Source organism: Dendrobates tinctorius, unplaced genomic scaffold, assembly GCF_039654945.1.
Source record: "Dendrobates tinctorius isolate UK_male_01 unplaced genomic scaffold, ASM3965494v1 ptg000030l, whole genome shotgun sequence".
NCBI classification, from domain to species: Eukaryota; Metazoa; Chordata; class Amphibia; order Anura; family Dendrobatidae; genus Dendrobates; species Dendrobates tinctorius.
Window position 1 is genome coordinate 10882991 of NW_027361698.1, and position 283767 is coordinate 11166757.

The following is a 283767-nucleotide window of genomic DNA, read 5'->3' on the forward strand; positions in this document are numbered from 1 at the left end:
TCATGCTGGAAAAGAAAAGGACCGTCCTGAAACTGTTTCTACAAAATTGTTGCAATGGAAGTGGTGGAACCACTGTGCCGTGGTCTGAGGAGAGCCTGGAGGAGTGTAACTAGATGGATACCTGACTCTTCAATAGATATATGGATATATTTTTAAGGTGCTGGAACGTTTTTTCCTTTTTTCACTATATCTTCCACGTCCTGTCAAGGCGGAGTTCCGTGCACCTGTGCAACTGGTCGGTGAGCTGGCTGTGGTTTCTTACCAATTTTGTTTCTTTGTTCAGCTGGATTTTATACCTGAATTCCCTGATTAATACCTGTGCCTCAATACTTTGGTCCATAGAGTGTTTCTCGTGTTATTGTTTACCATGTAGTCTTGTTGCTGCTTGATGACTGTCTTGAATTTTATTGGGCTGGGAAAATATTTGACCACATAAATATTCTATGACCCCTTGTACATATTCATGTGAACACACGCCGTGCCCACATACTTTCACATCTGGTACAGACTAGAATCTCTCTAGGAATGTGATCCTTTGAAGCTTTCAATAAGGATACTCACACCGTACCATCAAGGGTGTTGATTTGCAGACATTAAAATATTTCTGTGCTGTGAGGGTGGGGCTCGAACTACTCAAGTACACTGTGTTCTTTTTCCTGATTTTCCTGATACTAGAACAGACTTCTGAAGAGGCATGCTAAGCCAGCCCATTATCATTATCTGCAAAAATAATGTAAGTCCAGGCAAACAATTGTGGTAGTCATTAGTTTGTGACATACCATTGTTATACCGCACATCCATCTACTCTGCATTCCATTCTAGACATCATATTTAACAGATATTACATTGTTATATTACCACTAAACATTACCAAATCTGTATATTACCACTTGTTGACACTATTGTTAATCACACAGTTACATAATTGTACTGATCTACCATGACACCATGATATCATCATTATTGCATTAGGAAGTCTTTAATAAAAAAATAAATACATGGAGAGTCCCATGTTACTCAGATGTAAAGTGAAGCTCTTCTCTTGAAGTACACTCATTTGTATACAAGGAACAGCATATGAATTTTCCAGTGTACACATACAAGCAAAATACATAAATACCACTAATCTCCAACACTCATTGCCTAAAATTATTGTGTAACAGCCTTTCGTTTGTGCTCCAGCCTGTACTTATTTGAGAAAAAGACTTGAATAGCAATTCACAGGGCTATCCTTGCAACGTGCTTATGGGTTGTCAACACAGGCATAGCTAGGGGTTCAGCCCAATGAGGGGCATAACACATATGTTAGGGGCTGGTGAAACGCACCAAATAATAAAGATGGTATTTAGGTGCGTTTGCAGCTCGGGGTCCACCGTGCAGAGGTGTTAACTGCTGCTCGGTAATGGCGGACGTGATATGGCGGTATAATAAAGGGACACACGGGGTTAACCTCACCCAGTGTGTACAGAGGCGGACTCTGTTACCTCACAGAGCCACACAACCGCCAAATAATAAATGCGGCAGCCTGTTTGTACTCACAGAGCTCGGCAGTGTGAGCGCTAGCATATAGTCACAGGACTCTGCCCCTGAGACACTGAGTTAGAGTCCCTCTAGACATGTTAGTGCTTGGCACCGCAGCTGCGGTGCCAGCTAAGTATAGCATGTGCAAGTGTGCACATTGCCCCTCAGGCGGACGCCACTAATTGCCCAGGATTGGGCCAGATAAGCGCAGGTTGCGCAAGGCGTTGCACAGGCGTGGCTGTCACTTGCCGCGGTATGATAGTGCCCTGCAGTGGGCGACACCATCGGACGCTAGTGTGCAGAAGGCTGGACTGCACTGTGGCGTATACAGTAGCCACTGACAGGCGCTGACTCTAACCACTGAACCCTAACAACAAACACAACCAAGGGTAGGGGTTTCATAATGAGTCAGTTACCAGATACATGCATCAATCATCATACACTCCATAAAGATTTGAGTCTATACTAGCGCATGGCCGTGCGGCCATGTGGCTCTTTTATAGCAGCGTCCTTCCGGGACCTTCCTGACCCTCCTGATGGTCCAATCTGAGCTGGAGAAGGACCTGAGCATGTGACCTCGATCTCCAATGAGAGATCGTCCAACGGGCATGCTCAGAGGACCGAAAGGAGGACTTAATCCCTGGAGTAGCTCGCTGCTGACCAGCATGTGTTGCTATAGCTGGATCAGAGGTGGCAGCAGCAAGCAAACCTACAGAGCTGGTCTGAGCAGAGTGCCAGGATCGACGAGTCTGCTGAGCAGCCTCCTCTGCTGCTGGAGAGGAAAGGAAGACTGCCGAATGCAAGGCTCGGGATTCCTGCTGTGCAGCGACAGGAACCCGACGCATAACATTACCTCCTTCCTATGGCTTCCCCTCTGAGCCTCGCTATGCTCAAATGCCACAATGAGGAGTGGAGCGTGGATGTTCTCCACTGGCTCCCAGGTCCGAGCCTCTGGACCATGACCCTTCCAGTCCACCAAATAAAACTTTTTACCACGCACCACCCTGCATCCCACGATGGCATTGACCTCAAACTCGTCTGAAGACAGGTCTGATGTCCCGGCAGATGACTCTGAGAACCGGGATATGTGAACAGGCTTAAGGAGGGACATGTGGAAGGTGTCAGAGATAGCCAAGTGTGGCGGCAGGGCCAGATGGTAGACAACAGGGTTGATCTGCTCAAGGACCTTGAAGGGGCCAATTTAGCGAGGTGGGAATTTTGCGGACTCGACCCGTAGCCTGATGTTACGGGTGGAGAGCCACACTGAGTCGCAAGGAGCAAAGGTCGGAGCGGGGCGCCGATGCGTGTCGGCGGAGGCCCTCATTCTTTCCTTGGAGGCCTGGATAGCATCCTAAGTGCGATCCAAATGTCTCCTGCCTCCACCACCCAGTCTGCCACCCTGGAATCAATGGACGAGACGGGCATGGGCACAGGGACGTGCAGATGCTGGCCGTAATTTAGGAGGAATGGTGTCTGGCCGGTGGGGTCGGCCACAGCGTTGTTCAAAGTTAACTCCGCCCATGGCAGCAAAGATGCCCAGTCATCCTGCCTGGCCGAGACAAAATGTCGTAGATATGTGACCATGGTCCGGTTGGCTCTCTCTACCAACCCGGTCGTCTCGGGATGATAGGCCGAGGAGAGATTTAACTCAATGCTGAGCAGGCTACAGAGCTCTCTCCAGAACTGAAATGCAAACTGAGGGCCCCAGTCACTGACAATCTTGTCCGGCATGCCATGCAGGCTGAAAACGTGCTTAATAAACAACGCTGCCAGACCCCGTGCAGAAGGTAACCGAGAGAGAGGTACCAGGTGCACCATCTTGGAGAAGTGGTTGGTGACAACCCCAATGACCGTGTTGCCACTGGACTTAGGCTAGTTTCACACTTGCTTTTTTTTGCAGCGCGTTTTTCCCGCAAAAAAACGCATTGAAAAAACGCATACATAAGCATACAACTGCTGCGATTTTTTCAAGCATTTTTATGAGCATGCATGAAAAAAACGCATCGTTTTTATGCGTTTGTATGCGTTTTTAGCGCGTTTTTACCGCGTTTGCGTTTTTTTCCAACATTTTTAGGTGGCCCCTCACACTACCCAAACCATGACTTTACTAACCCTAACCCTGACCCTAACCCTAACCCTAACCCTGACCCTAACCCTAACCCTAACCCTGACCCTAACCCTTAACCAAATCATACTTTACCCTAACCCAAACCCTAAACCCTAACTAACCCTAACCCTAACCCTAACCCTGACCCTAACCCTAACCCTGACCCTAACCCTAACCCTAACCCTAACCCTGACCCTAACCCTAACCCTGACCCTAACCCTTAACAAAACCAAACTTAACCCTAACCCTGACCCTAACCCTAACCCTAACCCTAACCCTGACCCTAACCCTTAACCAAAACATACTTAACCCTAATCCTGACCCTAACCCTGACCCTAACCCTAACCCTAACCCTGACCCTAACCCTTAACAAAACCATACTTAACCCTAATCCTGACCCTAACCCTGACCCTAATCCTTAACAAAACCATACTTAACCCTAACCCTGACCCTAACCCTAACCCTGACCCTAACCCTAACCCTAACCCTGACCCTAACCCTGACCCTAACCCTTAACAAAACCATACTTAACCCTAATCCTGACCCTAACCCTGACCCTAATCCTTAACAAAACCATACTTAACCCTAATCCTGACCCTAACCCTGACCCTAACCCTAACCCTAACCCTGACCCTAACCCTAACCCTAACCCTGACCCTAACCCTTAACAAAACCATACTTAACCCTAATCCTGACCCTAACCATGACCCTAATCCTTAACAAAACCATACTTAACCCTAACCCTGACCCAAACCCCAACCCTAACCCTGACCCTGACCATAACCCTAACCCTAAACCCCCTTAACTAACCCTAACTCTAACCCAAACCCCTAAATTCCATGGTTTAAAAAAAAAACGCATATGCAAAAAAACGCATACATGAGCATGCCAGTGCGCACATATTCGCATCCATAGGCTATAATGGCCATTTTTAGCGCAAAACGTGCGCATATGTGCGCATGCGCTTTTTTGCAGGGCCAAAAAATGCAACATGCTGCGTCTGGAAAATCCTAACGCACACCCCAAAAAAACGCAGCGCATGAAAATCGCATACATGCGCTGACCAGTGCGCAGGTATGCGCACCCATGTTAAATATAGGGGAAAAAATGCATGCGCAGGTGTGCGTTTTTTTCCAGCGCTAAAAAACGCAAATGTGAAACCAGCCTAAGGCAGTCCCATCACAAAGTCCATACCGACCATCTCCCAGGGCCTGTCCGCTACCGGCAGAGGGTAAAGTAGCCCAGCGGGCAACTGCCGAGAGGACCTATTCTGGGCGCAAGAGATGCACGCCTGAATATACATTAGTCCCTGACGTCAAGGGCAATATGTGGCCACCAGTACGTCCTCGCCAGAAGCTCAAAGGTCCGTTTTGTCCCAAATGTCCATCCACCCTGGACGAATGAGCTCAAGAGAGGACTTCCGGTCGCAGACGGGCAGGGACAAATGTCTTGCCTGGAGGTACTGACTCAAACGCGACCGGAGCCACGGTCCTCAGGCTCTTGGATGGGACAATCAGCCGAAGCTCCTCTTCCTCCTCCTCCAATGACACCACGGAGTGGGAGAGAGCATCGGCCCTGATGTTCTTCTCACCGGATAGGAAATGCAGGGGGAAATGGAATTGGGAGAAGAACAAGGACCATCTGGCCTGGCGAGAATTTGGCCGCTGGACTGTTTGCCAATTAACCAAGTTTTTGTGGTCGGTGAACACCTGGAGAGGGTGGTGAGCCCCCTCCAGGAGGTGTCTCCACTCTGCAAAGGCTAATTTCATCGCTAGCAACTCCCTGTCCCCGATGGAGTAATTCCTCTCTGCCGGTGTGAAGGTCTTGGAGAAGAAGCATGGGTGCTTCCGACCTTACGAGTCCTTCTGGATCAGGACAGCTCCAGCTCCGACGGAAGAGGCATCCACCTCCAGAATAAAAGGTTTATCCACATTGGGGTGATGTAGAATGGGAGCACTAGCGAAATGGGACTTAATAGAGGAGAAGGCCTTGGAGACAGGTTCCGACCACAACTTGAGGTTTGCACCCTTTTTGGTGAGGGCTACCAAGGGGGCTACCAAAGTCGAGAAGTGGGGGATGATTTTGCGATAGTAATTTATAAACCCAATAAAGCGCTGCACCGCTTTGAGAGAATGAGGTTCCAGCCAATCCATCACCGCCTGTAGCTTGGCAGGATCCATGGTCAATCCCTGGGCGGAGATGATATAGCCCAGGAAAGACAAGGACTCCTGCTCAAACACACAATTCTCCAACTTGGCATAGAGGGAGTTTGCCCGCAGAAGGTCAAAAACTTTGCAAACATCTCTCCGGTGGGATTCAATATCTGGAGAGTAGATGAGGATATCATCCAGATAGACTACTACCGAGGTGGTAACCATATCCCGGAAGATATAGTTTACAAAGCCTTGGAAGACGGCCGGGGCATTACAGAGTCCGAAGGGCATCACCATGTATTCATAGTGCCCATCCCTGGTGTTAAATGCAGTCTTCCATTCGTCCCCCTCACGGATGAGAATCAGGTTGTAAGCCCCCCGCAGATCAAGTGTGGTAAACACTCTCGCTCCCCATAGCCTATCAAACAGCTCCGATATCAGGGGCAGAGGATACTTTTTCTTAATGGTGATGGCTTTAAGACCCCTGTAATCGATGCAGGGACGTAGTTCCCCCCTCTTATTTTGGACAAAGAAGAATCCCGCCCCTGCTGGTGACACTGACTTCCTAATGAATCCTCTTGCCAGATTCTCCCTGATGTATTGAGACATGGCCTCTGTCTCCGGGAGAGATAAGGGGTAGACTCGACCCTAGGGAGGTTCAGCACCTGGCAAGAGGTCAATAGGACAGTCATAGGGGCGATGCGGTGGAAGGGTCTCCGCTGCCTTTTTGGAGAACACGTCTGCATACTGTCGATAGTGTTTGGGGAGTGAGGAAAGATCTGCGGGGACCTCGGTGGAGGCAACCTGGTCGCACTCCCTCAGACATCTACCCTCACATGGCTTACTCCAACCAAGAATTCTCCCCGAGGACCACTCTATATGGGGAGAGTGATACTGCAATCAGGGAACCCCTAGAAGGACCTGGTCGATACCCTCGGGCATGACGAGGAGGGATATCGTCTCCTGATGAGATGGAGACACCGAGAGTATCAGTGGAGCGGTTTGGTGGGTAATCTGTGAGGGCAGAGTCGCGCCATTCACTACTCTGACGGTGACTGGCTTAGACATCATAACCAGTGGTATTGTGTGCCGTTGAGCGAAGGCAGATGACATAAAATTGCCCTCCCCTCCGGAATCCACGCAAACCTCCACCGCCAGAGTGGAAGAAACAAACGCAAGTGTCCCCTTAAAGGAAAACTTGGAGGAAAACTCCACGGATTCTAGTGCGCTGTTTCCTACGGCCACTAGGCGCGAGCGTTTTCCCAGCCGCTGTGGGCACCGGTTGGCAAGGTGACCGAACTGTTGGCAACCATGACAGATCACAGGAGCTTGAGCGGATCGGGGCCTGGATCCCTCACTGGAAGCCCCCTCACGCTCGGACGCCCGATCGGGAGGTTCCAGAGGTTTAGCAAAACTAGGTGCCAACCTAAACCTGCTGTATAGAGCACTGGCTCACAAAACCCCTAAAAGAAGCACTATCGCCTGAGAACTTCTCGGGCAGCGGAAGCCGGGACAAAGTCAGGGCAGGGATGGCAGTGGTCACACAGGAGACAGCCTCCATGGCTGCCTGAACAGCGACCGCAGTAACATCCGCAGCTGAGGCTGAATGCTCGAGAGCCGCCAACCTGCCCAGCAGCTGCCGGATGTACTGCAGCAGTCGCTGTTCGTCTGCCATTACTAGCCAGACCCTGGCGCTAGTATAATGTTAGGGGCTGGCGGAACACACCAAATAATAAAGATGGTATTTAGGTGCGTTCGCAGCACGGGGTCCACCATGCAGAGGTGTTAACTGCTGCTCGGTAATGGCGGATGTGATATGGCGGTATAACAAAGGAACACACGGGGTTATCCTCACTCAGTGTGTACAGAGGCGGACTCTGTTACCTCACAGAGCCGCACAACCACCAAATAATAAATGCCGTAGCCTGTTTGTACTCACAGAGCTCGGCAGTGTGAGCGATAGCGTATAGTCACAGGACTCTGCCCCTGAGACACTGGGTTAGAGTCCCTCTAGACACGCTAGTGCTCGGCACCGCAGCTGCGGTGCCAGCTAAGTATAGCACATGCAAGTGTGTACACTGCCGCTCAGGCGGACGCCACTATTCGCCCAGGATTGGGCCAGATAAGCGCAGGTTGCGCAAGGCGTGGCACAGGCATGGCTGTCACTTGCCGTGGTACGATAGTGCCCTGCAGTGGGCGACACCATTGGATGCTAGTGTGCAGAAGGCTGGACTGCACTGTGGCGTATACAGTAGCCACTGACAGGCGCTGACTCTAACCGCTGAACCCTAACAACAAAAACAACCAAGGGTAGGGGTTTCATAATGAGTCAGTCACCAGAAACATGCATCCATCATCATACACTCCATAACAATTTGAGTCTATACTAGTGCATGGCCGTGCGGCCATGTGGCTCTTTTATAGCAGTGTCCTTCCGGGACCTTCCTGACCCTCCTGATGTTCCAATCCGAGCTGGGGAAGGACCTGAGCATGTGACCTCCGATCTCCAATGAGAGATCGTCCCACGGGCATGCTCAGAGGACCAAAAGGAGGACTTAGTCCCTGGAGTAGCTCGCTGCTGACCAGCATGCATTGCTATTGTTGGACCAGAGGTGGCAGCAGCAACCAAACCTACAGAGCTGGCCTGGATCGATGAGTCTGCTGAGCAGCCTCCTCTGCGGCCGGAGAGGAATGGGAGACTGCCGAATGCAAGGCTCGGGATTTCTGCTGTGCAGCGACAGGAACCCGACGCCTAACAACATATGAGTGGATGTCCAACTAAACCATGTTAACTATGTTGGCACACCATACTCATGGGCGTACTTGAACAGATGACAATGCTGCTGCTGAAAATAAATCTCTGTATTATGACCAACACCAATATTACCATACAGTAACCATATAGTCATAGATCCCAGTCCAGCAGAAGTCATAAGAGAGTGTAGTACAGTTATACATAGTGACTTACAAGTGAAGCTCTTTCTGATGGAATAATTCAATTTTATCATCTTTTCCATCTGACCCAGACCACCACAACAACTTCTTCCAGCCATGCTTGATCTGCAGAGTTTACAACAAGGGCACATTTAACTTCTCACATTTCCAGCAACGCCCTATCTATTTCCATCCTACACAAATGTTGTGACCCCAGTGCTTAGCCTAATGCTATTGTTTTTGTCCCTGTTACTAGATCTGCTGTGTTGGAGAAAACAGTGCCCTACATAATAATTCTTACTACTGTGCCCTTATCAAATTAAAATGCCCCCTTTGTGCCTTCCAGATGGTATATCTGCACCCTAGAAAAAATTAATAATTGAGCAAGTGTTCTCGAAAAGTGCTCCCCTATACACAGTACCATGGACACACAGCCCCTTTGCATCATATGATGGCCCCCAAAGCTCCTCTCTACAAAGTATGATATCACTACAACTCCCCTATGTACAGTATGATAGGCCCACAGCTCAACTATACATAGTATAATTTCCCCAGAGTAGTTTTCACATAGTATAATGCTCCCAAAGCCCCTTTATACACAGTATAATTCCCCACACTATATAGAGTAATGCCGCACATAGATTCCTATATACAATATAATAGCCCCACACTGTGTAATAGTCACCCACATGAGTTTTCACACTGTATACTGCCCCAGCAGTAAGGCGCGTGGGTGGTCCAATGCAGTGGGTTCATCGGGCCAGGGCACGCACAGGATGTAATCATGACATTATTCCCCCCATGGCACTTGTTGCTACATACATCGATACAGTTAAGTGTGTCTGTCGGTCAGGGTAGACCCCCTCATAGTAAGGGTCCTGGGGAAACTACCCCCTCTGTTCCCCAGTAGCTACGCCAGTGGTTGTCAACTATCTTGCCAACACTAGTGGGGTTTTAAGGCATATAACTGCATAATATCCACCATCTGGTAGCTAAATTAAAGCCCCAAATCATATGAGCATCAAACCAAAAATATTAAAAATTCCAATTTTATTAATTATCCATTGTAAAATATTTGCATAGACAAAATATGAGAAACAGCAAAGAGTACAGGAACAAGAAATTAGTGACAGACTGGCTCCTCAAAATCTGCATATATTGCTGCATAGCAAGTGACATGACACTCAACAAATACTAAATGCTTGAAAGAAGTTATGAACGTGCATGCTTTGAATAGCCCAGAGTGCATATTGCTTTGTATACACCATAGCCCAATAAATCCACCCATAGGGGATCATAGCCGAAAAACAAGCACATTTAACCCTTTTGACAATGCCTCCAACCACTACAACGATTCTCCACCAGAGATATAACTCGTGGGGGCCTCAAAAAGGAATAATGCGCCCTGCCTATAATTCATCATTTGACCAAGTATGCATATTGGGTAGCTATATACACATTACCTGGATCCCGGCAGCATGTAAAGATAGACTGGGAGTCCTGTCACCCGACCCTTGGTATTCTGACATTAAAGGGAACCTGACAGCAGGATTTATCCAATAAAGTATTAGGATCAATCTCCTAATGACTTCTTTAATTACGTCCTTATTACAACCCCAATTCCAAAAACTTTGGAATGCTGAGTAAGATATGATGCAATGAATTGGAAAAGTCGGGACAGTGCCATGTCTACCATTTTTTAGCATCCCCTCTTCTTTTTGGGAGAAGAATGCTGTTCTATTCTTGTCTGATGTAGGATCCTAGCTGCTAAATAGTCCTGGGTTTTTGACAAATTTCTAGTTTCATAATGTGCCAAATGTTTTCTACTGGTAAAATATCTGGACTGCAGGTGGACAGCTTGTCACCTAAACGCTTCTTCTGCAAAGAGAGGCTGTTGAGTTAGATGCAGCATGTGGTTTACCATTGTCTTGCTGAAATATACAACACCTTTCCTGAAACAGACGTCTTGATTGCAGCAAATGTTGTCCTAAAACCCCTATATAATTCTCAGCATTGATGGTGCCTTTCAAAATGTTTCAAATGCACATGCCATATGCAGTAATACAAAACCATACCATCAGAGATGCAGACTTTGAACTGTGTGCAGATAACAAGCTGGATGGTCACTCTCCTCGTGAGGCCACAGGACAATGTTGTTGTTCATTTCCATAATGAATTTCGTTCATTGGATCACAGATCTTTTCAATTTTAACTTAGTCCATTTTATATGAGCTTTGGCCCACAGAAGATGGCAGTGTCTTTGGATTGTGTTGATATATTGTTTATTCTTTGCATGATAAAGTTAGATTGCAAGGAGAATTGTGTTCATAAACAATGATTATGATTTCTGGAGTTATTCCTGAGCCCATTCAGTCATTTGCACAATGGATTCATGCCTGTCTTTATAGCATTGCCACATGAAGGCCCATAGGACACTAGTATCCAAAACTGAACATCAGCCTTGTCCCTTGTGCACATGGATTTCTCCAGATTTTGGGAATCTTTTGATAATATTATGTACTGTAGATGGGATATTCAAAGTCTTTCCAATTTTTCATCAATAAATCTTTTTCTGTAATTGTTCCTCAAGTTTTAGACGTAGTTCTTCCCAGATTAGTGAACCTCTGACCATCTTTGCGTCAGAGGGACTTTGTCTCTTTAACATGCTCTTTTCATGCACAGTCATGTGACGTAGATGAAAATTCACCTTCCAGGTGCTTTTCATTAGTACTACTTACTTTTCCAGCCTTTTGGTAACCCTGTCTCAATTTTTTGAAATGTGCTGTTATCATGAATTTCTAAATTAGTTCTTTTTTTTCAAATTAAATTTAAAAATGGCCAATTTTTAACTTCTGACATGTGTTATATGTTCCGTTGTAAATAAAATATGCTCCTACTCCGATGCTGAGAAGAAGCACGTCTCCTTTATTTTAAATGTGTTTATTTCTTATGGCAGAACAGGGGTTAATCGGCCATGTTGGAGATTCCTGTGCTCACAGCTGAGCTCGGTTAGCCACTCCTTTTCCCTTTATAATCTGGGCTCTGTTACTAATCCTTGTCAGTGCTAGCATTTGCTGCATGTCTAATAATGGGAGAGGAGCACATATAAGAAGGGGAGTTGGAGGAGTTATCTGTGACTATTGCTTGGTTTGTTTGTGTGGTAATTCCTTATCCTTTGTTTTAGTTTATTCCCCTACCTTCACACCCTGATGCATTCCTCTGTTACATATGAGTGAATATTTTGTATGCCTGGAGTTTTCTGTTAACCCTTGTCTGTGTTGCCTTGTTTGTCGGATTGATGTACTACGGTGCACAGTAACACCTCCTCTTCCCTGCGTGCGGGAAGAGAACAGATAGAGGGCTAACTTAGGAGATAAGGCAAGGCCGGAGTTCCTGGCATCTTCACCTACAGAAGTATCTCAGGGAGTAGGGCGAGCTAGGGTGCCCCCTAGTGTTAGGGACAGGGAAGGAGCCCCTGGTTATGGGTCACTGACAGCTGTGTCCTGACAATATGGCTGCAAAAGATTTCCAAAACATATCATTGTTATTTTCATTTCATTTTGCACAGCATCCCAACTTTTTTGGAATCGGAGTTGTATAAATAAGTGTTTATGTATTTGATGCACAATTGAAGTTTAAATCTTGGTGCTTCTCTCCCTGAACTATTTTGGGAGCGCCATCGCTCATGTCAGAAAGTCTCTTGCATTACACCCTTGCAGCGCGACTGACAAACTAGTGTGCGTAGAGAAAATGGAGAGACCAAGTTATCCCTTTGCTTCTCCTTGATCTCTCTGCACATGTTGGTTTGTCCGTCATGCTGTGAGTGTGTGCTGACTGTGAAATGAAGATATAAGTGATGGTTCTCCTAGATAGGACAGAAGCACTGAGATTAAACTTCAATTTTGCAGTAATGGCACAAACATATTTATAATTGGTACATCATTACAATGATCATTAGGAAGCTAATTTATGGGGTGCATTCTGCTGTCAAGATGCCTTTAAAGATAGCTGGCTGACAATAACCTCTTTGAGACCTGTAATGGCAATAATGTTTACATTTATTCAGCAATTTTCTCAGATCCTTATTTTATTCCTATAATTTCTTTTGATCCTATGAAAATGTTGATTTCTAGAAACTTTTTGGAAGACAGGTCTCTATGATTGCTTCTCTGTGTGCAAGCAAAACTTTGTTGCACTTTTGATTTTCTAACAGCGTCAGTACCTGCTATTCCTGAAACTTTCCATAGGAAGAGATGGAATTCAGGTCAACAAACTGAATCACCTAGCGTTAATATTAATTTTCTGCTATTTATATACCGCCGATATTGTCTATCCGTCATACAATGTTAGCAAAAGAAGGACACAATTGTATGTCTACACACATACTGACAAACTATTAAATCGCAAGAAAAACAAGCGGTAAGAAACTTAGGAGATGAAGGCGATGTAGACCTCTGGAGGTATATGTAAAGTGGTAAGGTATGATCCTATAGATGATCGCATTTTTTGAAACTCTCTTTTGAATTATTCTGTATAATTCAATAGTTGGCTAATAAATTCAGGTACTTCAACTGCCCTGAAACGACATGTGTAACTCTCTGAGGCCTTCTATGACTGTATCCAGGGGTGGATTAAGGGTAGCCAGGGCCCAGGGCAGTTCAGACTCTGTGGGCCCCCCTCGTCACGTGACGGGGGTCACGAATCGTAGAGCCACACTCTACATAGAGAATAATGGGGCCTCCAGCACCGACCTCCACCCGCAGAGCCGCACTCCACATAGAGAATAATGGAGCCTCCAGCACCGACCTCCACCCGCAGAGCCGCACTCCACATAGAGAATAATGGAGCCTCCAGCACCGACCTCCACCCGCAGAGCCGCACTCCACATAGAGAATAATGGAGCCTCCAGCACCGACCTCCACCCGCAGAGCCGCACTCCACATAGAGAATAATGGAGCCTCCAGCACCGACCTCCACCCGCAGAGCCACACTCCACATAGAGAATAATGGAGCCTCCAGCACCGACCTCCACCCGCAGAGCCGCACTCCACATAGAGAATAATGGGGCCTCCAGCACCGACCTCCACCCGCAGAGCTGCACTCCACATAGAGAATAATGGAGCCTCCAGCACCGACCTCCACCCGCAGAGCCGCACTCCACATAGAGAATAATGGAGCCTCCAGCACCAACCTCCACCCGCAGAGCCGCACTCCACATAGAGAATAATGGAGCCTCCAGCACCGACCTCCACCCGCAGAGCCACACTCCACATAGAGAATAATGGAGCCTCCAGCACCGACCTCCACCTGCAGAGCCGCACTCCACATAGAGAATAATGGGGCCTCCAGCACCGACCTCCACCCGCAGAGCCGCACTCCACATAGAGAATAATGGAGCCTCCAGCACCGACCTCCACCCGCAGAGCCGCACTCCGCATAGAGAATAATGGGGCCTCCAGCACCGACCTCCACCCGCAGAGCCGCACTCCGCATAGAGAATAATGGGGCCTCCAGCACCGACCTCCACCCACAGAGCCGCACTCCGCATAGAGAATAATGGGGCCTCCAGCACCGACCTCCACCCGCAGAGCCGCACTCCACATAGAGAATAATGGGGCCTCCAGCACCGACCTCCACCCGCAGAGCCGCACTCCACATAGAGAATAATGGAGCCTCCAGCACCGACCTCCACACGCACTCCACATAGAGAATAATGGGGCCTCCAGCACCGACCTCCACCCGCAGAGCCGCACTCCACATAGAGAATAATGGAGCCTCCAGCACCAACCTCCACCCGCAGAGCCGCACTCCACATAGAGAATAATGGAGCCTCCAGCACCGACCTCCACCCGCAGAGCCGCACTCCACATAGAGAATAATGGGGCTCCAGCACCAAACTCCACCCGCAGAGCCGCACTCCACATAGAGAATAATGGAGCCTCCAGCACCGACCTCCACCCGCAGAGCCGCACTCCACATAGAGAATAATGGGGCCTCCAGCACCGACCTCCACCCGCAGAGCCGCACTCCACATTGAGAATAATGGAGCCTCCAGCACCGACCTCCACCCGCAGAGCCGCACTCCACATAGAGAATAATGGGGCCTCCAGCACCGACCTCCACCCGCAGAGCCGCACTCCACATAGAGAATAATGGAGCCTCCAGCACTGACCTCCACCCGCAGAGCCGCACTCCACATAGAGAATAATGGAGCCTCCGGCACCGACCTCCACCCGCAGAGCCGCACTCCACATAGAGAATAATGGAGCCTCCAGCACCGACCTCCACCCGCAGAGCCACACTCCACATAGAGAATAATGGAGCCTCCAGCACCGACCTCCACCCGCAGAGCCGCACTCCACATAGAGAATAATGGAGCCTCCAGCACCGACCTCCACCCGCAGAGCCGCACTCCACATAGAGAATAATGGAGCCTCCAGCACCGACCTCCACCCGCAGAGCCGCCCTCCTCATACATGGCTGCTCTCAGTGCTCTGTGCTGTGCGCACAGGACCTGTGATGAGGTCACAGGAGGGGAGGAGTCAGGGGTCACATGATTGGGGGCCCTGACACCTTACCTCCTGTGATCTCATCACAAGCCTTTGCACGCTACCAGCAGCATCAGCGTTCACGCTACTTGTAGATGCTGCTGGTAGCAGAGCACATAATGCCGCCCCCACGGTCACTCACTTTTAGGTGGGGAGAAGATGGAGTGCCATTGCAGCAGCCAGCAGGAATGTGGTGGGGGCCCCCTTAGAAGCTCTTGTGGTGGGGTCCCCGGGGCTGAAGCCCCGCCTGCCCTGCCTATAATCCGGCCCTGCGCGGTGGCGGATTATAATGGGGCAAATTACTGGCCTGGGCTGTGGGCCCCTTAACCCCACTGGGCCCGGGGCAACTGCCCAAATTGACCTCATTATAATCCGCCACTGACTGTATCCAACCCCTTTCAAACTCTTTAGTGCAAACATAGCCTTGATAATGTCAAAGTGACCTCCATATGTATGTTGTATTGGTGTATATGGTTGCTGCATTTCCTGCCTCGGCTTGATAGTGCTAGACCATGTTTTGCGCTATACTATGCTATATTATGTGATTGCTGTGCTATACTATGTAATGTGATAGCTGCAAGAAATTATTAGAAAGCCTGCCTGGTCAGGTTCACGGCAATGCATACAAGTCTTCTTTGGCTCATGCAATTTTCTGCATTGTGTAAACTAGTGATGGGCATTTTTGAGAAGTTGCACAATTCAAATCACTAATTGCTCGAATTCACTGGTGCCAGCAAATTTTAAACATTCACATTGAATCAATTCACTAATCAAGTTATACCCATTTTCACTCCCAAGGGTTCCTGAGCCCCCTCCTGAGGTTTCTGGACTCCCTGGGCTGCTTTCGTTACTGCCATACTTCTTCTGCATTTGCCAAAAGAAAAAAATGCACATTATATATTGTATATTTGTTCAATCTCACATTCTTCAAAGTACCCTACTTATACTCTGATGACAGCTTTACACACCATTGGCAATTCCTCAATCAGCCACATCAGGTTTTCCCTTAGAATGGCTTCCAATGAGCATAATATGCCAGGCCAATGTGCAATTTTTGGCCTTCAGTAAGTTTTTGCGTTCATTAGGTGTGTTTTGCAGACACAGTGTTGGTATACAGCCCTTTACGCTGTTGATCTCGATTCCACAACTATTATAAGTAAGAATATGGAAAGAAACAGCTGAAAAAAGAGAATTGGCAATCAATAAAGTTCATTATAATCATTTGATATTGGAATAATAATAAGTTCCATAATTGGATGTGTTTTAAAAATGTTCCTGTGCTGAGATAATCTTATAAATGTGCCCCTGCTGTGTACTGTGTAATGGCTGTGTCTGATCATACAGGAACATGGCCTGATCATAGCACAGCAACTGGGCAGGTGAGGAAGAGTATACAGATATTACAGCATGAGGCTTTAAATGATTCTTTCTTTGAGATAAAATATTACCTAAAAATAGATGGGGAATTGTTTTACCTTACAAAAAGAATCAGCTTAAATCCCATGCTGTAATGTCTGTACACTCTCTTTTGCTTCCTCCCTTGCCCAGGAGCTGTGATATGATAGGAACATTTTGTTAATGTAATCCAATTTTGGAACTTATTGTTATTCCATGATCTAGTATTTAAAATGCACTTTGGATTTGGCACAACCTCTTTAAGACTGGAAGATCAGTTAATTCAGAAAATTGCTAGAACCTTAAAGTAGTCCTCAAGTGCAGTCATAAAAACTGGCCCATGGTCAGATTGCCCTAATTATAAAGTGACATATCCCATGATGAAGATTTCCTGGAGCTCCCCTGCCGACAATATAGAATAGAAGCCAGAAAAGCTCCCATCGCCTCTGCTGTGATGTGCCGGCGCGATGACGTCATCAGCTACCACACGCCAGCATGTAAGCACCACAAGTACAAGTGGAGCCTCGGTGACCAGAGAGGAGCACCCAGGGAACGGGAGTGAGGTGAGTATGTGTTTTTTTATTAATATGTGTATGGGATGTGTGCCGATTTATATGACCTATGTGAGGGCTTGTACTGTATATGTTGCTATGTGGGGGGTTCACACGATATATAGGGAGTTATGTGGGGGCTCATACTGTCTATAGGGGCTATGTGCAGGCTCGTATTGTAAGTAGGAGGCTATGTGGGGGTTCATATTTTATATAGGAAGCTATCTGGGGTCTCATACTGTATATAGAAGGCTATATGGGGGCTCATACTTTACATAAGCAGCTATGTGCGGGCTCATACTATATGAGGGTGAATGGGGGCTCATTCCGTATATAGGAGGCTAAGTGGGGCTCATACTGTATATAGGTTGTATATCGGGGCTCATACTGTATATCAGGAGCTATGTGTGGGCTCTTACTGTAGTTAGGAGGCTATATGGGGGTTCATACTGTATCTAGGTAGCTATGTGGGGTCTCATGCTGTATATTGGGGCTGTGTGTGGACTCTACTGTATGTTAGGGGCTGTATGTGTTAGGGCTGGCGGAACGCACCAGATTATAAAATAGTAGAGAGTGCGGACGCAACCTGGGGTCCACCGTGCAGAGGTGGTACACTGCTGCTAGGTAATGGTGGAAGGGAAGAGCGGCGTGAAAACAGTCACACGTGGGTTACGTCACCCAGTGTGAACAGGAGCGGATTCTGTTACTTCACAGAACTGCACAGCCGCTTGAAAGTGAATGCCGGAGCCTGTTTAGCTCACAGAGCCCGGCCACAGAGCGCACAGCAAACAGCCACAGAACTCCACCCCAAGGCACGGGTTAGAGTCCTTCTAGGCCACTGAGCGCACGGTGTCGCTGCCACGAATGCCGCTAAAGACGCTGGCTAAGGAGTACGGAGCACGTGCTCTGAGGCGTGCCGAGTCACTGATAGTGACTAATATCGGACTCAACTCTGCCCTACCTACGCCTAAGCCTGGGCGCTAGCAGGCTAGGCTGCACAACACATGCGTACCAAGGGTAGGGGTTTCATAATGAGTCAGTCACCAGAGACATTCATACGTGCATCTATCACTCACACCTTATAGTCAGAAAATACTGGCTATCCTAGCGCATGGCCGAGCGGCCATGCGAACCTTTTATAGCCGTGAGCGTCCGGGACCTTCCTGGCTTCTCGGATGGGCCAATCCGAGCATGAGCAGGACCTGAGCACGTGACCTTCGATCTCCAATGGGAGATCACACCACGGGCATGCTCAGTGGCCGACATGAGGACTTAGTCCCTGGAGAATCTCGCTGCTGAGCAGCATGCTTTGCCATAGCTGTGCCAGAGGTGGCAGCAGCTAGCACACCCACGGAGCTGGTCTGGGCAGAGCGCCGGGACCGACGAGTTTGCTGAGCAAGCTCCTCTGCGGCTGGAGAGGAATGGGAGACCGCCGGAAGTAAGGCTCGGGATTCTCGCTGTTCAGTGACAGAAATCCGACGCCTAACAGTATGTGGGCTCATACTGTATATAAGGGGCTGTGTGGGGGGCTCATATTGTATGTATGGGCTATGTGAGGGCATATTGCCTGTGAGCTGCTATCCACATTGCAGTACAGCTTATGGTCTCCTTTTATTGTCCTGATTGAAGGAATTCCCTGATGAACCCCTGAATGACCAAAAGAGGAGGGAAACGCATCATAAAGCTAAGTACACAGCTGTTAAAGCCATATAGGATCTACAGGGTGGGCCATTTATATGGATACACCTAAATGGGAATGGTTGGTGACCCAGATCCGCACACTGAATTTGCAGAATGGGCAAAACAAAAATTGGAACAGGACCCTCAGTTTACACAGAACATTTTGCTCAGTGATGAGGCAAACTTTTTTGGGTGGGCCATTTATATGGATACACCTAAATAAAATGGGAATGGTGACAGTTTTCTTGCGTAGGGTGTCTTGCATTGAAATCTGCTGCAATGACCCGGGTACTGCGTTCACCAGACATCAACACAATTTCTAACTGCTCCTCATGTGTTAACCTCTGCGACATGTCAATGGCAGTAAACAAAGAGAAACTTGTAAATAACTCTTGAAAGAATAAAGATAAGTTAAAACCAAGCACACCATTGTTTTTCTTGTGACATTCTCAATAAGTTTGATGTGTCACATGACCCTCTTCCCATTGAAAAAAATAAAGTTGGATCCAAAATGGCCAAATTCAAAATGGCCGCCATGGTCACCACCCATCTTGAAAAGTTTTCCCCCTCCCATATACTAATGTGCCACAAACAGGAAGTTGATATCACCAACCATTCCCATTTTATTTAGGTGAATACATATAAATGTCTCACCCTGTATATATACAGTATATATACTGTAGGTAGTCCATGTTCATGGAAACATGACTATGAGGTATATGGGTTTTTAAACTAACTAAATAAAGAGAGAATTTGTAAGGGTTTTTTTGCTATAGTTTACATGTACAGTATAAGGACCCCATATGTTGATCACTTTGGTTGTTGATTGAGGGGGCTATGTGGCGGCTCAAATTGTATGTAGGGGGCTATGTGGGGGCTCATACTGAATATAGAGGCATGTCAGCATAGTTAATTCTGCTCAATATTAAGTCATACAATTAATCTAAAAAATAATTATAATAATTATGTTAATCTTAATATTGAACTAAATTAATTTCTCTCTATTGGTTCGGCCCTCCACAACAGTCACGGTCTCTCATGTGGCCCCTTGGGAAAATTAATCTCCTACCCCTCCTCTATTATGTATAGAGCTATGTTATGTATCGGGCTGTACATAAGGGAGAAAATTGTAATTTTCCATGGGCAGATGTGCACCCGAGCACCTGTGTGTTGCTCACATGACCTATCAAAGGGGATCATGTGACATGTCACGTAATACATCAACTACCTGGCGGAGGGCCATGCCTTGTAAACTGCCTGGTACCCTGGCTGCTTTTAATGTGCCCCTGCTATTGATTTTGTGATTTTAATAATTCCTCAACTTTTCTTTCTTGGTGTTACAATTTTAAAGTTGAGGCGTAAATAAATATCCAGTATACTGATATATGTATTTACGTATATATGCTTTTATCCTAATTATTTCTTGCAGAACAAGATCTGATGAATAAAGCTTCACATTTCATATGGATACAGAATGTCCATAAAATCTGCAATGAGAAGGAAAAGGATTGTGTTGCAGCAAGTAAACCAATCTGTCCTGCTTTCACTCCCGTTACATAATTGGCCTTGGCAGGTCTCCTGAAGGTGCCATGTCTCCATCTGATCACTCAATTGTCATAACAACACATTCTCCAGAAATGTCTTTGACAAATGATTGATGGCTGCAGCAGGCCACATAATATCATGTCAGATGAGCATAATCCCCACCTTAATTTCCTTAAGCCTTATCCCAAAATTAACAATAAGGTGGCTTATTAATCATTATTATAAAGGGATATATCCATTTAATCACATTACTCTTCTTGCATTTTCTTCTTAGGCCGGCAATCACACCCCTTTCTGACTGCCAACATTGTCAGGTTATATCTAGTAAGAGGCAATATTGAATAGCCTTTCAGAACAATACAATAGGTTCAAATGGATTAACTTTGGAGGAAAATATGACATGAATATACTGTAATTTTTCCAGCATTTATTACACTGATGGTAAATAGGAGGCACTTTTGCACCCATTAATGGCCCATGGAGTGCTGATGGAGGAGAATGGAAGGAAAGATACATGATGGTTCTCCTTCACTTGCCAGTATCTCAGTATTGCCATGGAGCTCATGTATTGGGGCATCACCAGTTGTTGACGTAAATGGAATAACATCTAAATATAAATGTGTCTCCTCTAACAAGTACTGTATTTTTTCGATTATAAGACACACTTTTTTCCCAAAAAATTTGGGAGGAAAATGGGGGTGCGTCTTATAATTCGGATATACCTTACAGGCCGTGGTAGAGCAGGGTCCCAGGGTTGCTGCTGGAGGAGGCAAGAGTGGCACATTGTTGCAGGCCACAGGCAGGGATGAGGAGGTGTTTGGAGGTGCGACACTGCGGGTGTTTGGTGGTGTGGGGGCTGCGCCGACATTTTGTGAAAAGTGTCAAGATCTCCATCTGTGCATGCACCGCCCCGACGAACATTTTCCCAGAGTCCACCGCAAAGTAATCCATGGAAGTACGGGGGCTCCAGGCTTTCACAAATTGTCAGCTTAGCACCCGCACCATCGAATACCTGCAGCACTGCACATCCGAACACCCATTTCTCCCAGATTGGGGTCCGCCAGCAGCAACCCTGGGACCCCGCTTCACCACAGCCACCACCCCCGGTAAGCAATAAGACGCATGGATTGTAAGAAGCACCATTTTATTGAAAAAAGTTTTTTTCCTATTTTTCTTCTCAAAATTTGGGGTGCGTCCTATAAACCTCAAAATGCGGTACATTAAAAAAGCACAAAAAGGTCAATTAGGTGCATCCAGAGAAAAACCCTTGAAAAATGGAGGGGCATCTCATTAGTGAGAACCATCACTAACAGGTGCTGTTAATTACACAAATTAGAGAAGCATCACAAGATTTTTCGAACAGTGCCAATACTTTTGTCCACCCTCTTTTTTTATGTTTGGTGTGGAATTATATCCCATTTGGCTTTAGGACAATTCTTTTTGTGTTTTTTTCATTTAAGACAAATTAAATGAAGATAATAATACCAAAGAATTTGTGTTTGCAATCATTTTCAGGAAGAAACTGAGTATTGTCTGACAGAATTGCAGGGGTGTCAATAATTTTGGCCACAACTGTATCTCCCCTCTATATTACATTATCAGTGACTCTCTCACATATTCGAAAACATCACTGCATGGTAGAGCAGCTGCACGGGATTATGCTGATGCAGGAGCAGGGAGCCGGCCATCAAACACAGCAGAGTTCCTCATAGAGAAGGCAGGAGCCATATGTTACCACCTCTGCCTTCCCTAGTGCTCTGTGTACATAGTAATAAGAAGTACTAACAGTGCTTCCTCCTCCTGTTGTGATTGTAGGGTCTATGGGCTGACCAGTAGCAGCTGGACTCTAGGAGACCCAGTCAGCTTTGCTATGCAGTCAGTTGACTGCAGTTCCACTGCAAGGGTAAGTTCACACTGGGCGTTTTTTTCTGCGTTTTTTTTCTGCGTTTTTTTTCTGCAGAAAAACCTGATCTCTTGGCAGTAAAGAAGCTGTAGAAAAATAGCATGTTTTGCTTGGTTTTTCTTGCGTTTTTGATGCGCTTTTTTAGCAGTTTTGTCATGCTAGATTTGACTCTTGTGTTTGAAAAAAAAAAAGTCCTATTCCATAAAATCAGGTTTTGGTATAAAAAAATGCAGCAAAACATGATATCTACATTTCAGTGTTTTTTCAGTGCTTTTTTCACCACCCATTCAAGTCAGTGGGCGGAAAACGCTGAAAAAACATTGTCAGAAGTGACATGCTCTATGTCCAAAAACCATGCAAAGCTCAAAATACTGATGAAAAAACCCAATGTGTGTGCATGAGATTTCTGAAATCTTTGCTAGTACTGTAAAACGCAGCTGAAAATTAGCATAAAAAATGCATCAAAAAGGCCTAGTGTGAATTTAGCCTAACTGGGGTTAACATGACAGCTCGCATTACAGGAAGAAATTAGATAATAAAGTATTTAAATACTGAAATAACCCCCAAAGGACTTTATGACAATATGGAGGGGTGTATAGTATGTGAAATAATTGAAAAATAAAGAAATAAAATGTAGGAAAAAAAATAATAAATAAAAAGCCACTGCCTATCCAAATCGCTATTACAAGTACTAGCCTCGCCCCCAGCAAAAATATGTGACTTATTTATTAAAATAATTGTTACAGAAAGGGGAACAAAGTTTATAATGTAATTCAGTGGTTCTTTGTGGTCATGAAAAATGCTCAAACTAATATTGCCTCGCAAAACAAAATTAAAAGAGAGAATATGAAAATGCCATAAATATTTAGCCCCATGTAACACAGTCTAGAGGTAGTTATTTAAAAATTTTTTGAAGTATTTGGTTTGTTTAAGACTGATTTTTTTTTTGCTGGCATGATTCACAAAATATGTAAAAAACTGAAATCCCAGATGATTTTTTGCACAGACCTGACATTCTTTAACAACATTCTTGGGCGTATCATCTGCAATATCAGCTCACGTGTGGTTAAAATGAACCCAGCATGAACGAGGTGCAGTAGCTCACTTCATTTCTAAATGGACAATTAATATTTATTGGAATTGTAATGTGGGTGTTAGTTTTCATTTGACTCATGACTGATGATGTAAGTAGGAGAATAGAATGTGGGACAGTCAGTATGATCTTATTGCATAATCAGAAATACCTGTCCCACGTCACACATCTTTGTGTTTCCCAATAACAAGGTAATGGGAAGTTATACCATGTTGTATTATGTGTCTTTTGTTTATGGGCTGAACTGTTTTCTACTCTTTTCCATGTTTACTGTACACAGTCTGTCAGTACATACTGTAACATATTCATTCCACTGTAATATTAGGGACTTTATTACTGATTGAATCACAATGAACTTATGATAATGGAAATTCCAGAGTTATGTCGTGTAAATGGAAATGATATGATAAATAATTATAATCATTGTCAGTGATGAATTCTGTCTATCTCACCATTGATTCACAGCTTTCTGCCTATGCACAGTGTAGGACAAATTCTTTTAAAAAATGGCGCAAGTGCGGTTAAACAGAACTCATTATTAAAGGACTAGTATATAAAACAGTCATTTTATCATAACTACAAGTAAGAAATACTGTTGAAACCAGAAGTTTCCATACACTATATAAAAAGACACACATGCGTGTTTTTCTCAATATCTGACATGAAATCAGAATAAACCTTTCCCATTTTAGGTCAATTAGGATTATCATAATTATTAATATTTGCCAAATGCCAGAATATTAAGAGAGAGAGAGAGAATGTTTTAAGGCATTTTTACTACTTACTGCAAAGTCAAACGTTTACATCCATTTCATTAGTATTTGGTACCATCCATTTCATTAGCATTTGGTACCATTGCCCTTAAACTGAATGACTTGGGTCAATCGTTTGGGAAATCCTTCTGTGGCGCCCCTGAGGATTCAGTTGCCACAGAGGTACTGCACCTCCTTCTGAGGTGTGGTACCCCACCATCCAGGTGAGTTGGAGGCTCCTAACCACGCTCCAACACTCGCATCCTACACAACATGGTAGTTCAGCAAAGCCACATTGCGGCTCCCTGCTTGGAGTGTAGCAGAGCACCTTTGGTGGTTCCCTGCTTGGAATACGAAACGTGCTGGGAGGCGGGTGGAGTTTAGAATACATAAAGAGCGGGATGATTTAGGCAGTCAGTCAGTCAGTGAGGGAGTCAGAGAGAGTCACTCAGAGAGGAGTGAGGATCCCTGGAAGAGGGATGGAGGAAGGAGTGCTGCAGCTGCCTCAGTGATCTGAGCCAGCTGGCACAGGAAAGGAAAGAAGGAGAAAGACATTGGACTGAAACCTGATCTTCTATGAGAGAGAGAGATTAGTATGGAACGAAGGAGTAAAAGGGAACAGAGAGGACGTGGGTTAGAGGAGAACCCTGCCTAGAAGTTCTAAGCACAAGGCCGGGGCCGATCCCCGAGGTTGTATGGATACTGAAAGTCCTGCAGCAGACACCGGTGGAGTAGGGGGCTGTAAATGCACTACTCCCATCTAAGACTTGGGGGCACAACAGCAACGTGAATAGTGAGCCGAGACTCAGGAGAGAGGAGTCCCCGAAGTAGGCTACAGCTGTCTGCAGTACAAGTAGAGTTCTTGGGAACATCTGTCAGGAGGCACTCCAGTGTAACTTAGTACTAGGAGTACTTCACACTTAAAGGCGCTATAAGAGGAGACGTTCGGAAAGGTACATGTTGGCGGAGTGTTGGAAGGGAGCATTCCATCTGATCTGGAGGTTGACTGAGTCCCTGATCCAGAGGACACGGCACGGAGGCAGGTATCTGTGTGTGCTACAGACTGTGAGTAAAGCTTTGGAACTGCAAGCCCTGGTGTCCTCCAATTATTCCTGCGCCAACACACTCTGTACCACTACATCTGGGTACCAGCTTCTACACCACCTGTACCTCTCCTCTGCCCCTACATCTACACTGCCCTAGGGCTACAGCTCCTCCTGTGGGGAGCTTCACCATCTTGGCTGCAACACAGAGGATCTGCATGCAGCGTCGGCCCAACATCCCACTTGCCGAACACCACAGGTGGTGTCACGAACTATTCCATTAACTACAAACCACCTTTCAACACCCCTGTTACTTGGGCGCCCAGGGCCACCGCTGCTGAGACACATCCCCCTGACACCGGCCCGGTACCGAGTACCCCACGGCCCTGGGAGGGCGACCCACATCTACAAGCTTCTCTCAATAGTTGGTCAGAATTCGGGCCCGTTCTTCTTGACAAAACTGGAGTAACTGATCAAGGTTTGCGGGTCAGCTTGCTCGCACCTGCTTTTTCAGCTTTCCACATAAATTTTCATTAGGATTGAGATCAGGGCTTTATCATGGCCACTCCAAAACATTGACTTTGTTATCCTTAAGCCACTTTGTTACCATTTTGGCAGTATGCTTGTCCATTTGGAAGACCCATTTCCGCCAAAGCTGTAACTTCCTGGCTGATGTCTTGAGATGTTGCTTCAGTATTGCCACATAATCTTCTCATGATGCCATCTATTTTGCGAAGTTCACCAGTCCCTCCTGCAGCAAAACAACTCCACAACATGATGCTGCCATCCCCGTGTTTCACAGTTGGGATGGTGTTCTTAGGCTTCAAAGCTTCTCCCTTTTTCCTCCAGATGTAATGATGGTCATTATGCCCAAAAAGTTCAATTTTAGTTTCATCAGACCACAGGATATGTCTCCAAAAATTAAGGTCTGTGTTCCTGTGTGCTGTGAGGCAGTGACCCCTGTTACAGCTAGGTGGCGCTGTATGTGCTCCTCAGAATACGCATGGAGGCGTATTGAGGCCATAGGACTGCATGACAGTCGCAGACGTATCCGTGGTCATGATGGTGAAACAGTGGCCGGCAGGATTGTAAATGGCCGGTATGTGTCGCAGAGGGCCTCTGCGCTGTAAGTCCAAAATAATATTGTTTTGCTGGGACTTGTAGTTCCAGGAATTTTTGCTTATTTATAATAGGGTGGCTTATAGGGTTAGTCAGAGAGCTGGGCAGGAATCACTAAACTTACATACACCTCCCACCTATGGGGTGGCTACAGTATATAATGTGACTAAGGTCTGGTCACATGGCCAGAGTGTATGGACCTGAATGATCTGTGTGTAAGGTCGTGAAGGTCTTTGTGTTGAAAGGTCCTGTGTGTATGTGGATTGAATTCCTGGAAGCACGGGGTGAGGCCATGGACCTGCAGAGCCTGTGATGGCTACTGCTTTGAGGAAGCTACTGACCTGCTAAGGAACGGGAATGTCGGGTGGCCTGGTGAACAAGGCACTGTCCAGGATGATGATCCCAGTCAGGCAGCTTCCTTGGGGGACCTAGGACTGACGAGGAGTCAGCATGTGTAGCAGGTGTTCCTGGAAGGTAACCCAGAGTATGGGGGAACTGTGTGCACTGACAAAGGTCTGTTAATGAACTATTCAGTGTGCAGTCTTCCATGGTAACTGGGAAAAGAAGTACGGCGTGTTTAAAGACTGCATATTAAAGCTGGGTACTAAGAAGAGTAACATGGCCTACAGCTGGTTATGATGCTATAATAAACCAAAATAGACTGTTTATGTGCAAAACCATGCCTGTCTACATTTATCCCGTTGCCAAGAGAGTGTCCCTCAAAACACTCAGTAAGAGCTGTGTTACAGTGCATTTGCAAACATTAATCTGGCTTTTTTATGTTTCTTTTGGAGTAATGGCTTCTTCCTGGCAAAGTGACCTTTCAGCCCATGTTGATACAGTACTCGTATCACTGTGGATATTGGCACAATCTTACCAGCTTCCGCCATCATCTTCACAAGGTCTTTTGCTTTTGTCCTTGGGTTGATATGCACGTCAGACCAAAGCATGTTCATCTCTGGGACACAGAACCCATCTACTTCCTGAGCGGTATGATGGCTGGACATTCCCATCTTGTTTGTACTTGCATATACTGTAATTGTTTGTACAGGTGAATGAGGCACCTTCAGGTATCTTGAAATTGTACCCAAGGATGAGCCAGACTTGTGCAAATCCACAATTCTCTTCCTGATCCTGATATCTTGGTTCGTTTCTTGAGACTTTTCCATGATACTACACAAAGAAGTAGTGTATTTCAGGTGTTCATTAAAATACATCCACAGGTGTGTCTCTAATTAACTCAGATGTTGCCAAAAAAACTTATCAGAAGCTTCCAAACACATGATATCATCATATGGGCAGTCCAGGCATGGTAATCTTAGTGTAAACTTTTGACTTTGCAGTAAGTAATAAAGGCCTTAAAGCATTCTCTCTCCCTCATTATTCTGGAATTTGGCAAATATTAATAATTATGGTAATCCTAATTGAGCTAAAACAGGAAAGGTTTATTCTGATTTCATGTCAGATATTGAGAAAAACATGCATATGTGTCTTTTTATATAGTGTATGTAAGCTTCTGGTGTCAACTGTACTTCGCTGAAATCAATTTATATTGCCTTCAGATTGGACAAGCATAAACCTGGAGACAAATTCCCTTTATCACTTCATGATATGTGACTGACAAGTACGTCATAATGTGGGAAGGTCTTCATGCATTATGAGGCAGTTACTTCATGTGTCTTATGCCCGCTCATTCAATACCAGAAGCTCGACTTATCTGAAAACCAAGCTCCTGCAGCAACAGCCAGGGCCATTTTCAACATCGTCACTGGCTGTTTAACCGTCTATGGCAATCACGGCATCCAGAAGGTTTTGAGGAAGTCCCTCTCTCACCCCCACTGGCACTGTGGGGGTTAAATAATGTGACAGTTTTTTAGATTCCCCAATTCTGGTTGTAGCAATACCATTTAGGTGTACTTTTTTAGGTTTCTTTTCAAAGGTTTTTGACTGATGATGAAATATTCACATGTGAATTTTTTTATTTTGTGGGGGAATTTTAATATTTTTACAATACTTGCATTTTGCAGGGTATGAGAACTCTCAGAACGCCATAGCATTGTGGGAGTGCCACAGTAAACATTTTCAAAATAAAATAAAAGAATAGCAAAAACGTTGTTTTTTCAATACACCGTCCCACAAAATGTGGAATAAAACGCTGTGTTTAAACTAAAATGATATCACTAAAAACATCTCCTAGGACAACAATGTGGATCCACAAAATTTAATTTTGTGCCTATAGCATTGCCGAGCAAAGGCAAAACATTATACTAGTGAAGATTGGCCCCTCTAGAGAGATATTTTTGATCAGTGAAAAGAATATCAAGAATGAATCACTTTTTAATCCTCAGAAAGAGTTGCACCCAAACTGCATATAAAATCGGGACCCATGAATCAGTTCGTTATGACTTTGGATCGCGATGCTGAGTGCTTCAAGTAAATCTGTACCAAATTTCCTGGCCTTTCCTACAACAAGTTGAAAGCTGGCATATTTGATGGCCCGCAAATTAGGCTTCTAATCAAAGATAGAGAGTTCCTTTGTAGGATTGGTGGAGCTGATGGTCTGCTCCCTGACACTCTAAGGGGTTAAATGTATTTTCATGTTAAGGATAACACTCACTTGGGCTGCAGTCTAGCCCAGCGAGGGTTAACTGTAAGGCCCAGTTTGGTTAGAGGGTTGAAAGTTAATGCCAAATTCAGGAAGTTACAGTTCATTGGAGGATAGCAGTGTGAAGTGACAGCAGCATTCTTATGCAGTAGGCTGCTAGGAACAACATGTGCCTAACAATTGGAGCAGTGGATTGCCAAAAATATCCTTTTGTGTGATTCTGACTATCGGCCTGGGGTAACCTCGAGATGGACATCGGAGGCCTTGGGTGCAATCAGCCTATGAAAGGAAATATGGACTCAAACTCTAAGAGGCATGAGGTGATGTAATCTGGGTGCACTGGTAGTGGTGGTGAACAATTCCTCATGCTACGGAAGATAGGAAGAGGGACATTCTACCCATACTGAGAACCAGGGCTGATGTTATCTGGTACCTGTGAGAAAGACAACAAACCGTTGGGCCTTAACCTACATGCCTGTTTGTAAAGACTGTCATTTGTCCTGTAAACTTTTGACTGTTTTTATGAACCTTGTGTCCCCTGGATTGATTGCTGCCAAGATTCCAGAAGAGGGAAACCCTGGAGCCAAAGGAAGCCTGTGGGCCAGAAGTAAGTGTGATGCGCCCCACAACAGCACACCAGGACGAGGACACATGTTGTCTGTAGAGTGCCAGAGCGAGTGGGAGCAGCAGCTCGCCCACGACTATCTCTCTTGGCCACTTTACTCCTTAACACTATGTAAACCATAGAAAAGGATGCTTGGTCTGTTTATTCTAATGAAATTACAGACTTTATTTGCAACTTTGGGGTAAAAAATCATAACCTTTTAGTTCAAAATTAGCTTTTTTTTCAAAGACTAGGAGCAAACATGACTGTCAAATTGCATTTCCTTCATAGGCACCTGAACTCTTTTCCCTCCAATCTTGGAGCTATAAGAGAAGAACACGGATAATGCTTTCAGATAGACATCAGGACCATGGAACATAGATATCACTGTAACTGATGGCAGACTAGTGTCGATGTTTACAGCATTACAATCTTGATCATAACTATTCCAGAGCATCCAAAAATAGGAAATTTCTCCATAACAATTAAAATTTTCACAACTATTGCTCTTACCAAATACATATTGACTTGAATATTAAAATTGTCTTATCACTTTTGCAAGTTACATAATAAATTGTTATTATTATTTATATAGCACCATTGATTCCATGGTGTTGTACATGGGAAGGGGTTACATATAAATTACAGATATCACTTACAGTAAACAAACTAACAATGACAGACTGATACACAGGGGAGAGGACCCTGCCCTTTCGGGCTTGCATTCTACAGGATGGTGGGGAAGGAAACAGTAGGTTGGGGGGTGGCGGCAGCTCTGGTGTTGGTTGAGGCAGTAGTTCCGGTAGTGGTGAGGAGGCAGTGGGTCATTGCAGGCTGTAAGCTTTCCTGAAGAGGTGGGTTTTCAGGTTCCAGTGTAAGGATCCGAATGTGGTTGATAGTCGGATGTGTTGGGTTAAAGAATTCCAGAGGATGGGGGATATTCGGGAGAAATCTTGGAGGCGGTTGGGTGAGGAGCGAGTTTGTGTGGAGGTGAGAAAGAGGTCTTGGGAGGACCGGAGATTACGTGAGGGAAGATATCGGGAGATTAGTTCAGAAACATATGGAGGAGACAGGTTATGGATGGCCTTGTAGGTCAGTATTAGTAATTTGAAATGGATACACTGAGGGAATGGGAGCCAGTGAAGAGATTTGCAGAGGGGAGAAGCAGAGGAGTAGCGAGGAGAGAGATGAATTAGTCGGGCAACAGAGTTAAAGATGGACTGGAGAGGTGCGAGGGTGTTAGCAGGGAGGCCACAGAAAAGGATGTTGCAGTAGTCAAGGCGGGAGATGATGAGGGCATGCACAAGCATTTTAGTAGATTGAGGGTTTATAAATAAAAACAAATCTTGAACTGCTGTTGCTTGCTCATTTTTGCTTCCCCAAAAATGGAGATAGAAAGCGATAAAAAAAAATTTTAGTGTGTAAAAGTAAGAAAACATAGAAAATTGATATAAATCTGGTATTTCTATAATCTTACTGACCTGGAGAATGAAGCCGCCTTATCACTTACACTGCACGGTGAACAGTGACCAAAATAAATCAAAACAATTGTTGAACTGCTGTTTATTTGTTCATTCCAACTCCTAAAAATCAAATAAGGCTCGGTTCACATTGTTCACATGCTCTATACAAAGCACTTACACCACAGTTTTCAGATTTCTGGATTCAGACAGAACCCCTAATGAGATACTTTAGACTCTAACTGGCCTTTTACCAGCAGTGTCTTTATTTTAGGCAAGAAGTAAAACGCAGCCGACAACTTCTTTGTGCACCTCTAAAATGACAGACACCACCAGGACAAAGTGACTCCAGCTTATAGTAGTTTGTCAAATGTGGTCCCTTTTGTTGAGTTCTTCTGTTCTGGCACCTCAGGGGCTCTGACAATGTAACATGATGCCCACATATTATTCCTGCTAAATGTGCACACCAATATGGCGGTCCTTCCCTTCTGAGCTTTGCAGTGTGCCCAAACAGTAGTTTTTAATCACACATGCAGTATTAGCATACTCAGGAGAAATTGTTTCACAATGTGTTTTCCATTTTTATTGTTTCATAGTTTTTAAGGTTGGAGTTAGACATACGTCCATTGGGCTCAACCCACAACCTAACATGTTGATCCAGAGGAAGGCAAAAACTCCAAGATGCAGATGATAATTGCCTCATATGAGGGGAAAAATTCCTTCCTCCACATACGGCATTCAGACTAGTTACCTGGCTCAATGCCCCATCACTAGAACCCACAACATGTAATATTATATTATTCAAGAAAGGCATTGTGGGTCATTGCTGTAGTTTTAGTACGTCAAGGGGTCTTCAAGTACCACATGGTGTGTATTGCGGCCAAAATTGCCAGCCAAAAATTAAATAACTCTCCTTATCTTCTGAGCCCTGCCTTCTTCTTCCCTTCCAAACTCAAACAGTAATTTTCAACCACATATTGGGTATCAGCATACTCAGTATGATATGTGCTCAATTGCACAACTAATTGTTGGTCTGTTTTCTCCTGTTCCCCTTTGAAAATTAAAAATTTGGGGCTAAAGCAACATTTTAGTGGGAAAAACATATTTTTTCCTTTTAATGGCCCAATGTTATAAAATGCTGTAAAGCACCCATGGGTTCAAGATGCTCATCACAGTTATAAATGAATTCCTTACATGGTGTAGTTTCCAAAATTAGGTCATTTGTGGAGGGTTTTTGCTGTTTTGTCACCTCAGGAGCTCTTCAAATGCAACATGGCATTCGCAATGTATTCTAGCCAAAATTGTGCAACAAAATACAAATAGCACTCCTTTTCTTCCAAAACCTGCCAGATGTGCACAAATAACAGTTTCAACTACATATGGTATTGGTGTACTCAGGAAAATTGCTCAAATTGTAGGTTACATTTTATCTTGCTCCGCTTTTGAAAATGAAAATTTTGGGGCTAAAGCTATATTTTTCATAGAAAAAATGAAAATTTCCATTTTTCTTGTCCCAATATGCCATATGCACAAGTGGCAACAAAAATTGCAGCAGTTGGAAAAATTATCCATTTTTCTTGTAATTGTATACATTAAGAAGAAGTTAGCAATCTGGTTATTGACTTGTTTGAGCCACTATATTACACCATGTGGGACATCTAATGTACCACTACGAATTTAGTGGGTCTTGCTGCTGTGTCCATGGAGATAAACTTACGACTATAATCCAATCGCATAATGGATCCAATAAATAGCACATGCCAAAAAGCCTACTAAACTTTACTATGTACTGTACCTACATGCGTGTCCTATCAGAGGAGGTAGCTGGCAGAAATGCCTGTCTTTACGTGAGGCTTTATGAATATTGGCTCTTGATACAAAATATCTATGGGGCATGAATTTGAAAAATAAGTTTTATTTTTATAGAAATTCTGTGGAAGCATGGTTGAAAAGCAATGTCTGACTTTCATTTGTTCATTTTCATAGATTTTAGCTTTATTTTTACTTTTGTCAGATTCAAGTTATTTCTGTGACCATTGTGGGTTTTTCTGAGGGGTACCAACAATTTTGACCACGTGTGTAAGCCACTGTATAAAGTGTTGTGTTGTTATCAATTTCTGGCAACTACTGTATATAACTTGTATCCTTCATTTTTTTTATCAGCTTTCTCTTCTCCTGACTCTTTCTCTAAGGCCTCACACTTCAGTTTTTTACAATCAGTCACAATCCGCCAGGTTTTGAAAAAAATGGATCCTCAATTTTCTTTTGAGGATCCGTTTTTTTTCTCCATTGACTTTCGTTAATGGCGGATTGTGGCGGATCTCTCTCTCTCTCTCTCTCTCTCCTTTTCCAGGCTGCGATTCCTTTAAAATTCTTCATTTTGCGGATCCGTAAAAAAAAAACGGATGGGTGGCATCCGTTGTCATCAGTTCTAAAACGGATCCAGCATCCGTCCTTTTGGCGGATTTTGACTGATGCAAAAAACTGAAGTGTGAAAGAGGCCTAATTGTTGGTTGTCTTAAAGCCGCTGGTTGAAAACTTGTAGGTTGACATCTCCCAGAATGTAGAACATTATAGGGAAATATTAAGCAATGTAGTTACAAATCCAAAACCCTTACTATAAAGCAGCAGAACCATCTTCGTCTCCCAAGTCATCGCTCATTCTGCCACTCCCCCGATCCTCTTCATAGTATGTTGATGTAACCTGCTCATTCTGCAAGCTAGCTGTTTAATTTGTGCTTAGAATTATTGACTTTAGCAGTTTTTTAGAGTGAGGGATAAGTTCAGGATTCAGGAGGTAAGATAAGAAGTTGCTCAAATATGGAGTAAGAAGCATATTTCTCTTATAAGATAAATCACAGTTTTTTTTTATAATCGCTTGTACTGTTGAGTTATGCAAAGTTTTTTAAAATGACAGTACCATACTGCAGGTTTTTAAACTTCTAAAATACAGGTTACGTCACCAAATAATTGTATTGATTCCTCGTAATGCGTTGAGAGATTTTTTAATGCTTTACAGTGATGTTTATGTGCTTTTTGGCATGAAGCTACTATCCATATCAATTTTTCTATCTTCCTTAGTTGGTATCTAACAGCGGTTAATGATATGCTTCTCCTGGATTGTTGGAGGGGAGAATTTGCCTATACACATTTGCCCCACCCCTATACCCTGTGATTTAGGCCACATAAACACATCCAGTATTTGGTGAGTTTTTTACCCCAGTATTTGTAAGCCAAAACCAGGAGTGGGTGAAAAATGCAGAAGTGGTGCAAATGTTTCTATTATGCTTTTCCTCTGACCGTTCCACTCCTGGTTTTGACTTACCAATACTGGGGTAAAAAACTCACCAAATACTCAATGTGTGCACATGACCTTAGGCTGGAGTCACGCTTACTGTATAAAAAATCGGTCCAATTTTGACTGCCGAGAATCGCACAAATGTTCACTGAACAGTGATCCGTATGTAATCCGTTTTCAATGCGCGGATACGATTTCATAGAATCATAGAGTTGGAAGGGACCTCCTGGGCCATCTGGTCCAACCCACTGCTCAAAGCAGGATTCGCTAAATCATCCCAGTCAGATGTCTGTCCAGCCTCTGTTTGAAGACTTCCATTGAAGGAGAATTCACCACTTCTCGTGGCAGCTTGTTCCACTTATTGATCACTCTAACTGTCAAAAAGTTTTTTCTAATAACTAATCTGTGTCTCCTCCCATTCAGATTCATCCCATTGCTTCTAGTCTTTCCTTGTGCAAACGAGAATAAAGTTGATCCTTCCACAATGTGACAGCCCTTTAGATATTTGTAGACAGCTACTAAGTCTCCTCTCAGTCTTCTCTTTTGCAAACTAAACAATCCCAAATCCTGCAACCTTTCCTCATAAGACAGGGTTTGCAGGCCGGTCACCATTCTGGTTGCTCTTTTCTGAACTTGCTCCAGTTTGTTTATGTCTTTTTTAAAATGTGGTGCCCAAAACTGGACACAATATTCCAGATGAGGTCTGACCAAAGAGGAGTAGAGGGAAATAATGACTTCACGTGATCTAGACTGTATGCTTCTGTTAATACATCCTAGAATTGCATTTGCCTTTTTTGCTGCTGCATCACACTGTTGACTCATATTCAGTCTATGATCTATTAGTATACCCAAGTCTTTTTCACATGTGCTGTTGCTTAGGCCTATTCCTCCCATTCTGTATATGCTTTTTTCATTTTTATTACCCAGATGTAGTACTTTGCATTTTTCCCTGTTAAAAACCATTCTGTTAGTTGCTGCCCACTTCCACTGCCCACTGCCCATTTCCTCGCATCTAGTAACAGTGTGACATCCGTATGGCATCCGTATGCAATGTGATTTTAACATGAGCTTTTACATACAGCAGTTCTCTCTATGTAAAAGCTCATTAAAATCGCATTGTAAAACACAACTCTAAATATCGTTTTAATACCAAATAATCTTCAAAACATATATATATCTATATATATAGATATATATAGATATAGATAGGTTAAAAGCCAGCAAATGATCTGCCGTGTACAGTATAGAATAGAATAGGTTAGAATAGATATATACATGTAGAGTAGGTGTATATATGTATATATATATATATGTCATTGATACTTATATATATCTTTATATTTCATAGAAAGCTAGATAGCAGAAGAGCCGATAATTCATTTGTCGGCTTCTGTAAAATCATTGCAGAACTCGATAGGATAGGAGACATGGTTTACATATAGTAAACCCATGCAGAACTGTTAAATTTATATATGTCAGTGTCTAATACTGTTAGTAGTATGTGTGTGTAAAATTTGGGACCTGTATGTATTTAATAAAAGAATGTATTCATGGAAAAAAAATTGGCGTGTGCTCCCATGCAATTTTCTGCGCCAAGGAGGGAAAGCCAGTGATTGAGGGCAGATATTAATAGCCTAGAGAGGGTCCATGGTTATTGCCCCCCAGCTAAAAAAAAAAAATCTGCCCCCAACCACCCCAGAAAAGGTGCATCTGTAAGATGCGCCAATTCCGGCACTTAGCTTCTCTCTTCCCACTGCCCTGTAGTGGTGACATATGGGGTAATAAGGGGTTAATGTCACCTTTTTATTGTAAGGTGACATTAAGCCTGGCTTAGTAATGGAGAGGTGTCAATAACACACCTATCCATTACTAATCCTAAAGTTTGTAAAGGGTTAAATAAACACACACATGCCGAATAAAGTATTTTAATGAAATGAAAGAACACACAGTTTTGCAATCTTTATTCTTCTGCTAATCCAAACGATGCCCTCGATCTCCTGTAATAAATAAAAAATAAAAAAACAACAATATACTATACCTGTCCAGCAAACAGTCCCACTGCATAATCCATATCTGAGGGTTAGTTTACAACCGGGAAAGGTGCTAATGCAACCCCCCCGGCTGTAAACCACTAAAGCATCAATGAGAAGCTGCCGGCTTCAGCATCAGTGACGTCAGCGCAGCCTCCAAACCTGACCCGAGGTGAAATCTTGAGCATGGGTAAGTGACAGTTCCTTTTCCCATGCTGCCGAGTTCATAGCAGGTCAGGCTGGGAGGCTGTGCAGCATCAGTGACGTCAGTGCTAGTGATTGAGGTCACAAAAGTGATGTGTGTATCAACATTTTTTCCTACTCTTCAGCAACCATGTCTGTCATAGTTCGGCTCGAACCAAGATCATGCTACAATCTTTTCATTGGTGGCATTTGGAACATATGCTACTGCAGCTGACATATTGGAGCTGTGAGGGTACTATGCCCCCTGGTCTGTGGGTGAAATTTGTAAGCTGTTAATGTAGGGGTACTGTGCCCCATGCTCTCTGGGAAAAATTTATAACTGGACTGGAAGTAATTGGCCTCAGTCTATGTGAGGGTACTATTCATTTACTACCAATTTTTCCAATGATTGCAATGGTGACAGAACCACTTTAAGTAATTTCCCTATTCACATTATTTTTTCAGGGCAATTGTCCTGTTCTTACCCCATTTAGTTTCCCTTTTGCAGCCCCCTAGCCCTCACTATGACCATTGTACAGCTATTTTAAAGCAACTAACTTCTATTGGGTTCAGGTCAGGGGTCAAGTGTGTGTTCAAGTTCAGACCCGAATCAAACATTTTACTGCATGTTCATCGAACCCGTCAAACCTGCACATCCACTAGTTCGCTCATCTCTAACTTGCTGCTTTTGTTTTTGATCACGCTAGGGCTACATATTTTAAGCTTGTTTATAATAGTATTTGTGGAATAGAATTAGTTGCTGTCCTAAACATATTATGTTCCCAAGCATATTTAAAACAATTCTGTACTTAAAGCATAGATGTGAATCACAGAAGAAGTATGAGGACATGACAGTGTAGTTACAAAATATTCTATTATAAATGCATAACAGATACAGTGTTCCAGGTTATACACAAACTCAGTACATAACCAGGAAAATCAATAAAGTTACTCACTGTATTATAAAGAATGTATACCTTGTATGGCAAATTACATTTTTATTCCTTTGCCGCCATGTTTTCTGTGAGATGCAAGCTTTATGCAGATTTTTAATATTTACTGTATATATAAGGAAAGAAAAAACACATAACACCAGTGCAATGTGGCTGCAAGATATGAGAATGAAACTAAACACAGCAACCACCTAGAGCAAGAACCAGTCACCATTACAGAAGAAGACATCCAACAGCGGATCAAGAACATGAAGAGCTGAACAGCACCTGGCCCATACATGATCCACACCTACTGGCTAAAGAAATTAACAGCACAACATGAACACATGGCAAAGCAGATGAACCAACTGCTAGAGGAAGGCCACCACCCAGCTAGGCTAACACAAGGTAGAACAGTGATGATCTTGAAGGAGCATCGTAAAGGAACAGTTCCATCCAACTACCGCCCAATAACCTGCCTTACAACATGGAAACTCATAGCCATCAAGCTTCAGAAACATATGAATCAGTACATAAATCCAGCTCAGAAAGGCATTGGGACTGACACCAGAGGCTCTAAGCACCAGCTCCTAGTAGATAGAGCAGTCGCTCAAGACTCAAGATCCAGACAGACCAATCTCAGCACAGCCTGGATTCACTACAGGAAAGCCTATGATTCAATGCCACACACATGGATTTGTGAATGCTTGGCTCTCTACAATGTCAACAGGAAATTAAGAACCTTCCTCAGAAACTCTATGTGGCTATGGAGAACAACATTGGAAGTCAACTCAAGACATCTAGCACAAGTGACCATCAAATGCGGCATATACCAAAGTGATGCACTGTCCCCATTGCTGTTCTGCATAGGCTTGAGCACCCTCAGTCAGATAATTTCAGAGTCTAGCTATTTATACAAGTTCAAGAGTGGAAACACCATTAGCCACCTCCTCTACATGGATGACATCAAGTTGTATGCGAAAAGCGAGCGAGACATCAATTCACTGATCCACCTGACAAGGATCTACAGCAAAGACATTGGGATGTTGTTCGGACTGGAGACGTGTGACCAGTTGGTAATAAAGAGATGCAAGGCAGTCATTACCGATGGAGTGGAATTACCTGCATGGCACAAAGCAGATATCCAAACATGCTACAAGTACCTTGGCATCCCACAGAGATATGGTAACCATGATGAGGATGCAAAGATAGCAGCAATATCCAAATACCATCAAAGGGTAAGACAGGTCCTGAAGAGCCAGCTCAATGGGAAGAATAAAATCCATGCCATCAGTACATATGCTCTGCCAGTTATCAGATATCCTGCTGGCATTGTGTGCTGGCCAAAAGAAGAGATGAAAGCTGCAGATGTGAAGATATGAAAGCTCCTCACAATGCATGGAGGTCTCCACCCCAAGTCTAACACACAAAGATTGTATACCAACAGAAAGGAGGGTGGTCGAGGTTTGATAAGTATAGTTGAGTGACTTTGGTCAGATCGGGTTTCGTGAAACCCGAATGAAACAAAATTTGAGTCGGATGAAACTGGTCCGATTAGGGCAAAAAAAGTCGGAGTTTCGTCCAAAACCCGACCCCAATGCAAGTCTATGGGAAATAAAAGTCGGCATTGAGCAGATGACATTCATCCACTCAATGCTGACTTTTATTCCCCATTGACTTGCATTGGGGTCGGGTTTCGGACTTTTTTTGCCCTAGTCGGACCAATTTCATCCAACTCAAATTTTGTTTCATTCGGGTTTCACGAAACCCGATCTGACCAAAGTCGCTCAACTCTTTTGATAAGCAATCAAGCCACCATCACGGATGAAACAAGGAGTATCCAGGAATACATCAGAAAAATGGCTCCAAAAGCTGAGATGCTGTGCTGAGAGAATGCCTAAAGCAGCAACAACAACAGATCTGGAAGGAAGAACAGGAACATGAAGCGCCATGGCAATACAAGCCGCTGTATGGGATGTACCATCAACTGATAATGGAGGTGGCTGACATGGAATAATCCTACCAATGGCTGGAGAAATCTGGACTCCGAGACAGCACAGAGGCGCTAATCATAGCGGCACAAGAGCAAGCACTAAGTACCAGATCCACAGAAGCGGGAATCTACAACACAAGACAAGACCCAAGCTACAGACTATGCAAAGAAATCTCTAAAACAGTTCAACACATAGTTGCAGGATGCAAAATGCAAGCAGAAACAGTGTATACCAAACGCCACAACCAAGTAGCGGGAATTGTATACAGGAACATCTGCACAGCATATGGGCTAAGTCCCCCTAAGTCCAGGAGGAAGACTCCAGAGAAAGTGGTGGAGAATGAAAGGGCTAAAATCCTGTGGGATTTCAAGATCCAGACTGATAAACAGGTGTTGGCCAACCAACCTGACATTGCGATAGTAAACAAGGACCAGAAGACAGCAATGATAATAGATGTGGCAGTGTCAAGTGACAGCAACCTCATAAAGAAGGAATATGAGAAGCTGCAGAAATACCAGGGCCTCAAAGGAGAACTGGAGAAGATGTGGAAGGTGAAGGCAACAGTGATTCCAGTGGTGATAGGAGCACTTGGAGCAGTGACCCCTAAGTTGGAGGAATGGTTACAACAGATCCCAGGAGCAACATCTGAACTCTGTCCAGAAAAGCGCAATACTGGGAACAACTAAGATCCTGCTCAGAACCCTCAAACTCTCTTGCCTCTGGTAGAGGACCCGAGAATGAGGAAGGACGAAGAAAAAGACTACCCCCATTTGGGGGTGAGAAGGAAGTTTTTATATATACAGTATACATACAGTACATACATATATGCGTGTGTATGTATATATGGTATAAAAATTATGCAATATTATTTATTATTGTGACACAGAGCTAAAACAAAGTATCATCTTCAGCTCTTATCTCTTAGGGTATGTGCACACGTTGCGGATTCTGCTGCGGATCCGCAGCGGATTTGGCCCTGCGGGTCCGCAGCAGAATCTCCTGCGTTTACAGTTCCATTCAAGTCAACCTATTTTCAAAAACGCAGTGCACATGCTGCGGATTTTTCCGCGCGGATTAGCTGCAGGTTCAAATCAGCAGGATGTCAATTCTTTTTGCGGCTCCGCAATGTTTTTACACCTGCTCCACTATAGGAAAACCAGATGTAAAAACGCAGGGGAAATCCGCACAAAAACTGCACTAATTCTGCAGGTAAAACGCAGTTCATTTGACCTGCGGATTTACCTGTGGATTTAGCCAAATCCGCGTGGAAAAATCCATAGAGTAATCCGCAGCGTGTGCACATACCCTTAGCCTCCCCCTTTGGGAAGAACAAATTGAGGGAAGAATCAGGCGTTGCTATGGTAGGGTTAGAGGGCGAAGTTACCGTGACAAGTCGCAAATTTTAGGAAATCAGTTTAATTTTTTTGTGACTCTTGTTGCGGCTGTGGTACCTTGCATCACATGCATTATGCTGTAAGGAGGAGCAATATAAAGTGATTTTGGGAGGCGCGACCTGTGTCACAGCCAAAATAGCCTTATGAACTTAGTCTAGGGGCGCAGTCAGATGGTCTTAAAACACGATTGACGTTTGCATCGCCTTTTTGGTGTGGGGAATTTGGGATATATGTTTCAGACTATAAAACGCACTGGACCATAAGATGCACCTCAAATTTTGGAGAGGAAAAGGATCATTGATTCACTGGGAATGGAGTTCCATCAGATTATATTTCAACGTACTAACAGCATACCTCCCAACTTTTGAAGAAGCGAAAGAGGGACAAAGGTTGTGGCGCGCATAGCGCGCCACGGCAAATTTTAGGCCATGCCCCCGACCACACCCATTTCACAAAAAGCCACACTCATGTCCACGCCCAACCGCACCCATTTAGCACTGTTGATCACACTGACTGGTACTAAGGGCATAGTGGCTGGCATTATGGGCACAGTGGCTGATACTCTGGGCATACTGACTGGTACTGAGGAAAAGAAAGAACAGAGATAGAAAGAAAGAAGAGAGAGAGAAAGAGCAAGGGAGAATAGAGAGAAAGAAAGAACAGAGAGAGAAAGAAGAAAGAACAGAGAGAAAGAAAGAGGGGAAAGAAAGAAAAACAGAGAGAGAGAACAGATAGAGAAAGAGAAAGGAAGAACAGAGAGAAAGAAAGAGTGGAAAGAAAGAACAGAGAGAGAAAGAAAGGGGAAAGAAAGAAAAAACAGAGAGAAAAAAGAGGGGAAAGAAAGAACAGAGAGAGACAGAGAAAGAACAGAGAGAGAGAAAGAAGTAAAGAAAGAAAGAGAAAGAACAGAGAGAAAGAAAGAAGGAAAGAAAGAGAACAGAGAGAAAGAAAGAGGGGAAAGAAAGAACAGAGAAAGAAACAGAGAGAGAAAGAAAGAACAGAGAAAGAAAGAAACAGAGAAAGAAAGAACAGAGAAAGAAAGAAAAAGAGAGAGAAAGATTCTATAAGGATACTTTAGCAGCCCAGCTCCCATTGTAATGCCCACCTGAGCTTCCTGGTGCAGGACATATCATGATCCGCTCACATGGCCGGCATCCCCGATTCCAAGGCGATCCTGCTGTCCACGCTGTCGGAGGAGGATATGGTGATGGATCTGAAGAATTCCCTGAAGTGCCTCCATGGTTTCGTCACAATCTCCTCATGAAATTACCTCATTTCCGGTCATCTTCCAGCACATCACTTCCGGTGGACCATCATGTGCAAGTTTTAAAGTGCTCATCAGGGCTTCGCCGCGTACTCCTGTGTCCGCGGGAAAAGTAAGCTCCCAGCTGGGACAGCGGGGCAGACTCTCAAAATCGGGACTGTCCCGCTGGATCCGGAATGGTTGGAAGGTATGAATGCTCCCCACCATACACCTTATACACGCATGACTCCGCACACCTCATACACACACGTTTCCACTTTGTAAGTCTCATACACACGGCTCCGCTCTGTACACCTTGCACACACACGCTCCAATCAGTGCACACATGGCTTCACTCCGTAAACCTCGTACACACATGGCTCCGCTCAGTACACACATGGCTCCACTCCGTAAACCTCATACACACATGGCTCTGCTCCACTCCGTACACACACGGCTCAGCTACATACACTTCGTACACACAGGGCTCTGTTTCGTACACCCCGTACACACGCGGCTTTGCTTCGTACACCAAATACACACATGGTTCTGCTCCGTACACCTTGTACACACACACTCCACTCTGTACACATCGTACACACATGGGTCCGTTCTGTACACGTCTACACACATGGCTCTGCTCTGTACACCTCGTACACACACGGCCCCGCTCAGTACACCAAATACACACACGGCTTTACTCCGTACACCTTGTACACACACGGCTCCGCTCCATACACTTCGTACACACAGGGTTCCGTTTCGTACACTCCGTACACACACGGCTCTGCTCCTTACACCTCGCACACACACGGCTCCACTCAGTACACACATGGCTCCACTCCATAAACCTCGTACACACATGGCTCTGCTCCACTCCGTACACACACGGCTCAGCTCCATACACTTCGTACACACATGGTTCCGCTCCATACACCTTGTACACATACGGCTCCGCTCCACATGCCCCATACACACACGGCACCGCTCCGTACACCTTGCACACACATGGCTCTGATCTGCACACTCCTTACACACACGGCTCCGCTCCACACACCACATAAACACACGGCTCCGTACCGCATACACCATATACACGCTGCTCCGCTCAGTACACCTCATACACACATGGCTCCACACCGTACACCAAGTACACACATGGATCCACTCCATACACCTCGCACACACATGGCTCTGCTCCGTACACTAAGTACACACACGGCTCCGCTTGGTACACATTGTATACACAAGGCTCCACTCCATACATCTTGTGCATGCATTCTCTGCTTCGTACACCTTGTACACACACAGCTCTGCTCCGCACACCTCATACACTCGCGGATCCGCTCTGTACACCTCGTACACACACGGCTCTGCTCCATCCACCTCGAACACACACGGCTCCGCTCCCCACCTTGCACACACACAGCTCTGCTCCGTACACCTTGTACACAGACGGCTCCACTCCGTACACCTTGTACACACACAGCTCTGCTACATCCACCCTGTAAACCCCTCCTGACCCCACACATAAACTTCACCTCATCCAGCACCATAACAACCAGCACAGCAGAGTCCTGCATACACCAAGGCCCCTGATCAGGTGACCCCTGACTCCTCCCCTCCTGTGACCTCATCACAGGTCCTATGTGCACAGAAGAGAACAGCCTAGCGATGTCATTGCAGGCTGTGGGGGGCTGCGGTGGGTCTCTGCAGGAGGGCGAGGATGGGGTGCATGGGTGGGTGTGGTGGCTCAGTGCAGTGTGGGGAAAAATAGACTCCTGGTGGGACGCAGGTGGGGGGGGTCAAAAACAGGACTGTGCTGCGAGAATCGGGACGGTTGGGAGATATGCCAACAGTTACCTTATTTGAGGCTCGATATTGTTATAATATACAGAATTAACAACCCATGTCAACTTCGTATTACCTGGGTCTGTGCCCGCTGTAAACATGCAGTGTCTAGTGACACGCTGAACATTTTCAGAGGGGTTCAGACATTCAGAGTGTCACTAGACACTGCATGTTTACAGCGGACACAGGCCCAGGTAATACGCATATGACATGGGTTGTTAATTCTGTATATTATAACAATATCGAGCCTCAAATAAGTTAACTGTTGGTACGGTGAAATATAATCTGATGGAACTCCGTTCCCAGTGAATCAATTATCCTTTGTGATCTCTTGCACAAATGCTGCACTTGTCTCATGCATATTCAAGTGTGCCTTTATGATAATAATATGGATTAATTGATTTAATTGTGCATGTATTTTGTGCAGACATCACATGGTGGCCACACTGGCTAGTGCTTTGTAATATTTAGTGGACAATTGTGACAAGTCTTTTGTGACCTGATATACGTTATTCCCTGGATATTGATGCATTCCGCTCTAGCTGACCTCTTTATATTGATATGTTTGGTTTGAGGCATCTATTTTTCCGAATACTTTTTGCATTTTCATGTTTTTTAAGCTGTTTAAATAAAATTGATTTGTCTTACTAACATCTTGAAAACACTTTGTGATCTAAATATAGTTCAGTGACTATAGGATCAGTATGCTTACATATCTTCCAAGGTGTATCGCAGTGCCTCCTTCTAATTTTTGTCAGCTCTTGCGCATAGTGCGCACGCTTCACCAGTCTAGGAGTCCCACTCCTTTCTAATGGTAAATAAATGTTTTGTGAATGTGGCCTTCTCCATCCCATCGTTGTTTTGTGTTGCTTCTTCAATTCTTAATACAGCAATGGTTATAAGATCTTTACTATCCACATAGTCTTCACAAGGCACGTCTACCGTTTTAGTTTCATTAAAGTCAAGTCCTTGTTTTGTTTCTCACTGTCGAATATGAGTATTATCTGATGAAAATGAGTGTTCCTTCTGGTCACATAAATCTCTTCCACAGTCCACAATATGATAGCTTCTTTTCATGCCTTCATTTACAGATTTAGGCTGTTTATGTTCATCTGTAGACAGAAATTTACAAAAGAAAGCAAAATGTACCGATTTAATGAGTCAATTTCACTTTGCCATCCGTGTGTATGCGGTAGTCGTAGGAGAGGGCCTCATCTCCCAGTCCTTTTCCAATCCAATCCAATTCACAATCTTTTTAAAAATTTCTTTTGAGGCCAAGTTATGGCTTCATTCCATGCATTCATTGACACATTCTGTCTCTTTGTACAATCTCTTAAAATTTAAAAGTCCCAATCTTTTTACAATTTAAGAGTCACAATCTTTTAACAATTGTCAAATAATTTATTCTGAGGCCCTCCTCTATGTGTCTTCCATGGTGTATTACAGTCCCTCCTAATTTTTGGCAGCCCTTGTACTTAGTGCATAGGCTTTTTGAGTATAGGAGTCCCACTACCTAACAATTTTAACAGAATGTATTTGAGGCCTTCCTTTATGTCTAAAACAGGGTGTATCCGAGTCCCTCTTCCTTCTAATTTTTGGCAGCCCTTTTATTTAGTGCATAGGCTTTATGAGTCTTGGTGTCTCACTACCTAACAATTTGAGCAGAATGTGTTTGAGGCCCTCCTTTATGTCTAAAACAGGGTGTATCCGAGTCCCTCTTCCTCCTAATTTTTGGCAGCCCTTGTACTTAGTGCATAGGCTTTATGAGTCTAGGAGTCCCACTACCTAACAATTTGAACAGAATGTGTTTGAGGCCCTCCTTTATGTCTAATACAGGGTGTATCGGAGTCCCTCTTCCTTCTAATTTTTTGGCAGTTCTTCCATTGTCCGCGTAGACTTTGTGAGTTTCGGAGTCCCTCTTTCATAAATTAAACAGGATGTGACTAACAATGTCACACACAGCACAAGCTCAGATAAGGTAGTTAAATGTTAAAATTACATTTACCAGTGGATTTTTTTTCATCATTGAAAGCAATGAGAAAGTGCAAAAGCACAGCAAATACTCTATGTGAATATAGCCTAAGGGGTGGAAAGGTGTTTTTTTTTTCTCTTTTTTTTAATTTTCCTTAAATACAAGTTATTGTACTGGAAAGAATATTTCCTAACATTTTTTCTTGTAAAATCTATTTTTATCTTTGGTTACGTATGTTTAATTGTCAGTCCGTAAAAGTGACATAATATTCTGACAACATTTTTCCCAGCAGTAATCTGCAAGTAATCCATTCCAGTTGAGCACTTTTTTCATCCATTGGAAGGGTCTGCTGGAAAAATGCATGAGTTTCCCTTTGACTTGCAGTATACTCGTTACTCGAGTCGAGCACCCGAGCAGTCTAACGTGCTCTATTTGAGTAACGAGTACCCAAACACTTTAGTGCTCACTCTTCACTATTGATCATACTGCTGACGTCACCCTGACCAGTTTTGAAAATTGATTCAAAGAATGGTCGAATCTCAGTTCGGGAGGTGGCAAAATTCCACCTGGGAGATATCTCGGAATGCCGCCTTAGGCGGCCAATAGCATCCCTCTTGCCATCTGCATCCATAGCAAATGCCCCGCCTGCCCTTCCTTAGATACTCCCATGATGGACAGAATACTAGGTGGCTCTCCACGTATGACCTTTCTCTTTTGCCCACGATCAAGAAAATGTCCAGAAGATATCTCATTACTCTAATTGTCTCAACCCACGCGGAAATGTGAGGCCAGTAGTCCCATCTAATAGTGATAACAACTTGTTACTGATAGTTAGGCAGGTTTCCATTCAGAAATGAGTTTTCGTCATGAGATTCCCATAAAATCTGTATGGTTTTTTTTCTTGTTGTCTATACAGGTGAAATGTACTGACGATGAGTCAAGTATTTTACGGTGCTTGTAGAAACCTTTCCAACTCCATGTGACTAGGACTGTCATACATTTCTTGGTTTGTATGTTAGTGTCCACTAATGATTAACCAACTCAATGTGATTTACTTGTAAATTATAGACTCATATTCAATAGTGAATTTACTGTTGTGGTTTATTGATTACATTTTAACAAGTAAGGATTCAGCTGAGACCGCAGCTCACCAATAAAGTAGTGAAATAATCCGAACATACCAATTAAAAAAATAAAACAGGATACATTCTGAAAAGCCGCCATTTACTTGCTCAGCATAAGGTAATAAAATATTAATCAGAACCATTCATATCTAGACTATTCTACATGACAATAAAACATTTCAACTATGGACTTTACATATTTATAAATCATCAGATTCTGGGACATCAGGATTGAAGATGATATCTGAGGAGATTATAATGTGGGGGTTTTCAGATGACCACCCTTGAGGTGTCCTGTTAAAGGACTTTCTTGCCCTGACGGGGTCTATATTCATATCAAATGGAAGCGTGCTGATAGAAAGCAGGTCAACATCTGGGATCTTGAAAGTGATCATCTTGGATGCTTTATCAAATCCTCCAAATGGAGTTGCCGCTCTGGGAATAAAACACAGAAAAACCTCTATATAAATGCTTATTTATAGTAAGAGACACTTGTAGGAAAAAAGAGACACATTTAAGGGGTTCTATAGCTTTGATGAAACATTTAAGGGGTTCTATAGCTTTGGCAACCTCTGGTCAAATATTGAGACGCTCTGAACCAAAGTGGTGTTTTTTGTGACAAATCCTCCCAAAAATCAGAGCAGCACATAAGAGGGGGAGCCATTACATAAATGTCTATAATTTTTTTGCAACAGTAGAACTCTCATGCAATTAATCTTTTATAGTGTAAAGAGTTTCCTCTTAATCATGGGGGTCTGAGCTTTTGGACCTCCACCAATCACTAGAATGAAGGGGCTGCAACTAGTTACTCCCATTCAAGTGGAGCGCATTGACTTGCAACAATGTTCTGAGAAATTAAAAGGACCAATTCTGTTGATTATTCATGACGGTTCCAACAGTTTGTAACCATCAGTATGAAATTTACTGCCCATCCTAGTCAGGGCTGGTGTTAGGGGCAAGCAACTAGACATTTGCCTAGGGCCCCCACTACCCCAGAGCCCCCTGCCAGTGTTGGGCCTAATTGCAGCACACCACGCGGCCACTATGGAGCCTGTGAGTTAGGGTGGCACTGTGCCAGTGCTGTCTCTGTCCCCACCTCCGCATCGCACATTCAGCTGTATCAACATCGTAGATCATAGATACTAATACAGTTGAAATCAATGATGGAGGAGAGCATGTCAGCTGACACTCCCTCTCCCATCCCTCTCCCATCATTCCCCCCTCTGCTTCAGACGCAGCAGGCGAGATGACGTCACTTCATTGTGTGCCATGCTGTGCTGAGCAGTGGAGCTGCTTAGTAGATCTGTTGCAGAGACTGGAACAGCGAGTGAGAGGTGAGTATGTATTTATTTTTAAATCAATGAGTACGTGGAGGACACAATATTGGAGTAATATGACGTGTGCATTATACTATTTGAGGCTGCATTATACCATATGGGACCTGCATTATACCATATGAAGCTGCATTATACTGTATAGGGGTTGCATTATATTCTATTGTGGCTGTGTTATACTCTATGGGGGCTGCATTATACTCTATGGGCTGCATTACACTGTATGATGCTGCACTGTACACTATGAGGCTGCATTATACTCTATGAGGCTGCGCTATACTCTACGAGGCTGCATTAAAATCTATGGGGCTATATTATACTCTGTGGGGGTTGTGTTATACTCTATGAGGGCTGCATTATACTCTATTAAGGACTATGGGGAGTGAATTATACTATTTGAGCTTTATCGGGGCTGTATTATACTCTGTGTACTATATAGGGGTTGCATTATACTCTACTGAGGACTATTGGGAGTGCATTATACTATATGGGGGCTGCATTATACTGTATGGCAGACTATGGAGAATGTATTATACTGTATGAAGGACTATGGGGTGCATTATACTATGGGGAGTGCATTATGCAATATGGACGACTATTGGATGAATTATACTATATTTAGGACTATGTGGAGCATATTATACTATATCGAGGACTAAGGGGAATGACTTGTACTGTATGGAGGACTACGGGGTGCATTATACTATATGGAAGACTTTTGGGTGCATTATACTATATGGAGGGCTATGAGACGGAGGACTATAGGGAGTGGATTATACAATATGGAGAATTATGGGGTGTGCATTATACTATATGGAGGACTATGGGGTGCATTATACTATGTGGAGAACTATGGGATGCATTATAATAAAAGAGCAAAATGCTGCCTATTCATTGAGTAATTTAATTGTTTATGCCCCAACAGAAATCATTGTTTTTGGCAGCATATCGCCCAGTAAAAACTGCAGATATGCTGCTGAAAACATGATACTGTATTGGGACAGATTGATCTACTAGTGATGGGGACAGATTGATCTACTAGTAATCATTCTGACCCCATCATTCTTCCTCAGCTGGTGTAAAGAGGAAGCATTGAACGACTTCAATATTGTTGATCACACTCGTTTAATGGCCTGAACCGCATGTAAATACAACGAAAATGTTTTTGTGTGATGGTGCAATATGTTAGCATTTGGGACCCCACTTTAAACTTTTGCCCAGGGCCCCAATTTGTCTAAAACCGGCCCAGATCTTAGTAAGGCTAGGTTCACACACACATACAGTGTTTCATTTGAGCTCTGTTTGGGTATCCATTGGAATCCTGTATTTCAGAGATTTTAACAAGCTCCCTAATGTAGTGCTCAGCAGAGAGAACAGTGTGTGTGTGAACTTAGCCTAACCTGTATTAATTTGCTATAGCGGGTAAACCCCTTATAACGCTAGCAGTCAGGTAACATAATTTGCCCTTTCATCGCTGATCTTATCTTCATCCGGTATTACCATTGCAATAGCAGTTAAGATAATACAGGAAAGGGTTAAGGTCATGTCATCCAAACCAATGAAGATTTTATTTGTGTCATCCAAGATACTCATATAAATTAAATTCACAGGTTTTGCTGCATCCAGACCAAGAAAGCGATGTGTAATAAAAATAAAAAAAACTGTATAAAAGCAATGTGGGCCTGCTTATACATGATACAGCTTGAGCTCTTAGTCTAATATTTCCAGCTTTTGTGTATTTGATTGAATTAATGAAAACATTCATGTCTGTAATCAGCATTAGAGAAAATCAACACAATTTAGTAATGATCCTTATTTAGGTATGTTATGGTACGGCCAGACCAAGGGCAGTGATATAGCATTTTTTTTAAATTGATTATAAGGGTATGTGTACACGTTGCAGATTTGTGTGCAGATTTTTCCGCGCAGAATCTGCAGAATCCGCAGGTCAAAATGCCTGCGTTTTACCAGTGGATTTCGCCTGCATTTTAACACCTGTGGATTCCTATAATGAAATAGGTGTAAAAATGCTGCGGAATCCGCCCAAAGAATTCTGCGTTTCCGCGCTGAATTTTCCGCAGCATGTGCACAGTGGTTTTCGTTTTCCATAGGATAACATAATGCTGTACATCCCATGGAAAACTGCTGCAGGTCCGCAGGGCCAAATCGAATCCGCAACGTGTGCACATACCCTTAAAGGGAATCTGTCAGAAGCTTTTTGCTATGCAATCAGAGAGCAGTATGGCAGTATGATGTAGGGGCAGATAGTCCAGTGATTTGTCATTTACTGGGCTGCTTGTTGCAATTTCAATAAAATCAGTGTTTTATCAGCAGGAGATGATCACTTGAGGACTAGTTGTTTGGTGCCATGTAGCCCTCCTGCTCTGTATAACACCTGTATCACCACTGATTGGCAGCTTTCTCTCTATGCATAGAATAAAAAGAAAGCCGTCGATCAGTGGTGTGGGTGGAGTTATACAGAGCTCAGCATTTAGGGAACTGCTAGATCTGCATAAGTCAAAACAGGGATTTTAAGAAAACTGAACCAAGCAGGCCAGTAAGTGGAATCAGGGTCTCTGCCCCTATATAACGCTGCACTTTGGTGCCTGGAGACAAATTCCCTTTAAATGGAGCATGATTTTGCAGGGAAAGAGCTAGTACAATTGACCACACGGTTTTGCTGGTGAAAGAGCTATTCTTCTGCCAAACCATGTGCTCGTTTATCAGTTAGCTGCATGGCACTGCCGTCTTCAGCCATGTTTGTGCAGCTCTATCTGGTCTTATGCTATATCATTATGAAATGACATTTTGTCACTTTCATAAAATAATAAAAAAAAATAATGTTGCATAGTATCCAGTGTGAGTAGAGAAAAAAAAACAATTTGCCATGTCTTTTTTATTACTTTCATTTCAGGAGATTATTTAGATTACATCATATTACAGTGTTTGGAGGTGTTTATCTGCAATATATTACTGCCCACAGGAAACCACAGCACTATGGGCGCAGTCAGATGGCCATAGAGCATGGACGACGATGGCATTACAATGCTCGGACTGGCTGGTGGCTCTGCTGACCCGAACGGAACAACATGTATTTCTATCTATAACCTTTGGCCCCAGTCATTCAGTTTAAGGGCGATGGTACCAAATACTAATGAAATGGATGTAAACTTTTGACTTTGTAGTAAGTAATGCCTTAACACATTCTCTCTCTCTCTCTATCTCTCTCTCTCTCTCATTATTCTGGCATTTGGCAAATATTAATAATTATGGTAATCTTGATTGACCTAAAACCGGAAAGGTTTATTCTGATTTCATGTCAGATATTGAGAAAAACATGGATACAGTATGTGTCTTCAGGTTTAAACTGTAGATAATAGATAGATGATAGATAGATAGATAGATAGATAGATAATAGATATGGGATGGATAGATAGATAGATACTGTAAGCGTCAATATTATTATTATTATTTTCCAAAATGATGTTAATGAATGTGCAAAAATATTATATTTTATACATTATGGGAAAGAAATGTGGGAAAAATAAGTATAATTTGAACATAATCTTGCTACTAAGTTCAGCACTAATATTTCACATCTGATATTCCTCCTGCCAAATCTTCACTTCTCTCCATGAGTCAGTCTGGAAGTGAAGTCACAGCATCTAATACTTCTTTCCAACAGCTGTTCATGAGACCTTGTTATTCTCCGATAATCTCACAAGTTACAGACCTGGGAAATAGTTGAAAATTGTTGCTGCTATACAATACATCAGATTGTTAACAGTGGACATAAGTGGAATTAATGATAGCTATGTTTGGTTATTGAAGCATTAGTATGCTGTATAACATTACTATGGTCATCATTATACCCAGTCAGTGCATGTGTAGGGAAGGTGACCTGACGGACGGACTGACTAGTCAGAGTGAAGAAGGAAAGGTTTGCACAGTGTAGGTAGGTGTCAGTTATTACAGTGGGGAAACAGCTAGGAAAAGTGTAGTGGACGTGCAGTACCTTGGGTTGACCATTAGATGGCAGGGAGGAGTGTGAGCAAAGGACTTGACAGCAGCTTAGGGCTTTAGAAACCGTTGGTCATGGGGGGCGGAGTGACAGTTTCAAGGAACCGGGTTGGTTATAAATACTGAGGGAGGGTTCCAGAAGGTTCCAGTCCCCAGAGGGAGCTCCAGTGACAGGAGGACTGCGACAGTCTGTGCACTGTGAGGAGAATCTAAACCAGGGGGACTGAGGAGAGAGAACGTCAGGGGGGTGGTCCTGACAGGAAGAACCGCAGAAGGGATGAGGCTCTGGGTGTGAGACACCGTATATGACACGACGACTGATCAGTGGAAGCGCTGTTGGTTTACGGGCCCAAGGCGGCCACAGTGATGGACCTGTCAGGAGCGTCGACGAGTGAAGAGGGGACAGTGTGTGCAGACACGTCCCTAGTATAAAGTACGGTGTGAGAAGCGGCTCTAGAAACGGAGGGCCGACAAGGGAAGCTGAGTAAAGTGTATTGCTTTGAAGTGCGGTATACTGTGAAGGCTGTCAAGTGGACGGCCAGAGAATAAAGCTTGGACCTGTTGCACCCAGAATCTGCCTCCATCGTGTCTCTGTTTCGTCTCTGCGCGGTAAGAAGAGGGACCACCCCCCACCCCCCAGCTCGGCCCTCCTAACTCTACATTTGGCGTAGTCGGCAGGATCGCCGCCGCTAATACATCATCTTCTGTGGCAGGCCTGCCTTAAAGGATGAAGAAGGACTTGGACTGTGCTGCTTTGATAATAAATACCTGTGGAATACAATTGGCTTACCTGTGGATTACAAATTGGGAGTGCTGTGGTGACTCCGTGGTGCTGACAGAAGATCCGGGGCGGTATCAGAAGCTGCGCAAGATGGCGGCATTACTACAGCGCAGGGGAGAGGTCCGGGTGTTTGCAGTTGTTCAGAATGGACTGGGACCCCCTCCAACGTACCCCCATTGACAGCAGTATGTGCCCGGAGGCCGACGCTCCCATGTACTGGACCCTAGCAGATGGGTGGAAAGGCCTGCCAATGCCCCACCCAGCAGGAGGAGTGGCACAGAAGAAAAGCTTGGCTGTAGCTGTCTGGTGCCATTCGATTGCTGCCCAACGGACGGTATGAGAAGCTGCGGGTGCCGGGGCATCGGCCGCCTGGAGTGGCAATGGAGGCGAGAGATGGAGCAGAAGTTGCCCTCAGAGCCATGGGTGAACCGCGGAATACTGAGCTGGGGAGCGGAGTCTGAGCGGGGTCATCGAGAGCGGCCGCCACCCATACCAGCAGAGGACTTCACAGCGGAGCCTCCGAGTCCGGAGGAACGGCCCGCCGGACAGTGGAGCAAGGAACGGAGGCTGCGGGGGCCACCGCGTGATGATGGGATGGAGGCTGCAGCGCCGGGGAAGGTGAGAGAACCCCCGGCCCTATCAGTGCCTCCGCAGGCGGCCCCCACCATTCTGCTGCAGCACGTGGCCCCCTGCACACCAGAAGGCCTAGTCACCACGGGCCCCGTGGTGTATGCGGAACTGAGCGAGGCCCCCGCTCAGGTCCCTGAGATACCCTGCCCGGAGTCACCAGTGCAGAGCTCACCCAAAGAAGACGCTGCTGCGCTTTCCCTGCTAATAGCAGCTGCATCATTGAAATCGGCCGTTACTCTGGCTCCGTTGGAAGTAGTGGATGCGGCCTGTCCTGAGGCCGCAGTTATGCCGCTGCTGGAGTCGGCTGCGACCGACTTAGCGGGCCCTGTGATTCCAGCCCCCGAGGATCCGGTTGTCCCCATTTCCCACCTGACCCTAGAGGCTGCTGGGCCACAGAAATCTTCGGCCGTTTCTGTCTTGCGCTCTTTTTCAGCGGAGTCCCGCCCACCGGACTCCAGGGCCCGTGCTGTTCCCTCCGTGTGAGTAGCGGAGGTGATCAGGAAGAAGAAGGCCCGGGAGCAGGAAGTGTGGAACCTGCTCCACACTCAAGGAGAGGCCGGCATGGAAAAGAAGAGGACTTGAATGGACACCCTCAGTATCCCCGGGGGCTCCACGGCTGTGGGGTCCCTCACTACTAGCCACTGCGTAGTGAAGTAGACTGTCGAGAGTTCGGTGCACTGTAGTGAAGGTTCTGAAGAACAGTTCTAGTTTAAAAAAAAAAAATGTTTGATGTGCTGAGTTTATTTTTAATATGTTCCTCTTACAGGATGTTATTTGCTGATTTGAAACTTGACAGAACGGGGATACGGAGAAGTGGAGGAGTGTTCAGGTCCAAGGAAGGGGGGAGAAAGAAGACATGCAATGTTTTTGTTATATGTTGGTTTTAGAAGCAAAAGAAAATGAAAAAAAGAAATATAAAAATGGGTACTTGTGCTATTATAACGTTGTTTAATGAATAATATGCCAAAGTAAAATGCAACAGGTCCGGGTAAGGGAAGGTCTGCGGGACCAAAGGAAAGTGTGAGATCCGGTAGGGATCTAAGAGTTGAGGAGGTCTGGGAGACCGGGACGCCGACCATGACATGTTATTGAAAGAAAGGAAAATGAGTTGGAAGATGTGAGAGAGACAGCCGTCCTAGGTCAGGTCCCCAACACCACGGACACCCCTGAAGGAGGAAGGCGGGCGCTGGTAATGATCTGGAAGGTAAGAGACCTCGATCATGGTGTACCGAATAATGAAAGGTAACAGAAGGGGAGAGTAGGGGAAAGATACACGCCGTAGAGAGAATACGGGTTTACCTTGCCCAGTTTGAAAGACGTTGTCATGTGGCGTGCGCGCTGGTGAGTAGCAGTAGGCTGCTCAGAGCATAGTGCTCCCAGTATGGTTCGGCCCCCGCAGATAGTGGGTTTGGCTCAACAGCTGGTCCGACAACAGAATGTAGGTGTAGCTTCAGAACGACGAAGGCAGGGATGACGATTGTCGAGGACGACAATAGACAAAGGAAGGAGGAGTGTAGGGAAGGTGACCTGACGGACGGACGGACTAGTCAGAGTGAAGAAGGAAAGGTTTGCACAGTGTAGGTAGGTGTCAGTTATTACAGTGGGGAAACAGCTAGGAAAAGTGTAGTGGACGTGCAGTACCTTGGGATGACCATTAGATGGCAGGGTGGAGTGTGAGCAAAGGACTTGACAGCAGCTTAGGGCTTTAGAAACCGTTGGTCATGGGGGGCGGAGTGACAGTTTCAAGGAACCGGGTTGGTTATAAATACTGAGGGAGGGTTCCAGAAGGTTCCAGTCCCCAGGGGGAGCTCCAGTGACAGGAGGACTGCGACAGTCTGTGCACTGTGAGGAGAATCTAAACCAGGGGGACTGAGGAGAGAGAACGTCAGGGGGGTGGTCCGGACAGGAAGAACCGCAGAAGGGACGAGGCACTGGGTGTGAGACACCGTATTTGACACGACGACTGATCAGTGGAAGCGCTGTTGGTTTACGGGCCTAAGGCGGCCACAGTGTCGGACCTGTCAGGAGCGTCGACGAGTGAAGAGGGGACGGTGTGTGCAGACACGTCCCTAGTATAAAGTACGGTGTGAGAAGCGGCTCTGGAAACGGAGGGCCGACAAGGGAAGCTGAGTAAAGTGTATTGCTTTGAAGTGCGGTATACTGTGAAGGCTGTCAAGTGGACGGCCAGAGAATAAAGCTTGGACCTGTTGCACCCAGATTCTGCCTCCATCGTGTCTCTGTTTCGTCTCTGCGCGGTAAGAAGAGGGACCACCCCAGTGGCGTAGCAACTGTTTGTGGCGCCCGGGGCGGTCGAAAAATTTGCCGCCCCTTTGGTCGATGATAATCCGGAAGCATCAGGAGAGCCCACACTACACTCAAAGATCTAATTTTTAGTCTGCTACTAACTCTGCTGTTATTATTTCTACATTTCTAGACTTTCATCTTCTTGCAGTTCTCTCTCTATATATATATGTATGTATTAGCTTGATGATGCTGGATGAAGACCTAATGGCTTTTTTTAATAATAATTTTTAATAATGTGACAGAAAAAAACAGAAAATATATGGGGAGGAGATGTACGAGGACACGTATATGGGGGGATGTACGAGGACACGTATAGGGGGAGATGTACGAGGACACGTATATATGGATATGGGGGATGTACGAGGACACGTATATATGGGGGGGATGTACGAGGACACGTATAGGGGGATGTACGAGGACACGTATATATGGGGGGATGTACGAGAACACTTATATGGGGGATGATTATTGTATTAGGACACCTGTGGTGTGATGTCTATGTGGCATGTGACAGCTGTCTGTGGCTTCTCCCGTACAGATGTTGGTGGTGCATTCTCCGGTAATGGCCGCGGTGCACCCAGCAGCCTCTCCCACAAATCGCCCCCATACCATGCTCCCCAGTATCCCACCTCACCCCGTGCAGTACTGTCCTACCCTTTTCCTCTCGCTCCCAGCCGGGGCAGCAGCACCGCCATATTCTTTCCTCCTCCCGGGAGCATCAATAGGGCGGAGCCTCTGCAGCTGCTACGGTGCCAGGACGGGACAGAAAACCTAGGAAAGCAGAGCTGCTGCTGTGCTGACATATGCGCAGAGTGTACACACACAGGTGTATACACACACACACAGGCATACACACACACATAGGTGTATATACACACACACACACAGGTGTATACACACACACACGTGTATACACACACACACACAGACACACACACACAGGCATACACAAACACAGGCATACACACACACATAGGTGTATATACACAGACACACACACAGGCGTACACACACACACACACAGACACACACACACACAGGCATACACAAATACAGGTGTACACACACATAGGTGGATACACACACACAGGTGTACACACACACACACACAGGTGTACACACACATAGGTGGATACACACACAGGTGTACACACACACACACAGGTGTACACACACACACAGGTGTATACATACACACACAGACATACACACACACAGGTGTACACACACATAGGTGGATACACACACAGGTGTATACATACACACACAGACATACACACACACAGGTGTACACACACATAGGTGGATACACACACAGGTGTACACACACACACAGGTGTACACACACACACACAGGTGTATACATACACACACAGACATACACACACACAGGTGTACATACACACACACACACAGGTGTACATACACACACACACACAGGTGTACATACACACACACACACACATAAGTGTACATACACACACACACACACACATAAGTGTACATACACACACACACACACACACATAAGTGTACATACACACACACAGTGTGGCTGCATGCACAGATCCTTTCGCTGCTGCACATGGTGAGACACAGGCAGCGGTGTTGGTGGCACATAACTGCACACAATGGAGGCAGACACACACCCAGCGCAGCCTGTGATGAGGATGACAGCTGCCTGCACACAGGGCCGCCGGGGGCAGCCGCAGACCACCTTACCCCAGCCCCGCACTCACCAGCTCACTGCTTGGCTCTTCCTAACATGGCTCCTTGTGTGCATCACATTCCTGGCAGTCGCGACCATCCCACCATGACAGTCCTCCAGTGCTGCGGGGCTGACGTCAGCACTGCCTCTGCCCAGCGCAGCGCTGCTCACTGAGGGTCCAGGCGGAGAGGAGGGAGAAGCTGCTAGGTAGCAGGGGTACAGAGACTCCCAAGCGGAGGAGAAGGATGGAGGAAGGGTGGGAAGAGGCTGCATTACATTACCCCCTCACTGCACAGCCCCGCAGGCCGAAATGTACAGTCAGTGAGTCCAGGCTCCGCGCTTCTCCCACAGAGGAGAGGAATTGCTTCTGCTGCCGCGCCGCCCCCACACACGTGCCGCCTGGGGCGTGCCGCCTGGGGCGGACCACCCCCCCGCCCCCCCCCCACGCTACGCCACTGGACCACCCCCCACCCCCCAGCTCGGCCCTCCTAACTCTGCACATGAAAACTCACACAACAAGATATGGCCTTACCAGAACCTTGTCTGATGACAAATGCACATATAGCAGGATGCAGCGGGCCTCCACTAATAAAGGCAAGGGGCAGCTCAGGTGCAAACTACTGATAAAAACAGCCACCCCACACCTAACAAACCATGGTGGGGTTGGCTGCCTAGTAGGAAAAATGCACATAGATAAGGCTTGCATAGGACGCCAGTCACACATATACAGTAAGTGTGATGCAAAGTGTCTGGCTTGCAACCTATTAATGACGCCCATAGTATTATCAGGCGGGTTGCTACAGCACTAAAATATGCAACAACACAGTGACAGACACCCCAATAGACCAAGCCAACAGAAAGAGGCCCAACTGCATCCTGCAAAAGATAATATAAGTGCAAAAAATTAATGCATACAATGAGTACATTAAATAAGGTATTGGTTAATATTTTGGCCAAATACATAAATTCATGGGAACCTGTCCTTTTTTTTGTTGTATAGGGCATCGCGTTTACTCACTGTGCATGGAACTGGTTCCTTCAAGAGAATGGAGCCGTGGTACAGTGCACTATTGTGCAAGGAAAGACTGAGACAGTAAACCTCTTAACGACCTGTGACATAAATTATGGTCACAGCTTGAGTTCAATGTGTATAGAGCGGACTGAGAAATGGAACCTAGTCCATATCAGGCAGACGCTGTGTTACACATCTGGTATCTGCCTGTAATAACAGTGACCAAAGTTAGCTCTGATTGCTGCTATTTAAATCATTTACATGCTGCTGTCAATCACTGATAACAGCATTTAAATGGCTTGCTTGACAGTGTGCTGTCTCCCATTGGCTCATGTTGGTATATTGTATGACCAATTGAACGATTGTAGTATAGTAAACTATGAATGTTTTCTAAAGTTCGATCAACTTTAGAAAACATTTCTTTATTGCTGTAGTTTTTGGAGGTCGCTCATGATCTCTGAAATGTTCTTTGCAGCCATTCTGATTTGACAGCATCTATGGTAGTTTGGAGAGGTTTCCCTCAAAAATTGACATGCGCCATCTTTTTTCCACTGCTTTTCAAAATCTTTTCAGGAAAAAAAACTCCTCAAAAAACTCCTTATATGAATAGCATAGGAGATTTCCCATAGAAATTCATTGGAAAAGTTTTCCAAGAGTTTTTGAAGAAGTTGAGGAAAATGATTATGTCCATAAAAGAACGATCTATCAAAGTATAACATTATTTAAACAATATGGTAAACACAAGCAAAAATGTAAATTCCAATATTGCTATTTTTTTGTCTTCCTATTCTCCTTACAAATGCAACAAAAACTCATCTCGTATTGATGATCTATCCAGTGGATACATGGGCATCCCCTTTAAGCAGTAACGACATTTTATTCTGAGCAATGGAAGTTCTATTAGCCTGCTGCGCGCTGATAAGGAAGTAATAGCATTACACAACCATCACTTCCAGTGTTACGAAAACCACTTTGATCTAAGCAGAAGCATAGAAAATCAATAATCTCATGTATTTGATTTAAAGGGGTTGTCCAGTCTAAAGGCCCTTTTACATTTAGCAATGCACCAGCGATCCCACCAGCGATCCGACCTGGTCAGGATCGCTGGTGCATCGCTAAATGATCGCTAGTGAGCTGTCACACAGGCAGACCTCACAGCGATGCAGCAGCAACGCAACGCACGAGAAATGGAGCCGGACATTCTCGCGCGATCAGCGATGGACAGCGGGGGAGCCAGTCGGACGTAAGTATCACACATAGCGATATCGCTATAACGTCACAAAATCGGTGACGTTATAGCGTGTAAAACCCCCTTTATTGTCCAGTCTAAATTGATAAGTCTGCAGTGACTGCAGACTTATGAATCCACACAAACTGTGCTCTATGAGGATTCGCAGGTTTCTCAGCTGGGAACGGCGGTGATATATGTGTTATACATACTCCCGGCCAGAATCCGACCAGTGTGCATGGCCTCTCAAGGTCACACCCACTAGTCAGGTTCTATCTGGGTCACATACATTGCCGCCATTCGTGGCTTCACACAATTCTATAATACAAACCCATTGGCGCTCGAAGCAATACCAGATACTGCTTTGTAAGGTAATGTATTCTCCCCATAGAGGGGCAGTAACTAACAATGCAGAATATAATGGAGGGAATTAATCTGCAATATTTACCTGTTGAAACTTCTATAGTCTGGAGCCTCCACCTTGTTTCCCGGAGTGGGCATTTTGGGATATAGAGCCTCTAGGAGATCTGGGTCATTAACTATTGCTTCTTGCCAAGGAGACATGTAATACTTAGGAACCGCAGTCTCATTGAATTTTTCTGGAGGAATTTCTTTAAGTGGACCTGTGTATCCTGGATAAGTAAAGAAACACAACTGACATTAATATGGCATTATGTTCAATTACGTAAAGGGACTGCACTGGATTTTAAAAACATGGCTACTTTCCTCCAAAAACAGAACCACAGCTGTCCATGGGTTGTGCATGGCACTGCTGCTTAACCTCATTCACTTCAGTAGAGCATGGTTCAAGGTCAGAACGCTAGTGGGTGCAGAGGTCCAGTCACTCGCAGGTCCTGGAGCCTTAAAGCTCCACTCCAGCATTTTTTTTAGTTTTACTGCTGGAGTTTTGTTTCTAACCTAAGATCCCAGACCCTGCTCTCATACTTATCTGCCGCATTCTTCCCCTTCCATTGCTGTTGCTCCTGTTGGTCTCTGGCAGTTTGTGATCTGCCAAATCGCTTCATGGAGTGCGCCAGAGTTCACTCTTCAATATGTGAGCCTCGTTCTGACTCTCATAGACTTGCATTGAGAGTTTGTGTAATTTCTGACTTCCAGCCTGTCAGAAACTGCGGTCAGAAGATGGCACCATGGGACTAGAGTGGCACCAAAAAAGGAGAAAACAACGGAGGGTGATTATAAGACTGGGGCAGGGACCACTCCACCGCTGAATAAAAAAAATGCTGCAGTCGTGCTTTAAAGGCACAAATATCCCTTTGGTCTATGTGAGAAGTCCAATACGATTAAAGACCTGTAATAGTTGGGGGCCCTATTGGAAATTTTGAGTTGGGGCCCAATAGCTGGCCACTGGCTCAGCTCCAATAAAAGGCACAACTTGTGGACAGGTGCGAGACTGTTTCTGGGAGAAAGCAGCAATGCTGCTGAAACCCTGTTAAACCCCTTTAAATATTGTAATTTCTATATAATCTTTGCATCCTATTTTATTTTTACTCACAATGGCAAATGGGCATATATATGTGTACTTATGTTTTATAATCTCAACATGAAACTTCTCACCTAAATGGCCTGTTAAGACTTCAATATATATACTGTGTGTATATATATATATATATATATATATATATAGACAATATATATATGTTTAGACCACATATATTTCAAACCCATAGCAGACTATGTACAGGATCACATGATGGGTCTAGAATATTTCCAGCTCTTCTTGTATGCAATGATCACACAAGAAGTGTTCAGAAGCATGCCGGATTGGGTTTCCAAACTAGGTTCGCATATACCATGCCAAACACTGGCTCAAGTGATGCAAATCACACCATCACTGGGCTTGACAGTGTAAATATTTTCTCAGGATGATGAGTAAAGTTTCACTATCTGGAAACCAGACAGAGACGTCTGAGATTGGCAAATTCCGTAGGAGCACTTTATATTGTGCTGTATAACGCCAACCAGAAAGTTTGTTGGAGGAAGGATAAAGTCATCTACAGACCAGGCAAGGCTGGGCAGAGAGCTGGCATGTATAACTGAGTCATAAGTAGTAGAGGAAAAATAGTCAGAAAAACATGAATATTGATGGTTAGGAATTCAATGAAATGGAAAGGGCTAATACAGAAGTAGAGTCTAGGTTTAGGATAAAAAAGGGAATGGAAGGGTTGTAGGAAAAGTTGGGAAGAGTGTTGTGGAATTTTTTAGAGGTCATGGCAGCGAGCAAGGTGATGGGAACCTGAAGGCAAGTGGGTGCCGAAACAAAGCAAAGAACCCATATAGAGGCAAGGGATATTGTTCTGATGTAGTCAGAGGTCTCAGTATCGTTCACAAGCCATAATAAAATCTGAATAATGGTTCTCTTAATAATGAAATATAGACCTCGCTTTCAGTTTGTAATAAGCGGGAGGTTGTGGCACTGAATGATTCACACATATGTTCTATGATCGGAATTAGGGTAGATACGAAAAAAACAGGCGAGGATAGAGATAAGTGAGCAGAAACTGGGGGACACAGTTCAGCCTTTTGGCGGGCTCGCAGTATATTTGGAAGGGATACATAATAATTTGTACACCGTACAGCAGTGAATGGAAATAAAGAGTAGTGTATTGAAGCCATAACCTCATACTTTTACCACTTCATAATACTTTATGGTGTAAAACTACAGTAGCTGCACACTATTTTCCGGGTGTGGCCGTGAATGTTCGGAATTCCTCATTCAGGATGGATCTGTATAAAAGAAGCTAAGATGCTTTTTTTTAGGAAAGCTGCTTTGTCTACTTATTGAAAAGACTTAATTAAGAGATTATTAGAAGAGTTTTCACATGCCAAACTCTGCTAAGAAAAAAACAAAATCATCAGAGCTTGAAGGCCTGTACATTTCTAGGTGTCAGTCATGTATTTCGCTGAATATAGAAGTTGCAAGAGTTTCTATACAATATGTATATGTAAATCTATCTGGAAGGTCATCTTGCCTTTTCATTTTGCAGATGTGGCTTATTTTGTTGTATGTTTTGACCACATTAAAAAAAATATTATGGGCCATCAAAAATTCATGCAACATTTTTATTTGTTGTCCAGAATGGTTTTACTAAATATCTAATGCCACTGATACATGTGTGCAGAATTCATAAACTTACTGTGAAAACATTGGGAGAAAATGAGTAAGGGAACCATATTACATTTTTTTAAAAATAATCAGTAATATCATTGAAGAGCCCCACTACAGACATAACATAAGATAGCCCATATGCATTCCTGCCAAGCATCCCGGATTTAGCAGAACAATCCCTAATTTAGGGAACTATCCTGCAGTTCTGAGAAGTAGAGGGTATGTGATGACTTCAAATACATCTGTGCTCTATGGACACAGATATAGTTGGCTGTGACGGTGGCGCATGGAGCCAACAGGTCTTTGCTGCACCATTGTGACTTTTGAGAATGTCACGTGAATTGATGGCAAGACATGCAAAGACCAGTTGCAACCTAGGAGGAGCACGCAAAGATGTGACAGGCAAGTGTGAAGTATTTGATCATACTGTGTTTGAGGGAATATACTGTGGGGTCATCAAACTGTGTGCAGGGGCGCTGTGGTGAAATTACACTGTGAATATCTTGGGGGGTATAATATTGTGTGTGTCACATTTTGAGACTCATCATACTGTGTTACTCTGATGTTGAATTTTGGGAAATCATACTGTGTGTGGGGAGGCCTTGTGGGCATCATATTGTGTGTGAGGGCAGTGGAGGAATCATACTGTTTGTGTAGGGGTTTTGAGGAATTAAATCTTAGTGGGGGAATTATGTTCTGTGGGAGACTGTGGGGGCATAATATTGTAAAAGGAGGAATTTGCGGGCATGATACTGCATGGTAGGTAATATATTGTGGGGAACATCTTACTGTGTGAGGGAGAATGTACTGTGTGGGATATTATACTGTATTGGGGCAAAATACTGTGTATAAGGGACTGTGGGAGCATCATACTGTGTGTGGTTGAGTATGGGGAAATCATAAAGTGTGAGAGATGGTTTGTACGTGCATAAATCTGTATTATACTATGGGAACATCATACTGTATGGGGGATTCTACTGTTGGGGCATCATACTGTGTATGGGGGAATTTATTCTGTGGGCCATCATTATATTATTACTAGATGGTGGCCCGATTCTATTGCATCGGGTATTCTAGAGTCTCTGTTAAAATAAAAAATAGTTATATACTCACCTTCAGACGGCCCCCAGACTCTTTCTCTCCTCTCCACGCTCCCGGCATCTTCCGGTTCCAGTAATGCTTTGCGCGAAACACCGCTGATGACGTCGCGCTCTCGCGAGAGTGATGTCATCTTCAGCCTTTCTCGCTAAACATTACTGGAACTGGAAGATGCCAGGCGCGTGGCGAGAGGAGGGACAGAGTCCGGGGGATGTCGGAAGGTGAGTATATAACTATTTTTTATTTTAACAGAGACTCTAAAATACCCGATGCGATAGAATTGGGCCACCATATAGTGTATTATACTCCTGTTACACCCGGAGCTGCTGTCACTGTTCTGCTGTTACCTAATGTATTGTACGCCTGTTACACCCAGCGCTGCTGTCACTGTTCTGCTGTTATCTAATGTATTGTACTCCAGTTACTCCCAGAGCTGCAGTCACTGTTCTGCTTTTACCTAATGTATTGTAGTCCAGTTACACCCAGAGCTGCAGTCACCATTCTGCGCTTACCTAATGTATTATACTCCTGTTACAGCCAGAGCTGCAGTCACTGTTCAGATCTTACCAAATGTATTGTACTCAAGTTACACCCAGAGCTGCAGTCACTGTTCGGCTATTACCTAATGTACTCCTGTTACACAGAGAGCTGCAGTCACTGTTCTGCTGTTACCTAATGTAGTGTACTCCAGTTACACCCAGATCTGCAGTCATTGTTCTGCTGTTACCTAATGTATTGTACTCCAGTTACTCTCAGAGCTGCAGTCACTGTTCTGCTTTTACCTAATGTATTGTAGTCCAGTTACACCCAGAGCTGCAGTCACCGTTCTGCTCTTACCTAATGTATTATACTCCTGTTACAGCCAGAGCTGCAGTCACTGTTCAGATCTTACCTAATGTATTGTACTCCAGTTACACCCAGATCTGCAGTCACTGTTCTGCTGTTACCTAATGTACTCCTGCTACACCCAGAGCTGCAGTCTCTGTTCTGCAGTTACCTAATATAGTGTACTCCAGTTACACCCAGAGCTGCAGTCACTTTTCTGCTCTTACCTAATGTATTGTATATGTACAGGACTGTGCCTGTGTAATGAGCAACGCAGCAGTGATGCCTTTAACGGCTGTAATGTGCCTGTACAATAAGCGATGCAGCCGTGTTGCCGTGATGACTAAGTGACTGTTGCTGATTGGTCACGGCCTAACTGCCGCGACCAATCAGCCACGCAGGATTTCGGTTACAGACAGACATGATAAGGAAATTATATATATATATAGATATTATATATTATATTCTGTGTAAGGTAATGTACTTTGGAGGGTATTATTCTGTTTGTGTGGAGGATTGTACTATGGGGTTCTCATACTGTGTGTCAAAGGGTTGTGGGGACAATGTATTGTGGGTAGAGGATAGTGGAGGTATTATACTTATTACACTGTGTGTGGGAGAAAGTACTGTAAGGGATATTATACTGCATGTGTGTGGGGGCACTGTGGGGGGCCATGAAAGTGGTACCATAAAGTGTGGGAACTTTGAGAATGACAAGAAGCAATATTTCTATTTGGGCACATATAAAGGACTAGGTTAAATTAGGGAAGTGGCATAGTGTAAAATATAAATTGCCACAGTGGACTTTGCAGTATGTGTACCTTTTTCCTTTGTTTTCGAATAGGAAGAAATGCATATAAAGTATACAGTGGGTATGGAAAGTATTCAGACCCCTTTAAATTTTTCATTGCAGCCATTTGATAAATTAAAAAAAGTTCATTTTTTCACAATAATGTACACTCTGCACCCCATCTTGACTGAAAAAAAACAGAAATGTAGAAATTTTTGCAAATTTATTAAAAAAGAAAAACGGAACTATCACATGGTGATAAGTATTCAGACCATTTGCTCAGACACTCATATTTAAGTCACATGCCGTCCATTTCCATGTGATCCTCCTTGAGATGGTTCTACTCCTTCATTGGAGTCCAGCTGTGTTTAATTAAACTGATAGGACTAGATTTGTAAAGTCACACACCTGTCTATATAAGACCTCACAGCTCACAGTGCATGTCAGACCAAATGAGAATCATGAGGTCAAAGGAACTGGCCAAGGAGCTCAGAGACAGAATTATGGCAAGGCACAGATCTGGCCAAGGTTACAAAAGAATTTCTGCAGTACTCAAGGTTCCTAAGAGCACATTGTCCTCCATAATTCTTAAATTAAATAAGTTTGGGACCACCAGAAGTCTTCCTAGACCTGGCCATCCAGCCACAACGAGCAATTGTGGGAGAAGAGCCTTTGGTGAGAGAGGTAAAGAAGAACCCCAAGATCACTGTGGCTGTGCTCCACAGATACAGTAGGGAAATTGGAGAATGTTCCACAAAGTCAACTATCACTGCAGTCCTCCACCAGTCGGGCCTTTATGGCAGAGGTGCCTGACGAAAGCCTCTCCTCAGTGCAAGACATGTAAAAGTCTGCATAGAGTTTGCTAAAAAATACATGGACTCCTAAACTATGAGAAATAAGATTCTCTAGTCTGATGAGACAAAGATAGAAATTTTTGGTGATAATTCTAAGCAGTATGTGTGGAGAAAACTAGGCACTGCTCATCACTTGCCCAATACAATCCCAACAGTGATACATGGTGGTGAAAGCATCATGCTATGGGGGTGTTTTTCAGCGGCAGGAACAAGACAACTGGTTGCAATTGAAGGAAACATGAATGCGGACAAGTACAGAGATATCCTGGATGAAAACCGCTTCCAGAATGCTCTGGACGTCAAACTTGGCCGAAAGTTCACCTTCCAACAAGAAAATGACCCTAAGCACACAGCTAAAATAACAAAGGAGTGGCTTCAGAACAGCTATGTGACCTTTCTTGACAGGCCCAACCAGAGCCCTGAACTAAACCCAACTGAGAATCTCTGGAGAGACCAGAAAATAGCTGTCCACCAACATTCACCATCCAACCTGATAGAACTGGAGAGGATCTGCAAGGAAGAATAGTAGAGAATCCCCAAATCCAGGTGTGAAAAACTTGTTGCATCATTACCAAGACTCATGGCTGTACTAGCTCAAAAGGGTTCTTCTAGTCAATGCTGAGCAAAGGGTCTGAATACTTATGACAAAGTGATATTTCAGTTTTTCTTTTTTAATAAATTAGCAAAAATTTCTACATTTCTGTTTTTTCAGTCAAGATGGGGTGCAGAGTGTACATTAATGAGAAAAAAATGAACTTTTTTGAATTTACCAAATAGCTGCAATGAAACAAAGAATGAAAAATTTAAAGGGGTTTGAATATTTTCTGTACCCACTGTACACTTTTAAAATAGGGAAAAGTGGCCATACAAATCCTGCATGCCTTAACCAACATCAGGGGAAGGTTGGCTAGTAGTGTTGAGCATTCCGATACCGCAAGTATCGGGTATCGGCCGATATTAGCGGTATCGGAATTCCGATACTTAGTTCCGATACTTTTGTCATATCGGATTCCGGAATCGGAATCGGAATAGGAAGTTCCCATCATGCTATGAGCCTGCTTGCTTTGATTAAGCCAATGGGAATCCTCCGAAGTGTGGGCACATCCTGTTAGGCATGTAGGCATGTTAACTATTGGCATGGCTGTGATTGGCTGCCGAAATGATGTCATGATGCACTATAAAAGCCACCGCAGCCGCCATTTCTGGTCACTCTGCTGTGAATTCAGTTAGGGACAGGCTGCTGTAGAAGACTGTGAGGGACAGTTAGAAATAGCGATTCCACCAAACATCTAGTGCTTTACCCAGGCTACATAAACCACCACTGTAGCCTTCTTTGCCCTAGCAGCAGTGTTCACAGCTGTCTGCAAGGGCTGTGTGAGTGCAGCTCACGCTGTGGAGTGGGTCCTGCAGCCACGTCAGGCTGTAGGCCACCCAGTGTGATCACTGCTGCCTCATACATCTTTTATTTTTTGAGCTGCATTTTTTACATAATTTCAATCTAGTGTGCTTCCATCCGTATCCATATACGTTGGTTGCAAACACTAGTAGTAGACAGCGGAGCCTTTCTGCAGCCTTTCAGTGCTAGTGTCCACTTTGCTGCACTGTTCACGGCTGTCTGAGAGGTCTCTTACTGTGTGTGAGTGCAGCTCACGCTGAGTAGTGTGTCCTGCAGCTACGTCTGGCTGTAGGACGCTCAGCGTGCGTCAGTGCCTCACACATATTTTTATTTGAGTGCAGCTCATTTTTTCTTCTATTAGTGTGCATCCATCCGTCTCCATCTACGGTGGTTGCAAACACTATATAGGAGTACACAGCGGAGCCTTTCTGCAGCCTGTCAGTGCCAGTGCCCACTTAGCTGCACTGTTGACGGCTGTCTGAGAGGCCTCTGACTGTGTGTGAGTGCAGCTCACGCTGAGTAGAGTGTCCTGCAGCTACGTCTGGTTGTAGGACGCTCAACGTGCGTCACTGCCTCACACATATTTGTCTTTGAGTGCAGCTCATTTTTTCTTCTCCTATTAGTGTGCATCCATCCGTATCCATCAACATTGGTTGGTTGCAAACACTATATAGGAGTAGATAGAGGAGCCTTTTTTTCTGGCTTGTGCCCTGCCGGCGCAGCCAGATTAGTATTACCCAATTTTTTTGGAGCCTCATCTTTTGCATTGTAGGTTACCTGCCTGCATTGTAATAGCTCCAAAAAGTTGGTGATACTATCAGTTTCAATTCTTTGTTCACATACTTTGAGTTTGTTTCCAACAAAGAAACCACAAAAAAAGTTCACCAAACACTACATTTTGAACTTGTGTAGGCCACATCAGCTCCTATTAAAGTCTAGTCCACACACACACACTTCATAAAATTAGTGTTTCTTGTACCTGTAACCAGCTGTTCAGGAATAAGCACACTAAGGCCCCCCTTTGTACTTTTTTGCCTATCTTAAGCAGTCTTGCAAGATGAAGAAGGCAGGGAGTAAGGCGCGTGGGCGTGGGCGTGGGCGTGGAGTTTCAGCAGGGAGAGGACGTGGGGATTCTGCAGGGAGAGGACGTGGGGATTCTACAGGTAGAGGACGTGGGTATTCTGGGCCTGCTGCGGGCACCAGTGGATCAGCATCCCCCAGTTTTAGCAGGCAACAGTCCTTTATGCGCAGCTTTGTAGGACCTCAACGTACCCCACTGCTGCGGGAGGAACAAATTGAAGCCGTCGTCGGATGGATGGCAGCTAACGCATCGACTTCAATTACTTCCGCATCCTCTCAGGGTCAGAGCACCGAAGAGCAACCATCTGTCTCTTCACCACCTGCCAAAGTGCCCAGGCAGTCAGAGAGACATGGACAGGAGCCATCACAGTCTCTACTTCTGTTCTCGGAATCTGTTGGCTTGGAAAGAGGGGGCCAGCCAAGCAGCATTCCTGAATGTGAAGAAGAGGGAGTATGCAGTGATGCGCAACTTCTTTGTCCCTCTGAATCTGAAGAGGCGAGTGGGCCAGTGCCTATGGTCAGCACACCTCAGTACGCATCAGATGATGACGAGACTCAGTTGCCACTTTCTGGTGCGTACGGTGCTGGCGAGACAACCCCGGAGAAGCAGCTGTTTGAAGAGGGGAGGGAAGATGATGAGGTCCTTGACCCATCATGGCGTGAGCAACAGGAAGGTGGTGGGAGCAGCTCGGAGGAAGAGATTCCCCTACCGGCCAAAACAGGAGGCAGAGGGAGGGGGAAGACTTGGTTGCCTGTACCCTCCACTTCGGCACCCGTTAGGAGCATTCCTCCTTCCAAAGGCAAACCGGGCGCTCACAAGAGTTGCAGTGCGTGGTCCTTTTTTGACACAGTTGCAGATGACATTTGCTTTGTCAAATGCAAGCTGTGTCATCAGAGAGTCAAAAGAGGGAGAAATGTCAGCAACCTCAATACCACAAATATGTGGAAACATGTGCGCACCAAGCACGAGTTGGAGTTGCAGAGACACCCTGAAGACGTAGGCCAACGTACAGCACCACCTACCACCTCTTCAGTTCGTGTTGGGCCCTCTTCCTCCAGCTCACACACTGCTGGTTCGGCTTCCTCACAGGATCGCCAAGGAAGAACCTCTGCCACTGTTGTCCGGAGACCCTGTCAGATTACACCCATAGCAGCACGTTCCCATCCATCACAGCCATCGGTAGCACAGGCATGGGATAAAAGGCGCCCTTACTCGGCAAACCATCCCCGAGCACAGTCTCTGAATGCTGGCATTGCCAAACTTCTGGCAGTTGAAATGCTGTCATTCAGGCTGGTGGACACTGACACCTTCCGGGACTTAATGGCATTGGCAGTCCCCCAATACAACGTGCCCAGCCGCTTTTATTTCAGCAGGCGAGCCGTCCCTGCCCTGAAGAAACATGTTGAGGGCAAAATAAAACATGCGCTACTAAACGCTGTTAGTAGCAAGGTCCACCTGACCACCGATGCGTGGACCAGTAACCATGGACAGGGACGATACCTTTCCCTCACTGCCCACTGGGTCAATGTTGTGGAGCCGGGTACGGATCTGGAGAGTGGCGCTGTACGTGTTCTTCCAACGCCACGGATTGCAGGACTCCAGTCTGTACACATAGACTCCTCCTCCTACTCAAGTTCCTCAGAAACAGCAGAGCAGGAGCCTGTTACGACCGATATGAGCACAGCCGTGGCCAAACGTCAACAGGCTGTACTCAAATTAATTTCTTTGGGGAATCGAAGCCACACAGCGCAGGAGCTCTGGAATGCTATCAAGCTGGAGAGCGATGTGTGGTTTGGGCCAGCGAATCTCCAGTCGGGCTTGGTAGTGTGTGACAATGGCCGAAATCTGGTGGCAGCTCTTGGCCTAGGCAACCTCACACACATCCCATGTCTGGCACATGTTCTTAACTTGGTCGTGCAGAGCTTTCTGAGGGACTATCCGGATCTTGCTGCACTGTTGCACAAGGTCCGCATAGAGTGCGCTCACTTGCGACGTTCCAGCACGGCAAGATCGCGCCTCGCTGCTCTGCAGCGACGATTTGGCCTTCCGGAACATCGCATCATATGTGACCTACCCACCCGGTGGAATTCAACGTTACATATGTTGGAGCGGTTGTGTGAGCAGCAGGCAGCAGTCATGGAGTACCAGCTGCATCAGGCGCAAACAAGTCGCACTGTGCGCCGTTCACACTTCAGCACCATTGAGTGGGCCTCTATGAAGGACATCTGCCTCGTTTTGCGTGCCTTCGATGAATCCACGCGGATGGCGAGTGCAGATGATGCACTAGTCAGCATGACTGTCCCCCTTATCTGCCTGCTTCAACAAACACTGCAAGCACTAAGGGATGAGGTTTCAGAAGAGGTGGAGGATGAGGAGTCCCAAATGCCATCTGCTTCTGGACAGTCTGCGCTACGTGTTTCCTCACAAAGGCCTAGGCAGGGGACACTTTGTGAGGAGGATGAGGAGGAGTCGATGGAGGAGGAAGACATCTCTCCAGAGGAGGGAGGTACACAAACCTCTACTCAGTATGTACAGCGAGGGTGGGGTGATGCAGAGCAGGCCGAGGTCACGCCTCAAACAGGGGACAGCGGTTCTTTGGCAGTTGGGAGTCTGCAGCACATGGTTGATTTCATGCTGCAGTGCCTGAGAAACGACCGCCGCATTGCCCACATTCTCGTCTCGGCTGATTATTGGGTGTACACCCTCCTAGATCCTCGCTACCGGGACAGCGTACAAAGGCTCATACCAACGTTGAACCGGGAGCGTAAAATGCGGGAGTACGAAGAGTCACTGGTGCAGTCCATAATGTTTTCCATTCCACCCGACAGCATTGTTGCTAGTGCTTTACAAAGCAGCTCTGTGCGTCGAGGCAGTGGAGGAAACTCTGCACAAAGAGGGAGCAGAGGCAGCGCCGCAGCACAAGGCAAGACCACTATGGCCCAAATGTGGCAAAGTTTTGTGTGTCCACCACAATTGTCTACACCATCAGCGACGCCTCGAGTCAGCAGGAGGCAACGCTTCCGTCAGATGGTGTCAGACTACATGTCTTGCCCTGTCGCTGTACTCCCAGATGGCTCTTCCCCCTTCAAGTTTTGGGTCTCTAAGCTGGATACATGGCCAGAGCTTAGCCAGTATGCATTGGAGGTGCTGGCTTGCCCTGCTGCCAGTGTATTATCGGAACGTGTCTTTAGTGCCGCAGGTGGTGTACTAACAGACCGTCGCACGCGACTATCTTCCGATAATGTTGACCGGCTGACTTTTCTGAAAATGAACAAGGCCTGGATCTCCAAAGACTTTGCCATTCCTCTTACAGACTAAATTAGTGGTTGGCAACTGTATCCAGGTCTGCTGGTGTGTTCATTTTTCTACCACCTGAACTATAATCCCTTTGCTTCAACACAGCCAGTTGTCGCTCAGATGTGTCGTCTGCACAGAGAAACACACTAGCTCCTGTGTTAGTGGGGTTCAGTAATGCCAGCTGATCCCCTGTTGTGTGGACGGCAAAGTCACCAGCTCCATCAACATTCAAACCACTACTGATTTTTAACCGTGCCCAACTTAGGTCTCTGGCTCCACTGTCTCTACTATTTCCCCTGACCTCCAACCCCGCCATCTACATCTCTGAAGTGGCGTCAGCACAATCTACACTTGATCCTGTGTTCCTGTGGCTCAGTCCCATCAGTTTATCCCCTGATGTGTGTCCGGCAAGGTCTCCTGCTCTGTCCACATTCCCATAACCAGTAGTGGGAATGAGGACAGAGCTGGCGAACTTGCCGGACAAACATCAGGGGATCAACTGACGGGACTGAGCACCAGTAACACAGGAACAAGTGTAGATTGTGCTGATGCCACTTCAGAGATGTAGCTGGCGGGGTTGGAGGCCAGGGTAAATAGTAGAGACAGTGGAGCCAGAGGCCTAAGTGGAGCATGGTTAGAATCAGTAGTAGTCCACAACCTCCATAAAAACCGCTACCCATTGGCCTCTGCATGCGGCATGCGTAATCCTGGGCTCCAACAGCGTCAGTTGGTGTTTAGAAGTGTCGTCTCCACAGAGCCAAACACATTCGTTAGAGTGTTAGTGGGGATCAGCACTGCCAGCTGTTCCCCTGCTGTGGAGATGGCAAGTCTCCTGCTGCCTTCACCTGCCAAAATCCAGTAGGCCCCAGCCTGCTCCTCGCCTAATCCTGGGCTCCAACAGCGTCAGTTGGTGTTCAGAAGTGTCGTCTCCACAGAGCCAAACACATTCGTTCAAGTGTTAGTGGGTTCAGCACTGCCAGCTGTTCCCCTGCTGTGGAGATGGCAAGTCTCCTGCTGCCTTCACCTGCCAAAATCCAGTAGGCCACAGCCTGCTCCTCGCCTAATCCTGGGCTCCAACAGCGTCAGTTGGTGTTCAGAAGTGTCGTCTCCACAGAGCCAAACACATTCGTTAGAGTGTTAGTGGGGTTCAGCACTGCCAGCTGTTCCCCTGCTGTGGAGATGGCAAGTCTCCTGCTGCCTTCACCTGCCAAAATCCAGTAGGCCACAGCCTGCTCCTCGCCTAATCCTGGGCTCCAACAGCGTCAGTTGATGTTCAGAAGTGTCGTCTCCACAGAGCCAAACACATTCGTTAGAGTGTTAGTGGGGTTCAGCACTGCCAGCTGTTCCCCTGCTGTGGAGATGGCAAGTCTCCTGCTGCCTTCACCTGCCAAAATCCAGTAGGCCCCAGCCTGCTCCTCGCCTAATCCTGGGCTCCAACAGCGTCAGTTGGTGTTCAGAAGTGTCGTCTCCACAGAGCCAAACACATTCGTTCGAGTGTTAGTGGGGTTCAGCACTGCCAGCTGTTCCCCTGCTGTGGAGATGGCAAGTCTCCTGTTGCCTTCACCTGCCAAAATCCAGTAGGCCACAGCCTGCTCCTCGCCTAATCCTGGGCTCCAACAGCGTCAGTTGGTGTTCAGAAGTGTCGTCTCCACAGAGCCAAACACATTCGTTAGAGTGTTAGTGGGGTTCAGCACTGCCAGCTGTTCCCCTGCTGTGGAGATGGCAAGTCTCCTGCTGCCTTCACCTGCCAAAATCCAGTAGGCCACAGCCTGCTCCTCGACTAATCCTGGGCTCCAACAGCGTCAGTTGGTGTTCAGAAGTGTCGTCTCCACAGAGCCAAACACATTCGTTAGAGTGTTAGTGGGGTTCAGCACTGCCAGCTGTTCCCCTGCTGTGGAGATGGCAAGTCTCCTGCTGCCTTCACCTGCCAAAATCCAGTAGGCCCCAGCCTGCTCCTCGCCTAATCCTGGGCTCCAACAGCGTCAGTTGGTGTTCAGAAGTGTCGTCTCCACAGAGCCAAACACATTCGTTCGAGTGTTAGTGGGGTTCAGCACTTCCAGCTGTTCCCCTGCTGTGGAGATGGCAAGTCTCCTGCTGCCTTCACCTGCCAAAATCCAGTAGGCCACAGCCTGCTCCTTGCCTAATCCTGGGCTCCAACAGCGTCAGTTGGTGTTCAGAAGTGTCGTCTCCACAGAGCCAAACACATTCGTTAGAGTGTTAGTGGGGTTCAGCACTGCCAGCTGTTCCCCTGCTGTGGAGATGGCAAGTCTCCTGCTGCCTTCACCTGCCAAAATCCAGTAGGCCACAGCCTGCTCCTCGACTAATCCTGGGCTCCAACAGCGTCAGTTGGTGTTCAGAAGTGTCATCTCCACAGAGCCAAACACATTCGTTAGAGTGTTAGTGGGGTTCAGCACTGCCAGCTGTTTCCCTGCTGTGGAGATGGCAAGTCTCCTGCTGCCTTCACCTGCCAAAATCCAGTAGGCCCCAGCCTGCTCCTCGCCTAATCCTGGGCTCCAACAGCGTCAGTTGGTGTTCAGAAGTGTCGTCTCCACAGAGCCAAACACATTCGTTCGAGTGTTAGTGGGGTTCAGCACTGCCAGCTGTTCCCCTGCTGTGGAGATGGCAAGTCTCCTGCTGCCTTCACCTGCCAAAATCCAGTAGGCCACAGCCTGCTCCTCGCCTAATCCTGGGCTCCAACAGCGTCAGTTGGTGTTCAGAAGTGTCGTCTCCACAGAGCCAAACACATTCGTTCGAGTGTTAGTGGGGTTCAGCACTGCCAGCTGTTCCCCTGCTGTGGAGATGGCAAGTCTCCTGCTGCCTTCACCTGCCAAAATCCAGTAGGCCACAGCCTGCTCCTCGACTAATCCTGGGCTCCAACAGCGTCAGTTGGTGTTCAGAAGTGTCGTCTCCACAGAGCCAAACACATTCGTTAGAGTGTTAGTGAGGTTCAGCACTGCCAGCTGTTCCCCTGCTGTGGAGATGGCAAGTCTCCTGCTGCCTTCACCTGCCAAAATCCAGTAGGCCACAGCCTGCTCCTCGCCTAATCCTGGGCTCCAACAGCGTCAGTTGGTGTTCAGAAGTGTCGTCTCCACAGAGCCAAACACATTCGTTCAAGTGTTAGTGGGGTTCATCATTGCCAGCTGATCCCCTGCTGTGGAGATGGCAGTCTCTCCTGCTGTCTCCGCATTACAAAGACAGTAGGCCTCTGCCTACACCCTCCTATTTCCTGGGCTTCAACACAGCCAGTTGTAGTTCGGAAGTGCCGTCCACACGGAAAGAGATACTTGCTCCCGTGTCTCAGTGGGGTTCAGTAATGTCAGCTGATCCCCTGCTGTGTGGATGGCAGTCTCTCCTGCTGTCACCTCATTCAAAATACAGTAGGCCTCTGCCTACACCCTCCTATTTCCTGGGCTTCAACACAGCCAGTTGTAGTTCGGAAGTGCCGTCCACACGGAAAGAGATACTTGCTCCCGTGTCTCAGTGGGGTTCAGTAACGTCAGCTGATCCCCTGCTGTGTGGATGGCAGTCTCTCCTGCTGTAACCTCATTCAAAATACAGTAGGCCTCTGCCTACACCCTCCTATTTCCTGGGCTTCAACACAGCCAGTTGTAGTTCGGAAGTGCCGTCCACACGGAAAGAGATACTTGCTCCCGTGTCTCAGTGGGGTTCAGTAATGTCAGCTGATCCCCTGCTGTGTGGATGGCAGTCTCTCCTGCTGTCACCTCATTCAAAATACAGTAGGCCTCTGCCTACACCCTCCTATTTCCTGGGCTTCAACACAGCCAGTTGTAGTTCGGAAGTGCCGTCCACACGGAAAGAGATACTTGCTCCCGTGTCTCAGTGGGGTTCAGTAACGTCAGCTGATCCCCTGCTGTGTGGATGGCAGTCTCTCCTGCTGTAACCTCATTCAAAATACAGTAGGCCTCTGCCTACACCCTCCTATTTCCTGGGCTTCAACACAGCCAGTTGTAGTTCGGAAGTGCCGTCCACACGGAAAGAGATACTTGCTCCCGTGTCTCAGTGGGGTTCAGTAATGTCAGCTGATCCCCTGCTGTGTGGATGGCAGTCTCTCCTGATGTCACCTCATTCAAAATACAGTAGGCCTCTGCCTACACCCTCCTATTTCCTGGGCTTCAACACAGCCAGTTGTAGTTCGGAAGTGCCGTCCACACGGAAAGAGATACTTGCTCCCGTGTCTCAGTGGGGTTCAGTAACGTCAGCTGATCCCCTGCTGTGTGGATGGCAGTCTCTCCTGCTGTAACCTCATTCAAAATACAGTAGGCCTCTGCCTACACCCTCCTATTTCCTGGGCTTCAACACAGCCAGTTGTAGTTCGGAAGTGCCGTCCACACGGAAAGAGATACTTGCTCCCGTGTCTCAGTGGGGTTCAGTAATGTCAGCTGATCCCCTGCTGTGTGGATGGCAGTCTCTCCTGCTGTCACCTCATTCAAAATACAGTAGGCCTCTGCCTACACCCTCCTATTTCCTGGGCTTCAACACAGCCAGTTGTAGTTCGGAAGTGCCGTCCACACGGAAAGAGATACTTGCTCCCGTGTCTCAGTGGGGTTCAGTAATGTCAGCTGATCCCCTGCTGTGTGTATGGCAGTCTCTCCTGCTGTCACCTCATTCAAAATACAGTAGGCCTCTGCCTACACCCTCCTATTTCCTGGGCTTCAACACAGCCAGTTGTAGTTCGGAAGTGCCGTCCACACGGAAAGAGATACTTGCTCCCGTGTCTCAGTGGGGTTCAGTAACGTCAGCTGATCCCCTGCTGTGTGGATGGCAGTCTCTCCTGCTGTAACCTCATTCAAAATACAGTAGGCCTCTGCCTACACCCTCCTATTTCCTGGGCTTCAACACAGCCAGTTGTAGTTCGGAAGTGCCGTCCACACGGAAAGAGATACTTGCTCCCGTGTCTCAGTGGGGTTCAGTAATGTCAGCTGATCCCCTGCTGTGTGGATGGCAGTCTCTCCTGCTGTCACCTCATTCAAAATACAGTAGGCCTCTGCCTACACCCTCCTATTTCCTGGGCTTCAACACAGCCAGTTGTAGTTCGGAAGTGCCGTCCACACGGAAAGAGATACTTGCTCCCGTGTCTCAGTGGGGTTCAGTAACGTCAGCTGATCCCCTGCTGTGTGGATGGCAGTCTCTCCTGCTGTAACCTCATTCAAAATACAGTAGGCCTCTGCCTACACCCTCCTATTTCCTGGGCTTCAACACAGCCAGTTGTAGTTCGGAAGTGCCGTCCACACGGAAAGAGATACTTGCTCCCGTGTCTCAGTGGGGTTCAGTAATGTCAGCTGATCCCCTGCTGTGTGGATGGCAAAGTCTCCTGCTGCCTACACAGTCGTACCACTACTGATTTTTAACTGTGCTCCAATTAGGCCTGTGGCTCCACTGTCTCTCGTATTTCCCCTGTCCTCCAACCCTGCCAGTTACAGCTCCGAAGTGGCGTCTGCACAATCCACACTTGTTCCTGTGTTACAGGTGTTCAGTCCGGTCAGTTAATCCCCTGATGTGTGTCCGGCAATGTTGCCTGCTCTGTCCACATTCCCATTATGGGAATGTGGACAGAGCAGGCGACATTGCCGGACACACATCAGGGGATTAACTGACCGGACTGAACACCTGTAACACAGGAACAAGTGTGGATTGTGCAGACGCCACTTCGGAGCTGTAACTGGCGGGGTTGGAGGACAGGGGAAATACGAAAATCAGTGAAGCCACAGGCCTAAGTGGAGCTTGGTTCAAATTAGTAGTCTACAACCGATCTTAAAATTTCTTCAATGCAGCCTCAGCCTGCTCCGTGCTTGTCCCTGGGCTTCAACACAGCCAGTTGTTGCTCGGAAGTGCCGTCTTCACAGAGTAAAACTCTAGCTCCTGTGTTTGTGGGGTTCAGTAACGTCAGCTGTTCCCCTGCTGTTTTGATGGCAATCTGTCCTGCTGCCTCCCAATTGACAGCACATCAGGCCTCAGCCTGCTAAGTGCTTGTCCTGGGCTCCAACATCGCCAGTTGCTGCTCTTAACTGACTTTGGCACGGGTACTCCCTCCTGCCCAGCTTGGTTCCAGCCCTGCCTGCTGTTTCCGGGAAGTGTCAATGTCAGTTTGCCACCCCAAGTTGCCATGTCGTGTTGCGGTTGGGTTAGCCGAGGCTAGGGTGCCAGCAGTTTAGGTGCTTCCTATGTGGACTGCGGGTTCTGGTAAGAAAGGCTTGTTCCATAGTGCCAGTAGGACAAGCACCCCCTGTAGGACTGTGTGATTCGGTAACTGCGGCCAGCTTGTGGCATGCCAACTTTGCTTTTCAGGGGTAACTTCTGATACCCCTCCGGGTTCCAGCACCGTCAGCTGGTTCTCGTCAGAGCCTTTGGCCTAGGTGCCTCCATCTCGGTATCCGAGTTCCGGCAACGTCTGCTGGTCCTTGGTAGTGCTTTGTAGCACAGGTACCTCCTGCTTAGTAACCGGGTTCCAGCACCGTCAGCTGGTCCTCGGTTGTGCCATTGGCTCTTATTCCTTCTGCTGCCCCTCCGGGTGCCAGCACTGTCAGCTGGTCCTCGCTATTTCCATTTGCTCTTGCAGCTTATGCTACCCCTCCGGGTTCCAGCACCGTCAGCTGGTTCTCGTCAGAGCCTTTGGCCTAGGTGCCTCCATCTCGGTATCCGAGTTCCGGCAACGTCTGCTGGTCCTTGGTAGTGCTTTGTAGCACAGGTACCTCCTGCTTAGTAACCGGGTTCCAGCACCGTCAGCTGGTCCTCGGTTGTGCCATTGGCTCTTATTCCTTCTGCTGCCCCTCCGGGTGCCAGCACTGTCAGCTGGTCCTCGCTATTTCCATTTGCTCTTGCAGCTTATGCTACCCCTCCGGGTTCCAGCACCGTCAGCTGGTTCTCGTCAGAGCCTTTGGCCTAGGTGCCTCCATCTCGGTATCCGAGTTCCGGCAACGTCTGCTGGTCCTTGGTAGTGCTTTGTAGCACAGGTACCTCCTGCTTAGTAACCGGGTTCCAGCACCGTCAGCTGGTCCTCGGTTGTGCCATTGGCTCTTATTCCTTCTGCTGCCCCTCCGGGTGCCAGCACTGTCAGCTGGTCCTCGCTATTTCCATTTGCTCTTGCAGCTTATGCTACCCCTCCGGGTTCCAGCACCGTCAGCTGGTTCTCGTCAGAGCCTTTGGCCTAGGTGCCTCCATCTCGGTATCCGAGTTCCGGCAACGTCTGCTGGTCCTTGGTAGTGCTTTGTAGCACAGGTACCTCCTGCTTAGTAACCGGGTTCCAGCACCGTCAGCTGGTCCTCGGTTGTGCCATTGGCTCTTATTCCTTCTGCTGCCCCTCCGGGTGCCAGCACTGTCAGCTGGTCCTCGCTATTTCCATTTGCTCTTGCAGCTTATGCTACCCCTCCGGGTTCCAGCACCGTCAGCTGGTTCTCGTCAGAGCCTTTGGCCTAGGTGCCTCCATCTCGGTATCCGAGTTCCGGCAACGTCTGCTGGTCCTTGGTAGTGCTTTGTAGCACAGGTACCTCCTGCTTAGTAACCGGGTTCCAGCACCGTCAGCTGGTCCTCGGTAGTGCCATTGGCTCTTGTTCCTTCTGCTGCCTCTCCGGGTGCCAGTACCGTCAGCTGGTTCAAGAGGACAAAGAACAGGAAGACAACCACCAAGATGCAGAACAACAAGAGAGAGAAGGCAAAGAAGCATAAAAAAAACAAAGCAGAAGAACATTAAGCATAAGACTAATACTCTGAGCAAATGATATTATCTTATTTATAAGCAGAAGAAGACTAAGCAGTGTATGGGGTGAGTCCGTTCCTCCTCGTGGTGCCCCTGGAAAAGGCCTGCTGCTGCAGGCCAAACTGAAAGCGGACAAATCCTGTTGTAAATCTTTTGTGACAGGCAGAACGGAAGGTGTAAACTTCTAACTTTTCTAGATAACAACTACAGGAATGCCTGACACAAACAAGAATATGATGAAGAAGAATAGGAAGAAGATGAAGAAGTTGAATATGTAGAATAATAATTGTTGAATAAGAAGAATATGAAGAATGTAAGAAAAGGAAGAAGAAGAAGAAGAATGTAAAAAAAGAAAGTAGAAGAATTTAAAAAAGGAAGAAGAAGAATGTAAAAAAAGGAATAAGAAGAAGAATGTAAAAAAAGGAAGAAGAAGAAGAATGTAAAAAAAGGAAGTAGAAGAATGTAAAAAAAGGAAGAAGAAGAAGAAGAATGTAAAAAAAGGAATAAGAAGAAGAAGAAGAAGGTAAAAAAAGGAAGAAGAATAAGAAAGAAGAAGAAAGAAGAAAGAAGAAGAAGACATACATGTCTGGCAAAATATAAATGAGGCTAACATAGTCAATATCTTTGTAACTCCTAACATCTTTAAAAAAAAAGTTTAATTCCTGCTATTCCATTTGATTGGGCTAAACCTCTATGGCTTTAATGTCTCCTCCACCTCCCACAATACATTCTACATTATTCTTAGTTGTTTTTCTTCATGTAGAATTAACCTACAAGGAAAGAAAGGGTTTTTTTTAATTCCGATATTTTGGCCCCATTGACTTGCATTGGTTCCCGGTATCGGAATCGGCGATACCGATACTTTTTTTAAAGATCGGCCGATCCATTCCGATCCGATATTTTCAAGTATCGGCTGGTATCGCTCAACTCTATTGGCTAGTTATCATAGACTGCATGTTGTATACAGAATGTGATCTGTCATAGGTGGAAATAAAATGTTTCTGTTGTCTTAGTCCACATTAAGTGATCATGAGATAGCATGTTGGATTTCCAATGGCCAAGCCTTTTGTTCTCTTTGAGATTAGCCGCTGTCATAAGAGTCTGGCAGACGCTCCCTCATAGACAAGACAGAGTTTGGCTGAGCCGTCCATTCTTGTATATGGAAGAGTTGGAGGAGATAGCTGTCTTATTGCATAATTGTACAGCAGACAGTTATTTCATGTGTGGGGGAGGCATTAGTATGAATTCTTATTGATGTATCCTATCAGCTTTCTATTAATGCTCATCCAGATGTCTGTACCATTCAAAGTGAGCACGGACCGCTAAGGCATGGACGGACCCCGGCTCTAATGACCCAAGTGTGACAGCTTTTTCTGCACTGCGGTCCTATCTTGGGACGATTTCCACAGACGTCTCAATGAGCCCTTAGGGGAAAATAAGACATAACTGGCATATCTACAGCTACAGAGAAGGAAAGTGTAGCCCACACCGGTGAGGAGTGGCAATGATCCCAAAGCAAATGGGACAATTATTCTATGTTGATGGCTAATGAGAAGTAAGGTACGGTAAGTAAGGTTCAGGAAGGGAATGACCTCAACAGCTTCTGTTACAACATCTTTAAAAAAATCAGTGAGACTCACAACCTGGAACAATCACTCACCAATAATCTGCTTTATTTCATAGACAGATGTTTCCCTATTTTACATTCATTACTGATCAGACAAAATTATATGAGGTAAATCGGCTGTGAAGCTAGTATTTTCTACAATTCAGGATAGATGACAGTAACTGAGAAAAAATATCAAAATGTAGATGTGATATCTGTGAGTCTAATTCCTGGAGACCGAGCATAATGATGTCAGTACAGGCGTTACATGTCATTATGTAATCAAATTGGTAAGTGAGATCTCATCAGATCCCAGGAGAAACTCTTACTATCTGTTCTCATTATCACTTGGAAACTGAAGACAGAGTGTTCAACATAACTGTGCGCTACAGTCACAAAGCGCCTGTGCTTTACAACAAACTCTTTCAATTGCATTTTACACAGATTAATAAAATAATACTAATCTTATTCAGTTTAAATTATGCAATATTGTTTAGTATCCAATGGTGCAACAGAATATTACCTGGTGCAATGTTTTCCGGGTTCGGAGGGCTCCTTGGATCCGGTGTATTGGGAGGTGTTAGTGGAGCTGCTTGGTGGACGGATTCAGTAGAAATGTCATTTGTCTTGCCATTGTGATTAAACTGATTTTGCTAGAAGAAAATGTAAATCCATAGTTACTTCATAGGTTTCCAAGGCTAGATGTTCATGAAGTGAATTAGAAGACAATATGCAGCTGATATTCAACCTCCATTTCATATCATTCCACCCCTACAAATGCCTTTAAACTATTTTCAGCTTCCAACAAAGATCGGCTACTGTGTAATATTTGTCGCATGATGTCCATTAAGTAAAGAGTAGTAAAGAAAATAGAAGTACAGAATTTATATATAACCTTTGTTAATCATAAAGGGGAAATACAGTTTAATTGATCTTTCTATGTCATTTGGGAATCATACAATAGTAAACTCTGTGATCTCAGGCAACATTTGCAGAATGAAAGAGCTAAAAGCGATGAAACATAACCAAAGTTGAATGTCCCTCCATTGGCTCCCAATTCCCCACCGAATCCAGTTCAAAACTACTAACACTGACCTACAAAGCCATCCACAACCTTTCCCCTCCCTATATCTCTGAACTAATCTCCCAATATCTTCCCTCACGTAATCTTTGATCCTCCCAAGACCTCCTACTCTCCTCCACATTTATTCGTTCCTCACACAACCGCCTCCAAGATTTACCCCGAATATCCCCTATCCTCTGGACTGCCATAACTCAACACATCCGATTATACACCACACTCGGATCCTTCAAACGGAACCTGAAAACCCATCTTTTCAGGAAAGCTTACAGCCTGCAATGACCATCCTGCCGCCTCACCACCGCCTGAGCTGCCGCCTCATCACCACCAGAGCTGCTGCACCCCCGACCTTCTGTCTCTTCCCCACTATCCCGTAGAATGTAAGTTCCCTCCCCTCTGTACCAGTCTGTCATTGTAAATTTGTTTACTGTTAACGATATCTATAACTTTGCATGTAACCCCTTCTCATGTACAACACCATGGAATTAATTGCGCTATATAAATAAATAATAATAATAATAATATCATACTAAATCTCTATTTAATCTAATAATCTAATCATTATTGTCATTTCAATCAGTGATGTCTGCTTCACAGGTTGAGTTAGTCCCTGCTCTACAGGGTATGTGCCAGTTGTCCATTCCAACACACATATTCCTTTAAATGTGCACTGACATTGCGCTCCTTTACTAGCGCTAAGGAAAAGTGACAAGCCCACCGGAGAGCACCCTGCGAACATCACCATCATGAAGCGAGACGTCATCAGTGACGTCTGTTTTAGAAGCTGAGCTGCTCTTTGCTCTTCCTGCTTGCCGTGTTCTCTTCTTTTCCAGATGCACTGACAGTGTACTCTCTTGCTCATCCTTTTTTATTTGAGCTGGCAAAGGAGCGCACTGTCAGGGCGCATTCAAAGGAATATGCAACAGGGAAAGCATGCTGACCATGTGTCAGAATTGATAACAGAGCATGCTGGGTTGAGCAGGGAGAAACCCAGCTCCTGTTGAACGCAGCTAAGGCATGTTGATGACGTCCTGTTTGACTATCCTAGCATACACTCGGATTTCCAAATGAACTGTCATTGGAAGTAAAAGAAAGAGAAAACAGGAAGTTAGAGTAAAGAGGAGGGGGGAATTTTTAATTGAAGTACATTAGAAAGGTGATTAGATTTTTTAATTAATTAATTAGACATTTAGTATGAAATTCAACTTTGGGTTTGGACCACCCTTTTAAATCTTGTGGCATTTTTCAGAGATTTCCATTAAAGAAAATAGAGCACAATAGCCAAATGCTCTGAACGTTGTGTTCAAGTGTCAACAGCAGATATTTTTGAGCATTGCGTAAGCTAGGTAATGTCTGGTCACAAGTGGTCGGTTGTCTGGTAGCAGCTTGGTGGCGTGTGTCATGCTGTTTCTAAGACTTCTAGAGAAGTCAGTGGGAATTCTGGAAAAAGTGATGCAGTGAGATGAAGTGTTTCCATAACTTGTCCTACATTGTATTCATGAACCCCATTGATACTACAATAGTTATAGAATCCGTGTTGTGCAGCCAAACCTCCTTTGGCCATCCCATACACATTCATATATATTCATGAATGACTAAATAACCCTTTAATGGGAGATCACTAATACAAAAGTATTGCAGAGTTCTCCACCAGTGATCAAGGGGTCACATGTGGAAGTTCCCCAGGGGGGACTTAAAATGTAAAAAAAAATTAACAATTTAAATTTGGTTCTGGTAAGTTCATAAAAGTCCAAGATATTACAACATTTCTCTTGACTGGTGAATAACATAAAATGACATCCTACAATTACTCAGTAGTCACAAGATTTTTACATAACAACAACTGCACCATCATAATGTTTTTTAACCTTTATAACCACACGAAAAGTTACAGAAATAGCAAAACTTCAATTAATAATGCATAATTGTAATGACACATATCCAGCAATATAAATAACAATTATATCTACAGCTTCTCTGTAAACAATGTGATAAGGATATTACATGTAATACCCACCACACGCCATGCCAATGACCAGCATGACACACTGCCCAATACCAGGGGTATTTATGTTCGGTTAGAATTATCTCTATGGAGACTTTTGCATTTTTGTACCCACTCAGTGATTGTTGTATTTAATGTGATTTAATTTTATGATGCTATTGTTATACCTTGTAACATGGTATTTTATAATGCCCTAATGGTTGTTATTTATTTCGGTATTTTAGATTATCTTGGGCAGTTGTTTGTGTTACCTTTTATGTAATAAATTCTTTACAATTGTGATGTTGGTACAGTTGTTGATAAGCTAATGAGCAATGTAGAATATATATTAATAGAGTTGAGCGAAACAGGTCGGCCAGATTCATAAGTCGCCGACTTATGGCAAAGTCGGGTTTCACCGACCGAAACCCGACCACAGTGTGAAGTCGGCCATGCGGTCGGCAAAACGAGCGCCAAAGTTGGATTTCCCAGAATGCTTGCACGTGACTTTTTTCAGCCACTGAGCAAGGACGTACACTGTGGGCAAGGAGATGACATGTGCAGCGTTCGGGGAGAGAGAGAGAGAGAGTTTTCGCGCACTTTAAAAAAGTGGTCCGGCATGTAGGTGTGTTTACTGTTCTCCACTCCCTGCCGACTTTGCTTCCCCATTGACTTGCATTGGGTTTCGTGTTTCAGTCGGACCTTCGACTTTTCCCTATAGTCGGCCGATTTTGTTTCACTCGACTTTTGAGAAAGTCGGGTTTCATGAAACCCGACTAGACTCTAAAAAAGGCAAAGTCGCTCATCTCTATACGAGAAGTAATATAAGTAATCTTTATTGATGTAATATTGAATCAGATTTTTTAATGGATCTTATGGTCCAGTTTTGGTCATTAACATTAAAAATACCAGTATTATGGAGTCATATCACCCCCAAAAAAACTGAACAAAAAGTAGTCAAAAAGTCAGATGTGCACTAAAATGTTACAAACGGAAAAGAAAATTAGATTTTTTTATTTTCAAAAGTGGTAAATCACAACAAAAACAAGTATACAAGATTGGCAAAGACATAACAATGACACAATTATGTTGTTGGGTTTTTCTTCTCATTCCATCCCACAAGCTTATGGGAGACTCGGACTTTAACTTTTAATAATTTCCTATGTCCTAAGTTAACTATACATATCAGATAAAAGTTTTCCAATTTCACTGCTTTCTCCTAGATAGTCAGGCTAGCATGGGGGCTAGTCGACTTGCCTAGGATGTCCAAAATGATTTCAACATGGCCAATTATTTGTTGACAGAGAACTTAACCAGTTGGCGTAGGTCTGGCAGTGGCATCTTCCAGTCTGCCCTTTGAAATAAACATGCATGCATGAGCGGAGCACACATGGAATAGAAATATTTTGATTTCTTAATTATGTAATTATATATATATATATATAGAAAAAAAGGAAACAGCACAGCACTTAACTTCGGGTGCTTGGCCTCTGCCAGAAAGCCCCGTTTTCGGCCACAATTTCAATATTCACTCCAAATAAAGGCAGCACTCCATGGTAATTGTTTTCAAGTGGTAGTGAGTTTTATTCAGCCCACATATCAAGGCAACGTTTCGGCTCAACTGAGCCTTTCTCAAGCAGTGGGTGGTACAAAGAAGTGTCTTCTTATAGACCATATAACAATCTCTCAATTATCAATCATTTTACATTACAAAATTACATTTAAGTGCATACAGTTTCCTTCATTATAGTCAACAGACTCCATATGTGCAAAATAGTGCAAAAAGTGCTTTGTGCTTATTGCAATTCTTAAGCTTAATAATAAACTTCATCTTAATAGTGTTCTTGTGATTGCACATTAGTCATACAGTACTACAGTGTCTCATAATCCCTTTGGTTTACATACCACCACATGGAGGACGCCATGAACGCTGAAAACGCTATATCTAGCGTTCCTGTAGCTCTACTGCGCATGTGCTATGAGTCATCAGCTCTGTTATGTTCAGCCAGCCAATAGAAAAGCATGTGTGGCATTTACTCTCTCTGCACAGGCGCCTGGGTGTATTCATCACCTCATAGACGCCATATTGTGTGTGGCAGAAGGTCAAATAACGCTACTAAGCTATCATCCAATCAATTCTATATTTAAAATCCAGCGTTTTTGCATAAATCATGTAGAATTATTGTTATATTAATCTTATATCGCCATCTGTCTCCATATCGCTACAACTACTTAAAAAAACTGTTATTTCCCAAGATTTTTTTATTTATATGTAAGGTAAACCATACAGCTGCTAATATCTTTTACTTGATATATAGGGATTTAAATTATATTTTTAATTGCCCTGGAGCCCCTGGACAACACCCTCATCAGGTTGCCTCCGGCTTATCCAGATAGCCACTCACGTGCACCATATGACCTTCATCAGGCCACCTGATGCACCCCAGTAGCTAAAGGGCAATATATATCAGTTACCCCGCGGCCATAGAAATCCACTCATCATCAAATTGGCATATGATTGATTGGCCACATGACAGAACCCTTATAAAAAACTATTCATAGAAAACCTTTTTTAAAAAAAGGCACTACACAGAAATTATTTTCTATACAAAAAAATATTTTTACTAAAGTCCATTCGTCCTCCATGTTCTTAATATCTTCACCAGGGTAATTTCAACACTGTTACAAATAGTGATAAATCTAAAAAAAGAATAAAAAAGGGAAAATTAAAACCAGGAATAATTACAAACAATATTATTCCCTAAATATCCATAGGCCTTCAATACAGCACATACAGAGGAACAATTTCACATAACAGTATGTATTTTAAATTCAGCATTTAACCCTTTCGGTTTTAATGTATTCAGCTCATAGATCCACTTCAGTTCCTTTTTACTTCAGTTCCTATCCCCACCTCTTCTCTGCATAGGGACCACATCAATTATTCTAAATTTCAAGTCCCTCTCAGTATGGTTACACTCAACAAAGTGTTTCGGGACCGGCAAATCAAGTTTCTTCTTTCTAATAGTATACCGATGTTGGTTTATTCTGGTCTTAAAATCCCTTGTGGTTTCCCCAACATACCACAGTTTACAGGGGCATTCCAAGAGGTATATTACATGGTCAGAGTTACATGTTAGGAAGTGATTTATTTTAGAGATTTTAGAGGTTTCATGATGTTGAAAAGTTGAACCCTTTAACATAAGTGAACAATTCACACATGACAAACATGGATAGCAACCTGTTCTCTTGTTACCCGTCAGTGTAACTTGTAAATTCCTTTTCAAAGATCCAATATCAGATCTAACCAAAAAATCTCCAATCTGATATTAGATCTTTGAAAAGGAATTTGCAAGTTACACTGGCGGGTTAGGGTACCGTTACACATAGCGATGCACCAGCGATCCCGACAACGATATGGATCGCTGGTGCACCGCTAAGTGGTCACTAGTGAGCTGCCACACAGGCAGATCTCACCAGCGACATCGCAGGGGTCGGGGATCGCTACTTACCTGTCAGACGCGGCGATCCTGATGTCCTCCTGCCCGCGTCCACGCGTCGCTCGTCGGCGCCACAGGAAGCCCAGCAGGAAGCGCCCGACGAGAAATGATCCAGGACGTTCTCGCGCGATCAGCGATAATCAGCGGGGGAGCCGGTCGGAGGTAAGTATCACATGTAGCGATATCGCTAGCAATTCTTATATTATTAATATAAGAATAATTCTACATGAATTAAGCAAAAACGCTGGATTTTAAATATAGAATTGATTGGATGATAGCTTAGTAGCGTTATTTGACCTTCTGCCACACACAATATGGCGTCTATGAGGTGATGAATACACCCAGGCGCCTGTGCAGAGAGAGTAAATGCCACACATGCTTTTCTATTGGCTGGCTGAACATGACAGCTGATGACTCATAGCACATGCGCAGTAGAGCTACAGGAACGCCAGATATAGCGTTTTCAGCGTTCATCGCGTCCTCCATGTGGTGGTATGTAAACCAAAGGGATTATGAGACACTGTAGTACTGTATGACTAATGTGCAATCACAAGAACACTATTAAGATGAAGTTTATTATTAATCTTAAGAATTGCAATAAGCACAAAGCACTTTTTGCACTATTTTGCACATATAGAGTCTGTTGACTATAATGAAGGAAACTGTATGCATTTAAATGTAATTTTGTAATGTAAAATGATTGATAATTGAGAGATTGTTATATGGGGGTCTATAAGAAGTCACTTCTTTGTACCACCCACTGCTTGAGAAAGGCTCAGTTGAGCTGAAACGTTGCCTTGATATGTGGGCTGAATGTTGTGAGTTCATTTTCCCCTCCGTCACTGAGGCCTGGTGAACTCCCTATTCTAGTGAAGGAAGGTAGTGAGCCTGATTATCAGGCACCTGGGACTGGTGAAGACGATTGGCTGAGTGGAGTCACTGACTGGATTTAAGGCAGCCTACGCCCTTTCTGCCCTGCGGGTGATTTCTCTGTGGACTCTTGGACACCAGTCTGATTCCTGCTCTCCTAAAGCTAAGTTTCTGTTTTGCCTTTTTGCATTTGAGATTTGTTTTTGTTTTTCTTGCTTTTTGGATTCTGCCACTCCCTGCTGGAGTGTGCAGTGTTCCGTGAGCTCTGTCTTCTGAAAGTACCTGAGTGCTGATTTAGTTTTTGAAGCTTAGTTGCTTCAGGGCCATTTTTATTTCAGCTTGTTGGCTTTTGTCTCTGATAGGGTTTTGGCAGATTGCAGACAGCAGCCTTCCTATCCGTTCCTATCTAGGTAGTTTTGGGCCCCGTCTTTGCTCAGCCTGTCTTTCTGTCTGTGTAAGTGTTTTCATCTTGCTTCACCGTCATTATATGTGGGGGGCTGCCTATTGCTTTGGGGTCTTCTCTGGGGCAGTTAGATTTCCCCTTTCCTTCTTTAGGCCTATGTATCTCTCCGGCTGTGATCGAGGGGTCTAGGTCATCGTAGGAACCCCCCACGGCTACTGCTAGTTGTGTTGATAGGTTCAGGGGTCTGCAATCTGATAGTTGCCAACTTCTCTGGTTTTCTGGACTTAGCTAGCATTTCTGTTTTTTGCCTCCTACGGTGACTCAATCATAACAGCTGAATAAAACTCACTACCACTTGAAAACAATTACCATGGAGTGCTGCCTTTATTTGGATTGAATATATATAAATATATATATACACAGACAGAGAGGTCAGAAGAATGGGTTCATAGTGATACTGATTCAGAGTACTGGATCATACCATTTGGAGTATACTACAGACGCTTATATGATCAGGTCCTGTAGGGCAGGTGTAGCACCTATTGTACATTATGTTTAGTACACATTACAAATATGTATGATCATGTCATGTTCAGCTGTATCTGCCCAACATCAGTGTGTCAGTCAGTGGAAAATGTGGTGAAGGGTTGGTATGAGGAAGTAACAGGTGCTTCTGCTTACAATATGATGTAATGTTGAGATACTGTGGTTGTGAGTTTCCCAAATAAGTAATACCTGGAACCATCGCATACTGATGTCACTGTGCGGAGCTGCATCACTGGTGATGAGAATTACATAACATTATATAATACATTAATGCCATCTAAGCTGCTGCCAACACACACATTACCCTGGGCACACATCCTTTTCCTCTCTGTATTACAGTATATTATAAAAGGAATACATTAAATGATGTGCTTACGTCCTTAGAGTTTCCATACACTTAAACACAGTGTGCACAGTTATTAGGCAATTTGTATTTTTTATGATTAAATTTATTATTGAATAACTATAGAGCAGTCAATCCAATACAGTTGTGCTCAAAAGTTTACATACCCGGGCAAAATTTTAGATTTTTTGGCCTTTTTTTCAGAGAATAAAGAATGATAATCCCTAAACTTGGGATAACCACTCATGGTTATTGGTTGATGAAGCAATATATTGTCAAACTACTGTGATTTCTCTTTTTAAATCATAATAACAACCCAAAACATCCAAAAGGCCCTGATCAAAAGTTTACATACCCCATTTCTTAATACAGTGTATTGCCCCCTCTAACATCAATGACAGTGTTTTATGGTAGTTGTGGATGAGGGTCTTTATTTTCTCAGATGGTAAAACCCCCCACTGTTCTTGGTAAAAAAAGACTCCAGTTCCTGTAAGTTTCTGGGCTGTCTAGCATGAACTGCGCCCTTGAGATCTCCCCAGATTGGCTCAAGGATATTGAGGTCAGGAGACTGAGAATGCCACTCCTGAGAATTCACTTTGTTCTGCTGTAGCCAGTGGCAGGTCGACTTGGCCTTGTGGTTTTTGATTGTTGTCATGCTGGATCGTTCAAGTACGCCCCATGCACAACTTTGGTGCTGATGATTACAAATTTGCCTCCAGTATTTGCTGATAATGAGCTGCATTCATCTTTCCTTCAACTTTGACCAAGATTCCTGTGCCTTTGTAGCTCAGACATCCCCAAAACATCAGCGACCCACCTCCATGCTTTACAGTAGGAATGGTGTTCCTTTCATCATAGGCCTTGTTGACCTCTCTCCAAATGGTATGTTTCTGGTTGAGGCCAAAAAATTAAATTTTGGTCTCATCACTCCAAATTACCTTGTTCCAGAAGTTTTGAGGCTTGTCTCTGTGCTGTTTTGCATATTGTAGGCAAGATACTTTGTGGCATTTGTGCAGTAGTGGCTTTCTTCCGGCGACTCGATCATGTAGCCCATATTTCTTCAAGTGCCTCATTATGATGCATCTTGAAACAGCCACACTGCTAGTTTTCAGAGAGTCCAGTATTTCAGCTGATGTTATTTATGGGTCTTCCTTTGTATCCCGAACAATTTTCCTGGCAGTTGTGGATGAAATTTTTGTTGGTCTACCTGACCGTGGTTTTGTTTTTACAGAGCCCCTGATTTTTCATTTGTTAATCACAGTTTGAATGCTGCTGAGTGGCATTCTCAATTCCTTGGATATCTTTTTTCATCCTTTTCCTGTTTTATACAGTTCAACTACCTTTTCCTTTAGATTCGCTGACAATTCTTTTGCTTTCCCAGTGACTCACAATCCAGAAACGTCAGTGGCTGGATAAAAGATGCAAGAGTCTGTCCGGATCCCAGAAACTAAGGCTAGGTTCACATTGCGATAGAGCAGTCCGTTCAACGCATGCGTTAAACGCACTGCGTTAATGTAACTTATTTTTTTGATGCTTCATCTGCACTAGCATGAAAGACCCTCGAACGCTGCAGACCGCGTCCGAGGGTCCGTCACAGAATGATGGCACATCGCTAATGCATGCCGATTATGACATTCGTTAGTGATGCGCTATGGTATGGCAGTCTATGGCTGCGTTAATGCATCCGTTACAGAGCGTTAATGCCGCTTTGTAACGGGTGCGTTAAACGCAGCGCCATAATGCAATGTGAACCCAGCCTAATTCAGCTTTTATGCAACACACTGTACTGTTAGGGTTGATGAAATGCACCAAATAAAATATAATAATAAGGTGCATTTGCAACCCGGAGTCCAATGTGCGGTGAAGGAGAAAACCACAGCTAGAACAATGGCGGAGCAAGGCTGCAAGAGAACACTTAAAGAACACTGAGTTAAATGTCACTCAGTGTGCACAGAGCGCAAAATAACAAACTTTGTTGCACCACAGAGCGGTACTATGCAGCAAAGCAAAAATAACTATACCCTGTTACACTGCACAGGCATATAGAAAAATACTATTGGGATCCCTATAACTCACCGACACGTACGCTGGTGATTGAACCTGCTCTGACACATGGGGGCTTTTGAGCATGCGCCTGAGGACACCCGATGCAGATGCTAGGTTCAAGCGTGAGTTCCCACCCTACACTGCCTGTCTAGACAATCACTCGCAGTGCTATAAGTGGCACACGTGCACACAGGGTGGTAAGGTAGCCACCAACACACCAAACACACAAGAAATGATACTAGAGCACAGGCGTGCGCCATTGAGAGCTTTTTATGCTTTGCTCAAGTCCAGACAGACAGGACCTTGCCTGTGGACCAATCTGAATCTGCCACATCACCAGAGCACCTGACATCCGAGCCCCAATGAAAAGGCACCATATCATGGACATGCTCAGTAGGGCGAAATCTGTACTTAGACTCCAGAGCACAGCACTGCACGTGTAAACTAGTAGTCACCATAGGCTTAGCTGGACAGCCAGAAGCAAGTACACATGCAGCATGAGCTTGTAAAATCCGCTGGGGCCGGAGTCTGTGCTGAGCCTAAATGGGAGGCCACAGCACCAGACAAGGTTTGGGATGTATCCTGTGCAGATGAAAAATCCTGGTGCCTAACACACACACTGATTACAAGCAAATAGGTCACAGGTGAGGATGTTACCTTTAGTAGCCATTCAAACCCATTTGTGTCAACTTCTGTGTATGTTATCAGGCCAAAATCACCAGGGTATGTAAACTTTTGATCAGGGTCATTTGGATGCTTTGGGTTGTCATTATGATTTAAAAAGAGAAAACACAGTAGTTTGACAAGAAATGGCTTCACCCAACCACTAACCATGAGTGGAGAAAACGTTTTGGCTTTAGCATTCATAGTCTCTGAAAAATATTCTGCCGGGGTATGTAAACTTTTGAGCACAACTGTAGGTTAATAAACCTGAAATCTGAATATTTAAAGGGAACATGTCACCTTTGTTTTTCAGCTATAAGCTGCAGCCACTGCCTTTCGGGGCTTATCTGCAGCATTCTGAAATGCTGTAGATAAGCCCCAATCTAACCTGAGAGATTAGAAAAACAAGTTTTATTATACTCACCCAGGGGGCGGTCTGATGCGGTCCGGTCTGATGGGCATTGCAGGTTCGGGTCTGGCGCCTCCCATCTTCATGCAATGTCGTCATTTTCCTTGCTTCGCGTCGTGGCTCCTGCACAGGCATACTGATCTGCCCTGTTGAGGGCAGATCCAAGCACTGCAGTGCACAGGCGCTGGGAAAGGTCAGAGAGGCCCAGCGCCTGCGCATTGCAGTACTTGGCTCTGCCCTCAACAGGGCAGATCACTACGCCTGCGCAGGAGCCACGACACAAAGCAAGGAAGATGACAACATCGCATGAAGATGGGAGGCGCCTGACCAGGACCTGTAATGCCCTTCGGACCGGACCGCCCCCTGGGTGATCTTACTATACACGGCAGATAAAATTCAACGGCATTCTAGAATGCTGTAGATAAGCCCCGAAAGGCAGTGACCGCAGCTTATAGCTGGAAAATGAGGTGACAGATTCCCTTTAAGAAAGTAAAATTGAGGTTTTGTTTTTCTTAGGTGAATATCTATGTGTGCATAATTATTTGGCAACTATTAGTGTGCAAATTATTATATAACAAATAGAAAATTTTTCAGACGATTCTTGATTAAAATATTTAAAAACCTTTTTTCCATATTGTAAAAATTGGCATTTTCTCACGCTTGTGGAGACGTCAGTGAGGTATGAACACCGCTCAACTTTATCATGTCAAAGCGAGTCACTTACCTGCGCAAGCACATGTAACTCAGTGTTTCTGCTGGGTGGCAGGCTGTATAGTCACATCATGAAACAAGGCAGCCTGCCATCTAGATGTAGCAGAGCTAGACGTGTTGTGGGACAAATAGAATATCATTTTCATGTTGGGGACAGGTGAAGATGATGTTGCTCTATTATTTTATTTTTCTAATGGAGACATAGGCTTCAATGGATTGGGCGTAAGCTGAGAATAAGTGATTTTGGTTAATTTAGAGTCAGTAAAGGAGTCTGTGTCATTTGTTCTAAGAAAGGACTTTCTTCTGGGTGCTTTTTTTGGCTATTTGACTATGGGGTTAGTAAATTGGGTGTCTTATAGACGCCTCTCCATTACTAACCTCTGGGATTGATGTGACCTGAAAATACAAAAGGTAACATCAACCCCAATATTATCACCACACTTGCCACCACACCAGGGCAAGTGGGAGGAGCGGATGTACAATTTCTGAGGCGGTGGAGAGCTGATGTTTTTAGTCTGGGAAGGGGTCAATATCCATGGGCCTTCCTAAGCTATTAATATCAGCTGTCTGCCTAGCCTTTGCTGGTCATTAGTTATAGGGACACCCTGCGTAAAAAATTTTTGGGGAGTCCCCCATTTACATTACCAGTAAAGGTTAAGTATACAGCTGTGAGCTCATATTAATAGCCTGGGAAGCACCATGGGTATTACCCCCTTTCCAGGCTATGAACATAAACCCCAAGCTGTCCGCTTTCCCTCTGCTGGTTAATAGAATATCGGAGGATCCCATGCCATTTTTTAAAGAAAATAATTTATTCAGTGATAAAATACAAGTACAGCTACACAAGCACTGTAGTAATTATGTATGTGATAGATATCTTTATATCTATCTATTCTATTCAGTCTGGTCATGCTGTGATCTTACTATACACGGCAGATAAAATTCAACGGCATTTGCATGGTTCGAGCGCCATATGATTTTTTTTAACACACTCATTATCTTGCATTGGTGAGTCCTGTCTGAGCTATGAAGACAATCGCAGCAAGCTGCAATTTTTTTTCTCAGTCCAATTTCAGCTGGGGAAAAAAAATTGCATGGAATCATACATTAACACAATCTGATTTTTATGAGTATGAACCCTTATTGTTAACAGTTAAGCAAGTTGAAGATGAAATTATCTGTAAGAAGCGTAAACTTAAAGCTGACACGTTTCCTTTTTATTTTAGACAAATATATATATATATATAAACATATATATTTATATATATATACTGTATTTGCATCTTTAACATTTTAAAAATTACCAAAAGGAAAATGGGCCGATGAAAAAATTTAGGCCCCCCTGCATGGTTAGTACCTAGTAGAATCCCCTTTTGAAAGCTTCACGGCTTGTAAATGCTTTTAGTAGCAAGCCAATAAATAGTCTTTCAATTCTTGTTTGAGGGTTTTTCATCCATTCCTCCTTGGAAAATTGTTCCAGTGAGATTCCTGGGTCGTCTTGCATGCACTGCTATTTTGAGGTCTAGCCACAGATTTTTAATGATTTTGAGGTCAGGGGACTGTGAGGGCCATTGTAAAAAATTGTTCCTGTGAGATTCCTGGGTCGTCTTGCATGCACTGCTATTTTGAGGTCTAGCCACAGATTGTTAATGATTTTGAGGTCAGGGGACTGTGAGGGCCATTGTAAAACCTTCAGTTTGCACCTTTTGAGGTAGTCTATTGAGAATTTTGATGTGCATTTAGGATCATCATCCATTTATAGAAGCCATCCTCTTTTCAACTTCCGCTTTTTTACAGATGGTGCTATGTTTGCATCAAGAATTTGTTGAAATTTCATTGAATCCATTCATCCCTCTACCTGTGAAATGTTCCCTGTGCCATTGGCTGCAACACAACACCAATAAATGATTGATCCACCCCCACGCTTATTGGTTGGCGAGATGTTCTTTTCCTGAAATTCTGTGCCCTTTTTTCTTCACACATACCTTTGATCATTGTGGTCAAAGAGTTCTATTGTAACCTCATTGGTCCACAGGACTTGTTTCCAAAATGCATCAGGCTTGTTTTGATGTTCTTTTGCATACTTTTGAACCTGAATTTTATGGTGATAATTCAGGAGAGGTTTTCTTCTGATGACTCGTGAAAGCCAGGTGTCTCTGAACAGTAGAACAATGAACCACAAATCCAGAGTCTGCTAAATCTTTCTGAAAGGCTTTTGCAGTCAATTGGGGGTTCTGATTTGCCTCTCTAGCAATCCTAAAAGCAGCTCTTACTGAAATTTTGACTGGTCTTACATTTCGAACTGAGGAAAGGGCAACTTGAAAAAGCTTTGCTATCTTCTTATAGCCTTCTCCTGCTTTGTGGGCCTCCACCATTTTCATTTTCAGAGTGCTAGGCAGCTGTTTAGAAGAACCCATGGCAGCTGTTTTTTGGCACAAGGTTAGAAAACGCTGAGTTTTTATAAAGCTGGGAAATTTGCACTACATGGCCTTTCCTAACAATGATAGTGAATAAGCCATAACCCTAAGGCTAAGTGCACACGTTGCAGAAAATTTCTGCTCAAAAACCTGAATCCCTTCCCAGAAACCGCACCTATTTTTCTGTGGCGGTTTTTGCGCGTTTTTTGCGTGGTTTTGATGCGTATTTGATGCGTTTTTTTCCGCAGCGGTTTCAAACCGCATGGAAGAAGCCAAAACCGGGGAAAAATCTGCAAAATTAATTAGCATGCTGCGGTTTTTACCGCAATGCGGTTTTTTTCGCGGTAAAAAACGCATCAATGTGCACAAAAAGTGCATAGAAATGACTGGGAAGCTTATTTTTAGCGGTTTTATAGCGGTTTTATAGTGAAAACTGCGGTAAAAACTGCTAAAAAAAAACTCTGTGTGTGAACACAGCCTAACAGATTAACTAAGGTCTGAAACCTTGGTCAAAGTTGTCTGAGCACACAAATGTCCAAAGGTGCCCAAGCTTTTTGTAATTTTTTAAATTTTAATTTTAGAGATCATTTCATCTTCAACTTCTATCTATCTATCTATCTATCTATCTATCTATCTATCTATCTATCTATCCCACATCTATCCCATATCTATCTATCTATCTATCTATCTATCTATCTATCTATCTATCTATCTATCTATCTATCTATCTATCTATCTATCCCATAGCTATCCCATATCTATCTATCTATCTATCTATCTATCTATCTATCTATCTATCTATCTATCTATCTATCTAGTTATCTATCTACAGTATCTATCTAGTTATCTGTGCACAGTATCTACCTATTAAGAATCTACAGTTACGTAAGTATTCATGACACATTTTTAAAACCTTGTGTTTTAGAAGTCAAAATGAAGTTGTCTCCAGAGCAATATACTATGTAGCATGTGAAGAAGATCAGGTTTAGTCAGCTGATGAAATACAACAGGAATGACCTCTCTTCCACTGAGTCAGCGCAATGTTCCCAAACGCTTTATTATTGTACATAGAGTGCTGTTAAGTTTCAAGCAAAACATTCAACTTTCTCAGTCTGCAGACACCTGTGGAGGCAGGAACTAAAGTAAAATATTAACAAGAAGATGAATCATTTGCTCACCACGTGTAATGTGGCTTTGTGCGTTATTGTGTTTGTGATCCGGCTTTTGTCTCCAGCCCACACTGTTCTCTGACCATGGAGTGTGCAAAGAGACTGTATACAACTGCTCGGCGGCGCACTCATTCTCTAGCGGACATGGCCCCTTTGATTAAATGGTTGGTGCAGAGCTACAAGTCACTGAGATGATGTATATTTAACTCCTGAGGACAGTGATCAGGTACAGTTGTAATAACATAGGAATAAACAATGACGTCTGCTGTGATGTGACAGCACCTGTAGTGTAGCTTCCAGGGGGGCAGAGGGTGCAGTCGCCCTGGGCCCCTTGCTCTGAAGGGGCCCACCCAGAGCTACTGCCACTGGGTTCGCCAAATGAGTTGTAATCAGGGTTACTGGTTAGGGGTCCACTCAGATTTTTCGCCCCCGAGCTGAACCCCTAGCTACGCCTCTGAACAGCACCCGATGTGACTGCTCAGATATTATCATCATATGACAAACATTACCTACTAATTATCAAATCAGACCATTCACAGATGCCTCCACTGATAGATACATGTACCCTGGCTGCTAAAAGTGAGAGTAAGGGCAGATGCACACAAAAAACGTTGCAAAACCTCTGAAAAACCTGACATGCTGCAGAAAACATTCAGAAAAACGAGCGGGAAAAAAGTGTGAGCAAACCGTAAAAGTTTGCTAATGTCACCCGAAAGTAGCACTGAAGAATTCCGGGCCTTAATGTCCAAAGCAAATTTAGCTAAGCCTTTATTAAATTTCATACATATTTTATGTATCCCCAGGAATTTTATATTGGTTGATTGTTTTCAGGGAAAACGGTGCTTTCTTTTGACGATGTATTGCAGGTATTGTCTTCTGGGTTAATATTCCTGTAAAATGTACAAAAATTCAAAAAAATGTGGAAAGGTCATGTGTAATAATTATTTTTTATAAATAAAGTTTTCTTTTATATGACTCTATATTTATTCCCGTGATTGTTCTGAACGTCCCCTATTTGTTCTGATGCCATATGCCGCATGTCTCTATTTTGTAGACTAGTATTCCTACCACAGCCTTCATCCATGCTCAGATGTTAGCAGCCGCGGAACAGAGATTCCATCTTATTTTGAAGTACTGCCTTAAAAAGGCAGTGGGACAGAGCAAGGCCCATTAATGACCACCAAAAAAAGGCGTAATGGTGGTCATTGAGTGGCTAAGGAAAGGTTTTACTTTTGGGTTATTAGTCAATCAGAGAAATGCATAGATGTGAGTTCCATATTGCACTATACAAATCTAGATTACAGGGAGAAATTCAGCGCTATAAAAGATGGGGCAAATTGGGTCAAACATGGGGCAAATTGCTTGTCAGCATACGTCAGAGTGAACTGATCTCTGTCAGAACGTAAGAGATGCCCATAGCACTTGTGGAAGTTTATAGGACCTTACTGCATGCACTGAGGTTGTTTTTCTCCATTAGATGCAGTGTATACATAATATGGCGACACCGAAAACTGGTACACCGCATGTAAAGAAATACATGGATGGCTCTGCCATGTCACAGGTCCTAAATCTTTGTCAGAAGGTTTTTGCTATGTAATCTGGGACAGCATGAGGTAGGGGCTAAAACACAAAATTCAATGATGTGTTACATGTCCGGCTGTGTGCTGTTGTTTACTTACACTGAAGGATTAATCACCTGGTGGTTATCATTGCTGTGATGAGTTGGCATACACTTCCTGGTCTGACTCCACCCCCTTCTTTGATTAGAAGCTTACTGTCTATAGATAATGTACATACAGACCCTAGTGTGGGCGGGGTTAGCTTTCTCAGCCAAATCTAAAAACTCTGTGTCAGAATGGTTGCACCAAATAAACTAAGCAATACATCATTTGATTCAGGGTCTTTTTGCCTACATAATGCTGCTCTCAGATGAGTATAAACACATGGGCCATGCACACAGTGAACAAGTCTGTAGGACAGTGTTCACACCACCAAAAGACTGAAACACAGAAAAACACAGTATAACAAACGTATAAAAATACTCTGTTGTAAAAAAGTAACAGTAAACAGCAAGTGCTAGTAAAAAGATATCAAAACAGGGCATTTGGTTGTTACATTTTTTGCAAAAAATGTATACTAAGCCACTCTACCAAACGTCAAGGCATACCCATATCAAAGCAGTCCCTAACCGATGTATTTAAAAACCTCAGATGCTGACAGATTCCCTTTAAGTGCTCATCACATATATACTTGTATATGTACTTTACATATAACACATGCTTTATATATATATCTTTGTATATGTATTTCCTAGAGCGATGTTCATACTCAATGGATTATTGTAATAGAACTTATTGACTTCTCCTTCACAGTTATCTTTGTCTCTTTTAAAGCATGAGAAAAAGAGAGAATGTAGAGCATTTTCCAGGGTTTGAAAAACGAAGAAAACATCAATGTGCTATAGAGCCTCAGGATGTGTTAGATACCAGGTGACAGTTATGAAGTCAAAACTTAAAATCATAGGGGCCGATACAGCGAAAATTTTACACCAAAACTGGCATAAAACTCTTAAAACAGTCACAATTTTTTTTTCTTTTGCAATTTTGAGCTGTGAATGACTATTGACGTTTTAATTTAGGCACAGCAGGTACGCGGGATGCAGTGATGAGACACGAGGCGAAGGTGACTTTTGGTGGTGCTTTTATATCCAAGGATGCCGACGGGGCTATCCTGAGCAACCGAAAATGTAACAATTGTCTTCGCAGGGACCAAACACAACGGAACACAGTAATGAGAACATGACTAACCCAGCAAATGCCGGTCACTATAGGGCCACGGTATGGCCGACTACGGGTCCTTAGTCACTATGTGTCACTTAGCCGTCCTGACGTCCCTCGACGTGCTGTCCTGATGATGCTTCGGCATTGCAGCCGCTGGGCCCAGCTGCTGAGGATCTGGTGGAGGCTTCGGGCGTTCCTACGCCCAGGCAAGGCAGAGGCACAACAGGACCTAAGCGAGTCCTTTGGCGGGGCAACCCCCTGCAAGGGCAGCAGAGTTCCACCTGTTAGTGGGGTGCTGGAGACGGCGGCCCCCGGGCAGGGACGGGCCGCAGTTATGCGGAGTGGCGGCTGGTAGGCCGCTGGCACAGCCTGGGGCAGCGCTGGGAGTCCCACTGATGGAGAGGGGCAGGCCCCAGCTTCAGGCTGCAGCGGGGTGGTGGCGGCTGTGGGCGGCAACGGATAGGCCGCAGCCGCGGGCTGGAGTGAAGCGGCAATGGCCGCAGGCAGTAAGGGGCAGGCTGCAGCGGCTGGCTGGAGTGAGGCGACTACAGCCGCGGGTGGCAGTGGGTAGGCCGCAGCTGCGGGCTGGAGCGGGGCGGTGACTCTCGGTCGGCTGGCGAGTCTCCCTCCTGTCTCTCCTACCGCTGTCTTCCTCTTCGGTGTCTGCTGGAGTCCTTTGCTCTCTGGCGCGCTGAAGGTCCCCTGCTCCTTCTCTGCCGTTCTGCTGACTCACTCCCTCTGCCGTCCTCCTCCCCTTTTATATTAGCTCCGCCCCCAACTATCCTGGAAGTCTCAGTCGTGCGTTCCCCAATTCTGTCCCCCGGAAAAAGTCCCCCAGTCCCCCTAGGAACTTAGGTGACGGTCCCCTTGGTTCCAGCTCGGGCACGCGGTGGGGGCCCTTCCTCCTACATTTACACCAGCTTCAAGCAGCTCCACCAAAATAGGCAGAGCTGTGGAAGAGTCAGAGAGCAACGACAGCCAGAAATTTTACTTCAGTCCCAGACCGGAGTAACATTTCTAGCGAGATACACCGAGACACGAGCCACTGATAAGATGTATCAAGCTCATTAAGTGCTGTACGCCCCCTAATGAATTTGGCGCATCGTATTAATGCACACCTCTCATTAAGACTGGCATATGAAACGCCCGTCTAAACAAATCGAGGCCAAAGAGTTTCCCATTGTTAAAAAAAAAACATAGTATTTTTTATTGTATGCCCCTTTCCAAAGAAACTTTTTGCTGTAGGAAAAGTTAGAATGCTTTTCGTATAGTAAGAAAATCTTTACAGTATGTCTATGGCCAGCTTGATCTATGTATCGTCTCTTGATCAGATCTATTATCTGTATATCTTTGTGTCTCTTGAATAAATCTATATATCTCTCAGTCAATCAATAATATTTACTGTATTCTGATTCAGATGCTTTTGACGTAATCCAAAATCTAATCCTATTACCACTTCTTGGTCACAACATAATTGATTTTTACCAATCATACAAGTACAGTAAATCTAAATATTTATTATGCTTTCATTTAGAAGTGATTAATGGGTTAAGGGATGAGACTTGTAAAACAGCAGAGTAGGTGACGTGAAGTCATGTGCTCCTCTTTTCAGACTATGACTAATATACCCAAAGCAGGAAGTCAATGATGTAATGTCAGGACATGAATCCAGGTACAAAGTCAGTCGCTCTCGTAGCTGAATGTATCATGAAAGGGAATGTTCCAGGCACGGCGTACAGACATAGTGTACGATACACAGCACAGCGACGGTGAATCTGGAGTACAGCAATCTGTGACGTCACCCGCTTCCTTCTAATCTGCATTCAGAGAGAAGCAGCTATTCCAATCACTATATGATTCCCAATGATTACTGTAATTATTGTCTCTTTAAAGGGGGCTTTTCAGCCAGGCTTTACAGAAGATGTCCTCCAAAATTGTAGTCACTCAGCCTGACAGCGCCTATTCTTTATTATTGGAGATAATTATCATTTCTGGTAGATTTCGACAGATAATTCGATGACTCTTTGACCCAATACGACAAATGCTTTATCTGAATCCAGAAAGTGAGTCTCTCATACAAAGAATTGTTTCATTGTTCAGCGCGGATATCTGTAAATCACATTTAACATGTCTGTTGTCTATGTGATGAGGCAAAGTGAGAATATGCAATAACTGCTCCATCAAGTGTCTATGGGGCTGGTGGCCCACATGGTCATAACTGGTTCAGTTCAATACAAAGGAATTGGATCAGTTGGGGTCTAAGCAGTCAGATCTCCAGAGATTACACATTTATTCTTTGGATAGATAATAACTGTTATTTATGGGACAGTGTTCCTTAGGCCCTCCATGATGAGCAACACTGGCACAAAACCACTGCAGTCAATCACTGGGGTTATTGTCATCTGCCGGTATGGCGCACCATCTATGCATTTACACTATAGAAACTGTGAGGCAGTGACTGATGTCACATGTAGGGGTCACTGTGTGTGTATGGGACACAAAGGATTGTCCGTAAGTGTACAGATATATAAGTATATATATATATATATTGTCATGATCCCAGTGCAGGTTTTTACCTGCGCGTCAGGGGTTAATGTCTTGAGCCCAGTGCAGGCTTTGACCTGCATGCCTGGCGTTAATTATTGTGGCCTCTCTTTGGTTCAGGGAGAGCTTCTTATAGCCCTGGGAAACTCCAATCCCCGTCAGTTATACTTTTGCCTTTGGCCGAGTGTGTTGACCCCTTTGTGCCTGTGCCTGTTCGTTGTCTTCTAGCTTTCTTATATGGTTCTGACCCGGTTCTGTCCCCATTGTGAGTTTGCCTGTTGATTCTGTACTGTATATCTGTTTCTCTGGTTTCTGACTTCTTGGCGAAGTCATGACTATCCGTTCTGTCAAGCCCTTTGGTATTGTCGAGCTATCTCGTGCTTTGACCCCAGTCTGATCTGTTTATGCCCCTTGGTAACTTCGTCCCGTAGTTACCCTTCTAGGAGTTTTCCTGCAGCTCCCAGCTCTCTGGAGTTTAGGCCACGCCCATAGCAGTCACGTGCTTCAGGTCCTGCTGGTCTGAAGAAGGCATCTTCTCTGCTGCTGCCCGCTCCACAGGTATCTTAGAGCACAGTTTGTCTTACTCAGGACACGCGCACTGGCTCAGTGAGCAAGTGCAGTGCGGTGTTCTTGACATTATTACAGACCCTGAACTTTTTTTTTTCACTTCTGCAGCATGGACCCAATGCATGCTTTATCTGAGCAGGTGAAATGCTTGACTCAGTCGCTGCAGAAGCTAAGTTTGGAACACCAAACTCTGGCCCAGTCCCAACGGCAGGTTGCGGACTCGGGTTCAGGGGGCGCTTTCCACAGGCTTTCAGCAGGTGGGGAATAGAGATGTCATTTTAGTCGCACCTGAATCCCCGGTTAAGTTACCAGATACGTTTGTTGGTAACAAAAATGAATTTAAAGCATTTAAGGAGGGCAATAAGCTCTTTTTCTCCTTGAGACCCTGTTCCTCTGGGGATGAGAAACAGAGGGTGGGGGTAGTTATGTTCCTGCTTAGGGGGTCCCCACAAGCCTGGGCATTTTCTTTTCCCTCTTCTGCCCCTGAGAGAATGACTGTGGATGCGTTTTTTGAGGCCTTAGGGCTTATTTTCGAAGAGCCGGATAGAGTGCATTTGGCTGAGGACAAGGTGATGAGTGTCTGTCAGGGGGAGCACTCGGCCGAGTGGTTATGTTCTGAATTTAGACGTTGGGCAGCCAAGATTTCTAGGAGTGATGCCGCCCTTCGGGGGCTGTCCGTAGAGGCCTGTGTGAATGTCTGAAGAATGCCCTGGCACTCCATCCTCCACCTGACTCCCTGGAGGATGCCATGACCCAAGCGGTTCGCATGGATCGCAGACTGCGGGCAAGAGGTGTTATGCAACTTGAAACACCATTATTCTCCAGTGGAGGTGAGACCCGGACTCCACCTGTGGCTATGGAGGTAAGCGCTGTCACCTGTGAGAAGGAAAGAAGACGCCGCCGGGAGAAGCAGTTGTGCTTCTATTGTGGGGAATCTGGACATTGGAAGAAGGACTGCCCCTCCTGTCAGTCATCCTCCAAGATGGCGGGAAATGACTAGTTCTGGGTAGTAGTCGAGGGGGCTACCCAGACCTTCAGGTACAATTTTCCTCACGTGCAAAAATTGTGCTTTAGGTGCAACTGGAACTTGGTGATGGTCCTGTTTAGACTACTGCTTTTGTTGACTGTGGTTCTGCTGTGAACCTGATTGATACCCGAATATTGACTCTTAATAAGATAGGGACAGTCAGGCTTCAGGATCCTGTTAAACTTGTGGCAATTGACTCGTCCCCTCTTAACCCAGGACGGTATCTGTTTCAGGTCTGAACTTTTTTCTCTAAAAGTTGGTCCCACTCATGTGGAAAAACTAAGCTGTCTTGTGTTAGATAACTTGCCTGCGGGACTGGTACTGGGGATGCTTTGGCTTCAATGCCATAATCCTACAATTGATTGGGTAACAGGGGAGATCACTCAATGGGGATGCAAGGATAAATATTGTAACCTGGGACCTCTTGGTAACTCTGTTAAATCCGTATCTGTGTTGTCTGTCTGGAAGGTATTCCGGAGTACCTGAAGGATTTTGAATATGTTTTTCTGAAAGTGAGGCTGAGGCGCTGCCACCACACAGACTCTACGATTGTGCCATTGAGTTAGTACCCGGAGCCAAGTTACCTAAGGCTTGGTTGTTCAATTTGTCCGGGCCTGAGCGCCAAACCATGAAGAAGTGCATAGCTGAGAGTCTCTGCAAAGGGCATATAAGGGTTCGGGAAGGGGACGAGTGGAAAATTGCGCTCCTCACATCAGAAGGACTCTTTGAAAACCTGGTAATGCCGTTTGGGTTAACTAATGCACCCGCTATTTTCCAGAACTTTATCAATGTTGTGTTTTCTGACCTGATAGGTCGTTTTGTTATCATTTATTTGAATGACATTTTGGTGTATTCCCCGGACAGTCAGTCTCACTTGCAACAACTACGGACAGTTTTCCAGAGACTCAGGGAGAACCAATTGTTTGTTAAATTGGAAAAGTGTTTGTTTTTCGTACAAGAACTGTCTTTTTTGGGGCTGATTGTGTCCTGTGAGGGGTTTCGTATGGATCCTAAGAAGGTGCTGGCGATCGCTGACTGGGTTCAGCCTCGAGATCTCAAGGGGCTCCAGCGCTTCTTAGGATTTGCGAACTATTACCGGAGATTCATTAAAGGTTTCTCTCAAGTGGTTAAACCACTCACGGATCTTACCCAGAAGGGGGCTGATGTAAAAAATTGGTCTGTACTCGCTACGGAGTCCTTCTCAGCTCTTAAGAAATGTTTCATGTCCGCCACGGTGTTGGTCCAACCAGACCCGTCCAAACCATTCATTGTTGAGGTGGATGCTTCTGAAGTGGGGGTGGGGGCTGTGCTGTCCCAGGGTACGGCCACCCTTACTAATCTCAAACCCTGTGCCTTCTTCTCCAAGAAGTTCTCTTCAGCAGAGAGAAACTATGATGTAGGTAATAGAGAACTTCTTGCGGTCAAGCTGGCATTCGAAGAAAGGAGGCACTTTTTGGAAGGGGCGGCTCACCCTATTACTGTAATCACGGATCACAAAAATTTGGCATACCTTGAATATGCTAAGAGGCTTACTCCTAGACAAGCCCGTTGGTCACTTTTTTTTTCACGATTTCAATTCTCCATTACTTTTCGACCGGGGTCCAAAAATGTTAAAGCTGATGCCCTGTCCAGAAGTTTTGACCCAGTGTCTCCCCCCGAGCCGCCGTCCTCCATTCTTCCCCCAGGGGTGGTAGTGGCGGGGGTCTCATCAGAGTTGGAACAAGAAATTTTAAGGGCTCAGTTCCTAGCTCCAGCAACCAGGCCAGGGGATAAATTGTTTGTTCCAGATTTATTGCGGCCTAGACTTCTGCAGGAGTTTCATGAGTCTAAGCTTAGTGCTCATCCCGGTATCACGGCTACTAGAGAGGCAGTAGCCAGAGTTTTTTGGTGGCCTTCTCTGGGGTCCGATGTCAAGAAATTAATTTCTGCTTGTGGTGTGTGCCCGTTCCAAACATTCGCATAACCAACCGGCCTGCTGGGGAACTCATACCTTTACCGGTTCCTGATAGGCCATGGACTCATCTCTCCATGGACTTTATTACCGGTCTTCCACCTTCCAGGGGCAATACCGTGATCTGGGTGGTGGTGGATAGGTTTTCAGAACAGGCCCATTTCATTCCCTTGGCAGCATTACCGTCAGCAGAAACATTGTCAAGGTTGTTTGTGCAGCATGTGGTCCGATTGCATGGGGTACCCCTGAATGTGGTGTCTGACAGAGGTGTTCAGTTTGTGGCCAAATTTTGGAGGGCATTCTGTATGAAATTGATCATCTCACTCTCCTTCTCGTCGGCATATCACCCGGAGAGTAATGGTCAGACGGAACGCACCAATCAATCCTTGGAACAAATTCTCAGGTGTCTGACCTCCGCCTGACAGGAGGATTGGTGTGATGCGTTACCGTTGACGGAATTCGCTTTTAACAACCGGATGAGTCAGTCCACCAACCTGTCTCCATTCCTAATTAATTATGGGTTTAATCCTCATTTTGGGGAGTTTTCACGGGTGGATTCCAGTTGTCCAGGGGCAGAGGGGTCCCTTCAACGGTTAAAAAACCTCTTGGCTGAAGTCCAGTTTAATATCTCTCGGGCCCAGGGGAGGTACAAATATTTTGCTGATAAAAAGAGAGCCCTGGGACACATGTTTCAGGTGGGGGAGAAGGTTTGGCTTGCCACACGTAACATCAACTTGAATGTACCATCAGCTAAATTGGGAACAAAGTTCATTGGTCCGTACGAGATTATGGAAATAGTCAACCCAGTGGCATATAGGTTGCGTCTCCCCGCCTCCTTGAAAATATCCAATGTGTTCCATAAATCTCTGTTGAAACCCGTGGGGTCTGTCAAGGAAGACTCCAAGTCTGTTGTTCCTCCAGTGTTGGTGGAGGGTCACTTGGAGTATCAGGTCAGACATATTGTGGACTCTCGGCGGGTGCACCGCTCCTTGCAGTACCTGGTCCACTGGAAGGGATATGGACCAGAGGATCTCTCATGGGTCCCTGTTCACTCTGTACATGCAGATTGCCTGGTTCGGGCTTTCCATGCCAAATACCCGGGGAAGCCTGGGGGTCCAGATGCCCCCCATTGAGAGGGGGGTACTGTCATGATCCCAGTGCAGGTTTTGACCTGTACGTCAGGGGTTAATGTCTTGAGCCCAGTGCAGGCTTTGACCTGCATGCCTCGGGTTAATTATTGTGGACTCTCTTTGGTTCAGGGAGAGCTTCTTATAGGCCTGGGAAACTCCAATCCCCGTCAGTTATACTTTTGCCTTTGGCCAAGTGTGTTGACCCCTGTGTGCCTGTGCCTGTTCGTTGTCTTCTAGCTTGCTTATATGGTTCTGACCCGGTTCTGTCCCCCATTGTGAGTTTGCCTGTTGATTCTGTACTGTATATCTGTTTCTCTGGTTTCTGACTTCTTGGCTAAGTCCTGACTATCCGTTCTGTCTAATCCTTTGGTGTTGTCCTGCTATCTCGTGCTTTTACCCCGGTCTGATCTGTTTACATCCCTGTCTATGCCCCTTGGTAACTTTGTCCCGTAGTTACCATTCTAGGAGTTTTCCTGCAGCTCCTAGCTCTCTAAAGTTTAGACCACGCCCCCAGCAGTCACGTGCTTCAGGTCCTGCTGGTCTGAAGCACGCATCTTCTCTGCTGCTGCCTGCTCCACAGGTATCTTAGAGCACAGCTTGTCTTACTCAGGACACGTGCACTGGCTCAGTGAGCAAGTGCAGTGCGGTGTTCTTGACATATATATTTGCTGTCGGATGTTATGTACCCTTTCCCTTTAACGTTATTCGTATTTATTGTATCTGTTATATGTATTTAACCTTGGACACTGTTATATACTGTAGATAGGGAAAGTGTAGTACCCTAGTTTGCCCACTAGATGGGGTTAGAGATGCTCAGCTTGTAAATAGTTAAAGTAGGAAAGGCTAACAGCTGTTAAGCCAGGGAGCATCTGGAATTTGAATCAGTTGGGCAGGAGCGCTCTCACAGGGCTGTTGGCTCTGTAACGTTAAAGTCAAGAGCCCAGTCCATACAGAATTCGGGCCAGTATCTCATTGGGGAGTAACACCAGGAGAAGTGCTGACAGTGCAGAATTAGTGGGTCTGCAGTTGCCAGAAGAAGACTAAGTACGGGCAGGTCACTCAGAACGTGGCGCCTTATTTCATCTGTGGATATTCTTGAGACCGGGGCTAAATGGTTGAGAGGGTCCCCTACTGGAGTAAGACTGAGCAGAGTTGATGCTGAAAGACGGGAGAGCACGGTCCATCCCGGAAGTGAGCTTAGTGGGAGAGAGTGAAAGACAGGGACAGAGGAGAAAATGTCCATTGCCAACCCTGATGCTGGATTAAATATGTATGCACTGTGTAAAGGAAACTGTAAAGTTCATTGTTCAAGTATTGAACAGGACTGTAACTCTGTTTGTTCCACATTGTCTGAGGAGAATGTGCAGCACAATACAGAAAGCCCTGAGGGGAAGCTGGAGAAAGTGACAGGTATGCTGACAGAAAACTGTTATGTCTATGTGAGGGGAGGCCAGGACTCCGTTGCCCCGGAGACTACTTGAGGCCATTAGAGTGCATTGCAGTCACAGGCGTAGCTTTGGTTGCAATGCAGACTAAAAGTGAGTCTAGGTCTTGGACATGCTGGTTCTCCAAGGCAGGTTTAGGGAAAACCTGCTCTGGGCTCTTGTGTTTTGAAACTGACTGCAAGATGTTATTGGTGCAGACCGCTTCATTTCTGGCCGGGTTTTCCATCTTCCTGAAGGCCACAGGTTGCTAGTTAAAAACCATGCAGTATAGGGTTTGGGTGTGTCAGATTTAGTGTCAGTCTGGTGTTGGCTAGAGGGCAGAGCAGTTGGCTCTGCAGGGCTCCACCTGTGTTAGGCAACACAGGCCAGCGGAGCCAAACAGCCAAGGCAGCTGAATAGCCTGGCATTCACAGAGTACACAATGGTGCAGTCACCCACGGTAATTGGTCTCGGAGGTGGACTACCTTGTGCCCGGCCGTGAACCAGAGGTACACTGTCCTGTGCCAGAAGGAGTGACTGTAAAATGGAGGATATAGTTCCCGACTGCGATCCGGAGGATATCATGTACTGTGTAATGCTGTGAGTAGAACATTAACAGTCGCCCATGGCGTGCTAGCTTCCTATAAATAGTACAATAGTGACAGGACCTCTCTAACACTTCCCCTTTGAGAAAGTCATCATGCGAAACGCGCATCAGGGGTTGCGGGAAGGTCATCCTTTAGTCCTGACTAACTATGGGTGAGCATACACTTTGTTACAATATGATGTGCTAGGACCCACTAATTCTGCACTGTCAGCACTTCTCCTGGTGTTACTCCCCAATGCAGCTAGGTCGACATCTAGACGCTTTACTTATTGTGACACCTGTGGTAACACTATGCGATTGATAGACTTTGCACTTTTCATTGATTGTTTATATATTAGTGGAATCCATGCAAAGAGAAGAGGTCGCACTCATCGAGATTGAAGTTTCACTGATTTATTGACATATCAAAAACATGTCAATTCGGGGGAGTGACATAAGGAGTGCAAAGTAGGCTGACAACGGCCGTTTCGCGCTGCTCGAGCGCTTCAACGCTCGAGCAGCGCGAAACGGCCATTGTCAGCCTACTTTGCACTCTTTATGTCACTCCCCCGAATTGACATGTTTTTGATATGTCAATAAATCAGTGAAACTTCAATCTCGATGAGTGCGACCTCTTCTCTTTGCATGGATTCCCAGGATTGACTGTTTCCAGGTCTGGCACCCGACATTCCCAGCTGCTGGGTTTCTGCATGCCGCACATCATTTGAAGTCACACGGTAACAGCGGTGCCGTCCGCCTTTTATCTTGAGTTTTGTGGTTTATATATTAGTACTTTGCTTGCTCTCCCAGGACATACAGTGGACTTGTGTCATTCCCTTTGGGTACCAGTTTTTGTCTCCTCCTATTTTTCTTATTTTTGGAATTTTGAATCATGTTTTATGTGACTTTGTCTAATTAATCAATAAAATTTACCTTTTTATTTATTTTTTAGTGTTTGTGGTACTCCTTGCGTTGGTGTACAATATGTAAATTATGGAGTATTTCACCTGCTTATATGTCTTATTGATATACTGTGAGGGTTGTACCGAAACATGCTCTCGGCCTGTGACTATAGAAAGTGCTTTTTGATTATTGTATTAACTTCCCTAGAGTGACCGGAAGTAAAGGGTGTTCAGTGCTCAGAGAAATCGCCAAGGTAAGGAGGGCTGAAACCTTACCACCACTGAACAAGATACATAAATTGTAATGTCAAGACTGGGCCGAGAGTTATCTGAACACAGATTTTTCAAAGGACTTATGGATCTATAAGAGTCAGGGCCGCCATCAGGGCATTACTACCCTGACTGGCGTATGGGGCCCGATAGGTAGAGGGGGCCCGCATCGGGCCCGGTCTCCTCTGCTCACCGGGCCCCTAGCAGAAGGTAAACCAGGCCCTTAGCGCGGCGCTGCGGCCCGCACATGAATAGTTAACAGCCGCCAGCCAATCGGAGGCTGGCAGCTGACGTCAGCTGCAGCACGCAGATCGACGGCGTCTGACGTCACTGTCAGTCACCGGCGAGTGCACACTTCAGCTGCGTGGAGGGACGGAGCCTCGCCGCTGGAGCGCGGCCAAGTAAGAAGAGCCTGGTTTTTTTTTTGAGAGCGGCGATCCGGGGGGCCTGGGGCAGATGTCAGAATGCTGGACGCTGGGGCAGAATGCTACATACGATGGGGGCAGAATGCTGGATGCTGGGGCAGAATGCTGGATGCTGCGGCAGAATGCTGCACACGATGGGGCAGAATGCTGGATGCTGGGGCAGAATGCTGCACACGATGGGGGCAGAATGCTGGACGCTGGGGCAGAATGCTGGACATGGAGCAGAATGCTGGATGCTGGGGCAGAATGCTGGATGCTGGGGTAGAATGCAGACACGGGGGTATAATGCTGGACGCTGGGGCAGAATGCTGGATGCTGGGTCAGAATGCAGAGATGGGGCAGAATGCTGGACACTGGGGCAGAATGCTGGACACTGGGCCCGAATGCAGACATGGGGGCAGAATTCTGGATGCTGGGGCAGAATGCTGGACATGGGGCAGAATGCAGACACGGGGGTAGAATGCTGGACACTGGGGCAGATTGCTGGACACTGGGCCCGAATGCAGACATGGGGGCAGAATGCTAGAAACGGGGGCAGAATGCTGGACACTGGGGCAGAATGCTGGATACTGGGCAGAATGCAGACACAGGGGTAGAATGGGGGCAGAATGCTGGACGTTGGGACAGAATGCTGGATGCTGGGGCAGAATGCTGCACACGATCGGGGCAGAATGCTGGATGCTGGGGCAGAATGCTGGATGCTGGGGCAGAATGCAGACACGGGTAGAATGCTGGACACTGGGGCAGAATGCTGGATGCTGGGGCAGAATGCTGGACGCTGGGGCAGAATGCAGACACGGAGGTAGAATGCTGGACACTGGGGCAGAATGCTGGACACTGAGGCAGAATGCTGGAAACTGGGGCCAAATGCAGACATGGGGGCAGAATGCTGGATGCTGGAGCAGAATGCAGACATGGGGGTATAATGCTGGACACTGGGGCGGAATGCTGAACACTGGGGCCGAATGCTGGATGCTGGGGCCGAATGCTGCACACGATGGGGGCCGAATACTGCACACGAAGGGGCAGAATGCTGGACGCTGGGGCAGAATGCTGGACAATGGAGCAGAATGCTGCACATGATGGGGGCAGAATGCTGGACGCTGGGGCAGAATGCTGCACAAAATGGGGACAGAATGCTGGATGCTGGGGCAGAATGCTGGACGCTGAGGCAGAATGCTGCAAACAATGGGGGCAGAATTCTGGACCCTGGGGCAGGATGCTGGACATGGGGCAGAATGCTGGACGCTGGGGCAGAATGCTGAATGCGGGGGGCAGAATGCAGACACGGGGGTAGAACGCTAGACACTGGGGCAGAATGCTGGACACTGGGTCAGAATGCAGACATGGGGGCAGAATGCTGGACACTGGGGCAGAATGCAGACATGGGTAGAATGCTGGACACTGGGGCAGACTGCTGGACACTGGGGCCGAATGCAGACAAGGGGAAAGAATGCAAACACGGTGGTAGAATGCTGGATGCTGTGGCAGAATGCTGGACATGGGGCTGAATGCAGACACGGGAAAAGAATGCAAATACGGTGGTAGAATGCTGGATGCTGGAGCAGAATGCTGGACATGGGGCAGAATGCAGACATGGGAGCAGACTGCGGGACACTGGGGCTGAATGCAGACAAGGGGAAAGAATGCAAACATGGTGGTAGAATGATGGATGCTGGGGCAGAATGCAGACACGGGGGAAGAATGCTGGATGCTGGGGCAGAATGCTGGATGCTGGGGCAGAATGCTGAATGCTGGGGCAGAATGCAGACACGGGGGTAGAATGCTGGACACGGGGGTAGAATGCTGGACACTGGGGCAGAATGCTGGACACTGGGGCAGAATGCTGCACATGATGGGGGCAGAATGCTGGACGCTGGGGCTGAATGCAGACACCGGGAATGAATGAAAATACTGTGGTAGAAAGCTGGACGATGGGGCAGAATGCTGGACATGGGGCAGAATGCAGACATGGGGGCAGACTGCTGGACACTGGGGCCGAATGCAGACAAGGGGAAAGAATGCAAACACGATGGTAGAATGCTGGGGCAGAATGCAGACATGGGGGCAGAATGCAGATACGGGGCAGAATGCTGGACGCTGGGGCAGAATGCTGGACATGGGCAGAATGCTGGATGCTGGGGCAGAATGCTGAATGCTGGGGCAGAATGCAGACACGGGGGTAGAATGCTGGGCATGGGGACTGAATGCTGGACACTGGGGCAGAATGCAGACACAGGAGTAGAATGCTGGAACCTGGGGCAGAATGCTTGACACAGGGGCCGAATGCTGCACATGATGGGGGCAGAATGCTGGACGCTGGGGCAGAATGCTGGATGATGGGGCAGAATGCTGCACACAAAGGGGGCAGAATGCTGGACACTGGGGCAGAATGCTGGATATGGGACAGAATGCTGAATGCTGGGGCAGAATGCAGACATGGGGGTAGAATGCTGGACACTGGGTCAGAATGCAGACATGGGGGCAGAATGCTGGACACTGGGGCAGAATGCAGACACGGGTAGAATGCTGGACACTGGGGCAGAATACTGGACACTGGGGCCAAATGCAGACTTGGGGGCAGAATGCTGGATTCTGGGGCAGAATGCTGGACATGGGGCAGAATGCAGACATGGGGGCAGAATGCTTCACATTGTGGCCGAATGGAGACATGGGGGCAGAATGCTGGACGCTGGGGCAGAATGCTGGATGCTGAGGCAGAATGTACAGAAAGTTGTGGGAAGCAGGGTGTGTTGCAGTCCGCGCTGCCGAGATTAACAAATCACCTGGGATGCAAGATGTTGTAGCAGTGTACTCCTTTATTTCCTCCTACGCGTTTCGGCGCCCTTCCTGGCACCTTCCTCAGGATCCCTGAGGAAAGTGCCAGGAAGGGCGCCGAAACACGTAGGAGGAAATAAAGGAGTACACTGCTACATCTTGCATCCCAGGTGATTTGTTAATCTCGGCAGCGCGGACTGCAACACACCCTGCTTCCCACAACTTTCTGAAGGTTTTTCCACGTGCGAGTGGTTGGTGGAGGTCCTGCAGCAGCTGATTCTGTGATATGCTCTCAAGCCAGTTGTGGGTTACACAACTGGAATAGGTGAGTGGAACTGTATTATACCGCTCATACTTCAAGTGTCACTAGTGATAGGGCACTATTGCGCCTCTTGTTCCCCCCACCATTTTTTGTATTGAGGCAGAATGTAGACACTGGGGCAGAATGCTGGACACTGGGTCAGAATGCAGATATGGGGGCAGAATGCTGGACACTGGGGCCGAATGCAGACATGGGGGCAGAATGCTGGATGCTGGGGCAGAATACTGGACATGGGGCAGAATGCAGACACGATGGCAGAATGCTGGACACTGGGGCTGAATGCAGACACGGGGAAAGAATGCAAACACGGTGGTAGAATGCTGGACGCTGGGGCAGAATGCTGGACATGGGGCAGAATGCAGACATGGGGGCAGACTGCTGGACACTGGGGCCGAATGCAGACACGGGGAAAGAATGCAAACAAGGTGGTAGAATGCTGGATGCTGGGGCAAAATGCAGACATGGAGGCAGAATGCAGACACGGGGGCAGAATGCTGGACGCTGGGGCCGAAAGCTGGAGATGGGGCAGAATACTGGATGCTGGAGCAGTATGCTGGACACGGGGGTAGAATGCTGTACATGGGGTTAGAATGCTGGACACTGAGGCAGAATGCTGGACACTGGGTCAGAATGCAGATATGGGGGCAGAATGCTGGACAATGGGGCAGAATGCAGACACAGGGGTAGAATGCTGGACGCTGGGGCAGAATGCTGGACATGGGGCAGAATGCAGACACGGTGGCAGAATGCTGGACACTGGGGCTGAATGCAGACACGGGGAAAGAATGCAAACACAGTGGTAGAATGATGGACACTGGGGCAGAATCCTGGACATGGGGCAGAATGCAGACATGAGGGCAGACTGCTGGACACTGGGGCTGAATGCAGACAAGGGGAAAGAATGCAAACACTGTGGTAGAATGCTGGATGCTGGGGCAGAATGCTGGACATGGGGCAGAATGCAGACATGGCGGCAGAATGCTGGACACTGGGGCTGAATGCAGACACGGGGAAAGAATGCAAACACGGTGGTAGAATGCTGGATGCTGGGGCAGAATGCAGATATGGGGCAGAATGCAGACCGGGGGGCAGAATGCTGGACGCTGGGGCAGAATGCTGGACCTGGGCAGAATGCTGGATGCTGGGGCAGAATGCTGAATGCTGGGGCAGAATGCAGACATGGGGGCAGAATGCTGGACACTGGGGCAGAATGCAGACACGGAGGTAGAATGCTGGACACTGGGGCAGAATGCTGGACATTGGGGCACAATGCTGGACACTGGGGCGAATGCAGACATGGGGGCAGAATGCTGGACACTGGGGCACAATGCAGACAAGGGGGTAGAATGCTAGACACTGGGGCAGAATTCTGGACACTGGGGCTTAATGCAGACATGGGGGCAGAATGCTGGATGCTGGGGCAGAATGCTGGACACTGTGGCAGAATGCTGGACACTGTGGCAGAATGCTGGACACTGGGGCAGAATGCTGGATGCTGGGGCAGAATGCTGGACGCTGGGGCATAATGCTGGATGCTGGGGCAGAATGCTGGACGCTGGGGCCGAATGCAGACACAGGGGTAGAATGTAAACACGGGGCAGAATGCTGGACTCTGGGGCACAATGCTGGATGCTGGGGCGAATGCAGACACGGGGGTAGAATGCTGGACACTGGAGCAGAATTCTGGACACTGGGGCTTAATGCAGACATGGGGGCAGAATGCTGGATGCTGGGGCAGAATGCTGGACACTGTGGCAGAATACTGGATGCTGGGGCAGAATGCTGGATGCTGGGGCAGAATGCTGGACGCTGGGGCAGAATGCTGGATGCTGGGGCAGAATGCTGGACGCTGGGGCCGAATGCAGACACAGGGGTAGAATGTAAACACGGGGCAGAATGCAGACCGGGGGGCAGAATGCTGGACGCTGGGGCAGAATGCTGGACCTGGGCAGAATGCTGGATGCTGGGGCAGAATGCTGAATGCTGGGGCAGAATGCAGACATGAGGGCAGAATGCTGGACACTGGGGCAGAATGCAGACACGGAGGTAGAATGCTGGACACTGGGGCAGAATGCTGGACATTGGGGCACAATGCTGGACACTGGGGCGAATGCAGACATGGGGGCAGAATGCTGGACACTGGGGCACAATGCAGACATGGGGGTAGAATGCTAGACACTGGGGCAGAATTCTGGACACTGGGGCTTAATGCAGACATGGGGGCAGAATGCTGGATGCTGGGGCAGAATGCTGGACACTGTGGCAGAATGCTGGACACTGTGGCAGAATGCTGGACACTGGGGCAGAATGCTGGATGCTGGGGCAGAATGCTGGACGCTGGGGCATAATGCTGGATGCTGGGGCAGAATGTTGGACGCTGGGGCCGAATGCAGACACAGGGGTAGAATGTAAACACGGGGCAGAATGCTGGACTCTGGGGCACAATGCTGGACGCTGGGGCGAATGCAGACACGGGGGTAGAATGCTGGACACTGGGGCAGAATTCTGGACACTGGGGCTTAATGCAGACATGGGGGCAGAATGCTGGATGCTGGGGCAGAATGCTGGACACTGTGGCAGAATACTGGATGCTGGGGCAGAATGCTGGATGCTGGGGCAGAATGCTGGACGCTGGGGCAGAATGCTGGATGCTGGGGCAGAATGCTGGATGCTGGGGCCGAATGCAGACACAGGGGTAGAATGTAAACACGGGGCAGAATGCTGGATGCTGGGGCAGAATGCTGGATGCTAGGGCAGAATGCAGACAATGGGGGCAGGATGCTGGATGCTGGGCAGAATGCTGGATGCTGGGGCAGAATGCAGGACTTGGGGCAGAATGTGACAGTGAGACACAGGAGGGGGCAGAATGTGACAGTGAGACACAGGAGAGGGCAGAATGTGAGACATGGGGCATGATTGGGGACACGGAGCAGAATGGAGATATCGGGCACGATTGGAGACAGATGGGGCAGGGTTGGAAACAGATCGCACAGGATCATGGGGCAGGATGGATACGATGGAGACAGATGGGGCAGGATGGGGAGATCATATAGGGCAGAATGGATACTCATGAGGGTGGGATGGGAGAACATATGGCTGGAGCCAGGAATGAGATACACGGGGGCCAGGATGGGGGATATTATTACTATAAGGGCTAGTTAAGGGATACTATTACTGCAGTGATGTATTTCAATTTTTGAGTGTACTGTTTTAAATGGGGGGCGGTCCTGTTACTGTGCAGAGCGACACTATGTCGCCTCTTTTTCTTCATGTGGTGTAAAGTAAAAGTTGGGAAAAAATAAGCAATGTGTTCTGCAAGTGGAGCTCTAGATAACTGTTATTTCCTGCAGAGACGAGCCCTGACTGGAAGACATGATGACGATCTGTGCTGGATGAAAGATGAAAAGCAAAGATGAAGGACTTCACCTAGAGATGCCACTGGTGAGTTAGTGTGTTACCTATACACTGACACTATACACTGTATACTATATACAGAGGTCCTGTGAATAATGTCACCAGTGATCACTGTGTTACCTGTACATTATATACAGAGCTCCTGTGTGTAATGTCATTGATCACTATATTACCTGTACACAGACACTGCATACTAAGTACAGATCTCATGTGTATAATGCCATTTATGGTAATAGTATTAGGTTTTTTTTATCAATGATCAGTATTGCAGTATTCAGTCACCATGTGGTGGTAATATGTGGTCTGGGCATGGTGCGGTGGTATTTGTCCCTTGTATGTGCTATTATTTGGTCACTTTGTGGTGGTAATATCTGGTCTGGTCATGGTGTGGTGGTATTTGTTCCTTGTATGTGGTATTATAGGTCACTATGTGGTGGTAATATGTGGTCTGGACATGGTGTAGCAGTATTTGTTCCTTGTATGTGATATTATTGGTCATTTTAAAAATTAAAAAATAAATAAAAATACACTGTGTGCAGAATTATTAGGCAAATGAGTATTTTGATGACATCATCCTTTTTATACATGTTGTCCTACTCCAAGCTGTATAGGCTTGAAAGCCAACTGCCAATTATGTAAATCAGATGATTTGCATCTCTGTAATGAGAAGGGGTGTGGTCTAATGACATCAACACCCTATATAAAGTGTGCTTAATTATTAGGCAACTTCCTTTCATTTGGCAAAATGGGTCAGAAGAGAGATTTGACGGACTCTGAAAAGTCAAATATTGTGAGATGTCTTGCAGAGGGATGCAGCAGTCTTGAACTTGCCAAACTTTTGAAGCGTGATCACTGAAAAATCAAGCATTTCATGGCAAATATCCAACAGGGTCGCAAGAAGCGTGTTGATAAAAAAAAGGCGCAAAATAACTGCCCATGATTTGAGGAAAATCAATCGTGAAGCTGCCAAGATGCCATTTGCCATCAGTTTTGCCATATTTCAGAGCTGCAACGTTACTGGAGTATCAAAAAGCACAAGGTGTGCCATACTCAGGGACATGGCCAAGGTAAGGAAGGCTGAAAAACGACCACTTTTGAACAAGAAACATAAGATAAAACCTCAAAACTGGGCCAAGAAATATCTTAAGACAGATTTTTGTAAGATTTTATGGACTGATGAAATGAGAGTGACTCTTGATGGGCCAGATGGATGGGCCCGAGGCTGGATCAGTAAAGGGCAGAGAGCTCCACTCCAACTCAGAAACCAGCAAGGTGGAGGTGGGGTACTGGTATGGGCTGGTATCATCAAAGATGAACTTGTGGGACCTTTTCGGGTTGAGGATGGAGTGAAGCTCAACTCCCAGACCTACTGCCAGTTTCTGGAAGACACCTTCTTCAAGCAGTGGTACAGGAAGAAGTCGGTATCGTTCAAGAAAAACATGATTTTCATGCAGGACAATGCTCCATCATATGCATCCAAATACTCCACAGCGTGGCTGGCCAGTAAAGGTCTAAAAGAAGAAAAAATAATGACATGGCCCCCTTGTTCACCTGATCTGAGCCCCATAGAGAACCTGTGGTCCCTCATAAAATGTGAGATCTACAGGGAGTGAAAACATTACACCTCTTCGAACAGTGTCTGGGAGGCTGTGGTGGCTGCGGCACGCAATGTTGATCGTAACAGATCAAGCAACTGACAGAATCTATGGATGGAAGGCTTTTGAGTGTCATCGTTAAGAAAGGTGGCTATATTGGTCACTGATTTTTTTTTTTTGAATGTCAGAAATGTTTATTTCTAAATTTTGTGTTGTTATATTGGTTTACCTGGTGAAAATAAACAAGTGAGATGGGTATATATTTGTTTTTTATTAAGTTGCCTAATTAATCTGCACAGTAATAATTACCTGCACAAACAGATATCCTCCTAAGATTGCCAAATCTAAAAAATCCCACTCCAAATTTCAAAAATATTAAGCTTTGATATTTATGTCTTTTGGGTTGATTGAGAACATAGTTGTTGTTCAATAATAAAAAGAATCCTCTCAAATACAACTTGCCTAATAATTCTGCACACAGTGTATACCTAAATTGTATTGCATATTTTAACAAATATTTAATAGGTTAGAGTAGATTAGGGCAAAGCCAAAAGTGTCTACTGTGTTGTGATGGCGGCTTAAAAAAATCTTTTGGCCAAAGCAAAAGCTGCCGGCTATGTGTGATCTGGTGATAGAAACTGTTAATGTGTGATAGGTGAGAAGTGGAGTTTTTCGGGACTGTGAACAGTTCAAAGGGTGGAGGCAGGGCTGGGGTGGAGCCTGGGTGAAGTCTCAAGGGGGCCCCGAAAATTTTGCCAGTATAGGGCCCTGAAATTCCTAGTGACAGCCCTGATAAGAGTCACTATAGAGATGCCAGATGGATAGCCTGTGGCTGGATCAGTAATAGGGACAGAACTCCACTTCAACTCAGACACCAGCAAAGTGGAGGTAGAGTACTACTATCAGCTGGTATTATTAAAGATGTGATAATTAGACCTTTTCGGGTGGATATTGGACTCAAAATCAACTTCCAAACCTACTGCCAGTTTATAGAAGATACTTTCTTCAAACAATGGTACAAGAAAGTCTGCATCTTTTATGAAAACATTGGTCCATTGCATGCATTGAAGTCTCCACTGCTTGGCTAGCCAGAAAAGGCATTGCACAAACCCTATTGAGAACATGTGCGCCCTTCTTAAACAGGAGATTTACAGTGAAGACAAATAGTACATCTCTCTGAACAGTGTCTGGGAGGCTGTGATTGATGCTGCGAAAAAAGTTGATAGTCAACAGATTTAGAAACTGACTGACTCCATAGATGAAAGGCTTGGTGGCTATATTGCTCACTGATATTTATTTTAACCGCTTTCTGCCATGAGACGTACTATCCCGTCCATGTGCCCTGGGACTTAATTCCCAGGGACGGGATAGTACGTCATAGCGATCAGCAGCGCCCACGTGGTGAGCGCCGCTGATCGCGGCCGGGTGTCAGCTGATTATCACAGCTGACACCCGGCACAATGTGTCAGGGGCAGTCACGGACCGCCCCCGACACGTTAACCCCTTGTACACCGCGATCAAACACGATCGCGGTGTACCGGGGGTTAAAGGGAAGCATCGGCAGGGAGGGGGCTCCCTCCGTGCTTTGCTGAGCCCCCCATGGCAGCGCAATGTGCAGCGCTGCTGCGGGGGGCTCTTTCCCTACAGGCCCCCGGATCCAAGATGGCGATGGGGACCTTCGGGGGCCTGTAGGGAGCTGACTTCCTCACTGCCTGCAAAGCGCAGGCATGAGGAAGTGTGCAGCAGTGCCTGTGACAGATCGCTGATCTGTGATGTGACAGATCAGCGATCTGTCACAGGACAGTGATGTCCCACCTGGGACAATGTAATAAAGTTAAAAAAAAAAAAAGTGTAAAAATAATTTTAAAAAAATCGCTAAATAAATTAGTAAAAAAAAAAAAATATTCCCCAATAAATTCATTTTATGAAAATAAAAAAAATAAAAATAAAAGTACACATATTTGGTACCGCCGCGTCCGTAACGACCCGCCCTATAAAAGTGTCCCATTAGTTAACCCCTTTAGCGAACCCCTTAAAAAATAAAAATAAAAAACGAAGCAAAAAATAATGATTTGTTATCATACCACCGAACATAAAGTGCAATAACGCGCGACCAAAAAGACACATATAAATATCCAGGGTACCGCTGAAAACGTCAGCTTGTCCCGCAAAAAACGAGCCACCATACAGCGTCATCCACAAAAAATAAAAAAGTTATAGCTCGCAGAATAAAGCGATGCAAAAATAATTCTTTTTTATGTAAAATAGTTTTCATTGCATAAAACCGCCAAAACATAAAAAAAGACCTAAATGAGGTATCGCTGTAACCGTACTGACCCGAAGAATAAAACCGCTTTATCAATTTTACCGCACGCGGAACGGTGTAAACGCACCCCCCCAAAAGAAATTCATGAAATGCTGGTTTTTGTTCATTCTGCGTCCCAAAAATCGGAATAAAAAGCTATCAAAAAATGTCACGTGCCCGAAAATGGTACCAATAAAAATGTTAACTCGTCCCGCAAAGAATAAGACCTCACATGACTCCGTGAGTCAAAATAGGGAAAAATTATAGCTCTCAATATGTGGTGATGCAAAAACTATTTTTACAATAAAAAGCGTCTTTTAGCATGTGACAGCTGCCAAACATAAAAACCGCCATAAATAGTAAATCAAACCCCCCGTTATCACCCCCTTAGTTAGGGAAAAATAATAAAATAAAAAAAATGTATTTAATTCCATTTTTCCATTAGGGTTAGGGCTAGGGTTAGGGCTAGGGTTAGTGTTAGGGCTAGGGTTAGGACTAGGGTTAGGGCTGAGATTAGGGTTAGGGGTGTGTTGGGGTTAGGGTTGGAGTTATAATTGGGTGGTTTCCACTGTTTGGGCACATCAGGTGCTCTCCAAATGCAACATGGCGTCTGATCTCAATTCCAGCCAATTCTGCGTTGAAAAAGTCAAATGGTGCTCCTTCCCTTCCAAGCTCTGCCATGCGCCCAAACAGTGTTTGTCAGCGTACTCAGGACAAATTGGACAACAACTTTTGGGGTCCAATTTCTCCTGTTACCCTCGGGAAAATAAAAAAAATGGGGACTAAAAGATGATGTTTGTTGAAAAAATACGATATTTTTATTTTCACGCAAGGTCGTTATAAACTTCTGTGAAGCACTGGGGGGTTCAAAGTGCTCACCACACATCTAGATAAGTTCCTTATGGGGTCTAGTTTCCAAAATGGGGTCACTTGTGGGGGGTTTCCACTGTTTAGGTACATCAGGGGCTCTCCAAAAGCAACATGACACCCGCAGACCATTCCATCAAAGTCTGCATTCTAAAACGTCACTACTTCCCTTCCGAGCCCCGACGTGTGCCCATACAGTACTTTTCTCCCACATATGAGGTATCAGCGTACTCAGGACAAATTGGACAACAACTTTTGGGGTCCAATTTCTCCTTGTACCCTTGGGAAAATAAAAAAATTGGTGACTAAAAGATCATGTTTGTGGAAAAAATACGATTTTTTTATTTTCACGCCCGTGCGTTATAAACTTCTGTGAAGCACTGGGGGGTTCAAAGTGCTCACCACTAGAGTTGAGCGACTTTTGGTTTTTTAGGGTCGAGTTTCGTTTCGTGAAACCCGACTTTTCCAAAAGTCGGGTCGAGCAAGATCGTCCGATTATAGGGAAAAGTCGGGGTCGTCCCGAAACACGAAACCCAATGTAAGTCAATGGGGAATAAAAGTCGGCAGTGAGAGGAGGACAGGAAACACACCTACAGTGCCCATTTGAATGCCAAAAGCATCAATTCTTCTTACTTAAGCTTGTCAACCTTAATTAACTTCATAATACAAGTTACGCACTGAAAAATGGGGGTTATTTGGCTACAGACTGTGGGGGGGGAGGGCTGGCTCCAGGTTTTCATGTGCCCTGGGCGAAAGAGCGCCCCTTTAACACATACCACAACTCATCATGCTCCGATACGGCAGAGAAATAGCGGTATAGTACAATGAAAAATACTTCACTTTTTACATCTCATGACGAGGTCCATCTATTTCTCCATACAGAATCATTGGTCCCATATAATGTTTGAAACAGTATATGATGAGCTCCACATAATGCTACAGTATATGTTGGTCCCCATGGATGAAGCTCCACTGTCTTATGGGCCCAAATAATGCTCCAAACATAATGGGCCCCATTTCTAATGCTCTAGTGTATAATGGGCCCTGTAAATGCTGCTCCAGTGTCTGATGTCCACCTTTGGAATGTTCCAGTGTATGGTGGGCCCCATCTATCATTCTCCAGAGTATAGTGCTCCCCAAAAATTGCTGTCCCAACATTGAAAACAATCAAATAAGTCTCCTCGCTAGGGAATCCCTGTACTTGTCTGGACTCCTCGTCGTCCCCATCTTCCATCTCACTGCACAGTATTTCAACTTTGCAAGTGCTGTGATCCTGAGCAAGCAGGGGGGGCCCACTCGTTGGCGACGGCACTGGCACAGGGCCCCTAATAGTACGGTGGTGTGTCTGATGGCGGGTGGGCCGAACCTGCACTTTCATCTGCAGCTTCCTCTTTGTCACCGTGTAAGATGGAACTGTATATGGGAAGGGTAACCTGAGTTTCATCAGGGTCAGATTCAGGCCGTGTAGCGTGCGAGTGGAATGTAGTGGTCTGGGTCAACGTACCAGCAGATTCATCGAGCAGTGGCTGGGCATCAGTGCACTTGTGTCGCCCCCAGGAGTACGGTCGCCACAGTGGCATTACCTTCTTCCTAGGGAGTGTGATGTCACGCTTGGGAGCAACGAACGATCTCTCTAGCAGGTTAACTGATTGGGCGGCGTTATTCCCATGAGTCATGACCCTCCAAACAGCGTTCATGAAGGCAAAGTGTTTGTTTTACGTGGGCAGTATGGTTGCAAAGCTGAACCTTAAAGGAATGTCCAGAAGGGCACCACCAGGAGTGGAGCCTACGGTTAAATTCGACTCCACCTGGGAAACCTCAACCATGCCAGCTACAGAACAGATGCACACATTGCAAGCTTAATTCCGTTAACGAACGAGACTACGTCATGCCCCGCGGTCCGAGTCCGGCTTACTAGAGGGACACGTGAGGCTCTGGCACATGAGATTGGCCAATAACTGGTGTGTCATGCCCTTACATGTCCGTGGCTGCATGTGCGCTACATTGAAAAGGCCAGCGTTTGTCGCTTACAGGTGCAGATAACCCGCTGAACAACGTTAGTGATGGGGATCACTGATTACAATTATTACCCGCGAACAATGATTTCCCAGTAAGTGCAGGTCAACCGCAGTTCCGGAATAAGGCCTAACCGTCATTCCTGAAAAAATGAAAAACTTACGTGTGCAAACCACAGGTGCTGTAGCTTGCTTAACAGCTCGCCAGCCGTTCTCACGCCCAGTATGGATTACACGTGATTGCACAAAGGTGAGAAAGGGTACCGTATCCCCAGATAACATGTATGGATAGCGTACACATTCAAAATATATGTCTATACATCAGGAGGCAGGCTCAGACGGTGTTAGGCTCAGTATGGATTGCACGTGATTGCACAAAGGTGAGAAAGGGTACCGTATCCCCAGATAACATGTATGGATAGCGTACACATTCAAAATATATGTCTATACATCAGGAGGCAGGCTCAGACGGTGTTAGGCCCAGTATGGATTGCACGTGATTGCACAAAGGTTAGAAAGGGTACCGTATCCCCAGATAACATGTATGGATAGCGTAGACATTCAAAATATATGTCTATACATCAGGAGGCAGGCTCAGACGGTGTTAGGCCCAGTATGGATTGCACGTGTTTGCACAAAGGTTAGAAAGGGAACTGTATCCCCAGATAACATGTATGGATAGCGTACACATTCAAAATATATGTCTATATACATCAGGAGGCAGGCTCAGACGGTGTTAGGCCCAGTATGGATTGCACGTGATTGCACAAAGGTTAGAAAGGGTACCATATCCCCAGATAACATGTATGGATAGCGTACACATTCAAAATATATGTCTTTACATCAGGAGGCAGGCTCAAACGGTGTCAGGCACAGTATGGATTTGACGGCCCAGACTACACAGCGGAGGAGCAGGGAGAGGTAAAGATTGCAAATGCTGGGGCCCTGCCCAAGAAAGGGGGGCCCACTCGTGGGCGTCGGTACTGGCACTGGGCCCCTCATAGTACGGCGGTGTGTCTGACGGCGGGTGTGCACCACCACCGTTAGAGACACTTGATTGCACTATGAGGGACCCTGTGCCAGTGCCCGCGCCCAAGAGTCGGCCTACCCACCTGTCCAGGGCAACGGCACTCGCACGGTGTCGTGCGCTAGGTGGTGACCCCGGCCATGGGGGGGAGGCAGCACAGTTAGGGAGTTTTAGAAAGTGGCATATGTTGATGTTGGACATTCAGCTGATGCAAAAGGTGAAATAGGTCAAGTCCCAGGAAGAGGTGGACCAAAGCAAGCCATTTTTCTGTCACCCTATGTGTCATCAGGGGAAGGTGGGACAAAATCCTTGGAAACCCATGCGTGGTTCATTTTAATGAAGGTTAGATCATCCACATTTTGGGTTGACAGACGGGTCCTTTTTTCTGTCAGGATTGATCCAGCTGCACTGAAGACTCTTTCCGATAGCACACTTGCAGCTGGGCAAGCGAGCTCCTGTAAGGCATATTGTGCCAATTCAGGCCAGGTGTCCAGTTTAGCGGCCCAATAGTCAAAGGGGAATGACCTGTGTGGGAGAACATCGATATGGGAGGAAAAGCAGTTTGTAACCATAGTTGACAACTGCTGTCTCCTGTCACTTTCCATCGATGCAGTATTACCAGTTGTGTGAGCGGTACTTGAAAAATAAGTCCACAACATTGTCATGAAACCCCTGTCTCCAACGCCACTTCTGCTGTGTGCACCACGAACACCTCTGCCAAGCTGACCCCGGCCCGTACGGCTCGTGTGAGAACCATCACCGCTGCTGTGTGCTGGGAATGCCTCAAGCAACCGATTTACCAGAGTTGCTTGTTTATTAGCCAATATTAGGTCAAGGTTCTCCTGTGGCATGATGTTTTGTAATTTGCCTTTATAGCGTGGATCCAGGATGCTGGCCAACCAGTAGTCGTCATCGTTCATCATTTTGGCAATGCGGGGGTCCCTTTTTAGGATCTGCAAGGCATAATCTGACATGTGGGCCAATGTTCCCGGTGTCAATGATGCACTGCGAGTGCTGGTTGGAGGAGCACTTTCTGGCAAATCCACATCCCTCCAGTCACGCACAAACCCTGTACCAGACCTTGCCACGCCAACATTTTCACTTGCCCCACGAGATGCATCCTCCTCCCCTAAGTAATCATCCCCATCATCCTCCTCCTCCTCCTCCTCTTCCTCCACCTCGTCCAGGTGAGGTCCCTGAGCAGACAATGGCTGAATGTCATCAAGGATTCCCTCCTCCTCTTCCTCCTCATCAACATTGGCTGCAGAAGCCTGCTCCTTAAGGTGCGTCAAAGTTTGCATGAGCAGACGCATAAGTGGGATGCTCATGCTTAGGATGGCGTCGTCTGCGCTTACCAGCTGTGTGCATTCCTCAAAACACTGAAGGACTTTACAGAGGTCTTTCAGCTTCGACCACTGCACACCTGTCAACTCCATGTCTGCTCTCAAAGTGCCTGGCCGTGTATCCTCCCACAAATGCATTATGGCCTGCTTCTGCTCGTACAGCCGCTCCACCATGTGCAGGGTGGAGTTCCACCTTGTTGCAATGTCGATAATGAGGCGGTGGTTGGGAAGGTGGAGCAATCGCTGCAGTTTCTGCATACGAACGGAGTGTACAGGCGACCGGTGGATGTGCCCGCACAGTCTTCGCACCATCTGGAGCAGGGCTGTTAACTCTGGATAATTTTTGAGGAAGCACTGCACCACCAGGTTCAAGGTGTGAGCCAAGCAAGGTATGTGGCTGAGTTCTGAAAGGGCTATGGCTGCCACAAAATTACGGCCGTTATCACTAACTACCTTGCCTGCCTCAAGATGTACACTGCCCAGCCATGACTCAGTTTGTCGCTTCAAGTACTCGGCCAGCACCTCGGCGGTGTGTCTGTCGCCCAAACACATCATCTGCAACACAGCCTGCTGACGCTTTCCACTAGCTGCTCGATAGGGGGACACCTCGTGTGCAACAGTGGCAGCTGCAGATGGAGTGCTCGTACGACTGCGCTCTGTGGACGAGCTTTCGCTTCTGGAGGAGGAGGAGGAGGAGGAGGAGGGTCGAACGCCTACAGCCAACTGTTTCCTATACCGTGGGCTAGGCAGCACTGTCCCACCACCATTGTCCCCTGTGGACCCTGCATCCACCACATTAACCCAGTGCGCAGTGATGGACACGTAACGGCCCTGGCCATGCCGACTGGACCATGCATCAGTTGTGAGGTGCACCTTTCCGGTCACTGACTGCTTGAGTGCATGGACAATGCGGTCTTTCACATGATGGTGGAGGGCTGGGATGGCTTTGCGAGAGAAGTGGCGACTGGGTAGGTCATAGCGTGGTACTGCATAGGCCATGAGTTCGCGGAAAGCTGTGCTTTCCACCAACCGAAAGGGCATCATCTCAAACGAGATTAGTTTGGCAATGTGGGCGTTCAAACCCAGTGTACGCGGATGAGAGACTGAGTACTTTTTTGACCTACTCATAGTGTCTGGGAGGGTGAGCTGGACTTGAGAGCTGCATATGGTGGAAGTAGCGGTGGACAGGGCGGACTGAGAGAGGGTTGATGATGGTGATGGAGTTGTTGTTCTTTCTGATGGCCTAGAATCAGTCTTTCGTTGATATAACAGTGGGATTCCCTGACTGCTGTGGCCTTGGAACGACACCTCAACATTTGCTGCTGTGCTAACCGGTGGGCTTACAGTGGGGGAAACAATGTAGCGTTGCTGACTACCTTCGTTGTGATCAGTTGCACATGTGGCACTTGAGGTTTGGTGTTGTGTCCACGCTTGCAAGTGCATGCTGGTTAAATGTCTAAGCATGCAACTGGTATTCAAATTTTTCAGATTTTTCCCTCGGCTAAAGGTCTTTGCGCACTTCTTACAGATAACCTTGGCCTGATCATGAAGATTTTGTTCAAAAAAGTGCCACACTGCACTCTTCCTACTTTGGCAGACATTTTGCTGCCTAGCACACTGTGATCTTTTGACCCTCTGGACAAGCTGTCCAGCAACTCTTTTGATGTTTGGAACCTGTCTTTGGAGTGCTCCGGGCCTGCCAGATAACAGCTGTTGCGATGTCGATGTCTGCTGTGGATGCTCCTCATCTGAGCTAATGGAAGCAGCACCCTCTTCCCCCAATGGATGCCAATCTGGGTCAACAACTGGGTCATCCATCACCTCCTCTTCTATGTCATGTGCACCTTCCTCTGTGTCACCGTGTATGGTGGTATAGTGTGCGGGAAGGGGCACCTGAGTCTCATCAGGGTCAGAATCTGGCTCTGTACACTGCGAGGACAATGTAGTGCTCTGAGTGAATGTACAAGCAGAATCATCCATCAGCGGCTGTGCATCAGTGCACTCCATGTCAGATTCATCTTGGCCTGGGTAATTCACCATTTCACTTGATAATCCAGGCATGGTATGTGAAAACAGCTCCATGGAGTAATCAGTAGTATGGCCTGCGTCATCCTTCAATCTTGGTTGGGGTGAAGGACACAAGGAAAGGTGTGGTTCATGAACATGAGCCTCCAATGACGACTCAGTGCTTTTACTTTTTACAACTGAAGAAGAGGAGGCGATAGAGCTGGAGGCTGAGTCAGCAATGTAAGACAAAACTTTTTCCTGATGCTCTGGCTTTAAAAGCGGTTTGCCAACTCCTAGAAAACTAAGCGTTCGATGCCTTATGTAGCCAGACGATGACGCAGGCTCAACACCTCCTGCATTCGGTCCTATTTTGCTCTTGCCACTACCATCAGATCCACCACCAACACCATCATTACCAGCTGCCAACCCCCGCCCAATTCCACGGCCTCTTCCACCAGCCTTCCTCATTTTTGGTAGAAATGTAGACAAAATCCAACAAACTATATAGTAATGTAAAACAAGGTACAAGGTGTCTATAGGACAGGGGAGATTTTGAATTTCTGCAGACACTTGTGGACACTGGACACTTTTGGATTGTGTGAGGCCCACTGAATATCTGAGCGCTCTGTCACAGGCTCGATGGCACAGCTGTGACCAAAATGACTAGAGGATAAGGGAGATTTTGAATTTCTGCACACACTTGTGGACACTGGACACTTTTGGATTGTGTGAGGCCCACTGAATATCTGAGCGCTCTGTCACAGGCTCGATGGCACAGCTGTGACCAAAGTGACTAGAGGATAAGGGAGATTTTGAATTTCTGCACACACTTGTGGACACTGGACACTTATGGATTGTGTGAGGCCCACTGAATATCTGAGCGCTCTGTCACAGGCTCGATGGCACAGCTGTGACCAAAGTGACTAGAGGATAAGGGAGATTTTGAATTTCTGCACACACTTGTGGACACTGGACACTTTTGGATTGTGTGAGGCCCTCTGAATATCTGAGCGCTCTGTCACAGGCTCGATGGCACAGCTGTGACCAAAGTGACTAGAGGATAAGGGAGATTTTGAATTTCTGCACACACTTGTGGACACTGGACACTTATGGATTGTGTGAGGCCCACTGAATATCTGAGCGCTCTGTCACAGGCTCGATGGCATAGCTGTGACCAAAGTGACTAGAGGATAAGGGAGGTTTTGAATTTCTGCACACACTTGTGGACACTGGACACTTTTGGATTGTGTGAGGCCCACTGAATATCTGAGCGCTCTGTCACAGGCTCGATGGCACAGCTGTGACCAAAGTGACTAGAGGATAAGGGAGATTTTGAATTTCTGCACACACTTGTGGACACTGGACACTTTTGGATTGTGTGAGGCCCACTGAATATCTGAGCGCTCTGTCACAGGCTCGATGGCACAGCTGTGACCAAAGTGACTAGAGGATAAGGGAGATTTTGAATTTCTGCTCACACTTGTGGACACTGGACACTTTTGGATTGTGTGAGGCCCACTGAATATCTGAGCGCTCTGTCACAGGCTCGATGGCACAGCTGTGACCAAAGTGACTAGAGGATAAGGGAGATTTTGAATTTCTGCACACACTTGTGGACACTGGACACTTTTGGATTGTGTGAGGCCCACTGAATATCTGAGCGCTCTGTCACAGGCTCGATGGCACAGCTGTGACCAAAGTGACTAGAGGATAAGGGAGATTTTGAATTTCTGCACACACTTGTGGACACTGGACACTTTTGGATTGTGTGAGGCCCACTGAATATCTGAGCGCTCTGTCACAGGCTCGATGGCACAGCTGTGACCAAAGTGACTAGAGGATAAGGGAGATTTTGAATTTCTGCACACACTTGTGGACACTGGACACTTTTGGATTGTGTGAGGCCCACTGAATATCTGAGCGCTCTGTCACAGGCTCGATGGCACAGCTGTGACCAAAATGACTAGAGGATAAGGGAGATTTTGAATTTCTGCACACACTTGTGGACACTGGACACTTTTGGATTGTGTGAGGCCCACTGAATATCTGAGCGCTCTGTCACAGGCTCGATGGCACAGCTGTGACCAAAGTGACTAGAGGATAAGGGAGATTTTGAATTTCTGCACACACTTGTGGACACTGGACACTTTTGGATTGTGTGAGGCCCACTGAATATCTGAGCGCTCTGTCACAGGCTCGATGGCACAGCTGTGACCAAAGTGACTAGAGGATAAGGGAGATTTTGAATTTCTGCACACACTTGTGGACACTGGACACTTATGGATTGTGTGAGGCCCACTGAATATCTGAGCGCTCTGTCACAGGCTCGATGGCACAGCTGTGACCAAAGTGACTAGAGGATAAGGGAGATTTTGAATTTCTGCTCAAACTTGTGGACACTGGACACTTTTGGATTGTGTGAGGCCCACTGAATATCTGAGCGCTCTGTCACAGGCTCGATGGCACAGCTGTGACCAAAATGACTAGAGGATAAGGGAGATTTTGAATTTCTGCACACACTTGTGGACACTGGACACTTTTGGATTGTGTGAGGCCCACTGAATATCTGAGCGCTCTGTCACAGGCTCGATGGCACAGCTGTGACCAAAGTGACTAGAGGATAAGGGAGATTTTGAATTTCTGCACACACTTGTGGACACTGGACACTTTTGGATTGTGTGAGGCCCACTGAATATCTGAGCGCTCTGTCACAGGCTCGATGGCACAGCTGTGACCAAAGTGACTAGAGGATAAGGGAGATTTTGAATTTCTGCACACTTGTGGACACTGGACACTTTTGGATTGTGTGAGGCCCACTGAATATCTGAGCGCTCTGTCACAGGCTCGATGGCACAGCTGTGACCAAAGTGACTAGAGGATAAGGGAGATTTTGAATTTCTGCGCACACTTGTGGACACTGGACACTTATGGATTGTGTGAGGCCCACTGAATATCACAGCGCTATGTCACAGGCAGAAATTGGCTAGTGTATCACAAACTACAAGGTGTATGTAGAATTGGGCAGAATAGGAATCTCCCTAGAGTGCAGGTCTGTAAGAACGGAACATGTCCTCGTTTTATTCTCACAGAGTGACAAACTGATAGCTTCACTGTGGCTGTGATAACAGCCGTTACACGGTACTGTGTGAGGAGCGAACACCGCTGTATGGTGTGAAAAAATGCACGCTCAGTACCTCAGCAGGAGAAAAAAAAAAAATTGGGATTGCTTTTAAAAAAGCAGTTTGCGGAGCAGTGGGTAAACAGCAATGCAGGAATGTCAGGAAGCCTTAGAAGGCAGCCCAACAACCAACACCACTGATACACCACTATATAGCCTCCCCTTGCACTGCACACACAGTGACTGGTGTGTTGTACAGGCAAAATCGCTAGCAGCAGAAGCAGTTTTTGGTGTCTTCTTCCCTGCCTAACGCTCTCCCTACAAAATCAGCAGCAGCAGCAGCTCTCTCTATTCTGAGATCAGCATGAGTAACATGGCGGTCGGCGTGCACGCCCTTTTATACCCCCTGTGACGCCCCCCAAAGCAAGCCAATCACTTGCATGCCCTTCTGAAAGATGGTGGTGACCCGTGCCTATGTCATCACGTTGCCCACAGTGTCCGTGGATCCTGATTGGCTGAAAAAGAGCGCAAAACAAACTTTTGAAACGCGACTATGGCGCGTAAGTCGCCGACCTCGTGGCCGACCTTATCCTAGGGTCGGGTTTCGTTTCATGAAACCCGACTTTGCCAAAAGTCGGCGACTTTTGAAATTTTTCGACCCGTTTCGCTCAACTCTACTCACCACACATCTAGATAAGTTCCTTGGGGGGGTCTAGTTTCCAAAATGGTGTCATTTGTGGGGGGTTTCCACTGTTTTGGTACATCAGGGGTTTTCCAATCGCGACATGGTGTCCGATCTCAATTCCAGCCAAAAGCGTCAAATGGCGCTGCTTCCCTTCCGAGCTCAGCCATGCGCCCAAATAGTCATTTACACCCACATATGGCATATCAGTGTACTCAGGACAAATTGCACAATAACTTTTAGGGTCCTGTTACCCTTGGAAAAATAAAAATTGGGGGTGAAAAGATCATTTTTTTGGAAAAAATATGATTTTTTAATTGTACCGCTGTACGTTATAAACTTCTGTGAAGCCCTTGTGGGTTCAAAGTTCTCACCACATATCTAGATAAGTTCCTTGGGGGGTCTAGTTTCCAAAATGGGGTCACTTGTGGGGGGTTTCCACTGTTTAGGTACATCAGGGGCTCTCCAAATGCGACATGGCATCCGATCTGAATTCCAGCCAATTTTGCATTGAAAAAGTCAAACGGTGCTCCTTAACTTCTGAGGTCTGCCATGCACCGAAACAGTGGTTCCCCCTACATATCAGGTATCAGCGTACTCAGGACAAATTGCACAATAACTTTTGCAGTCCAATTTCTCCTGTTACTCTTGGTAAAATAAAAAAAATTGAACCTGAAGTATTTTTTTTGTGAAAAAAAGTTAAATGTTCATTTTTTTTTTAAATATTCAAAAAATTCCTGTGACGCACCTAAAGGGTTAAAAAACTTCTTGAATGTGGTTTTGAGCACCTTAAGGGGTGCAGTTTTTAGAATGGTGTCACTTTTGGGTATTTTCTATCATATAGACCCCTCAAAGTGGCTTCAAATGTGATGTGGTCCGTAAAAATAAAATGGCGCTGCAAGAATGAGAAATCACTGGTCAATTTTTAACCCTTATAACTTCCTAACAAAAAAAAATTTTGGTTCCAAAATTGTGCTGATGTAAAGTAAACATGTGGGAAATGTTATTTATTAAATTTTTTTGTGTGCCGTATCGCTGTGATTTAAGGGCATAAAAATTCAAATTTGAAAAATTGCAACATTTTTGCCAAATTTCCATTTTTTTCACAAATAAACTCAAGTTATATGAATGAAATTTTACCACTAACATGAAGTACAATATGTTACGAGAAAACAATGTCAGAATCACCGGGATCCATGGAAGCATTTCAGAGTTATAACCTCATAAAGGGACAGTGGTCAGAATTGTAAAAATTGGCCCGGTCATGAAAGTGCAAACCACCCTTGGGGCTTAAGGGGTTAATGTCAGAAATGTATTTTTGTACATTTTGATTTGTTTGGTAATTACGCTCACTTTAGTAGATGAAAAAAACAATTTAGATGAAAAATTCACGTTTCTCATTTGGTTGCATAATAATTTTGCGCAAAGATATTCTTCTAAGGCTACTTTCACACTTGCGTTTTTTGCGCTGCATTTTTGCGCATAAATGCGCATGCGTTTTTCCCCCCTATATTTAACATGGGTGAGCATTGTCATGCGTTTGCACGCGTTTGTATGCGCATGCGTTTTTTGTAGTGTGCGTCCGACCTTTCTCAAAAAAACGCATGCGCACGCAATGCGCACGAAATTCACCCAAAACCCATTAAAGTGTATGGGAGCGCACGTCAGCGCACAAAAAGCATGCTTTTTTTTGCAAAAACCATGGGCAAAAAACAAGAAAATGCATTAAAAACGCACGATGCGTTTTTATGCGCGTTTGCACTGCGCATGCAGCGCAAAAAAACACAAGTGTGAAAGTAGCGTAAGAAAGACAAAACCTCACTTTTGCTTCCTTCAAAGTTCAGATTTCAGGTTCATCAACCTTTTGTGCTGACTGACAGCATTGTATTTGTTCAAAAATAAAATTAATCATCAGAAATATTAATTCCTAATAATTGTGCACACAGTGTATATAATTGTGATTGGACCCTAATCTCTGGAATTGGCGAATTTCCTTGTCTTTGAATTTTGGCTCCAAAAGGACATCAAGTATTTTCCACAACTATGCCAAGATGGTAATTTCAAAGCTCTCATAGTCCTACAACAAGAATTTGGATTTTCAGTGAACTGCTTATTTAAGTATTTCATATTATTATAGACCAGTGTGAAGCAGTTTTAGAGCGACCGTACTACTCAAAAATGTGGATATCTGGAATTGTCTGCTAGATCTCAACAACAACTGAAACTAGTGTCCTTTTTTATGAAAACTATTCAAGCGAGACAGCAAACACAATTAGAAAAGGTGTTTGAATGCAGGTAATAGGATATTTCTGAGCTGGAGAGTCCCTATGTGAAGGTGCTTAACCCCCTAATCAGTGCTAGAGATCAGGTTATACAAGAGTAATGGCTCTACAGTCTACTTCTTGACCATTGAGTTTGGTGGAACTGGGAAAACTTTCCAGTGACACATGCACTAGATGTAACAGGGCTGAGAACCCTATTACACATTATGTTGGAATTTCCTCTTATTCAAGCCTATCAGTCAAATTATTTTTTACGTTCAAAATTGGGATTCCTGGGTATGTGTTCCCTAATACTCTACTGGGTCTCATGAAGGACCTGATTCTTAGCAAATATGGTAAAATTCTGTACAGACGTTTTCTGTTCTATGCCAGGAGATCAATGCTATTTACTATTTCCCTGGAAGTCCCAAAGAGTCCTTCTATTGAATAATGGGTTTATCTTGTGGAGGTGACCCTACTTACTGTATCTGTACGATATAATATTATGCTACATATTGCAAAGGAAGCCTGCACCAAATCCCTAAAAAGTGACTCTACATTTTGCATATTGCAACTACATCACCAGTGCGTGTCCATCTCTCAGCACAGCAGAGAAGACGTAGTTTAGACGTACCCATGGACTCCCCATGCCACTGCATCAGCAATGTTGGAATCAGGAGGACCAGAATGCCAAAAGTAGGGGAGGTGGCAGAAAAACAAAAGGTTAGCCGGTAATATTACTGCTCATGCAAAATATATAGTCACTTTTTAGGAATAGGGAGGAGGATCACTTTAAGGTATACTATTTGCACAGTGGAAGCATTTACTTTTGTTTGTTCATTTTATTGCATTCTGGTCATTCAGGTATTTCCTTTAATTGTCTTGAGACCAAAACATTGCTTGAATGTTTTACCACTGAATAGGTTGAAATTGCAAAATAAACACTATAAAAAAAGGCTTATGGGTCAAGAGGGTGCACAAAAGCTATATAAGTGAGATACCTTGGCATTTCTTGGCTGATGGATTTTGAGGAAATGCATCTGGAGGAACATATTGCCTTATTTACTATATTTCATTTCTTTCAGCACATAATGTAAGATTTTAGGATGTCATTCGGTGAGTGCTATTAAATCTATAACCAATATCCATCAAAGAGCCTCTTTCCATAACAATAGTTAAACAAATTGTCATGGGGATGCCGTAACAGAGTGGGGTAAGACGATCACAGCATCTAGTGACGCACACACATCAGTGGTAGTTAGAACGGCTTCACAGTCCTATTAGCAGTTCTGGCTTTCTTTGATCTGGCTCTGTAAGGGTTAAACAGCTTAGTTGGACTCCTGGAGTTCCCTGTCTTGGGTTGTATCAGCTGTTCTGAGTTCATTACTTCCAGCAGGTGTAAGAACCCTCCTCCTTGTTTCTGACCTTGTCAGTGATAGTTCATTCTGCCTGGTTTGGTGCTGGAGGAGTAGTTCACATTTGGAGTAGGTATTTTGGAGAGCTGTTCTGGAGATTGCTGCTTGGAGTTGTTTGAGTACTTATCCTTATCCTCACCTATTTGGTTTCTCCTATATATCCCTCCCCTGTGTTCCACTCTGTTGTTTTGTGAGTCTATTTGTATGGTTGTAGTTTTTTTTATCCATTTTTGTCTGCTTAGTGTAATCCTATACACTTCAGCCTCACATCTCTCAGATAAGGGTTAAGATAGGAGCATAGAAAGGTATGTGACCACGGCATCTCCACCATCTGGGGCAATCCGGGAGACGGGGATAAACTAGGCCACCCACTAGTTTGAGGGATCAGGTAAATGCCCACAGTCCCTAGTCACTATGTGGCGCATACTTTTATCATACAGAGTAAACTCCTCTTAGGTCCTACTCAAAACAGTCATAGGGAAAAGCCAGTGGAAAGAGTTGGCCAAACCTTTTTATTGTAAGTGATCATGTTAGGAGTAGAAAATGTAGTGTGTATATTTGTGAAGTTGTCAGAAATCAAATGGCTCAAAGCTCTAGCTGAGAATGAAGGCGACTCTACTGAATACTTCTTTTATATACTGCTCAAAAAATAAAGGGAACACTATTCCATTTGCAACAGGCTGTTTGTGTTACCTTTATTTCTTTGAGCAGTATATATACAGGGTGGGCCATTTATATGGATACACATAAAATGGGAATGGTTGGTGATATCAACTTCCTGTTTGTGGCACATTAGTGTATGGGAGGGGGGAAACTTTTCAAGATGGGTGGTGACCATGGTGGCCATTTTGAAGTCAGTCATTTTGGTCATGTGACACATCAAACTTAATGAGACTTGCACAAGAAAAACTATGGAGTGCTTGGTTTTAATGTAAATTTATTCTTTCATGAGTTATTTACAAGTTTATGACCACTTATAAAATGTGTTCAAAGTGCTGCCCATTGTGTTGGATTATCAATGGCACCCTCTTTTCCTACTCTTGACACACTTATAGCAACACCACAGAAGAAATGGTAGTCTAAGGGGGTCAGATTCCTTGTAGGAATGCTCAGACCTTCCACCCATAATGTGGTGGTGCTGGAAAAACTCAGGTAATGTGCCATCTTCAGTGCATAAAGAGAGCAACACATCATCATGTAGCAATTTCAGATATCCAGTGGCATTGAGGTTTCCACTGATGAAGAATGGCCCCACTATCTTTGTACCCCATCTACCACACCATACCATCAATTATGGGTGTCAGGTCCCAGCATTCCTACTTGAACAGTTTCCTGGAAAGTGGATTGGTCTTCGTGGGCCAGTTGAATGGCCACCAAGGTCTCCTGATCTGACCCCCTTAGGGTATGTGCACACGCTGCGGATTCTGCTGCGTTTCCGCAGCGTTTTTGGCTCTGCAGAAACGCAGCAGATTTTGCTGTGTTGTACAGTACCTTTATTTCCTATGGAAATAAAAAAAAGCTGTGCACATGCTGCGTTTTTTTCCGCGCGGTTTTGCTGCGGTTTACAATCCGCAGCATGTCAATTGTTTGGTGCAGAAACGCTGCGGTTTTACACCTCATCCATTATGAGGTGTAAAACCGCAGGGCAAAACCGCAGAAAAAAACGCAGATAATCCGCAGATAAACCGCAGAAAAACCGCAGCACTTTGTCCTGCGGATTTCCTGCGGTTTTCTCTACAAAATCCGCAGAGACTATCTTTGTTGTCATCTGAAGGCAATTGTCTATGCTGTGAAGATACGAGCTGTGCAACATCTGAAACAACGGATACTGGAGTCCTGTGCTAGCATTTCTTCTGCGGTGTTGCTATCAGTGTGTCAAGAGTGGGAGAAGAGGGTTGCATTGACAATCCAACACAATGGGCAGCACTTTGAACACATTTTATAAGTGGTCATAAACTTGTAAATAACTCATGAAAGTTACGTTAAAACCAAGCCATCATTGTTTTTCTTGTGAAATTCTCAATAAGTTTGATGTGTCACATGACCCCCTTCCAATTGGAAAAAATAAAGTTAGATCCAAAATGGCTGACTTCAAAATGGCCACCATCTTGAAAAGTTTCCCCCCTCCCATATACTAATGTGCCACAAACAGGAAGCATCAAAAATGCTAATTAAAGCAGCTTTCTAAATATTCTTCATGAAAAATATTCTACCATTTTGCTGTCTTAGAGTAAGTCGCTTCATTTAGCTGAATGATCTGAATGCTTTTATGGCGTTTTCTGCTCCCCTGCTGCTTCTTTCAGCGCTGCTGATAGCAGCATGGAGGAGGAGGGGGTGTGCTGTACACAAATCAGCGGTGGATAAGGCAGAAAATATCACCAGTGAAGGCAGGGAGCACAGGCTACAGAAAAAGAGGAAATCACAAGAAGTGGAAATACATGAAGGATAACAGCTGTATTGATATACGAGTTAATGAAGACAGCAGTACCCTGGATACATACGAAACTGGAAACTTAGTGCAACTTTATTAATTATTAATTTTAGAAAACAACTAAAATGTAAAAAAAAAAAACATGTCAAAGAAGTTCATACCTTTAAACATTAGGAATATAACAAAGATGACCAGAAAATGAAGTGTGGAAGGAAATACAGTATAAGTCACACTGCTGATTCCTACTACCATCTGTTTGTACGTATGTATACACATTGGTCCGTATATGCGGTCATCTCTTTAATGCATGTTATATGTATATTATTTAATGTACACTTGGACATCTATTTGCTCCTAAATGCTTAATATTATAGTGTTTGTGGGGATAAGGAGCCCTAATAACAGACAGTCACTACGTAAAACTGTAGATGAAACACGGTCTATACCTATTTCTGGCACAGAACAGCTCCATTTCAAATCACTCTTTAAGAACTTGGGAAGAAGACCAAATCGATAAAACTAAAGAACTACATTCTCACAGTCAGCAAGCCTATGACTTAGATACCAGACTTCTTCATGTCTCTTCACATTTGCTGGTGATCACTGCAAGTTCCTTCGTGATTCACAGTGTTAAAGTGGCATTTCTGATATCCTAGTAAAACGTCAATGGTTGTTCCGCTTCTAAAAAATCCCATGGGAACTATTTATTAGTAAGGAGAACAGTCCCAGATACTTCCAGCTGGCAATTATTACCCTAGCGTCTAGGAAACTACATTATATGATCTCCTTTGTGTTAAAGAAATTTTTGTGTCAGGTCACTTAGTTGCTTCCCTTGTTTTCTAGAAATCTTTTGATAGTTGCTTGATTTTGAAAACAACCTAGTACAATGCATGTCCTATGGAAGGAGTACATTGTTCTGGGGGATGTACAGAAAATATCATTACAAACAGCTAATATGCTATGCTGCTTATATCAAACAATCAAAAGGAAATCAGTCAGTAAGAGTAACCCCTGGCCCCTCAACAATAGCTTTATATGTTGACACATAGACCTTTCAAAGCTTTTATATCTGCTATCTGTTGCTGTGTTTTATATCTTCTATCTGTTGCTGTGTTTATGAAAAAATGTGTTTTCATTCATATGCAAATACGGTGTTATGTGCACTGGGGGTGACAAAGCACTTCCTGAACCTCTGCCTCCAGAGTTGGTTTCCTTACCTACCACCAGCCTCTATAGCTTGATTAATAACTCACTGTATGTGTAACGATTGGCACCAGACAAGAAAATAAGTCACCGAGCTATGAATCAAGCTAAAGAGGCAGGTACTAGGTGGTGTAACAACCTTGAGAGGTAAAAGCCCAGGAAGTCCTCTGTCACACCTGTAAGGCTGGTGAACTGTACTGTCCCCTTCCTGCCCCTGAAGACAACAATCACGTTAATTAAATTATGTCATGTTGTTTATAGATATGTTGTGTCATTTTTGAAGTGTGAAATGTGTATTACAGTTTTAAGTGTATACGCTGGTACGATAATGTGCAATTTATAATGTTTAGTGTAAGTTATAGAGTGAGGCGTAGGTTAGGTTTAGGATATAAGGTATTTATTATAGTGTAACATAGACTATGGTAAGTATCATAGGTGTAATCTGGTTAAGGTGTGTAAATGTAATAAATAATGTTTGTACGGGAGATCTGCCCAGCTACAGGCATAACTAAAGTTTGGAACTAGCCCATAGTGGGATGGGCTAGCTCCAGTAAAAAGGAACTGCTTCCTGGTAGAAGTCAGATAGAGAAGTTTGTTAACCAAGGTCAAGTTTAAGTTGCAGTGGGCAAGAATCTATCGTCCGAGGCAGTGGAAGGTCTTACTGGATTCCCTTGCAGACATTCCTGTAACGTCCGGAGCTCAATGCTGAGTACAGGTACTATGAAGAGGAATGTGGAACCGCGTGACGGGTTCTGCGGAATGGGATTGAAAATCCCTAACGCTGACAGAAACAGTAAATGCAGGTATAGTCCAGAAGGATGGGTAATAATGCTGAAAACGTACTGTAATAAGGAAGCAACGAACAAAGAAGTGCTGCGTGTCACAGTCTGATGAACTTGAGCCGTCCAGTAAACTTTTGTTTGTGGAAATGAACTGGGTTTCCACTGAGTTATGTGCTACGGCTCCTGAAGATGGAGGCCTGGAGCCAGCAGAGGCCAGCAGCTTACAAGTGAGTGCGATACACCACACACCTGACAGCACAAAGGGACTAGGATATGATTTTTCTGTACTGTCAGGGCATCATGGAACAGCTGCTCATCCACGGCTACTGCCCTCGGTCACTTTACACACCCAGAGCACTTAACACCTAATTTGCTTATGAATTAAAACACTGATTTTTCAGGAATACAGCAACAGATAAAAAATATAAAGGTGCTGATAGATTTAGCTTTCTGAAATAAGCATGGTCATAGATGCAGTTTGTGTGTCGATTTTCCTGACAGCTCCCTTTATGTTCATTAGGTGTCATAAGTATGTGTTTATAAGATTTCTTTCAAAATTGATACGAAACCCTAAAGAAAACAAAGCGATACAGTAGTTAATAGACAAAGGGAAGGAATGTGCGTTTGAACTAAAATAGCAGTCAATTCTAGCTTTTGGAGGAGGTGCCAAGGATACTACCTACTTTATGACAAGTCAGGAGATAAAAAATACACAAACTCTTTAGTTGACTTTGCATTGTATTTAGAAAATGCAACCGCCAAGACAAAATACAGGGACCTTTAGCAAGAACACAACTCTAGCTGATCCCAATGATTAGCTACATACATAAACATCAATGCACAGAGCACATCTATATTGTCAGCAACAGCTGTATGGGCGAGTGTAAAACAAACACATGCTGCTCATACTGCACTGGCTCAAAAACAAAAAGCAGGAATGAGATTAATCTAGTTTGGCCAGTTTTTCATGATCTAGCTGTTAATATCACAGCCAAACACCAAGAGTGCGCCCTAGCCTTGTCTGATTCCGGTCAATTAGCAGTACAGGAATCCTAAGAGCCTTACATTAATCAGTCTAATTTGCACACTTAAAGCCATTATTATGTGTTCTGCTACTATGTAGCGAAAGCCTGGTGCTATTACATAAAATTTTGGCACACTGACTGAATCAGAGGCGCATTGTTAGGCGTCTGGTTTTTGCATCTGCTCTGCAGGAATCCAGAGCCTCACATTCCGCGGTCTCCTGTTAACTACTGCAGAGATTACTTTGCAGCAGACCACTCCAGAGACTAAGTTCCTCTGTGCTCCTTATGGGCATGCTCATGAGACGATCTCCCATTGGAGATCGGGAGTCATGTGCCCAGGTCCTGTTCCAGATCTCATTGGTCCATCTCGGAGATCTGGAAGGTTCCGCACGGCTATTAAAAGCGCGCATGGCCGTTCGGCCATGCGCTAGTATAGGCTATACTTGCTAGATGTGTGAATGGTGACGGATGTATGTTTCTGGTGACTGACTCACTTGAAACCCCTTCCCTCTGATATCACGCATGTGGTTAGGGTATTAGTTTAGGAGTCAGCACCAGTCAGTGGCAAACCTTAAGCCACTGTGCTCACCGCACCGCTATGCTAGCATCTGATATCGCGCTTGCTTTTCTGGCTTTCTTCCCCTGACGAAGCCACACGGGTTGTGGCGATACGCGTGGGGTATGGTCCTGGGTCAGCACCCGCTTCTTATATTTCTTATTGCAGCCTCATTTTTCCCTTAGCGGTTCTGAGACTGTTTGATGGGGCGTAATTGAGTATTGGTTTGTTATTTGGGCCATCTTGCTTTGTGGCCGCTTGTGGCATACATGTATTATCAGGTAGTATGCAGGACTTGTTGCATTGATTGATTTCATGTGATTACTGTGCAACATTTGGGCCTCTGGTCTCCATGAGCCTAGCTATAGGGTGGTGGTTGTGGTAATTATAGTAGGGTTGAATTGCATATGGATTGTATATGGGTTATTATACCAGGTCTGATATGTTGTATATGCCATATTTGACTTTATATACATTGTGCGATGCTCACCATGTTTTATTATGTTTTTAATGTATCACCCTTTTGCATCAATAAAATTAATTTCTATTTGGTTTAGTGTGCGCTTGTTGCAGTGGTGTCTTTCTCCTTCCTTTTCTTGCTTTTCTGGCTTTGTCGTCGAGCGGCAGTGTCCTATGCCGCGCTGCAGTTGCAGCCCTCCTTGGCATCCCCAGAAGCGATGCCGCACACACGGTAGGTCTAGAGGGACGCAGCTCCTCTGTCTTGGGTCCTGGTCCTGTGACCAGATACCGTGTGTGCATCTACCTGAAGCCTGTGTCACTAACAGATTCAGCGTTTTGTATGTTTTTTTGTTGCGGCACCTCTGTGTGTGAACAGAGGCCACTCTGCGCACTCCGGGTGAAGTGTAACCTGTGTGCATCATACCGCCATATTGCTTGTCTGCCACCACTTAGCAGAAGTTATACCACCTACTGCACGGTGGACCCCGAGCAGCGAACGCACTTTATTATTATTTTATTTAGTGTGTTCTGCCGTTCCTAACATTATACTAGTGCCAGGGTCTGGCTAGTGATGGCAGATCAGCAGCAACTCCTTCAGTGCATTCACCAGCTAGAGGGCCGGTTGGCTACTTTTGAGAGTGTCATCGCAGTGGCGAAGTCTTCGGAGGCTACAGTACAGGCGATCGCCGAGGTGGTTTCCCGTATGTCCACGTCCTCCCACGCGCCGACAGTTACCCGCCTCCCGTTGCCGGATAAATTTTCTGGCGATGGCGCCTCCTGTAGGGGTTTCGTCAGCCAGTGCTCTATCCAGCTGGAGTTACTGGCTGTGCGATTCCCTACGGAATGGGCGAAGGTGGGGTTTATTGTTTCCCTTCTGTCGGGTAAGGTGTTGGAGTGGGCTACGCTATTATGGGAGCGTGGTGACCCTGAGGTTCAGACCGCTGCTCACTTTCTAACAGCTATTAAGCAGGTCTTCCTAGGACCACGGGTCACACACAACACCTCTCTGCAGCTACTTGCTTTGACTCAGGGATCCCTCTCGGTTAGTCAGTATGCCGTTCGTTTCCGGACACTGGCTTCCGAGCTGGAGTGGTCTGACAAAGCCCTCATCCCTATGTTCTGGAGAGGTTTGGTGGAGCATGTTAAGGATGCTCTCTCTACCAGAGAGGTTCCTGCAAGTTTGGAAGAGCTGATTGCGATTTCCACCCGCATTGATGGAGATACCAGACAGTTCAATATGTGGCCTGTATTTATTTATTTTTTACCCCAAAATAGTGTATATACCTAGGGTAACAGACAGCAAATAGAGTAGAATGGAGGCCTGAAATGCCACCATTTGAAGCCCACAGATAGATCAGGTGTCTGGCAAAGATACCAGATACCAGACTCTTCAATATGTGGTCTGTATTTTTTTAATTTTTTTGCCCAGCTCAATTGTGTTAACAAGTTGGCTAAGATAAGACACAACAAAAAAAATTCTATGGAGGCATGTTTTGAGCGCAATGATATGCGGTCCGTGTGGCGGACAAAACATGATGTAAAATATCTGCCCTGTAGCTAAGAATAATTTTGGCAGTTAAGTATTTTTTGGGCAGCATAATGATGTCAAGAAATTCTATAAGACACTCCAAAAAAATTTAACAGTACCACAAAAATGTCAGAAATTTCTGCGCACTCAGATGTGATGGCTGGAATGGGCAACCCCGTTTAGAATAGCAGGATTTTAACGCTGTACTATGAAAAGGCTCTGGCTGTATTCTGCTGTGTCAACAAGCAAATGGAGAAAAAAAGGGAGCTCTGGATTGCTTTGAAATAAAATAATCAGGATTAAGATGCCAAAACAATTATTCCTGCCCACTGATACCTGGGGCTTTTATACGGTCAATATATGTAATAGGCAAGAGCAGCAGACAGTAATGGAATGGACCATCTTGATGTATGCAATGATATCTGTATACCCAAAACTGTCTGCATGCCTTGCACTGATGTGCAAGCCACATACACTCCCCTGCCTACCAAGCACTGCAATCTATATACCCCATAATTAGTCCTTAGAAGGACTGTTGGTTTTGCTGGATATATGGATTCAACGATGGTATACCCACACTAACTAATAAAAGCACAAATCTGAACCTATCACAGCAGCAGCTCTCACTACACTGTCTGATTCTGGAAACGACTGGGCCGAGCAGGGTGGCACCAAGTCTGATATAAACCTGATGACGCTGTGCGGCCAGCCAATCACTGTAATACCACAACCAAGTTGGCTGTGGCATTACAGTGCGTGGCAGATTGGCTTTCTAAAGAGCGCCAAACTTGCAGGGCCGAGACCCGAGCTCCGGCCGAATATTCCCGGAAATGCTCGATGTTCGCCGAGTACCACGAGTACAGCGATACTCGGCTGAGTACCGAGTAGTGGCGAACATGCTCGCTCATCACTAGTTAAAAGTTGACCAGTGATTTCTCAATTTTTCAACAAAATTTACCATTCTAAAAACTGCACCCCTCAAGGTGCTCAAAACCACATGCAAGAAGTTTTTTAACCCCTTTCTGACATCAAACGTAATGATCTGTCCATGTGACCTGGGCCTATTTGACCATGGACAGAATATTACGTCATCGCGATTGCCTGCGCACACAGCTGACACCCGGCGCTAGGTGCCAGGAGCGGACACAAACCTCTCCCAGCACTTTAACCTCCGATATGCTGCGATCGAACACGATCGCAGCATTTTGGTAGCCGACAGAGGGCTGACAGCTCCTTTGCCTTTGGATCAGAGACCCCGCGGCATGACGCAAGGTCCTGATCATTGCCATGGTGACTTGATGTCATCATGATGACATCCGGGTCACCAGAGCTAGGAAACTTGCTTATTATGTGCAATGTATGATCAGCAAGTCTCTGTCAGAGCATGCCTGACAGCTTCTATAGCATGGAGATGCTGCTTCATCTGCATGCTATAGAAGCGATCAGCCTGCAAAAATGATTGTCCTATAGTGGGACAAAGTGAAAAAGTTAGAAAAAAGTAAAAATAAGTTTTTTATATAATTGTAAAAATATATTTAAAAAAAATTAAAAATAATAACAAAAAACAAAATATATTCTATCTCTAAATAAATATTTGAATAAAAAAACTAAACAAAAAAAGTATGCATATTTGGTATCGCCACGTCCGCAATGACCCAACCTATAAACTGTCCCACTAGTTAACCCCTTTAGTGAAAACCATAAAAAAATAAAAATGCAAAGCAGAAAAAAACAATGCTTCATCATCATACTGCCAAACAAAAAGTGGAAAAGCACTCGAATAAAAATACTGATATAAATAAATATGGAACCGTTGAAAACATCAGCTTGTCCTGCAAAAAAACAAGCTGCCATACAGCATCATCAGCGAAAAATTAAAAAAATTATAGCTCTCAGAATAAAGTGATGCAAAAACAATAATTTTTTCTATAAAATGGTTTTTATTGCATAAAACACCAAAACATAAAAAAGATATAAATGAGGTATCTCTGTAATCATACTGACCCGAAGAATAAACCTGCCTTATCAATTTTCCCACACACGGAACGGTATAAACCACCCCCCAAGTAATTTCTGAATTGCTGGTTTTTGTTCATTCTGCCTCCCAAAAAAGTGATCAAAAGAAAGTGATCAAAAAATGTCATGTGCCCGAAAATGGTAATAATGAAAACTTCAACTCATCTCGCAAAAAACAAGACCTCACATGATTCTGTGGGCCAAAATCTGGAAAAATTATAGTTTTCAAAATGTGATGAAGGAAAAACTATTTTTTTGCAATAAAAAGCATCTTTTAGCTTGTGACAGCTGCCAAGCATAAAAACCCGCTATAAGGGCTCTTTCACACGTTGTGATATTTCTGGTGTCCGTGTGTGTAATACTTGCGGATAGAGTTGAGCGACTTTTGGTTTTTTAGGGTCGCGTTTCGTTTCGTGAAACCCGACTTTTCCAAAAGTCGGGTCGAGCAAGATCGTCCGATTATAGTGAAAAGTCGGGGTCGTCCCGAAACACGAAACCCAATGTAAGTCAATGGGGAATAAAAGTCGGCAGTGAGAGGAGGACAGGAAACACACCTACAGTGCCCATTTGAATGCCAAAAGCATCAATTCTTCTTTCTTAAGCTTGTCAACCTTAATTAACTTCATAATACAAGTTACGCACTGAAAAATGGGGGTTATTTGGCTACAAACTGTGGGGGGGGAGGGCTGGCTCCAGGTTTTCATGTGCCCTGGGCGAAAGAGCGCCCCTTTAACACATACCACAACTCATCATGCTCCGATACGGCAGAGAAATAGCGGTATAGTACAATGAAAAATACCTCACTTTTTACATCTCATGACGAGGCCCATCTATTTCTCCATACAGAATCATTGGTCCCATATAATGTTTGAAACAGTATATGATGAGCTCCACATAATGCTACAGTATATGTTGGTCCCCATGGATGAAGCTCCACTGTCTTATGGGCCCAAATAATGCTCCAAACATAATGGGCCCCATTTCTAATGCTCTAGTGTATAATGGGCCCTGTAAATGCTGCTCCAGTGTCTGATGTCCACCTTTGGAATGTTCCAGTGTATGGTGGGCCCCATCTATCATTCTCCAGAGTATAGTGCTCCCCAAAAATTGCTGTCCCAACATTGAAAACAATCAAATAAGTCTCCTCGCTAGGGAATCCCTGTACTTGGACCTGGACAGGTGCTGTAGCTTGCTTAACAGCTCGCCAGCCGTTCTCACGCCCAGTATGGATTGCACGTGATTGCACAAAGGTGAGAAAGGGTACCGTATCCCCAGATAACATGTATGGATAGCGTACACATTCAAAATATATGTCTCAGGAGGCAGGCTCAGACAGTGTTAGGCCCAGTATGGATTGCACGTGATTGCACAAAGTTTAGAAAGGGTACCGTATCCCCGGATAACATGTATGGATAGCGTACACATTCAAAATATATGTCTATACAGCATGAGGCAGGCTCAGACGGTGTTAGGCCCAGTATGGATTGCACGTGATTGCACAAAGGTTAGAAAGGGTACCGTATCCCTGGATAACATGTATGGATAGCGTACACATTCAAAATATATGTCTATACAGCATGAGGCAGGCTCAGACGGTGTTAGGCCCAGTATGGATTGCACGTGATTGCACAATGGTTAGAAAGGGTACCGTATCCCTGGATAACATGTATGGATAGCGTACACATTCAAAATATATGTCTATACAGCATGAGGCAGGCTCAGACGGTGTTAGGCCCAGTATGGATTGCACGTGATTGCACAAAGGTTAGAAAGGGTACCGTATCCCTGGATAACATGTATGGATAGCGTACACATTCAAAATATATGTCTCAGGAGGCAGGCTCAGACGGTGTTAGGCCCAGTATGGATTGCACGTGATTGCACAAAGGTTAGAAAGGGTACCGTATCCCTGGATAACATGTATGGATAGCGTACACATTCAAAATATATGTCTATACAGCATGAGGCAGGCTCAGACGGTGTTAGGCCCAGTATGGATTGCACGTGATTGCACAAAGGTTAGAAAGGGTACCGTATCCCTGGATAACATGTATGGATAGCGTACACATTCAAAATATATGTCTATACAGCATGAGGCAGGCTCAGACGGTGTTAGGCCCAGTATGGATTGCACGTGATTGCACAAAGGTTAGAAAGGGTACCGTATCCCTGGATAACATGTATGGATAGCGTACACATTCAAAATATATGTCTCAGGAGGCAGGCTCAGACGGTGTCAGGCACAGTATGGATTTGACGGCCCAGATTACACAGCGGAGGAGCAGGGAGAGGTAAAGATTGCAAATGCTGGGGCCCTGCCCAAGCAAGGGGGGCCCACTCGTGGGCGTCGGTACTGGCACTGGGCCCCTCATAGTACAGCGGTGTGTCTGACGGCGGGTGTGCACCACCACCGTCAGAGACACTTGATTGCACTATGAGGGACCCTGTGCCAGTGCCCGCGCCCAAGAGTCGGCCTACCCACCTGTCCAGGACAACGGCACTCGCACGGTTTCGTGCGGTAGGTGGTGACCCCGGCCATGGGGGGGGAGGCAGCACAGTTAGGGAGTTTTAGAAAGTGGCATATGTTGATGTTGGACATTCAGCTGATGCAAAAGGCGAAATAGGTGAAGTACCAGGAAGAGGTGGACCAAAGCAAGCCATTTTTCTGTCACCCTATGTGTCATCAGGGGAAGGTGGGACAAAATCCTTGGAAACCCATGCGTGGCTCATTTTAATGAAGGTTAGATCATCCACATTTTGGGTTGACAGACGGGTCCTTTTTTCTGTCAGGATTGATCCAGCTGCACTGAAGACTCTTTCCGATAGCACACTTGCAGCTGGGCAAGCGAGCTCCTGTAAGGCATATTGGGCCAATTCAGGCCAGGTGTCCAGTTTAGCGGCCCAATAGTCAAAGGGGAATGACCTGTGTGGGAGAACATCGATATGGGAGGAAAAGTAGTTTTTTACCATAGTTGACAACTGCTGTCTCCTGTCACTTTCCATCGATGCAGTATTACCAGTTGTGTGAGCGGTATTTGAAAAATCAGTCCACAACATTGTCATGAAACCCCTGTCTCCAACGCCACTTCTGCTGTGTGCACCACGAACACCTCTGCCAAGCTGCCCCCGGCCCGTACGGCTCGTGTGAGAACCATCACCGCTGCTGTGTGCTGGGAATGCCTCAAGCAACCGATTTACCAGAGTTGCTTGTTTATTAGCCAATATTAGGTCAAGGTTCTCCTGTGGCATGATGATTTGTAATTTGCCTTTATAGCGTGGATCCAGGATGCTGGCCAACCAGTAGTCGTCATCGTTCATCATTTTGGCAATGCGTGGGTCCCTTTTTAGGATCCGCAAGGCATAATCTGACATGTGGGCCAATGTTCCCGGTGTCAATGATGCACTGCGAGTGCTGGGTGGAGGAGCACTTTCTGGCAAATCCACATCCCTCCAGTCACGCACAAACCCTGTACCAGACCTTGCCACGCCAACATTTTCACTTGCCCCACGAGATGCATCCTCCTCCCCTAAGTAATCATCCCCATCATCCTCCTCCTCCTCTTCTTCCTCCACCTCGTCCAGGAGAGGTCCCTGAGCAGACAATGGCTGAATGTCATCAAGGATTCCCTCCTCCTCTTCCTCCTCATCAACATTGGCTGCAGACGCCTGCTCCTTAAGGTGCGTCAAAGTTTGCATGAGCAGACGCATAAGTGGGATGCTCATGCTTAGGATGGCGTCGTCTGCGCTTACCAGCCGTGTGCATTCCTCAAAACACTGAAGGACTTTACAAAGGTCTTTCAGCTTCGACCACTGCACACCTGTCAACTCCATGTCTGCTCTCAAAGTGCCTGGCCGTGTATCCTCCCACAAATGCATTATGGCCTGCCTCTGCTCGCACAGCCGCTCCACCATGTGCAGGGTGGAGTTCCACCTTGTTGCAATGTCGATAATGAGGCGGTGGTTGGGAAGGTGGAGCAATCACTGCAGCTTCTGCATACGAACGGAGTGTACAGGCGACCGGCGGATGTGCCCGCACAGTCTTCGCACCTTCTGGAGCAGGGCTGTTAACTCCGGATAATTTTTGAGGAAGCACTGCACCACCAGGTTCAAGGTGTGAGCCAAGCAAGGTATGTGGCTGAGTTTTGAAAGGGCTATGGCTGCCACAAAATTACGGCCGTTATCACTAACTACCTTGCCTGCCTCAAGATGTACACTGCCCAGCCATGACTCAGTTTGTCGCTTCAAGTACTCGGCCAGCACCTCGGCGGTGTGTCTGTCGCCCAAACACATCATCTGCAACACAGCCTGCTGACGCTTTCCACTAGCTGCTCGATAGGGGGACACATCGTGTGCAACAGTGGCAGCTGCAGATGGAGTCCTCGTACGACTGCGCTCTGTGGACGAGCTTTCGCTTCTGGAGGAGGTGGAGGAGGAGGAGGGTCGAACGCCTACAGCCAACTGTTTCCTATAACGTGGGCTAGGCAGCACTGTCCCACCACCGCTGTCCCCTGTGGACCCTGCATCCACCACATTAACCCAGTGCGCAGTGATGGACACGTAACGGCCCTGGCCATGCCGACTGGACCATGCATCAGTTGTGAGGTGCACCTTTCCGCTCACTGACTGCTTGAGTGCATGGACAATGCGGTCTTTCACATGATGGTGGAGGGCTGGGATGGCTTTGCGAGAGAAGAAGTGGCGACTGGGTAGGTCATAGCGTGGTACTGCATAGGCCATGAGTTCGCGGAAAGCTGTGCTTTCCACCAACCGAAAGGGCATCATCTCAAACGAGATTAGTTTGGCAATGTGGGCGTTCAAACCCAGTGTACGCGGATGAGAGACTGAGTACTTTCTTGACCTACTCATAGTGTCTGGGAGGGTGAGCTGGACTTGAGAGCTGCATATGGTGGAAGTAGCGGTGGACAGGGCGGACTGAGAGAGGGTTGATGATGGTGATGGAGTTGGTGTTCTTTCTGATGGCCTAGAATCAGTCTTTCATTGATATAACAGTGGGATTCCCTGACTGCTGTGGTCTTGCAACGACACCTCAACATTTGCTGCTGTGCTAACCAGTGGGCTTACAGTGGGGGAAACAATGTAGCGTTGCTGACTACCTTCGTTGTGATCAGTTGCACATGTGGCACTTGAGGTTTGGTGTTGTGTCCACGCTTGCAAGTGCATGCTGGTTAAATGTCTAAGCATGCAACTGGTATTCAAATTTTTCAGATTTTTCCCTCGGCTAAAGGTCTTTGCGCACTTCTTACAGATAACCTTGGCCTGATCATGAGGATTTTGTTCAAAAAAGTGCCACACTGCACTCTTCCTACTTTGGCAGACATTTTGCGGCCTAGCACGCTGTGATCTTTTGACCCTCTGGACAAGCTGTCCAGCAACTCTTTTGATGTTTGGAACCTGTCTTTGGAGTGCTCCGGGCCTGCCAGATAACAGCTGTTGCGATGTCGATGTCTGCTGTGGATGCTCCTCATCTTAGCTATTGGAAGCAGCACCCTCTTCCCCCAATGGATGCCAATCTGGGTCAACAACTGGGTCATCCATCACCTCCTCTTCTATGTCATGTGCACCTTCCTCTGTGTCACCGTGCATGGTGGTATAGTGCGCGGGAAGGGGCACCTGAGTCTCTTCAGGGTCAGAATCTGGCTCTGTACACTGCGAGGACAATGTAGTGCTCTGAGTGAATGTACCAGCAGAATCATCCATCAGCGGCTGTGCATCAGTGCACTCCATGTCAGATTCATCTTGGCCTGGGTAATTCACCATTTGACTTGATAATCCAGGCATGGTATGTGAAAACAGCTCCATGGAGTAATCAGTAGTATGGCCTGCGTCATCCTTCAATCTTGGTTGGGGTGAAGGACACAAGGAAAGGTGTGGTTCATGAACATGAGCCTCCAATGACGACTCAGTGCTTTTACTTTTTACAACTGAAGAAGAGGAGGCGATAGAGCTGGAGGCTGAGTCAGCAATGTAAGACAAAACTTTTTCCTGATGCTCTGGCTTTAAAAGCGGTTTGCCAACTCCTAGAAAACTAAGCGTTCGAGGCCTTATGTAGCCAGACGATGATGCAGGGTCAGCACCTCCTGCATTCGGTCCTATTTTGCTCTTGCCACTACCATCAGATCCACCACCAACACCATCATTACCAGCTGCCAACCCCCGCCCAATTCCACGGCCTCTTCCACCAGCCTTCCTCATTTTTGGTAGAAATGTAGACAAAATCCAACAAACTATATAGTAATGTAAAACAAGGTACAAGGTGTCTATAGGACAGGGGAGATTTTGAATTTCTGCACACACTTTTGGACACTGGACACTTTTGGATTGTGTGAGGCCCACTGATATCTGAGCGCTATATGACAGGCTCGATGGCACAGCTGTGACAAAAGTGACTAGAGGATAAGGGAGATTTTGAATCTCTGCACACACTTTTGGACACTGGACACTTTTGGATTGTGTGAGGCCCACTAATATCTGAGCGCTATGTGACAGGCTCGATGGCACAGCTGTGACAAAAGTGACTAGAGGATAAGGGAGATTTTGAATATCTGCACACACTTTTGGACACTGGACACTTTTGGATTGTGTGAGGCCCACTGATATCTGAGCACTATGTGACAGGCTCGATGGCACAGCTGTGACAAAAGTGACTAGAGGATAAGGGAGATTTTGAATATCTGCACACACTTGTGGACAGTGGACACTTTTGGATTGTGTGAGGCCCACTGATATCTGAGCGCTATGTGACAGGCTCGATGGCACTGCTGTGACAAAAGTGACTAGAGGATAAGGGAGATTTTGAATATCTGCACACACTTTTGGACACTGGACACTTTTGGATTGTGTGAGGCCCACTGATATCTGAGCGCTATGTGACAGGCTCGATGGCACTGCTGTGACAAAAGTGACTAGAGGGTAAGGGAGATTTTGAATATCTGCACACACTTTTGGACACTGGACACTTTTGGATTGTGTGAGGCCCACTGATATCTGAGCGCTATGTGACAGGCTCGATGGCACTGCTGTGACAAAAGTGACTAGAGGATAAGGGAGATTTTGAATTTCTGCACACACTTGTGGACAGTGGACACTTTTGGATTGTGTGAGGCCCACTGATATCTGAGCGCTATGTGACAGGCTCGATGGCACAGCTGTGACAAAATGACTAGAGGATAAAGGAGATTTTGAATTTCTGCACACACTTGTGGACAGTGGACACTTTTGGATTGTGTGAGACCCACTGATATCTGAGCGCTATGTGACAGGCTCGATGGCACTGCTGTGACAAAAGTGACTAGAGGATAAGGGAGATTTTGAATATCTGCACACACTTTTGGACACTGGACACTTTTGGATTGTGTGAGGCCCACTGATATCTGAGCGCTATGTGACAGGCTCGATGGCACTGCTGTGACAAAAGTGACTAGAGGGTAAGGGAGATTTTGAATATCTGCACACACTTTTGGACACTGGACACTTTTGGATTGTGTGAGGCCCACTGATATCTGAGCGCTATGTGACAGGCTCGATGGCACTGCTGTGACAAAAGTGACTAGAGGATAAGGGAGATTTTGAATTTCTGCACACACTTGTGGACAGTGGACACTTTTGGATTGTGTGAGGCCCACTGATATCTGAGCGCTATGTGACAGGCTCGATGGCACAGCTGTGACAAAATGACTAGAGGATAAAGGAGATTTTGAATTTCTGCACACACTTGTGGACAGTGGACACTTTTGGATTGTGTGAGGCCCACTGATATCTGAGCGCTATGTGACAGGCTCGATGGCACTGCTGTGACAAAAGTGACTAGAGGATAAGGGAGATTTTGAATATCTGCACACACTTTTGGACACTGGACACTTTTGGATTGTGTGAGGCCCACTGATATCTGAGCGCAATGTGACAGGCTCGATGGCACTGCTGTGATAAAAGTGACTAGAGGATAAGGGAGATTTTGAATATCTGCAAACACTTTTGGACACTGGACACTTTTGGATTGTGTGAGGCCCACTGATATCTGAGCGCTATGTGACAGGCTCGATGGCACTGCTGTGACAAAAGTGACTAGAGGATAAGGGAGATTTTGAATTTCTGCACACACTTGTGGACAGTGGACACTTTTGGATTGTGTGAGGCCCACTGATATCTGAGCGCTATGTGACAGGCTCGATGGCACAGCTGTGACAAAAGTGACTAGAGGATAAGGGAGATTTGGAATTTCTGCACACTTGTGGACAGTGGACACTTTTGGATTGTGTGAGGCCCACTGATATCTGAGCGCTATGTGACAGGCTCGATGGCACAGCTGTGACAAAAGTGACTAGAGGATAAGGGAGATTTTGAATTTCTGCACACACTTGTGGACAGTGGACACTTTTGGATTGTGTGAGGCCCACTGATATCTGAGCGCTATGTGACAGGCTCGATGGCACAGCTGTGACAAAAGTGACTAGAGGATAAGGGAGATTTTGAATTTCTGCACACACTTGTGGACAGTGGACACTTTTGGATTGTGTGAGGCCCACTGATATCTGAGCGCTATGTGACAGGCTCGATGGCACAGCTGTGACAAAAGTGACTAGAGGATAAGGGAGATTTTGAATCTCTGCACACACTTTTGGACACTGGACACTTTTGGATTGTGTGAGGCCCAATGAATATCTGAGCGCTATGTGACAGGCTCGATGGCACAGCTGTGACAAAAGTGACTAGAGGATAAGGGAGTTTGGATTGCTTTTAAAAAAGCAGTTTGCGGAGCAGTGGGTAAACAGCAATGCCAGCCTGTCAGGAAGCCTTAGAAGGCAGCCCAACAACCAACACCACTGATACACCACTATATAGCCTCCCCTTGCACTGCACACACAGTGACTGGTGTGTTGTGCAGGCCAAATTGCTAGCAGCAGAAGCAGTTTTTTTTTCTTCTCAGCAGGACAAAAAAAAAAAATTGGGATTGCTTTTAAAAAAGCAGTTTGCGGAGCAGTGGGTAAACAGCAATGCCAGCCTGTCAGGAAGCCTTAAAAGGCAGCCCAACAACCAACACCACTGATACACCACTATATAGCCTCCCCTTGCACTGCACACACAGTGACTGGTGTGTTGTGCAGGCCAAATCGCTAGCAGCAGAAGCAGTTTTTTTGTCTTCTTCCCTGCCTAACGCTCTCCCTACAGAATCAGCAGCAACCTCTCCCTATACTAAGATCGGCAGAAGTAAGATGGCGGTCAGCGTGCACGCCCTTTTATACCCCCTGTGACGCCCACCAAAGCAAGCCAATCACTTGCATGCCCTTCTGAAAGATGGTGGTGACCCGTGCCTATGTCATCACGTTGCCCACAGTGTCCGTGGATCCTGATTGGCTGAAAAAGAGCGCAAAACAAACTTTTGAAACGCGACTTTGGCGCGTAAGTCGCCGACCTCGTGGCCGACCTCATCCTAGGGTCGGGTTTCGTTTCATGAAACCCGACTTTGCCAAAAGTCGGTGACTTTTGAATTTTTTAGACCCGTTTCGCTCAACTCTACTTGCGGAACACATGTGGCATGCGTGTGCCGCATCAGTACCACACGAATGGGTGCCAGGGATGAAGCGTTACAGTAATCTCTGTTCCCCGGCGCCGGGTGCTGAACTCAGCTCTCATCTACTCTGCTGTCGATCGGCGCGAGCAGGGGAGAATGATAAGAGTTATATTTAAGTGATAAAAGAGACAGACGGTGACAGCTATTACTCCCTCAGCCTACACCTGCTGCTGCTAATAACGGTGACAACAGGAGCTGCTGATGGGGGTATTCATCAGTCACTGTCTGCACAATAAAAAAATAAGTAAAAGAAAAAACGGCAGTGCAGCAGATCAACAGAGAATGACCACCAAGGTCACAGGCACTCATATGACAACATCGTATATAACATCTCTTCGGAATGTCTCTCCCCTTCTGAGATAACATGGTTGTAAAAAGGTTTGACCTTTTGTCCTACATCAACCTTTAATACATTTAGGTTGGACCAAGACATTCATAGATTTTACAGGACGTTGCGTCTGAAGGTGCACTTTTCTGGTCAGACTCCAGTGGACAATATGGACTCAGTTGGTGTATCTGCAAAATTTTCTTTACAATCTTTAAAATTACGATCTGCAAGTAATTTTTTACCTCCACGTATCTATCATCCTGTCGAAACATTTATTGACTTAGTTCAACGTGATGTCACTGAAACTATACAATCTGTCAATAGAGGTTCATTACAAGTTAAAAACAATATTACATTAGAGGAGAAGAGATCGTTAAATAATTTAAGGGAGAACAAAAAATTCATTATTAAGCCAGCAGATAAGGGAGGGGCTATAGTTATCATGGACCGTTCTTATGTCACGGAAATTTATTCTCAACTATGTAATACTGATACTTACACCCCGATTTCACATAATCCCACATTTAAGGTAGTAAGAAATATCAAAAGTCTTGTTGATTTTTATTGTCAATTAGGTACAATTGACCTGAAACTAGGGGAATATTTAATTAATACTAGCCCTACAGTACCAGTATTCTATACTTTGCCAAAAATACACAAAGACTTAGCAAGACCTCCTGGACAACCTATAGTTGCCTCCACCAACTCGGTTCTTTCTCCCCTCTCCATTACTTTGGAAAAAATATTAACCCCGTTTGTACCTCTAATCAAGTCTTATGTTAAAGATACCTCTGATTTTTTATGGAGTATTGGTTCCATTGGCCCTATTCCAACTGGTAGTAGACTGGTTACATTAGATGTGAATAGTTTGTATATGAGCATTGGACATCAGGAGGGAGTAGAGTCAGTGGTTACTTTCTTATCCAAATATACCAATTTTTCGGGAGATCAGATCGAATTTTGCAAGGATTTACTTAAATTGATTTTGACTAAGAATTTCTTTCTCTTTGAAGATCAGTTTTATATATAAAAGAGGGGGACAGCTATGGGTTTAAATGTGGCACCCCCCCTATGCCATTATATTCATGGCACAATTTGAGGACTCATTTGTATACTCACCATATGTTCATATCATATGCAATATATTGGAAATGTTATATCGATGATATTTTTCTAATTTGGACTGGTGGGGAAGATTCTCTTATTGTTTTTTTTAATGATCTTAATTCGTACACTGCAGGACTTACCTTTTCTCTTCACCATGACTGTCATTCAATTAATTTTTTGGATACTCTTGTAATTATTAGACTGGATTGTTCATTGGAAACTGATTTGTATATTAAGTCCACCGACAAAAACAGTTTACTTCATTTCGAGAGTACTCATCCACAGCACATAAAATGGGCATTACCTAGATCCCAGTATGTGAGGATTGATAGGATAGTTTCAGATCCTACCATTAAAAATATTAGACACAAAGATATGGAGGCACGTTTTCTTAGTAGGGTTTATCCCACACGGATATTAAAACAAACCAGGAATCCTTCACTCATTAAGGAGAAGGGACGTAGATTAGCTATTGTAAGTACGTTTCATCCATTTAATAATAATAATAATAATAATAATAATAATAATAATAATAAATCTTTATTTATATAGCGCCAACATATTCCGCAGCTCTTTACAGTTTAACAGTTTCAAAACACAAGTCAAAAGTAACAACATCAACAATACAATAATTAAAGCAAAATAAGACAAAATAAGATGACCCTGCTCGTGAGAGCTTACAATCTACAATGAGGTGGGGGGGATACAGAAGTACAGGTGTGTATTTACAATGATGTATTTACATTGATGGTCCATCCATCTTGAGGGAGTGAGGGATAGATTGAGATAGTGAATGGGCTACACACGCACACTTACACATAAAATGCGTTTTGAGGGAGCACCTAAAGCTGTGTAAATTGTGGATAGTCCTAATTTCTTGGGGTAGAGCATTCCAGAGGATTGGTGCAGTATGGGAGAAATCTTGGAGTCGGGAGTGGGAGGTGCAGATTAGTTCAGAGGTTAGTCAAAAATTGTTTGCAGAGCGCAGACGTAGGTTAAACCGATAGACAGAAATGAGGGAGGAGATGTAGAGGGGGTGCAGCACTGTGGAGAGCTTTGTGGGTGAGAACAAGTACTTTGAATTGGATCCTATAATGAATGGGCAGCCAGTGTAACAATTGGCGAAGAGCGGACGTCCGAGTACCAATTAGCCAGATGGATAACCCTGGCCGCTGCATTAAGTATGGACTGGAGAGGGGAAAGTCGAGTAACGGGGAGGCCAATTGATAGAGCATTGCAGTAGTCCAGGCGGGAGTGGATAAATGCGACAGTGAGGTTTTTGTTGTTTCCATGGTGAGAAAAGGGCGGATTCTAGAGATGTTCATTAGGTGTAAGCAGCAAGAACGGGCAAGAGATTGTATATGGGATGTGAAGGAGAGATTGGTGTCAAACATAACACCCAGACAGCGCTCCTGCTGCCAGGGTGTTATTATGGTGCCACCCATGGAGAGGGAAATATCAGATTTAAGGAGGTTAGTAGACGGCGGGAGCAGAAGTAGTTCAGTTTTTGAGAGGTTAAGTTTCAGATAGAGAACGGACATGGTGTTTGAGAGTGCGGACAGACAGTCACTGGCATTCTGTAGTACCGCAGGGGTAAGGTCGGGGGATGACGTGTATAGTTGTGTGTCATTAGCATAAAGATTTAATCGCCTTATTAATCTATGCATTTTAAAACATTGGGACATATTTAAAAAATTCATATCCCACCATCCCTGAATTTCTTTCTAGACCTATCATCTATTATATAAAGCTCAAGTGTGTGTATGTGTGTACGTCCGGGATAGGCATCCGCACCGTCGCAGCTACAGCCACAAAATTTGGCACAGTCACACGTCTGGACCCCGAGAGTGTCCTAAGCTATGTTGTGAGGTGAAATTTTAACACCGCACGTTCCAATTCACCAAACAATTTTGCCCCTATCTACATACTGGGGAAAAAATGTGTGCGTATCAAGCTCCGCCCCTCATTATGATGTCACAATGGTTGCCATGGCGACGCTGATGTCATCATAGGTTGCAAGCCCCGCCGCTCATTATGATGTCATAATGGTTGACTATGGGATGGAGGATGTGTGATGGGTATATGGGCACTGGACTATGGGATGGAGGATATGTATGAGGGGTATATGGGCACGGGACTATGGGATGGAGGATGTATGATGGGTATATGGGCACTGGACTATGGGATGGAGGATATGTATGACGGGTATATGTGCACTTGACTATGGGATGGAGGATGTGTGATGGGTATATGGGCACTGGACTATGGGATGGAGGATATGTATGACAGGTATATGGGCATGGGACTATGGGATGGTGGATATGTATGATGGGTATATGGGCACGGGACTATGGGATAGAGGATATGTATGATGGGTATATGGGCATGGGACTATGAGATGAAGGATGTGTGATGGGTATATGGGCACTCGACTATGGGATGGCGAATATGTATGATGGGTATATGGGCATGGAACTATGGGATGGAGGATGTGTGATGGGTATATGGGCATGGGACTATGGGATGGAGGATGTGTGATGGGTATATGGGCATGGGACTATGGGATGGAGGATGTGTGATGGGTATATGGGCACTCGACTATGGGATGGAGGATATGTATGATGGGTATATGGGCACGGGCCTATGGGATCGTGGATATGTATGATGGGTATATGAGCACGGGACTATGGGATGGAGGATAATTATAATTTGCTATAACTAATCACAGTTAGTTACTATGCCCGGGCAGCGCCAGGCTCTTCAGCTAGTGTGTTATAAAAGATCCAATAATATTAAGAAATTTCTTGTGAGGGTGGACGTTGTACCAATAAAAAAGAACCTGTGCAAAGAACATTGACCACGTGTCGTAATGGCACGTTTCCTTGTTTAGGGTGCTTACAGTGCTCTAATATTACAAAAGGTGATTTTTTCACACATCCCTGAACGGGACATTGCTATCCAATTAACAGATACTTTACATGTGATTCTTTTTATGTAGTCTATTTTATTAAATGCCCATGCGGTCTCGGGTATGTTGGGGAAACCACCCAACATATCCGGGACCGCATCTCACAGTACAAATCTACCATTAGGTTTGGTCGTACTTTATTACCCATACCGGCCCATTTTTTGTCGTGTGGCCATTCGGTCGCTAAATTGAAGTATCAAGTGATTGCCCAGGTGTTAATGGCTAGAAGGGGTGGTGACAAGGTAAAGAGGTTAAAGGAACGTGAATCCTTTTGGATTCATACCCTACAGACCCTAACACCGTTAGGGTTAAATAGAGAGTATGAAGCTTGCCATTAATTTATCCTCTATAAGAAAAACATTTTAGTGAGGAAGTCCTCTTTATCAGTGTACTGGTTGCAATTAATAAACAACATTTTTCTACATAGCTGTTCTCTTCAGGGTTGACCTCTAATCAGTATTATGGTGGTTAATTCATGTCAGTATATTCTATTTCTTGGTACATAAAAAATCCGGGTGCAAATATTCACATTTTAGGATGACTCTGTTTTCTTTCTTTTTAGATCACATAATAGTCATCCATCAGGTATTTGTCTTTCTGTATGTCCTATGCTCCGATTTTTATATAGTGACAAAATTGTCCTTTCATCATATAATATTGGCAATAGATGAGAGTAACCACCTTTGAATATTTTTCTTTCTTCTTTTCTTATATTCTTTATTATTTTAATTCTTCATTTTTTAATATACTCCTTTTTTCCTTTTTGTAGCAACATTACTGCGTTGTCCGGGTCCAGTAGATCATTTCACTGGAGGCTCCTACAGGCTTCTGCACAGTTTTTCCTCATGAGCATGGACTGCACTTCAGGAGAACCTTCGACACTATTCGTCGGCTATTGGTAATACACAGCTTCTTCACTTAGGCACTTTCCACCAGGTTTTTGGCGGCGCATGCGCAGTCTATCTATTGGAATGCCGACCTTTACCCCGCATATGACTTTATCCGCAGTAGGGGCCGGGCCTCTGCTGACCGCAGACTCCCCGTCGCAGCCACTAGCTGCGCAGGTGGCCTGTCATTCGCCACCACCCACCGCTACCGCTTGCCCCAGGCCGCGGCCTGCGGCCCACCTGTCCAAGGACTCCGCTGGGGCCTGTGGGCCTCCAGTGTCATCAGCACGCTGGAGGGCACGAAGACTCCGTCAATGCCTCAGCAACTTGGCCCAGCAACTACTACGCCGAAAGACCACCAACCCGAACGGCGAGGGATGTCTGGACAACTAAGTTGACTTTACAATTAAGGACCTGTAGTCGGCCATACCACGGCCCTATAGTGACTGGTTATTGCTGGAAGTAGTCGTGTTCTACCTATTTGTGTTTGCTTGTCTATAGCCCCTGTGAGGGCAACCCGTGTTACCCCTGTTAGCGATCAGGCCAAGACTGAGGAAAGTTCCCTCTAGTCTTATAAACGTTATTTTAGAAAGCACCAAATTGTCTTGCAACTCGTCACTGCATCCTGTGTACCTGCAATTACCACATTTGGTGTAGTCGGCAGGATGCAGTCTCCGAGCGCAGATGGCGGTGCGCCTGATCAGAGTGGGGCTGCGAGCAGGGTGGATGATGGGGGTCCCCGCTCCAGAATCTCCCTGGGGGCTATGTTGAGTAACCTGTCCCGGTTTTCTGGCCCCGATACACTGTTGTGGTGCTGGACAGAACAAATGCAGGGCCTTTTCCGCATGCACCCCATGACCCCCGATTTAGAGGCTGAGGTGGCCCTTATGGCGCTAGATGGGGAGGCTCGGAAGTCGGTAATGTTGAGACCCCCAGGGCCTCGTAACACCTTCACCAGGGTCCTACAGATCCTGGAAGAGACCCACGGTGATCCAACAGAAGTGGGAGAGTTGAGAACCCAGTTGTTCAGTTGGATGCAGGGGGAGGGGGAGACCATCACCCAATATATGAACGCCCTCCAGGAGCTACACACCGCCATAGAAAGGAAGGACGGAATAGGGCTAGGGCCCATCGATATTACCCTGCGTGACCTGCTAGTGACTGGACTCTGGGACCCGCTAATTAAGCAGGCATTGCGGGAACAGGTCCAAGTGAACCCACGTTTAGGAGTCAGGCCCGGGCGCGAGAGCAAGAGCAGGGGATGACGACTCCTGTGGGAAAGGCCCGGAGCATGGAGGCCTCCGTAAGCGTTGTCGAAGAACCTCAATGGATTGAGGAAATGAGACAAGAACTGAAGAGTATCCGGGGTGAGCTCGCCGAAGTGAAGAAAAGAACGGAGCCTGCGCCCGGCCGACCTGGCCTCGCAGTACCCGGGGTGGCTGAGCCTCACCGCCCGGTGCTATGATTGTGGAGAACTGGGCCACTTCGCACGGGAGTGTCCACGGCGTGGGAGATACCCACCCCAGCGGGCATTAAACTAGAGGGCTCCGGCCATGGGGGACACCGCTCGGAGCCAGAAGCCACAACGAGGGGTGGTGGAAGTCCCGAAGAACTGGTCGCTAAGTGCCCAATAGTATGGGCCGAAGTTGAGGGTCGTGCTGTGCGGTGCCTAGTGGATACGGGGTCGCAGGTGATGACCATACCGGCAATGTACTTGCAGCAGCATTTCCCGGAAGCAGCAAGGCCCCAGTGGGGACCCATGATACGACTAGTGGCCGCAAACCAACTGCCGGTACCTGTCGCTGGGGTGGTGTGGCTTCAGATGACAATGTGTGGTAAATCCCTCGGTCGCCAGGGAGTGGTCCTGACTCAAGGAGAGACTAACAACCGTCATCCGATCATCTTGGGCATGAATGTACTGCGGGAGTTCGTAAATCTACTCCTCAACGATTTCACGCAGGAGACCCTAAGTCAGTAGGGTTCTCGCACGGCCCAGGGGCAGGTCTTCCAGCGGTTGGTGCGGGAGGCCCGAGTGCTCCAGGAGTGTCAGGAGGGTGAGGCGCTGGGCAAGGTCATTGCGCCGGCGGCTCCCCCCGCTCATGCTTCCTCCGGGGCAGAGGGTGGTGGCTCTGCCAATCCGTGCCCCAATACCACTGGAGTGCGTGGAGGTGTAGGTGGAACCATGTTACTCAGAGCGCCTGCACCCTGGCATCCTGGTGGCCCGCTCCCTGGCCACAGTGCGGGAGGGGACCGTCTTGGTACGTTGTGTCAACCTGGAAGATCAGGATATCATCCTGAAGCCCCGGGCCGAAATGGCCAAACTAGTAAGGCCATTGGAGGAGCTGCTGCCGGACCCCGCAGTCCAGTTGCGGGTGCAACCCGAAGATCCCTGGGCAGTAACGGTACAAACCCAATAGGCTGCTGCGTCCGCGGCCCAAGAAAAAGGTCAAGTCATTCTGGAGAGAATGCGGGCTGAACTTTCCGGCCTAGCACCAGCCCAGCTTCTCCAAGTAGAGACACTCCTTGAGCAATATTACAGTGTCTTCGCCAGCCACGAGGACGACTTTGGATGTACCATGGGCATCACGCATGGGATCCCCACGGCAGGAGCGGCCCCCATCCGGTAGCAGTATCGGCAACTACCACCGCAGCTATATCAGAAAGTGAAAACTCTGTTAGCCCAAATGCTCCGGAAGGGGGTCATACGAGAAAGCCAAAGCCCTTGGGCGGCCCCTATTGTCCTGGTTCGGAAGAAAGATGGCATCTCCGCTTTTGCGTGGATTACCGGAAGTTGAAATCCTGCACCATCAAGAATTCGTATCCACTGCCCCGCATAGAGGAGTCTCTGTCCGCCCTGGGGAATGCAACATACTTTTCGACCCTTGACCTGGCCAGCGGGTACTGGCAAGTACCGATGTCAGAGGAAGACAGAGCCAAGATGGAATTCTTCCTTCCCATGGGACTGTTCAAGTTCAATCGGATGCCGTTTGGGCTGGCCAACGCCCCCGAAACTTTTCAGCGGTTGATGGAGCAGTGTCTAGGAGACCTCAACTTTGAAGCCATGTTGATATACCTGGACGATATCATTATCTATTCCGCCACGTTCGAGGACCACCTGAGGCGGTTGGGGCAGGTGCTCGGCCGGCTGCAGAAGTACGGGTTAAAGGTAAAGCTCCACAAATGCCACCTGCTCCACACCCAGATCGAGTACCTGGGGCATACCGTCTCGGCAGAGGGCGTTCGACCATCCCTGGAAAAGGTCGCTGCCATCCAGGGGCGGCCTACCCCTGAAACGGTAAAGGACGTGCGGGCCTTCTTGGGGCTGGCCGGCTACTACCGTCGCTTCGTGAAGAATTTTGCACGCCGAGCCCGAGCCCTGCGGGACCTGCTGAAGGGGGCTCCCGCCGGGGCGAATGGACGGAAGATCCAGTGGCAGCAACCGCAAGAGGATGCGCTTCAAGACCTCAAAGCTGCTCTCTCGGACGCCCCGATACTGGCATATGCGGATTTTTCACTACCGTTCATCCTGCATACCGACGGGAGCCTCCAGGGACTAGGAGCTGTGTTGTCACAGGTCCAGCCTGGCCGGGAGAAAGTGATCGCCTATGGTAGCCGGTCGCTGCACGACTCAGAACGCAACCTAGACAATTACAGCTCTTTTAAGCTTGAGCTCCTCACGGTAGTGTGGGCAATGAAGGAGCGATTTGCAGAGTATCTGGCGGGCTCCGAAGTAGTAGTGCGGACCGATAACAACCCGTTATTTGGAGAATGTCAAACTGGGGGCCCTCGAGCAGCGGTGGGTGGCTCGGATGGCCAAATTCAATTATAAAATCATCTACAAACGGGGAACTGAGAACGTGCACACTGACGCGCTCTCCAGAATCCGACACACCACCCCAGGGAGGAACCAAGACAACGAATTAGAAGCAGATGATATGCCGTTCGCCCTCACCACCGCCGCGCTTACAGTCAACACGCAAGAAGTGCCTCATCCGGGACTCCTAGGAGGGATGCTGGGACAACCCCGTGACAACTGGATCTAGCAGCAACAAGAAGATACAGAAATTGGACTCCTGCGCCGATGGGTGGCCACCGGTAAATTACCCACGGTTATATCGAAAAGCCATGTCACGAACTACGTCAGCTACGATATGGCAGGTGATCGTGCCCGGAGCCCATCTCAACCAACTGGCCCAGGAAGCCCATGAAAAAGGGGCTCACTTTGGTGCGCAAAAGACTTTACAATGGTTGCAGCAGATGGTGTACCACCCACGCTTGCATGCTGCCGTAGGAGAAGCTTGTCGAACATGTCGTCCGTGCGAGCTCACTAAACCCCCTGCGCAGCGAGTCCCGGTGCAAACGATTGTAACATCAGCCCCTCTAGAGCTTCTTATGGTGGATTATCTGACCATAGGTCCTACCTATCAGGGGTATGAACATTGTCTCGTTATGGTGGACCATTTCACCAAGTTTGCCCCCACCCGAGACCAAACAGCGGAGTCGGCCGCTTATGCGATTTGTAAGAACTTTATTCAAGTGTACGGCTGTCCACAATGAATACATTCGGATCAAGGAGCGTGCTTCCTAGGAAAAGTCATGGAAGAGCTACACCATCTTTACGGTATCGATAAATCGCAGACTACGCCATACTACCCGCAGGGGAACGGAGCCTGCGAGCGATTCAATCGTACACTAATCCAAATGCTGCGCACCCTGGAGAGCGACCGCAAGGCCCGCTGGCCTGAGTATGTCCCCGAGCTAGTGTGGGTATATAACAATCGGGTGCATCGAGTGACTGGTTACACCCCCTACTCATTGCTGTTCGGACGAGAAGGCAAAGGAATTACAGAGGTGGAATTGAACCTGGAGGAACCACAACCCTGGACTGGGGTATCCTCATGGGTCTGAAACCACCGACATCGGCTGCAGACCCGCCACCATATCGTCCACACGAAGCTCCAAGATCTAGAACACCAAGGGGGAGCACTGCCCCCACCCATTAACTTTCAAGCTGGGGATCGGGTACTCATACTTGATCAACGCACCTAAAACAAGTTAGAACCCCGGTGGGAGGCGAACCCATACCGAGTGTTGCGCCGAATAAGCCCCGACGGGCCTGTGTACGAAATACAATCTGAAGGAAACGACGTGCCTCTCACTCGGGTTGTGCACCGTAACATGTTACGACCATGTACGTCTACCGATTCCCCACGGCCCGAACCGACCCCCCAGGTCCCTGACCCCCTGCCTACGGTCTGGGACCTGGATGACGAAGAGGACTTCCCCGTCACATCTGCGGGCGCCCCAGTAGTGACACTACAGTAGACCCGGATATCCCACCAGAACCAACTAGTCGACCACCCTCCACCACCCCAGAAGACTCCACTATACCCGAGCTTCGACGCTCTGAGCGGTCAACAGCTGGCAAAACCCCTGAACATTACGAACTGGACCAGTTCGTATGGCGACAAGGACTGTCGTCTCAAAAGACTAACCGAAGTCTACAAAAATCCTCGCCCGAGGACTGGTGAGCATACAGGGCGGGGGAGTGTGGGAGGAACGGCCCTCGACAAGTGTCCAGGCCGGAACCAAAGGAGCCGTCATCTGGGTTCCGTGGGAAACTGTCCCTGGAGGACAGAATTCGGGGATGGACCGTTCTGACAGACAGATGGGCTGGGGGAGGGACCAGAATAAAGGAGGCGGGACGATGAGTCAGCAGACCAGGACAGAGACTGCAGGGGAGCGTGGGAGCGACTGGAAGCTAGAGCGACCCACCAGTGCCAGAGAGGACACTCACCGAGGACTCCAGAGGGATGGTGCCAAGGTGACCGGCCGAGACTTGCTGCCCCGCTCCAGCCCGCGGCCACTGCGGCCTCAGTTCAACCCATGGCCGCTGCCGCCTCTTCTCAGCCCATGGCTGTAGCCTACCCGCGGCCACCCCGCAGCCTCCCCTCAGCCTGCGGCTGTGGCCTGTTCCCTGCCACCCGTCGCCACCCCACTCTCGCCCGTGGCCGTGGCAGGTACCGTGCCGTCGGCGACCACCACTGCCCCACTCCGGTCTGCAGCAGGGGCCAGGCCTCTGCTGACCGCGGACTCCCCGTCGCAGCCGCTAGCTGCGCAGGTGGCCTGTCATTCGCCACCACCCATCGCTACCGCTTGCCCCAGGCCGGGGCCTGCGGTCCACCCGTCCAAGGACTCGGCAGGGGCCTGTGGGCCTCCAGTGTCATCAGCGCGCCGGAGGGCACGAAGACTCCGTCAACGCCTCAGCAACTGGGCCCAGCAACTACTACGCCGAAAGACCACCAACCGGAATGGCGAGGGACGTCTGGACAGCTAAGTTGACTTTACAATTAAGGACGGTAGTCGGCCATACCGCGACCCTATAGTGACCGGTTATTGCCGGAAGTAGTCGTGTTCTACCTATTTGTGTTTGCTTGTCTATAGCCCCTGCGAAGGCAACCCATGTTACCCCTGTTGGCGGTCAGGCCAAGACTGAGGAAAGTTCCCTCTAGTCTTATAAACGTTATTTTAGAAAGCACCAAATTGTCTCGCGACTCGTCACTGCATCCTGCGTACCTGCAATTACCACATTTAAATGCAACTTTTCCTTTGCGGCTTAGCACGTGGTTTAATTACGGTGTCTGTTGAACGCCGTTTTCACCTTATTTACTTTTATTAAGCACTTTTTTTACTTTCTATCAAAAGGTGGCTCCACCATATAATCCTTTGATGAGCACTATATGAATTCCAGATTCAACAATCTAGGACCTTATTTGATATAGGAGGTATCAGAGTTACTTTATTGGGAGACTTTATTTAATTTGCATAATTATTGTGATACACATATATATTTAAACTAAAATGATAGGAAAGCACCGCGCTGAAGTTACTGCAATAAATGCCAGTGTTCTGTCCAGCCATATAATTGCTGTCTTGAAGGTCTAGTCATTTTTTATGTCTTCGATTATTACAGACATTGTATTTTTGTGTGTATTAGGCCTCTTTCACACATCCGTCTTTCACCATCAGTCAAAATCCGCCCTTTTGCAAAAAAAACGCCGTTTTCTTGGCGGATTAGTTTTTCTTCCCATTGACTTGCATTATCGGCAGATCTTGACAGATGGTCATCCGTAGGATCCTTTTTTTACGGATCCGCCAAAATTTTGGCGTCCACTGACATGACTGGACGGACACTGAAAATTTTTTTGGTGGCTGGATCCGCATTTGCCGGAAGTATTGCCTTTGCCGGAAATTTAACCCTAAATCCCGTTCTGCCGGCTGAGAAATTCTCTCTATCTCTCTTTTTCTCTCTCCGTCAACACAAAGGTCCGGTGCCACCCATTTCTTTCAATCCGCCTACGGATCCGTTTTCCGCCATTTTAGCGGATTTCGACTGAGCTCAAAAACGGATGTGTGAAACAGTCCTTAATCCTTCATATATTTCATACTGTAAGGTAACAGCACCACCTGCTGGCCATTTAATGCATAGATTCTAGTTTAATTTGCAATGTATTGTGGGATTGTTCCTGTTACATCATAGTCTTGTTTATGACACTGTCAGGGGAACAGCAGCCTTTATTCCTCCACGTGTCTTAGGAAAAACTACACCATTCGTGTTCTTCATGCTTCTTAAACAGCCTGCTCTAAGCATAGAATCATAGAATCGTAGAGTTGGAAGGGACCTCCTGGGCCATCTGGTCCAACCCCCTGCTCAAAGCAGGATTCGCTAAATCATCCCAGTCAGATGTCTGTCCAGCCTCTGTTTGAAGACTTCCATTGAAGAAGAACTCACCACTTCTCGTGGCAGCTTGTTCCACTCATTGATCACTCTAACTGTCAAAAAGTTTTTTCTAATATCTAATCTGTGTCTCCTCCCATTCAGTTTCATCCCATTGCTTCTAGTCTTTCCTTGTGCAAATAAGAATAAAGTTGATCCTTCTACAATGTGACAGCTCTTTAGATATTTGTAGACAGCTATTAAGTCTCCTCTCAGTCTTCTCTTTTGCAAACTAAACATTCCCAAATCCTGCAACCTTTCCTCATAAGACAGGGTTTGCAGACCGGTCACCATTCTGGTCGCTCTTTTCTGAACTTGCTCCAGTTTGTTGATGTCTTTTTTAAAATGTGGTGCCCAAAACTGGACACAATATTCCAGATGAGGTCTGACCAAAGAGGAGTAGAGGGAAATAATGACTTCACGTGATCTATACTGTATGCTTCTGTTAATACATCCTAGAATTGCATTTGCCTTTTTTGCTGTTGCATCACACTGTTGACTCATATTCAGTCTGTGATCTATTAGTATACCCAAGTCTTTTTCACATGTGCTGTTGCTTAGCCCTATTCCTCCCATTCTGTATATGCTTTTTTCATTTTTATTGCCCAGATGTAGTACTTTGCATTTTTCCCTGTTAAAAACCATTCTGTTAGTTGCTGCCCACTTCTCCAGTTTATTTATATCTTTTTGAATCCTCTCTCTCTCTTCTCTAGTATTAGCTATCACTCCTAGCTTTCGGGCATCAGCAAATTTAATCAGTTTACCCTCAATTCCTTCAACTAAATCGTTGATAAAGATGTTGAACAATACAGGGCCCAGGACAGAGCTTTGTGGTACCCCACTTGAGACATTCTTCCAACTGGATGTGCAGCCATTTATGACCACTCTTTGGGTCCGATCACTAAGCCAGTTATGAATCCACCTAACAGTTGCCTTGTCCATTCCATACTTAGTCAATTTTTCAATAAGGATTGTATGAGAAACTTTGTCAAATGCTTTGCTGAAGTCAAGATATACTATATCTACAGCATTTCCTTGATCCACCCAATCAGTGACTCCGTCATAGAAGGAAATTAAGTTAGTCTGACATGACTTATTAGTTACAAACCCATGCTGATTCTGTTTAATCACTTCATTCTTATCCAGGTACTTACATACATGTTGTTTAATAATTTGTTCAAAGATCTTTCCTGGTATAGAAGTCAGACTTACTGGCCTATAGTTGCCTGGGTCCGCCTTCTTCCCCTTTTTGAAGATAGGAACAACATTTGCTCTTCTCCTGTTCTCCAAGAATTTTCAAAGATTATGGAGAGGGGTTCAAAAATTTCTTCTGCTATCTCCTTCAGTACTCTGGGGTGTAATTCATCTGGACCTGGAGACTTGAATTCATTTAGGTTAGCTAAGTGTTTCCTCACTATCGTTCTGTTTATAGATATCCTGGATTCTTCTATTCCCTTAATAGGACAGTGAAGAACAGTTGATGTTACATTTCCTTTCTGAGAGAAAACAGATGCAAAATAGGAATTTAAAAGTTCGGCCTACTCATCATCCTGTCTTACCATTTCATCATTTTCATCCTGTAAAAATCCTATAGCATCTTTGACTTTTCTTTTACTTTTGACATATCCCCAAAATCCTTTATTATTGCTTTTGACATCTCTTGCAAGCCTCAATTCATTTTCAGCTTTAGATAATCTGATTTGTGCCCTGCAGGTTCTGCAGACATCATTATATTCTTCTTTAGATAGGCCTCCCTCTTTCCATTTTATAAACATTTTTTTCTTCCTTCTTAGCATGTGCTTAAGTTCTGTGTTCATCCATCCTGGCTTCCTTAAATGCTTCCTATTCTTCCCTCTTTTCGGAATTGTTAACAATTGTGCTTTGAGAATTTCATTTTTCAAGATTTCCCATCCTTCCTGGACATTTTTGTCTTTAAGGATATCCAGCCATTGGATCCCTCCAATTCTCTTTCTGAATCCCTTAAAATCTGCCTTTCTGAAATCTAACCTTGACGTCTGAGTCTTCACAGGTCTTCCTCCTCTAGTTATCCAAAATTCTAAAATAGCATGGTCGCTGCCTCCTAGGGTCCCAGCCACTTTTACCTCCTCAACCATTTCCTCCCTGTTTATAAGGATTAGATCCAAGGTAGCAGATCCCCTTGTTTTCTCCCCTACCTTTTGGAAGATAAAGTTGTCAGCAAGAGAGGATAAGAATTTCCTTGACCTGTTAGTTTTGCCTGAGAGAGATTCCCAACAAATGTCTGGATAGTTGAAATCTCCCATGACAACTATGTCATATTTTTTGGAGAACTTGGCCATTTGATGCATAAAGAGTTCATCCATATCTTCAGCTTGCACTGGTGGCCTGTAGTAAATGCCTACAATGGTGTCCTTTCCATTGTTCTGTCCTTGTATTCTTACCCAGTTTCCACAGAACTCCCAGTCTCTGAAGCTTCAATCTCTGTGCAGATATACGCGTTTCTAACATACAATGCGACACCTCCTCCTCGTTTATCAAGTCTGTTTCTTGCAAATAAGTTGTATCCTTCTAGCATAGTTGGTAAGCACTATCTAGGTGTTATAATCCTGTGTTTATAACGTTTGTTGTATTAAATAGGTAATCATCAGCTATGTATTACCTCATGTTACTTATGTGTTACCTCATGGTACCTATGTATTACCTCATGTTACCTATGTATTACCTCATGGTACCTATGTATTACCTCATGGTACCTATGTATTTCCTCATGTTACCTATGTATTACCTCATGGTACCTATGTATTACCTCATGTTACCTATGTATTACCTCATGTTACTGTGTATTGCAGACTATCTGTATTTTTATGCTCTGTGCAGTTATATATTCTGAAATGCTCCTGTTATTGCATCCTATAGTTTCACCCTTTCCTGTCACATCTGCAATCAATAAAAGAAGGTTACAATTTTACAGCCTCTTTTCTTAAAGAAGACAGGGGGTTTAGCTACATGTCTCATTGCACACCCTGCTAACGTGTATGAGGACAGTATAACCAGAATGCCCAATTAGAATGGTCAAAAAGAACAATTGAATGGAATAGTCATAAAAATGTAACATACAGCTGAGTGAAGTAAAAAGTTTGCCTACCTTAAAGTAAGTAAATGATCCAGTATGGTGATGGCTCTTGTGTGAATAAGAGAGTGATAAAAAATCAAGGCATTCCCCAGAGACGGCTTGCGGCAGGGGGATCCTCTAGGCTGGAGCAGGGAGATGTGAACCAGCTAGTTCACAGATCGTAGCGTGATATCACAGCGGCAATTGTGATCACAAAGGTGTAACCAAGGTGGAGAGAAAGTGGGGGCTGGGGGAACGTCCCCCCTGGATTGGATCCCACCTGAGCCCCCACCTCAAGCGGACGCACACGGCGTGCACCGACCGGGAGACGCCGCTGACAATGCCGGAGTGTGGGGGGGCGTGGTCTGGGTGACGTCACCTAGAGCAGGAGGCTGAAAGCTGGGGGACGGAGGCTGAGAGGGGCCAACGCGTTTTGAAAGTGCATGGACCTTCGTCAGGGCTGCTGTCCTAGCCACCGTGATGCCCCATATATATATAGAAGCAATGTTCCCACCCCTCTATAAGAAAGCCCACATCTCCCTATAGGATCCTAGAAAGGGATTAAGTCCCAATCCTGTCGAACTAAATCCAAGGATATTTGTAAAATACAGGAGTATTTATTGTAAAAAAATATATATATTTTTAAACACTATATTAAAATTAGTTAATATGAAAAAATAGGAAAAATACAAAATAAATATATAAGCCAGCCTAAAAAGTGCCTGCACATTACAAGGCATAGAAAAAAAGACCTAAAACTCTGTTTAATAATTTATATTAAAATAAATGCCAAGATTGCAAATATGTGGGTGAATAGATCGACAAATCACACCTTTATTATAACCAATAGAGTAAGAACAAACGCATCATGGGGTATTTAGAACATGGGTATAAAATGTATGAAGTGATATCATGAGAAGGCATAAAGCTCTATCTCATGATTTAACCCTTTGGGGGCTAGGCAGTCCAGGGTAAAGATCCATTTGGATTCGGTGCGCAACATCTGCTTAAGATAATTGCCACCTCTCATATTTTTATATACCCTCTGAATGTCACAAAAATGTACCCCTTTCACCGATTTCTTATGATAATCCTTAAAATGTCTAGATAAGGGGTGTCCAATAAAGCCCTTCTCAATGTTATTAAAATGTTCCTTAATCCGGTCCGTGAGCTTGCGTTTAGTGCGGCCCATGTAGATCTTATTGCAGGGACATGTGATTAAATAGATCACGCCCGTAGAGGAGCAGGACATACAGTCCTTGATACGAAATTCCTGAGAGCCATTAAAATGATAGAATATAGGTTGAGGTTTTTTCTTGAACTCTGTGCGGACACAACAAGAACACTATACCTATACCCGACATTGCCATTTCTGTGTGTGGTTCCGCTATTACTCCCCAGCAACATGTCTTGGGGTCATACTTGACTCCGAGCTTTCCTTTGCCCCCCCCACAATCGATCACTGGCTCGCTCTTGTCATCTGCACCACAAAAACATTTCTAGAATTGGACCTTTTCTTACTTTTGACTCTGCAAAAACTCTTACTGTTTCTCTTATTCATTCTCGTCTCGACTATTGTAACTCTCTTCTAATCGGTCTCCCTCTTACCAAACTCTCCCCTCTCCAATCTGTCTTGAATGCTGCAGCCAGGATCATATTCCTCACCAATCGTTACACCGATGCCTCTACCTTGTGCCAGTCATTACACTGGCTACCCATCCACTCCAGAATTCAGTATAAACTTATTACCCTCACCCACAAAGCCCTCCATGGCACAGCACCACCCTACATCTCCTCCCTTGTTTCAATATACCTCCCTACCCGCGCCCTCTGTTCTGCTGATGACCTGAGATTAGCATCCTCAATAATCAGAACCTCCCACTCCCGTCTCCAAGACTTTACACGTGCTGCGCCAATTCTTTGGAATGCACTTCCCAGGTTAATATGATTAGTCCCCAATGCCCACAATTTTAAGCGTGCCCTGAAAACGCATTCATTCAGACTGGCCTATCGCCTCAACACATTAACCTAATCTATCCCTGTGTGGCACAGCCAAAAGTTTTACCATAACCAGGTTCCCCGCATCATGTTCCCACATGCTTTATGCATCCATTAGCCCTCTGTGTCTGTACTGTTACACACTTAACATTATGGCTGGTCCATACAATCAGGGCAACTGTTACCACCCACCTTTCGTGTCTACCTCTTTCCTCATAGACTGTAAGCTTGCGAGCAGGGCCCTCATTCCTCTTGGTATTTGTTATAATCTATGTAATTATTGTTATGCTGTAATGTCTATTGTCTGTACAAATCCCCTCTGAAATGTAAAGTGCTGCGGAATATGTCGGCACTATAGAAATAAAATTTATTATTATTATTAGGTCCCACACGGTATAAAGCCAGGCGTCTGCGTCCTCGGAACTCCAATTCTAGTGTTACCCACTGTTGGTGCCACAATGTTCCCTATTGTTTGACATTTTCTAAACACAAATTTTGGGTACTTGGGTAGAAATTCCACTATTATTTTGTTTGCTTGTAGGGTAGGCCAATGCTTCTGGATAATTTTACTAAACTTTTTGTAGCCATGGTGGAAATGTGTAATAATTGGTAACTGGCAGATCTGTTCAGATACATTGATTGGATCGTCCCTAGCTGGTCGACCTCCTTGTTGGTTACATCCACTAGTGATTTTGGATAACCCTTTTCAACAAACAGATTTGTTAAATATTCCGCCTCGTTCTCATAATCTTGAATTTTCGTACAGTTACACCTTACCCGAGTAAATTGACCCTTAGGAATATTTTCCAGCCATATGGGTAAATAGCAACTTTCAATATTATTGAAGCCATTAGAATCGACCGCCTTGTGATGGCACTTGGTAAATAACTGATTGCCCTCTGTAAAAATATTAAGGTCTAAAAAATTTACATTAATAGTACTTGTAGTTGCTGTAAACTCCAGGCCAAAATCATTTGAATTCAAATTCGTAATAAATACATCCAATTCACTCTGGGGGCCTCTCCAAAAAAACAAAACATCGTCTATGAATCGTCACCACAATACTAGGTTAGAGTTCGTGGGTAGAAAAATATGTGACTTCTCCCACTTTGCTACGTATAAATTCGCTAACTAGGTGCGAATCTAGTACCTATTGCTGTCCCCCACGTTTGAAGATAAAATTGACCCTCATACATAAAATAGTTGTGCTCTAAAATAAATAAAATACTATCTAATATGAACCTGGATTGAGTTTGGGTGTATAGGCCTAGTTTTTCAAGGTAATATTCTACTGCCTGACATCCCCTGGAATGATTGATGACTGTATAGAGGGATTTTATGTCCAGTGTGCCCAAAATATATTCACTACTCCATTGAACTTTTTCCAATTACTGGATAACCTGTGTAGTATCTTTAAGATAGGCCGGCATAATAGACATGCACTTTTGGAGGTGAACGTCAACATACCTAGATAAATTTGATGTTAAACAATTAATCCCCGAAATTATGGGTCTCCCTGGTGGACAAGTGTCATTCTTGTTAATTTTAGGGAGATGGTAAAACATCGCCGTACTTGGAAAAAGTATAAAGTGATATTCTTTCTTAGTTAGAATTCCTAAGGTTTTGCCCCTTAGGGCTAAAATGCTTAAATTCTTAGGCTGTGTGCACACGCTGCGGATTTTGCTGCGGTTCCGCAGCGGATTTGGCCGCTGCGGACCCGCAGCAGTTTTTGCTGCGGTGTACAGTACCATGATTCCCTATGGGAATCAAAAACCGCAGTGCAGACGGTGCGGAATTTTCCGCGCGGATTATCTGCGGTTTTCAATCCGCAGAAAGAATTGACATGTCAATTCTTTCTGCGGATTCTGCTGCGGTTTGCCATCTCCTCCATTGAGGAGATGAAAAACCGCAGGGCAAAACCGCAGAGCAATCCGCAGGTAAAAGAAAATCCGCGCGGATGAATCCGCACCACAATCCGCAGCGTGTGCACACAGCCTTAATATACCTTTCGATAGGATCATTCAGTAATTTCTGGTAAGTAAGTTCGTCACCCAGAAGGCGATTAGATTCCTCCCAGTACTTAGTATGGTCTAAAACAATGCCCCCTCCCTTATCGGCGGGACGAATGACGATGGCATTATTAGCCTGCAGGTCAAGTAAAGCTTTTCTCTCTACATTGTTTAAGTTTTGAGGGATATATTTGGTGTTAGTTAGTTTCATTTTTCTAATGTCACTTGTAACCATAGTTTCAAAGCTACGGGAGGCATTAGAATATTCCTAGACAGTGTGAAAAGTGGAGGGGTTTGCTAGAGTTGTATGTATGTACCTGGAGTCATCACAGCTTACAGGATGAGTGGTCTCTGGTCCCTTTTTAAAAAAATATTTTTTAATAGCCAAATGACGTAGAAATTGCTTCAAACTAATATACAAGTTAAATGGTTTAGAGGTAGCAGTTGGTGCAAATTTCAGCCCCAAATTACGCGTATAACAGTCTGTACTCTACAAAAAGGCCATTATATATGTACACTATACCATTATACTAGGAAATAACTATCTAGTTAGATATATAATATTTAATAAAAAGTTATTTCAGGCACTTACATTAGACTGTGGCTTCATTTCATAAGGAAAGTTTTCAAATGTGTATTTGTCAGATCTTCTTTGTCTCATCTTAAAAAGTCTAGCTCCGCGATTATTATGAAGCGACAGTTCTTCCAGCATTATGTCTCTAGGCACACTAATCTTCCTTCCAAAGTCGAAGTCACTTGTATCTGTAACAGCAGAAACATACTATTAATCAGTGACGTACATAGAAATCATAAGGCCATATGACAAAAACTCCATAGGATGGATGATAACTCGCGGATCAATGGGTTCTGATTACTGGGACCCCTTTGCATCTCATGAACAGGGATCTGAAAGATCAAATTGAAATGAAGTATTGATGAAATGTGTATGTCACCTCTCAAATCAGTCTCAGTGGAACTGATATATATATCCAATTGAAGTGCATGGATGTGTCTAGCACACTTATAGAGAATGAATGAATCAAATTCACGCATGAGAAGTCACCATATCATTGTCAGTCATAAACTGAAAAGGTTCATGCTGGGCCTTGGAACACAAACTTGTAGCTAAATTTTGAGGCTCCGTCACACAGGAACAAGTTGCATACCTTACTAATATTAGGATATTTAATGGCATATTTACTTAGCTGGACAATTATAAAATTCTTGCTACCTCGGCAATTGTTTTGGGGTTTGGAGGTGGTGCAGTATATGGATTTTTAACGCTCCAACCAAATGCATTGCGAACTGTATAAATCTATGATAATGTCAAAGAAGCGGTGTGTTTTCAGAGTTAGGACCTAATGTCACGGCCCCCGTCGCGCCCTCACATACTCACCTGCTCGCTCCAGCGCCGCAGCCTGTTTCCTTCCGTTAGCCGCGGCGTCCTCCTCTGATCGGCCTGCGGCCTGTGACGTCACTACAGGCCTTGCGCATGCGCCGTAGGCCGCATCTCCCTGCATCTTCTTATGCTCCGGCGGTGCCCTGACCCAGAAGCACCGCCGGACCAATGGGGGCCGGTCCCTGGGTATTTCAGGCCGCCCTCCTGTAATGGAGGCGCCGGACCGTCGTGTTTTTCCAGCACGCTAGGCTCCCCTGCCCTTGTCCTGTCTCCATTGCCTACCTGACCCTTTTGCTCTCTCTTCCTGCAGTCCTGCTCCGTCCTGCTGCACCGTGTCTGATTCCTGTCGCCTACTCCGGTCCTGTGCCCCTGCTCCGTCCTGCTACCCGCACCTGATTCCTGTTGCCTACTCCGGTCCTGTGCTCTTTCTCCGTCCTGCTGTCCGTGCCTGATTCCTGTTATCCTGCTCCGGTGCTGTGCTCCTGCTTCGTCCGGCTCCCCGTGTCTGTCTCCTGCTGCCCTACTCCGGTCCCGCCACCTGAGCCTTACTCTGTTTTGTGCTCTTAGTACCGTACCCAGTCCTACTCCAGTCCTCTCCGAGCCGCCCCTCTTGGTACCGTCTGCCATGGCATCCGAACCCCTGGGCCTGCTCCACCTGGCTGCTCACCCGGGGACCCCTCGGTGCCACGGTCCAGAGGGTCCACTCCTGGAGTCTTGCCTCACCATGCAAGCACGCTAACAGTATGGTCAGGCCATGGATCCCGCCGGTGCCTCTGCTCCCGCACAGAAGGAGTTGCTCTTTCTACGGGAGAACCAGGGGCGCATAATGTCCGTAATGAAATCCATGGATTCTCGCCTCTCAGTCCTTCAGTCCGCCGATCCGGGAAATGCTGCACAGCTGGCCAGTCTCAAGCTGGAGCTGGGTCAGCAGCCTGATACCCAGGCCCATATTTTAACCTATATTGCCTCTGTCGACAATCGCCTGTTGGCTCTCCTGTCCGCCGCCGCGGCATCTACTTCCTCTCCCTGTCCTGTTGCTTTTCCTTCTCCGCGCCTCGCCAAGCCACCCCGCTTTAGTGGTGACCCCAAACTCTGCAGGGGGTTCTTAAATCAGTACAGCCTCCATTTTGAGCTGCTACCTCACCAGTATCCCTCCGATAGGGCCAAAGTGGCCTTTATTATGTCTCATCTGGAGGGGGAGCCCTGTCTTGGCTAAACCCTCTCTGGGAGAGGGACAATCCCGTGGCTTCAAACCTTCTGGTCTTTTTGGATACTTTTTGTAGGGTTTTTGACGAGCCAGGCCGGTTAGCCTCCCTTACTGAGTCTCTTTTCAACCTCCACCAGGGCGCCCTCAGTGTTGGACAGTATGCTATTCGGTTCTGCACACTTTCCTCTGAACTAGGTTGGAATAATGCGGCACTGGTAGGGGCATTTTGGCGTGGGCTATAAGGCAGGATAAAAGATGAGTTGGCGGGTCGGGATACCCCCACCACTCTCGAGGACCTCATCTCCCTGGCCACCCGCATAGACCTCCGGTTTCAGGAGCGCGCGCGGGAGTCAGCTAGAGACAGGAGATCTACCAGACCAATCCCATCCACAAATCGGTCCTCTAGTCCATGACCAGCCGGGTCCACCCACACTCCTCCTTCCGAACCCATGCAGGTTGACTGAGTCAGGTTGGCTGAGTCACGTCAAAGAGAGAGGCGGGCGCAAGGTCTATGTCTCTATTGTGGAGGAGCCTCGCATTTCATCCGTTCTTGTCCTGAGAGACAGGAAAACTCTTCCACCTAGGCCAGGTAAGAGAGGCCTCCCTAGGTGTTAATGATTCCTCTCAACCTCTCACGATGTCTGTTCTTTTGAATTCGGGGCAGGGACGTGGCTCTGAGGTGGCCTACGTGGATTTGGGCTCAGCAGGTAAATTCATCCAGCGTGAAGAGGTGGACAAGTACCGAATTCCCGTGGTCACCTTAAAGAATCCTCGACTAATTGCTTCGGTTGATGGCAAACCGCTGCAGGAATCCACCACCATGGTCACTGAAGAAGTAGACTTGCAAGTCAGCACCCTCCACCGTGAAAGAATGGCCTTCTACGTGCTGCCTAATTTGTCCCACGTGATTCTGCTTGGGCTCCCGTGGCTACGGACTCATCAGCTAGTCCTTGACTGGTCGTCTGGGGAAGTTCTGCGCTGGGGACACTCATGCCAAGGCCGGTGCCTGAACCCTATTCGTCCTGCTGCTCCGGCATGCCCACCTTCGGAGCTTTCGGGGCTCCCCTCAGCCTATTGGTCCTATGCAGATGTCTTTGATAAGAAGGAGGCGGGGGTCCTTCCCCCGCACCGGCCTTTCGAATGCCCAATCGAGCTAATCCCCAGTTCCACCCCTCCTCGGGGTAGGATCTACCCACTATCTCCCGCAGAAACCTCAGCTATGTCCGAGTATGTCCGGGAGAACCTCAACAAAGGTTTCATACGGAAGTCCTCCTCTCCCGCAGGAGCCGGTTTTTTCTTCGTCAAAAAGAAGGACGGTTCTCTGCGGCCGTGCATTGACTATAGGGGCTTGAACGACATCACTATCAAGAACAGGTACCCCCTTCCACTCATCCTGGAATTGTTTGATCGCCTCAGAGGGACACAGATTTTCTTCAAGTTGGATCTCAGAGGAGCCTACAATCTTATCCGCATCCATGCAGGCGATGAATGGAAGACCGCCTTTAACACTCGTGACGGTCACTATGAGTGCCTAGTTATGCCCTTTGGCCTATGCAATGCCCCCGCTGTGTTTCAGGAGCTCGTTAATGAAATCTTCTGGGACCTTTTGTACTCCTGTGTAGTAGTGTACTTGGATGACATCCTTGTCTTCTCGCCAGACCTTTCATCTCATAGGAAGAGTGTCCGCCTGATTCTTCAGCGTCTTCGGGAGAATCATTTGTACGGTAAAACGGAGAAATGTCTGAGCAAACCTTGTTACCATTTCTGGGCTACATCATCTCTGACGCCGGACTGAGGATGGATCCCGAGAAACTGTCCGCCGTTCTCAAGTGGCCCCTCCCCGTCGGCATAAGAGCTATCCAACGGTTTCTCGGATTCGTCAATTGCTACAGGCAATTTATTCCTCATTTTTCTTCAGTCACCAAGCCAATCTCCATCCTCACCCGTAAGGGGACGAGTCCCAATTTCTTGGACCACGGAGGCTGAAGAGGCCTTCCTGACACTAAAACGGGCATTCTCCACGGCTCCAGTGTTGTCTCGTCCCGAGAACAGCAAACCATTTGTGCTAGAAGTGGATGCCTCCTCGACAGGTGCCGGGGCTGTACTATCTCAGAGAACCACCTCTGGTCGCCTACGCCCCTGTGGATTCTTCTCCAACGCCTTCTACCCATCCGAGTGCAATTACTCGATTGGTGACCGTGAACTCTTGGCCATAAAATTGGCCTTGGAGGAGTGGGGCTGTCCACCCGTTTGTTATTTACTCGGACCACAAAAACCTGGCCTACCTCATGTCCGCCCAGAGACTCAATCCTCGACAGGCCAGGTGGTCCTTGTTTTTCGCTCGCTTTGATTTTGAGCTCCATTTTCGCCCTGGTGACAAGAACACCAAAGCCGATGCTTTATCCAGAGTCTTCCAGCCGTCCGAGGTTGGGGAGGAACCATCTCACATCATCGAACCCACGAAGATTATCACCGTGGCTCCCGTGAATCTGCTTTCTCGACCCCCAGGCAAGACTCTTGTGCCCGAGAATGCCAAAAGAAGAGTTCTACTTTGGGGACATTCCTCCAGACTGGCAGGCCATGCTGGAACTCAGAAAACTTTCACCTTCATTTCTCGGCACTACTGGTGGCCGACCCTCCGCCAAGATGTAGCGGATTTCGTTGCCTCTTGTCCCTCCTGCGCAAGATATAAGGTACCACGTCGGCCTCCGTCTGGCTTGCTGCTTCCTTTGCCAGTTCCTACAGTACCTTGGGAACACATCGCCATGGATTTTTTCACTTGCCCCGCTCATACGGCTGTACGGTGGTTCTAGTGGTAGTAGACCGCTTTTCCAAAATGGCACATTTTATCCCTCTGAGTGGACTCCCCTCTGCGCCTGGACTAGCCAAGATCTTCATCCATCAGATTTTTAGGCTTCATGGCCTACCTCGACGTATTGTGTCTGACCGAGGAGTCCACTTTACTTCCAAGTTCTGAAGGGCACTTTGCAGACTCTTGGATATATCCCTGGATTTCTCATCCGCCTGCCATCCACAGACCATGGGCAAGTAGAGCAAACTAACCAGACATTGACTGGATATCTACGTCATTTTTCCAACGCCCACCAGAATGACTTGGTTGACCTGCTTCCCTGGGTGGAATTCGCCTACAACAATCATACCGGTGAATCCTCGACCAAGTCGCTGTTTTTTGTGGTGTTTGGCAGACATCCCAGTGTTCCTCTCCCTGTAGCTCCTGCCTCTGAGGTACCTGCGGCCAACTCCTTGTCCCAAGAATTTTCTGAGATCTGGTCCGAGACCAACACGGCACTCAAGAAAGCCAGTGAGCGGATGAAGAATCACACTGACATGAGGAGATTGGCCCCTCCGCCGTTTCACATCGGGGATAAAATCTGGCTCTCATCCAAGTATATCCGGCTAAAATTACCCTCTTACAAGCTGGGTCCGCGGTACATCGGTCCCTTTGAGATCCTGGAACGTGTCAATGAAGTCACCTACAAGTTGAGGTTGCCTGCTTCGCTCCGAATCCCGAACACCTTCCACGTCTCTCTCCTGAAACCCGTGGTACTAAATCAGTTCCACTCCTCACCCTGTTCTGTTCCTCGGCCGGTTGGCTCTGACAACACCTTCGAGGTAAGAGATATTCTCACCATGAAAAGAGTAAGAGGGAGGTCCTTTTTCCTTATTGACTGGAAGGGTTTTGGTCCCGAGGAGAGGTCCTGGGAGAATATCAACGCTCCCTGCATTCTCAGGAGATTTTTTGCCAATCGCAGTAGGGGGTGGCTTAAGGGGGAGGGTACTGTGACGGCCCCCGTCGCGCCCTCACATACTCACCTGCTTGCTCCAGCACCGCAGCCTGTTTCTTCCCGTCAGCTGAGGTGTCCGCCTCTGAACGGCCCGCGGCCTGTGATGTCACTACAGGCCTTGCGCATGCGCCGTAGGCCGCAGCCGCGTCTCCCTGCATCTTCTTATGCTCCGGCGGTGCCCTGAACCGGAAGCACTGCCGGACCAATGGGGGCCAGTCCTTGGGTACTTCAGGCTGCCCTCCTGTAATGGAGGCGCCTGACCGTCGTGTTATTTCCAGCACGCTAGGCTCCCCTGCCCTTGTCCTGTTTCCATTGCCGACATGACCCTTTTGCTTTCTCTTCCTGCAGTCCTGCTCCGTCCTGCTGCCAGTGCCTGATTCCTGTCGCCTACTCCAGTCCTGTGCTCCTGCTCCGTCCTGCTGCCCGCACCTAATTCCTGTCGCCTACTCCGGTCCTGTGTCCCTGCTCAGTCCTGCTGCCCGCACCTGATTCCTGTTGCCTACTCCGGTCCTGTGCCCTTTCTCCATCCTGCTGTCCGTGCCTGATTCCAAATTATCCTACTCCGGTCCTGTACTCCTGCTTCTTCCGGCTCCCCATGTCTGTCTTCCTGCTGCCCTAATCCGGTCCCGCCACCAGAGCCTTCCTCTGTCTTGTGCTCTTAGTACCGTACCCAGTCCTACTCCAGTCCTCTCTGAGCCACCCCTCTTGGTACCGGCTGCCGTGGCATTTGAGCCCCTGGGCCTGCTCCTAACGGTCCCTGTATAGGGGTCAGTTCCACCGGGCTGCTCACCCGGGGACCTCTCAGTGCCACGGTCCAGAGGGTCCACTCCTGGAGTCAAGCGAGCATGCTAACACCTAACTTTTCACAAGCCTCATAGCAGTGGTGTTGTCTCTCTCTGTGGTCGGTATGCTATTGCCCTTCATGCCAGCTAACAATACGTATATTATGTCATACAATTATTGTCTCTGGATACATATGTTGCAAAAGAAAATCAGCGTTGACATTGTGCTGCACTTTTTGTTCTAGTAAAATAGCAGGCAACGTAACAGAAACCAGACAAACCCTATAAGGGTGGGTGCACATATGGCCTATTTCAGGCGGATTCCACCTGGAACTCGCCTAAGAAAGTACTAAAAAATGCCAGAATGAATAAACAATGCCTAGCACTGTCAAAACAACTTGCCATTTATACATCTCAACTTTTTTCACTTCTTTTAACTGCTTCAGGCTTTGAAAGTCATGAAACTGTAAAAAGAATTGACCTGACCATTCTTGAGGTGGCCTCCACTAGTAAGCTTCCACTTCCCTAGAAAGCTTGAAAGCCGCCACTCTAACTCCAACCCTAACACAGCTCTTAACCTAATCCCAACCCTAACCACAACCCTAATCCCAACTCTAACACCACCCTAACCCCAACACCCCAAACTTAATCTCAACACAACCGTATCCCCAACACAACCCTAACCCCAACACAACCCTAACTCCAAGCCAAACCCCAACACCACAACCGTAACCTCAACACCACAACGGTAACCCCAAATGTAACCCAAACACAACCCCAACCCTAGCTCCAACCCTTACCCTATCCCAACCCTAACTTTAACCCCAACCCAAACCCTAGCCCCAACCCTAACCCTAGCTCTAACCCCATCCCTAACCATAGCCACAACCCTAACCGTATTGGAAAAATGGAAAAAAATACTGTACATTTTTTTTATTTCATTATTTTTATATAACTAAGGGGATGATAAAGGAGGGTTTGATTGCCTATTTTTTTTTTATTTTGATGACTCTAATAGGGTCTCAAAGTGATCAAAATTAACCAATAGGAAAAATCTCCTATTATTGCTGTGTGCCAGCCTGCAGATATCGGCGGGCGCACTGCTCATGCACCAGACATTTTCTTCCCGGTAGAAGATTCCGAGGACCGTGGAACAGAGCCGGAGGGTCCTGGGAAACCAGAGGTACTGGGGGTGCTTGGGGGACCCCATTTCTCTCTCCTCTGGTATGCTAGATCATATCAGAGGAGAGAGAAATAAATGGAAAATCAATTTTTTTTTAGTGCGGTCGCCGTTATTCGGTGAATGACGGCTATCACAACACTCAAGTTGGTAAAAACCAACCTGAACCATGTAGGTAGCTGAGACCCCGGAGATTTGCTGACGCTGGGAGGAGCTATACCCTTATTTCTCAGCGCTGTTAAAAAGTGGCACTGAGGAATAAGTACCCTTAACTGCCGCTGTTAAAAGGCATATCAGCGGTCGTTAAGGGGTTAAGTAAAACATTGTTTCCAAACAGGCAGGGAAATGTTATACTTATACCTCATTAAAAGAATCAGTTGTTATCCCACACTATCCTGTCTATACTCTTTTGCATTCTCTCCTGCCCTGGAGATGCAGTATGACCAGATCATGTTCCTGCATGGTCAGACACGGCCATTACACAGTACACAGCAGGGGCACATTTATAAGATTATCTCAGCACAGGAACATTGTGTTTAAAGACATCCAATTGTGGAAAATATTATTATTCCAAGATCTATTAATTAAAATAAACTTTTGTTTGTGGGAAAACCCCTTTAATGAGAAATGTATAATATCAGGTTAGGTGATAATAACACATTGTTTAAGAAAATCATCTTGACACACTTTAAGGAACTTTCTGCAAAATTAAGCTTGCTTAGAATCACTGTCATGATAACAAAAATACGACTCATGCCATCATTACCAGAACCTTCAGCAGATGCCAGACGTGGTCAGGGTAATATCGTCATCATGTCTAGATCAAGCAGGATCACACACATTTTCACTGGCACAGTGCCTGCTACAACAGTCAGCATACTTGTTTTTTTCATAGTAGTTCATTATTGGAAATTAGAAAATAATTTCATAGAAATGTGTGGCTGGAATGGTCTAGTCTGTGGTCTGTGATAATATTTATTTCCGTGTAACAACCTACTCAGACTGGCAAAATATTCTGTTAGAAAATTGCAGACTTCCTTCTAATGAAACGTCTGCTTTCTGATGTCAACCTGACCAAACCCAACTGGCAAAATTCTCCAAAATGTTCTTCAGGGGCAGAAAGAAACAATAACAACTTATGGATCCACTTAAAAATAAGGTCCTTTTTATTTTTAGATTTTTTTTTTGTTTATAGCAGGTAATGATCTGTAAAATAACTATTTTAACCACTTCAGGACCAATTTTTATCCACCAGGAGCTGAAAAAAAGTTTGATTTTTCATTGAATCATTCTGGAATTTATAACAGTGTATTTATTGACATAGCAGTATGAACTGCTGATTTTTATGGGATATCTTCTTTTTTATACAAATATTTTGGTGCACTTATAAGCAGTGTATAATATTAATTAATTTTAGTTGATTGCTACAGTCATATGTTAAAGTTTGGGCACCCCTATTAATGTTAACCTTTTTTCTTTATAACAATTTTGGTTTTTGCAACAGCTATTTCCGTTTCATATATTTAATAACTGATGGACTCAGTTATATTTCTGGATTCAAATGAGGTTTATTGTACTAATAGAAAATGTACAATCTGCATTTTAACAAAATTTGACTGGTGCAAAAGTATGGGCACCTCAACATAAAAGTGACATTAATATTTCGTAGATCCTCCTTTTGCAAAAATAACAGCCTCTAGTCGCTTCCTGTAACTATTAATGAGTTCCTGAATCCTGGATGAAGGTATTTGTGACCATTCCTGTTTACAAAACAATTCCAGTTCAGTTAAGTTTGATGGTCGCCGAGCATGGACAGCCCGCTTCAAATCATCCCACAGATGTTCAATGATATTCAGGTCTGGGGACTGGGATGGCCATTCCAGAACATTGTAATTGTTCCTCTGCATGAATGCCTGAGTAGATTTGGAGCAGTGTTTTGGATCATTGTCTTGCTGAAATATCCATCCCCTGCGTAACTTCAACTTCGTCACTGATTCTTGCACATTATTGTCAAGAATCTGCTGATACTGAGTTGAATCCATGCGACCCTCAACTTTAATAAGATTCCCGGTGCCGGCATTGGCCACACAGCCCCAAAGCATGATGGAACCTCCACCAAATTTTACTGTGGGTAGCAAGTGTTTTTCTTGGAATGCTGTGTTTTTTAGCCTCCATGCATAACGCCTTTTTGTATGACCAAACAACTCAATCTTTGTTTCATCAGTCCACAGGACCTTCTTCCAAAATGTAACTGGCTTGTCCAAATGTGCTTTTGCATACCTCAGGCGACTCTGTTTGTGGCGTGCTTGCAGAAACGGCTTCTTTCGCATCACTCTCCCATACAGCTTCTCCTTGTGCAAAGTGCGCTGTATTGTTGACCGATGCACAGTGACACCATCTGCAGCAAGATGATGCTGCAGGTCTTTGGAGGTGGTCTGTGGATTCTCCTTGACTGTTCTCACCATTCTTCTTCTCTGCCTTTCTGATATTTTTCTTGGCCTGCCACTTCTGGGCTTAACAAGAACTGTACCTGTGTTCTTCCATTTCCTTACTATGTTCCTCACAGTGGAAACTGACAGGTTAAATCTCTGAGACAACTTTTTGTATCCTTCCCCTGAAAAGCTATGTTGAATAGTCTTTGTTTTCAGATCATTTGAGAGTTGTTTTGAGGAGCCCATGATGCCACTCTTCATAGGAGAATCAAATAGGAGAAATACTTGCAAGTGGCCACCTTAAATACCTTTCCTCATGATTTGAAACACCTGGCTATGAAGTTCAAAGCTCAATGAGGTTACAAAACCAATTTAGTGCTTCAGGAAGTCAGTAAAAAGTAGTTAGGAGTGTTGAAATCAAGAAAATGATAAGGGTGCCCATACTTTTGCACCGGTCAAATTTTGTTTAAATGCAGATTGCACATTTTCTGTTAGTACAATAAACCTCATTTTGAATCCAGAAATATAACTGAGTCCATCAGTTATTAGATATATGAAACTGAAATAGCTGTTGCAAAAAACAAAATTGTTATAAAGAAAAAAGGTTAACATTAATAGGGGTGCCCAAACTTTAACATATGACTGTATTGTTATTGTAGGTTTGTATAGGTTATACTCAGTGTGCCATTCCAGTGGGTCACTTGATATCACTACATTCGATGTAAACCTGCTCTCTGAGTAACTGAATTGACCTTTCTGATAGGAACCTTGGATTGGCATAGTGATTTCAGCTCTGGCTGAGTGATGTGTACTGTATAAGGGTATTCTGTTTCTTCCATATACTAAGTCCTACTTTATCTGCTGTTTGAGTAAAGACTCTTTTGGGATTTCTGCCTCAGTCTCGGTTTGTGACACACTGGATCTTATTCGGACCTCCGGTCATTAAACATGCAAGGCACAAATTATACAAGTGCTTCTCACAAAATTAGAATATCATCAAAAAGTTAATTTATTTCAGTTTTTCAATACAAAAAGTGAAACTCCTATATTATATAGAGTCATTACAGCGTGATCTATTTCAAGTGTTTATTCCTGTTAATGTAGATGATTATGGCTTACAGTCAATGAAAACCCAAAAGTCATTATCTCAGTAAATTAGAATACTTTATAACACCAGCTTGAAAAATGATTTTAAAATCCGAAATGTTGTCCTACTGAAATGTATGTTCAGAAATGCACTCAATACTTGGTCGGGGTTCCTTCGGCATCAATTACTGCATCAATGCGGCATGGCATAGAGGCGATCAGCCTGTGGACCTGCTGAGGTGCTATGGAAGCCCAAGTTGCTTTGATAGCAGCCTTCTGGTATGCAGGTTTTCAAGGACCACAGGGATGGAAGAAGATGTCAGGACTCCATAATTCTTAAAGGGGAGATGTCAGGAAACACCAGGACTCTCCTTAGAGCACATAGTCAGACTAAACTAAAGAGTAGAAGAAATTATTCAAACTATAGGTAGAAAAGAGCGCAATAGGGTCTTATCCGGGTGATTTGTAAAAGACAATAAAGAGATATACTCACCCTTTCCAGGAGAGAGTCGAGCATATAGAATCAATTTGTCAGCCTGCTGCACGTCCAACGGTCCACACAGTGACCGCCACGTAAATCTCTTAAGGAATAAAATTCTTGGACTTATGTGCGCTGCTAGACAGAATATCAAATCCAGATCATGTAGATAAATTAACCTTTTTTTTTCCAACGCGTTTCGAAGTCCATAACACTTCTTCCTCAGGGGATGACATATATCATATATCATATATATATATATATGTCATCCCCTGAGGAAGAAGTGTTATGGACTTCGAAACGCATTGGGAAATAAAAGGTTAATTTATCTACATGATCTGGATTTTATATTCTGTCTAGCAGCGCACATAAGTCCAAGAATTTTATTCCATAAGAGAAAGAGTAGAAGAAGGGAGATGATCAAGAACCTGATAGCCACTTTGATATAGCTGATATAGCTATAGACTTCTGCTGTGGAGATGGGAGCACCAATCAAAAAATTATTATATAAAATTATGGCAGTACTTTGCCAGTCATTTTGTTATGGACTCACCTGGTAAAGTGTATCCTCTAAGGCTAAGCCCTAGGTCTAGGTGAACAGCATGGGCTAGAGGCAAAAATGCAGCAAAGTGTGTCTTGAAGGACAACTCATGGATCAGTGAGAACAAATTCTGCAGGCTATGCCGTTAATCACAGAAAATCTCTCTGCAGGTTTTTTATATGTAATCTGAGATCAGCATGATGTAAGGGCAGAAAGCCTGATTCCAATAATGTCACTTACTAGGCTGCTTAGTGCAGTTTTGATGGAATATCCGTTTTCTCTACTGTAGATGTAGGAGTGGTTAAAATGCTAAACTGTGCATAACCAGCCCGCACCTCAGATTGACAGCTTCCTGTGTGCACTGTAAATTGTCAGCAAGCTAATCACTGGTGGGGGCTGGGATGCATAGATTTCCTCATTAGAGACCTAGTCTTCTTATGATAATCTCATGCTGATAAACCACTGATTGTATTGAAACTACAGCACACAGCTTAAAAAGTGATACATCCCTGGAATCAGGCTCTCTTCACCAACATTATTCTGCTCTCAGATTAAATAGCAAAAAAACTGCTACCTTGTTTGCAGAGGCCAGGTGTGGACAGGACAAAAAACAATTGTGACAAGTTGATAACTTGCTTGCTGAGATATAGGTATGGACAGCAACTAGTAAGCTTGACTGTGCTTAAAATTAATGTTACTTGTAGCATGGTTAGGAGTTACAGAGGAGATAATAGTCAACTGGCTGGAGCTGATCCAAGTAAAGTAGAATAAAACTTCTGATGAACTTGATAATTCTTAATATCCAAACACCTAGATTCTGCATGTGCCGGCCTTAAAATGTCTAGGGTTATGATGTCAACGGAGTTTGCTAGGCTACCTGCAGAACTTTTCATGAACTTTTGCAAAAGGAAATAGCCATAGGAAAAGGGAGCAAGGGATTGTGCTTGAGCTGGAAGATGTGAATAAAACACATCTATATTGTCGAGTGGCTGAATGGGAACTATTCCTCAGTAATTGCACCTGACAGCCTTCTTAGGCTAGAGTCACACATAGCGACTCACCAGCGATCCCGACAACGATATCAATGTGTCAGGATCGCTGGTGAATCGCTATGTGATCGCTGGTGAGCTGTCACACAGACAGCTTCACCAGCAATCAGCACAGCGACGACCAGCGCCGGGCATCGCTGTGTACGTTAGTAACCAGTGCGCTGATGCAGGAAGCTGGTAACTAGCGTACACATCGGGTATCTAAGGGACGCACGTCCTTTGGATACCCGATGTGTACGTTAGTTACCAGCTGATTGCTGGTCTCCCGCCTGTCACACACAGCGATGCGTGCTGGCTAGCGGGAGACCAGCGACCAAAGAAAAGTCCTGGCCTTTCCTGCAGCGATCAGCGATACCAGCAGGGGGGCCAGTCACTGATCGCTGTCACACACAGCAATCTCGCTGGTGAGATCGCTATGTGTGACGGGGCCTTTAGAGTTTTCCAAAGCTTACGTAAACGACATCTGTCAGCAGGATTTCAAATCACAAACTATTTATTTAAAGACACGTCCAGCAATACCTTTAGCAAGACAGTTCATTGCTCCATTATCTGGATTTGAATTGATAAGCAGATGAGGCTAAAGTGCTTTCAGCATGTTGAATAAAGGAAAAAAAATGTGGATTGTCCGCGCTGCTGCTGAGTTGGTATTGAGATCCAGGATACACAAACTGTACAATCGCCGCGTTTCGAAGTTGACACACTTCTTCCTCAGGATAAACCACATGTTTGAAACGCGGCTATAACAAAACTGCATTGTACAGTTTGTGTATCCGGGATCCATGATCGAAGCCTACGCAATAAAGCTCTGGACTTTAGAATGGGGTAATATACAGTGAGTATTGAGAGTCATATACCATATGTAAATCACACTTTGTCATTACATGTCTTTGAGGATAGATTAATGTTATACATTTTAGAAAGGTTACAAACGTAATGCAATGTACAGTAATATTGTATTCTGCAAACTGCTCGTCTGGCTGTAGAAAAAAAATCAGATTTAACCCTTTTGTGTCAGGTGTGTCTTCTTCACAGTCACTGGTTTCTTTCAGAGTCTTACAGCATTTCCATATGGCTCAGTGTAAAACACATGATTGTGAAAGAATGATGGTCGAGATCAGAAGCTTTCCATCTGTATGTTTCTAACTATGCAGAATATTTGGAATTGCAAACTTTTAAGTTCTAGACAGTTAAAATATTTTATATTCCAAACTATAAGATATATCTGATCATTCATTAGGTCAGCTTCTTTCATAATTGCTGGCCCTGGCACATGTACGCTATGGACGAGGTCCAATGTAGACACAAGTTGATCTCAAGGCACGGTGACAAACTGTAACTCACCATTCCTGTAATTATTTACCTACCACAGGAAGACTGTAATTGTGAACTGCCAACCACTGACATTTCCTAACATAATCAAGTGTCCAAGTTTCTTTCAACTGTGGTTAAGGACAAATACGGATATGACATCCAATGCTAAAGGACAGTATGATGCTGAATGCTTAATAGAAAACTAATCTGTGAGTAATATTGACAAGCTTGCTTCTTTCCAGGCATTGACACTTCAAACTTGTTACAGCCTGAAATTTTTGAAACGCAGTTTTCGCAAATAAAGTGTATAGCAGCAAATATATACATGAAATGTTAGCAGATTTGGGTAGCACTACCAAAATGTTTGTCATATTTCAACCTGATGTAGGGGTAGCATAAAATGCATTGTTACACTGAGGCTAATAAAACATAATTTCTTGAGCATCAAAAATGTTGTCCATTTCAAGCTTTTCTTGAGATGGTTGTGGTTCACAGTGTTCGGACCCCCCAGCCATCAATAAGTTATTCCTTATCCTATTGGTATGAGATATCAGGATTCTTGAGATGGTTGTGGTTTTCAGTGGTTGGAGTCCCAGCAGTTAATAAGTTATTCCCTATCCTATTGGTCCTGGATATTGAGATGATGAGATGGTTGTGGTTCCCAGTGGTCAGACACAAAGCAGTCAATAAGTTAATCCCTATCTTCAAAGAATCATAGAAGCTGTAAGGGACCTCTAGGGTCAACATGTTCAACCCCGGGTTCAATGCAGGATTCAATAAACCATCTCAGACAGGTGACTGGTCAACCTTTGCTTGAAGACTTACATTGAAGGAGAACTCACCACCTCTCATGGCAGCCTGTTGCACTCATTGATAACTCTCACTGTCAAAAAGTTTTTTAAACATCAAATCTGTGTCTTCTCCTTTTCAGTTTCATTTAATTGCTTCTCATGTTTACATGTGCAAATGAGAATAAGAATGATCCCTCTACACTGTGATATCCCTTCAGATATTTGTAGATAGCTATTAGCCTTCTTTTTTGCAAGATAAACATTCCCAGATTATTATTATTATTTTTATTATTATTATTTATTTATATAGCACCATTGATTCCATGGTGCTGTACATGAGAAGGGGTAACATACAAATTACAGATATCACTTACAGTAAACAAACTAACAATCACAGACTGATATAGAGGGGAGAGAGGACCCTGCCCTTGCGGGCTTACATTCTACCGGATGGTGGGGAAGGAGACAGTAGGTTAGGGGGTTGCAGCAGCTCCAGTGATGGTGAGGCAGTAGCTCCGGTAGTGGTGAGGAGACAGTGGGTATCATTGCAGGCTGTAAGCTTTCCTGAAGAGGTGGGTTTTCAGGTTCCGTCTAAAGGATCCGAGTGTGGTTGATAGCCGGACGTGTTGGGGCAAGGAATTCCAGAGGATGGGGGCTATTCGGGAGAAGTCTTGGATGTGGTTGGGTGAGGAGCGAATAAGTGTGGAGGAGAGAAGGAGGTCTTGGGAGGATCGGAGATTACGTGAGGGAAGATATCGGGAGATTAGTTCAGAGATATATGGAGTAGACAGATTATAGATGGCTTGTAGGTCAGTATTACTAATTTGAATTGATTACGTTGAGGGAGTGGGAGCCAGTGAAGAGATTTGAAGAGGGGAGAAGCGGAGGAGTAGCGAAGAGAGAGATTAATTAGTCAGGCAGCAGAGTTAAGGATGGACTGGAGAGGTGCAAGGGTGTTAGCAGGGAGGCCACAGAAAAGGATGTCGCAGTAGTCGAGACGGGAGATGATGAGGACATGCACAAGCATTTTAGTAGAGTGAGGGCTGAGGAAGGGATGGATTTTGGAAATATTTTTGAGCTGGAGGTGGCAGGAGGTGGAGAGAGCTTGAATGTGCGGTTTTAAGGACAGGGCAGAGTCAAGGGTTACTCTGAGGCAGCGGACCTCCGGTACTGGGGAAAGTGTGATGTCGTTGATTGTTATAGATAGGTCAGGTAAGGAAGATCTATGAGATGGGGAAAGATGATCAGTTCAGATTTGTCCACATTCAGTTTAAGGAAGCGGGAGGAGAAGAAGGAGGATATGGCTGATAGACACTCCGGGATTTCAACCGTTTCTCATAGGACATACATTGCAGTCCCCTCACCATCCTGGTAGTTCTTCTCTGAACTTACTCCAGTTTTTCAATGTCTTTTTTAAAATGTGGTGCCCAGAACTGGACACAGTATTCCAGATGAGGTCAGACCAAGGAGGAGTAGAGGGGGATACTTACTTCACGTGGTCTAGACTCTATGCTTTCCTTAATACAGCCCTAAGTAATTTTTTTTGCTACTGCATCACACTGTTGACCCATGTGCAGTCTGTTATCTATTAGTATACTAAGGACTTTTTCATACATGTTGCTTAGTTCTATTCCTCCCATTCTGTAGATATAATTTTGGTTTTTCTTGGCTAGATGTAGAATCTTGCATTTCACCCTGTTAAATACCATTCTGTTAGTTACTGCCCATTGTTCAAGCTTATCTAGATCCTTCTGAATCCTTCTCTGTCTTCTCTAGTGTTAGCTATCCATCCTTGCTTTGCATTGTCTGCAAATGTAATGTTTACCTTCTGTTCCCTTATCTAAAGCATTATCTAGATCATTATGTAGATCCTTTATAAAATTATTGAACAACGGGCCAGGTCAAAGCCTTGTGGTACCCCACTTGAAACTCTCTTCCAATTGGATGTGCAACTTATTACCACTCTTTGAGTGCGATCATTGTGCAGTTATGAGTAAACCTAACCGTTGGCTGGTCAATCCCATACTCATTTTTTCAATAATAGTATGAGATACTTTATCAAATTCTTTAAAGAATATCCTTATTGAAAAAATCATATTAGCATGTGATATCTTAATGGCTTATTATTAAAAATTATTTTGCCAAGCTGAACATATTCTAGGTCATATCTCCCATCCAGTTAGGTGGAAACAGGAATAGCAACCAGGACATAAACACATTCAGATTATGTAAATAAGTACCAACTTTTTTAAAAAAAAGTTTTTTTCACCTCAGAAATGTATAGCTTATCTCATCTGTGCGTGCTCTGGTGACAGTGCATTGGTCAGGATCATGGAATGGGTGAGTATATGATTTTATATGATTTCATATGATCTTTTAATTTTTTTTTCAAAACTTGTGGTGTAATAGAAGAGGCATCATAGAGTATGGAGCCACATAATACATTGTATGGACTACTGTTGGGACCCCTTATACATTGTGGGGGAAATCATACAGAGTGGGGCCATTATTCAGTTTGTGGGATAATGTACCCAATGTTAAAGATAGGGTATGCAGGACGCATGCCGATGTAGGCGGAGCTGAAGAAAGAGGTACGGCAGTGGGCGGGGCTTAACCGAGGTTCTACGCCACCCTCAGCAGCTCTGCCGAACGCTAGTGTGAAACTAACCTTAGAATTATCACAAATAAGGTCTATCTTTGTCTCATCACACCAGAGAATCTTATTTCTCATAGTCTGTCATGTGTTTTTTAGCAAACTCTATGCGGGTTTTCATATGTCTTGCACTGAGGAGAGGCTTCCGTCGGGTCACCAGCGGTCAGCACCACTCCCTTCCGATGCAGGTCTTTACCACAGACAGTGATTTTCCTCCAGACCACACCTGCGACCGGTATGGGTAAGTAATTAGCAGCCATCAACTTTATCACTGGGCCCCATTCAGGTTGCATTGCTTCGGGCAAGTGTCATTGGAAGTATGTTTCAGGCATCGTGGTCACTTGCGAGCCAGTGTCTACCAGACAACAAACGGCCCGACCATCCATTTCGGCCCAGACGAGGGGACACACGGAAACTAGACTTGTGATTAGAGTTGAGCGACTTTTGCTTTTTTAGGGTCGCGTTTCGTTTCGTGAAACCCGACTTTTCCAAAAGTCGGGTCGAGCAAGTTCGTCCGATTATAGGGAAAAGTCGGGGTCGTCCCGAAACACGAAACCCAATGTAAGTCAATGGGGAATAAAAGTCGGCAGTGAGAGGAGGACAGGAAACACACCTACAGTGCCCATTTGAATGCCAAAAGCATCAATTCTTCTTACTTAAGCTTGTCAACCTTAATTAACTTCATAATACAAGTTACGCACTGAAAAATGGGGGTTATTTGGCTAAATTTGTGGGGGGGGAGGGCTGGCTGCAGGTTTTCATGTGCCCTGGGCGAAAGAGCGCCCCTTTAACACATACCACAACTCATCATGCTCCTATAAGGCAGAGAAATAGCGGTATAGTACAATGAAAAATACCTCACTTTTTACATCTCATGACGAGGCCCATCTATTTCTCCATACAAAATCATTGGTCCCATATAATGTTTGAAACAGTATATGATGAGCTCCACATAATGCTACAGTATATGTTGGTCCCCATGGATGAAGCTCCACTGTCTTATGGGCCCAAATAATGCTCCAAACATAATGGGCCCCATTTCTACTGCTCTAGTGTATAATGGGCCCTGTAAATGCTGCTCCAGTGTCTGATGTCCACCTTTGGAATGTTCCAGTGTATGGTGGGCCCCATATATCATTCTCCAGAGTATAGTGCTCCCCAAAAATTGCTGTCCCAACATAGAAAACAATCAAATAAGTCTCCTCGCTAGGGAATCCCTGTACTTGTCTGGACAGGTGCTGTAGCTTGCTTAACAGCTCGCCAGCCGTTCTCACGCCCAGTATGGATTGCACGTGATTGCACAAAGGTTAGAAAGGGTACCGTATCCCTGGATAACATGTATGGATAGCGTACACATTCAAAATATATGTCTATACAGCATGAGGCAGGCTCAGACGGTGTTAGGCCCAGTATGGATTGCACGTCATTGCACAAAGGTTAGAAGGGGTACCGTATCCCCGGATAACATGTATGGATAGCGTACACATTCAAAATATATGTCTATACAGCATGAGGCAGGCTCAGACGGTGTTAGGCCCAGTATGGATTGCACGTCATTGCACAAAGGTTAGAAAGGGTACCGTATCCCTGGATAACATGTATGGATAGCGTACACATTCAAAATATATGTCTATACAGCATGAGGCAGGCTCAGACGGTGTTAGGCATAGTAAGGATTGCACGTCATTGCACAAAGGTTAGAAGGGGTACCGTATCCGCGGATAACATGTATGGATAGCGTACACATTCAAAATATATGTCTATACAGCATGAGGCAGGCTCAGACGGTGTTAGGCCCAGTATGGATTGCACGTCATTGCACAAAGGTTAGAAGGGGTACCGTATCCCCGGATAACATGTATGGATAGCGTACACATTCAAAATATATGTCTATACAGCATGAGGCAGGCTCAGACGGTGTTAGGCCCAGTATGGATTGCACGTCATTGCACAAAGGTTAGAAGGGGTACCGTATCCCCGGATAACATGTATGGATAGCGTACACATTCAAAATATATGTCTCAGGAGGCAGGCTCAGACGGTGTCAGGCACAGTATGGATTTGACGGCCCAGATTACACAGAGGAGGAACAGGGAGAGGTAAAGATTGCAAATGCTGGGGCCCTGGCCAAGCAAGGGGGGCCCACTCGTGGGTGTCGGTACTGGCACTGGGCCCCTCATAGTACAGCGGTGTGTCTGACGGCGGGTGTGCACCACCGCCGTCAGAGACACTTGATTGCACTATGAGGGACCCTGTGCCAGTGCCCGCGCCCAAGAGTCGGCCTACCCACCTGTCCAGGGCAATGGCACTCGTACGGTGTCGTGCGCTAGGTGGTGACCCCGGCCATGGGGGGGGGGAGGCAGCACAGTTAGGGAGTTTTAGAAAGTGGCATATGTTGATGTTGGACATTCAAATGATGCAAAAGGCGAAATAGGTGAAGTACCAGGAAGAGGTGGACCAAAGCAAGCCATTTTTCTGTCACCCTATGTGTCATCAGGGGAAGGTGGGACAAAATCCTTGGAAACCCATGCGTGGTTCATTTTAATGAAGGTTAGATCATCCACATTTTGGGTTGACAGACGGGTCCTTTTTTCTGTCAGGATTGATCCAGCTGCACTGAAGACTCTTTCCGATAGCACACTTGCAGCTGGGCAAGCGAGCTCCTGTAAGGCATATTGGGCCAATTCAGGCCAGGTGTCCAGTTTAGCGGCCCAATAGTCAAAGGGGAATGACCTGTGTGGGAGAACATCGATATGGGAGGAAAAGTAGTTTGTAACCATAGTTGACAACTGCTGTCTCCTGTCACTTTCCATCGATGCAGTATTACCAGTTGTGTGAGCGGTATTTGAAAAATCAGTCCACAACATTGTCATGAAACCCCTGTCTCCAACGCCACTTCTGCTGTGTGCACCACAAACACCTCTGCCAAGCTGCCCCCGGCCCGTACGGCTCGTGTGAGAACCATCACCGCTGCTGTGTGCTGGGAATGCCTCAAGCAACCGATTTACCAGAGTTGCTTGTTTATTAGCCAATATTAGGTCAAGGTTCTCCTGTGGCATGATGTTTTGTAATTTGCCTTTATAGCGTGGATCCAGGATGCTGGCCAACCAGTAGTCGTCATCGTTCATCATTTTGGCAATGCGGGGGTCCCTTTTTAGGATCTGCAAGGCATAATCTGACATGTGGGCCAATGTTCCCGGTGTCAATGATACACTGCGAGTGCTGGGTGGAGGAGCACTTTCTGGCAAATCCACATCCCTCCAGTCACGTACAAACCCTGTACCAGACCTTGCCACGCCAACATTTTCACTTGCCCCACGAGATGCATCCTCCTCCCCTAAGTAATCATCCCCATCATCCTCCTCCTCTTCTTCCTCCACCTCGTCCAGGAGAGGTCCCTGAGCAGACAATGGCTGAATGTCATCAAGGATTCCCTCCTCCTCTTCCTCCTCATCAACATTAGCTGCAGACGCCTGCTCCTTAAGGTGCGTCAAAGTTTGCATGAGCAGACGCATAAGTGGGATGCTCATGCTTAGGATGGCGTCGTCTGCGCTTACCAGCCGTGTGCATTCCTCAAAACACTGAAGGACTTTACAAAGGTCTTTCAGCTTCGACCACTGCACGCCTGTCAACTCCATGTCTGCTCTCAAAGTGCCTGGCCGTGTATCCTCCCACAAATGCATTATGGCCTGCCTCTGCTCGCACAGCCGCTCCACCATGTGCAGGGTGGAGTTCCACCTTGTTGCAATGTCGATAATGAGGCGGTGGTTGGGAAGGTGGAGCAATCGCTGCAGCTTCTGCATACGAACGGAGTGTACAGGCGACCGGCGGATGTGCGCGCACAGTCTTCGCACCTTCTGGAGCAGGGCTGTTAACTCCGGATAATTTTTGAGGAAGCACTGCACCACCAGGTTCAAGGTGTGAGCCAAGCAAGGTATGTGGCTGAGTTTTGAAAGGGCTATGGCTGCCACAAAATTACGGCCGTTATCACTAACTACCTTGCCTGCCTCAAGATGTACACTGCCCAGCCATGACTCAGTTTGTCGCTTCAAGTACTCGGCCAGCACCTCGGCGGTGTGTCTGTCGCCCAAACACATCATCTGCAACACAGCCTGCTGACGCTTTCCACTAGCTGCTCGATAGGGGGACACATCGTGTGCAACAGTGGCAGCTGCAGATGGAGTGCTCGTACGACTGCCCTCTGTGGACGAGCTGTCGCTTCTGGAGGAGGAGGAGGAGGAGGAGGGTCGAACGCCTACAGCCAACTGTTTCCTATACCGTGGGCTAGGCAGCACTGTCCCACCACCGCTGTCCCCTGTGGACCCTGCATCCACCACATTAACCCTGTGCGCAGTGATGGACACGTAACGGCCCTGGCCATGCCGACTGGACCATGCATCAGTTGTGAGGTGCACCTTTCCGCTCACTGACTGCTTGAGTGCATGGACAATGCGGTCTTTCACATGATGGTGGAGGGCTGGGATGGCTTTGCGAGAGAAGAAGTGGCGACTGGGTAGGTCATAGCGTGGTACTGCATAGGCCATGAGTTCACGGAAAGCTGTGCTTTCCACCAACCGAAAGGGCATCATCTCAAACGAGATTAGTTTGGCAATGTGGGCGTTCAAACCCAGTGTACGCGGATGAGAGACTGAGTACTTTCTTGACCTACTCATAGTGTCTGGGAGGGTAAGCTGGACTTGAGAGCTGCATATGGTGGAAGTAGCGGTGGACAGGGCGGACTGAGAGAGGGTTGATGATGGTGATGGAGTTGGTGTTCTTTCTGATGGCCTAGAATCAGTCTTTCGTTGATATAACAGTGGGATTCCCTGACTGCTGTGGCCTTGCAACGACACCTCAACATTTGCTGCTGTGCTAACCGGTGGGCTTACAGTGGGGGAAACAATGTAGCGTTGCTGACTACCTTCGTTGTGATCAGTTGCACATGTGGCACTTGAGGTTTGGTGTTGTGTCCACGCTTGCAAGTGCATGCTGGTTAAATGTCTAAGCATGCAACTGGTATTCAAATTTTTCAGATTTTTCCCTCGGCTAAAGGTCTTTGCGCACTTCTTACAGATAACCTTGGCCTGATCATGAGGATTTTGTTCAAAAAAGTGCCACACTGCACTCTTCCTACTTTGGCAGACATTTTGCGGCCTAGCACGCTGTGATCTTTTGACCCTCTGGACAAGCTGTCCAGCAACTCTTTTGATGTTTGGAACCTGTCTTTGGAGTGCTCCGGGCCTGCCAGATAACAGCTGTTGCGATGTCGATGTCTGCTTTGGATGCTCCTCATCTGAGCTATTGGAAGCAGCACCCTCTTCCCCCAATGGATGCCAATCTGGGTCAACAACTGGGTCATCCATCACCTCCTCTTCTATGTCATGTGCACCTTTCTCTGTGTCACCGTGTATGGTGGTATAGTGTGCGGGAAGGGGCACCTGAGTCTCATCAGGGTCAAAATCTGGCTCTGTACACTGCGAGGACAATGTAGTGCTCTGAGTGAATGTACCAGCAGAATCATCCATCAGCGGCTGTGCATCATTGCACTCCATGTCAGATTCATCTTGGCCTGGGTAATTCACCATTTGACTTGATAATCCAGGCATGGTATGTGAAAACAGCTCCATGGAGTAATCAGTAGTATGGCCTGCGTCATCCTTCAATCTTGGTTGGGGTGAAGGACACAAGGAAAGGTGTAGTTCATGAACATGAGCCTCCAATGACGACTCAGTGCTTTTACTTTTTACAACTGAAGAAGAGGAGGCGATAGAGCTGGAGGCTGAGTCAGCTATGTAAGACAAAACTTTTTCCTGATGCTCTGCCTTTAAAAGCGGTTTGCCAACTCCTAGAAAACTAAGCGTTCGAGGCCTTATGTAGCCAGACGATGACGCAGGGTCAGCACCTCCTGCATTCGGTCCTATTTTGCTCTTGCCACTACCATCAGATCCACCACCAACACCATCATTACCAGCTGCCAACCCCCGCCCAATTCCACGGCCTCTTCCACCAGCCTTCCTCATTTTTGGTAGAAATGTAGACAAAATCCAACAAACTATATAGTAATGTAAAACAAGGTACAAGGTGTCTATAGGACAGGGGAGTTTTAGAATTTCTGCACACACTTGTGGACAGTGGACACTTGTGGATTGTGTGCGGCCCACTGATATCTGAGCGCTATGTGAAACGCTCGATGGCACAGCTGCCTGTGACCAAAGTGACGAGAGGATAATGGAGATTTTGAATCTCTGCGTACATTTGTGGACAGTGGACACTTGTGGATTGTGTGCGGCCCACTGATATCTGAGCGCTATGTGACACGCTCGATGGCACAGCTGCCTGTGACCAAAGTGACGAGAGGATAATGGAGATTTTGAATCTCTGTGTACACTTGTGGACAGTGGACACTTGTGGATTGTGTGCGGCCCACTGATATCTGAGCGCTATGTGACACGCTCGATGGCACAGCTGCCTGTGACCAAAGTGACGAGAGGATAATGGAGATTTTGAATCTCTGCGTACACTTGTGGACAGTGGACACTTGTGGATTGTGTGCGGCCCACTGATATCTGAGCGCTATGTGACACGCTCGATGGCACAGCTGCCTGTGACCAAAGTGACGAGAGGATAATGGAGATTTTGAATCTCTGCGTACACTTGTGGACAGTGGACACTTGTGGATTGTGTGCGGCCCACTGATATCTGAGCGCTATGTGACACGCTCGATGGCACAGCTGCCTGTGACCAAAGTGACGAGAGGATAATGGAGATTTTGAATCTCTGCGTACACTTGTGGACAGTGGACACTTGTGGATTGTGTGCGGCCCACTGATATCTGAGCGCTATGTGACACGCTCGATGGCACAGCTGCCTGTGACCAAAGTGACGAGAGGATAATGGAGATTTTGAATCTCTGCGTACACTTTTGGACACTGGACACTTGTGGATTGTGTGCGGCCCACTGATATCTGAGCGCTATGTGACACGCTCGATGGCACAGCTGCCTGTGACCAAAGTGACGAGAGGATAATGGAGATTTTGAATCTCTGCGTACACTTTTGGACACTGGACACTTGTGGATTGTGTGCGGCCCACTGATATCTGAGCGCTATGTGACACGCTCAATGGCACAGCTGCCTGTGACCAAAGTGACGAGAGGATAATGGAGATTTTGAATCTCTGCGTACACTTTTGGACACTGGACACTTGTGGATTGTGTGCGGCCCACTGATATCTGAGCGCTATGTGACACGCTCGATGGCACAGCTGCCTGTGACCAAAGTGACGAGAGGATAATGGAGATTTTGAATCTCTGCGTACACTTTTGGACACTGGACACTTGTGGATTGTGTGCGGCCCACTGATATCTGAGCGCTATGTGACACGCTCGATGGCACAGCTGCCTGTGACCAAAGTGACGAGAGGATAATGGAGATTTTGAATCTCTGCGTACACTTGTGGACAGTGGACACTTGTGGATTGTGTGCGGCCCACTGATATCTGAGCGCTATGTGACACGCTCGATGGCACAGCTGCCTGTGACCAAAGTGACGAGAGGATAATGGAGATTTTGAATCTCTGCGTACACTTTTGGACACTGGACACTTGTGGATTGTGTGCGGCCCACTGATATCTGAGCGCTATGTGACACGCTCGATGGCACAGCTGCCTGTGACCAAAGTGACGAGAGGATAATGGAGATTTTGAATCTCTGCGTACACTTTTGGACAGTGGACACTTGTGGATTGTGTGCGGCCCACTGATATCTGAGCGCTATGTGACACGCTCGATGGCACAGCTGCCTGTGACCAAAGTGACGAGAGGATAATGGAGATTTTGAATCTCTGCGTACACTTGTGGACAGTGGACACTTGTGGATTGTGTGCGGCCCACTGATATCTGAGCGCTATGTGACACGCTCGATGGCACAGCTGCCTGTGACCAAAGTGACGAGAGGATAATGGAGATTTTGAATCTCTGCGTACACTTTTGGACACTGGACACTTGTGGATTGTGTGCGGCCCACTGATATCTGAGCGCTATGTGACACGCTCGATGGCACAGCTGCCTGTGACCAAAGTGACGAGAGGATAATGGAGATTTTGAATCTCTGCGTACACTTTTGGACACTGGACACTTGTGGATTGTGTGCGGCCCACTGATATCTGAGCGCTATATGACACGCTCGATGGCACAGCTGCCTGTGACCAAAGTGACGAGAGGATAATGGAGATTTTGAATCTCTGCGTACACTTTTGGACACTGGACACTTGTGGATTGTGTGCGGCCCACTGATATCTGAGCGCTATGTGACACGCTCGATGGCACAGCTGCCTGTGACCAAAGTGACGAGAGGATAATGGAGATTTTGAATCTCTGCGTACACTTTTGGACACTGGACACTTGTGGATTGTGTGCGGCCCACTGATATCTGAGCGCTATGTGACACGCTCGATGGCACAGCTGCCTGTGACCCAAGTGACGAGAGGATAATGGAGATTTTGAATCTCTGCGTACACTTTTGGACACTGGACACTTGTGGATTGTGTGCGGCCCACTGATATCTGAGCGCTATGTGACACGCTCGATGGCACAGCTGCCTGTGACCAAAGTGACGAGAGGATAATGGAGATTTTGAATCTCTGCGTACACTTTTGGACAGTGGACACTTGTGGATTGTGTGCGGCCCACTGATATCTGAGCGCTATGTGACACGCTCGATGGCACAGCTGCCTGTGACCAAAAGTGACGAGAGGATAATGGAGATTTTGAATCTCTGCGTACACTTTTGGACATTGGACACTTGTGGATTGTGTGCGGCCCACTGATATCTGAGCGCTATGTGACACGCTCGATGGCACAGCTGCCTGTGACCAAAGTGACGAGAGAATAATGGAGATTTTGAATCTCTGCGTACACTTGTGGACAGTGGACACTTGTGGATTGTGTGCGGCCCACTGATATCTGAGCGCTATGTGACACGCTCGATGGCACAGCTGCCTGTGACCAAAGTGACGAGAGGATAAGGGAGATTGGATTGCTTTTAAAAAAGCAGTTTGCGGAGCAGTGGGTAAACAGCAATGCCAGCGTGTCAGGAAGCCTTAAAAGGCAGCCCAACAACCAACACCACTGATACACCACAATATAGCCTCCCCTTGCACTGCACACACAGTGACTTGTGTGTTGTGCAGGCCAAATCGCTAGCAGCAGAAGCAGTTTTTTTGTCTTCTTCCCTGCCTAACGCTCTCCCTACAGAATCAGCAGCAACCTCTCCCTATACTAAGATCGGCAGAAGTAAGATGGCGGTCGGCGTGCACGCCCTTTTATACCCCCCTGTGATGCCCACCAAAGCAAGCCAATCACTTGCATGCCCTTCTGAAAGATGGTGGTGACCCGTGCCTATGTCATCACGTTGCCCACAGTGTCCGTGGATCCTGATTGGCTGAAAAAGAGCGCAAAACAAACTTTTGAAACGCGACTTTGGCGCGTAAGTCGCCGACCTCGTGGCCGACCTCATCCTAGGGTCGGGTTTCGTTTCATGAAACCCGACTTTGCCAAAAGTCGGCGACTTTTGAATTTTTTCGACCCGTTTCGCTCAACTCTACTTGTGATATTCCTCCTTGACTGTTCAGACTCTGAGCGGCGTCCCCCAGCCTCGGAGCCTCCTAGTTTAACGGACGGCGCAGGAGGAGCCTACCTCATCATGCACAACCCCGTGCCAAATGTCCAATTTCACTGCAGTTGTAGCATGTGTGGAGTTCTTCTCTGCGGGACGTTCTTGTTTTGTGATGAGGTTCAGGACAATTTCTGCTCTCAGGTGGGTTTGATGATGCTGCTGGTTTCTTCTTTGAATCAGCCAACTCTTCTCATATATCCTGGATTTCCTTCTGCAACTCTTCCACCCATCTCAGTTCAGTGGCCATTGTCACAGATATATCCCCACTCCGGAGCTTCCCCACTGGGACTGTCACCCCCTGCTCTGCTCGCATGTGCGTGCTTTTCTCCCCACCTCTGAAAAGGTCATGCTTGGGTTTACCCGCAAGCGCTTTCGCAAGGCCTGTTTCAGCAGCACGTCTTGCAAGCCTGTCACCAACTGATCCCTCAGTACTATGTCAGTAGCCCCTACGCCTACGCCATCATTTCTAGTAATGGCCATATGGATCTCCTGTAACACGTTCACATACTGGGTCACCGTCTCCCCCTCCCTTTGAACCCGGTGAAATAAGCGCATATGTAACTCCCCTAGGTCCGTAGGGTCTCCGTGTGTTTCCTCCAATATTTGCAACACCTCATTGAAAGTGTCCCATTCTCGAGGGGGTTATAGCATGACAGAATCCTTCACCTCTCCATCTAAAGCCATCATGGCAACCTCCGCTTCTAATGCAGGGGTCATGGGGTGCATCCTTATTATTCCCTGATCTGCTCAGTCCAGCTCCATAGCATATTGTTCCCAGTAAACTTCGGGAGGTTGCTCAACATGGCCCCCAGGGATATGCTGGACCTAGGGCCCACCCCAAATGCTTGGTCTGCCACCTTCGTGCTGTTGGACTACATCCTGCCGACTACGCTAAGTGTGTGCAGGTTGGTGGATGCAGTTATGGACAACAGGCAGAGCAATGGTTAATGTTGATTTTAATTAAACAGGGAGATACTCCACGCAGGGTTTGGAGGGTGAAGTAATAATGGTAATAAATATAGCAACTGTTCCTGAAGGGTTAACTTATCAATCCGACGGCTTACTGACTACAGAGTATTAGGTTCCAATGGTGGCGCCTACGCAATTGGTGCGTGATGGTTCCAGTGTCGTCCTGAAGGAGATGATGATCCGGTTCCCGCTGGTGGTAGTGAGTCCTTGCTGTCTTGTGCAGGGTCCAGAAATCATTGTGCGAAGTGCAGCGCAGTCTCTGACACTGCCAGAGCTTAACATAGCTTGACAGTAGTATGCGGGTGAGGAAGGGTACAGTTCTAGGTGAGTCACCCAGTCTTTCTTAGGCGGCACGCACGCACGCGATAACAACTGGCTCGGAGCGTTTGGCACCTTTGGTTGTGGGAGCCAATGGGCACATGGCAGATCTCTGGTCACAGTCACTGTACCTGGCCGCAGGGAATCTATAGTGCGGGCCTGCGTTGTCACGGTGCTCAGAGGACGGAGCACCAAACCTCCCCTGCTGCGTCTTTCCGCTAAGTCTCTGCACTCTTTCCCACGCCCAGACTTTTTTATCTTAGCCACACCCCCTGCTGTCGAGTGCAAAGGTCGGTCTGGGTTGGAAAGCTTTGCCCTGGACAACAAAGGTGACAGCCCAGACAGTTCCGGAGCCGGCAGAAGAGAGGTACCCCCGGTCCGGTCCATCTTCTTACAACTGTGTGCAGCTTTTTAAACATTGTTTAGCTTACATTTTGAACATGATTGTTGTTGTAGCATGCACATAGATTTTTTTCAAACTTTTAAACAAATCCTCTAAGATGTGTCACATCATGTGAACATAACAAATAAGCCAGAAAAGATTATCCAATCATATTACAGACTGCGCATTTTCTGTAAGGATTAACTATTGATGTATTATTATGTTTCATATAATCCCAAGGGTAAATATTTGAGATAGACATTGGAAGTTCTACAAATGACTCCAGTTTCCTTACAGGCCAGTTCTTCCTGGTTTGTTACTTCTTCATATATTGTTACTCGCAGAAGTTAATTGAAGGTAACATTTCTTGGAAAGAATCCTTGCAGTTGCTCATGTGATCTCCATTGGTAGACGCTGGTAGAAGCAAGGTCATATGAATACATTCATTAACTGAAGGTCAGTGTGGTTTCCAGCAAGGTGAACCAATTGCTATTATTAAGTATTGGCATACTATCCAACACTAGGAATGAAAGTAGAAGTTGATTAATAGAGTCAGGAATAATGTAACAAGACAAGCTGAATGTATCGTGGAGCTGTGGATCATATTCATTCAGCTTCAATGAGATGTTTTCAATGAATGATAAATGAACATGAGTCGATAAGATTGATAATAATGAATTCAATATATTTGGTGTGTAAGAGCATCCACAGCATGTGAAAGGAAAGGTCGGGTTACATATGAAAGAGTTATACTGATATTTTCATGATTCCTTTATATATTACCATGACAAATATAAAGACTGAAATAATCAGTGTAGAAATCTAATATTTAATAGCAATCCATTTAGAGTATCCATCCATTTACACAGAAACAAACCATCCGATTTGACAGTCCATAAAGGCATGGTTGGTTGAGTTTGTTAGTTTGGTATGGAAGAACTTGAATGATCGATCAGAACCTTGACATCAACCGCATAAAACTCCCTTGCAATGATCTAGCTAGATCATCTCATCCAATATCAGTGACTAACCTCACAAATACTCTTCTGGACGAATGGGCAAAAATTCTCACAGTCCAATCTCATAGAAAGGTTTGCAGACTGTCCCCACTGGGGCTTACAATCGAAATTCTCTATCAGTATGTCTTTGGAGTGTGGAAGGAAACCAGAGTACCAGGAGGAAACCCACCAAACACAGGGAGAACATATAAACTCCTTAGAGTTGTCGTCCTTGGTGGGATTTGATCCCAGCGCTTTAAGGATACAGTGCTAACTACTGTTTTCTTTTGGACGAGCAATAGCTGTTATAGCTGTAAAGGGAGAACCAACTCCATATTCATGTCTAAGGATTTGGGATGGGATGTTTTTAATGCTCCTGTAAATGCAATGTGAAAGTGTCGCAATACTTTTGTCCATACAGTGTAAATTACATTAGGGTATCACATAAAGGTGACAAATCATAAAGAGGAAATTTCCCACATTGATCCCTTTAATAAAGGAGAACAGCAGACTGTAGCTCTGTTCTCTGTCATTATGTTCATCGACAAAATGACGATCATGACTCCTCTACATATAAAAAGCTGAGTTGCATGTCACCCCAATATATCAAGATTATGGAGGCCACTATGCTCTTAGGAACCTTGAGTACTGCAGAAATTATTTTGTAACCTTGGCCAGATGTGTGCCTTGCCACAATTCTGTCTCTGAGCTCCTTGGCCAGTTCCTTTGACCTCATGATTTTCATTTGGTCTGGCATGCACTGTGAGCTGTGAGGTCTTATATAAACAGGTGAGTGCCTTTACAAATCAAGTCCTATCAGTTTAATTAAACAAAGCTGGACTCAAAGGAGTAGAACCATCTCAAGGAGGATCACAAGGAAATGGACAGCATGAGACTTAAATATGAGTGTCTGAGCAAAGGTTCTGAACACTTATGACCCTGTGATATTTCAGTTTTTCTTTTTCAATAAATTTTCAAAAATTTCTACATTTCTGTATTTTTTCAGTCAAGACGGGGTGCAGAGTGTACATTAATGAGAAAAAAAAGAACGTTTTTGAATTTACCAAATGGCTGCAATGAAACAAAGAGTGAAAAATTTAAAGGGGTCTGAATACTTTCCATACCCACTCACTGTATGTGCCAAGAAGATACCAGACACGCTAACCAAGATGTTCTAAGTGGCAAAGATGTTTCATTTGTATACTTTCATCATTAATGTTTTATGTATGCCGTAAAATATGCAATGTTATTCTTATATATTATGCTATATGTCCAGTTTATCTCAGCATTGCCCCAAGGGAGCGCATCCTCAGACAACCTAGCAGTGTGTAGGAACCTACCGTAGTTACTGTAATATGAAAAAAGAAAGTAATCATTGTAAATTTTTAATACAGGATGTATTAATATAAAAATATGTAAGAACTTATATTCTACACTCACACTTATAATACTGGTACAAAGGCTACATGGGATTCCTGTAATGGAGCTGTAAAGCGTCAGATAGGAAAGATTAGAGATAAGCCTGTATAACATGTTACATGGTCGTGGCTGCTATGGATTTCACTACTGTCTCGTTTTATGACAGGCTGTGAGAAAGATAAGAACTACTGAATATATTTTCACTAGGACATAATGATGATTTTTTTCTTTACTGAATATTACAGGAAAATACACCCTGACAGATAAAGTAACGTAACGTCAGTTCCCAGGACTAGGTGTTAACTCCATTTAGCTCAGGGGTGGACACAGACAGAAGAGGGCCCCGGAAGACACCAATTGGACCCCCTTACATATGGGCCCTGCATAGTCTAATAAAGTATCTGTGACAGATGTGGCTTTGGAGGTTGAATAGGGCCCCCATTATCTCTTGGGCCTCTTTGCTTCTCTCCATGTTCTCCCAACGATATGGCCGTACCTGATTTAGATATATCTATCATTCAAATTAAAAGCAATTCACTGAAAAAAACATCAAATCCAATATATGTCACGGCTAAAAGGCATTATGTAGCAGTACTTGGTCAAAATATTTATGCACTTGATCCTTATACTGATAGGTGGAGGTAGCAGAGGTGGAACATACTGATGAACACCTACTCACACATCTACCATCCGTAGGGTGGGGGGGGGGTTACTTATTATTAAGGATGCACACAGATAAGCCTTGTATATGGTGCCAGTCACACTGATACATGTAGTTCACCATGCCGGCTTACAGCCTCTTAGTGATGTACATATTAACTGTTAGGCGTCGGGTTTCTGCATCTGCTCTGCAGGAATCCAGAGCCTCACATTCTGCGGTCTCCTACTGTTTATCTACAGCAGAGGAGATTGCTCTGCAGCAAATCTCTCCAGAGACTAAGTCTCTCTATCTGCCTACTGGGCATGCTCACGAGACGATCTCCCATTGGAGATCGGGAGTCATGTGCCCAGGTCCTGCTCCAGATCTCATTCGTCCATCGTGGAGATCTGGAACCTTCCGGAAGGTCCCGGCTATAAAAAGCACGCATGGCCGTTCCGCCATGCGCTAGTATAGTCTCTAGTTGCTACTGTGTGAATGATGATGGATGTATGATCCTGGTGACTGACTCATTAAGATCCCCTCCCTCTGATATTACGAATGTGTACAGGGACTTATCTTAGAGTCAGCGCCAGTGCGTGGCAAGCCTCAAGCCACTACTACATCATCCACAGTGCTAGCATCCGACAATGCGCTTGCTTCCTTGCTTTGTCGACTAGCGGCAGTGTCCTATGCCACGCTGCAGTTGCAGCCATCTTTGGCGTCTGCAGTAGCAACGCCGCATGCACGGTAGGTCTAGACGGACGCAGTTCCTCTGCTTTGTGTCCCGCTCCTGTGACCAGATACCATGTGTGCAGTTACCTGAGACCTGTGACAATAACAGGCTCAGCCTTTTGTGTTTACCTCTGCTGACATCTCTGTGAGCAAACAGAGATTGCTTAGCGCACCTGGGTGACTTTTAATCTTTAATCTTATCTTATTTATTTATATAGCGCCAACATATTCCGCAGTGCTTTACAACTGAACAGTTTTAAACACAACAGTCATAAGTAGAGTTGAGCGACTTTGGTCGGATCGGGTTTTGTGAAACCCGAATGAAACAAAATAAGTTTCAGATGAAACTCGTCCGACTAGAGCAAAACAAAGTCGGAGTTTCGTCCGAAACCCGACCCCAACGCAAGTCAATGGGAAATAAAAGTCGGACGAAACTCCGACTTTTTTTTGCTCTAGTCGGACGAGTTTCATCTGAAACTTATTTTGCTTCATTCGGGTTTCACGAAACCCGATCCGACCAAAGTCGCTCAACTCTAGTCATAAGTAATAACATTAACAATACAATAATTAGAGCGAAATAAGACGACCCTGCTCGTGGGAGCTTACAATCTACAACGAGGTGGGGGCGATACAAAGCACAGGTTTGTATTTACAATGATGTATTTACAATGATGGTCCAGCCATCTTCAGGGGGTGGGGGATAGATGGAGATAGTGAATGGGCTACACACACACAAGCATAAAATGACTTTGATTACTGAATGTGATAGGCCGCTCTGAACAAATGTGTTTTGAGCGAGCGCCTAAAACTATGCAAATTGTGGATGGTCCTAATATCTTGGGGTAGAGCATTCCAGAGGATTGGCGCAGCACGGGAGAAGTCTTGGAGTTGGGAGTGGGAGGTACGGATTAGGGCAGAGGTTAGTCGAAAGTCATTTGCAGAGCGCAGTGGTCGGTTAGGCCGATAGACAGAAATGAGGGAGGAGATGTAAGGGGGTGCCGCACTGTGGAGAGCTATGTGGGTGAGAACAAGTACTTTGAATTGTATCCTGTAATGAATGGGCAGCCAGTGTAACGACTGGCGAAGAGCGGACGCGTCCGAGAAATGATTAGCCAGATGGACAACCCTGGCTGCTGCATTAAGGATGGACTGGAGAGGGGATAGTCGAGTGAGGGGGAGGCCAATTAATAGAGCGTTACAGTAGTCCAGGTGGGAGTGGATCAGGGCGACAGTGAGGGTTTTTGTTGTTTCCATGGTGAGAAAAGGGCGGATTCTAGAGATGTTCTTTAGGTGTAAGCGGCACGAGCGGGCAAGAGATTGTATATGGGAGGTGAAGGAGAGATCGGAGTTAAACATAACACCCAGACAGCGCACCTGCTGTCGGGGTGTTATTATGGTGCCACCCACGGAGAGGGAAATGTCAGATTTAGGCTGGTTTCACATTAGCGTTTTTTAAGCGCACGCACGGCCGGGGGTAGCTCCGCCCCCGAGCCGGCTCTCTGCCCGGCGTGCCCGCCCCTTGCTTGTAGCGCCGCCTCCTAGCACACAGCGGCGTGCGCGCCAAAATCCGTCAAAAGTGCGCAGCGCAGGTCAAAGCGCAACTAGCGCATGGCCTGCGCACGATCTGCGCACCCTATGCTAAAGATAGGGTGCGCCGATCGCAGGCACCGCTGTGTGCTAGGAGGCGGCGCTACAAGCAAGGGGCGGGCACGCCGGGCAGAGAGCCGGCTCGGGGGCGGAGCTACCCCCGGCCGTGCGTGCGCTTAAAAAGCGCTAATGTGAAACCAGCCTTAGGGAGGTTAGTAGATGGCGGGAGCAGAAGAAGTTCAGTTTTGGAGAGGTTGAGTTTCAGATAGAGAGTGGACATGATATTGGAGACTGCAGACAGACAGTCAGTGGCGTTCTGTAGTACAGCGGGGGTAAGGTCAGGGGATAATGTGTATAGTTGTGTGTCATCAGCATAAAGATGGTACTGAAAGCCAAATCTGCTGATGGTCTGTCCAATTGGGGCTGTGTAGAGAGAGAAGAGAAGGGGGCCAAGGACTGACTTATAACCAAAGACATACTGATAGGAAATTTAGATTGTGAGCCCCATCGGGGACAGTGATGATAATGTGTGCAAACTGTAAAGCGCTGTGGAATATGTTAGCGCTATATAAAAATAAAGATTATTATTATAACCCGTGCGCGTTATACCGCCATATTGCTTGTCTGTCACTACTTAGCAGCAGTGATATCACCTTCTGCACTGTGGACCCTGAGCGGCGAACGCACTTTATTATTTATTTTATTTAGTGCGTTCCGCCGTTTCTAACAATTAACTATATCAGGCAGGCTGTCCAGCATACCGCCATTCCCCATCCCCCTACTATATAGGGCCCAGCTGCATCCTGCAAAGATGAAAAATGCAGAAGGTATTAGTTGCTATTGTTATTGCGATCAGGTATTGAGAAGCATGGCCTTTTTTTGTGATGTTATTTTTGTCCTAAAAATTTGCAGTGTCAAGCAATTAAATAAATCAAACAGTAATTAACGATCTGCAATTGTTTTTAAGATATAGAACTGAGTGTCACAAGAGCCAAAATGTGTGGAAGAAGAGAAGGCTGGAATATACTTCTGGACTCTGCGAATTGGATGCTGCAGCTGTACGCAGCGTGCAATCCGCAGCAAATACTGAAGGAATACGCCCCGTGGAAACACACTCTAAAAGCTGTAAATACTGCTGCAAATGGTAGAAAAGTAAACATGAAACTAAATTATACTCCTCTTTCTCCCGTGGATCCAGCACTTGTGCTGCGGTGATCCTCCTGGTTTTGGTTTACAAGCTAGTGGGAGCTATGAGACCAGTAGAAAAACACATGACTGATTGACTGCAGCGGTCACATGTCAGTCAGAGGTAAACATCTGAGGACCGCTGGAACAACAACATTGGATCTGCAGGTGAAGAAGTTAAAAGGAACCTGACAGCTTATCCACAGGCTCCACTTGAGTGACAGGTTTCTCCCTGCATGCTTGTATAGAGAGACCTGTGAGTCATTGGCAGCAGTGGCAGAGACGCTGCTGGGAACCACCTTTTCAACTATTCTTCCATGCGGCATGGTCCAGACAGGCTTTTAAAGTATTTTTCTTCTATTTCAGAGTCAAACATACATGGCTGATATCATACTGTTGGTGGCGGGCGACACTGTTCTGCATGGCGCTGGTGCTCCCAGCCGAAGCACTCCTTGCTTTGGCTGCTGCAACACCTGGCTCGGCTCTGCTCTGTGTACACGGCTCTGCACGGCTTTGCTCTGCAGCGATCCTTCTCTCCAGATTGCTACTGGGCACACTACTTCACTCAGTACAGCAGTCCCCATCCTTCAGGTCTGCTGCAGTACAGTCTGTCACAGCCCCGACACACTCTCTGGAGGGGGAAGCAGAGCGCGCTGCTCACTGCTCTGCGCTGGTGCCACACTCGCCTGTTTCGCGCACTTTTTCCTTTTATTCCTTCATTGCTGCGCGTGTTTTTCTGGCTCTCCCTGCCCCCCTTGGTCAGGAGGAAGGTCTGACTCACTCAGGCTTCTCCCCGGGAACAGGGGAAGGTCCGCCTCACTAAAGCTCCCCCCCGGGAACAGTGGATGCAGCCTCTCAAATTCCGGACCCGGCACGCAGGTACCCGTTGCCTCTTCGTCCCCCCTACACACCCACTGTGAGTTACCCAATAACCGCCAACTCCACAATAATCAAATGAATTACTAGCTGCCACTACCAATCATTTATAAAGAGCGATTGGACACCCGTGACAGGCAGCGTATGGCTACAGTGGTGCCATTTACAGAGCAAGAGGAACAGAGCTATTACATTTTATATATTTAATCCAGAAAGGTAGGTGGTGTTTATAAAAAGCTACAAAGATGTTACAAACTGGGAGCAAAACAATACAATATATACAATTACATGGAAAAAAGGACTAACAAAAGAAAAGCACTAAACCTGATGCTACAGGAATGGCTCTTAGCTTTATGGAGGGAAGCAGTCTGAGTAGGAAAATGGATCACTCTAACAACGAACTAAGTCTTCCAGAAATGAAAAGAAAAACCCAAACTCTGATTTTTATTACTTCACGGTTACCCGGTTACGCCCTCATACCACCACTTGGTGAGCTCATATGGGGGCTCGTTGTGGGATGTGCTAGGTCTGTTAGAATTTTATAAGATCCCTAACTTTCAGGATATCTTCACCTCTGGAGATCCCAAGTGGTCATTGTCGCCATGTTTCTGATCGCGATTTTACCTTTCTATAGAGATGAAACATGGCATAGATTCCATCATCCATCAGACAATATTAAATTGGAGGTATTTCAGTGACCTTATGGGGATTTGAATGAATGCATTATGTTCGTCCCTTCACTACAAAGCCAAAAATATATCTCCCATAAATATTGGATTGATGCAAACCCCAATATTCATCACTGACCACTTGCTCCAAAGTGTCTCAGACAAACCCTTTGGAACAGAGGAAGCTGTACTTCTCCACCTCTGAGTAAATGAAACTTAGTCTTAGTGAGTGGTTTTCAGAGCAAATCTCTACTGTAATTACCTTGTCATTGAAGAGGGTTCCTGCTTCAATGGAGGCTGAAGTGTCAAGTCTCTTTCACTTCCCCATTTATATGTGTTTCTCACTTCTCCAGGTAAAATTAATTTCTAATTTATCCACTTATAATTAATCCAATATGTTTAATGTGAGGGTGATATGTTCCCTATCTGGAGATGTCTATATGGATTTTTAATTTTTCTCTATGACACTCCAAGCACTTGATTGTCAATATAATACTCTGACATATAGTAGTATTGTAGTCTATTGCATAATTGGTGTGTTTCATGGGTGTACTAACATGGCAGACAAGAAGACCTTCAGTAGGCAACCTGCTCCCAAGGCAACCCATCGGCACTCTGCGATCATGTCGCAAGGGAAGTAATTGCCGACAGAATAGATGGCTTCCATAGTTGTTTCCATTTGGATATCGCTGTTACGCTTAACAGCAGCTTTAAGAGGTTAATATATTGTCATCGGAACTAGCTCTGACTGAAGCAGTTACTGTTGGGTGAGTGTTGTGTAACACATCCGGCACTCATGAGCCCACTCCATACAAGTAGTGCCCACATCTGCTATGAATGTACAGTGACTTTCGCGAAAACATTAAACTGCAATTTCCTTTCTAAAGTTTTGATACCTCCATGATTACAAACAACAAACAATCCCTGTGTTGTGTGACTATACAGCTCTTTCCATCTGGTTCCTACTGCTTACTGAGGGTCAGGATCAGGCTCCATATAAAGTTCTTTATTTTTCTAGCAGGCACAGTGTAGGGGATGGAGGGAGATTAAGATGCCATGGCAACAGAAGGGTTATTACGTTTGATGTGTTATGTTTGTAGAAAAGTGAATGTTATGCTTTATCCCTATGGCCGGTGTTGTGTGTTCGGTTCTCCTAAAGTCTATGCCTAAGGCCATCCCTGGGAATGCGGGAGGTCTGTCCACTAGGGGGACCACACTAAGTACAGGAATATAGCTTGCAATACATTAGGCATTAGATAGTTAATAGAGTTGGGATTAGCCCACAGGGACACCTGGTTTTATAGAAAAAGATTTTCTGGGTTAGAGAGATAGTTAGAGTCCAAGAACTCAGTCAAGCTGGACAAGACATAGTTAGAAGGACCAAGTAGAGGCAGATGCAGCAAAGCTGAACGGGTGCCGTCAGTCCAGGTTTCACAACAGCATGAGGACACATAAGTTCTGTCTTGACACTGGGACAATCTTGGCTTGTGGCCCGGAAGGGGTATTAGAGTCTTAACCCTGTTCCCTCTGTGAGGTAGATGTCAGCCGGGTTGCAGGGAAAGGAAAGGATGTTGTTCCTCAAGGAGGCGGTTATGCCAGGAGGAGAGTCCCTAGGGCCGGCTAAGGATAGTTGGGCTAGGGACAAGTTGGACAGGAAGGAGATGAAGACTGACAGGTCAGGAAACATGCCTAAAACTAAAATAAGACTATGTCTTATTCCATGTGCTGCAGCCATGAGTAACTGAATTGCACAGTAAAGCTGAACCTGTTAACCCGGATTTAATGTCTCCTGTCTTGTTTGAAGCTACAGTCAGACCCAATCCCATTGACAGGGAGGTACAAGGTACTCTTGAAGGATCAGTGAGTAAAGAACCAACTACACCGAACCACACACTCATGACAGACACCTGTTTAGAAGAGGGGTTTCAGGGCAACCAGAATTCAGTTCTGGCACACAGCAAAACCGGCCCTGGTCCCCCCTTCAGCAGCATCATGCATAAATAAGACTCTATTCCTAAACCTGCATGCTGGCTGGATTTGTTCTCTGGAAAAGTTAGACTTTCCACACTTGTTTGTTTTAAACGGCCAGGCACATCATCATAATCCACAATAGACTCATGGGCAGTGGAGTGAGACATACTAGTCTAGGCTTCCTCTGCACATATCCCTAATGCTTCTTTGGGTGGCTTGAGAAAAAAAAAAACAGAATACAGGAAGTCAAACAAACAAATGGTGGGAAAGGGCTGATCAGTGTGACTTTTCTAAAATGGCTATATCTAGGCTGGGTAAGGCAGCATGCCAGGGAGTAACAGCTCATGAATAATTGGGAATCTGTTACTACCCTGGATAACATGTGGTTGTAGATTGTGGGTCTAATTCCTATTAACATGTTCCGAGTAATTGTGCTTTCAAGGAAATACGGTGTTCTGTGTGTACATGATGAATAAAACCATTTCTGACCATTATGTGACTTGTATCCCGCATTCTCACGAGTTTTCCCCTCTGCTTCTTATATCTGTAAATTATTATCCACTGGGAGCTGGGAGAAGATGAGCTGCAGTGATTTCTCCCATAGACAGCACATCACACAGGGGGAAAGCCCACTTTTTGTCACTTTTTAGCTCACAAACAGAAGCTGCAGCAACATGAAGGAGATTATACAGCAGAGCTCAGCTGTCTTGATCTGAATCATCCTCTGATGTGAGGTAAAACACTTGTTGCAGAGCTCCCTTTGTCTGTTCCCCTCTCTGCTTTTCATTCCTTCTCCAACCTCTCCTCTCCATTGAGGATAATGGTCTGTGTCAAATGACACCTTCAGTCCATCTCCTCTAAGCAAGATGGACTTAAGGGCCCGTTACACATAGCGATATCGCTAGCAATATCGCTGTAACGTCACTGGTTTTTGTGACGTAGCAGCGATATTGCTAGCGATATCGCTACATGTGATACGCTGACTATCGCTGATCGGGCAAGAACGTCCTGGACCATTTCTCATTGGGCGCTTCCTGTGGCGCCGACGAGCGACACGTGGACGCAGGCGGGAGGTCGTCAGAATCGCAGCGTCTGACAGGTAAGTAGCAACCCCCGACCACTGCTATGTCGCTGGTGAGATCTGCCTGTGTGACAGCTCACTAGCGACCACTTAGCGATGCACCAGCGATCCATATCGCTGTCGGGATCGCTGGTGCATCGCTAAGTGTAACGGTACCCTTAATCTGCTTTTTAACAGGGGAGTGGGAAGAAGTGTCTGATAAGTGGGGAAAGAAGATGATTTCTCTGATAAGATATAGTACCAAATTTCTTATAATCACCCGTACTATTGATTTATAAGTTCATTTTTAATTTTATTTTATGCTGTATGTACTCTACAGGACTCTGGAAAAACTTCTACATATAAAGCTTAGATCAACCTTTTTTAATTGTTATATATAAAGATTTCCTTTATCTGTGTCAGCTATTCTTATAATATTTCAGCATATGATGGTCTTCCCATTAATATTGTAACTTGGAGGATGACAGTACTAAATTGTCTGATGTGCACTGACTACAGCTACACCTCCACATTTTTGTATTTATTTTCCTACTTTAATTTTGTAATTCATTGGAAAAAGGAGTATACTGACACAGACTTTAAAAGAGGTGGTCAGTCACTTTATTTTAACAAATGTGTTGGAGACATGATTTTGTGGCACTTGCTAATAGTATTAGTTTCTCCTTCTGCAGTTGTTAGGGAGGTTTCACATTAGCATTTCAGGGCGCAGCGACGGCCTGCGCACGGCCGCCGCTGAGCCCTGCCCCCTGCAGCGCCTCCTCCAGTAGCTCCGCCTACGGGCGCATGACGCTGCATGTGTCCTGCGTCCCCTATCTTTATCACTGGGGGCGTAGGCCGTGTGCAGTATGTGTTTGGCGGCGCATGCGTCCTTTTGACGGTGCGCCGAGCGCAACCAAATTGCAACAGGTTGCGTTTAGCGCTGGTCGGCGCACTGTCAAAAGGACGCATGCGTCGCCAAACGCATACTGCGCACGGTGTTATGAATGGGTCACCAAGGAGAAAAAAGCAAAACAAGCTAAGTCACAGAAAACCAGAGAGGTTGGTAACTATGCAGATTGCAGATCCCTGATCCTACCACACAACTAGCAGCAGCCGTGGAGTGTACCTACGATGTTCCTAGACGCTTCGTCACAGCCGGAGGACTAAATAAGCCTGAAGCATGAAAAGGGGAAAACTAACTGCCCCAGAGCAGACCCCAAAGGAATAGATAGCCCCCACACATGTATTGACGGTGAAACAAGATGAAAGCACAAACACAGGCAGGAAAATAGGCTGAGCAAACGATGGGGCCCAAACTAACTAGAAAGGAAAGGAAAGGCACTGTCTGCAACCTGCAAAAAACCCTACAAAAATAATGTCCAACACTTCTGATAGCAAAATTAACCCTGAAGTCACTAGACTTCTCCCACTATATCAGCACTCTGAAATATTCTGAGACAGAGCAAAAAGAGGCCAAACTAGTAAGGGACAAAAAGCAAATTGGCAAAATACTGATAAATAAGAGAGGAAATTCAGCACAGCCCCCAGCCGGGGCTGGCTGACCACACAAAAAACTGAATAGATCAACAAAATCAAGTGTGAACATTAGCAGAAAAACTTAGCTTTAGATGACTGGAACAGAGCTGAAAACCAAGAGCTGACAAGCCAGAAGGAATCACCAGCAACTGAATATGGCGTTGGCTGTCTTAAATCCTATCTGAGCCTCCTGAGGTCCAATCGTCATCCTCATTCTCAGGTGGCAGATCTCCACCGATCAAATCAGTCTCACTACCTCCTGTTACCACCAGAGGGAGTTTTGAATGAGAACTCACAACTGGTGAACCAGAGAATGAACTCACAACAGTACCCCCCCTTGAGGAGGGGTCACTGAACCCTCATCCACGCCACCAGGCTGATCAGGATGGGCCCGGTGAAAAGTACGAACCAATCTATTGGCATGAATATCGGAGGCAGAAACCCAAGAATTATCCTCCTGACCATAACCCTTCCATTTGACCAAGGACTGGAGTCTCCGTCTAACCAAACGAGAATCCAATATTTTCTCTACCTCATATTCCACATTGCCTTCAACCAACACAGGGTCAGGAGGTGCTGCCATAGGAACCACTGGCTCAACAAACCTCTTCAACTGTCACGACTTCCGGCTCTGCCTTCTCCCCTGCGCGCTCTGGCCGGCGCGCTCCTGCTTCCCGGCGCGCTCCCGCGCCTGGTCTCCAGCTCCCTCGGTGTCTGGCACTCAGCGCGCAGCCTCCTGGGTAGTCTGACGCACTGGCCCCACCCACAAGATGGCGGCGCCCACCGCTATTTATGTTCAGCGTCTCCTCAGGTAAGACGCCTGGTTATTGCATGCGGTGACGCCTGTCTTGTGCGGCGTTCACTGTGTTCTCAGGCCCCTTCTCTTCTCCTCTGTCTGCGCTGCCCGTACTACCCCTGTGCTCTCCGCCCTGTCCTCTGTTCTCCGCCGCTACACTTTGCTCCCCGAGCTTCCTGGGTCTTCCTGCCTCGCTACTCTATCTGTGCCGCCTGCTCCCCTTCTCCTCACCCACCTGCCGTGTGTCTTCCCTCTAAATCTGTGTACTTCATTATACCTCTTTCATTTGCAGTTTCCAGTCCTGGTCTTCCCTCCTGGCTCTCCAGTCCTGTGTATCGTTAGGTCTCCCATCCGGTACTCCTGTGCTGCCTCTCCGGTATACTACCCCTGTCGCCCCTTTGGTTCCGGCTGTCGCGGTTCTACCTCCTGGGGGCCTGGCCCTAACGCTCCCTGTATCAGTGTTCTTCATCTGGTCTTCACCTGGGCACTCGCCCTCGGGGGCTCTGGAGCCGTGACCCAGAGGGTCCACTCTCGGGTACGTCTGTCTTTCCCCTTTTGCGCTAGTAACATCGCAACATCAACAGAGATTTGTGAAATACGTTATGGATCTTGAACGGAACTGGAAGAGCCAATCGAAACGAAACAGGATTAAGAATTTCCAAAATCTTATAAGGACCAATAAATCTTGGCTTAAATTTAGGAGATGCAACCTTCATAGCAATATTCTTAGACGACAACCAAACCATATCACCCACTTTAAACCGGGGACCAATGGTCCTATGCCGGTTGGAAAATCGCTGGGCCTTTTCCTGAGAGAGTGACAACTTATCCACCACTTGGTCCCATATCTGCTGCATTCTCTTAACCACAGTGTCCACACCTGGGCAGGACGAAGATTCCACTTGCCCTGAAGAGAATCGAGGATGAAACCCAAAATTACAGAAAAAGGGTGACATCAAAGTGGCAGAACTAGCTCTATTGTTCAGTGCGAATTCGGCCAAGGGTAAAAATGAGACCCAATCATCCTGATCAGCAGATATAAAACATCTCAAATAAGACTCCAAGGTCTGGTTTGTTCTCTTAGTCTGTCCATTGGTCTGAGGATGAAACCCGGAGGAGAAGGATACCTGAATTCCCAGATTGGACCAAAAGGCTTTCCAGAATCTGGAAACAAACTGGACTCCTCTGTCAGACACAATGTTCTCAGGAATCCCATGTAACCGAACCATCTGTTGTAAAAACAAGGGCACCAACTCAGCGGAAGATGGCAACTTTGGGAGTGGTACAAGATGGACCATCTTCGAAAATCTATCACAAATCACCCAGATAACAGTCATTCTCTGAGAGACAGGAAGATCAGAAATAAAATCCATTGAAATATGGGTCCATGGCCTCTTGGGCACCGGCAAGGGCATCAGCAACCCACTAGAACGAGAACAGGGTTTAGACCGAGAACAAGTCCCACAGGACTGTTCAAAATTCCTGACGTCACGAGATAGGGCAGGCCACCAAAAGGAACGACTCACCAAATCTCTGGTACCAAAAATACCTGGATGACCAGCCAATGCGGAGCAATGAATTTCAGACATCACTCTCTTTCTCCACTGGTCAGGAACATACAATTTTCCCATTGGGCAATGCTCAGGTTTATCCTCCTGAAATTCCTCCAGGGCACATCTCAAATCGGGCGAAATGGCAGAAAGAACTACCCCTTCACCTAGGATGGTAGTAGGCTCGGTCACACTAAGAGAATCGGCAAAGAAAATCCAAGAAAGGGCGTCTGCCTTAACATTCTTAGTGCCCGGAAGAAAAGAGACCACAAAATTAAAACGCGTGAAAAACAAGGCCCATTTAGCCTGTCTAGGATTCAAGCGTTTGGCCGACTCCAGATAAATCAAATTCTTGTGATCGGTGAGGACCACAACTTGATGTCTAGCTCCCTCCAACCAATGTCTCCACTTCTCAAATGCCCACTTCATGGCCAACAATTCCCGATTCCCCACGTCATAGTTGCGTTCAGATGGAGAGAACTTTCGAGAAAAGAAGGCACAGGGATTCATCTTAGAAGTCTCAGGGTCTTTTTGGGACAAAACAGCTCCTGCACCAATCTCAGAAGCATCTACCTCCACCTGAAATGGAAGTGAGACATCAGGTTGCCGTAAAACTGTTGTGAATTCATTCTCTGGATCACCAGTTGTGAGTTCTCCTTCCAGACTCCCTCTGGTGGTAACAGGAGGTAGTGAGGCTGATTTGATCGGTGGAGATCTGCCACCTGATGATGAGGATGACGATTGGACCTCAGGAGGCTCAGATTAAATTTAAGACAGCCGACTCCCTATTCAGTGGCTGGTGATTCTGTTATGAATGGGTCACCGAGGAGAAAAAAGCAAAACAAGCTAAGTCACAGAAAACCAGAGAGGTTGGTAACTATGCAGATTGCAGATCCCTGATCCTACCAGACAACTAGCAGCAGCCGTGGAGTGTACCTACGATGTTCCTAGATGCTTCGTCACAGCTGGAGGACTAAATAAGCCTGAAGCATGAAAAGGGGAAAACTAACTGCACCAGAGCAGACCTCAAAGGAATAGATAGCCACCACACATGTATTGACGGTGAAACAAGATGAAAGCACAAACACAGGCAAGAAAATAGGCTTAGCAAACGATGGGGCCCAAACTAACTAGAAAGGAAAGGAAAGGAAAGGCACTGTCTGCAACCTGCAAAAAACCCTACAAAATAATGTCCAACACTTTTGATAGCAAAATTAACCCTGAAGTCACTAGACTTCTCCCACTATATCAGCACTCTGAAATATTCTGAGACAGAGCAAAAAGAGGCCAAACTAGTAGGGGACTAAAAGCAAATTGGCAAAATACTGATAAATAAGAGTGGAAATTCAGCACAGCCCCCAGCCGGGGCTGGCTGACCACACAAAAAGCTGAATACACCAACAAAATCAAGTGTGAACATTAGCAGAAAAACTTAGCTTTAAATGTCTGGAACAGAGCTGAAAACCAAGAGCTGACAAGCCAGAAAGAATCACCAGCAACTGAATAGGGCGTCGGCTGTCTTAAATTCAATCTGAGCCTCCTGAGAACTCACAACTGGTGAACCAGAGAATGAACGCACAACAGCACGGCCTGCGTCCCCAGTGATAAAGATAGGGGACGCAGGACGCATGCAGCGTCATGCGCACGTAGGCGAAGCTACCGGAGGAGGTGTGGCAGGGGGCGGGGCTTAGCGGCGGCCGTGCGCAGACCGTCGCTGCGCCCTGAAACGCTAATGTGAAACCACCCTTAGTGAAGTCTTTCTCACAGGCTGCACAGGTCTCCTTTTCGTAAAATGTAAGGCCCAGGTAGTGCATGTGACCAGACCCGTAATTCAGCATGCTCTAACTGAAAAATACTACACATGGAAAACCTGTTTTTCACTTGCAGGGGGCTAAAAGGCAGGTCAGGTCACATACTCCTCAATCACCTGCCATTTCATAGATCGGAGTAGTGAGCAGTCTGTAAAGAAGGCTGCAATAACACATGAAAGAGGTGAACCTGTAATATATATCAGTAAGTGACAAAAAATGATGTCCCTAAGGCATTTAGTAAAATAAGCATAAAGAGGACAACTGTATTACAGGAAATCTATTTTTAATACCCCATCTGAGAGCATCATTATGTAGTGGCAAATACCCTGATACCAGCAATGAATCACTTACTGGGTTACTTGCTGCAATTTTGAAAAAACGTCTTATCTGCTGCAGACCTACCAGCAAATCTCTGGTTGCTGAGCTCTATATGACCCCGCCCACACCACACAACACCACTGATTGGCAGCTTTCTGTGTACATTGCGCATAGGCAGAAAGCTGCCAATCAGTGGTGAGGGCAGGGTTATGCAGAGCTCATGAACATGGAGGATTACATAGTAGCAGGTTTTCTGGTCCTCTAGTAAAAATCTCCTGCTGATAAGATAGTGTTTTGTTTTTTTATCAAAACTGCGCCAAGCAGCCTAGTAAGTGACATATCACTGGAAAGAGGGTCTATGCCCAAACATCATGCTGCTTTCAAATTAGGTGGCGAAAACCTGATGATAGATTCTCTTTAAGGATTGCTTCATGTGCAGATTCACCATTGGCCCGGCTGTGGGTATGTGTTGGGACAAATAGAAACATATGGTTTCCTTTAGTAACTGGACCACTCAGTGTACCCATGGCAGTAACCATTGTCTTTCACCTTCACAGTAGCAATCTGCAGAGTTTTATTGGTCAGATGGATATAAAATAACATTATACCAGATATTGTGCACTCTATATGTGGAATCTTTTTTTTTCAATATTACTTTTGACTTGATTCCTCTAATATGTTTGTTCATTTACCCCACAGATGCCTTCTGTGAAGCTGTTTGTAATGTTAACTCCAAAGACAAAGATGAAAGTCACTCCAAGTAGACTGTCAGCTGCTACTCAGATTCATTCCATTACAGCAGTTGTTCATCTGAAAATAGAACTCAGACTACAAAAGGCTCAGCTACCGAGGAAGCACGATATTCTTACAGATTATTTGTGGACGTTGATTCAAAGGTAAGATATTCATTACTGTATATTCTTGAAAAACTGATTTAAATAAAATTAAAATGATTTACCGGCTCCCTGAATCTCCCTCATTATGGCTGAGGATTGTGCACGCCTTTCTTTTTCTAGGGTCGTGTGTGATAACATTGTCGTCACACTGGTTACTGCAAGCTGAAAAAGAAATGAAAAATATAAACAAGAACAAACAACAAAAAGTACACGCAACATATCATGTGAATTATAGGTGTGCTGAACTCCAAGGTACTTGTTACAGGTACTGAAACAGTCGTCGATCCTGAAAACCTTTTCCAGCAAATTGTAATGTTTTTATAAGCATTAATTATAGAAACTAAAGCACCACTCCAGTGTTTTTTTATTTATTTCAGCTCTGGAGTGGTGCTACTTATCGAAGTTCCCGGCGCCTAATATTATACTCACCAGCCACCATCTTCATCTGGTATTGGCACCGCTCCCACCGGTCTCCCGCAGTTTGTGACCTTCTTGATCGCTTCAGTGTTTGCTGAAGTGAGTCAGGGGTCACTTTTCAATGCCCGTCTATGAGCATCGTTCTGGCCCTAATAGACTTGCATTGAGAGCTTGTAACCATTACCTCTAACTTCCGGTCAGTCAGAAGATGCGGTCACAAGATGAAGACACAGGGCCAGAGCAGCGCCGAGAAGAAGGGAAAATGGTGGTTGCTGAATATAATATTCGGCACAGGGATCTTGCATTAGTGGCACCACTCCAGAGCTGAAATTAAAAAAAAAATACTGGAGAGGTGCATTAATAAACCGATACTCCAATTTATATTAAAAAAAAAGATATTATGTCTGTATTGCATGAATACCTGTTAAAGGATATTTTTACTATAGAGCAGTCTACATATGGGTTAGTAGAGGTACTACTGCTTCGAACATCAGACCACCATTATTTTATAGACAATCGTCTTGGATATCTCAAATAAAAATTTGACTTTCAATTATTTAGCATATGATTAGTGATGCAGATTCTTGTCATGTCACTGCATTGTTACTGTTTTGTTCCTGGTGGTGTAAAAAATCTTTTTCTTCCTATATACTACAAATTACAACCTGTTCTCACATTCACTAATAGCTCAGGGTCTTTTTTGGTTGACTCCCAAGTGAAAAGCCACTGGTTCAAATCGAGGAGCAGCCATGAAGAAGATTTCCCAAGAAAAGAGAAACAGCATCATCCAGCTCATCGATAGCGGTCTCTTGGCCAAGAAAATTGCCAAACTGCATCATATGAATACAAAATTAAGTTCACCCATCCATTTAAAATCCAATAGGTGGACCTCTGGCGCAACAAACATGGCAGTGGAGGTTTGCTTTGTAATAGTGAAATTACAGACATGCATGCCCGAAAAAAGATGAACAAGCCTCAACTGAAATATCATCATAAGAAGCGTCGGCCGGCTTGAGTTTGCAAAAAAGTGCAACAGTAAAAGATTGGTGATTTGGAGAGATGAGAAAAGGTCATTAGACTAGATTCTGCAAAAAGGTCTGGAAGAAACAAGGGATAAAGGGGCTAATGGATTGACAAATTTAGGGAACTGTCAAGTTCAGTCAGTGGCGTATCTAGGGGGGGGCAGCCGGGGCAGTTGCCCCGGGCGCAGCCAGCAGGGGGGCGCAGTCGGGCCGCCTAATGCAGCGGTCCGCAGTGTCCTCCCTGGCGGCTGCGTTCTGCTGCCCCCCGCCTATACAGACGCCTGTACAATTGAAGCTCTGACCGCCGGGCCAGAGCGACGTCAGCAGCGTGATCAGGTCATGGGATCACGCTGCTGACGTCACTCCCCGGCGCCCAAAGCAAACGCTGGTGGTAAGTGTGCTCCTCTGTGGAGCTGAAGAACCACCGAAGATGGGAGATGAGGGGGAGTTAATGAGTGGAGATGGGGGGGATTTGTAGAGGGGATGGCGGTTAATGTGTGGGGGTATTTAGAGTGGGGATGGGGGTTAATGAGTGGGGATGGGGGTTAATGTGTGTGGGGGTTAATGAGTGGGGATGCCATGGGGTTAATGTGTGGGGGGATTTGGAGTGGAGATGGGGGTTATTTAATGTGATGGGGGTTAATGAGTGGGGGGGTTAATGAATGGGGATGTGGATTAATGTGTGGGGGCATCAATGAGTGGGGATGGGGGTTAATGTGTGTGGGGGTATTTGGAGTGCAGATGGTTATTTAATGTGTGGGGGGGATTTGGAGTGGTGATGGGGTTAATGAGTGGGGAATGGGTTAATGTGCGCGGGGGTTAATGAATGGGGATGGGGGTTAATGTATGGGGGAGTTAATGAGTGGGGTTGGGGTTAATGTGTGGGGGTATTTGGAGTGGGGGTGGGGGGATTTGGAGTGCTGATGGGGGTTAATGAGTGGGGATTGGGTTAATGTGTGGGGGGATTTGGAGTGGGGATGGGGGGTTATTTAATGTGTGGGGGGGATTTGGAATGGGGATGGGGGTACTTAATGTGTGTGGGGGATTGGGGATGGGGGGATTTAATGTGTGGGGAGATTTGAGGACACAAAATAAAGAGTATGTATGAGGAAACAGTATGGGGGATTGGTGCAGACAGTATGGGGAGCGAATGGGTTAATGTATGTGGATGGACACAGTATGGGGAGTCAGGGGTATGTGTGAGCAGACAGTATAGAGAGTGAGGGGGTAAATATATGAGGAGACAGTATGGTGAACAGGTGGGATGCTAGAGGGGAATAGTGTGAGGAGACAGTATATTGCAGATATTTTTATTTAGGGGCATTATAATGACACTTCTATCTTTAAGGGCATCGTGTGGAGATTTTCTGCAGAAGATCGGAGAAGATGGAAGTCTACAGAGACGAGATGTGGATGAGAAAACTCATCATGGGGTCTAGAAGAAAAGGTGACTGACTGCAGAGACGACGTCATCTATAAGGTACTTGGATGTAAATGTTATTTGTGATACTGACTTATTCTCATGTTTTTATTTGTTAGAAACATTAAAGGGGTTCTCCAGGTCTGTGCTGAGTCTGCAGACATTCTATGTGACTGCATACTTCTGAATTCTCACAGTGCTCACTGCACACTGTCAGGATTCTCTCATGCTGGTAATTTACATACATGCGGTCACATGCTGACTAGACATGTGTGGCCTCACTCAATGAAAATGAACAGAGCGGGGCCGGGCACGTCTAGTCGGAATGTGGCCAGAAGTATATAAATCACATACTTGTGCTGACATGACGGTACATCAGCAAGGGAGAATCCTAAAAGTGTGCAGTGCATTCGTTGTGAGAATTCAGAAGCTGCAGTGTCAGGATTCAGCTCTGCAGGTTGCCGTAGTCATCACATGGACACTTCACCCATATGCGATTTTCATAGGTATGATCCTGTGACAACGAGCTTCTCTTCCTGCTTCTCTCAGTTTTTTACTGAACATCGAGAGCATTAGGAGGAGCAGCTCGTGGGTACATGGCTAAGTGTGCAAGTCGCATATGTACTTGGGTGGGGGGGGGCGCCAAACCAAATTCTTGCCCCGGGTACCAGAAAGCCTAGATACGCCTCTGAGTTCAGTGGAGGAAGCCTTATGATATAGGATTGTTTCTCAGCCAAAGGCGTTGGATAATTGACCAGGATCACTGCTGTGGTGGTCTCACTGCTGAGCTACAGGTGAATCTCATAAAATTAGAATATCTTCAAAAAGTTAATTTATTTCAATTCTTCTATACAAAAAGAGAAACTCATATATTAGATAGAGTCATTACAAACAGAGTGATCCATTTCAATTGTTTATTTCTGTTAATGTTGATGATTATGGCTTACAGCTAGTGATGGGCTAAAATGTTCTGGAATACTCGGGTACTCGGACAGAACAACGAGCCCAATGTAAGTCTATGGGAGACCCGAGCATTTTTGCTGTGATCCCCCCAGGGGTCCTTTAAAGGTCTAAAAACATCTGAAAATGATGGAAACACTGCTCAAATGACACGGGGACATCATGGGGATCACCCCTGGAAGCATTCCTGACTCCTAATTCACAACTTTAAACAATTTTTTCCCGAGTTTCATGCCATTTTTACTGGTGCACCAAAAATCAAAAAACATACCAAAACGAAACCAAAATGGATTTTGCTGGGAAACATGTTAAGGTACATCCTTTCCAGGTTAATGACATGCAAATAAATCAAAATAATTAACCCCAGACTAAAATGTACCTCCCTCACTTGGGCTATGCTCAGACTCTTTTTGAAGCGTTTTTCAACTTTAACACTGCTTTCAACCAATACAAATGCATTCACTGGGAAATGTCATTGTAACATTTAACAACCCTAGCTGGCCATGTGGTGTGTGATACATAAGCAGACACATCGTGTTTCATTTATAAAGGAGGGACTCTTAAAGTCACAGAGCCTATATTTACAGGGGCATCAGGCGGCATTAATCTTCTTAAAGGGCCATTATTAATCAGTGGGACTCCTAAATTGTTATTGCCTATGCAGTGAGTGGATGGGCTACAAGAATTATTACGCACCACAATACCCCTTTCATGAAAGGTACAGGAGGGCTTCCTGAAAAAATGTTGCATTGAATGCAAGGCCTGGCCTGCCCCAAAGTTATATGCACCCTAATAAGATTTTCAAGCCACGTACTGGATGTCCACCGGGAAATCCACCTTACATTGTTCATTTCGGAATCCCAAACTATTTTCTTATGCATTGTCTGTCTGCAAGGCCTGCCCTGGTGCCAAGTTATCTGCACCCCAATATGCCTTTGAAACCACATATTGGAAGGGCACAGGAAAATCCACTTCAAATTATTCATTTTATACTCCCATTCTGTTTTCTTATGCATAGACTGCAAGGCCTGCCCTGCTACCAAGTCATATGCACCCCAATAACCCCAATCCCTTGGATGAAACATGTAGGAGGGCCTATTAACAAAAAATGTCACATTAAAAAGGAGCGTATCTCCTAGACTTGGAATGCCCATACACTAAGTGTGTTGGCTGTCAAACATTTTCCTCTGTGGGGTACACCTCAACCTTTTCCATAGCAAGTATTTTACGCCCAGCAAAACCACCCACACTTGTTCGCAATTCGACTCTGGCTGTAGCAGCATGGAACACATTAACGCTGGTTGATCTAGTGGCGGCGGATGATGAGACGTGGAGGAAGGCCTGATTTAAAATTATGCCCAATTTAAAGGAGCGGGTCTTCTACACTTGGAATGCCCAAACGCTTAGTGTATGGGCTGGCAAACATTTCCCCTGTGGGGTACACCTCAACCTTTGGCAGAACAAGTATTTGAGGCACAGCCTAAACACCCACCCTTGTTACAAATTCATCACTGGCTGTAGCTGCACGGGACACTTAAACCCTTTTGATCTAGTGGCGGTGGATGATGAGACTTGGAGGAAGGCCTGATTAAAAAATAGGCCCAATTTCTAGGACCAGGCCTCCTAGACTTGGAATGCCGATACACTTATTGTATGGGCTGGCAAACATTTCCCCTTGGGGGTGTAAATATTTTTCAAATTTTGGTGACGGCCATCATAACACCCTTGCAAAAACATAGAGTGGCCGGAGCATGATTGAATACGTTCACCCTGGAGTGGTGGTGGATGGTGAGAATGAGGAGAAGGAGGAGGAGGACACCAAATAGCAAAAAACATGAAGCGTATATCCATGTTTGGTTGTGAAGAGGTGCATGTGAATACACCTCACAAAAAAACACTACATTGGAGTTTATGCTTCGCTGTCATCATTTGGTGGTGTCGCGAAGTCAGGCCCAATGCATCCCTTGTTCATTTTTATAAGAGTCAGCCTGTCTGCATTTTCCATAGAAAGGCGAATGCGCTTATCTGTGATAATGCCACTAACAGCACTAAAAACCCGCACGGACAAAACGCTAGCGGCAGGGCAGGCCAGGACCTCCAATGCGTAGAGAGCCAGCCCATGCCACGTGTCCAGCTTGGATACCTAATAATTAAAAGGCACAGAGTAATCACGGAGGACGTTGGTACGGTCAGCAAGGTACTCCCTCAGCATCTTAGAAAAGATTGCATTCCTTGTGAGATTACCCCGCGCCTCAGTGCACAGGTGATGGGAGGGTCTTAGAAAACTGTCCCAGAACTTTGCCAGTGTTCCCCTGCCTCTGCTGGAGTGGACTTGTGTCTGTGTCGCCTGTCCTGCTTGGTTGGCCAACAAAATGTTATCTCTGCCGCCTGCGTTTTGAGAAGGGAATTTTTTTAATAACTTTGCAATGGTGGCCCTATGGTACTGCACCATTTTGGTACACCTGTCTGCCTCTGGAACAAGAGATACAAAGTTATCTTTTTAGTGTGGGTCTAAAAGTTTCACTAGCCAGTAATGACTGTTACCAAATATTTTGACTATACGAGGGTCACGGGAAAGGCAGCGCAACATAAAGTCAGCCATGCGTGCCAGACTGGTAACAGGCAAGCCTTCCGTGTCTTCACCAACAGGACAACTGACCAAGGTGTCCTCCTCCTCTTCCTCTTCTTCTCTGTCCTCAGGCCATCCACGCTGAACAGATGGTATGACAGATGTGGTTGTAGTCCCGTCTATAGCGCATGAAAGTAGCTCCTGTTCTTCCTCCTCCTCTTCCTCATTGTCAACCAATCCACGTTGGGATGACATGAGGCTGGTCTGTTTGTAATCACCCTGTATGGTTCCTTGATCCATGTCCTCGTGCTCCAACTGCAATGCATCCTGTTTCATTGTGAGCAGAGAGCTTTTCAGAATGCAGATGAGTGGGATAGTGATGCTAATTATGGCATCATCACTGCTCACCATCTTGGTGGAGTCCTCAAAGTTATTGGAGGATGCTACATATGACTGACATCCATGTCCACTCCTGAGGTTTTATGTGTGGTGTCAAACCTGAAACTCGACGGCTTTGTTGATGCTGGCATTCAACAACTGCCTGCTTCTGCTCACAAATCCTTTCCAACATATGGAGTGTAGAGTTCCAACGTGTGGGGACATTACACACCAGTCAGTGAGACGGAATCTGTAATCGCTGCTGAAGCACGGCAAGGTTGGCTGAAGCTGTAGCTGACTTTCTAAAATGTAAACACAGGCGGCGTACTTTAACCAGCAGATCCGGCAGCTCCGGATAGCTTTTTAGAAAACGTTGAACAATGAGGTTAAGCACATGTGCCAGGCATGGTATGTGTGTCAGTTCGCCTCGCCTCAGAGCCGCCACCAGGTTCCTGTCATTGTGACACACAACCTTGCCTGGCTGGAGATTCAGCAGTGTCAGCCACATATCTGCCTGCTCTTTCAGAGCTGTCAACAACTCTTCAGCATTGTGTGGTTTGTCACCTAAGCAAATTAGCTTCAGCACAGCCTGTTGCCACCTTGCTTTTGCAGTGCTGCAGTGCTTCAAGCTTGTGACTGATGTGCTCCTTTCGGACATGGAGCCTGAAGAGGAGGAGGAGGTGCAGGAGCTGTACACTGTGGCGGCAACCCTGATTGACGTAGGGCCCACAATCCTTGGTGTCTGGAGGACGTGATCCATCCTAAGGTCTGACTGGGTCCCGGCTTCCACTATGATGATAACCCAGCATGCCATCAGCGAGATGTAACGTCCCTGGCCACAAGCACTTGTCCACGTGTCCGTGGTTAGGTGTACTTTCCCAGTAACTGCATTGTTGAGGGCATGGGTATTGTTGTGGGACACGTGCTTGTGTAATGCCGGACGGCACAGCAGGAGAAATAGTGGCGGCTGGGGACCGAGTACCTTGGGACGGCCGCCGCCATCAGGTTGCGGAAAGCTTCCATCTCAACAAGCCTAAAAGGCAACATTTTGACCGAAAGCAGACAAGAAATATGAGAATTGAGTATTTTAGCCTTTGGGGCGTTGGCTGCGTATTTACGCTTACGTTCCAATGATTGGGGTATGGACAACTGAAGGCTGCGCTGGGACAAGGACGTGGATGTGATTGATGATGCTGGTATTTGACTGTGTGCCATGGCAGGTGCAGGGCAGGAGGCATCTTCGCATGCACCATGGACAGGGGATTGGCTTGCACGTAAAACACTGGAAGAAGCAGTGGTGTCACCCACAGACACTGTTCCTGGAGCCAGGGGTTGGGCCCACAAAGTCGGGTGCTTTGCTGCCATGTGCCTGAACATGCTGGTGGTGGTAAGACTGGTAGTTTTGCTACCCCTGCTGATGCTGGCATAACAGGTGTTACAAATGGCCTGTTTGGGGTTATCAGCAGAGTCTTTAAAAAACAACCAAACTCGGGAAGACCTAACAGTTGGACTGGCAACTTCCGTCAGGTTGGTGTTACGAGGAACGGTTGCTCACCTTCTGTCTGCAGCCACTACACAGCTTCTTCCTGCCTGAAGTGGTGCGACGCCTACCTCCCCCTATGTACTGCTGTCCTCGCTGTGCATGTCCTACTGCCAGGTTGGGTCTGTTACTACATCATCCACCACCTCATCTTCCACTTCCCCACCCTGGGTCTCCTCCTGATTTTAAGGCAATTGTGTCTTATCATTGTCCATCTCTTGTGACCGTGGCTGCTCAAAGATTTGTGCATCGATGCATGGAATATCATCTTGCCCCACTTCAAGTGGACCGGGTGAGAGGCATGAATCTCCAAATGGAAAAATGAACAGCTCTTCGGAGTGTCCGAGTGTGGGATCACTTGTCTCAGGGCACTTAACATGGTGGGAGGAAGGAGGATCAGGGTAAGGAAAATGCGGTCCTGATTCACGGCAACTCTGACTTGACCGTGTTGAAGACAGGTTGTTGGTGTTGGTGGATAAGTAACTGGAAGTATTATCCGCTATACAACTAAGAACCTTTTCACACTGCTCGGGCTTCAATAGTGCTGTCTTGCCGCGGTCCCCTAGGACTTTGGACACTAAGGTCCAGCTAGAAGATGTGGGTGTTTTTGGTGGCCCAATTTCAGCTTGCCCACGTCCTCGGCCTTGGCCTGTACCATCACCATCACATCCACCTCCCCGTCCCTTGCCATGCACCTTGCCCATTGTAAATGGGCTAGAATATTAGACACGTTCAATACAAAAAGGTGATTTGGGAGGCAACTTGTATGTGATACGTGTGCTGGAAAACCACACTTTTGCCTATCTGTACTTTAAGATAAAATGTGTTTTGCCTTATCAGATTTAATAAGTACTATAACAGACTGCAAATAAAATACAATGTATAGGCCTAAAATGGCCACATTTTTGGCAAGGATAAATGAGACCTGTTAGGGAGATACCACAACCAAAAATTTCTGGTGTGTATTTTTTATATTTTTTTTTGTGCTAAATACTGCTGTAAGGCTAGTTTCACACTTGCTTTTTTTTGCAGCGCGTTTTTCCCGCAAAAAAACGCATTGAAAAAACGCATACAAAAGCATACAACTGCTGCGTTTTTTTCAAGCATTTTTATGAGCATGCATGAAAAAAACGCAGCGTTTTTATGCGTTTGTATGCGTTTTTAGTGCGTTTTTACCGCGTTTGCGTTTTTTTCCAACATTTTTAGGTGGCCCCTCACACTACCCAAACCATGACTTTACTAACCCTAACCCTGACCCTAACCCTAACCCTAACCCTGACCCTAACCCTTAACCAAACCATACTTAACCCTAATCCTGACCCTAACCCTGACCCTAATCCTTAACAAAACCATACTTAACCCTAACCCTGACCCTAACCCTAACCCTGACCCTAACCCTAACCCTAACCCTGACCCTAACCCTAACCCTAACCCTAACCCTGACCCTAACCCTTAACAAAACCATACTTAACCCTAATCCTGACCCTAACCCTGACCCTAACCCTTAACCAAACCATACTTAACCCTAATCCTGACCCTAACCCTGACCCTAACCCTAACCCTAACCCTGACCCTAACCCTTAACAAAACCCATACTTAACCCTAATCCTGACCCTAACCCTGACCCTAACCCTTAACAAAACCATACTTAACCCTAACCCTGACCCTAACCCTAACCCTGACCCTAACCCTAAACCTAACCCTGACCCTAACCCTAACCCTAACCCTAACCCTGACCCTAACCCTTAACCAAACCATACTTAACCCTAATCCTGACCCTAACCCTGACCCTAACCCTTAACAAAACCATACTTAACCCTAACCCTAACCCTAACCCTGACCCTAACCCTAACCCTAACCCTGACCCTAACCCTAACCCTAACCCTAACCCTGACCCTAACCCTTAACAAAACCATACTTAACCCTAATCCTGACCCTAACCCTGACCCTAACCCTTAACCAAACCATACTTAACCCTAACCCTGACCCAAACCCCAACCCTAACCCTGACCCTGACCCTAACCCTAACCCTAAACCCCCTTAACTAACCCTAACTCTAACCCAAACCCCTAAATTCCTTGTTTAAAAAAAAAAAACGCATATGCAAAAAAACGCATACATGAGCATGCCAGTGCGCACATATGCGCATCCATAGGCTATAATGGCCATTTTTAGCGCAAAACGTGCGCATATGTGCGCATGCGCTTTTTTGCAGGGCCAAAAAATGCAACATGCTGCGTCTGGAAAATACAAACGCACACCCCAAAAAAACGCAGCGCATGAAAATCGCATACATGCGCTTACAAGCGCGCAGGTATGCGCACCCATGTTAAATATAGGGGAAAAAACGCATGCGCACATGTGCGTTTTTTTCCAGCGCTAAAAAACGCAAATGTGAAACCAGCCTAATTAAGTCCAGTGACACCCAGGACCAAAAAATAAAATAGCCGTAAACTGGCCAAACTTTGAGCACACACAGATATGAGCTGACACACAGATACCACACCTAAAAATGTGTGTGGCCTGTTTTTTTTTTTTTAATTACTTGGCTAAATAGTGCTGTATTTATAAGTACAGTGCCAGACAGCAAAAAGAAAATGAATTTAGGGCAAAAAAGACCAAAATTTTTAGCAGACGGATGGATGAGGCATGTCACAGATCTACCACACTGTAAAATATGTGGCCTGCCTGTATTTTTTGGTGGGGTTCAGCAAAATAGTGTTAAGAAATTGTGTAAGAACCCATGTGGTATATGCGGTTTTCTGTTCTTGCAAATCCTTCTACATTGGAAAAACTAAATGTCCTCTCTACGTAAGATTCAGAGAACATTATAATTCCATTAGTAAGGGAAAAGGGGTACCACGGTTAGTTAGGCATGTTAGAGAGAAGCATGGGGGGGATCCAGGTGTCCTGTCCTTTGTTGGGATTGAAAGGGTGTCTTTGCCCTCCAATAGGGGTTTTACATAGGCTCCTACTTAGAAGAGAGGCCAGATGGATTATGCGCACACGGGCGCAGGAATCCTCTGACTGGAATGAGAGAATTAATATGTCTATTTTTCTATGAAAGCCTGATCAATTATTATGTATTTTTACATGTGTACAATTTGTATTTGTGTTTTTTTAATTTGCTTTTTATTGCTGCATATACAGTATGTTATGTGTCGGGGGACTGGTTTTTCTGACGTTTCACCTTTAAGTTGTTACATCAGTTCCACCCACCTGTGTGACCCGTAGAAGCGCAACCTCAGCCCGACACGGTCGTCGTCTCCTGCTCTCCTGCTCCCATCCTCCCAATGTGAATGTTTAAATCATTTGAATAAACAGTGATTTTTAACGGTGAGTGCTATCCACTTCTTCTTTATTAGGATTTGTAATGTCATATAAAGTTCAAGTACATAGAAACTACAAGAACCTCAATGTAGAGTTATGTCATGCTGTCTTTGTCTCTTAAATGAGTTGTCCAGGTTTCTCACAAAAGTCTGCAGCCATTCTGCATGAATGCAGACCTGTGAGTCCTCTCAGACTGTGCATTGCCTGCTGTGAGGATTCTCTGGGGCTCATGCAAGACCAGGTGGCCATGTAACCGCAAGTATGTGATATACATATTCCTGGCCATGTAAACACAGGTATGTAGTATGCATACTCCTGGCCATATTCAGACTAGATGTTCATGGCCTCTGAATGTGGCCAGGCGTATGCATATTGCAGTCACATAACTAGTCGATCTCGGCATCAGAGAATCTTGACAGTGTATGCTGCACGCTCTGTGATTATTCACAAGACCGCAGTCACATACAGTGACTGCATACTTTCGTGGTTAACCTGGACAACCCTTTCAAGCAATTCATCTTGGGCAGGTTGGCTGTGTACATTTTGCATCTGTCACAATTACTGAATAAACTCTGCATGCCCAAAAATTTAAGATGGAGACCGACAAACAACAAAGGGCCCTATGGAATATTAGGAGCGCTGTGTTACAACTTCGAATGTTTCAGATGTAGCCTTTTTGCTCTATTATCTTTCACTAAGAATGAGGCTGACGGCAATGATGGGTACAGAGTGTCAGTAAAATAATTGTTTCCATGTATTCTATTTTTGTAGTAAGGCCGGGGTCACACTGGCGATTAAAACGGACGAATGCAATGCGATAAAATATCGCATTGCATTCGTCCCAATGTTATTCTATGGGGCAGCTCCCATCATGCGATTTTTGATCGGATCCGATCCTCGAACCGAGACAATCGCAGCATGCTGCGATTGTCACCGATTTTCGGATCGGATTCGACAATGCAAGTCTATGGGGGCGAGAAAAAATTGTATTGCAAACGGACCCGATGTGTGAGTTGCGATAAAATTGCACCAAAAGCCGGCATTTTTTTTTCCAAAATACAGTAAAATCACAGTGTCCGGTTAAATAAAGAAACAAATTAATAGATCTAGACACATTAAATAAATATATATACTAGATTATGGCCCGATGCTATCGCATCGGGAGGATGCGATAGCATCACACCTCTTGCCATGTTAACCCTCAACACACACACTCCTCTCACCTTTCACCATCTCCACTCACTCTTTCACTCCACATACGACCCCTTCTCTCACTCCGTCTCTCATACTCACGCCGTCATCGCCGCTGCTCCACGATCCCCGACATCTTCTTCCGCCGGCGCCATCCTGGATCCAGACGTTGTCCACGCCGGCGACATGTTCTTGCGGCGACGCCATCTTGAGTATCGTGAAATCCCGCGATAGTCAAGATGGCGTCGCCGGAAGAACATGTCGCCGGCGTGGACGACGTCTGGATCCAAAATGGCGTCGGCGAAATCTCGCGAGTTTTCGCCAACGCCATTTTGGATCCCGACGTCGTCCTCGCCGGCGACATGTTCTTGCGGCGACGCCATCTTGACTATCGCGGGATTTCGCCGATCCAAAATGGCGTCGCCGCAAGAACATGTCGCCGGCGTGGACGACGTCGGGATCCAAAATGGCGTCGGCGAAATCTCGTGAGTTTTCGCCGACGCCATTTTGGATACCGACGTCGTCCTCGCCGGCGACATGTTCTTGCGGTGACGCCATCTTGACTATCGCGGGATTTCGCCGATCCAAAATGGCGTCGCCGCAAGAACATGTCGCCGGCGTGGAGGACGTCTGGATCCAGGATGGCGCCGGCGGAAGAAGATGTCGGGGATCGTGGATCAGCGGCGATGACGGCGTGAGTATGAGAGACAGGGTGAGAGAAAGGGTCGTATGTGGAGTGAAAGAGTGAGTGGACGTGAGTGGAGATGGTGAAAGGTGAGTGGAGTGTGTGTGTTGAGGGTTAACATGGAAAGAGGTGTGCGGTGACGTCACCGGTTACAACTGGACGGAAGTTGTTACAACCGGAAGTTGCTTAGGGCATTTATTATTATAGATATTTATATATATATATATATATTTTATACATGTCATAGAGACACATTTATATATATATTTCTAATTCATACAGTTCTTAATTGCAGAATAGCCGCTGAAACATTAGCCGGCTTTTGTATAACATTCTCCTGCCCGACATGAAATGACACATGGTTTACATATAGTTAACCATTTCATGTTTTTTTTTTTTATGTCTATCACTATTAATTATATGAGGGCTTGTTGGTAAAATTTTGGAGTTGTAGGGGTTCATTTAAGGGGTTTATTCGTTGTATTAAATTGCAGGGACTCCCGCTGACATCACTGAGGCTGCAGGGAGTCCCCGCAATTTCATATAACGAATTAACCCCTTAAATGAACCCCTACAACTCCAAAATTTTACCAACAAGCCCTCACATAATTAATAGTGATATACATAAAAAAAAACCATGAAATGAAATGGTTAACTATATGTAAACCATGTGTCATTTCATGTCGGGCAGGAGAATGTTATACAAAAGCTGGCTAATGTTTCAGCGGCTATTCTGCTATGATGAACTGTATGAATTAGAAATATATATATATATAAATGTGTCTCTATGACATGTATAATATATATATATATATATATATTTATTTAATGTGTCCAGATCTATTAATTTGTTTGTGTGTGGAAACCTGTCATTGGGCTCCATTATTTGTCCATTTAGCTATCCCGCGAGAAAATCTCGCAAGATGGATGTCAAAAGGATCCTTACATGCGATTAAAATCGCATCGATGAAGAAAAATCGCATCAAAAACAGATCAATGGTTAAGATACCTTTGTGCGATTTCGGACCATTAAAATCGGACCTTTTTTTAATCGTTGTGTGTGACTCCAGCCTAATAGTTATGTACTCATAGTGCACATCTGTCCACACGTTGCCCATAGTGCACATTTGTCCACACATTGCCCATAGTGCACATCTGTCCACACTTTGCCATCTCCATATTACCAGCTCCTTGGGGTCTGCAGATGTTCTGGAAATGAGCATGTGAAAATTTTAGACAAAAATAGAACGGTTGGGCTATTAAGTGTTCCTAAGTATGTGATTTGGCACTGTACCATTTATGTTCATCTTAGGCTACTTTGACACTAGTGTTTTTTTGCACTGCGTGCGCAGTCCAAACGCATACAAAAAACGCATCAAGCGTTTTGCATGCGTTTGCTTATTTTATGTGCATGCGTTTTAACCAGTTTGTAGCCATATTGACCCTTAAAACGCATGCGATTTTAAACGCAGGCACGCCTGCGTTCCCATAGACTGTAATGTGTTTTTTTGCGCTTTCCGTGCGCATGCGTTTATTTGAGACAGGTCGGACGGACCAAAAATGCAACAGGTTGTGTCCGGCGCGCCTGGGCGCAAACTACAAAAAAAGTATGCGCACAAAAATGCACACGAACGCGTGCAAACGCTGGACCATGCGCCCCCATGTTAAAGATAGGGCCTCAGGACGCATGCGCATGTAAGCGCACGATGCGCTACGCTAAAAAACGCTAGTGTGAAACCAGCCTTACTTCAGACATTGTATTAGATGAATTTAGTGTTGAAATATTCCCAAAGAAGGACGCAATCCTCATCTGTATGTAAGCATAGCATTCAATTATTTGCATAGTCTAAGTGACGCACCACCACTGCCGCACAATATATGTCGTTCATGTTCTTATTTTTTACATACAGTGGAATTGAAAAGAGCAGTCAAATACATTTCAATACAGTCGGGACTGTGGAGTTCAGCTCTGTTCCTGCCAAAAATATGCCCCATCATTTGCTAATTAAAATCTACGAGCATATTTTATGGGAGATTTTCCTGGCATACATGAGGACAGCGCGCCTCTCGCAGACATAGTGTGAATCAAGCGCTATATGCAGCAAATGAAAGTTTAAATTGCAAAAAAAAAATAATAATTCTGAACATTGGAGCCTAAAGGGATATTATGATGAGAGGTGATGGTATTAGGCACTCAGGGTTACTCTTGTTTATTTGCCTGCAGTTACATGTTCTGCATTAAGCTGATGTTTCATTGGTTACATCACATTATGTGTTACGAGGCTTTGCCATTGCACATTGTGAGAGGATGCTTTTGTATTATTCTTCTAACAAACATGAGTCACACATTACATTTGTGCAGCCTCTGGAAAATAACAGCTCAATGCAATGTAGTGACAAAAATACAAAGCAAAAACTGTGGGAGTTGATCATTGTCATATTATGCATCATGATGTACAACGTATCAATAATGTGGATACAGCTGATGTGTGTTTGTGTGCCATTGCATGTATGTGTGAGAGTATATATGTGAGAGTGTATGCTTGTGTATGTGAGAGCATGTGTGTGTATATACAATAGGGAAAATAAGTATTTGATACACTGCCGATTTTGCACGTTTTCCCACCTACAAAGAATGGAGAGGTCTGTAATTTTTATCGTAGGTACACTTCAACTGTGAGGGACAGAATCTAACAATAAAAAAATAGAAAAATAATATTGTATGATTTTTAAATAATTAAATTGCATTTTATTGCATGAAATTAATATGAGATCACCTACCAACCAGTAAGAATTCTGGCTCTCACAGACCTGTTAGTTTTTCTTTAAGAAGTCCTCCTACTCTGCAATCATTACTTGTATTAATTAGACCTGTTTGAACTTGTTATCATTTTAAAAAGACACCTGTGCACACACTCAATCCTCACTCTCCATTCTCTCCACCTTGGCCAAGACTAAAGAGCTGTCTAAGGACACCAGGAACAAAATTTTAGATCTGCACATGGATGGAATGAGCTACAGCACAATAGAGAAGCAGTTTGGTGAGAAGGCAATGATTGCTGGCACAATTATTAGAAAATGGAAGAAACACAAAATGACAGTCAATCTTCCTCGGTCTGGGGCTCCATGGAGGATTTCTCCACATGGGATAAGGATGATTCTGAGAAAGGTCAGGAATCATCTCAGAACTAAATAGGAGGACCTGGTCAATGACCAGAAGAGAGCTGGGACCGCAGTCTCAAACATTACCGTTAGTAACACCCTACACTGTCATGGATTCAAATCCTGTAGGGCACGCAAGGTCCCCCTGCTCACGCCAGTACATGCACAGGCCCGTTTGACATTCGCCAATGACCAGAAGAGGAATGGGAGAAAGTCATGTGGTCAGATGAGACCAAAATAGAACTTTTTGGTAGTATCTCCATTCACTATGTTTGGGGGAAGAAGAAGGATGAATACAACCCCAAGAACACCAGGGGCGGACATATCATTGTTGCAACCTGTGCAGCCGCACAGGGGCCCAAGAGGTGAGGGGGCCCATTTATACCTCCAAAGCAGGTGCAATCTTGCATTTTTAGGAGATCTTGGGCTGCAAAGGGCCCATGTATGTTTCTTGCACAGGGGCCCTTTTCTGTCTGCATCCGCCAGTGAAGAACACTATTTCAACTGCCCCATATTGAAGGGAGGATGGATGGGGTCAGGCATCGTGAGATTTTGGCCAACACTCTCCTTCCCTCTGTAAGAGCAATGTGGCTGGGTCTTTCAACATGACAATGAGCCAAAACAAATAACCAGGGCAACTAAAGAGTGGCTCCATAACAAACATTTCAAGGTCCTGGAGTGGCCTAGTCACTCTGCAGACCTGAACCCAAAATCAAATCTTTGGAGGCAGCTGAAACTCAATGTTGCCCAGCAACAGCCCCAAAACCTGAAAAACCTGGAGGAGATGTGCATGGAAAAGGGGGACAAAATCCCTCCTGCAGAGTGTACAAACTTGGGCAAGAACTACAGCAAACATCTGACCTTTGCAATTGCAAACAAAGGTTTCTGCACCAAATAATAACTTCTGTTTTTCTAGTATATCAAATACTTATTTCATGCAATAAAATGGAAATTAGTTATGTAAAAATCATACAATGTGATTTTCTGTATCATTATTTTTAGATTCTGTCTCACACAGTTGTGTACCTATAATAAAAATTACAGACCTCTCCATTCTTTGCAGGTGGGAAAACTTGCAAAATCGACAGTGTATAAAATACTTATTTTCCCCACAGTATGTGTGAATAAGTGAGAGTGTGTGTATGTGTGTATATGTACATGTGTATATGTGAGAACATGTATTTGTTTTTGTGCGTATATATGAGAGAGTGTGTGTGTTTAAGTGGGAGAATGTGTTTGTATGTGTTTGGCCACATTCACACATGTGTCAGTGTGTGTGTGCATATATAGGTGTATGTGACAGTGTGTATGTATGTGCATGTGCCTATATATATACATGTATATATATGTATGTGTCAGTGTGTGTGTGATATTTTCTCATCTTCTCATGCTAGTCTAACTAGTGAAAATAATTCTATCCACAACTTGCAAGCAAAGATCATACTAAAAGGGGTTAAGTTATCAATTCTAGCACTGGAATCAAAGCAAAAACTTATTTACCATGTTTTGAAACCAGAGTATTTTGCTACTTTACCTAATCACGTGCCTTTTAGCATTTCATAAATAGAACCCGGTATTCCTATCTAGAGCAAGAAACAAAAGTAGTTGCCTAGCAACATAATCTTCATAACTGGCCGAGTTCTTAACTTATATAAAGCATCAAAACTGATCCGCTCTGCCCACCTTGCAATTTACCAAGATTAAGGCAGATTTGCTTTACGAAAGGCAGAAGCTTATTGTTGGCAAACCTAAATAACACAGAGATGCCAGCAGCTTTCCTGATGGGACAAATATATACGTGTCTAACAAAAGAATGACTACATTTGAAGAATGGTCGAAAATTCTGACAGTGAGGAGAAAGGGTCTGGTGTCTGGTGTCTCATCTGGGGTCTGGGGTTTTTGACCAGCACCATGAAGTACAAGATAAAATAACATTGGCCTTCATATATGTTTCATACTCATAACTATAACCAACCTTCCACTAAGGAGTCAGAGCAATATCAGTCTAAGTTGCTGAGAGGTGGCACGGATTCGAGGAGCCAACAACACTACATGATAGTATGGGTGACAGTTCTTACCTGTGACTTTCTGATGGAAACCAACCAGGCAGATTGAATGGATTGCCACTGCTACTGTGCTACAAGTGTAAATGACCTTCCTTCTCGTGGACTGACTTTCCAGGCATAGTAACTGGTATGGAGTCAAACCCAAGGGTCTGGAGCACTCCACAAAGCCTGGCATCCCATGACATCAGCTGGCTAAATATAGATTTAACACTTCTGGATCTTATAGCTTTTAAACTTCGCATGAATGAAAACTGAACTTAATATTTTTTTTATTCATCTGATATCATTTGCTGAAATTGATAGCAGGGATGGGTCCAGAACGTGACGCCCCATGGATAACAGAAAAGATCAGGGTGTTTTTCTGTGTTAGACTTATGTCACTGTGCTGTAACAATGTGTTGTGGTGTCGCGTGGTATTTCTCACTTTGGAGGTCATCTGTCACTTTTTTTTTGCTTGTAATGTGTGCTGCGCTTGTGTGCTGGCAGTGTCTTAAATAAGCCTGCAAATGCTTTTGTGCTGGACATTAATTTGTTCCTTGAAACCTAGACCTGCTTCAAACTTGAGAGCAGGTTCACACATGGCAGATTTGTTGTAGACATTTCTGTTACTTGGGATCCATTCTGTTTATCTGGCAAACCCCATTCAGAAGTATCTGACAAATTTCTGCAAAAATTTTGTTTTTTTCTCCTGCTGTCCTTCCAAGCAGAGTTGCCAACTGTCCAGAAAGTCCTGGACAGTCTGTAAAATAGGGCCTTAAAAGAAAAATTGAGGTTTGATTTTTTTAACCTTGTACTGATTTTTACGACTTTATTACCCATTTATAGTTCACAGTGAAGGCCATTAACGTCTTCATGTGGGATTTATGGTCTTCGGACATATTTCACTCATAATCTTGGTAATCTAATGAATCCAAGAAAAAAAGCTGGAAGTCTGTGATTTTTGAGAATTTGTCCAGAAAAAATAATTAAACAAGTTGGCAACCCTGCTTTGAAGAGCCATAACTTTTTTACTTTTCCATTGACAGCTGGGTAAGGGCATTTTTTTTGAGGTTTTGAATGACATCAATTTTTCAGAACCCAGTAACAGCAGCACTCCTCTTCAGCAATGTAATGTCAGGTTGCGATGCATGTCCAGGTCCACAGGAGCGCCACAAATTTTTTTATGCATCTTTTTAACCATTACTTGACCAAGACCACCTGAGGAATGGACCCTGCTCCGCGCATCACAATCTGCGCAGCATCACATCACTAGGTTACCCCTCCTTCCATCCAGGGCCCACAGCATTGCCCCACTTCTGCTGCCGCCACCTTCCTGAGGAAGGGACCATGCCTCCTGTGACCCCGCTCCTTCACCGCCAGCCCCCAGGTAAGAAACCTTAAATTCGGACCTCCATCTAGGCGTCCTCTCGGTCTTCAATGTTAATGTCCCTGGCAACCCCTTTAACAATAAAATTAAAAATCCTTTAGTTCTTGAGAGGATTTTAAAAAAACAAATAAATTGCTGCGTTTCTGGTTCTACAAGCACTTTGCAGTTTACCCATATATGATGCTGAGAAAACCTCTTTAAAGGGACACAAACTTCATCATTGAATATTCCGGTATCACCCTGACTGATCCAGTACAGGAACATACTGGAAACCTTCACCCTTTCTATAATAAAAGATTCAACTATTCATCTGCTCCTTTGCCATCTCCCAGTGGATACAAAGTGTAGCCTGAATTCTGTTAGATTTGCTTTTCTATTTCTTTTCTTGGTATTTCTGGCATTTTACTGCTGTCTGCTAAACTGATGACCTTCCTGAGGAAAAATAATGAATAAGTATTTTTGAACGCCATGGGTGGTTTTCCTTAGGTATTTCTGGAAGTAAACATGAAGGATCTGTTACATGAACTGGTATTGTATATAACATCATGCTGTCCTCGGCATACAAAGCTGCAGAAGTTCATACAATGTTTTTGACTATATTGTATAATTCAAGATGTTGACTTTTACAACATTTTTTATTCTCTACCTCCTAGGGGGACATAGCTCATGCAGTTCACTGTTTTTCAGGAAGCGGAATAAGAACGTTCACTGAGCAACAGACCCGGGTATTGTTCTACCACGGTTCCCTGGAACAGCACTAGTGTAATCTTACATTGCCATGTGCTACCTCCTTCATAAACATGGTTTCGATTTATTTGTTCTTACCATTGCATCAAAAATAGGCTGTAATGCCTATTGAAAAGTGGGCTGCCACCTTGTGTGAGGCCGATAAGCACATCCCTGTCATTTAACTATTTTATTGTAGTAATGAATCGATTTATGTTGCCAAAATTTACTACAGTTATTAAATAAGCAAATCCAAAGAAAAGACAATGTGTGCATATACCCTAATGTGAACATGCCTTTACCTCATGCATGTTTTCAAGTTATTCCGGCTCAGTTTTCTGGTTTTTTTTCTATTGCTATTAAATAGCTTATTTATATCATAACTGGGCAGGTACAGTATCTGACTGGCCTCTCATACAAATCAGATCACATGCTTTGCACTGAGGAGGGGCAACACCCCAAAACACGTATCTGCAAATTTGCTTGCTGGCTTGAGCAAATTAAAATTAGTTTCCAAATTATAAGACCTATAACTTTTTTTAATCTCTTTTTAAAACTACGATTGTGGTTTTTGTTTCATTTTAAAATTATTTTATATGAGAAATGCCAGTAATTTAATCTTTTATACTTTTTTTAACCCCATTCTAATGTCAGATACCTGTCTATGGAGCACTATATGTGGCTGACACCGGTAATACATAGCTGTCATCTGTATATACCTACAGAAGCTGAGACCTCCGATCGCTGTTGTTTGATCACTTAAATTCAGCTGTCAATCTCTGACTGTGGCATTTAAACAATGTGATTGCCTGTGGCTCCCCAAAACACCATTGCGGGGAGCCAATATGTAGTAAAATGGATGGTATTACTCAAACCTACAACTTGTATCTCAAAAAGTAAGGCCTCATGCATGTATGTGAAGGAAAAAAGAAAACATGGCTCTTGGACAAAAGGAAGGAAAAAAACAAAGTGCAATAACAGAAAATCGCCATGATGGGTAGGAGTTATCGTGGGGTGGCTGCAGGTGGGAATAATAGATTCTTGGTGGTTTAGAGAAAAAAATGATTGATAGGCAGATTAATGGTGGTCTAGAGAAGTAAAAGGGTTTATGACATACAGTATATCCTTGATGGTGTAAACTTCTGAAGCAAATAGGTAGGGGGTTTACAAGTAGATTCTTTGCTGCACTAGGGCAATAGGGGGGGTTTACCATATATACTCAAGTATAACCCGACCCGAGTAAAAGCTGACCCCCCTAATTTTGCCACAAAAAACTGGGAAAACTTATTGACTCGAGTATAAGCCTAGGGTGGAAAATGCAGCAGCTACTCGTAAATTTAAAAAAATAAATAAATACCAATAAAGGAAAAATTAATTGAGACATAAGTAGGTTAAATGTTTTTGAATATCCATATTGAATGAGGAGCCCCATATAATGCTCCATACAGTTCATGATGGCCCCATAAGATGCTCCATACAAAATAGACCCCATATAATGCTGCACAAAGGTTAATAATGGCCCCATAAGATGCTCCATAGAATATGCCCCATATGCTGCCCCATAAAATGCTCCATAGATTATGCCTCATAAGCTGCCCCATAAGATGCTCCATAGATTATTCTCCATATCCTGCTCCATAGATTATGCCCCATATGCTGCCCCATAAGATGCTCCATAGATCATGCCCCATATGCAGGCGGGGACACTGGCGCGCTATGGTGGACAGGTGCCGGTGTCGCCGCTGGCTCAGGGCCCCTGCACCTGAGATATTCACCTGTCCCCATTCCACCGCTGTGCGCCGCTCTGTCTTCCGGGTCCCTCTGTGAGTGACTGCTCAGGCAGAGGGCGCGGCGCGCACTAACTACATCATTGCACCCTCTGACCTGAATGTCACACAGAAGACGCAGAGGACAGAGCGGTGCATGGCGGCGGAACGGGGACAGTTGAATATCACATATACTTACCCCCTCCTGGCACGGTTTTTGGCAGCTCTTCCTTCAGTGGTCATGTGGTATCGCTCATTAATCTCATGAATATGCGCATATTCGTGACTTTAATGAGCAGTACCACATAACTGCTGAACACAGGTGCCGGAGACCTTGGGAGAAGCAGGGGGGCTGCAGACCTGGCGTCTATGATTCGAGTATAAGCCGAGAGGGGGGACTTTCAGCCCAAAAAATGGGCTGAAAATCTCGGCTTATACTCGAGTATATACGGTACTTAAGCTGATGGCTATTGTTGTTCTCCACGGGAGCCAAATGGGTCTTCGATGCAGAAATACTACAAGTGAATCTAGATGCACTGCAGTCCTGTTCATTTTGTATGAAAAACAAAACCCCTTTATTAATTGCTGATCAGCCTCTAAGATCAATAGGAGAGTGACCGACCCCCTGCATACTATCCAAAGCTGAGCAGTACTCACGGAGCACATATACACATAGAGTGCCTGTACTTCATTTTATTATATTGAGAAGGAACTGGAATGTGTATTCAGAGTTTAGAGAACGGGCACATGACAGTATGGACAGCATGTACAGTGGGGAAAAAAGTATTTAAAAGTATTTAGTCAGCCAACAATTGTGCAAATTCTCCCACTGCAAAAGAAAAGAGAGGCCTGTAATTGACATCATAGGTAGACCACAACTATGAGAGTCAAAAATGAGAAAACAAATCCAGAAAATCACCTTGTCTGATTTGGCAACATTTATTTTGCAAATATGGTGGAAAATAAGTATTTGGTCGTTAACAAAAGTTCATCTCAATATTTTGTTATATATCCTTTGTTGGCAATGACAGAGGTCAAAAGTTTTCTGTAAGTCTTCACAAGGTTGGCACACACTGTTAATGGTATGTTAGCCCATTCCTCCATGCAGATCTCCACTAGAGCAGTTATGTTTTGTGCCTGTCGCTGGTCAACACGGACTTTCAATTCCCTCCAAAGGTTTTCTGTGGCGTTGAGATATGGAGACTGGCTAGGCCACTCCAGGACTTTCATATGCTTCTTACAAAGCCACTCCTTCGTTGCCCTGGCGGTGTGCCTGGGATCATTATCATGCTGAAAGACCCATCCATGTTTCATTTTTAACCCCCTTGCTGATGGAAGGAGGTTTGCACGCAAGATTCCACGATACATGGCCCCATTCATTCTTTCATGTACACGGATCAGTCGTCCTGGTCCCTTTGCAGAGAAACAGCCCCAAAGCATAATGTTTCCACGTCCATGCTTCACAGTAGGTATGGTGTTTTTTGGAGGCAACTCAGCATTCTGTCTCCTCCAAACACGTTGTGTTTTGTTTCAAACAGTTCTACTTTGGTTTCATCAGACCATATGACATTCTCCCAATACTCTTCTGGATAATCCAAATGCTCTCTAGCAAACTTCAGATGGGCCCAGACATGAACTGGCTTAAGCAGGGGGACACGTCTGGCACTGCAGGATTTGAGTCCCTGGCGGTGTAGCATGTTACTGATGGTAGCCTTTGTTACGGTGGTCCCAGTTCTATGCAGGTCATTCACTAGGTCCCCCAGTTAGGTTCTGGGATTTTTGCTCACTGTCCTTGTGATCATTTTGACACCACGGGGTGAGATCTTGCATGGAGCCCCTGATTGAGGGAGATTATCAGTGGTCTTGTATGTCTTCCATTTTCTTATTATTGCTTCCACAGTTGATTTCATCACACCAATCTGTTTGCCTATTGCAGATTCAGTCTTCACAGCCTGGTGCAGGGCTACAATTTTGTTTTTGGTGTCCTTCGACAGCTCTTTGGTCTTCACCATAGTGGAGTTTGGAGTGGGACTGTTTGAAGTTGTGGACAGGTGTCTTTTATACTGATAACAAGTTCAAACAGGTGCCATTACTACAGGTAATGAGTGGAGGACAGAGGAGCCTCTTAAAGAAGAAGTTACAGGTCTGTGAGAGCCAGAAATCTTGCATGTTTTTAGATGACCAAATAATTATTTTCCACCATAATTTGCATAATAAATGTTGCCAAATCCGACAAGGTGATTTTCTGGATTTGTTTTCTCATTTTGACTCTCATAGTTGTGGTCTACCTATGATGTCAATTACGGCCTCTCTCATCTTTTTAAGTGGGAGAACTTACAGAATTGGTGGCTGACTAAATACTTTTTTCCCCCACTGTATGAGGCACTGGTTTTTATTATCTCAACTGGGTATGTTTGTCTCTGAAACGCTGAGGTGTTTCAGAGAAGAACATATATTTAAAGCTTCTTCCCGCCTGCATCACTGGAGTGACAGGTCATTCTCTGCATGCGTGTATAGGGAGAGACCTGTCATTCAAGGGGAGTGGGCAGGGCTTTTAAAGTATATTTATGAAATGCTGCAATGTTTCAGAGTCACATTTTCTGCACTGGTGTACCACACGGCCAATCCCTGATTGTAGGTTGGCTGTTTCATTTGGTATTTATGCACCTGTGCAGCTGCCATTTTACTTGGGTCCGCTGCACCCTGGATTAGTGCAGATGCATTTGGGCCTGTCTGGTTTGTAAATGTTTCAGAGTCAGACATACCTGGCTGAGATGATACAGCCAATGCCTGATACATGCAGAACGTGGATCTGTAAGGAGGTTGTTGGGTTGTTGTATTTCCCCCCTGAAGACATTAGTCTCATTATTGTATTATAATAATGTTATGTACCTGAAATGTGCCTGCAGTATTACCCACCTGCCACAAGAGGCCATTGTCTTACCTTTGATGTGTTTAGATTTCCCAGTGGCCTGCAGCATGCTGTGTTCAGGGATCAGAAGGTCAACACCTAACCAGCTTGGGAGGGAGGAGTAACTGGGGAGAAACAGGAAACTAGTTCTGGGTAGAGTTTAGCTTGAAGGGAGAGTGTGGAGAGTTCTGGAGAGAGTAGAATCAGTGTGAACTGAGAGGCACAAGGCAAAAAGAACCATTACAGAACTGTAGAGGAGACCGGGATCCAGTTCAGCAGGCAAGTTAATGAATCATAGAATCGTAGAGTTGGAAGGGACCTCCTGGGCCATCTGGTCCAACCCCCTGCTCAAAGCAGGATTCGCTAAATCATCCCAGACAGATGTCAGTCCAGCCTCTGTTTGAAGACTTCTATTGGAGGAGAACTCACCACTAGAGTTGAGCGATACCGTCGGATACTTCAAAGTATCGGATCGGAATGGATCGTCCGATCTTTAAAAAAAGTATCGGTATCGCCGATTCCGATACCGGAAGTCCCATTCAAGTCTATGGGACTTCCGGTATCGGAATAAGAAAAACCCTGTTTTTGCCTTGTACAGCCTCTCTGGGGTCTGTACGGGCCTTTCGGGGGGCTGTGCCGGCCTGCCAGGGGGTCTGTGCAGGCTCCGGTGGTCTGTGCCGGCCTGCCGGGGGGCTGTGCCGGCCTGCCGGTGGTCTGTGCAGGCTCCGGTGGGCTGTGCCGGCCTGCCGGGGGGCTGTGCCGGCCTGCCGGGGGGGCTGTGCAGGCTCCGGGGGGCTGTGCCGGCCTGCCGGGGGGCTGTGCCGGCCTGCCGGTGGTCTGTGCAGGCTCCGGGGGGCTGTGCCGGCCTGCCGGGGGGCTGTGCCGGCCTGCCGGTGGTCTGTGCAGGCTTCGGGGGTCTGTGCAGGCATCGTCCGATGGGACTACAAGTCCCATCGGGCGATGCCTGCTACCATGACAGTGATTGACACATTAGCCAATGATGGGACAGTAGTAGTCCCATCATCCGGCTAATGTGTTGAATGTAAAAAAAAATAAAATAAATAATTACATGCTACATACATGCTACATACATACAACATGCATACTACATACATGCTACATTCATACTACATACTACATACATGCTACATTCATACTACATAAATACTACATGCAACATACATACTACATATATACTACATACATACTACATGCATGCTACATACATACTGCATGCTACATACATACTACATGCTACATACATACCACATATATAGTACATACATACTACATGCATGCTACATACATACCACATACATACTACATACATACTACATGCATGCTACATACATACTACATGCTACATACATACCACATACATACTACATGCATGCTACATACATACTACATGCATGCTACATACATACTACATGCATGCTACATACATACTACATGCTACATACTACATATATACTACATGCATGCTACATACATACTACATGCTACATACATACTACATATATACTACATGCATGCTACATACATACTACATGCTACATACATACTACATATATACTACATGCATGCTACATACATACTACATGCTACATACATACTACATATATACTACATGCATGCTACATACATACTACATGCTACATACATACTACATATATACTACATGCATGCTACATACTACATGCTACATACATACTACATATATACTACATGCATGCTACATACATACTACATACATACTACATGCATGCTACATACATACTACATGCTACATACATACCACATACATACTACATATATACTACATGCATGCTACATACATACTGCATGCTACATGCATGCTACATACATACTACATACATACTACATGCTACATACATACCACATATATACTACATACATACAATACATTCATACAATACATACATAGACATACAGTACATATAACATAGAGTAACATACTTACCAATACTTGTCACATTGTTCCCCGAAGCCATTGTCTTTTCCGGAATAAATATTAACATAACAAACCACAAAAATACTCACCCACGATCCGAAGCAGTCCACGAGTGTGTCCCACGACGATCTTGGGTAGAGAACTGCAGCATCAGATGATGCTGCCGTTCTCTACGGGCTGCAGGAATCCAATGACGGAAGGTAGGTATCCTTCCGCACTGTATTCCTCCGCCACTTAAAAAAAAAAAGTCCCTAGTCTCACTTTATGCCATTGCTGCGTGGGAAATTCCCACACAGCAATGGCATAAAGTGAGACTAGGGACTTTTTTTTTTTTTAAGTGGCGGAGGAATACAGTGCGGAAGGATACCTACCTTCCGTCATTGGATTCCTGCAGCCCGTAGAGAACGGCAGCATCATCTGATGCTGCAGTTCTCTACCCAAGATCGTCGTGGGACACACTCGTGGACTGCTTCGGATCGTGGGTGAGTATTTTTGTGGTTTGTTATGTTAATATTTATTCCGGAAAAGACAATGGCTTCGGGGAACAATGTGACAAGTATTGGTAAGTATGTTACTCTATGTTATATGTACTGTATGTCTATGTATGTATTGTATGAATGTATTGTATGTATGTAGTATATATGTGGTATGTATGTAGCATGTAGTATGTATGTAGTATGTATGTAGCATGCATGTAGCATGCAGTATGTATGTAGCATGCATGTAGTATATATGTAGTATGTATGTAGCATGCATGTAGTATATATGTAGTATGTATGTAGCATGTATGTAGTATGTATGTAGCATGTAGCATGTATGTAGTATATATGTGGTATGTATGTAGCATGTATGTAGTATGTATGTAGTATGTATGTAGCATGCATGTAGTATGTATGTAGTATGTATGTAGCATGCATGTAGCATGTAGTATGTATGTAGCATGCATGTAGTATATATGTAGTATGTATGTAGCATGCATGTAGTATATATGTAGTATGTATGTAGCATGTATGTAGTATGTATGTAGTATGTATGTAGCATGTAGCATGTATGTAGTATATACTGTATGTGGTATGTATGTAGCATGTATGTAGTATGTATGTAGTATGTATGTAGCATGCATGTAGTAGGTATGTAGTATGTATGTAGTATGTATGTAGCATGCAGTATGTAGCATGTATGTAGCATGTATGTAGTATGTATGTAGTATATATGTAGTATGTATGTAGCATGTAGTATGTATGTAGCATGTAGTATGTATGTAGCATGCATGTAGTATATATGTAGTATGTATGTAGCATGTAGTATGTATGTAGCATGCATGTAGTATATATGTAGTATGTATGTAGCATGTAGTATGTATGTAGCATGTAGTATGTATGTAGCATGCATGTAGTATGTATGTAGTATGTATGTAGTATTTTTTTTTTTTTTTTAACATTTAACACATTAGCCGGATGATGGGACTACTACTGTCCCATCATTGGCTAATGTGTCAATCACTGTCATGGTAGCAGGCATCGCCAGATGGGACCTGTAGTCCCATCGGACGATGCTTGCACAGACCCCCGGACATCAGCACAGCCCCCCGGCAGGCCGGCACAGCCCCCCGGCAGGCCAGTACAGACCCCCACAGGGTGCACAGACCACCGGCAGGCCGGCACAGCCCCCCGGCAGGCCGGTACAGACCCCCACAGGGTGCACAGACCACCGGCAGGCCGGCACAGCCCCCCGGCAGGCCGGTACAGACCCCCACAGGGTGCACAGACCACCGGCAGGCCGGCACAGCCCCCCGGCAGGCCGGTACAGACCCCGGGCAGTCCACACAGCCCCCCGGCAGGCCGGCAGAGACCCCCGGAAGGCCTGAAATGACGGCGCATCATGATGCGCACACACCGCGCATCATGATGACGTCAGGCTGTCAATCAACTTTGAACTTCCGATTCCGATGCCGAATTCCGATATTGAAAAAATATCGGAAGTCGGTATCGGAATTCCGATACAGCAAGTATCGGCCGATACCCGATACTTGCGGTATCGGAATGCTCAACACTACTCACCACCTCTCAGTTTCATCCCATTGCTCCTAGTCTTTCCTTCTGAAAATGAGAATAAAGATGATCCTTCTACAATGTGACAGCCCTTGAGATATTTGTAGACAGCTATTAAGTCTCCTCTCAGTCTTCTCTTCTGCAATCTAAACATTCCCAAATCCTGCAACCTTTCCTCATAAGACAGGGATTGCAGACCGGTCACAATTCTGGTCGCTCTTTTCTGAACTTGCTCCAGTTTTTTTTATGTCTTTTTTAAAATGTGGCACCCAAAACTGGACACAGTATACCAGATGAGGTCTGACCAAAAAGGAGTAGAGGGCAATAATGACTTCACGTGATCTAGACTGTATGCTTCTGTTTATACATCCTAGAATTGCATTTGCCTTTTTTGCTGCTGCATCACACTGTTGACTCATATTCAATCTGTGATGAATTAGTATAACCAAGTCTTTTTCACATGTGCTGTTGCTTAGCCCTATTCCTCCCATTTTGTATATGCTTTTTTCATTTTTATTGCCAAGATGTAGTACTTTGCATTTTTCTCTGTTAAAAACCATTCTGTTAGTTGCTGCCCACTGCTCCAACTATCTTTTTGAATCCTCTCTCTTCTCTAGTATTAGCTATCCCTCCTAGCTTTGTGTCATCAGCAAATTTAATCAGTTTACCCTCAATTCCTTTATCTAAATCGTTGACAAAGATGTTGAACAATACAGTGCCCAGGACAGAGCCCTGTGGTACCCCACTTGAGACATTCTTATAACTGGATGTGCAGCCATTTACGACCACTCTTTGGGTCCGATCACTAAGCCAGTTATGAATCCACCTAACAGTTGCCTTGTCCATTCCATTTTTTCAATAAGGATTGTGTGAGATACTTTGTCAAATGCATTGCTGAAGTCAAGATATACTATATCTACAGCATTTCCCTGATCCACCCAATCAGTGATTATGTCATAGAAGGAAATTAAGTTAGTCTGACATGACTTATTAGTTACAAACCCATGCTGACTCTCTTTAATCACTTCAGTCTTGTCCAGGTACTTACATACATGTTGGTTAATAATTTGCTCAAAGATCTTTCCTAGTATAGAAGTCAGACTCACTGGCCTACAGTTGCCTGGGTCCACCTTCTTCCCCTTTTTGAAGATAGGAACAACATTTGCTCTTCTCCAGTTTTCTTGGACTTCTCCTGTTCTCCAAGAATTTTCAAAGATTATGGAGAGGGGTTCAAAAATTTCTTCTGCTATCTCCTTCAGAACTCTGGGGTGTAATTCATCTGGACCTGGAGACTTGAATTCATTTAAGTTAGCTAAGTGTTTCCTCACTAACTTTCTGTTTATAGAAATCATGGATTCTTCTATTCCCTTAATAGGACAGTGAAGAACCATTGATGTTACATTTCCTTTCTGAGAGAAAACAGATGCAAAATAGGAATTTAAAAGTTCGGCCTTCTCAACATCCTGTCTTACCATTTCATCATTTTCATCCTGTATAAATCCTATAGCATCTTTGACTTTTCATTTACTTTTGACATATCCCCAAAATCCTTTATTATTGCTTTTGACATCTCTTGCAAGCCTCAATTCATTGTCAGCTTTACTAATCTGATTTGTGCCCTGCAATTTCTGCAGACAGCATTATATTCTTCTTTAGATATGCCTCCCTCTTTCCATTTTATAAACATTTCTTTCTTCCTTTTTAGCATGTGCTTAAGTTCTGTGTTCATACTTCCTGGTTTCCTTAAACGCTTCCTATTCTTCCCTCTTTTCGGAATTGTTAACAATTGTGCTTCGAGAATTTCATTTTTCAAGATTTCCCATCCTTCCTGGACATTTTTGGATCCCTCCAATTCTTTTTCTGAATCCCTTAAAATCTGCCTTTCTGAAATCTAACCTTGACGTCTGAGTCTTCACAGGTCTTCCTCCTCTAGTTATCTAAAATTCTAAAATAGCATGGTCGCTACCTCCTAGGGTCCCAGCCATTTTTACCTCCTCAACCATTTCCTCCCTGTTTATAAGGATTAGATCCAAGGTAGCAGTTCCCCTTGTTTTCTCCCCTACCTTTTGTAAGATAAATTTGTCAGCAAGAGAGGATAAGAATTCCCTTGACTTGTTAGTTTTGCCTGAGAGAGATTCCCAACAAATGTCTGGATAGTTGAAATCTCCCATGACAACTATGTCATATTTTTTGGAGAACTTGGCCATTTGATGCATAAAGAGTTCATCCATATCTTCAGCTTTCACATGCGGCCTGTAGTAAATGCCTACACTGGTGTCCTTTCCATTGTTCTGTCCTTGTACTCTTACCCAAACAGTTTCCACAGGACTCCCAGTCTCTGAAGCTTCAATCTCTGTGCAGATATACCTGTTTCTAACATACAATGCTACACCTCCTCCTCGTTTATCAAGTCTGTTTCTAGCAAATAAGTTGTATCCTTCTAGCCTTGCATTCCAATCATGTGTATCGTCCCTCCAAGTTTCAGTGATTCCAATGACATCATATTTCTTTTCCTGGTTAGTAGTTCCAATTCTCCTTGTTTGTTGCCCATGCTTTGTGCATTAGTATAGAAACATTTTAGTTTGTGATTGGTTTCTCTTTCTCCAATATTTTTATTATTTAGATTCTTTTGTCTTTGTTCTTCCTTTCCACTTCTAATAGCAGAGTTCTCAATAGCATTTGTCAGGTGTATGGCTTTTTCTGGCCTTTTACTTCCCTTCCCACATTGTTCTAGTTAAAAGCTCTCCTGATGAGTGTAGCAAGGCGACTTCCAAATACATGTTTTCCAGTCTTCATAAGGTGCACCCCATCTCTAGCAAGTAGTCCATCGTATAGGTAATTCACTCCGTGATCCAGAAATCCAAATCCTTGCTGACGGCACCATCGACGTAGCCAGTTGCTGCAGAATCTTATTCCACCTCCTTGTTCCATGGCCATCCACTGGGAGGATGGCAGAGAAGACCACCTGCGCTCTCAGTTCTTTCACTTTCTTACCTAAGTTTTCAAAGTCATTGCAGATGGTTTCCAGGTCGTTTCTTGCTGTGTCATTTGTCCCCACATGTATTTGCAGGAATGGGTAGTCATCTGTAGGTCTGAAGAGTCCTGATATCCTGTCAGACACATCTTTAATTTTTGCACCTGGAAGACAGCACATTTCTCTTGAGGTTATATCCGGTCTGCAGATAGCGGCCTCTGTTCCTCTCAACAGGGAATCCCCCATTACCACCACTCTCTGTTTCTTCTTCATAACATTTTTCTTTCTCCTTCCAGGAGGATTCTGAAAGCGTACAAGGTTGCTGTTTGTGGGCAAAGTCTTATCCTGATGTATTTCTTCATTTTTCTCTTTCGTAAGAGCCTGGTACTGGTTCCTGAGCAGTATGGGTGCTGACTGCCTCCCGATCCTCCTGCTTCTCTGGGTCACATGTTTTTATTCCTCCGTTTCTTCAGGTGCACTTCGAATTTCTTCTCTTTCTATAACATGAAGAGATAATTCTGCTCTGTCTAAGTACTCTTCACCTTCCTTAATGATCTTCAATGCAGCTATCCTCTCTTTGAAATTTTGCAACTTTTCCTCCAACAGAGACTCAAGCTTGCATTTGTGGCATGTGAAGTTTGGCTTTTCCACTGGTAAGTCTGTGAACATGTAGCAAGAAATTCAGCTCACCAAATGGCTTCTGGCCTCTTCCATATTGTTATTGTTAAAACGATGAAAAATTAGGCAAATTTTACCGATTTCCTCTTTTCAGCTGCAACAGCCAAAATCCAGTGATCGTTGAGCTCGCGGAGACTCTTCACTTATCCTAGAAGGCACTGGGAATATGCAGATTCTCTCCTCAGGACTCTTCCCCTGGTTTACCGATTTCCTCTTTTCAACTGCAACAGCCAAAATCCATTAGTGAGAGAATTAAAGGAAGATGTGAGTCCAGTGTTAGCCAGATGCGGGGGGACCTATGAAGGAAGGATGCTGCCCAGCTGAGGACTCAGATGAGGGAAGTGGCTCTAGAAGCAGCAGATGTAAGGGATAATAGACTGTTCTTTGGGTGCAGGGTTCAGGAGGTTTATCTCTTTTACTCTGCTTATTTACCACCCACATGTAAGGTGCCATCGCCAGAAGCCAATAAGAACGTGCCTCTGTATGAGACTGAAGAAGTTGTAAAGTGTACTGCCTTCTGCCTTGTGTACATCAGTGTGTTGCCAAGTAAAGAGCGCCTTGTTTTTATGAACTGGTTTCCTTGTCTTGAAATCAATTTGACCTGGTGAGGATTGGAAAGGTGAAGGTACCCATATTAAAACTGCCAGCATACATGTAAGGGGGTTGTTCTGTTATGGACTGTAAGAAACACGCTGCAGCTTTAAGAGACTGTACCCCCTGGTCTCGTGTGATGGAATTATCTGCTCCCCTGTAAAGTGTGAATGAACTGCCCGAGGCTGAGGAGGGGAGGAGTTGAGCCTGTGAGAGCGTGTGAGCTGGAAGCTGCTGCAGAGAGCTGCTGTGCATGGAGCTGTGTAAAAAGGTCGCACAGCCTGAGACTTAGTGGACTTGTGAAATTGAACAGACTCTTCGGGTGTAGCAAAGGTGGCTGTCCTGTGCTATTTTGAGTAGCCACGAAGAGACCGAGAAAGGGATTTACAGTTTCCAGGAGCACCTCCAGGACGCTTCATTCCTTGCCTTCCAATAATTTTACCCTTTGTTGTTTGCTCCTCATCTTGTGTACCGTAGTCTCCCTGCACCGTGGTGCTTCCCCGGCCATCGCTTCAAGTGGCGCTGCGAGCAGGGTACTGTCACCAAGATGGAGGCAGCAGACAGCAATGGCGGAAATGCTAATGTTAATGGGGATGCTGTGGGCATTGGTGGAACCCCTGCAAGGACACTCCTTATGGGCACCATATTTAGTGTGCTACCAAAGTTTGATGGCAATAATATGCCACTGTCCAACTGGGTGTCCCAGCTGCAAAGCACCCTGAAGATTTATAACATCAGCCCAGACCTTGAAGTGGACATCGCTTTAACTGCCCTAGAGGGAGAAGCCCGTAGAAACGGCTGCCTACAATCAGAACTCACCCATAGTACCCTGAAGGAGTTAGTGAAGTTCCTGGAAGAGATCTACGGAGAGACTGCTAGCACGGGACACCTCTGTGCCAAATTTTTCTCGAGGCTGCAGCAGGAAGAAGGAATTTCTCACTATGCGTCAGCACTGCAAAAAGTGATAGCAGAGGTGCAGAGAAAGGAGTCGGATGGACTTGGCGGCATGGGCTCTAAAGACCGGATACTCCGGGAACAATTCATTCTGGGACTTCACAGCACATCCTTGAAGCTGTCAGAACGGGTCCGGGCAGATCCGGCTCTTACCTTTCTTCAAATCCTGGCAGAAACAGTGGCCCGAAGCAAGGAAGAAAGCTACACATCTGGGGTGATGCGTGTCCAGGGTGCCAATACCAGAGGGGACCCAAACCATCAGGAGGTGCTGGTCCAGGTGGTGCAAGACTTGCAGCTGTCCCTTGTCAACGTGCAAGAAAAACTGACCCAGATGGAGCGAAGAATGGGAGATCTGTCCGCTGAACGTCCCTACTCGGCCGCGCTGGCCCCCTGACGACCCTGCCCGTCGCCTGCCATGAGAGAACTACAAGAGGCACGAGGACAGGCTCGAGGTGCCCCCTGGCGAGGAGGAGGCATCTAATGCTGGGAATTTGGAAGATGGGTGCACCTTGCCAGAGACTGTCAGAATTACGCTTAAGGCCAGCGGAAGCCACCGTTAAACTACCAACCTACGCAGTAGTGCGGCACTCTGCGGGGGAGGCGAGGAGAGAGGCCGCTCCCTATCATAACGAACACTTGATTGCTGGGTGTCCCATCCTGCGTGCTGAATTCAAGGGTGTTCCACTCGACTGCTTGATAGATACTGGGTCACAAGTGACAACGATGCCCAAAACGTATTTCAAGCAGCATTTCCAGGCCCTGGCCAAGCCAGAAAAAGAGACATTGATCCGGTTGTTTGCTGCTAACTAACAACCAATCCCAGTCACAGGGGTAGTGTGGATGAATATTCGAATCTGTGGGCGAGAAGTAGGGAGAAAAGGGATCCTGCTAGTCCCTGAGCCCATCAAATAAGATGTGCATGTAGTACTGGGAATGAATATCCTACGTGAATTCGATCAGATTATGTCTACCAAACGGTGACCCGGTTATTGGAAGAAGGCTACAACACATAAGCCTACTCAAGAAGCCCTTCAGTGACTGAGCCGCGTCTGTGGGACGCAGAAGAGTGTGCCATCTTATCAGAGGGTAGGGGTCATCAGGGCTCCTGGGAAAGAGCCTGTAATCCTGCCTCCCAAGCGAGAAAGTATATTACACCTTCCAGTGGGGACTCATCGCAACCTTGATGGGTTGGAAGTGATTGTTCAGCCTGTGGTAGGTGGAGGAGTGGACCAAGAAGTCATGATAGCTAGTACGATAGCTGTGGTCCAGTGAGGACACGTCCCCATAAGAGCTTTGAATGTGGGCCCCGGGGAGGTCACCTTGCCACAAGAGACAGATCTGGCCCTGGTATACCTACATAAGGTTGAAGTGGTGAGTCAGAAGGAGATGTCTTTCTCACTGATAGAAGGTGCGGAGTGGACCCTAGCAGTTGTTGCGGGGGCCGAAGAGACTCCATCCCCGAAGTGGAGTGGACGGGTCATCCTTGATCAAATGGAAGTGGATGTGAAGGCTCTAGGCCCTGACCGTGAGCAAGCGATAGAAGCTATACTGTGGGAAAATCAGGCCACATTCGCCCGTCACACCAAAGATTTCAGCTGTACCGAAGCCATCACGCACGAGAGATGGGGAAGCTCGTCCAATTCGAGAACGATACTGGCAGATCCCGCCCAAGATCTACCAAGAGGTGAAGACATTGCTGAGGCAGATGCTGGATTCAGGAGTAGTGCAGAGTAGTCAGAGCCCTTGGGCGGCCCCGGTGGTGCCCATCAAGAAAAAGGATGAGACCATCTGGTTCTGTGTAGATTACAAGAAACTCAGTGCCTGCTGTTATGAATGGGTCACCGAGGAGGATGGCAGGAACAGGCTAAGCCACCAGAAGACCAGAGAGGTTGGTAACTAAGCAGATTGCAGACCCCTGATCCTATCCGTACAACTAGCAGTAGCCGTGGAGCGTTCCTACAATGCCCTAGATGCTTCATCACAGCCGGAGGACTAGCTAAGCCTAAAGACAGAAAGATGAAATCTAAACTGCCCCGGAGCAGATCCCCAAAGGAATAGACAGTCCCCAAACATATTGTCGGTGAGACAAGATGAGACACAAACACAGGCAGAGAACAGACTGAACAAATGGTGGGACCCAAGCTGTCTAGACAGGACAGGACAGAAAAAGATACTGTCTGCAATCACAAAACCCTGAAAAAGTGCAACACTTCTGATATACAAAAAAAACCTGAGATCACACGATCTCACCCCCGCTAGATCAGCACTCTGGTATAAACTGGCAGCAAGCAAAAAGATACTAACATAACAGGGGACTGAACAAGCTGCAACATATGAAGCAGGGCCCAGCGCTGCCCCTAGCAGGGAGCATGCTGAACCCTAACAGCAAAACAGAAAGCAAAAAAGACAAAACCAGATTAGATGCAAAGGATTAGTGAAAGAATCATTTAGCTAAACATGCAGATCAGGCCGGGGACAAAAGAGCTCCAAATGCACACAGAGGAAAAAATCACCAGCAACCTTCAAGAGCAGCCAACTCCATTATATGCTCCCAGCCAGCAATCCCAGATTCCCATTTATCATCGTCAGGTGGAGAACCTCCTTCCACCTAGCCAACTCCACTACTCTCAGTAACCACCAGAGGGAGCAAAGGAAGCTTTGGCTCAGAAATCCGAGCAAGGGAGTTCACAACAGTACCTCCCCTTGAGGAGGGGTCACCGAACCCTCATCCACGCCACCAGGCCGATCAGGATGGGCCCGGTGAAAGGCACGAATCAATTTTTTGGCATGGATGTCAGAAGCAGAGACCCAAGAATTATCCTCCTGGCCATAACCCTTCCACTTGACCAAGTACTGAAGCCTCCGTCTAGCCAGACGAGAATCCAATATCTTCTCTACTTCATACTCCAAATTACCCTTAACCAGTACCGGGTCAGGGGGCACTGCCATGGGAACGACTGGCTCCACAAACCTTTTCAACAAAGATTTATGAAAGACGTTATGAATCTTAAATGTATCTGGAAGAGCCAAACAAAAAGAAACGGGGTTAAGGATTTCCAAAATCTTGGCTTGAATTTTGGAGATGCAACCTTCATGGGAATATTTTTTGAGGACAACCAAACCATATCACCCACTTTAAACCGGGGACCAATGGTCCTATGCCGGTTTGAAAACTGTTGGGCCTTTTCCTGAGTGTGGGACAATGTATCCACTACTTGGTCCCAAATCTGCTGCATTCTCTCTACCACAGAATCCACACCTGGGCAGGCAGAAGCTTCTACCTGCCCCGAAGAAAATCGAGGATGAAACCCAAAGTTACAAAAGAAAGGAGACATCAAAGTGGCAGAGCTAGCCCTATTGTTTAGCGCGATTTCGGCCAAGGGCAAAAATGAGACCCAATCATCCTGATCAGCAGATATGAAACATTTCAAATAGGACTCCAACGTCTGGTTTGTTCTCTCAGTCTGCCCATTGGTCTGAGGATGAAATGCAGAGGAGAAAGACAACTGAATTCCTAGTTTGGAACAAAAAGCCCTCCAAAATCTGGAAACAAACTGGACCCCTCTGTCAGACACAATGTTCTCCGGAATCCCGTTCAAATCAACCATTTGTTGTAAAAACAAGGGCACCAACTCAGAAGAAGATGGCAACTTTGGGAGTGGTACAAGATGGACCATCTTAGAAAATCTATCACAGATCACCCAAATAACAGTCATTCTCGGAGAGACAGGGAGATCAGAGATAAAATCCATTGAGATATGGGTCCATGGCCTCTTGGGCACTGGCAGGGGCATCAACAAGCCACTAGCACGAGAACAGGGCTTAGACCGAGAACAAGTCCCACAGGACTGCACAAAATTCCTGACATCACGAGATAAGGCAGGCCACCAAAAAGACAGACTCACCAAATCTCTGGTACCAAAGATACCTGAATGACCAGCCAAAACGGAGCAATGAATTTCAGACATTACTCTTTTCCTCCACTGGTCAGGGACATACAATTTTCCCATAGGACATCGTTTAGGTTTATCCTCCTGAAATTCCTCCAGGGCACATCTCAAATCAGGAGAGATGGCGGAAAGAACTACACCCTCATTTAGAATGGTCAAAGGCTTGGTCACATCAAGAGAATCCTCAAAGAAACTCCTAGAAAGGGCGTCCGCCTTAACATTCTTAGTGCCCGGAAGAAAGGAGACCACAAAATTAAAACGCGTGAAAAACAAGTCCCACCTAGCCTGTCTAGGATTCAAGCACTTGGCTGATTCAAGATAAATCAAATTCTTGTGATCGGTGAGGACCACAACTTGATGTCTGGCTCCCTCCAACCAATGTCTCCATTCTTCAAATGCCCACTTCATGGCCAATAATTCCTGATTCCCCACGTCATAGTTACGTTCAGATGGAGAAAATTTTCGAGAAAAGAAGGCACAGGGATTCATCTTAGAGGCTACCAGATCTCTTTGAGACAAAATGGCTCCTGCTCCAATCTCAGAAGCATCTATCTCCATCTGAAAAGGGAGTGAAACATCACGTTGCCGTAGAACCGGAGCAGAAGTGAATCTTTGCTTAAGCTCCTGAAATGCTGAGACTGCCTCTGGAGACCAATTTACCACATCAGCGCCCTTTTTGGTCAAATCCGTCACAGGTTTAGCAATACCAGAAAAATTACTTAAAAATTTACGGTAGAAATTAGCAAAGCCCAAAAACTTCTGAAGAGCCTTCAAAGAAGTGGGCTGAACCCAATCATAAATGGCCTGTACCTTGGCCGGGTCCATTTCAATAGCAGACGGGGACAAAATGAATCCCAAAAACTAAATCCTCTGTACACCAAAAAGACATTTTGATCCCTTAACATAGATTTTTCCCTCAAAATCTGGAACACACTCCGGACATGTTCCACATGAGAATCCCAGTCACTGGAAAAAATCAAAATATCATCCAGATAAATGATCAAAAACTTATCCTCAAGGTCCCGGAAAATATTGTTCATAAAATATTGGAAGACAGAAGGGGCATTAGTGAGCTCAAAAGGCATCACCAGGTACTCAAAATGTCCCTCCAGAGTATTAAACGCCATCTTCCATTCATTCCCGTGCTTGATGCGAATAAGATTATACGCCCCCTGAGGTCAAGTTTGGTAAACCAACAAGCACTTTTAACTCTGGAAAATAAATCAGAAATCAGGGGTAATGGGTACTGATATTTAACAGTGATCTTGTTAAGGGAACGATAGTCAATACATGGCCTTAATGAGCCATCTTTTTTGGCCACAAAGAAAAAACCAGCACCCAAAGGCAAAGAGGATGGCCTGATATAACCCTTTTCCAATGATTCCTTGATATAGGATCGCATAGCATCATGTTCAGGTACAGATAAGTTGAAAAGCCGACCCTTGGGAAATTTACAACTGGGCATTAACTCAATTGCGCAGTCATAACTCCTATGAGGAGGCAAAGACGCGGACATACTCTCACTAAATACATCGGAAAAATCAGCCAAATAGTCAGGAACGTCTTGAGACTGGGGAGAGGTGGAGAAAACAGGAGTGTCACTTAGAACACATTGACAACCCCAACTCACCACTGACAGAGATTTCCAATCTAAAACAGGATTATGGGTTTGCAACCAAGGAAAACCCAGTACAATAGTATCATGTAAATTGTGCAACACCAAAAATTTACAATTCTCTTGATGGTCTGGGGCGACCCGCATTACCACCTGGGTCCAAAACTGGGGTTTATTCTCCGCCAAAGGGGTAGCATCAATCCCCCTCAAGGGAATAGGGGTTCTCAGGGGCATCATTGGGAAACCACAACGCTTGGCAAAGTCAAGATCCATCAGATTCAAAGCTGCTCCTGAATCAACAAAGGCCTTAGCAGAAAAAGTAGACAAGGAGCAGATCAAAGTAACCGCCAAAACGAGCTTAGGCTTTACACTGCCCACCGCAAATGCGTTAGCAAAACATTTTTCTCGTTTAGGGCAGACAGAAATAACATGAGAGGCATCCCCACAAAAGAAGCATAACTTATTACGCCTTCTAAACTCTTGACGTTGCGTCCTAGACAGAACCCTATCACATTGCATGGGTTCAGAAGTTTGTTCAAAAGGCAGCACCGCCTCTCGCATACTTTTATGTTCACGTAAACGTCGATCAATTTGAATGGCTAATGACATGGCGTCGTTAAGACCAAAGGGGACAGGAAATCCCACCATAACATCTTTTACGGTTTCTGCCAGACCTTTCCGAAAGAGAGCTGCCAATGCATCATCATTCCATTTAGTAAGGACCGCCCACTTTTGGAACTTCTGGCAGTATATCTCCGCAGCATCCTGACCCTGGTTCAATGCCAATAAGGTTTTCTCAGCTTGATCAATAGTATTAGGTTCATCATACAACAACCCTGAAAAAACGCATCCACATTAGCCAGAATAGGATCTCCAGGTGTCAGAGAAAAAGCCCAATCCTGGGGATCGCCGAGCAGCAGTGAGATGACAATTTTAACCTGCTGCACCGAGCTCCCCGATGAATTAGGCTTCAAGGAAAGAAATAGTTTACAGTTATTCTTGAAATTCAAAAATTTAGACCGATCCCCAGAAAACACATCAGGAGAAGGGATCTTTGGTTCTACAGCAGATGATTGAGCAAGATAGGTAGAAATTCCCCACACTTCAGCAGCGAGCTGCTCAACACGATCGGATAATTGCTAAGTCTCCATTAAAGAAAAAAAAAATATTCTCCTACGGAGGAAAAAATTTATAAAAAAAATTCTGACACTATTTTTTTTTTTTTTTTTACAATTCTTTCCTTCTTTTGAGTACCCTAGAGTCTGCGGTTAGGCTGGTGATTCTGGTATGAATGGGTCACCGAGGAGGATGGCAAAAACAGGCTAAGCCACCAGAAGACCAGAGAGGTTGGTAACCCCCGCTAGATCAGCACTCTGCTATAAACTGGCAGCGAGCAAAAAGATACTAACATAACAGGGGACTGAACAAGCTGCAACATATGAAGCGGGGCCCAGCACTGCCTGTTATGAATGGGTCACCGAGGAGGAGAGCAGGCCCAGGCTAAGCCACAGAAAACCAGAGAGATTGGTAACTAAGTGGATTGCAGACCCCTGATCCTATCCACACAACTAGCAGTAGCCGTGGAGCGTACCTACGATGATCCTAGATGCCTCGGCACAGCCAGAGAGTTAACTAAGCCTAAAGCAAGAAAGGGGAAATCTAAACTGCCCCAGAGCAGACCCCAAAGGAATAGATAGCCCCCAAATATATGTTGTCAGTGAGACAAGATGAAAACTCAAATTCAGGCAGGAAAATAGACTGAGCAAATGATGGGGTCCAGACTGACAAGACAGGACAGGAAAGGAAAGACACTGTCTGCAATCACGCAAAAAACCCTGCCAAAAGTCCAACACGTCTGATGCACAAAAATACTGAAGTCGTACAACTTCGCCCCCTACTATATCAGCACTCTGGTATATTCTGAAAGCAGAGCAAAAAGAGACCAATCTAACAGGGGACAAAACAAACCGGCGCAAGCAGTAACATATGGGCAGTGATTCAGCACAGCCCCAGCCGGAGCTGGCTGATCCGCACAAAACAGTGATAGACAAAACCAGATCAAATGCAAATAGAATAGCAAATGAACCACTTAGCTGAACATGCAGGGACAGAGCTGGAGACATCAGACTTCAGGAGAAACAGGAAGAAAATCACCAGCAGGGATAGAGGGAGTCGACTGTCTTAAATCCCAATGTGAAACCCCAGATCTCCAATCGTCATCCTCATTATCAGATGGCAAGCCTCTGTCAATCAGATCAGCTCCATTACCTCCAGTAACCATCAGAGGGAGCCCAGAAAGAGAACTCGCAACCCCTCTGTCAATCAGACCAGCTCCACTACCTTCAGTAATAACCAGAGGGAGGCCATAAAGCGAATTCACAACAGCTGCCCCCAGCAGGGAGCACGCTGAACCCTAACAGCAAAACAGAAAGCAAAAAAGACACAACCAGACTAGATGCAAAGGCTTAGTAAAAGAATCACTTAGCTGAACATGCAGATCAGGCCAGGGACAAAAAAGCTCCAAATGCACACAGAGGAAAAAATCACCAGCAACCTTCAAGAGCAGCCAGCTCCATTATATGCTCCCAGCCAGCAATCCCAGATTCCCAATTATCATCATCAGGTGGAGAACCTCCATCACCTGGCCAGCTCCACTACTCTCAGTAACCACCAGAGGGAGCAGAGGGAGCTTCGGCTCAGAAATCCGAGCAATGGAGTTCACAACAGCCTGCACTGTTCGAGACTCGTATCTGTTATCCCACATCGAGGAATCCTTGACAGCGTTGGGGAAAGCCAAGTACTTCTCCACGTTGGACCTAGCAAGTGGATACTGGCAAGTAGCCGTGGCAGAGAAAGACAAAGCAAAAACCGCCTTCATCCTCCCTATGGGATTGTTTCAGTTTAACCGGATGCCTTTCGAGCTCTCCAATGCTCCGGGCACGTTTCAACGGCTGATGGAAAAATGTTTGGGAGACTTAAATTTTGAAGCTACCCTGATCTATCTGGATGACATCATTGTGTTTTCTACCTCGTTCGAAGAACACCTTGCACGGCTTGGACAGGTACTCGTAAGACTGCGGGCTCAAAACCTGAAGGTGAAGCCAAAGAAGTGCCACCTCTTCAAGAGAGAGATCGAGTACCTGGGCCACATAGTGTCACAAAATGGAGTTCTACCCTCACCAGAAAAAGTGGCAGCTATCTAGAAGGAGCCAGTCCCTCGAACAGTGAGAGAACGCCAGGCCTTTCTTGGGCTCGCCAGGTACTACCGCTGGTTTGTCAAAGACTTCGTGAAGGTGGCGGGTCCTCTGTATGAGCTGCTGAGGGGGACCACCGGAGTGCCAAAGAACCAGTGCATCCCTTGGGCCCAGAGACAGGATGAGGCCTTCCAGACCATAAAGAATGCCCTCACTTCAGCCCCGATTTTGGCCTACGCAGATTTGAATCAACAGTTCCTGTTGTACACAGACGGTAGCCTCCATAGACTCGGTGCAGTACTTTCTCAGATACAGGATTGACATGAGAAAGTCATCGGGTATGCCAATTGGTCCCTGCAGGACAGCTAAAGAAACCCCCGCAATTACAGCTCCTTCCAGTTAGAGCTCCTGGCTCCAGTGTGGGCCATGACGGAGAAGTTTGCAGGCTTCTTGAAAGGTACCAAGATTCAAGTTCGAACAGACAATAATCCCCTGGCCCATCTCGAGAATGCTAAATTGGGGGCCTTAGAACAACAGTGGGTGGCTCGCCTAGCCAAGTTTGACTATACCGTCCGTTATCGCTCTGCTACCGAAAACACAAATGCTGACGGGCTGTCAAGAGTGACTGTGGAGACTCCAGTGGGGGATCTCGATGAACGTCATGAAGAGGAAGAAACCCCAGACTTTCGTAAGTTTAAGCCCCCAGTGGTTGTGCCCAGTCAAGTAGGGAGGCCTGCGTATTACCCTGGTCCATGGGGAGAACCAATGAGGAATGGGGACATGTTCAGGATGAAGATGAAGGGCTGAGACAGATGAAATGGTGGGTAACTCAGAAGCGAAAGCCTGGCAAACAAGAAAGAGATGACCTGGATGCTGAGATGAAGTGTGTATTACACCAGTGGGATAGACTGGAAGTGCAAGAATCAGTGTTATATCGTAAGAGACAACAGCCAAAAGATATGGAAGCAAGGTGGCAGATGGTCATCCCAGGAAGAATGGCTCAAGAAGTAGCTAAAGAGGCCAACAAATATGGAGCTCACTTCAGGCCCACAAAGACCTACCAATGGTTACAGCGGTATGTGTACTGCCCCCGGTTGGAGTCTGCGGTGGAAGAGGTTGGCCTGCAATGTCGAGTATGCAACCTCATTAAGAGTACCGAACAAAGGGCACCCATCCAGACCATACAAACTAAGGAACCGCTAGAAGTCTTGATCAACTATCTCCTCGTGGGACACTCGGCCCGGGAGCTACAGTACTGTTTTATGATGACCAATCATTTCTCCAAGTTCGCAGTAGTCACCCCGACTAAAGATCAGACTGCTGAGTCAGCGGCGCTGGCCATCTGTCAAGATTTCATCCGAGTGTATGGGTGCCCAAAGCGCATCCACTCCGACCAAGGCGCATGTTTCCAAAGCAAGATGATGGAAAAACTGTACCATATGTATGGCATCGAATGGTCCCGGACCACCCCTTACCAGCCTCAAGGCAACGGAGCATGTCAATGCTTCAACTGAACCCTACTTCAAATGCTGAGAACATTGGAGGAGGATAAGAAGGCATGTTGGCCAGACTACCTGCCAGAGTTGGTCTGGACCTACAACAATCGGGTCCACTCCACCAAGGGTTACACCCCATATCTACTGCTGTTTGGAAGAGCTGGACGAGAGATCATTGAGCGGAATTTGGAACAGCCTGAGGAGCTGATGGAGTAAACTGTCACTTCATGGGTGAAAGAGCATCGGCAATGATTACCAGCGATATGGCGGTTGGCGGGTCAGCAGCTGCAGGAAAAAGAACATACAGGCCGTAAACTGACTCCAGAGATACCGCTCCAACCCGGGGACCGAGTATTAGTCAGAGAGAACCGCCCCAAGGGAAAACTAAGTGAGAGATAGGAAGTACAGCCTTACAGAGTAATCGAGCGAGTGTATGCTGGCGGCCTGATCTACAAGGCGCATATTGAGAGTGGGGCATCCGCCCCTAGGGTGCTTCACAGAAATATGGTGCGGCCCTGCCGGTCTGAGGTCTGTTCTGCGCCATTGCCGCCTGAAGGCGCTACTCCACTTCTTGAATCTGTCGTGCCTGATGGTGAAATCGATGATGAGTGGTGGACCATCACTGACACAGTGGGGGGGGGTCCTCAACCATACAGAGATGGTAATCCCATGGATGTACCACTACCACCACGTGAAGATGAGACCCGACAAGAGCTCACTACGACTCCTGAAGCAAGTGTTCCTCTGGAAGATAGTCAAGCCTTGCCTGATAGCCAAGAGCTCCAAAGGTCCCAGATGTGTACTGCAGGGTTTCCACCATTCCAATACATAGAACAGTGTACTCTGTCTTTTTTTCCAACTTTGTTGCCTCCTCTATAGGTGCTGTTTCTGCATTGCATGTTTCTTCATTACACTGTGACCTTGATGCTGTTATGGCCGAGGAAAACCATCATTAAGTAGGGAGGCATGTAAGGGGGTGGTGCTGTTATGGACAGTAAGAAGCACGCTGCAATTTTAAGAGACAGCACCCCCTTGTCTAGTGTGATGGAATGATCTGCTCCCCCTGTAAAGGACTGTGTGAATGAACTGCCCAAGGCTGAGGAGGGGAGGAGTTGAGCCTATGAGAGCGTGCGAGCTGGAAGCTGCTGGAGAGAGCTGCTGTGCATGGAGGTGTGTAAAAAGGTCTCAAAGCCTGGGACTTTGTGGACTTGTGAAATTGAACAGACTCTTCGGGTGTAGCAAAAATGACTGTGCTGTGCTATTTTGAGAAGCCACGAAGAGACCGAGAAAGGGATTTACAGTTTCCAGGACCACCTCCAGGACCCTGAAGCAAGGAGAAGACCACCTTTCACGGATCTGCCAGACACACGTGCGCACCACCATTCAAGACTGTTGGGGGCCCCAGGGACTGGACCTGAGTCCTCAACATCACTGTGAGTTTGTTCCCGTTTGTGCACATGTCAGGACATAGTGTAGTCTTCAATAGACAGAACATGGCAGCCATGAGGCCTGTTTAGTAGAGGCTAGGGAAGTTATACGTAGAGTAGCCTCATTTTTGTTTATTGTTTGGTTTTGCCTGTGTTGTATATATTGATCCTGTAATAGTTGGATCATCGTGCTATTTGACGGCCCAGCTACAGAACACAAACTCTTGTAAAATATCTTTTGCCACTGCATACCCCTGTTTGCACCTTCCTTATCCACTTCATTTCTTGCCTTCCAATAAATTTACCCTTTGTTGTTTGCACCTCATCTTGTGTACCGTAGTCTCCCTGCAACGTGGTGGCTCCCCTGCCATCGCTTCATACACACACATCCAGAACTCTTATTTTTTCTGTAAGAACGTGCCGGGGTGTCGGACACATGACACTCGCCGACGGCTAACCGCCCCGGGGCACTGTTTCAGATCGACTAGCATGTATCAGGTTCCCTATAAGTACCAACTTACTCATAGTCATTTCATGTGTTCAACTGAGGCCTTAGCTAAAGGAGCCAACATATAGAGCTTAGGCCGGTTTCACATTAGCGCTTTTTAAGCGCACGCACGGCCGGGGGTAGCTCCGCCCCCGAGCCGGCTCTCTGCCCGGCGTGCCCGCCCCTTGCTTGTAGCGCCGCCTACTAGCGGACAGCGGCGCCTGCGATCGGCGCACCCTATCTTTAGCATAGGGTGCGCAGATCGTGCGCAGGCCGTGCGCTAGTTGCGCTTTGACCTGCGCTGCGCACTTTTGACGGTGCGCCGTGCGCGCCAAAATCAAACTTTTCGGATTTTGGCGCTAATGTGAAACCGGCCTTACACTCTTGTAGAGACTGGTTGACATAATCAAGTACGACTCCAAACTTATATCTTCACCAACCCACTTAACCAGAGGCAAAATTATCTTGAAAAACCAGTTTAGTCGTCATAGACTCAATGGAATAGATGCTTTGACTTTTTCTTGCCCCAAGGCCTACTGTATATACAGTGGGGAAAAAAAGTATTTAGTCAGTCAGCAATAGTGCAAGTTCCACCACTTAAAAAGATGAGAGGTGTCTGTAATTTACATCATAGGTAGACCTCAACTATGGGAGACAAACTGAGAAAAAAAAATCCAGAAAATCACATTGTCTGTTTTTTTTTCATTTTATTTGCATATTATGGTGGAAAATAAGTATTTGGTCAGAAACAAGCAATCAAGATTTCTGGCTCTCACAGACCTGTAACTTCTTCTTTAAGAGTCTCCTCTTTCCTCCACTCATTACCTGTAGTAATGGCACCTGTTTAAACTTGTTATCAGTATAAAAAGACACCTGTGCACACCCTCAAACAGTCTGACTCCAAACTCCACTATGGTGAAGACCAAAGAGCTGTCAAAGGACACCAGAAACAAAATTGTAGCCCTGCACCAGGCTGGGAAGACTGAATCTGCAATAGCCAACCAGCTTGGAGTGAAGAAATCAACTGTGGGAGCAATAATTAGAAATTGGAAGACATACAAGACCACTGATAATCTCCCTCGATCTGGTGCTCCATGCAAAATCCCACCCCGTGGGGTCAGAATGATCACAAGAACGGTGAGCAAAAATCCCAGAACCACGCGGGGGGACCTAGTGAATGAACTGCAGAGAGCTGGGACCAATGTAACAAGGCCTACCATAAGTAACACACTACGCCACCATGGACTCAGATCCTGCAGTGCCAGACGTGTCCCACTGCTTAAGCCTGTACATGTCCGGGCCCGTCTGAAGTTTGCTAGAGAGCATTTGGATGATCCAGAGGAGTTTTGGGAGAATGTCCTATGGTCTGATGAAACCAAACTGGAACTGTTTGGTAGAAACACAACTTGTCGTGTTTGGAGGAAAAAGAATACTGAGTTGCATCCATCAAACACCATACCTACTGTAAAGCATGGTGGTGGAAACATCATGCTTTGGGGCTGTTTCTCTGCAAAGGGGCCAGGACGACTGATCCGGGTACATGAAAGAATGAATGGGGCCATGTATCGTGAGATTTTGAGTGCACACCTCCTTCCATCAGCAAGGGCATTGAAGATGAAACGTGGCTGGGTCTTTCAACATGACAATGATCCAAAGCACACCGCCAGGGCAACGAAGGAGTGGCTTCGTAAGAAGCATTTCAAGGTCCTGGAGTGGCCTAGCCAGTCTCCAGATCTCAACCCTATAGAAAACCTTTGGAGGGAGTTGAAAGTCCGTGTTGCCAAGCGAAAAGCCAAAAACATCACTGCTCTAGAGGAGATCTGCATGGAGGAATGGGCCAACATACCAACAACAGTGTGTGGCAACCTTGTGAAGACTTACAGAAAACGTTTGACCTCTGTCATTGCCAACAAAGGATATATCACAAAGTATTGAGATGAAATTTTGTTTCTGACCAAATACTTATTTTCCACCATAATATGCAAATAAAATGAAAAAAAAAACAGACAATGTGATTTTCTGGATTTTTTTTTCTCAGTTTGTCTCCCATAGTTGAGGTCTACCTATGATGTAAATTACAGACGCCTCTCATCTTTTTAAGTGGTGGAACTTGCACTATTGCTGACTGACTAAATACTTTTTTTCCCCACTGTATAGTAGGACAAACAATAAAGAAACCTGCTTTCCAAGCGGATACAACAGCATCTTTCCAGATCTTTTCACTGTTATGGAAGTAAGTAGGTGAGTACATTAGTAATTGGGAACCATTTAATTGTAAATATGAGTAAATCTGATATGCAATTACCATCCCCTTTCCTATTTTAGTTTTTGTACTAAACATTTTTAGATGTGCATTATTTCTCATTTTTCATTGCTGATATATTTTTTAGCAGTTGTTCTTTTTTTCATTCCTCCTTTTTGCACTTTAGTGTATACTTCATCCAGTTTATATTTTTATTTAGTTATATAATTCTTTGCTTAGTACAAACATTTGACAGGTATCCATACACAGCTCTGGCAAAAATTAAGAGACCACTGCAAAATTTTCAGTTTGTCTGATTTTTCTATTTATAGGTATATTTTTGAGTAAAATGTAAATTGCTCTTTTATTCTATAAACTACTGACAACACGTCTTCAAATTTCCAAGCACAAAATTTTGTATTTATTTTCAGAAAATGAGAAATGGTCAAAAGAACAACAAATGCAGTGCTTTCAGACCTCAAATAATGCTACGAAAACAAGTTCATAATCATTTAGAAGCAACAATACTAATGGTTTTACTCAGGAAGAGTTCAGAAATCAATATTTTGTGGAATAACCATGATTTTTAATCACAGCTTTCATGCATCTTGGCATGGTTTCCACCAGTCTTTCACACTGTTTTTGGGTGACCTTATGCCACTGGTGGTTCAAAAATGTAAGCAGTTGTTGTTTGATTGATGGCTTGTGAATATCTATCTTCCTCTTGATTACATTCCAGAGGTTTTCAATGGGATTCAGGTCTGGAGATTAGGCTGGCCATAACAGGGATTTGATGTTGTGGTCCTTCTTCCACACATTGATTGACCTAGCTGTGTGTTAGGTGTCGGGTTCCTGCAGCTGCACAGCGGGAATCGAGAGCCTTGCATTCAGCGGTCTCCCATTCTCCATCGACCGCAGAGGAGCCTGTTCAGCAGCCCCGTCGCTCCCGACACTCTGCTCAGACGAGCTCTGTGGGTCTGGCTGTTGCTGCCACCTCTGGGCCAGCAATAGCAGCGTAAGCTGCTCAGCAGCAAGCCACTCCAGAGGCTAAGTCCTTCCATCGCTCCACTGAGCATGCTTACGAGACGATCTTCCATTGGAGATCGGGAGTCACATACACAGGTCCTTCTCCAGATCTGATTGGTCTATCTCAGGGATCTGGAAGCTTCCGGAAGGTCCCGGCTATAAAAGGTTCGCATGGCCGCTCGGCCATGCGCTAATATAGACTCTAGTTACTACCTGTGTGAATGATGACGGATGCATGGACTTGCAAATGACTCATTAAGATTCCCCTCCCTCTGATATTACATGTGTGGATAGGGAACTAGTGATAGAGTCAGCGCCAGTCAGTGGCAAGCTACAGGCCACAGTGCATATCATCCATGGTACTAGCGTCCGACAGTCTGCCTGCTATCGGGCATTGTCGCCACGCTGCAGTCAGGAGTACTTATTGGCGTCCACTGTTGCGACGCCGCACGAATGGTAGGTCTAGAGGGACGTTGACCCTGTGTCTTAGGCCCGAGTCCTGTGACCATATACCGTGCGTGCATTCGGCTGAGTCCTGTGACGTCAACAGGCTCGGTCTTTGTATTTAACGCCTCGGCATCTCTGTGAAGTAGCAAAGACCACCCAGCGCACACCAGGTGACGTTCAACCCGCGTGCGTTATACCGCCATATTGTGCGTCTGCCATTAAGTAGCAGCAGCGTAACTCCTCTGCACGGTGGACCCCGGGCAGCAAACGCACTTACTATTATTTATTATTTAGTGCGTTCCGCCGTCCCTATCACTGTGTGGCATGGAGCATTGTCCTGCTGGAAAAAACAGTCCTCAGAGTTGTGGAACATTGCCTGAGCAGAAGACACTGTGGCTTGTACGCATCTCCGGGTCTCCGTCTAACCATTAGATGACCAGGTGTTGGGCAAAGCTGAAAATTAGACTCATCAGAGAAGATTACCTTACTCCGGTCCTCCATGGTCCAATCCTTATGGTCTTTGGCAAACTTCAGCCTGGCTCTCCTTTGCTTTTCATTGATGAAAGGCTTTTTTCTACCTTTACATGACTTGAGCCCTGCCTCTAGGAGCGTGATACGAATTGTTCTTGCTGTGCACTTCATCCCAGCTGCCATTTGCCATTCCTTTCGTAGGTCACTTGATGTCATCCTGTGTTTGCTGAGTGACATTCGAATAAGATGACGGTCATCCCGGTCAGTGGAGAGTCATTTTTGGCCTTTGCCGGTCTGTAGCTCTGCTGTCCCCAATGTCTGCTGCTTGACCTTGTTGTAATGGACTGCCATCTTAGAAATTTTAAGGATGTATGCAACATGATGCTCACTGTATCCCTCTGCTAGTAAAGCCAGAAATGAGCCCTCCTTTTCCTCACTCAAGACTTTTTTTTCAACTCCTTTGGCATGATTAACACTAGAACTACTGCATGTTTCATAATACCTATAACTACCATTAGGGGTCATTTTGACCCCCATTGAAAAGTACTGACTCTGGAGTAAAAATAACTTTTTTGTTGCCAACAAATTAAAGAACATTTATTTTAACTTAGTAGGAACAGTGTTAAGATCAAGTACAGCACGCAATTTCCTTTTACATGGTCATAGCATGCGGTGTCCAACAGTTAACACAAACAGTACTTTCTTCCACTTTCCCAGTGCATTTTCCCCAAACTGGTTTGCTACAGCTTGCGCAAGTTTTAGTTGTTTTGTTTTCGTTGCATCTTCCAACTCCACATTTTCGATGCTTGCGGATTTCTTGTCCTTTTGTTTATGGTTCAGACATTGCGAATGATGGGCCACTTCTTCTGACTCATTTTCAGATAAATTCTAAAGACATTTCAAAATTTCATCACTTGTCAGACCCCTCTGCTTACTCATGCTTCAAATATACGTCGCAAAAAGGGACTTGTAAGATCTCAGAAGTAATAAAACGACACTGTACAAACATGCAGAGTTGTAGCTTCAACTGTAATTTAAAGAAACAGACGCGGACGGCACCGCTATTACCTTAGATGCTCAAGTGGTGTGTGGCATTCAGAAAGCTGACAACTGGGATCCTCGGGTGCCCGACCTTGGAACAAATAACCCTTGGAATCCACATAGCAGAGATGGTCGCACTCAACGAGTTAAACAATAATTCACAGGTTTATTGACACATGCAACACATGTCTGGCCGGGGGACTGACAAGGAGTGCAGAAAAAGACTGACAACGGCCGTTTCACGCTGTTCGAGCGCTTCAACGGGTCAAACGGCCCTTGTCAGTCTTTTTCTGCACTCCTTGTCAGTCCCCCGGCCAGACATGTGTTGCATGTGTCAATAAACCTGTGAATTATTGTTTAACTCATTGAGTGCGACCATCTCTTCTATGTGGCTTCAACTGTAATGTTTGCTACTGAAGTGCAGACAGAAATCGCTACAAGAGACATGGATCAAACATGTTCAGACAAGTTTAGACAAAACAAAATGCTGAATCATCCCTGATATGCAAAGATATAATTACACTCTACAACTAGGGAGAAGCACTGTGATTTTCTGTACTCTATAATATTAGGTGACTTGCCTACTACTACTTTTATGTATGGGGTCAAATTGAACCCTTCAGTACTTATAGGTATGAATTGTAAAATCCGGGCCCCTGAAAAAGTTACAATTCATTTTTGCGTCCTAAAATATACACTACCATGTATAAATAAAAGTCACAAAAAGTCAGAACTCATTTGTTAAAATTTTAGAAATTATAGGAAAAAGAAATAGCAAAAGGGTCAAAATGACCCCTCCGGTAGTTCTAGTGTTAAAAGTTATTTTTTCATTCCTATTACTTTTGGGATATTACTAGCACTTGTTTTGCCATCCAGCTTGTCCTATTGCAAGAGGACTGTGAAAACCACAGCAGGGTTTTTTATACTTTCCTTCGTTAAATAAGATTTGGTTCAGGTGATCACCTAATCAGAAGCACATTAAGTAGAATGAGGTGTACACTGGTTGGAATTCAACTGACACTGGAATGGAATGGCTGTCAGACATGTAGAGAAGCTGATTTTTATAAAACAGTGCAGTGGCCTCTTAATTTTTGCCAGAGCAGTATATAGTGGCATGTAAAAGTTTGGCCACCCCTGTTCAAAATTACTGTTCTGGTGAACAGTTATGCAGGTTGCAGATAAAATGATCTCTAAAAGGCATAAAGTTAAAGATGACACATTTTCTTCGTATTTTAGGTTACTGTATATATATATATATATATATATATATATATATAGTATTTTTTTCATTTTAAAAATTATAAAATTGCTAAAAGGAAAATGGGCTGATACAAAAGGTTGGGAACCCTTTATGGTTAGTACCTTGTAGCACCCCTTTTAAAAGTATCACAGCTTGTAAACATTTTTTGTAGCCAGCCAAGAGTCTATCAATTCTTGTTTGAGGAATATTCATCCATTCTTCCTTTGAAAATTCTTACAGTTTTGTAAGATTACTGGGTCATCTTGCATGCACTGCTATTGTGAAGTCTAGCCACAGATTTTCAATGAACAAGTAATAATCTTGAACCAAGAGGCAGAGGTGGACGTGGCAGTATAAGTGGAGGAGGAGGAGGTAGCCAACACTTTTTTTTGTTTTTTAGGGAAATGACAACCCCTTAACGACCAAAGATACGCCTTAAACGGCGGCCCTTAAGGGTACTTATGCCTCAGCGCCGCTTTTTAATGGCGCTGAGAAATAAGTGTATAGCGTCCCACAGAGTCAGAATTTTTAGCCGAGACCCCAGAAAACATGATTCGGGTTGGTTTTTACACGGAATAACAGCGACCACACAAAAAAGTCCGATTTCACACTTGATTTCTCTCTCCTCTGAAGTGATCACACATCAGAGGAGAGAGAAATGGGGTTCCCCGATTCCCCCCAGTAACTCCTGGTGAAAAGGAGGAGGAGGAGGAGCCTATGTGACAGGATCACTGGCACGATATGTGAAGGGAGATATGTGTCACAGGGACTGCTTTCTTCCGTGATCTAAAAACCCATAAGTTTCCTTTCAGCATGGTATGTGCTGAACAGGTTATTCGGCCATGTTAGGGTTGCATTTTTATTTGAGTAGTTAAGAGATGGGTGGGACACCTTATCACCATATCTCCACCTCAAGGGTGAGGCTGGGGAAATAAATGTCCAGCCAGTTTTTTTCTGTGGTCTGTGTTGTGTAGAGGCAAACAAGCCCTAGACTGAAGCTCCTGAGAAAGCAGGACTGTTTATGAACTTTTTATTTCTTTTTGAGCCAGAAAGACTGTTTATTCTTTTACCATTTTGTGTTTTGATACAATAAACCACCCAGAGACTTTACCCACGTGTGCCAGTGTCTACCTCGAGGAGCAGCTAAGTGAGCTGACCTACCACAAGTGGTGGAGAATGTGGGCAAACATTCCAGGAACACATGTAGCAGCGGTGGACAAATCGAGTGTCCTAGGTTAAGGCAGCTACCGATATGGAACAGCAGTCGGACAAAATGGACGAGCTACTCAAGCACCTGATCCTGAGCAGCAACAGCTCCAGGTACAGCAAGAGAAAAATAAGATACAGATACAGCAGCAGCAAAAGCAGATGGAACTCCTGATGGGAGAAATCCGCAGCAGAGAAACCGCTCCACCCCCACATCAAGGTTGATTACTCGTGCATCAGGAAAGCGGTAAGATGAGCCATGTAAAAGATGACCCCAGGGGATGATATAGAGGTGTTCTTGACTGTTTTTGAGCGGGAGAGGCTGCCCCCGGAGCCGTGGGTGGAGGTGCTGGCCCCCTATCTGACAGGTAAACCACAGAAAGCCTATTTTGACTTGGCCTTGCAGGATGCCTGGGAATATGCCAAGTTAAAAAAGGAGATATTGGCACGCTCAGGGGTCACAATGTCAATGAGCCAAAAGGGTTCATCACTGGGGGTTCATCACCAAATTTGACTTGTTGCATTTGGTCCAGAAATGGTTGCAGCCGGAGTCCTCCACTCCAGCCCAGATGGTCGAGCGGGTCGTCATGGACCGATTTACAGTATGCACTCACTCCCCAGTCTGGTGCAGACCTGGGTTGCCCAAGGAGACCCCCGGAAGGTGGATGACCTGGTGGGCCTTGTAGAAAGGTACCAGGTGGTCGAGAGGTCCCTGAGGAAGCCAGGGGGTGGTACATCTCCTTATTGGGATACCCAGCGGAAGCCCGAGTCCCAAAAGAGGGGTAACAGAGCCCCCACTGGGGGGAATCCAAGGTCTCAAGGAGCTGCTGAGGGGCTACCAAAGGCTGCTGCTAAAGACCTGATGTCATAATCCATTTCTGGATCTGTGTCAGTTTGGGCTGCTCTGATTTAAACTTTTTTCCTTTTGGGCCATCGAGGGTTAATGTCAGTTTTAGCCCCTGGTGGCCACTGGTCTTACTGCATGTCTTGATAGTCTGTGGATGCAGCTAATATCTGGAGCAGTGGTATATCTGCTGAAAGCTGAGTTCGGGTGCCTTACTCTGCTGCCTCGGAGCATTGGCAGCAGAGAAAGCTAAGTTGTTTCTTTTTCCCTGTCTGATATTTTTCCTTTTAGTTGTATTAGTGCAGCGGTGGGACCAGTGTCCGCACTTACCAATTCCCTACTGAGGGATAGGTGCAGGGTGAGTGAAGTCTGAGGTATCCTGGTCGGCGACGGTTTGAAAGAAGCCATATAGGGACATCAGGCTAGTTCAGGGACACAGCCTCAGGAGAGTGCAGGAGGTGTCCCTTTCCCCAATTCCCTATTGCAGGGCCCACCGTTGTAACTGTGTCCCTGGTGTCCCCTTGTTTTGTCTTGTTGTTTGGTGACCGACCGATCGTCGGGTCGCATCACGCAGGGCCAAGTCACATCGTAACATTATTACCAACCTACACTTTTTTTTCTGGTGAGCCATGGCCCAAATGCACGCCTTTGCCACACTGCTTCAGTCCCTCACTCATGAGCCTAAGGTGCTGCGGGGTGAGGTGGTGCAGCAGCTGCAGCAGTTAGGGGGGTTCTGGGCCTCGGCTCAGGTGCAGGCTCAACCAGAACCCAAGACATCTCTCCCTGACAGGTTTGGTGGAGGGAGAGAAAAATTTCTTGTGTTTCAGAAGGCCTGTAAATTATATTTCAGGCTCTGCCCCGTTCATCAGGGAGTGAGGAACAGCGTGTGGTGATTATTGTCTCCCTTCTTAAGGGTGAGCCCCAATCCTGGGCCTTCTCCCTGCCGATCGATTCACCATCGTTACGGTCGGTGGATGGGTTTTTTGCGGCTCTGGTGCTGGTGTATGGAGATCCTGATGGTGTCTCCCTGGCAGAATCCCGACTCAGTAAAATCAAGCAGGCTGGCCAGCCAGCTGAGGAGTACTGCTCAGAGTTCTGGAGGTGGGCCACTGACACACAGTGGAATGACCCTGCCCTTAGGAGTCATTTTGTGCAGGGTCTGCCCCCAAAGTTGCAAGATACTCTGGTGCAGTATGCCGCCCCCAGGTGGCTGGAGGCCACCATGTCCCTTGCTATCCGGGTGGATAGACGCCTCAGGGAGAGACATACATCAAATGTGCCCCCTGTAGTCCTTGTTAGGGAGGATGACACACAAGAGTTGATGGACGAACCCATGCAAGTGGGAGGAGCTAGTTCCCAAACGATGTCACCTGTGGTTCATCATGGCGTGGGGGCATGTTTTCACACTGGGCAGACTGGTCATTTCATCAGGGTCTGCCAAGCGAGCGCCAAATCATCTGTATCAGCTAAGAAGCTGTGTCCCCCTGGTCATGTGGAGGGAGGTGACCAGGGCGTGTATATTTCCTCCATTTTGTCCCCTCAGTGTACCTTGTCAGCAGGTGGTGGCTGGCGGAGTAACTGAGGGCATATCGGTGATTGTGGACAGTGGAGCAGGAGTCAATTTGGTGGATGCCCACTTTGTCCAGACTCATGGCCTGAGGTGCAGGATGCTAGCCAATCCCCTAAACGTCCAGGCCATTGACTCTGTCCTACTGAGCCAGGGGAGGTTTACCCAAGTCGTGGATAACATACATCTGCGTATAGGGACTCATCATCAAGAGTCCCTGTCATGCTACGTCTTGGGGAGAATACCATCACCTATCATTTAAGCCTTCCTTGGTTGAAAAGACACAACCCGGTAATAGATTGGCGGGGTAGGGAAGTAGTCGGCTGGGGTCAGTTGTGTGAGGGCTGCTGCATGGGGGCTACTGTCTCTGCCGTCATTCTACAACCATCCCCTTCTTCTTCAGTGGGGGTGTCATGATCCAGTGTTGGATCTGGCGGTATTAAAAGCACAAAGTGAACTTTTTTTACTTTGGTTGAGTTCAAAGGTGTTTTGACTGTCCCCGGTGGTGGTTAGCGGTATCGCACCTTAGGTTTAGGTTAATGTTCACTTAATTAGGGATCAGGTGTGACTCCCTATAAAGGTGTGCTCAGGGTGTTCACTCACGGCTGGTGATATTTCTTTCTGAGTTGTTGGAGAGCCTGGTGGAAGGATGGAGTGGGATAGGAGTCCTGCTCAGTCAGCCAGAGAGGATGAGTGCCAGCTAATGGTGTCTGCAGGAAGGACTGGCATGGCTTGGTGGAGTCGCAGTTTGTGGTGTCGGCGGGAAGTGCGGGCATGGCTTAGAGGAGTGGCGACTAGGAAGAGAGTTGCACTCAGCATGCTCTACTTGGTTGCTGAGAACTGGACTCGAGCATGCTTGGATTCTTGGCAGAGGCTGGACTCATCTTGGGACTCTGTGTACTGGACTGCTGCAAGTGGTGATGGACTCTGCTCCCAGGCTGCACGATGGTGACGGATCCAGTTATGTGATGGATCAGGGTGGAGGAGAAGATGCACGCAGGTGGTGGGCTCTGTTGCTAGGAGCGCATGCAACAGAGCAAAGATAAGTGGTGTTTCCCCTGTATTGTCTCTTTCCTCATGTGTGTTGTTAGTGCAGTGGTGGGATTAGTCTCCGCACCGACCTATTCCCTAGTGAGGGTTTAGGGTCAGGGCGAGCAAGGGGTTAAGGTTCGCGTGCGGCGACAGGTGCGGAGCCTGTATAGGGAATGTTAGGAGTGCAGGGACACTGGCTCAGGGGAGCTTAGGAGGTCTCCATGTCCCCATTCCCTATCGCAGGGCCCACCATTGTTAAAGTTTCCCAGGTTCCCCCTTTATTATTTAAATTCGCCGTACTGGAGGCGGTGTTTCCAGAAATGTATATTTATAACGTGTAATACCTAAATTCGCCAGGTGGAGGCGGCGTATCCACCTGCACGTACTATTATTTAAGGCGGTGTATCCAGGGTCACGTGTGTTATGGGTTCGCCTTGCGACATCATCTGCGTCCTGACACACGTGATCATGACATTGGGCAGCAGAGGTGCTGCCAGGGAGTAGGGGCAAGTCTCAACCCTCACCATTAGCCAACCCTGAGAGGCAGAGTCCGCGTAGGAGGAGGGGTCAAGGAGGGTGGTGGTTACCTCTGTGAATGGTGGGAGTGTGAGTGTGTGGACACAGGGGACTCCTCTGTTGTCAGTTCCTTGAAGAGGTCACTGTCTTGTGGCAAACAAGTGTGTGGCAATAAACGTTCAGGTCCGGACCTGTGTGTGAACGACTATGTGTGAGTGTCCACTAAAAACATCCAGTGGAAGTGTGCTGCTAGGGTCTGGAGTTCTCGGATGATCAGGCCGTATTGGGTGTCGGCCATTCTTGGCCCGGGGACTTACCAGCTGAAGTTACCCCCAGTAATGCCCATACTCAACTTGTTCCCCAGGTCAGCGCTCTGGAGATTTGGGGTGCCTACGTTGTCACCTCCATCTACCCACATTTGCCATAAACCTGAGAGTCAGGTGGTTGCTGAGGTGAAATCTGGTGGATCTAGGCATCCTCACTGTAGGTGGTTTTCCGGTGAGGTGCGGTGTAGAGGGTCCAAAGGCCCCTCATTGTAAAGGGGGTACTGTCACGATCCATTTCTGGATCTGTGTCAGTTTGGGCTACTCTGATTTAAACTTTTTTCCTTTCGGGCCATCGGGGGTTAATGTCAGTTTTTGCCC

The 283767-nt window shown here is 45.6% G+C and overlaps 1 protein-coding gene across 1 annotated transcript; it reads right to left on the reverse strand.

Annotated features, from left to right (window-relative positions):
* Positions 1–46985: 46985 nt before the first annotated feature.
* Positions 46986–243451, reverse strand: MYOZ2 (myozenin 2). The gene is made up of 6 exons (XM_073571854.1): positions 243343–243451; positions 224653–224752; positions 177083–177252; positions 82363–82492; positions 60500–60683; positions 46986–47469 (listed from the first exon to the last, which is right to left on the reverse strand). Exons 2-6 carry the CDS (start codon positions 224726–224728, stop codon positions 47235–47237), a joined length of 795 nt encoding a protein of 264 aa, XP_073427955.1. The 5' UTR covers positions 224729–224752; positions 243343–243451; the 3' UTR covers positions 46986–47234.
* Positions 243452–283767: the final 40316 nt, after the last annotated feature.

Excerpts from the sequence above, each read along its gene's own strand:
- MYOZ2 (XM_073571854.1), bottom strand. The coding sequence starts at position 224,728 with ATGTTATCACACACGACCCTAGAAAAAGAAAGGCGTGCACAATCCTCA. Across the intron at positions 82,493-177,082 it reads AAATGAAGCCACAGTCTAAT|CAAAATCAGTTTAATCACAA; the intron begins GTAAGTGCCTGA and ends ATTTTCTTCTAG. Across the intron at positions 60,684-82,362 it reads CCCGGAAAACATTGCACCAG|GATACACAGGTCCACTTAAA; the intron begins GTAATATTCTGT and ends TTACTTATCCAG.